Source organism: Macaca thibetana, chromosome 16 (genome assembly GCF_024542745.1).
Source record: "Macaca thibetana thibetana isolate TM-01 chromosome 16, ASM2454274v1, whole genome shotgun sequence".
NCBI classification, from domain to species: domain Eukaryota; kingdom Metazoa; phylum Chordata; class Mammalia; order Primates; family Cercopithecidae; genus Macaca; species Macaca thibetana.
The window spans coordinates 53369070-53576644 of NC_065593.1; the positions used below are offsets into that span (position 1 = coordinate 53369070).

General features: G+C 50.9%; 6 protein-coding genes and 1 pseudogene across 17 annotated transcripts; 3 read left to right on the forward strand and 4 right to left on the reverse strand.

Annotated features, from left to right (window-relative positions):
• Window positions 1-34964: 34964 nt before the first annotated feature.
• Window positions 34965-40073, forward strand: NAGS (N-acetylglutamate synthase). Of its 2 annotated transcripts, none has more exons than XM_050763101.1 (7): window positions 34965-36104; window positions 36653-36927; window positions 37040-37253; window positions 37541-37721; window positions 38337-38508; window positions 38605-38674; window positions 39453-39563. In XM_050763101.1, the coding sequence occupies exons 1-7, from the start codon at window positions 35679-35681 to the stop codon at window positions 39468-39470; spliced, it is 1356 nt and encodes a 451-aa protein (XP_050619058.1). In that variant the 5' UTR covers window positions 34965-35678; the 3' UTR covers window positions 39471-39563. The 2 variants fall into 2 exon arrangements, with proteins under 2 accessions (XP_050619058.1, XP_050619057.1); XM_050763100.1 differs by having other exon boundaries at window positions 35566-36104; window positions 38605-38787; window positions 39453-40073.
• Window positions 40074-42396: 2323 nt separating this feature from the next.
• TMEM101 (transmembrane protein 101) lies at window positions 42397-164116 on the reverse strand. 2 transcript variants are annotated; one of them, XM_050763154.1, is made up of 5 exons: window positions 164107-164116; window positions 46017-46197; window positions 45549-45729; window positions 44201-44347; window positions 42397-43430 (listed from the first exon to the last, which is right to left on the reverse strand). In XM_050763154.1, the coding sequence occupies exons 2-5, from the start codon at window positions 46151-46153 to the stop codon at window positions 43122-43124; spliced, it is 774 nt and encodes a 257-aa protein (XP_050619111.1). In that variant the 5' UTR covers window positions 46154-46197; window positions 164107-164116; the 3' UTR covers window positions 42397-43121. The 2 variants fall into 2 exon arrangements, with proteins under 2 accessions (XP_050619111.1, XP_050619112.1); XM_050763155.1 differs by lacking the exon at window positions 164107-164116 and having other exon boundaries at window positions 46138-46194.
• Window positions 57144-57347, reverse strand: LOC126940100 (uncharacterized; annotated as a pseudogene).
• Window positions 68709-105909, reverse strand: LSM12 (LSM12 homolog). Its single transcript, XM_050763164.1, has 5 exons — window positions 105635-105909; window positions 102533-102666; window positions 73759-73868; window positions 71490-71616; window positions 68709-70375 (listed from the first exon to the last, which is right to left on the reverse strand). The coding sequence occupies exons 1-5, from the start codon at window positions 105756-105758 to the stop codon at window positions 70283-70285; spliced, it is 588 nt and encodes a 195-aa protein (XP_050619121.1). The 5' UTR covers window positions 105759-105909; the 3' UTR covers window positions 68709-70282.
• On the forward strand, window positions 111459-117341 carry G6PC3 (glucose-6-phosphatase catalytic subunit 3). Of its 2 annotated transcripts, XM_050763131.1 has the most exons (6): window positions 111459-111920; window positions 115160-115266; window positions 115682-115772; window positions 115967-116085; window positions 116308-116449; window positions 116678-117341. In XM_050763131.1, the coding sequence occupies exons 1-6, from the start codon at window positions 111703-111705 to the stop codon at window positions 117039-117041; spliced, it is 1041 nt and encodes a 346-aa protein (XP_050619088.1). In that variant the 5' UTR covers window positions 111459-111702; the 3' UTR covers window positions 117042-117341. The 2 variants fall into 2 exon arrangements, with proteins under 2 accessions (XP_050619088.1, XP_050619089.1); XM_050763132.1 differs by lacking the exon at window positions 115967-116085 and having other exon boundaries at window positions 111460-111920; window positions 116678-116707.
• On the reverse strand, window positions 119282-166337 carry HDAC5 (histone deacetylase 5). 6 transcript variants are annotated; one of them, XM_050763060.1, is made up of 27 exons: window positions 166176-166337; window positions 159882-160092; window positions 153200-153271; window positions 134627-134886; window positions 134359-134530; window positions 134136-134250; window positions 133728-133858; window positions 133433-133579; window positions 133224-133336; window positions 132753-132884; window positions 132324-132546; window positions 129762-129973; window positions 128780-129064; window positions 127871-128036; window positions 126310-126443; window positions 125522-125642; window positions 124758-124807; window positions 124493-124600; window positions 123706-123761; window positions 123526-123613; window positions 121735-121854; window positions 121373-121470; window positions 121079-121197; window positions 120137-120270; window positions 119783-119867; window positions 119488-119653; window positions 119282-119403 (listed from the first exon to the last, which is right to left on the reverse strand). In XM_050763060.1, exons 2-27 carry the CDS (start codon window positions 159901-159903, stop codon window positions 119364-119366), a joined length of 3369 nt encoding a protein of 1122 aa, XP_050619017.1. In that variant the 5' UTR covers window positions 159904-160092; window positions 166176-166337; the 3' UTR covers window positions 119282-119363. The 6 variants fall into 6 exon arrangements, with proteins under 6 accessions (XP_050619017.1, XP_050619016.1, XP_050619020.1 ...); XM_050763059.1 differs by having other exon boundaries at window positions 153200-153274; window positions 166176-166332; XM_050763063.1 differs by having other exon boundaries at window positions 134359-134503; window positions 166176-166326.
• Window positions 166338-183737: 17400 nt separating this feature from the next.
• On the forward strand, window positions 183738-207347 carry HROB (homologous recombination factor with OB-fold). Of its 4 annotated transcripts, none has more exons than XR_007720150.1 (11): window positions 183738-183976; window positions 186988-187038; window positions 189637-190824; window positions 192853-192936; window positions 194858-194998; window positions 197131-197239; window positions 197428-197513; window positions 197861-197986; window positions 201682-201790; window positions 202026-202291; window positions 206746-206805. XR_007720150.1 is itself a non-coding variant. In XM_050763090.1 (10 exons), the coding sequence occupies exons 1-10, from the start codon at window positions 183974-183976 to the stop codon at window positions 206805-206807; spliced, it is 1959 nt and encodes a 652-aa protein (XP_050619047.1). In that variant the 5' UTR covers window positions 183738-183973; the 3' UTR covers window positions 206808-207347. The 4 variants fall into 4 exon arrangements, 2 of the variants coding, with proteins under 2 accessions (XP_050619047.1, XP_050619048.1); XR_007720151.1 differs by having other exon boundaries at window positions 183777-183976; window positions 192856-192936; XM_050763090.1 differs by lacking the exon at window positions 202026-202291 and having other exon boundaries at window positions 206746-207347.
• The last annotated feature ends 228 nt before the right edge of the window (window positions 207348-207575 follow it).

Sequence of the window (207575 nt, forward strand, 5' to 3'; positions counted from 1 at the left end):
TAACGTTAAGCACACAATTACATATGACCCAGAAAACTCTCTCCAGGGTTTTTTATTCTAGAGAGATGAATATGCCCACATGAATGTTTATAGCCGCTTTATTCATAGTTGATCCAAACTGGAAACAGCCCTAATATCTTTCAATGGGTAACTGAGTAAACCACATTAATATATTGGGATATTTACTACTGAGCAATAAAAAGGAATGGACTATTGATACACAGAACGAATTGGAGTAATCTCAAAGGCATTAGGAGTGGACAAAGCCTGTCTCAAAGAGTTACATACTGTATTATTCCAGTTGTATGACATTCCCTAAGAGATAGAACTATAGTGATGGTAGTGGGTGCAAACATTAGGGCTGAGAGGAGTGACCACACAGGGATAGCACCAGGGGGTCCGTCGGAGTGATACAGTCCTTCTGTGTCCTGACTATGCTGGCAGTTCTAGGAGTCCTTTCTCCATTCAGTTGTCTTTGCACTTTGGTCAAAAATCAATTTGCCATATTTGCATGGGTCTATTTCTGTACGTTCTAGTCTGTTCCATTGGCCTAGCTATCTATCATTTCACCTGTACCACACTCACTGTCTTTTTTTTTTTTTTTTTTTTTTTTTTTTTTTTTTTGAGACAGGGTCTCCTTCTGTCACCTAGGCTGGAGTATAGTGGTGCGATCTCAGCTCACTACAACCTCTGCCTCGTGGGTTCAAGCAATTCCCATGCCTCAGCCTCTTGAGCAGCTGGGATTACAGGCATGTGCCACCATGCCCAGCAAATTTTGTATTTTTAGTAGAGGTGGGGTTTCTTCATGTTGCCCAGGCTGATCTTGAACTCCTGGCCTCAAGTGATCCTCTAGCCTCAGCCACTGAAAGTGCTGGGATTACAGGCGTGAGCCACCTTCCCTGGCCTTTCTTTCTTCTTTTTCTTTCTTTCTTTTTTTTTTTTAGAGACAGGGTCTCATTTTTTCATCCAGGCAGAGTACAGTGGTGTGATCATGGCTCACAGTAACCTCACACTCCTGGGCTTAAGCAGTTCCCCCACCTCAGCCTCCCAAGTAGCAGAGACTACAGGCACCACCATGCCCAACTAATTAAAAAAACTTTTGGCTGGGCATGGTGGCTCATGTCTGTATTCCCAGCACTTTGGGAGGCCATGGCAGATGTATCATGAGGTCAGGAGTTCAAGACCAGCCTGGCTAATATGGTGAAATTCCGTCTCTACTAAAAATACAAAAAATTAGCCTGGTGTGGTGGCAGGTGCCTGTAATCCCAGCTACTCAGGAGGCTGAGGCAGAGAATTGCTTGAACCCAGGAGGCAGAGGTTACAGTGAGCTGAGATAGCACCACTGCACTCCAGTTTGTGCAAGAGAGCGAGACTCCATCTTTTAAAAAAAAGAAGAGACAGGTTTTTTTTTGTAGAGACAGGGTCTTACTATGTTGCCCAGGCTGGTCTTGAACTCCGAGCTTCAAGCAATACCTCTTGCTTTAGCCTCCCAAAGCACTGGAATTATAGGCATGAGACACCCAGCCTGGCCTAAGAGTATTGTTTTTTTAATTGCGAGTGGATTTTGAATTTTTGTCAAATGATTTTTCTTTATCAATTAACATGAGCATTTGCTTTTTTTTTTTTTTTTGAGACAGTCTTGCTCTGTCGCCCAGGCTGTAGTGCAGTGGTGAGATCTTGGCTCACTGCAATCTCTGCCTCCTGGGTTCAAGAGATTCTTCTGCCTCAGCCTCTGGAGTAGGTGGGATTACAGGTGCCTGCCACCACACCCAGCTAATTTTTGTATTTTTAGTAGAGACGGGGTTTCACCATGTTGACTAGGCTGGTCTAGAACTCCTGACCTGAAGTGATCCCCTCCTGAGGAGAGGGAGGAGGAAGAAGAAGGAAGAAGGAAGAAGGAAGAAGGAAGAAGAAGAAGAAGAAGAAGAAGAAGAAGAAAGAAGAAGAAGAAGAAGAAGAAGAAGAAGAAGAAGAAGAAGGAGGAGGAGGAGGAGGAGGAGGAGGAGGAGGAGGAGAAGAGGAAGAAGAGGAAGAAGGAGAAGAAGGAGAAGAGGAGGAGGAGGAGGAGGAGGAGGAGTAGGAAAGCAATTCCCTATCCCTTGACATACCGTGCAGGTTAGAGGGAGTGAGATATCAGTGCCTGTCCACAGCAGGTGAGCCCCATGCCTCACCCCACAGAGCTGTCACTTTCAGCTCCCTCTGAAGCTCCCTGTCTTTCATAGAACAAAAGTTTTTATTTATGATGAAGTCCAATTTATCAGTTGTTTACTTTTGTGACTCACGCTTTTGGGTGTCCAATCTAAGAACTATTTGCCTACACTGAGGTCATGAAGATTTTCCCCTACTTTTCTCTAAAAGTTTTATTATTTTACATTGCTTTTAGATATATGATTCCTTTTGAGCTAATTTTTGTATAAGATATGAGGTTTAGGTTGAAGTTCTCTTTTTGTATATGAATAGCCGGGCGCGGTGGCTCACGCCTGTAATCCCAGCGCTTTGGGAGGCCAAGGCGGGCGGATCACGAGGTCAGGAGATCGAGGGAGGTAGTGGTACACACCTATAGTCCTAGCTACTCAGGAGGCTAAGGCAGGAGAATCACTTGAACCTGGGAGGCAGAGGTTGCAGCAGGCCGAGATCGTGCCACTGCACTCCAGCCTGGGCGACAAAATGGACTCCCTCTCAAAAAACAAATAAATAAAATAAAGTAACATAAAATAAAATTGACCATTTTGTTGGTGTACAGCTTTATGAGCTTTAACACATGTATAGATTCCTAGACCCAACAATGGTGTCTGAACAATGAACATTCAAAGTGCTGGGATTATAGGAATAAGCCACCGCACCCGGCCAAGTGATCGATTTTTGAATATTGAACCAGCCCTGCATTGTCAGGATAAATCCCACCTGATTGTAGCATATACATTTTTTTGTTGTTGTTGTTATATATTCCTGAGTTCAGTTGGCTAATATTTTTTTCTTTTTGAGATGCAGTCTCAACTTGTTGCCCAGACTGGAGTGCACTGGCACGATCTCGGCTCACCGCAGCCTCCGCCTCCCGGGTTTAAGCCGTTTTCCTGTCTCAGCCTCCCAAGTAGCTGGGACTACAGGCACACGCCCCCATGCCCGACTAATTTTTGTATTTTTAGTAGAGACAGGGTTTCACCATGTTGGTCAGGCTGGTCTCGAACTCCTGACCTCAGGCGATCCAACCGCCGTGGCCTCCCAAAGTGCTGGGATTACAGGTTTGAGCCACTGAGCTCGGCTTATTTATTTATCTATTTATTTATTTTTAATTTTTTTTTTTTTTTTGAGACGGAATCTCACTCTGCCGTCCAGGCTGGAGTGCAGTGGCCAGATCTCAGCTCACTGCAAGCTCCGCCTCCCGGGTTCACGCCATTCTCATGCCTCAGCCTCCCGAGTAGCTGGGACTACAGGCGCCCGCCACTTCGCCCGGCTAGTTTTTTGTATTTTTTAGTAGAGACGGGGTTTCACCGTGTCAGCCAGGATGGTCTCGATCTCCTGACTTCGTGATCCGCCCGTCTCGGCCTCCCAAAGTGCTGGGATTACAGGCTTGAGCCACCGCGCCCGGCTGGCTTATTTATTTATTTAGAGATGGAGTCACACTCTGCTGCCCAGGCTGGAGTGCAGTGGCACGATTTTAGCTCACTGCAACATCTGCCTCCTGGGTTCAAGCGATTCTCCTGCCTCAGCCACCCAAGTAGCTGGGACCACAGGCACACACTACCATGCCTGGCTAATTTTGTATTTTTAGTAGAGACAGAGTTTCACCACATTGTCCAGGCTGGTCTCGAACTCCTGACCTCAAGTGATCCATCTGCCTTGGCCTCCCAAAGTGCTGGGATTACAGGTGTGAGCCACTGCGCCCGGCCAGCTAACATTTTGTTGAAGATTTTTATGTATATGTTCATGAAAGATATTGATCTGTAGGGTTTTTTTTCTTACAATATCTTTGTTTAGTTTTGGTCTCAGGGTAATGTTGCCCTCATAAAATGAACTGAGGAGTATTTTCTCTTGTTCTATTTTCTGGAAGAGATGGCGTAAAATCAGTGTTATTTCTTCTTCTTTTTTTTTTTTTAGATGGAGTCTCGCTCTGTCGCCCAGGCTGGAGTGCAGTGGCACGATCTCAGCTCACTGCAAGCTCTGCCTCCCAGGTTCACGCCATTCTCCTGCCTCAGCCTCCCGAGTAGCTGGGACTATAGGCGCCCGCCACCATGCCCAGCTAATTTTGTATTTTTTTTAGTAGAGAGGGGATTTCACCATGTTGGGCCAGGCTGGTCTCAAACTCCTGACCTCAGGTGATCTGCCCGCCTCGGCCTCCCAAAGCACTGGGATTACAGGCATGAGCTGCCACACCCAGCCAACTTTATGTTACTTTAAAAAACATTTTTTTTTTTTTTTTTTTTGGAGGCAGGATCTCAATCACCGAGGCTGGAATGCAGTGGCACAGTCATAGCTCACTGTACCCTTGAAATCCTGAGCTCAAACGATCATCCCAACTCAGCCTTCCTAGTTGCTAGGAAAACAGGCATGCACCACTATATCCGGCTAATTTGTATTAGTATTTATTTTTTGTTTTGTTTTGTTTTGTTTCTTTGAGACGGAGTCTCACTCTATCGCTAGGCTGGAGTGCAATGGCGCGATCTCGGCTCACTGCAACCTCCACCTCCTGGGTTCAAGTGATTCTCCTGCCTCAGCCTCCTGAGTAGCTGAGACTACAGGCACGCCACCAAGCCCACCTAATTTTTGTATTTTTAGTAGAGACGGGGTTTCACCATGTTGGCCAGGATAGTCTCAATCTCTTGACCTCGTGATCCGCCCGCCTCGGCCTCCCAAAGTGCTGGGATTACAGGCGTGAACCACCGCGCCCAGCCTATTTTTGTTGAGACAGGATCTCACTGTGTTGCCCAGGCTGGTCTCAAACTCCTGGCCTCAAGTGATCTTCCTGCTTCAGCCTCCCAAAGTGCTGGATTACAGACATGGGCCACAGCACTCTGCCAAAAAAAGTCATTTAAAAAAAAAAAGTTTTTTCTAAAGTGCTTAGAACAGAACCTGAAAAATAGTAAGTTTTCAAAAAGTGTTTGTCACTTAAAGATAAATTCCTGGCTTCCTAGGCAAGCCATCCTCCTACTGTAAAATAAGCACCCATGGGTGGCTACTGACAGATCAGGAGAGTCTCTGGGGTTTGTGCCTGGTATGGGATCACATCCTAGGTCATTGTGGAGGAAAAGTTAAATATTAAATTTGAACTCAGTTGAACATGGACACAAACAATGGTCACCAAGTACCAGAAGGGGCTATGTGAGCCCCTTGAGGCATTCATCCAGTGCTGTTTTGGAGAAATCTCTATTTCAATCTATTCCTATAAGTTAGTGAAAAACAAGGCTGGGCGCGGTTGCTCACGTCTGTAATCCCAGCACTTTGGGAGGCCAAGGTGGGTGGATCACCTGAAGTCAGGAGTTCGAGATCAGCCTGGCCAACTTGGTGAAACCCCATCTCTACTAAAAATACAAAAATTAGCCAGGCATGGTGGCACACACCTGTAATCCCAGCTATTCAGGAGGCTGGGGCAGGAGAATCACTTGAACCAGGAAGGCAGAGATTGCAGTGAGCCGAGATCGTGCCACTGCACTCCAGCCTGGGTGACAAAGCAAGACTCCATCTCAAAAAATAAAAAAAAATTATATATATATACACACACACACACACACACATATATATATATAAGAAAAACAACAGACAATCCCAAAAACAAATTGACCTTTTTGTGTTCCTTGAGCCTGGTCATGAAGGGTCTTCATGCCTGGACCTCATGCCAAACAACTCATTACAAAAGAGTTAGGGTCCCAGACTGCGCCGAAGCTTCACGAGACCGCTCCTCGTCTGTGCACGGACAAGTGGCCGACTCTGGAGCCCAGGCTGTTGCTGTTGCTTCCCAGTCTGGTGGTGAATCCTCCATTGTTGAGTGTAAATATCTTTTCCCTTCTCCCTTTCTCATTGCAATTTGCTTATTATATCAATTTGCTTATTATTATGTCATTTGCTTATTATATCTGCATTGCCATTTACATGGGATAAAGGTATTGTGTGTGTGTCTTTTCTTCTCCCCTCGCGTGTTTCCTGCACATAACATTCGTGTCCCCAGATGCTACTGTGCAAGCAGAAGAAAAGCAACAGGGAGACTCAGACCATCCTGCACAAATAGCCCCCTTTACTAGTACAGGGCGGGGTGGAAGGGCAGGCGGTGGGGGATGGGTCCAGGTGAACATGCGGGCACCTTTGGAGGGAGGGGTCCCATGGTCGCTCAAAATCCCACTCTAGAATCCGACAAAATCTGCTACAAACCCTGCCTCAATTGTTCACCCAGTCTCTGTGGCCTGAGCAAATCATTTCATCTCTGAGCTTTGGTTTTGTCATCTGTGAAAAACAGGTCATAAAAGTGCCCGTAAAGGGTTAGGAGGATTGAATGAAATAATGGCTGTCAGAAGCTCAGGACTGTTGCCAGCTCACTGTAAGCAGCCCATAACGTGCTACATTTTCTTGCTATTGTTTGCAATAAAGAGACTGGCAGGATGCGCCCTCAGTGTGAACAGTGGGTTATCTTTTGGTGTGGGAATTCTGGTCCCAACATTGTATTCTAAAAATGTTCAAAGTTACAGCAAATTGAAAAAGGCTGTTCAGCAAGTGGTGCTGGTGAGAATTAGGATGCTTTTTCTTTCTTTTGGCTTAGCTATAGTTTATATTTTTCTACAGCAGACATATATTACTTCAATAATTAGAAATAAATATGGGGGAGAGGATAAGGAAAAAAAGAGTTCAACAGAGCAGGACCAAGGACAGAGCCCTGTGGTGCAGAGCCGCTACCTCCCACTTTCAGCCATGGACTGCCTTTAGAAGGAGCCGCTCATCTAATTAGAAATTCTTCCAGCCGGCCGGGCGCGGTGGCTCACGCCTGTAATCCCAGCACTTTGGGAGGCCGAGACGGGCAGATCACGAGGTCAGGAGATCAAGACCATTATGGCTGGCCGGGCGCGGTGGCTCAAGCCTGTAATCCCAGCACTTTGGGAGGCCGAGGCGGGCGGATCACAAGGTCAGAAGATCGAGACCACAGTGAAACCCCGTCTCTACTAAAAATACAAAAAATTAGCCGGGCGCGGTGGCGGGCGCCTGTAGTCCCAGCTACTCAGGAGGCTGAGGCAGGAGAATGGCGGGAACCCGGGAGGCGGAGCTTGCAGTGAGCCGAGATCGCGCCACTGCACTCCAGCCTGGGCAACAGCGTGAGACTCCGTCTCAAAAAAAAAAAAAAAAAAAAAAGACCATTATGGCTAACACGGTGAAACCCCGTCTCTACTAAAAAATACAAAAAACTAGCCGGGCGAGGTGGCGGGCGCCTGTAGTCCCAGCTACTCGGGAGGCTGAGGCAGGAGAATGGCGTGAACCCGGGAGGCGGAGCTTGCAGTGAGCTGAGATCCGGCCACTGCACCCCAGCCTGGGCGACAGAGCGAGACTCCGTCAAAAAAAAAAAAAAAAAAAAAAGAAATTCTTCCAGCCGTTGAGCCATTTCGCCCACACATCACCCCATGTCTGCAGGATGTCAGAAGAGATTTTGCTGTGTGCCTTGCTGAAGTCCAGACACGAGGAGCTTGCGGCACTCCTATCCCCGACCAAATAATTCCATCAACGGGGAAAATCAGATCAACCCAGAACCATCTGTTCTTAGTGGTTTCTGATCATGTCTTTCCTTTCCACATACTTACAAACCTAGGGGTGGTGGAAAGGGTATGAATTCTGGAGTCAGATGTTCTGGATTTGAATCCCACTCACATTTCTTAGCTGTGTGACTTTGGGAGAGTTTGCTTGGCCTTTCTGAGCCTCACTGTAAAAAGAGAATAGTAAAGCTCGTGTCACAGGCTTCTTTTGACAATTAAACAGTGGGTAGCCTGGGCAGACTGGCTCATGCCTGTAATCCTAGCACTTTGAGAGGCTGAGCTGGGTGGATTGCTTGAGCCCGGGAGTTCAAGACCAGCCTGGGCAAGATAGCAAAATCTTGTCCTACTAAAAATAAAAAAAAAAAAAAAAAAAAAAAAAAAAAAAAAAGCTGAGTATTGTGGCACGCACCTGTTGTCCCAGCTACTTGGGAGGCTGAGGTGGGAGGATCACCTGAGCCCAAAACGTCGAGGCTGCAGTGAGCTGACGTCACACTACTGCACTCCAACCTGGGTGACAGGAGTAAGACCCGGAAAAAAAACAAGGCCAGGCATGGTGGCTCACATCTATAATCCCAGCACTTTGGGAGGCTGAGGCGGGTGGATCACCTGAGGTCAGGAGTTCAAGACCAGCCTGGCCAACACGGTGAAACCCCATCACTACTAAAAATACAAAAATTAGCTGGGCATTGTGGCGCATGCCTGTAGTCCCAGCTACTCAGGAGGCTGAGGCAGGAGAATCGTTTGAACCCGGGAGGTCAAGGTTGCAGTGAGCCAAGATCACGCCACTGCACTCCAGCCTCAGTGACAGAGCAAGACTCCGTCTCAAACCAGAAACATAAGCAAAAACAAAAACCAACCAGTGACTATCTCTGTATGCTTCTCTACCCCCTACCAAACTGTGATTTCCTCAAGGACAAGGCAGGGGCTTCTGATCTTTGTGACCCAGTGCCTGGCACAGAAGGGGACCATCACTCCACCTCACCCCACCCTACCCGATACATATCCCTTCTCCTTCTTGCTCACATCTCTGCCACCGGCCTCTACCCACATTTCTTCACAATTCTCACCAACTCCCTCTCCATATATGCTTCTCCCCAGTGCTTACCTCTGCCCTCTCATGTCCCCCCAGCCTGTCTTCCTGGCCTAGAGTGACAGGCCCCATCCTTCATCCCCCATTCTGTATCTCCAGTGGCCATGAGCTGCTGTGCAGCCTGTGGCCTTCAGCGGGGCAGGGAGAGGGAGGGGGAGAGGGAGGCAGGGGCGGCAATTCATTTACCCAGGCACTTGTTAGCAGCTTCATTAGTTCCGAGGGCTCCGCAGAAAGCCATTAGCTGTGACTCAGTCTGTGCCATCTATCAGAGATGGGGGTAGAAGGTGACAGCAGAGAGAGAAGAAAACAAGAAAATGACCCACTCCTACCTTCCTGTCGCCTCCCAGGGAGAACAAGGCCCAAGTCAGTGGCCTGGAAACTAGAGTTCCAGGGCAGCTCCTGGATGCCCCTTGCACCAGGCCTCAAGCAAGGAGTCCTGCCCCAGCTGGGAACACGCTGCAGGTGTTCCGGTGCCTGCCTGCCCGACACTGGCACTGCTGACCTGTAGTTCCTTGGCAGGCGCGCTCCCGACCCTCCCTGCTCCATACCCAAGGAGCATGTCCCTCTGTCCACTTTCTCCTGCTTACCTTCACCCTACTCTGTGTCCTCAGCCCAGTTCTGGGGTCCCTTGAAACGGCAGCACCATCTCAGAGCCACCTATGCCACTGCCACAGGGGTCTTCCCACTTACAGTCCCCACTTCGGAGTTGGGGCCATTCAGGAAAACCTCCTGAAATTGCTGTCCCAGAGGCTGGGGCTCCTAAAACCACCGCTGAGATCCTCTACAACAAGGATTCTTAAACAGGGTTCCTCAGTGAGCCTCAGGGGTCTGTGAACCCCTTGAGGTTGCATAGTAAAACATGTATCAAAGTGAATCTTGGCCGGGCACAGTGGCTCACACCTGTAATCCCAGCATCTTGGAAGGCTGAGGCAGGCAGATTGCTTGAGCCCAGGAGTTCAAGACCAGCCTGGGCAACAGGGGGAGACCCGTCTCTACAAAAAAATAAATTAGCCAGGCATGGTGGCACACACCTGTAATCTACACTACTTGGGAGGCTGAGGTGGGAGGATCACTTGAGCCCAGGAGGTCAAGGCTGCAGTGAGCCACGATTATGCCACCAGACATAAGGGTGACAGAGCAAGACCCTGAAAGAAAGAAGAAAGGAAAGGAAAGGAAAGGAAAGGAAAGGAAAGGAAAGGAAAGGAAAGGAAAGGAAAGGAAAGGAAGAAAGAGGGAGGGAGGGAGGAAAGAAGGAAGGAAGGAAGGGAGAGAGAGAGAGAGAGAAGTGAACTGTATTTTGGCTGGGTATGATAGCTCACACCTGCAACCCCAGCACTTTGGGAGGCTAAGACAGGAGGATCCTTTGAGCCCAGGAGTTCAAGACCAGTCTGGACAACATAGCGAGACTCTGTCTCTAAAAAAAGAAAACAAAGTGCATCTTTCTGGGGAAAAGCATTATTCATGGCTTCCATCAATACTTAAAGACCCCGCTTTCCAGCCTCTCTCCCAGATCACATCTCCTGCAGGCAAGGCTCAGTGTAATTCCCAAAACAGGCTATTACACCCCTACCCCAGTTTGGGTCTGTACCTCAGAAAGAAAAGCAAGGAACTTCTCTATATGATTTGTCACTTGTAAATCACAGTCACATCCATTTTTAAAATGTAACCTTTGCAACAACACGAAAGGTAGACAGGAATTGCTATCTGTAGAGGTCGCCCCCACTCCTGCCCCCTGGCTGGGTTGAGGCCCCTCCCTGTGTTCCCAGCAGCATAGCCCTCAATACTCTGCCTCAGAAGGGCAAAGGCATTGGTCTGTCTGACCCTTAAACTGTGGGCACCCCCTGTAAAGTGCCCTTTTCCATGAAGGCCTCCTTTTCTTCTGCCCCTTCCTCTTTCCTGTCTGCTGGAATAAATCTCTAATGGCTGGAGCTCAAGCAGTCATTTTGGGCCATGTGATGAGCGTCGCACCTTAAGGAGCAAAAGTAAAAAGCTTGAAGGATCCTCGGTCTCTGCCACACCAGCCCTGAACCACCAAAAGGCCTCTGGGCTTTTTACGTGAAGGAAAAAACTTGATGTGTTTCCAGCAGTTGTTCTCAAAGGGTGGTTTCCAGATTGGCAGCAGCAGCAGCAGCAGCATCACTTGGAGACTAATTAGAAACACTCATTTTCAGGCCCCATCCTGGACCTACTGAGTCAGACTCCCTGGGCATGGGCCCCAGCAGTTGGAGTCTTACTAAGCCCTCCAAGTGATTCTGATGCACATTTTAAATTTGAGAATCCCTGATTTAAATCATTGTTATTTTGAAATTTCTCTTCACTCACAGCTGAACCTAATCTCAAACGGATAAAACATCAGGGAAGGCAGGGCTTCTAGACAAAGGTTATATAACTGCCTATACAGCAGTTTTGTGGGAAAAAAATTTAAAGGACTTCTTTCTCTAACAAAAACACGTTTATGGATGACATAGTGAGACCTCTTGTCTGATAAAGATGAAAAAAAAAAAAGCTGTAGTCCCAGCTACTCAGGAGACTGAGACAGGAAGGTCACTTAATGCTGGGAGATGAAGGTTACGGTGAGTATGATGGCACAGCTGCACTCCAGCCTGGGTGACAGCGAGACTCTGTCTCAAAAAAACAGAAAAAAAAAAAAAAAAATATATATATATATATATGTATATAATTGCATATCCTGCGCAATCAGAGGCAGATCAGCGGTGGGGGGAGAAATGCGTGTGTGGGTAGCTAGGTGAGGCCCAGGAACAGAAGAGGGGGAAGAGTAGGGGAGGGAACAACAGGGCCAAGAGAGTTTAATCAGTGACACGCAGCTTCAATTTACCCAAACGGTAGCTCCATAAATGTCAAAACACGTTTTCAACTTTTTATTGAAGACTAGCACACCTAAAGTGCACAGATTGTAAATGTTCAACTCAATGGATTTTCACAAACGAAGCGCATCAGTGCAACCAGCACCCAGCTTAAGAAACAGAACATTACAAGCCCCCAGGAAGTCCTCCCAGTGTCCCCTTCCTTTCCATCCTTTCCCTGCTGAGAATAACCATTTTTCCTGATTTCTAACACATAAGTTATGTGGAATCACAAAGTATTCTTTATTCTTTCTTTTTTTTTTCCTTTTTTTTTTTTTTTTTTTTTTTGAGACAAAACCTCGCTCTGTTGCCCAGGCTGGAGTGCAATGGCGCAGTCTCGGCTCACTGCAACCTCCACCTCCCGAGTTCAAGTGATTCTCCTGCCTCTGCCTCCCGAGTAGCTGGGATGACAGGCATGCATGACCATCCCCAGCTAATTTTTGTATTTTTAGTAGAGACGGAGTTTCACCATGTTGGCCAGGCTGGTCTCGAACTCCTGACCTCAGGTGATCCGCCCACCTCAGCCTCCCAAAGTGCTGGGATTATAGGAGTGAGCCACCATGCCTGGCCTTTTTTCTTTCTTTCTTCCTTTTTTTTTTTTTTTTTTTGAGACAGAGTCTCACTCTGTCACCTAGGCTGGAGTATAATAGCATGATCTCGGCTTACTGCAACCTCCACCTCCCGGGTTCAAGCAATTCTCTGCTTCAGCCTCCCGAGTAACTGTGATTACAGGTGTCTACCACCATGCTCAGCTAATTTTTGTATTTTTAATAGAGATGGGGTTTCACCATGTTGGCCAGGCTGTTCTTGAACTCCTGACCTCGTGATCCACCCTCCTTGGCCTCCCAAAGTGCTGGGATTACAAGTGTGAGCCACCGCGCCTGGCCACATAGTATTCTTTTAGGTTCAGTTTCTTCTGCTCAATATTATGTTTGTGAAATAAATTCATCCATGTTGTGTGTACAGTTTGTTCATTCTTATCTCTATATAATATTATGTTGTGTGAACATATCATTATTTATTTGTTGTAGCATTTACAGGCATTTGGACAGTTTCAGGTTTGGAAATATTATGATTGGCTGGGCGCGGTGGCTCACGCCTGTAATCCCAGCACTTTGGGAGGCCGAGGCGGGCGGATCACAAGGTCAGGAGATCGAGACCACGGTGAAACCCCGTCTCTACTAAAAATACAAAAAATTAGCCGGGCGCAGTAGTGGGCGCCTGTAGTCCCAGCTACTCAGGAGGCTGAGGCAGGAGAATGGCGTGAACCCAGGAGGTGAAGCTTGCAGTGAGCCGAGGTCACGCCACTGCACTCCAGCCTGGGGGACACAGCGAGACTCTGTCTCCAAAAAAAAAAAAAAAAAGGAAATATTATGATTACTGTGGCTATGAACATTTTTTTTTAAGCATGCCCATCTGAGACAGCAGAATATTTTTATTTTTTGGTAGAGTTAAAGTCTTGCTATTGCTATGTTGCCCAGGCTGGTCTCAGACTCCTGGCCTCAAGCAATCCTCCTGCCTCAGCCTCCAAAAGTGCTGAGATTACAAGCATGAGACCGTGCCTGGCCAAGCAGAACATTCTTGGAAACGTCTTTTGGTGAACATATATACACACGTCTGTTGAGTATATACCCCTAGGTGTTGAATTGCTGGGTTATAGGGTGTGTACGTGTTGCATTTTAGCAGACATGGCCAGTTTCTTGAAGTGGTTGTATCAACATACACTCCCATCAGCACAGTATGAGACTGGTTATACCACAGCCTCACCAATACTTGGCATCATCTGTTTGTCTTTTCATTTTAGTCATTCTGGTGGATGGGTGGTGGTATCTCACTGTGGTTTTAATTTGCATTTTCCTGATAATTGATTAAAACAGCATCTTTTCTTTTTTTTCTTTTTTTTTTTTTTTGACAGAGTCTCACTCTGTCGCCCAGGCTGGAGTGTAATGGCGTGATCTCAGCTCACTGCAACCTCTGCCTCCCAGGTTCAAGCAATTCTCCTACCTCAGCCTCCCGAGTAGCTGGGATTACAGGTGCGTGCCACCATGCCCAGCTATTTTTTGTATTTTTAGTAGAGACGAGGTTTCACCATGTTGGCCAGGTTGTTCTCGAACTCCTGACCTTGTGATCCGCCCACCTTGGCCTCCCATAGTGCTGGCATTATAGGCGTGAGCCACCACGCCCGGCCCTTTTCATAAGTTTATTAACCATTTGGTTATCCTCTGTTGTGAATTGCCTGATCAAGCCTTTTGCCCTTTTTTCTTTTGAATTGTCCACCTTTTCTTATTGATTTGTAAACATTCTATTTATTTTTTGGAAATAAGTCCCTTTCAAATATCTTCTCCCACCCTGTGGCTTGCCTTTCCATTCTCTTAATGGTATAATCAATATAGTCCAATGTATCACTTTCCATAAACATTTTAAATCAGTACCCAGAACATATGCATCCTCCTAGCAATTAGATCAAACTGCCTTTTCGTGGACAACTTCTTAGCTCTGCCCAGGGGAGCTCTCCAGAGCCCTGTCCACCTGCATATTAGATCTACACTCTCACCCATACACATCATCCCCCAACTCTGAATGACAGGTCAGTACCAGCTAGTAAGCACCCCCATTTCAGAGTGGATGTGTTGGGAATCCCATCTCTGAGAGTGTCGGGCCAGCAGGAGAAGCCACCTCAGAAGTCTGGAGTGAGGCTAGGATGGGGCAAAACCACTTGTATATGTGTCAGTGAGTGTGTTTCCTCATGCATGGCCCTGAATGCCTGTATGCATTTTTGTAAGAGGAGTCTCCCCTACTGATTCAGGAAGGACAGTGCACACTCATGTACACTGCTTAGCGACAATGTGAACCATGCCCCTAGATGCGATGCTCTTGTGCAGTGCACAAACTGAACACTTGTACTTGGCAGTCTTGCTTTCAGGCAGACTGAGGCAAAAGCCAGAGAAGAGTTTAGCCAAGGTTGTAGTAGAAGCAGGGGGACTAGCAGAGGCCGGGGAGAAAGCAGGTTAAGGCACATGGCAGGAACAGGCATGACTGGACAGAGTCCAACAGGACTGGACAAAGTCTTTCAAGCTCATGAAATGTCAAGACTTGTGCCTGAAGATGGGCCAGGCTGGATTCTGTGCTCAACTCGGTGCCTGAGCCTGATGCCTGTGTTCAATCTGTGTTCAACGGGCTGCTCCGGACTGGGAGCAGCTGCTCATTTTGTCCTGGATAAGAGGGTTTCTTCTTCAGATGACCTTTGGTAAGGGGTGTTCTAAGGAGAAGTAGGAGATTGGTGGCCCCAAGTCTGTAGCCTCCAGCAGCCAACTGGGATGTTAAAGGCAGCTGGAGGCCAGGCGTGGTGGCTCACACCTGTAATCCCAGCACTTTGGGAGGCCAAGGTGGGCGAATCACCTGAGGTTGGGAGTTCGAGACCAGCCTGGCCAGCATGGTGAAACCCAGTCTCTACTAAAAATACAAAAATTATCCGGATGTGGTGGTGCACGCCTGTAATCCCAGCTACTTGGGAGGCTGAGGCATGAGAATCACTTGAACACAGGAGGCAGAGTTTGCAGTGGGCCGAAATCACGCCACTGCACTCCAGCCTGGGTGACACAGCGAGACGCTGTCTTAAAAAAACAAACAAACAAAACAACAACAACAAAACTGCAACTGGAGTAGGAGACAGGGCCAAGGAGGGTTTTAGGGGGTGGAGCTGATGCCCCGAAATAAGGGAAGCAGTAAAGGGGTGCTGGGTGGCCCTCTAGTGGCTCTCCTACCCCGGGCCCTGCCTGATGGAGCCTCAGCTCTGGGGCCTGCTCAGTGTCCCAAAGACCCAGTCCTGCTGAGAACAGGAAGCTTGAGTCTCTTCTGGGAACTCAGGGATCCGGGTGCCTGTCCCCAAGGGGAGGAGAATGAGAACTGTTAGGGAGCAGCCCGGCTACAGGGGGCACTGCAGGGATGAGGACCATGCCCTGGGGGCTCCCTCAAGGCCCCCCAAGCACACACATCATAGGCACAGCCCCTCAGATACCACGAGTTCACCCATTGCCCTCATCCAACAAGCTCAGGCACCCAACGCTCCCCGCTGCCCGGCCTTAGGCGCACATAGGCTCGTGCCCTTGACATACCGGGGGCTGTCACAGCCCCATGCCCCCACCCCGACCCCGCGCGAGTCTGCCCGATGACGTCGCTGTAGCACCCCACCGGCCTCCCAGGGTACTCCCCAGGCGCGCGCAGGGGCCGCGTGTCCGGTGCCGGCCCGGCTGAGTGTCCCGAGGCGAGCGGCTGCTGTTTGCGCAGCTAAGTGGCGTCTGTGTACCGAGCGGGGCGCAACGGCCGCGCGCTTATCTCCGGCAAACACCGCGCCCGGATCCGCCGGAACCGCGGCCGCGCCGCCCCATTTGCACGCCCCGGCTGCCAGAGGTCCTTATCGCCCGCGTTTATCCGGCCATCGCTGATAAGGACCCGAGGGAGCGGCGGGGCGGCCCCTCCCCTTGGATCCAAGAAGCGATGGGGTCGCTGTTAGGGGGGCGCCAGCCCCGGGGATGCCGGAAGCCTTCTCAGCCTCCGGGTCAGTCCTGCTCCTTTCCCCTCCGCGCGGCCGGGAAGTGGCCTCGGCCTGGCCGACCCCGGTGCCCTGTCGGTCCTGGCCTCCTTTCCCTTGTGGCCCTCTACACAGCCAGGGCCCCACCTCTTGACCTGGATTCACAGCGGGTAGGAGCAGGAGGCTCGTCGGGAATTCCTAAACACAGCTACCATCAACACCACCCATAATAACCACTAATTATAATAATATCTAACTGAACTGGGTCGCGGGCCTGCCTGAGAAGCATGACTGCCATCTGATTTCATTTTCCCAACTATTCCGTGAGGGAAGCACTGTTTCCCCCATTTCGCAGAGGTGGAAACGCTTACTTAGAGAGGCTGAAAATCTTAGGGCTTGCAGCTGGCCAGCGGCCGGGTAGGGATTTGAACCTGGCTCTGTCTGAACCCAGAGTCTGCACTTGCCTCCTAAGACACCAGCATGTTAGTCCGATCTGCTCCTTTACAGGTGAAGAAAGGGGCTCAGCCTGGAAGGCCCATGCCAGGCAGTCCTCTGCACTGCCACATCCATGCCCTGCCCACTGCATCTGGGTGTCGGGCACCAGTCAGCTCTGAGGTTATTGAAATTGATCATCTAAATCTACACCAGGGCTTGAGCAGCTGATTAAATCTCGATTTTGCTCTTAATTAAATCCTGCCTGGTTGCATGAGATCATGGAACTGGGCATGACTTTGTTTCTCTTCTAAAGTTGTAGAAAAGTTGTTATGTGACTTTTATAGTGAAAAAGGAAAGGCTCTTCTAAATATACAAACAAACAAAGGCAATATAAAGAAAAGGTTTATAAATTTGATGACATTAAAATGTAATACTTATCTATATAATAAAAAACTAAATTAAAAGGCAACTCTCAAAATTAAGAAAACATATTCACAACATATACAACCAAAGAAGCACTAAGATCTGGAATATATGAAGAGTACCTACAAACAATAAGAAAATGACAGAGACTCCCATTTATTTTTATTTTTTATTTATAAATAAATGAAACAAGATCTTGCTCTGTCACCTAAACTGAAGTGCAGTGGTGTGATCGTAGCTCATTACAACCTCAATTTCCCAGGCTCAAGCAATCCTCCCACCTCAGCCTCCTGAGTAGCTGGGACTACAGGTGCACACCATCACACCCAGCTATTTTTTGATTTTTATCGATACGGGGTCTCACTACACTCACAGACCAGGCTGGTCTGGAACTCCTGTCCTTGAGAGATCCTCTGCCTCAGCCTCCCAAAGTGCTGGGATTACAGTCATAAAGATGTTTTTAAATGACAATGCCCAAGGCTGCCTGGGCCATGGTGAGTTCCCTCACAACACAGTAACCCCCTCACTGGTGAGACTGTAACAGGCCTCACAGGAGGCTGGGTTAGGGTAAATGTACTATCCTTCAATCCAGGGCTTCCATGTTTGTGAATGTAACCAATGGATATATCCAGAGATAGTACTAGGCTATTCATCAATGTGATTAACAGTAGCACACACACAAAATAGGAAATAGCACAAATTTCCAAATGTCCATGAAAAAATTATAGTATAAATGAGGTGTAATATTCCAATGGAATCATTAAATATCATGTTTTGGAAAAATGTTAAATGACATGGAAATATTTATGAAATATGGTTTTATGGAGGAAAGCAGAATACAAAAACACCTATATACAATAATTCCAATTTTGTAAAACATATATCTACACACAGGAAGAGAGGTCTGTAGGGGTATTCTATATATGAAAATGTTGGGCAGGGGCGGTGGCTCATGCCTGTAATCCCAGCACTTTGGGAGGCCGAGGTGGGTGGATCACCTGAGGTCAGGAGTTCAAGACTAGCCTGATCAACATGGTGAAACCGCATCTCTACTATAAATACCAAATTAGTCGGATGGGGTGGTGCGTACCTGTAATCCCAGCTACCCAAGAGGCTGAGGCAGGAGAATTGCTTAAACCCTGGAGGCGGAGGTTGCAGTGAGTTGAGATCCCACCACTGCACTCCAGCCTGAGCAACAGAGTGAGACTGTCTCCGAAAAAAAAAAAGAGAGAGGGTGAGTGTCTAGGTCTTTCTTTCCTGAAGACGTTGTGCCCGTATGCATGTTCAAGACAGATGGCATAGGGTATGCCTGAGAGGTCAGTGCTCGTTGCTCTCCATGGTTCACCCCAAGACTGGGTCATGTGGCTTCCTGTGCACCCCAAGGTTCTGTAGCCTTGTAGCTTAAAGGAAAGGATAGTTTGAATATTGTGGCACCAGACAAGCCTGGACTGAAATTCCAGCTCTACAGCCCACTGATTTTCAGCAAGCCACTTCGCCTCTCCGAGCCCTGGTTTCCTCATCTGTAAATGGAAAGAACAATAACAGCCTTGCAAGGTCGTGTAAGGACCACAGGCACCGGAGAAAAAACACAGAGCAGGGGTTCATTATACCTTTCCTGGGGCTGCTGTCTGCCTCAGGACTCAGAAACCAGGGGCCACCATCAGGGCAGCCTGCGTGTTCCTGCCCTCTGCCCACATACCTGCTGACACGTGGATTCTCAGCACCAGCTGTCACAAACTATTTTTGGGATCCCAGCTCTATCATCCCAGGTTTGTTGCATGATAAGCACACTGCTAAGCATTTTACATTTAATCCCACAGCAATCCTATGAGGTCCACATTATTAGCTCCACATTACTCATAGGGAAACTGAGGCTCAGAGGGGTTACGCCACCTGCCCAAGTTCCTACAGCAAGTCAACGGCAACACCAGGGCTCAGCTCAGGCTGGTCTGGCCCTGGCCTCATAAAGCCAGATGCTAACACATTCCTCGGGCCCCTGTGTCCACCCCTCCTTTGGTGGTCAGCACAGACGTGGTGACCATGGCCCTGAAGGCATGTCTCTATTACCAATATCACCAGACTGGGCAGAGCTCTCCCCTCCCTTGCCCTTATTAATTGCACCTGGAGACTCCTGAGAAAATGGGGCCTCCCTTCCTCCCCGCCGCTGCTCTCTGACTTAATTACTTCTCCTCCTGGCTGTAATGCATATTTCTGAGCCCCTGAGACTAAGCTTCATCAGAAGCAGCCGCCTCCAGGACTCCAGCCCTGTCTCCCCAGCCCTATTCCTTTGGGCCCAGCCCATTGCCCCTGCCCTAGGACTTCAGCTACAAAAGGCATCTGGGCAGGGAAGACTCCCAGCCTCTCAGCCTCCGTGCTACTGATGAAATTCAGCCCAAAGATCAGACCTTGAGAGGGCGACCCATACTGGGGGTTCTGAATCCTCAGTCCCCCATCCAGCAATCTATCTCCAGGCCTTGGAGCAGACAGTTCAGAATGACCACTCTTCCCAGCTTCCTACATGCCACACCCCTATGGGGCTGGTACGAAGAGGCCATTTCTTCCCTTTGTTCATCCAACCAACATTCACTGGGCCCCTCCTCTGTGCCAGTCCTTGCTCCAGGCACTGAGAAGAGGCCAGTGCCCATTGTTCTGAGCAAAACAGACATGGCATGTGCCCTCTAAGAGCTTACAGTCCAGCAGAGAACACAGCCCAAAACAAACAGATGAACAGAGAACTAAAATTAGCAACAGGGAGGGAGGAAGGGGGTCAAGGATGGAGAGTGAGCACTTGGGTAGCAGGGAGGGGCAGAGAGCGATGGGACATACGCCTCCATCCATCCTGACCAGTCCCCATGCCGCAAGTCCTCTCAGCAGTCTGCTCTGCATCCCTCCTACTTCAGACCAATATGGTCTACTGGACCATCGCCTCCAATCACCCAGGGCCACAGCCACACACCCTCTCACTCATCCATCACTGAAACGACCACAGGGAGGGGAGAAGGTGACTGGTGGGAGCCCCAGAGCCACCAAGTCAGGAAGAAGGGCAGCAGAATGAAGATGCTTCCTCCTGTTTCTGCCTCTTCATCCTTCCACCAGGGTCTCATCCCACTGCCAATCATCAAAATGATTTCCAGGTAGATTAAAGAGTTAAATGTAAAAATAAATTGAACTATGGAAAAACAGGAAGAAATGGAATCATCAGACCTCTTGCGGAAAGGGAGCTTTACGAGCGTAAAAGCTCTGGAAGAAATCACAAAGAGAAAGGTCAACAGCCTTGCCCACACAAGCGTTAAACGGTGTGCATATCATAAAAGCGTAACTGAAATCACAGATCGGACCACCTCGCTTTGCCAGGCTAACTTTAATTTATCCTCAATTCAGCTCCCCGGGGAAGCTTCCCCGACCACTCCACCTGCCCTGGGTTGACTGCCACTCCGAGCACTCCAGGGCACTCAATCTTCCCTCAGAGCAGAATTGAAACCGTGTTATGATTTCTTTATATTTCCATCCCCATGGACCATGGGCACTTTTTGACATTTTATTGTTTTGATCATCTCCATGGCCAGCACACAGAGATATTTAACACAAACTAGAACTCAATAACATCTTTTTTCCTTTTTAGTGGATGTTATATTTTCTGGTTATCTCGGCTCATTGCAACCTCCACCTCCTGGGTTCAAGCGATTCTCCCACCTCAGCCTTCGGAGTAGCTGGGATTACAGGCATGCACCACACCACCAGCTAATGTTTGTATTTTTAGTAGAGATGGGGTTTCGCCATGTTGGCCAGGCTGGTCTTGAACTCCTGACCTCAAGTGATCTGCCCGCCTCGGCCTCCCAAAGTGCTGGGATTACAAGTGTGAGCCACCGCACCCAGCCCTAGCATTTTTTTAATTACAAAAAACACATAACAGGCCGGGTGCAGTGGCTCACGCCTGTAATCCCAGCACTTTGGGAAGCTGAGGCAGGTAGATCACCTAAGGTCAGGAGTTCGAGACCACCCTGGCCAACATTGTGAAATCCTGTCTCTGCTAATAATACAAAAAAATTAGCTGGGCGTTATGGCAGGCACCTGTAATCTCAGCTACTTGGGAAGCTGAGGCAAGAGAAACACTTGAACCCAGGAGGCGGAGGTTGCAGCGAGCTGAGATCTTGCCATTGCACTCCAGCCTTGGCAACAAGAGTGAAACTCCATCTCAAATAAATAAATAAATAAGATCTCAACTGAGAAAAAAATAAGGGTAGTAAGTCTTTATAAAACTATATGGTCAGGCTGGTGGATGCTGCCTCTGGCTGATGGGCTGTAGCAAATGCTTTTTTTCTTCCTTTTGCTTCTCCATGCTTCCTCTCCCCACAACATACCTCTTCCTGAATGAGTAATGTCATTAAAATATTTTGTGCAGCCTGGGCAACATGGTGAAACTCCATCTCTGCAAAAAATTGGCTGGGCGTGGTGGCCCATGCCTGTAGTCCCAGCTACCCGGGAGGCTGAGGCTGGAGGATCACTGAGCCTGGTGGTCGAGGCTGCAGCGAGCTGTGATTGTGCTACTACACTCTAGCCTGGGTGACACAGTGAGGACCTGTTTCAAAAAAAAAAGGTAAACCTTTACCAGATATACTCTTCTGAATATTTATCCTTCAAAAAAAAATGTTTCAACAATATAAGGCAACGCTTTACGCACAAAAGTGCTCATTACAGCATCATTTATAACCATATATAAATTGGATGATGGCCGGGCACGGTGGCTCAAGCCTGTAATCCCAGCACTTTGGGAGGCCGAGACGGGGGGATCACAAGGTCAAGAGATAGAGACCATCCTGGCTAACACGGTGAAACCCCGTCTCTACTAAAAAATGCAAAAAAAACTAGCCGGGCGAGGTGGCAGGCGCCTGTAGTCCCAGCTACTCAGGAGGCTGAGGCAGGAGAATGGCGTAAACCCGGGAGGCGGAGCTTGCAGTGAGCCGAGATCTGGCCACTGCACTCCAGCCTGGTTGACAGAGCGAGACTCTGTCTCAAATAAATAAATAAATAAATAAATAAATAGGATGATAAGTGCTCAATAATAGGAAACTGAGGCCAGGCACGGTGGCTCATGCCTGTAATCTCAGAACTTTGGGAGGCCGAGGCAGATGGATCACTTGAGGTCAGGAGCTCAAGACCAGCTTGGCCAACACGGTGAAACTCTGTCTCTACTAAAAATACAAAATTAGCCGGGCATGGTGGCAGGCGCCTATAATCCCAGCTACTCGGGGGGCTGAGGCATGAGAATCACTTGATGGCCATGTGACCACAGAAGCAGATTGGAGTGATGCAGCCACAAACCAAGGGCTGCCTGCAACAACACAGGCTAGAATAGGGGGAGGATTGCCCCTACAGGTTTCAGAGGAAGCATGTCTGCCTTCCGGACTCCAGACAGTGAGAGGACACACCTCTGTTGTTTAAGCCACCCAATTTGTGGTGCTTTGTTATGGTAGCCTTAGGAAATGAGTACAGAAGTAATATGAAAAATGCTGGGCCAGGCGCCATGACGCACACCTGTAATCCCAGCACTGCAGGAGGCCAAGGGGGGTGGAATGCTTGAGCCCAGGAGTTTGAGACCAGCCTGATCAACATGACAAAACGCTATCTCTACAAAAAAATACAAAAGTAGCCAGGCACGGGCCAGGTGCAGTGGCTCACGCCTGTAATCCCAGCACTTTGGGAGGCCCAGGCGGGCAGATCACGAGGTCAGGAGATGGAGACCAACCTGGTTAACACGGTGAAACCCCTTCTCTACTAAAAATACAAAAAAGTAGCCGGGCGTGGTGGCAGCACCTGTAGTCCCAGCTACTCGAGAAGCTGAGGCAGGAGAATGGTGTGAACCCAGAAGGCAGAGCTTGCAGTTAGCCAAGATTGTACCACTGCACTCCAGCCTGGGGGACAGAGTGAAACTTTGTCACAAAAAAAAAAAAAAAAAAATTAGTCAGGCATGGTGGTGCACACCTGTCGTCCCAGCTACTCAGGAGGCTGAGGCGGAAGGATCATTTGAGCCTGGGAGGCAGAGGCTGCAATGAGCTGAGATCATGCCACTGCACTGCAGCCTGGGCGACAGAGTGAGGCTCTGTTAAAAAAAAAAAAAAGCCGGGCGCGGCGGCTCAAGCCTGTAATCCCAGCACTTTGGGAGGCCGAGATGGGTGGATCACAAGGTCAGGAGATCGAGACCATCCTGGCTAACATGGTGAGACCCCCGTCTCTACTAAAAATACAAAAAACTAGCCGGGCGAGGTGGTGGACGCCTGTAGTCCCAGCTACTCGGGAGGCTGAGGCAGGAGAATGGCGTAAACCCGGGAGGCGGAGCTTGCAGTGAGCTGAGATCCGGCCACTGCACTCCAGCCTGGGCGACAGAGCGAGACTCCGTCTCAAAAAAAAAAAAGCTATGACATACTGATAAGTGAAAAATCAGAAAAATTAATTCTATATACACAATAATACATCCATGTTTTTAAGTGTAAAAAGAGTTTGAAAAGCAATAGACCAAAAGCAAACTGCAGCTGTATTTGTGGGCCAGGTGGGTTTTGTTTATCCAATTTTCAACATTTTTGGTAACTTTTCTAAATTACTTTTATTTTTTGAAGTTATTTATTAATTATTATTATTATTTTGAGACAGGGTCCTGCTCTGTTGCCCAGGCTGGGGTGAAGTGGCACAATCTCTGGTCACTGCAGCCGCCACCACCTGGATTCAAGTGATCCTCCCACCTCAGCCTGCCCAGTAGCTGGGACTACAGGCATGCGTCACAGGCCTGGCTAATTTTTAAACTACTTGTAGAGATGAGGTCTCCCTACATTACCCGGGCTTGTCTCAGACTCCTGGGCTCAAGCAATCCTCCTGCCTCAGCCTCCCAAAGTGCTGGGATTACAGGCATGAGCCACTACACCCAGCCTGGAAAAAAAAATGTATAAAAAAAAATAATAAGTATACTCTGCTGTAAGCATCAGCCCCCTCTGTCTGTTCCCACTGCCAGGCCCCCCCTCTCTCTGCCTGGGAGCTGTTCTTACCTCCCAGCTGCTCAACTGAAATCAAGGCACTCCCTTCCTCAAAATCCTGCACCACTCCCCAGGTCTCCTAAACCTACACCCCACCCCTGGCCTCAAGCTACCGTCAGCTTTACCCTTCCCCTGCCCCACTCACAGTAACAGTCAAGTCAGCGAGCACTGCCACTTTCCTGGGTTTCTCTATTTGAGCCGCAGCCACCGTGTAAGGTAGGGAGAGCAGCTTTCTCTCTACTGAGAAGATGGAAGATGCCCAGCGTGGGAGTAAAAGTCCTGCACAAAGTCAGGCCGAATCTAGTGATTGAGGCTGGGACTCGAACCTTGCGTTCTGATCCAGGGTGAGGCAAGGGCGCCCCATTAACGTGTCCCGCCCGGGAATGCCTGAGCCCCCTCCCCCATGGCTCAGCCTGAGGGGAGAACTCCCCACCTTCGTCCCAAATAAAACCTCCTGCTCCTCTCAACGCCTTTGCCCCGACTCCCCCGTTAGGCTGCACCCTCACTCCCCCACTCACGAGCTGCGTTTTCCCGGAAGAGGGTTGGGGTCTCGGGATCCAAGACAGAGCCCTGCCTGGGCCCAACGAACGGGAGGGCGCTGGCTGGGGCCGGGGGTGGCCAGGGCCCCGGGGGAAAGGCGGTAAGCCTGAGCACGAGGGGACCAGGAGTCGCCCCAGCCTAGCCACCCCGGGGCGGTTCCCACTAGCCCCGCGGGAAGATCCCTTCTCTCCGCGGGTCCCCGCAGGGCAGGCGGACCCCACGCGGCCAGTCCGGGACAACCTGGGACTACCCGGGACTTCTCATCGCGTGGCCGGGCCGGCATCGCCCCTTGGTGGCAATTGTTTGTCATTACAACCTGGGGCGCAAAGTGGAATCCGAGTCCTCTATCCACTGAGGACCCCGGGGGTATTTTGGCGGATGGACCTGCGCACTAAGTTCTGAGTCCAGGAGGCTCAATATTCATCCTTAGTACATTTTCCTGAACCCCGATACCCCACAGTCTCCTATCCACACATTAACTTTACCTTGGGACAGGCAAATATTAAGTAGAACCCTATGAAATTTACATTAGTTAACCGTTTTTGTTGTTTCGTTTTGTTTTATGTTTGAGACAGAGTCTCGCTCTGTCACCCAGTCTGGAGGTGATCTCGGCTCACTGCAACCTCCGCCTGCCGAGTTCAAGCGATTCTCCCGCCTCAGCCTCCCGAGTAGCTGGGACTACTGGCGTGCGCCACCACACCCAGCTAATTTTTTGTATATTTTTGCAGAGACGGGTTTTGCCATGTTGGCCAGGCTGGTCTCGAACTCCTGAACTCAAGTGATCCACCGGCTTCGGCCTCCCAAAGCCCTGGGATCACAGGCGTGAGCTACCGGGCCTGGACTGTTCTGTTTTTTGAGACAGGATCTCCCTCCCTAACCCAGGCTAGAGTGCAGTGGCCCCCTCATGGCTCATTGCAGCCTCCGTTTCCCAGGCTCAAGCGATCCTCCCACCTCAGCCTTCTGAGAAGCTCAAGCCACAGGCGTGCATCACCAAGCCCAGGGAATTTTTAAATTTTTTGTAGAGATGAGGTCTCTCTATGTTACCCAGACTGGTCTCAAACTCTTGGACTCAAGCGATCCTCCCACCTCAGCCTCCCCAAATGCTGGGATTACAGGTGTAAGCCAACACACCCAGCCGAGTTGACCATTTTTAACACAAAAAAAATACCAAAGACACACAAGAACTCTACCCCACACCTCACTCACACATGCACAGACATGCGACACCTCTACACACTCCTCCCTCCTCCAGGGAACACACAGGCGGATACCCCTCCGGAAGACTTCAGTCATGGGACATGGAAACACCACCTGCCACTACATTATCATCACTGGGAGCTCCATACACCCCAGCCCCGCACAGCCATAAACATTCACACACAACACTCCTCAATTCGCAGCTCCGCCCCGGGATTTTCAGTGCCCCCCCCGCCCCCACCCCTTGCTCCCTCTGCCTCCAGCTCACCAGGCCAGCATTTCCATATGGAAAGCCTTCCCCGTCTCTAGCAACCAGCGCCCTTCTCTGCCCCACAACTCCTCAGACTGTATCGCATATACCCTAGGGATCTCATTAAAATGTGGATTCTGATTCTGTAGGCTTAGCGTAGGCCCCAGATCCTGCGTTTCTAACCAGCTCCCACGTAATGCCATGGCCCACACTTTGCTTTCTTCTCCAGCCAGAATTTCTCCAGGAGTTCCCTGCTATGGTCTCATCCCAGGCCCCTTCCCTCTCTCTGCCATCTGGAACCCACACCCTACCTCCACCACCCCACCCAAATGGAGAAGTCACTGATGAGTGAAGCTGATGGCCTTCTCTGTGCCTGAGACATTTATACGGGTGGGGGATGGGGGTTGCCCCACTCTTCTTGAACCACCTGCACTCATGGATTCTGAGTGTCTCCTGGTGGGACTCCTACCTCCTACTCCTACCTCTCCTCCATTGTGAACCTTTTTCTTTTAGACAGGGTCTCACTCCCATCACCCAGGCTGGAGTGCAGTGGTGTGATCTCGGCTCACTGCAACCTCTGCCTTCTAGGCTAAAGCAATCCTCCCACCTCAGCCTTCCGAGTAGCTGGGACACAGGTGCACACCACCACACCTGGCTAATTTTTTTGCATTTTTGGTAGTGAGGGGATTTCGCTGTGTTGGCCAGGCTAGAACTAACCCCCAGGGAGGCCAGAGAGAAAGTGGCAGAGAATAGAAAGCCCCCTGCTGGACAAGAAGCTCATGGACTACTTGGAACTGAAATTTTTTTTTTTTTTTTTGGAACAGGGTCTTGCTCTGTACCCCCAGGCCGGAGTTCAGTGGTGCAATCATGGCTCACTGCAATCTTGACCTCTTAGGCTCAAGCGATCCTCTCACCTCAGCCTCCTGAGTAGCTGGGACTACAGGCGCACACCACTATGCCCACTATTTTTTTTTTTTTCGGTAGACACAGGGTCTCCCTTTGTTAAGCAGGCTGGTCTCGAACTTCTAGGCTCAAGCTGTCCTCCCGCCTCAGCCTCCTAGTGCTGGAATTACAGGCATGAGCCACTGCACCCAGCCCTCTGTTCTCTCTATTCATTCAATAAATATTTTTTCAGTGTCTCTTGTATGCCAGGCACTATTCTAGAAGTTTGAGATAGATCAATGAGCGGAATAATGATGTCTACCTTTGTGGGGTGCCGCCATATTCTAGTGGGGGCCAGGAGTGAGGAAGATGCACTATAAACAACTATGTTTTAAAAACAAAAAACCAGGCTGGGTGCAGTGGCTCACACCTGTAATCCCAGCATTTTGTGGAGGCCGAGGCAGGTGGATTACCTGAGGCCAGGAGTTCGAGACCAGCCTGGCCAACATGGTGAAACCCCGTCTCTACTAAAAATGAGAAAATTAGCTGAGTGTGGTGGCAGGCGCCTGTAGTCCCAGCTACTTGGGAGGCTGAGGCAAGAGGATCGCTTGAACCCGGGAGGTTGCAGTGAGCTGAGATCCAGTCACTACACTCCAGCCTGGGTGACAGAGTGAGACTCCATCGCAATGAAAAAAAAAAAAAAAGAACGAAAAGAAAAGAAATGCAGGCTGCAACGGTGGCTCACGCCTGTAATCCCAGCACTTTGGGAGGCCAAGGCAGTTGTATCGCTTGAGCTCAGGAGTTCAAAACCAGCCTGGGCAACACAGCAAAACCCTGTCTCTACAAAAAAAACGAAAGAAAAAAGTGTGTGTGTGTGTGTGTATGAAAGAAAAAATGTGTGTGTGTGTGTATATATATATTATATATATATGAAATGCAGCCCATGACCCCTTCCCTTGAGTCTGGTGGGCTCATGACACACTTATAACCAATAGGATGGGGCAGAAGTAACGCTACAGGACGGCTAAAGTTGGACTATAAAAGACAATGCAGCAGCCACCTTTTCTGCTGGACCACGTGGGCTTGAAGCCTCCAGCTGCCCTTTAAGCAGCCCGATTGCCCTGAGGCTGCTCCAAATCAGCCTGCCCAGAGAGACCACTCTCAGACTACGTGGAGAGAGAGATGCTTGTCCAGCCCCCAGCTGCCCCAGGCCCCACCTTTGCTGTCCCAGCTCCAGCCACCATCTGACTGCAACCACACGAGAAACTCTGAACTAGAACCACCAGGTAAGCCCTTCCTGAATTCCTCATGGACAGCATCCATGAGCAAATAAAATGGTTCTTTCAAGTCATGAGGTTTTAGGGTAATTTTTTTTCTTTTCGTGAGACAGGGTCTCACTCTGTCACCCAGGCTGGAGTGCAGTGGAGTAATCTCAGCCCACTGCAACCTCCACCTCCTGGGTTCAGGTGATCCTCCTACCTCAACCTCCCAAGCAGCTGGGACCACAGGTGTCTACCACCAGACCTGGCTAATTTTTTTATTTCTTATTTTTACTTTATGCTGTTTTTTTTGTTTGTTTTTATTGGTTTGTTTGTCTATTTGTTTGTTTGTTTTGAGACAGGGTCTTGCTCTGTTGCCCAAGCTGGAGTGCAGTGGTGCAATCTCAGCTCACTGCAACCTCCACCTCCTGGGCTTAGGCCATCCTCCCACCTCAGTCACCCAAGTAGCTGGAACTACAGGCGCACACCACCATGCCCAGCTAATTTTTGTATTTTTTTTATAGAGACAAGGTTTTGCCATGTTGCCCAGGCTGGTCTCAAATTCCTGAGCTCAAGCAATGTGCCTGCCTCAGCCTCCCAAAGTGCTGGGATTACAGGTATGAGCCACTGCACGTAGCCTAATTTTTTATGGTTTGTTTTTTGGGGTTTTTGTTGTTGTTGTTGTTTGGTTGTGTTTTTGTTTTTTGTTTTTTGTTTTGAGACGGAGTCTGTCTCTGTCACCAGGCTGGAGTGTGGTGTCACGATCTCGACTCACTGCAACCTCTGCCTCCCAGGTTCAAGCAATTCTCCTGCCTCAGCCTCCTGAGTAGCTGGGATTACAGGCATGCACCACCATGCACGGCTAACTTTTTTGTATTTTTCGTAGAGACAGGATTTCACCATATTGGCCAGGCTGGTCTAGAACTCCTGACATTGTGATCCACCCGCCTGGCCTCCCAAAGCGTTGGGATTACAAGCATGAGGCACCACCCTGAACCCATAGATGTTTTCTGTTGTTGTTGTTTGTTTGTTTGTTTTTGAGACGGAGTCTCGCTCTGTCACCCAGGCTGGAGTGCAGTGGCAAGATTTCAGTTCACTGCAAGCTCCGCCTCCCGGGTTCCTGCCATTCTCCTGCCTCAGCCTCCCAAGTAGCTGGGACTACAGGCACCTGCCACCACGCCTGGCTAATTTTTTGTATTTTTAATAGAGACAGGATTTCACCATGTTAGCCAGGATGGTCTCCATCTCCTGACCTCGTGATCCGTCTGCCTCGGCCTCCCGAAGTGCTGGGATTGCAGGCGTGAGCCACTGTACCTGGAAAATGTTTTTTTTTTTTTGTTTTTTTTTTTTTAAAGAAACAGCATTTCGGCCAGGCGTGGTGGCTCACACTTGTAATCCTAGCACTTTGGGAGGCCGAGACGGGCAGATTTCATGAGATCAGGAGTTCAAGACCAGCCTGGGCAACACGGTGAAACACTGTCTACTAAAATGCAAAAAATTAGCCGGGCATGGCAGCATGCACCTGTAGTCCCAGCTACTTGGGAGGTTGAGGCAGGAGAACTGCTTGAACCTGGGAGGCAGAGGTTGCATTGAGCTAAGATCAAGCCACTGCACTCCAGTCTGAGTGACAGAGTGAGACTCTGTCTCAAAAAAAAAAAAAAAAAAAAAGAAAAGAAAAAAAAAGAAACAGGGTTTCACTGTGTTGTCCAGGCTGCAGTACAGTGTGCATTCATAGCTCACGGCAGCCTCAATCTCCCTGGCTCAAGAGATCCTCCTACCTCAGCCTCCCAAGTAGCCAGGATTACAGGCATGAGTCACCATGCCCAACTGATCATAGATTTTTGGCTCTGAGAAAACAGGAAACTGAGTTGCCATCAACTGAGATGGGAAGATGTGAGTAAAACAGATTTGGCTGCAGCATGGGGGAATAGCACTCTGATTTAGATGCCTGGAATGTGAGATGCCTACTACATGTCTATTATATTAGGTCCAAGGGGTCGAGTAGACACAGATCTGCAGTTCAGAAGAATGGTCTGGGCTGAAATTAAAAACATGACAGTCATCAGCTTAGAGATGGTATTTAAGTCATAAAACTACACAGGATCCCGAGAGAAAGAAAGTAGAGAAAAGGACCAAGGCCTGAGCCCTGTGGTTCTCCATCAGGAAGAGAGTAGGAGAAAGAGGAGGACTGGGAAGGGAGTGTGAGGAGGAGCAGCCTGAAGCCAAGCGAAGGGGGTATGGAGGAGAAGGGAGGGAGGCAAAGGTGGCCAATAGGCTTAGGGGGAGGAGGGCTGAGAATTGACCCTTAGATTTAGCAATACAGTGGTCACCGGTGACCTTGACAGTGACCCTGGTAGGGGTGGGGGAGATAGCCTAAGTGGATTGCACCTAAGGGAGAACGAGAGGGACGACCTGGAGACGGCAACTTTGTTCACTTTTTCCAGGAATTTTGAAGGTAAAAGGAGCAAAGACCTGGGGCAACAGTTAGTTGATCCCAGAGTGGAGTTGAGGGGTGGCAGGGGAGGTGAAGTCAGAAGTTTTGTTAGGGGCGGGGCACAGTGGCTCACGCCTGTAATCCCAGCACTCTGGGAGGTTGAGGTGGGCAGATCACCTGAGGTCAGGAGTTCAAGACCAGCCTGGCTAACATGGTGAAACCCCGTTTCTACTAAAAATACAAAAAAATAGCCAGGCATGGTGGCACACACCTGTAATCCCAGCTACTCAGGCAGATGAGGCAGAAGAATTGCTCGAACCCAGGAGGCGGAGGTTGCAGTGAGCTGAGATCGTGCCATTGCACTCCAGCTTGGGCAACAAGAGTGAAACTTCGTCTCAAAAAAAAAAAGAAAGAAAGAAACGAAGTTTTGTTAAGATGGAAAATAACTGTTTATATGCTGGTAGGAATTTTGATGATGGAGCAGCAGAGGGAAGACTTCCTGGAGCAATGCTCAGGAGGACGGAAGGGATGGGGCCTGTGCACCAGGGCAGGAACTAGCTTTAGATGACACCTGGGCTGTCCATCTACACTAACAGGTGGAGAGCAGAGACATGGGCACCTATGTTTTCCGAGAGCTTCCCTTTTCTTTTCTTCTTTTTTTTTGAGACACACACACACAAAAGAACAGCCAAGGCCTCACTCTGTTGCCCAGGCTGGAGTGCAGTGGCGTGGTCATAGCTACTGCAGCCTCAACCTCCCAGGCTCAAGCAATCCTCCCACCTCCACCTCCTGAGTAGCTGGGACTACACGTGCAGCTTGTGGTTGTAAATTTAAATTGAGACCAGGTGTCGAGGTTGTATGTCTTTCTCTAGCCATCACACATGTTCAGCTGTGTGGTGCAGGCACAGGATAGATGGAAGGCGGATTTGATCAAGATTTCTGTCACATGAGTGTGACAAAGCCAAAGGACTGCCCTGCATCTGCCTTTGGTTGGGCCGGGGTGTATCTGTGTGCCTTTGTAGATAAGGGCAGATGGCACTGTCAGGAGGTCTGTGCCACCCTGGGTGTGTCAAAGTGTCCTGTATCTGTCAATGGCCACAGCTGGGTGTGTTTTTGTGTGTTCTTGGTGTCTTTCCACGTCTATGTCCATGTATTCCTATATGACACAGTCACTAAGAATGCCTGAGAATGCCTCTCTAAGTGTGCACTTTTTTTTTTTTTCTGAGACTGAGTCTTGCTCTGTCACCCAGGCTGGAGTGCAGTGGCGCAATCTTGGCTCACTGCAACCTCCACCTCCCAGGTTCAGTCTCCCAAGTAGCTGGGATTAAAGGTGCCAGCCACCATACCTGGCTAATTTTTGTAATTTTTTTTAGCAGAGACAGGACTTCGCTATGTTGGCCAGGCTGGTCTCAAACTCCTGACCTCGAGTGATCCGCCCGCCTCGGCCTCCCAAAGTGCTGGGATTACAGGCATGAACCACCACGCCCGGCCTATGTGAGTGCACAATTCCGTATCCAAACATGTGTGAGTGGATCTGTGTACCTCAGCACACCTGTATGGTATACAGAGGCATCTCTCTACATGCAGATGAGTGTCCGTGTGACTGTGGCTGGCGTGGGTCTCCAAGTTTGTGTACTGTGTCTCTGTACACCTGTGTGTCTACACACTGTTTATCTGTTTGCATCTCAATGCTCTGGGGCTCTATATTTGTGTACTGTGCATATTTGTGTGTATGCCTCCCCTCAGGAGCTGTGATATGGTACTGTCAAATGTCAACCCCAGCCCCTTACCCTGACCGATTCCTGTCACATTCACGCCCTGCTGGGCTGAGTTGCGGCCAAGAAGGGCTGTATCGGGAGGGAAAGCCTTGGGCTTAAACCTGGCTCCTGTGCTCAGGGCCCTTCCGGGTAGAAGTTGTGTCTCTGCTCTCAGGATCTCCAAGACCCAAGCCTGGTGAGAAGCTGGGGCCCTGAACCTGGGCACAATGACAACAGGCTCTGCTCTAACAAAATAACACCCAGCTTTAGAGGAAGAAAAATGTGAGCTGGACCCACACATCAACAATGGTCCTGTAGGCCTTCAACTCAGAGGGGTGGGGCTGGGTAGGAGTGCTGACCCCAGATGCTTACACTCTTCTCCTCCAGAAAGCAGGGCCAGTTCCCCAACCAGAGGAGAGGTGGAGGGGACAGAGTGGCCCCAGGGTCAATGGGCCTGGAGTTAATCATCTACTCTGGTATCTCTGGGCCCCATTGGCCGCCTGGGGACACGGCCCTCTGGGATGAAGCCCAAAGGAGTGGGAAGCAGCTTCCCAGCCCGTGTCCACCTCATAGGCTCAGGGGCAATGGAGCTGATTCAGTCAGCAGGGACTGAATTGGGTGGACCCCTAGGAAGCCCCCAGTCTGAGGGTGATACCAGTCCTGCCTTCAGGGAGCCCTAGTCTGAGTCAAAGAGGACAGAGACAAGAAGGAGGAATTCTGAGTGGAGAGGGGTCAGCGGGGGTGGCCTGCTGTGATGAAGAGCTGGCCTTGCAGCCTAGGGAAAGGGAAGCACATTTGGGTTGGAGGAGTTTGGAGAGGAAAACTATTATGCCCCTGGAGGCTAAGACCTCCTCCTCCAGTGGATTCTGAGAAGTGTGTGTGTGGCGGGGCCTGAGAGTAAAGAGAAAAGAGAAAGAAGGCCCTGGAGGTGGCCCCACCAGGTAAGGGGTGCAGCCCCTCCACGCCATTGCTTCACGCTTTGCCTTGGAACCCAAGATTTCTAAGTGGGAAAACAAAGAACTCAATGAGGAGGTCCTATGTCAGCCCCTCCTTCCACTACAGTCTCCCACCTGGGACAGTATGTGGAGGGGCGGGGCAGGGGATGGGGACTCGGGGAAGATCCCAGAAACAGATGAGCGCACCCACTCAGCCTCCCCTGGAGAATCCTCAGGAGGGAAGCAGCCCAAGCCCTGCTCTCCAAAAGGCAGAGCCCCAGGTGTCAGGACTCCAGCATGGGGAGACAAAACCACGTGCAAGGAAGCAGGGAGGAGCAGGGCTGGGAACTGAGGGTGCTTAGGGTCTGGCCATGCCACTGACAAGTTGTGTGACCTTGGCCAGGTCACCTCCCCTCTACAACAACAGAGGGTCCTCTTTCGCCCTCTATAACAACAGAGGGTTCAACTGGATCAGAGTGTACACAAGGGCAGGATGTGCGCAGCTGACGGTGCCCAGCACACAGACACAGTATGAAGTAACATTGAATCATATCCTGTGAAAGTTTTCAAGCCTTTCAAGTCCTTTCCAAAATTTGCTTAAGAGCATGGATCTGGAGCAGAACTGCTTCCTAGACCAGCTCCACAGCTTGTGAGCTGAGTGACCCTGACCCTCACATATTTCTGTACCTCTATTTTCTCATCTGTAAAATGGGAATAATGATAATAGCTATCCTGGAGTCATTGAGAGGATTAAATGAATGACTATTTGTGAAGTGCTTTGCATAGTGCCTGGCGTTTGACATGTGTTAGCTATTCCTCTACCACAAGGAAGGTTCTGCTTGGTGCTAGGTATCTTTAACACATGGCACCTGCTAACCTTCCATGTTACCAAGAAAGCAGGCAAGCTATGCAGCTGCAATGTAATGGAATGTAATAACATTGTTTTCCTCTCACTTGATTCTTTTTCTTTGTTTTCTTTTTTTTTTTTTTTTTTTTTTTTTTTTTGAGACAGGGTCTCACTCTGTCACCCAGACTGGAGTACAGTGGCACAATCTCAGTTCACCGCAATCTCCTCCTCCCAGGCTCAAATGATTCTCTGGCCTTAGCCTCCTGAGTAGCTGGGATTACAGGCACATGTCACTACTGCCCGGCTAATTTTTGTATTTTTAGTAGAGATGGGGTTTCACCATGTTGGCCAGGATGGTCTTGAACTTCTGACCTCAAATGACCCACCCACCTCCTCACTTGATTCTTAAGGTATTCTGCTTATGGCAAGTGATACTGGCCTAGTTACAGACCTAATATGGATAAATTTTAAGTTTAAAAAGGTTAAAGAGGTTGAGTGAGGTGGCTCACACCTGTAATCCCAGCACCTTGGGAGGCAGAAGTGGGAGGACTGCTTGAGCTCAGGAGTTCGAGAACAGCCTGGGCAACATGGTGAAAACCCATCTCTTCAAAAAAAAGTATTTTTTTAATTAGCTGGGCATGGTGGTGTGCATTTGTGGTCCCAGCTACTCGGGAGGCTGAGGCAGGAGGATCATTTGAACCTGGGAGGTGGAGGCTGCAGTAAGCTATGATTGTGCCACTGTACTCCAGCCTGGGCAACAGAGTGAGACCCTATCTCAAAAAACAAAATGAAAAATTCCATTTTATTTTATTTTTACCAGAGATGATATTTGATAAAGAAAAACTTTAACACTAAAAAAAATTTAACACTATTAAAATACTTTAACACTAAAGTATTATAAGTTTTGAGGGGTGTTTTGAGGATATAATAGAATTCCTCAAGCTGGTACCCAGTGACTGGAGTTTGGCAAACCCTGGTAACCTCATGGTCATTCATGAGGATCTTCTTTGAGCTCAGCAAACAGGACAGACAAGGCCAGCACCACCCGCCCCCCGCCGTCCCACTGTCCCCCTTCTACTCTTTCCAGCTCCCTCCTTCCAGACCCCTGCCGAGTCCTGTGCTCAAAGCCACCTGCAGTCCCTTATTCTCGGGTCAGAATGCCAATCATCCAAGGCCCTGCAGACTCCCAAAGCCGCCCCTGGAACCTACCTTGGCAGCAGATTAAAGACAACCTGCCACATTTAGTCTCGGCCCCATGACCGATAGTGGGTTCAGTTCCTCCAGGGGCGGGGGAGCCTAGTGGCCCCGCCCCCTGACCCATGGCCTGACCCTCCTCAAACGCAACCAGAGGAGACTCCTAGTCCCCTGTCCGGACCCCGCCCTACCAGGTCCAGCCCCGCCCAACGGCAAGTTAAGAGCCCCTCAGTGCCAGACGCTCCAGACAGACTGCCACTCTTGGGCGGGCAAGAGTTGGTTGTCGTCATGGCGACGGCGCTGATGGCCGCGGTTCTGCGGGCAGCTGCTGTGGCCCCGAGGCTGAGCGGCCGGGGAGGCACTGGGGGATCCCGGAGGCTGAGCTGTGGCGCACGGCGACGGGCGGCGAGGGGCACCAGCCCGGGGCGCCGGCTCAGCACCGCCTGGTCGCAGCCCCAGCCCCCGCCGGAGGAGTACGCGGGCGCGGAAGACGTCTCCCAGTCGCCTGTCCCCGAGGAGCCGTCGTGGGTGCCGAGTCCCACACCCCTGGTGCCCCACGAGCCCCCTGAGCCTCCCTCGGGCCGCTCGCTGGTGCAGCGGGACATCCAGGCCTTCCTGAACCAGTGCGGGGCCAGCCCCGGGGAGGCGCGCCACTGGCTCACGCAGTTCCAAACCTGCCACCACTCCGCGGACAAGCCCTTCGCCGTCATCGAGGTGAGCGGAGCCCGGCGTGGGCCGTGACACAGCGAGGGGAGGGGGTTGTGTGGCCACCTGTCTTCAAGCATGGTAGGATAGGCTGCGGGCTCTGCGCAGCGAAAGCGGGAAGGAGCCCGGCAGAGCCCAGACCAGCGCCGCCGGGAATGGGTGAGGCCATAAGCTCCTCCGGAAGCCTCGCGCCCAGCCCGAGTGAGGATCCTGGGGGGCCCCCACCCGCCAGGTGTGATGCTCTGAAGAAGGCCCCCAACAAGGGCGCAGTTAGGGGTTCAGAAGGACCTGGACAGAAGCCGCCTGCATTGCCCCTCCCCCAAAGGTGTCCCGGAGTCCAAGGTCGCAGGGAGAAGGGCGGGAGGTACCCCAGCGTGAGACAAGGGAGTGGCAAGACCCAACGGGGCAAAGGGCGGAGCAGGTGAGCACCAGTGGCAAGAAGTGGGTTCTGACAGCTTCTGGAAGCGTAGGGTCACCGAGCCGGCCCTGCAGGCCAGGCTGTGGGAGCCAGCGGCTCAGGGCCGTGTCACACTCCTTGAAAGCCCACTCCTCCGCAGGTGGACGAGGAGGTACTCAAGTGCCAGCAGGGCGTATCCAGTCTGGCCTTCGCCCTGGCCTTCTTGCAGCGCATGGACATGAAGCCGCTGGTGGTCCTGGGGCTGCCCGCCCCAACGGCGCCCTCGGGCTGTCTTTCCTTCTGGGAGGCCAAGGCGCAGCTGGCTGAGAGCTGCAAGGTGCTGGTGGACGCGCTTCGACACAACGCCGCCACTGCTGTGCCTTTTTTTGGCGGCGGGTCTGTGCTAGGCGCTGCCGAGCCGGCTCCCCATGCCAGGTTAGTGCCCGCCCTGCCCGCCCAGGCGTCCTCAGAGCGCGCTACTCCGCCCGCCCTGCCCCGTCCAGCAGGCCTGGAGGGGGCCCTCTCGAGCACCACGTCTGGCCCACAGCTACGGCGGCATCGTCTCGGTGGAGACAGACCTGCTGCAGTGGTGCCTGGAGTCGGGCAGCATCCCCATCCTGTGCCCCATCGGGGAGACGGCCGCGCGCCGCTCCGTGCTTCTCGACTCCCTGGAGGTGACCGCGTCGCTGGCCAAGGCGCTGCGGCCCACCAAAATCATTTTCCTCAATAACACAGGCGGCCTGCGAGACAGCAGTCAGAAGGTGCGGCCCTTTATTTCCCCATCGCCCACCCCGGCGATCTGGATCTTCTCTTGCGCCCCTCGCACTTCTCCCCGACGGGCCGCAGACTCACTAGCAAGCCGGGTGGGTAGAAAAGCGTAAGGGAGTATAGGGGAGGAGTTCGGCCCCGGGTGCCTAGATCTGCGCCCTCCCCAGCCAAGGACTCCCAGCGGAAGGATAAAGGGGTAAGAGAAAAGAGAGGTCCGTGGGAGCAGGGGCGCAGTCCGTGCTGGCCGTGGGCCAGGCTCACCCGCTGGCTCCGGACACAGGTCCTGAGTAACGTGAACCTGCCCGCCGACCTGGACCTGGTGAGCAACGCCGAGTGGGTGAGCACAAAAGAACGGCAGCAGATGCGGCTCATCGTGGACGTGCTCAGCCGCCTGCCCCACCACTCCTCAGCCGTCATCACCGCCGCTAGCACTCTGCTCACTGAGCTCTTCAGCAACAAGGGTGAGGGCGGCGGGCGGGCAGGGGACTGGGTCCCGGGAGTGAGCACTGGCCGGGGCTGGGTGTCTGCGGGCAGGAGGAGCGGCTTCTCCTCCAGTACAGGGACCGTAGAGGGGGCGGGGATTGTCACAGCATTGGCTCCTGCTGCTGCCGCCGCCCAGGGGAGGTGAGAGAGGAGGAGACCCAGCTTACTGGAAGGGAACTCCAAAGGAATTAAAGGAATGGGCAGGACTGGCGGGGGCGGGGAGGAAGGGTCCGGTGGGCGGGGCCAGGAGGGCCGGGACCACGAGGGAGGGGTTCGACCATGAGAGATGGGCGGGGCTTAGGTGGGTGGGCCGGGTCAGCGGCGGGAGACAGACTTCAAGGAGAGAGGGAGGACTAAGGTAAGTGGGTAGGGCTCCAGAGGACAGGAGGAGCTTGGGGCACGATCTCTACCTGAGAAAAGCATCTCCTTTAATGAAAATCACAGACAAATCTATGCAGACCACTGAAATCATTTCACTGTGGAGGTCTCCCAAAGACAGAAATTGTCCCACCAGCCTGTGTCCTACCTGCGGCCCCCACCAGGCTGCGCAAACGGCTCTCCAGCCAGACGAGCCCCTTCCCATCCTCCTCCAGGGTCCGGGACCCTGTTCAAGAACGCCGAGCGAATGCTACGGGTGCGCAGGCTGGACGAGCTGGACCAGGGCCGTCTAGTGGACCTGGTCAACGCCAGCTTCGGCAAGAAGCTCAGGGACGACTACCTGGCCTCGCTGCGCCCGCGGCTGCACTCCATCTACGTCTCCGAGGGGTGAGCCTGCGGACCCCAGAGGGCAGGGTCTGGAAGGCAGTCGGGCAGCTTCGGACCAAGGAGAGGTCCCAGCCTGCCGCTCTCCCGCTGCGCCAGGTACAACGCTGCCGCCATTCTGACCATGGAGCCCGTCCTGGGGGGCACCCCGTACCTGGACAAATTTGTGGTGAGCTCCAGCCGCCAGGGCCAAGGCTCCGGGCAGATGCTGTGGGAGTGCCTGAGGCGGGACCTGCAGACGCTTTTCTGGCGCTCCCGGGTCACCAACCCCATCAATCCCTGGTAGGTCCCGCCACTCCCAGCTCTGGGCTGGGCCCCTACTTCCCTCTCCTCTCCAGCCCTTGCGAACCATGCCAGGAAGGCTGGGCTTCCTCTTCGTCCACTGGTCTCCCTTTCACTACCTCCCAGGGGCAGACCTCACAGAAAGCCTGAGATTTCCCGAGTTAGAGCACGCTTAACACTCCTTTCCTGGAAGCATGTGACACCTCCTAACCCCCACGCAGCCCGCCTCTCACAGGGGCCTGAGGAATCCTAACCCTTCAGGGTCTATTGGAGGCTTGCGGTGCCTCCAGTGGAACAACCCTCCTCTCTCCTTCAGTAACTACCCCCTCACCCCTACACCCTGCTCTGTGAGCACTAGGAAGTGAGCAAGAACCCTCCTCTTTGCTGAGCAGCCAAGGCAGTGTGGAGAGCAAGGCACCCGCTCCCTTACTGTGTGTGCCTGGCAAGGTACCTAACTTCTCTGAGCCTTAGCTGCTTCTCTGTGAGCTGAAAAATGCCAGGCTCAGGCCTCTGCTGTGAAGATAAAATGAGATAACACATAGCAGGACCCAGCTGGGTGCCCAGCATGCAGTAGGTCCTCAATCAATGTTCTTTGAAGACAACCAGTGAGTAATGAACACTGGCCTTGCCCTAAAAACTTTCCTGCATCACCTCCCCACACCCAGGTACTTCAAACACAGTGATGGCAGCTTCTCCAACAAGCAGTGGATCTTCTTCTGGTTCGGCCTAGCTGATATCCGGGACTCCTATGAGTTGGTCAACCATGCCAAGGGACTTCCAGACTCCTTTCGCAAGCCAGCTTCTGACCCAGGCAGCTGACCTTCACCATGGACCCTACAGGCCCTGGAATGGCCAGGGTGGACCAAAAGCCATGCCAGCTGGGGATGACCCCAGGCAGCCAGCCACAGGCTGGATGGGGCTTGTTGGCTGAGTGATCTGCAAAGGAGAAAGCTGCCCCAGCTCTGCCCAGAGGAGGCGCTGAAGTGGGACAAGCACAGGAAAGAGGGGGGCCAGTCTAGGACCCCAACTCGACTCGCTCCAAAGCCACAAGCAAATGGCCTTCAATTTTCAACCTGGGGATTAGGGGAGGGGAAGATGCCTTCCCGGGCTCTACTCAGGACTAACCCTAAGGGTGGGCCAGTTTCTGTGCCTCTGTGCTATGTTTTGAGGCTCCCTTACCCAAAATAACACCCCTGCCTGCGTGATATTGTACCATTCATTTTAATTCTTTTGGGTTTTGCAGTTTTTCAGGAGGCCTTGATTAAAATGCAAATACTTGTCTGAGAGTCAGCTCACACTTGAAAGAAAATTAGAAGTGACCCCGTGGGAGCAAGATTTTTTTTTTAAGACAGGGTCTTGCTCTTTTACTAAGGCTGGAGTACAGTGGTGCAATCACAGCTCACTGCAGCCTCGACCTCCCAGGCTCAAGCAGTCCTCCCACGTCAGCCTCCTAAGTAGGCTGGTACCACAGGCACGCACTGCCACACCTGGCTTTTTTGTTGTTGTTGGAGATGAGGTCTCACTATGTTGCCAAGGCTGGTCTCAAACTCCTGGGCTCAAGCAATCCTCCCTCCTTGGTCTCCCAAAGTGCTAGGACTGCAGGCTGGGAGTAAGATCTTGAGGGCTGGGAAATCAGAGGACTCTTGGAGGGAGTAGAGGACTTCTATGATGAATGCTGCCACCGTCTCCCTCCCAGAGGTTAGGAAGCATCTTCCCTTCCACAGACCAGGCCACAGTAGCACCAGCTCCCCTTCCCTGTGGGTGCCTCCACCCATAACTCCCTTTCTAGGCTGGGCTCACAGCCAGAACCAGACATCCGTGGCAGACCATTTACCTGCAAGAGCCCAGAGAAGTTAAAAGATGGCTTTGGTGGGCCGGGTATGGTGGCTCACGCCTGTAATCCCAGCACTTTGGGAGGCTGAGGCAGGCGGATCACGAGGTCAGGAGATCAAGACCATCCTGGCTAATATGGTGAACCCGTCTCTACTGAAAATACAAAAAATTACCCGGGCATGGAGGCACGCACCTGTAGTCCCAGCTACTCGGGAGGCTGAGGCAGAAGAATTGCTTGAACCCAGGAGGCAGAGGTTGCAGTGAGCTGAGATCGTGCCACTGCACTCCAGCCTGGTGACAGAGAAAGACTCCATCCTCAAAAAAAAAAACAAAAAACAAAAAGACTTTGGCTTAAAAGCTCAAACTTGGACCTTTTCCCCTAGGCCCTGCTAGCAGTTGTGTCCAGTCTCTACAGGACTAGATGGGCAGAAATCCAAAGCCCAGGGGTTTCACTGGACATTTTTGAAGCTCCATGATGTACCAGGCACCAGACCAGCTACTGCTGGGGTGACTTTCTGGCAGACGCACATAGACCAGAAGGGAGAAGGTCGCCGGGTGCAGTGGCTCGCCCCTGTAATCTCAGCACTTTGGGAGGCCAAGGCGGGAGGATAATGAGGTCAGGAGTTTGAAACCAGCCTGGTCAATGTGGTGAAACCCTGTCTCTACTAAAAAATACAAAAATTCGCCAGGCATGGTGGCAGGCACCTATAATCCCAGCTACTTGGGAGACTGAGGCAGGAGAATCACTTGAACCTGAAAGGCGGAGGTTGCAGTAAGCCGAGATCATGCCACCACTGCACTCCAGCTTGGGTAACAGAGCGAGACTATGTCTCAAAAAAAAAAAAAAAAAACCAAATTGTAGTCCAAGCTACTCGGGAGGCTGAGGCAGGAGAATGGCATGAACCCGGAAGGCGGAGCTCGCAGTGAGCAGAGATCACACCACTGCACTCCAGCCTGGGCGACAGAGCAAGACTCCATCTCAAAAACAAACAACAACAAAAAAAAAAACAAAGGGAGAAGGTCAACAGAGAGACCATCATGGCACAGTAGGGGCTGGAATAGGGTGGACTCTGTCTCCCCTCAGGAGAGGGGTCACATTGAGTACATATCTGGACCTGGCCATTAGATAGACCTGACCTGGAATCCAGCTCTGTGGGCTGGATTTGCTCTGTGGCTTGACCAAAACTGCTTACCCTCTCTGAGCCTCCATTTCCTTCATGTGTAAAATGTAAAATATTCTACTTCACAGTGGACACTTCACAGTTCTCTCCCTCTAGCAGCTCTCACCAAAGATGTCTTCATAAGAATCGGCTCCAAATGGGGAGAAAAAGACAACCTACAACAAGAGGGATTGAGGTGAGGGATCGAAAGCATATAGTACAGTGAAGATTTTGAGATTCTTGAAAAAGAGCGCCATTGGGCACAGTGGCTCCCGCCTGTAGTCCCAGCACTTTGGGAGGCTGCGGCTGAGGCTGAAGAATCGATTGAGCCAAGGAGTTTGAAACCAGCCTGGACAACAAAAATTGATTGAGCCAAGGAGTCTGAAACCAGCCTGGACACCAAAGTGAGACTTCGTCTCTAAAAAACAAAGAAGTGAAAAAAAAAAAAAAAAAAAAAAAAAAGAGCCAAAGAACTGTGGGAAATCTTGGAACAGGGGAAAGATCACAGGAGGCCCAAGGTGGGGCTTAACCAGATCTGGTGTTTCAAGAAACCCAAGATCAATCCCAGCCAATGGCAAAGTGCCCTGTTGGGGAGAACAGAAAAAGCAAAACCAAATGTCTATATAAAATGTTTATTTTTGGAGGACTGTGTGGTCTGGTGTTTGGCAGGGAACTCCACCCCCACCAGGCCAACCATGGAGCTAGAAACAGAGACAGCAGGAAGGGCAAAGCTGGTCACTGCCTGTTCCACCCCTGCACAGCCCAGAGCAGACCAGGGCCTGCTCCGCTCGCAAGGTGAGTGACAGAGAGCCGGTACTGTTTCTGCCCCTAACATGCCCTGAGGACCCATGTGACTTCTGTAGTGCTCAGCTCCTGTGCCCCTCCTGGGCCTGATCCACATGTGTCAACACACACTCACTCTCAGTCTCTGAACAGCACTGCAGAGCCTAACTGCATCTGCCAGGTTCAAACAGGAATTTTTCACATTTGCTCACTTCCAATTTACATCTTCCTTCCCCTATCTCCCACTCTCAGTAGCCGCATCCCAGCCCTGCCATACTCCCTTCTCAGGGACAGGAGATCCAGGGGGCAGCTGGCCTCAGCTCTCCTAACAGGAAAAAAACCTGTACGGCATCAGTGCCAGGGCTCCTGCCCTCCCAAGCGCTAAGCCCAGAAATTTGGACAAATGAGCTGCCTCTTAACTGCAAAAAAACAATTTTAAAAAAGCAAAAGATCAAACGGACCAAAAAGCATAAATAAACAGCAACTGGGCCAGCGAGGAGGAAGGCAGGGTGACCCTCAGTGGCTCCCTGTGCCCATCTCAGCCTCTTGCCATAAAACTCAGCCATCAGTGGCCAGGATGACAGCAGTTCCGAAGATGCCCACACTCTCTCCAAGGAGCTTCATCTGGTTCCAGAACTCAACACGCCGTGTGTTGTGCCAGTAAGCAACATTGCCATCAATGAGCAGCATGACAGGGGGCAGCAGTACAGCCAGGATCTGGGCAGCGAGGGTCACGTAGTAGCCTGACAGAAAGGCCAGGGCCAGGACGCCATACAGCACGAAGAACAGCTGGATCATCAGCTCCCCTCCTGGGAGATGGTTCAGATACGCCAGCCGGTCCTCCTTGCTGTGCTGCAGTGAGTAGGCCTGGAGACATACCATCCTCTAAGACTCTCCAACAGGCTCAGAAGCCTGTCTGGGGAAAACCACCCCTGAGATGGCACCTGCAAATGAGACCCTGCAAATGGGCTTCTGACTCCCCTCTTGGACTGGGGAACCTCTGAAAGTAGGGCCTTTGTCTCCCCCTCAGACTATGGAGCCCAAGGAGGTTAGGGTCTATGTCTCCCCTCACCCTAGGGGCTATGAAGGAAGTGTATTTCCACAGTCAGACCGGAGCTCTCACCTCTGAATATGGGAGCTCACACAGACAGCTGTACATGAGATATACTCAGTAATTAAGATGAGACCAAGTAGCTTGGGGCCTGTCCATGTCCCCATCCATCCTGGCCTCCTCTAGCACCAGGGAGAACCATAAGTGGCTACCCTGGAGCTCTCATCAGCTCTAGGAGGCAGAGTCCCAGCTGGGGCCTGACTCCCACCAAACCTCTCCTTTATCCCCTTCTAGTCCTTTGGGGCCTGGAGCCATGAGAGAATCACACCATCTTGTTCTCCTGGCTCTCAGGGTTGGAATTTAATGGCCAGTCTACCTCATGGCAACACTGTTGGAGGAAGGGCTTCTCAACAGGCATTTGGAGGGCCCTGAGGCCTAGAAGCTGGCCGGGACAATTCTCAGGGAGCCAGGCCGTCAGGAACTGCATACAAGGCCTCGTTCTGTGTCTACCTTCTGGGGTTCTGCCGTGCCTGGACTCACAGTTCACTCCTAGCCAGGCACCTCCAACCAACAGTCCCCAACATACCACACAGATGAGGTAGATACCCAGGAACACCTGGCCGGTGGACTGCAGGGAGCGGCTGCGAGGTTTCCGACGGTACAGCTCCCCAGCACCGCTGGCCAACACAAGAAAGCCGCCGATGATGGCAACTGTGCGCGAGTACATACGGACCTAGGCCGGGGCAAGGGGACTCCAGTCAAGAACTGCAGCAGCCACATCTCTCCTGGCTTCCCAGAGTGTAGAACCACCCATCTCTACACATCGCATTCCATCTGATGAACCCTCTTACATTTCCAAGCTTGGTGGGCAGATGCAACAGACAGATCATTCTTTTTATATATATATAGAAGTAGAAACTGAGGCCCAGAGGGTCAAGAAAACTGTCAGGTGTGGCCGGATGTGGTGGCTCCCGCCTGTAATCCCAGCACTTTGGGAGGCCGAGGCAGGTGGATCACCCTAAGGTCAGGAGTTCGAGACCAGCCTGGCCAACATGAGGAAACCCTGTCTCTACTAAAAATACAAAAATTAGTTGGGTGTGGTGAAGGGCGCCTGTAGTCCCAGCTACTTGGAAGACTGAGGCAGGAGAATCACTTGAACCTGCAAGGCAGAGGTTGCAGTGAGCCAAAATCACGCCACTGCACTCCAGCCTGGGCTACGGAGCGAGACTCCATCTCAAAAAACAACAACAAAAAAGAAAACTGGCAGGTCCTACCTGCCAGTAAGTGGCAGAACCCAAACACAATGTGTTTCTCCCTTCCTCACTCTCAGATCTGTAGACTCTAATCTTGGTGTTCTTTATTCTATGTGGCATGGGATCTATCCCACAAAAACATTGATCTTGCTGCCCTGTAGCTGTTCACACATCTGCCTCCCCTAAGGGTCTGACAGTCTCTTCCTCAAGGACAGTGCCTTTGTCCAACCTTATTTCCAAGCCTGCAGGGCCTGGCACAGGTTCTGGCTTAAATGCTATACTAAGAGTAATTACATTTTCATAAAATTATTTTATGAAAACTAGGTACTCTCCAAGGTCCTTTGTACCCCATGAGTCTGAAATTACTAAACAGTTTAAAAGATTCTGGGAACCAGGTGACTGGGGTTCTGGTCCCACCGGTATCCTAATTGTGGTGTGGCTTTGGGAAAGTCTGGTTCCCATCTCTGGACCTCAGTTTCCACACTTTGAAGAGGAAGTTTGTGTGGTCTCTAAGATCCATTTCTGCGCTCTGTAATCTCCATAAGCCTAGGGGTTCGAACCTCCCAGGCTTCACACTGTGCACCTGGCCAGCACCATTCATCTCCCACCAACAGCCCTGGGCATTGGCCTCTGATTCCCCGTCACCCAGAGGGACGCCCCTTTTGGGGTCGAGGCGCTCACCTTCAGCCATTCCCCGTAGTGGACGTAGCCCCCGATGTAGGCGGCGTAGGTGCTAATGGCCAATTGGAGTGCGGCCCCCAGCGCGAACCAGCGCCGCTTCACGCCAAAAGACATGAAACTAGCGCACAGCACGGCCGCCCCCATGTCGAAATACAGGTAAGGCACTGGGATGTCGGGCTTCCTGCGACCGGGAGTGGGGAAGCAACGAGGACAGAATGAAGGGGTGGGGGAAGAAATTTGAGACCCCTTGAGTTCCCACAGGCTCCACTGCTCCCCCAAACCAGACTCACCTCCCAAGGACAGGACTGCCCTACCAGATTTGGCCCGACACGCAGACCAGAACCCCTCCCAGGGAGGTCCCAGTTCGTCCCAGTTCCTCCCAATCCAAGGGTCCGGACTTCTAGCCCCCAATTTCTTTCCCACATCACTGCCCCCTGCCGCGTTTAGCGGCTGCGTAGGCCTGCTCACCGGCGTGCCTCAGCCCTCTCAGCGTAGAGCATGAGCTGGCTGAAGCAGCCCCAAAAGGGGCAGCGTGTGAGCAGCACCGAACCCAACTGCATGATCAGCTGCAACATCCACCGTCTCGAACCTATCTTCGACGCCATCTTGGGAAAGGGCAGTCCGCTGCGGCCTCACCCCAGTCAGAGAGGCCAGCGCGGGGATGGGACACGCAGCTTCCGGGTTAAGCGCTTTTTCTTTTTTTTTCCTCCCGGAAACAACGATATCGCTCTGTAGTTCCGGACCTAAGGTGATCTAGTTGCGAAGTCCAACATTTTCGTCTGCTCATGGAGCCTTCAGGGCCCATCTTTGTCCCTGCAAAATTGAAAACTAGGAACAGTGGGCTCAAGAAAGCAGAAGTCTTGGACCGTAGTTTGATGTATTAAAGCAAACTGGTCTTTGACTGCAGCCCGATCAGGGCACTAACCCTAATTCCAACCCGGTGTGATTTTGGGCACATCACCTAAACTTTATGAGACGCATCATGAAATGGGGATAATGACACCTACCTCAGAGTTGAACTTCTTTCTTTGTTTTGTTTTGTTTTTGAGACGGAGTCTCTGTCGCCTAGGCTGGAGTGCAATGGTGCGATCCCGGCTTACTGTAATCTCCGCATCCCGGGTTCAAGCGATTCTCCTGCCTCAGCCTCCCGAGTAGCTGGGACTACTCGGCGCGTGCCACCACGCCCCGGCCAATTTTTTGTAGTTTTAGTAGAGAAGGAGTTTCACCGTGTTAGCCAGGATGGTCTCAATTTCCTGACCTCGTGATCCGCCCCCCTCGGGGGCGGGGATTACAAAGTGCTGGGATTACAGGCGTGAGCCAGTGCGCTGGCCCAGAGTTGTGAACTTTAAATGTGACAAGGTCGGTCCTAGTACATGGTAGCGGTTCAATAAATGGTACACATAACGCACCAGAGGAAATCCCCGTTTCTGTTAAGTGCAAAGTAGGGTGTCCTCCTGGCTCAAAGTCACCTCTTTGGGTTTTGCCTTTTGCCTGTCGCCTGAGAGAAAAGGGAGATCTGAACATCTGGGACATCTCAAGTCAGTCCATTTCTCCAGCTGCCATGCTCCCACTGTAGCCCAAATTGTCATATTTTGTCAGTTTAATTGCAGTGGACATCCAGGTGGTCTCTGCATTCCCCTTCAGTGTGTTCTCAGCCCCTTCTCCCACCCCCCACCCGTTTATATGTTCTCATAACATCAGCTACCTTCCTTTGAATCACTTGGCACGGTGACAATTATACATATATATATATGCTTTTTTCCATTTTTGCGACAGGGTCTCACTCTGTCACCCAGGCTGGAGTGCAGTGGTGCGATCTTGGCTCACTACAGCCTACACCTCTCAGGTTCAAGTGATTCTCCTGCCTCAGCCTCCCAAGTAGCTGGGATTACTGGCACCCGCAACCACACCTGACTAATTTTTATTTTATTTTATTTTATTTTATTTTGTTTTGTTTTGTTTTTTGTTTTTTGAGACGGAGTCTCGCTCTGTCGCCCAGGCTGGAGTGCAGTGGCGCGATCTCGGCTCACTGCAAGCTCCGCCTCCTGGGTTTACGCCATTCTCCTGCCTCAGCCTCCTGAGTAGCTGGGACTACAGGCGCCCGCCACCGCGCCCGGCTAATTTTTTGTATTTTTAGTAGAGACGGGGTTTCACCGTGGTCTCCATCTCCTGACCTTGTGATCCGCCTGCCTCGGCCTCCCAAAGTGCTGGGATTACAGGCGTGAGCCACCGCGCCCGGCCTAATTTTTATTTTTAGTGGAGACAGGGTTTCACCATGTTGACCAGGCTGGTCTCGAACTCCTAACCTCAAGCGATCCATCCGCCTCATCCTCCCAAAGTGCTGGGGTTATAGGCGTGAGCCACTGCACCCAGCCAATGTATTTGTGATTCTTTTATTGACAATATTCCCCCACTAGATTGCGAGCTCCATAAGGACAAACACAGTGCCTGGGTTTCTGTTTACTATTTACAGATGCTCCTTGACTTGTGATAGAGTTATATCCTGATAAACCCATCATAGGTTGAAAATACTGTAAGTTGAAAATGTGTGGCTGACTGGAAGCTGTGGCTCGCTGACACTGCCCAGCATTGCAAGAGAAATACAGTTTCCACTGAATGCAGATCTGCTTTCGCACCAATGTAAAGTTGAAAACTCCAATGCTGGGAACCATCTGTACATCCTCAGGGTCTAGTATACAGGATGCCCTCAGGAAATATGTGTTGTACAGATAGATGAAAAGGTGTTGGAATGGGCACGGTGGTTCACGCCTGTGATCCCAGCACTTTAAGAGGCCGAGGCAGGTGGATCACAAGGTCAGGAGTTCAAGACCAGCCTGGCCAAGATAGTGAAACCCTGTCTCTAGTAAAAATACAAAAATTAGCCAGACGTGATGGCTGTAATCCCAGCTACTACGGGCGCCTGTAGTCCCAGCTACTCAGGAGGCTGAGGCAGGAGAATGGTGTGAATCCGGGCGGCAGAGCTTGCAGTGAGCTGAGATAGCGCCACTGCACTCCAGCCTGGGCAATAGATCGAAACTCTGTCTCAAAAAAAAAAAAATTGCCACCAGGTAGGGTGTGTTGGCTCACGCCTATTATCCCAGCACTTTGGGAGACCTAGGGGACGGTGGATCACCTGAGGTCACGAGTTCGAGACCAGCATGGCCAACATGGTGAAAACCCATCTCTACTAAAGATACAAAAAAATTAGGCCGGGCGCGGTGGCTTACGCCTATAATCCCAGCACTTTGGGAGGTGAGGATCATGAGGTCAGGAGATCGAGACCATCCTGGCTAACATGGTGAAACCCCATCTGTACTAAAAATACAAAAAAATTAGCCGGGCTTGGTGGCAGGTGCCTGTAGTCCCAGCTACTTGGGAGGCTGAGGCAGGTGAATAGGCAGGGAGGCAGAACTTGCAGTGAGCCAAGATCGTGCCACTGCACTCCAGCCTGGGCGACAGAGCGAGACTCATCTTAAAAAAAAAAAAAAAAAAAAAAAAAGCCAGGTGCGGTGGCGCATGCCTGTAATCCCAGCTACTCAGGAGGCTGAGGCAGGAGAATCGCTTGAACCCAGGAGGCAGAGGTTGCAGTGAGCCGAGATTGTGCTACTGCATTCCAGCCTGGGCAACAAGGTGAGACTCCATCTCAAAAAAAAAAAAAGCTAGGCATGGTGGGAGGCACGTGTAATCCCAGCTACTTGGGAGGCTGAGAGGCAGGAGAATTGATTGAATCCAGGAGGCGGAGGTTGGAGTGAGCCAAATTCGCGCCATTCCACTCCATTCTGGGCAACAAGAGTGAAACTCTGTCTCAAAAAAAAAAAAAAAATCCCCAACCAGCCAGGTGGACAATAAAACCTCTTTTCACATTTCATTTTAAATCAGTCACTAGGGTCTGGCATGGTGGCTCACACCTATAATCCCAGAACTTTGGGAGGCAGAGGCACGGGTGGATCACTTGAGGCCAGGAGTTCGAGACAAGCCTGGCCAACATGGCAAAACCCCATCTCTACTAAAAATTAGCTGGGCGTGGTGGCGGGAGCCTGTGATCCCAGCTATTCAGGAGGCTGAGAGGAGGATCGCTTGAGCCCGGGAGAAGGTGGTTGCAGTGAGTCGAGTTCGTACCACTGCACTCCAGCCTGGATGACAGAGCAAGACTCTGTCTCATAAATAAACACAGTCACTAGGATAAGGTCTGGGTAAATCAGAAAGACCATGAGAAGCCAAGCACGGTGGCTCTCATCTGTAATCCAGCTACTCAGGAGGCTGAGGCAAGAGGATTCCTCGAGGAATTTGAGGCTGCAGTGAGCTATGAGTGCACTATTGCACTCCACCCTGGGTGACAAAGCAAGACCCCATCTCTAAAAAGTAAAAGAACACGAGAGAGGAATACATAGATGCAAAGACCTAGAGAATGAGATTGTATACATGTATGTTGGAGGGTGAGGAGGTCTCTAGGCAAGGGGAATGAGAAAAAGTCTGAGTTAAAGGTAATTTTGTCTGTCTCTGCCCACCAGTGACAACCATACAAAACAAATTTCCTTTACCACAATACAGGCACATAGTACAGAATCAACTTTCTAATTGGTTTTATTCTTCCAGTCTCCTCACCTCTCCGTGTTTCAGATGGCCGAGGTGTACAGCCCTAAAGTGTTGAGGAGGACCAGTACAGGATGTGTACAACATGTCCATAAAATAGTCCTAGGAGTCTGCCTGGGTTGTCCCTATAGGCACAACGCCCCACCCTCCCATCATAACCTTAGCAAGCAGTTTCCAATCAAGTCTCCAGCAGCAGTGGCCAGGGATTTGTGTGAGGGGGAGGGGAAGATTGGATTGAGGAAGCTTGCCTTGTTACCCACTGCGCCCCTTCTCTGGGCTGAAGTCCCTCTCTACCTTTTCCTGCTCTTTCCTTTTTCCAGAGGGATACTGAGAAGGGAAGGACCTGGGGCCAAATCCTCATTTCTAGGGCTGGGACAGATGCTGGCATCCTATCAGGCCAGAAGAGGGGGATGGGTGGGTGGCCTGGCCCCTGAGAAATGAACACAGCCATTTGTTCCTGTGGTCCCCCCACCCTCAGTTACTCCTACCCTTGCCTGGTGTTCTGTGCAGGAGACACGTGGGGAGAAGAAAAGGCACACATACAATACCTTTAAGGGTAAAGAAGCTTTATCCCACATAAATGTCAATGCAGATATAGTAAGCAAATGATATAATAAGCAAGTTGCAGTGGGAAGGGGAGAAGGGAAAACAGATATATATATAGTTACACTCACCAGACTATGGAGGATTCACTACCAGACTGGGAAGTGAATGACCTCGAGTCGGCCACTCATCCGTGCACAGACGAGGAGAGGTCTCATGAAGCTTCAGCACAGTCTAGGACCCTAGCTCTTTTGTAATAAGTTGTTTGGCATGAGGTCCAGGCACAAGGGCCCTTTGTGACCAGGCTCAAGGAACATAAAAAGATCAACTTGTTTTTGTGATTGTCTGTTGTTTTTCAATAACTGACATATCGGAATAGATTGAAATAGAGATTTCTCCGAAACAGCGCTGGATGAATGCCTCGAGGAGCTCACACAACCCGTTCCGGGACTTGGTGACCATTGTTTGTGTCCATGTTCAACTGAGTTCAAATTTAATATTTAACTTTTCCTCCACATTCGGCCTCAATTTGATACTCAATTATAGGAAAATACTCCTAGGGATACATAGGGAAGGCACAGTTGATATAGATTACAGATACAGGGTAAGCACAGGAGAATGAAAAGCATAATTAGCCAGGCGCAGTGGCTTACGCCTGTAATCCCAGCACTTTGGGAGACCGAGGTGGGCAGATCACAACGTCAGGAGATCAAGACCATCCTGGCTAACACGGCAAAACCCCATCTCTACTAAAAGTACAAAAAATTAGCTGGGCGTGGTGGTATGCGCCTGTAGTCCAAACTACTTAGGAAGCTGAGGCAGGAGAATGGCGTAAATCTCGGAGGCAGAGGTTGCAGTGAGCCAAGATCATGCCACTGCACTCCAGCCTGGGTGGCAGAGCGAGATCCCATCTCAAAAAAAAAAAAAGCATAGGGCCGGGCGCGGTGGCTCAAGCCTGTAATCCCAGCACTTTGGGAGGCCGAGACGGGCGGATCACGAGGTCAGGAGATCGAGGCCATCCTGGTTAATACGGTGAAACCCCGTCTCTACTAAAAAGTACAAAAAAAAACTAGCTGGGCGAGGTGGCGGGCGCCTGTAGTCCCAGCTACTTGGGAGGCTGAGGCAGGAGAATGGCGTGAACCCGGGAGGCGGAGCTTGCAGTGAGCTGAGATCTGGCCACTGCACTCCAGCCTGGGCGACAGAGCGAGACTCCGTCTCAAAAAAATAAATAAATAAAAACAAACAAAAAAAAGCATAATAAATAAAAACCACACCCCCCATGGCTTTGCAAGGAGAGTCATATTTTGAGAATTTCAGGGATGTACACATAACATTCAGTATGCGGTAAGGGGCAAACCTTTCCTTGGGCTGCGGTAAGCAAACCTGATGCCATTTGACTTTGCAACACGACAGTACACAGCTGAGCACATTTATCTGATAACAACATAAGTTCCATGCTACTATCATTAAGAGCTTTTTCTACATGTAAGCTGAATATTTTAATTTGTTGCTGAAGCAGGGTTGTACCGGCGGCAGGGGAGAATACTGTGATAGGGTAGCGTCACCACAGAGTCCGGCGCATTCGTAACCAGCAATGTTTGTAAGCATCTGGATTACTGGGGAGGGGAATATTATCCCGGATGGTGAATGGAATTAATGACCACCCACAAGTGTGTTTCCCCATCCAATGTGGGGGCAGGTATCACCACCCGTAGGATTCACATACCTAGAGGGCCCCCCAGGGAACAGGAAGAGTTCTACTATAATTGTATCGCTGTAATGTGTAATTTAAGTAACAAAGGTGCTGTGTTTTGTTTGGGCTTGGGCAAAAATGGACTGTTTGGTTAAAAGAAGTCCAGGTTGGATTACAAGTGTTATCCCGGGCCGGGCGCGGTGGCTCATGCCTACAATCCTAGCACTTTGGGAGGCCGAGGCCGGCGGATCACCTGAGTTCAGGAGTTTGACACCAGCCTGGGCAACACGGTGAAACCCCGTCTGTACTGAAAATACAAAAAGTTAGCTGGGCGTGGCGGTGTGTGCCTATAGTCCCAGCTACTTGGGAGGCTGAGGCAGGAGAATCACTTGAACCCAGGAGGCGGAGGTTGCACTGAGCCAAGATCGTGCCACCTCACTGCAGCCTGGGCGGCAGAGAGAGGCTTCGGCTCAAAAAAGCAAAACAAAACAAAACCAAACCAAGTGTTACCCCACTCCCATTGGTATTGGCATATCCATTCAGAAATGTTAGCAGGGACAATCCTCCAAGGTAGCCCATTCCCAGCAGCCTCTGGCAACCCGACACATAGCCAGCACTGACTGCAGTTGGCTTCTGTTGCGGCAGTGGCTACCCAGTTGATGAACTCATTCTCAGCCTCAGCCATGGTGACCCAGGTGCTGATTACTAGCAGACAGGCTATTCTCTGTAATAACAAAAATGGAGGGGAACATGATATGGTTTTTCATCTTTAGGAAATTGTACTATGCCTTCATATTCGGCTCCAATAGCTACAAGGTCACCAGTCTTAGGGGCAGGATCTGATGGACATTGTACCCATATTTTGGCTCCAGGATTTAAGTTGCCCACTCTGGTGGACCTGAAGTCTCCGTTCTATATGTTGTTTCTGTTGGGGCAGAAATTTCCTCGGGGGTTAATTGTTGACAAGGTACCACTAACAATTGAGCAACCCGCATCTGCGGTTTTATAGCAAAAGAATCTGGAGTGGTATTGTATAAAATGACCTTTGACTCTCCCCAGTAATCACTATCAATTATACCACCATACATTACTATGCCTCTCATTGCAAGGCTTGACCGTGCTGTAATCCATTCATCCGCATTCAAGTTTGCAGATATGGTGGAAATTTTGGCCTATTGATCTGCCTGCTGATTGAATAGTCTGTCAAGAGAAAGCAGAGACGCATGAGCACCAACATGGCAAACAGTGATAATGGTAGTGTGCTCCAGGATTCAGGTATCTTCACAGTATTGTTTTCCCCAAACCTCTTTATTCCCAATTAACCATTTGTTTCGTTGCCATTGGGGCATCCTAGTAGTGAGACTGTTTGCTACTGACCAAAAGTTGGTATACAAGTGACAAATCCCTCTGGCCTCCTCCTGAAGAGCTTCGAGGACGGCTACCAATTCAGCCAGCTGGCTGCTCCCAGCAGAGCTTCCTTCATCAGAACCGGTGAGTTTTGGGAAAACTCATGACCCAAGTCATAATCATAAAGACATCATGGTTGAAGCAGAGGTGCTCCATTTCCAGCAAAGCCTAACAGCAAGCTAACAATTGCCTCTTGAAAGGGGTATAAGCTTTGCTGGCCTCTGGCAGCTTCCGGGTCCAAAACTCCAAAGATACCATCTTCCCATCTTGTTTCTGCCTAAGGCTCCAATTAGCATGTTGATTTAGGACAGTTACTTGCAGTTCTACTGGGCCATCCCGTATGGGCCATAGATCTAGTGCCAGTTTCACTGCTTGTTTAGCTTGTTCTAAAGCCATGGTCTCTTTCTCTCCCCAGTGAAAGTCATAGCGTTTTCTAAGGACTGCATGCAGAGGTTGTAAAATGTTACCCAAATGGGGAATATGACGTTTCCAGAATCCAAACAAGCCAATTTCTGGGCTTCCTTTTTAGTAGTAGGGGTTGCAAATTCTAGTATTCTAGCCTTAGCCTTTGGTAAAATTGATTATTTCCCTTATTCCATAGGATGCCAAGGAATTTTACAGTTTGTGCAGGTCCTTGAATTTTACTAGGATTAATTTTCCATCCTTGAGATAGGAGCTGGGTTTTTACCTGCTCCAAACCCTGGCTGACTGCTTCAGTTTTACACTGACTGGGCCACTCAGACAGATGCTTTTTTCATCAATAGGCTGATAGCTTTGAGCCTGATCAGTGAAGACATAGGCCTGGCATTGGGCCAAGACCAGTCTGGAAGTCAGATTAGCATTTTTCCTTTTCCAGCTTACATTTCTCCTGTAGCAGCTAGTCCCTATCTTGGCACATTAACTTATAAGCAGTAAGCAAGCACCATCCACGCAGGGAAATTCCCTCAGCGTCCCTTTTACCAACTGGGATTCCCTGAAGCACTTCACGCACAAAGGTTCAAATTGCACTAATTTAGATTCCCAATTTTCACAAAGGCCAATTCCCTTGGACAACTCAATGGCCACAGGGAAGAACTGGGGGAGTTCCCATCCCTGGATATGGGAAGTCTCTGAGCTCCCAGCCCGGTCCTTGCAGTTTCTTTCAGATTCTGTTCGTGACACCAAAAATGTTCCGTGTGAGAGATGTACGAGGGGAGAAGAAAAGGCACACACACACAATACCTTTAAGGGTAAACTAGCTTTATCCGATGTAAATGGCAATGCAGATATAATCAGCGAATGATATAAGCAAATTAATATAATAAGCAAATGATACAATAAGCAAATTGCAATGGGAAGGGGAGAAGGGAAAAGAGATACATACATTTACACTCACCAGACTACGGAGGATTCACCACCAGTCTGGGAAGCAATGGCCTGGGCTCCAGAGTCGGCCACTCGTCCGTGCACAGACGAGGAGAGGTCTCATGAAGATTCGGCACAGTCTGGGACCCTCGCTCTTTTTGTAACGAGTTGTTTGGCATGAGCTCCAGTCACGAGGGCCCTTTGTGACCAGGCTCAAGGAACACAAAAAGGTCAACTCGTTTTTGCGAGTGTCTATTGTTTTTCAATAACTAACATATAGGAATAGATTGAAATAGAGATTTCTCCGAAACAGTGCTGGATGAATGCCTCAAGGGGCTCACACAGCCCATTCCGTGACCATTGTTTGTGTCCATGTTCAACTGAGTTCAAATTTAATATTTAACTTTTCCTCAGACAACTGAGGAAAAGTGTTTCCTCAACTTTTCCACAGACAATTGAGCTCCACAGACTTCTGAGGAACTTCCCTTTTCCTCTCTCACACCTTCCTCTGCTCTCCCTCCTCCAGCTGCCTTGACCTTGCTCTGCAGCACCCCTCACCTCTCCAGAAAGCTCCCCAGCTCCCCGGCTTCTTCCGGGCCCTGCCTGCGCTTGTGCTCAGCCATCAACACAGCCACAGCCACCATGAGCAGCACAGCGCCCGTGATGCCCAGCACAGTGGCAGTCTCAGCCAGGCAAAGCTGGGCCTCCACACCACTCAGCACTGCTCCTGACAGCCTTTCAGGCCCAGCGCAGGTCAGGTTGCCCAGGTCTACCACACGCAAGTGCCGCAGGTGACCCAGCTTTCCGAAGGCTCGCTGCAGGTCACAGTCACATGTCCAGGGGTTATCGGCCAACAGCAGCCGCGTGCCTGCTGTCCGGATGCCTGCCACTGCCTTGAACTCCAGGTGCTGCAGTCGGTTCCCCACGAGGGAGAGAAGGCCCAGTGCCCCTAAGGTTGCAAACGCCTCGGCCTCCAGCTCACTGATGTCATTCCCAGCTAGAGATAGGACTTCCAAGCCTGGCATAACCGCCAGGGCAGCACCCTCCACCCGCTGCAGCTGGTTCCCAGCCAGCGAGAGCCAGTGTAGGCGGAAGAGGCCCCCAAAGACCCCTGCGATCAGTTCAGCCAGCTGGTTGTGGCTCAGGTCGAGCTGCTCCAGGCTCCCCAGGCGCCACAGGCTGCTGGGGTCCAGGGAAGTGAGTAGGTTGTGAGAGAGGTCCAGGCGGAGCAGAGAGCCCAGGGTAGCCGAGAAGTCTGGGGGCAGATAGGCCAGCTGGTTGTGGCTGAGGTCCAGCTGCTCCAGGAAACTCAGGCCCCCTAGGGCCCCACCAGACAGATCCCGCAGGATATTGTGAGAAAGCAGCAACACCCGCAGTCCCCAAAGGCCCTGGAAGGTGCCAACCGGCAGATGGCTGAGATTATTGTGGCTCAGCTCCAGGAGCCAGACTCCATCAGGCAGCCTGGAAGGGAGACAGAGCAGGTGGAGGCCCCCACAGTCCACCACGCTGCCTGAGATAGGGCAGGTGCATGGTATTGGGCATGCTGCCGCCAGACTCGTGAGAAACACTGATGCCACCACTATGACTATAGCCATCGTGAGGGAGGTGTGGCCACACCCACCCCGTCCTTGCTCCATGAAGGGCTGGGATGAGGATGGCATCAAGCACTCATGGCTGCTGAGACCTTCAGGCCTCACTCCTCTGCCTGGGACCCTGGCAAGCACAATGATGCTAGGGGAGAAAAACACAAGTAGATGCCATTCAGGGGTCTCACCATTTGCTGGGTGCCCAAACATCGTCTCAAAGACACCCTGTCTCTATCTCCCATGATTTTAAGTGTGACCTAAGCTTCTGGCAAGAGTCCTCTTGGCCTGCGACCCCAGCATTCGGATCCTCCTCCCTTAACCACCTCTCATTCCTTCTTCCTGCTGGATGAGGAGCAATCAGGGAAGATGGCCTGTAATCCTCTGTACCTCCTTCCTCCCATCCCACACTGCAGCTCACTGACTTTCACCCCCACTCAGGCTGTTCTCTCCCTCTTACTTTCCTGAAGGAAGAGGAGCAGGATCATCAGTGGCACACGGCAGCTGCAGCAAAGCCACACCAACAGCCAGAGTCACGGTCAGGAGAGACTGTGCCTCCTCATAGTTACTACTGCTCTGCATGTTTAGAGAAGCTTATCTCCTAACTACAGCAATGATCCCTGAGAGTACAGGCTTCTCACTGACTGTCTAGAGGGACCCAGGAGAAACTCTGCCTTCCCCGGCCCCCAAACATGCATTCAATTGCTCTCAAGCAGCCAACATTTCTGGAGCTCCCGTTCTGCCAGAGGTCAGAGCATCAACAAGATCCTGGCCCTGTCTAGGCACTGAGGATAGGGCCTTAGGCCGTGAAAGTCCAATGCACTCACCTGTGTTCCTGGCAGCACCTGCACCCGAGTGCACCTGAGTGCAGCCCCAGCCCAGAAATGGCAGTGGAAAGAATCTGGGCTCTAGTTGCCTGCCTGTCTGGCCTCCTGCCAAAGTCCTGCCCTTATGAGCAGCAGCAGGACCAGCTCTCAGGGAAGCCACAGTCCCAGGGGTGAGCATGTGGGACAGGCTTAGGAAATCCCCACCTTATGGCCTTGCATCCAGGGAAGCAGGGCTCGCCCCCAGCCTCTTTCCTCACTTCCTTCTGGAGACCCACAACCTGCTCTGTATTGTGAGAATGGCAGCTTGAGGCCCAAGGGCCCTCCCTCAGTTCGGGTAGGAGTCAGGTGTCTCCTCCTTCATTCTATACTGCCTGCCTGAGAAATCTGCCATCATCTATAATTCACCCAGGTCTTGTCTAGGCATAAAGGAAGGGAATGCTTTTTCTTCTCACTAGGCCAAAGGTCAAAACACTTCATCCTGGCATTTGAGTTGTGCCCAGCATCTCCCAGAACACAGTATTTGTGCCTAGTACCTCTGCCTTGCTCTAGGAGCCCAAACCTCCTGTCCAGGTTTCCCAGTGTGCTCACTAGCCCTGCCCAGTGAACTCTTAAGAGAATAGTAATGGCCACACAGAAGGGCCAGGCATCTCATTAAAGGCTTCATTTAATCCTCAACTGAGGAAAGGAACTCTTTTTTTTTTTTTTTTTTTTTTTTTTTTTGAGACAAGATCTCACTCTGTCCCTAGGCTGAAGTGCAGTGGTGCAATCACAGGCCACTACAGTCTCAACCTCCCAGGCTCAGGTGATCCTCCCACCTCAGCCTCCTGAGTAGCTGGGACTACAGGTATGTGCCAGCAAGCCCAGCTAATTTTTGTATTTTTTGTAGAGATGGGGTTTTGCTGTGTTGCCCAGGCTGCTCTTGAATTCCTGGACTCAACTGATCCTCCCACCTCAGCCTCCCAAAGTGCTGGGATTTACAGGCGTGAGCCACTGTGCCCAACCAGGGACTCTAATTTTACTGACGAGGAAACCAATGTGTGACAAAGCCAGTTAAGTTTCCAAGTCATACTGCTAGTTAGGGGCAGAAGTAAAATCTGACGTAACTCAGGCCTGACAGAATCTAGTCATGCTTGGCAGAGCGTGGTGGCTCATGCCTGTAATCCAAGCACCTTGGGAAGCCAAGGTGGGCAGACCACCTGAGGTCAGAAGTTCAAGACCAGCCTGGCTAACATGGTGAAACGCTGTCTCTAAAATACAAATTAGCCAGGTGTGGTGGTGTGCGCCTGTAGTCCCAGCTACTGGGGAGGCTGAGGCAGGAGAATCACCTCAACCCAGGAGGTAGAGGCTGCAGTGAGCTGAGATCATGTCACTGCACTCCAGCCTGGGCGACAGAGCGAGACTCTGTCTCAAAAAAATAATAATTTTTTTTGTAGAAACGAGGTCTCACTAGGTCTCCCAGGCTGGTCGTGAATTCCTGAGCAACATGGTGAAACCCCCTCTCTACATAAAATACCAAAAATTTCCAGGCATGGTGGCTCACACTTGTAATCCCAGCATTTTGGGAGGCCGAGGCGAGCAGATCACAAGATCAGGAGTTCAAGACCAGCCTGACCAACATGGTGAAACCCTGTCTCTACTAAAAATACAAAAAAAAAATTAGCTGGGCATGGTTGCATGCGCCTGTAATCCCGGCTACTCAGGAAGGTGGGGTGGAAGGATTGCTTGAGCCCAAGAGGTTGAGGCTGCAGTAAGCTGTGATCACGCCACAGCACTCCAGCCTGGATGACAGAGGGAGACCTTGTCTTTTAAAAAAAAAAAAAAGTCAAGATCTACTAGACAAGAGCAAAGGGGTGAATAACATAGATTATGCCTATAATGGGAAGAGTAGCAGACCTATTATCAACCTAGGGCATGAGTCTGAGTCTCTGGTTAATCTCAAGCCCCTCGGAATTAGTTCAGATGATCTGGTATAAGCAGATTATACTGGAAAAAACTTGAGGAACCATTGTCAATAATCTGTAAGAAAACATTGCCAACAGACGGTTGCTAGAGCTTTGGGCTCAGCGAAATTTCCAATTTTCTTTTTTTTTTTTTTAGACAGAGTCTCGCTCTGTCGCCCAGGCTGGAGTGCAGTGGCGCCATCTCTGCTCACTGCAAGCTCCACCTCCCAGGTTCACACCATTCTCCTGCCTCAGTCTCCCGAGTAGCTGGTACTACAGGCACCCACCACCACGCCCTGCTAATTTTTTTTGTATTTTTAGTAGAGACAAGGTTTCACCGTGTTAGCCAGGATGGTTTTGATCTCATGATCTCGTGATCTGCCTGCCTCGGCCTCCCAAAGTGCTGGGATTACAGGCGTGAGCCACTGCGCCAGGCCAAAATTTCCAATTTTCAAGTCACATAACAGTTCACAAAACTCAAAACAGGCCCATTTAACATATTATGTCTGAGCAATTTCCTAAAACATGAGGACCACTAGGTGCCCACATGAGTTCACTAAAAATAAGTTTTACAGCCAGGAGCGGGAGCGGTGGCTCACGCCTGTAATTCTAGCACTTTAGGAGGCCGAGGCGGGCAGACTGCCTGAGTTCAGGAGTTCAAGACCAGCCTGGGCAACATGGTGAAACCCTGCCTCTACTAAAATACAAAAAAAAAAAAAAAAAAATTAGCCAGGTGCGGCGGTGTGCACCTGTAGTCCCAGCTACTTGGGAGGCTAAGGCCGCAGAATTGCTTGAACCTGGGAGGCAGAGGTTGCAGTAGGCCGTAATCATGCCACCGCACTGCAGCCTGGTGACAGAGCAAGCCTCTGTCTCAAAAAAAATAAATAAGGCCGGGCACAGTGGCTCATGCCTGAAATCCCAGCACTTTGGGAGGCCGAGGAAGATGGATCACAAGGTCAGGAGATCAAGACCATCCTGGCTAACATGGTGAAACACCGTCTCTACTAAAAATACAAAAAAAATTAGCCAGGCGTGGTGGCGGGTGCCTGTAGTCCCAGCTACTTGGGAGGCTGAGGCAGAAGAATTGCTTGAACCCGGGAGGCAGAGGTTGCAGTGAGCCGAGATAACACCACTGCACTCCAGCCTGGGCAACAGAGCAAGACTCCATCTCAAAAATAAATAAGCCGGGCGCGGTGGCTCAAGCCTGTAATCCCAGCACTTTGGGAGGCCGAGACGGGCAGATCACGAGGTCAGGAGATCGAGACCATCCTGGCTAACACGGTGAAACCCCGTCTCTACTAAAAAAATACCAAAAAAAACTAGCTGGGCAAGGTGGCGGGCGCCTGTAGTCCCAGCTACTCAGGAGGCTGAGGCAGGAGAATGGCGTAAACCCGGGAGGTGGAGCTTGCAGTGAGCTGAGATCCGGCCACTGCACTCCAGCCTGGGCAACAGGGCGAGACTCTGTCTCAAAAAATAAATAAATAAATAAATAAATAAACAAATAAATAAATTTTACTCAAATGACTTTATTTCCTTTTTTGATAGGGCTACCAGATGTCTATCGTAAATCTGGATGTTATTAAAATCTCTCAAGATATCCCTTTGGATAAGATGAAAACACAGAAGACAGTTTATCAAAATTAAAAATAACACAACATTGGGATGGACAACTAGTGTATTGCGGTATAGAATCAAGATTTTTTTTAAAGCTCTTTTTAGGTTAAAATTGTTGGTTAAAAATATTTAATAACAGGCTGGGCACGGTGGCTCACACCTGTAATCCCAGCACTTTGGGAGGCCGAGGTGGGTGGATCACTTGAGGTCAGGAGTTTGAGACCAGCCTGGCCAACATGGCGAAACCCTGTCTTTACTGAAAAATACAAAAATTAGACAGGTGTGGTGGTGCATGCCTGTAATTCCAGCTACTCGGGAGGCTGAGCAGGAGAATCGCTTGAACCCAGGAGGCGGAGGTTGCAGTGAGCTAAGATTGCACCAGTGCACTCCAGCTTGTGTGACAGAGTGATACTCCATCTCAGAAAAAAAAAAAATTAACAGCAATAAATGTAAAATTCAGTATTTAGGAATCTAAAATCTACTTACACAAGCTGGAGAAGACTTGGCATAATAGCTACTTCTGTGAAGAAGTCTGGGCAGATTGTGCTGATCACATCAAACTGAATCAACAGTGTGATGTATCTGCCAAAAGGAGCTAGTTGCTATAGTGTCCAACATCGCAGTAAATGGTTGCAGGAAAAGGTCCCAGTGTGCTAACAGACCATGTCCAGTGCTGGGACCACACTCAAGAACTAGGAAAGCTTCCTTCAAAAGCCATCTGACTGGAGAAGATAGTTCTGAGTCACATTTGCTGATTTAGCAATGCCCGTGCCCCTCACCCAGGGGCTGCCAGCAAAAGAAAAACCCCTGAAAGAGGGACTACCATGCAGGACACCTGAGCATTAGCCTTAGTTCTAACGGTGAGCCGCCACTGGAGGACAAGAAGGGCACGGACAGCTGCTACATGTTGCCTCCTTGAGTAATGAGTACCCCATCAATGGAAGTTCAAGTAGAGGCAGTCTGCTGAGGACGCTATAAAGGGGATATGTAAAGTGGGAGGCGGGACTATACTGTATAAACTCAAGATCTCTGGCATCACTAAGTGCTAGGAAATTTGTTCTAAACTTCCAATACCAGCCCCAGCATGGGAAGCATCCTGTGTTTGCACCGTCGACACACTGACTGCTGAGTTACATGGCTACATGTCCTGCCTGGAGCCAGTACGTAAGGGCAACAGCAGGACACTTTCAGAAAAGTCTCATCTGAACAAAACTGAAGTGTACATGATGACAGCACACACTTACAAGAGTGAAGGCAGAGGTTGCAGTGAGCCGTAATCATGCCACTGCACTGCAGCCTGGTGACAGAGTGAAGGGTCCCAAATTATACTCACTCCCTTTCATAAATATCCTCAGTTCAACTCCCCTCTCCCTCCACAGTACAGACTGGACACATCTCTCAACCTGGCTGTACCCAACTATTCACCTTCTCTGTGTCTGCACTAAGGTCACTCAACATGATTGGCAGAGGCACACAATGGATGCCTGTTTACCCCCAAAATTCATGAGGACACATCTCCAAAAGGGCACTCAACAGTCTTACCCTATTCCCCCTTCAGGTTAACTGGGCCACCAGAAAAGAAGTCACTTACCCTTACCTCCCTGACAGATCTACAGACTCACCTCCTAGCACTGCCCTGTCAGGGAAGAAGGGCCCCTCCTATCTGATGCAAATCTACCCACTGTGGCCAGAGATCCCAACCTCTTGTCTTCTCAGAGTTCACAGGTGACGTGACAGTCACTGAATGTCTAACTCCATCCCACGCTTCTCTAAGCCCAGGCTTGTTATCCAGTTGCCCATTTGCCATCTGCTCTTCAGTGTTTCCTGGGCAAGACAAAATGGCAATTCAAAAATTCCAGATTCTTCCACAAACTTCTTCCTCTCCCATTGTTTGCCACCTACCTAGAAGGCATCCTTCATTCCTCTCTGTCCCTCACCACCTTGCCCTCACATTCAGCGCATCAAGTCCCGTCAACTCTGAAACCGATTCTCTGCCACCATGTCCCACCCAGACTGCTGTGCCAACCCCTAACCCAGCAGCCTCCTTGCTTCTGCTGCCACTGTCTGATATCAGACCAAGTCCCGTGGCTGCCCATGGTCCCAAAGAACCCAGTCTCTAGGATAACTGTAAGGTCCTGCACCACCTGGCTCCACCTACTTCTCTATCGTCCTGCTCAGCAGGCTTCAACCGCCTGTCTTCTGTCAGTTCCTGAACATCCCAAGCTCTTGTCAACCTGACTTTAGCACGTGCTGTTCCCTCTATCTGAACACTCTTGGCTAGCACCTTGTTCTTCAGATTTCAGCTGAAATCACATCTCAGTGGTCATCTATAAATATTCTCTCTAGAGAGATACATGCCCCTCCCTCCAGTAAACATAAGCAACAACTTTAAGCTAGGAGACAGACCAGAGTAAAAGGGGTCAGATTAGTAAAAAAAAAACCCACCACTTGCTGGTCCCTCCACGAAAAGACCTGTAAGAAGTTCTTGTCTAACACTGCAGGAGTCCTAACAGAGGACCAAAGAAAAAGAAGAGGTTAGTTGATTAGTCACTGGAAATATGCCTTAGCCTCACCTTACCCAGCAAATTAAGAAACTTAGCTCCGGCCGGGCGCGGTGGCTCAAGCCTGTAATCCCAGCACTTTGGGAGGCCGAGACGGGTGGATCACGAGGTCAGGAGATCGAGACCATCCTGGTTAACACAGTGAAACCCCGTCTCTACTAAAAAATACAAAAAACTAGCCGGGTGAGTTGGCGGGCGCCTGTAGTCCCAGCTACTCGGGAGGCTGAGGCAGGAGAATGGCGTAAACCCGGGAGGCGGAGCTTGTAGTGAGCTGAGATCCGGCCACTGCACTCCAGCCTGGGCGACAGAGCGAGACTCCATCTCAAAAAAAAAAAAAAAAAAAAAGAAACTTAGCTCCAATTTAGACTTTTCAACGAAACTGGAAATTGTAGGAAAATGGGAGAGGCCAGATAGGAAGGGGGACTACAGTCTGACCAGACTTGGTCCCAGCTGCCAGAGTCTGCTCTAGAGAAACCCAAGGTAGATTCCTGCTGCTTTCCAGTCTGGAACCAGGTGCATCTCTCTATCTTCCCCTGTATCCTTTATTGGTCCTTTGTTCTCTTTCCAAACTTGAACTCCAAGCTTTCCTCAAAACCTACTCCTGGATCACTTTTCATATAGTGACTCAGGCAACATATCCAGTTATTATGCTGATGACTTTAAAAACTCTATTTTCCGCTCTGTCTCAACAACTGGGTGCTAGCAAATACCCAAATGAGTGAGTGAATAACTTTCCCTGTCTTGGAGCCTCAAGACACCCCAATAGACCATTAAAGACAAACCTAAACAAATACCCAAAAGGCAACCCATACGTGCCACATGATATGAGCGACAGAAACAAATTATTGAAGGAATCCATTCCAGTTGTCAAGAATGGCTTCATGGGTGGCCCTGAAGCAGGGCACTGTAGAGCAAGATAGAGAAGAGATCACCGAGGTTGGAAGTAATCTTAGAGATCATCTAGTCCCTTGCCTTTTATATATATCAATTCTAAGATGCTAATAAATTGGAGTATACTGCTGACTTAACTTTGTGGTCTGGAACCAGTTGGCAAGTTTCTTTTGACATCATGCACTGCACTTTCAGAAACACAAGGGGCAAGGAAAGGTGTCTAAAAATCTAGAAAATATCATTTGTATAGGAAAGAATGTGAAAGGATAAAAAAGATGTTAACAATGTTTTAGAGGGTGGTAGATGAAAATGTCTGCTTTGTCTTCTAGTTTTTCTGTAATGAGCCATGTAAGGTCGTTTTTTTGTTTTTGAGACAGAGTTTTCTTGCTCTGTCACCAGGCTGAAGTGCAGTGGTGCGATCTCAGCTCACTGCAACCTCCGCTTCTTGGGTTCAAGCAATCCTCCTGCCTCAACCTCCCAAGTAGCTGGGACCACAGGTGCACACCACCACGCCCAGCTCATTTTTATACTTTTAGTAGAGATGGAGTTTCACCACATTGGCCAGACTGGTCTTGAACTCCTGACCTCAAGTGATCCCACTCGCCTTGGCCTCCCAAAGTGTTGAGATTACAGGCGTGAGCCACTGTGCCTGGCTGTGTAAGGTTTTTATAACATAAAATAACAAATTTGTTTTGAAACTATTACAGCCACACAGTGTATCACCAGTGGATAGCAGCAGTGGATAGCCACAGGATATCACCAGTGGATAGCAGCTGAAGAGCATCTTTCTCAGATACTTCATACTGTTTATCTGATTATGTTAAACCCCTAAACTTTAGGCAGTATGTGCAGATGATTCCAAGTTTCTTTTCTTTTTTTTTTTTTTTTTTTTTTTTTTGAGGCAGAGTCTGGCTCTGTCGCCCAGGCTGGAGTGCAATGGTGCGATCTCTGCTCACTGTAAGCTCTACCTCCCGGGTTCACGCCATTCTCCTGCCTCAGCCTCCCAAGTAACTGGGACTACAGGCACCCACCACCATGCCCAGCTAATATTTTTGTATTTTTAGTAGAGACGGGGTTTCACCATGTTAGCCAGGATGGTCTGGATCTCCTGACCTCGTGATCCGGCCACCTTGGCCTCCCAAAGTGCTGGGATTACAGGCGTGAGCCACCGTACCCAGCCAAATCCAAGTTTCTTAAAGAGGAATTCTCTGGCACTGACGGCCTCCAGCAGTGATAGGAAAGCAAACCTACCATGCAAATCTAACATCCTCCAACCAGGCAACCAGCTCTCTCCCACACTCCCACTTCTGCCACTGTCCTTACCACTCATCCTGTACATTTCAGCTTCCGGTACTACACATTCTCACCACAGTACCCTCCATGCTATAGCTGCCATACCAAGCACACTCGATCTGTGTATGAATGAAATGCCCCTATTTCCTTTACCAGTATGTCTCACAGGAGAACAGATTATGAGACACACATTCTTAGCCTTTACCCTCCTCAACCAGTAGTTAACAGGCTGCAGCCACTGAACTCATATTGAAGTGCTTGAGCAATTTTCAAATTTTCAAAGCACCAAACAGAAATCAGCAATGAGCTGCTCAGACTTGAATGGCACAGATTCAGTTATCAACTCACTGTGGTAAGGCTGTTTATACCACAATAATTGGATGCTCTAAATAGCAGTAACTCCAAAGGTGTGTGCATGGTGGTGGTGAGATTATCAGGTGCTGGGTGTAAAGGTGTGTGAGTGTGTGTGTATTTGGGGATAAAGGAGAATACCCCAAAACAAAGCCAAGGAGACACTGCAAAACTGTCCATGCTGCATCATACATGTAAGCTCTCTGTACCACGCTCTTCTGTGGTTCAGTATCCTTTCAATCTAGGTGGCAATTTCTGCCATTCTCACTAGTCTCCTGTGTTCCAGCCTCATTCTGGCAAACAAAATGAGCAGTACACATGCCATCAGTTTGGGAAGTCCCAGCATTAGGAACCCATGAGTGGATAAAGCCTCGGGCTTTCTTCCAGCTCAGCTACCACAGGCAGGTGGGGCACTCTAGACAAGTCACTTGGCCTCAGTGGAACTCATTCTCTATTCTGAAAAAGTTTTGAAAATTATAATCAAGGCCGGGTGTGGTGACTCATGCCTGTAATCCCAGCACTATGGGAGACCGAGAAGGGTGGATAACTTGAGATCGGGAGTTCAAGACCAGCCTAACCAACATGGAGAAACCCAGTCTCTACTAAAAATACAAAATTAGCCAGGCATGGTGGCACGTGCCTGTAATCCCAGCTACTCGTGCAGCTGAGGCAGGAGAATCAGCTGAACCCGGGAGGCGGAGGCTACAGTGAGCCGAGATCGCGCCACTGCACTCCAGCCTGGGCAACAAGAGCAAAACTCCATCTCAAACAAAAAATTATAATCAAAAGCATTCCTTAGGCACTCCAAGGAAGGGTTAAGGGGTGAGATCTGTGAGACCGAGGGCAGGGCTCTGAGACCCCTACCCCTGCCTGAACCAGATCTGCCCAAGTGCTTTACTTATTAGCCTCCCTTAAAATGCCATCTAAACACAGCTTTTTTTTTTTTTTTTTTTTTTAAAAGAGACAGCATCTTGCTGTCACCAGGTTGGAGTGCATCCTGGAGTGCACTGGTACAATCACAGCTCACTGCAGCCTCAACCTCCCTGGCTCAAGTGATCCTCCCACCTCACTCTCCCAAGTAGCTGGGACTACAGGCATGTACCATCGCATCTGTCTAATTTTTTTTAACTTATTTTTTGTAGAGACGGGGGTCTCACTATGCCACCCAGAATGGTCTTGAGCTCCTGCCTCGGCCTCGCAAAGTGCTGGGACTACAGGTGTGAGCCACTGCACCTGGCATAAACTAAGGCTCCGAAAGCAAACATGGCACTTCTGGAAATCATATACTCCAATCTCACCTCCAGATTTAACTATCCAAGGATCAAGCTAACATTTATACTAACATTTACAGAGCACTTTCTAAGTATTAGGCTTTTAAAATATCTTATTAACCCTTCATACCAATCCTAGGAGATGGATATTATTTCCACATTTACAGTTGGGAAATTTAAGGCTAAGAAAGATGAAATGACTTATCCAGGAACAACATGAGGAATGAAGTTATCAAAGTCCTTGTTCTGTTTTCCATAACTCACTGCCTGCCTTTCCAACGACACTAACTCCACCTCTTGAACTGCTTAAAGCTCCACATTATTTTAGCAACTAAAACTTAGGAGTTAAAAGTGCTTCCTGCCAAACCCAGTTGATACTCACTTCCCCCCATTTACAGAATTAAGACTAGTAGTGGGGACAGGAAGATGTGGGACACACAATGAAGAGCTTCCTCCCAGGCTTGCTGTTTCCCACTAATTAATCACCTCCACTCCTTTCATCATATCTTTTAGGCTTTCTAGATCTTACAAGGTCTCTTCCCTTCTCCCTTTCTCACCTTCTCTAAGTCTACATTCCCATGTGGGCTAAATCAAAGGCTGTTTTTTTTTTTTTGGAGACGGAGTCTCGCTCTGTCGCCAAGGCTGGAGTGCAGTGGCGCTATCTCACTCACTGCAAGCTCCGCCTCCCGGGTTCACGCCATTCTCCTGCCTCAGCCTCCCAAGTAGTTGGGACTACAGGCGCCCGCCATCACGTCCGGCTAATTTTTTGTATTTTTAGTAGAGACGGGGTTTCATCGTGGTAGCCAGGATGGTCTCGATCTCCTGACCTCGAGATCCGCCCGCCTTGGCCTCCCAAAGTGCTGGGATTACAGGCGTGAGCCACCGCGCCCGGCCAAAGGCTCAGTTCTTTAAATCAAGTTCTGACCAGAGGCAGGTGGATCTGAGTTTACTTCTCAGCTCGCCGACCATTTGTGCCTCCAAACAGTCCTGTAACAAATGGTTCTATGTATGTGACTATAGCCTTTTCCCCACACTCCACCTATAAACCACTCCAAACCCTGGACCCCCTTCTTAAAATACACCCTGCACTATATTTCTGGATGAGTCCTTGGGGGTGAAAAGAGAGGGTAAATAGTAGGAAGAAGAGACTCTAAAGAGAAAGGTCAAACCAGACAGACATCCCGTCTTAGGGGTACTTTGGATCCTCTCCCCTGGGGCCTCTAAAGGACGCACAAACCCGAGACATGAGTGATGGTTAAAAAAATTTGGGTTTTATTGTTTTTGCTAAATAATACTAAAAAAAAAAAAAAATTCATTTTGAAGGCAGGGCTTGAATTATTTAATTTTGATCCATTTATTTAATTAAAAAAAAAGGAAGGGGAAAGAGATCATGGCCAAAAAAATAGTAGTTAACCCCCACCCCACCCCCAAAGCTCTAGCCAGTCATGTGAGCTTCACCCACATTCCACTCAGTGCCTGATATTCGGATGGTGGCATGCTCTGCCCCATGAGACTGCCTGAAGGCACGGGGCAATGGGTGCCAATTTTAGCTCTCAGCAGGTTAGTCAACCAGACAAACTGGTGGGCTAAAGTCCAGAAATTCTTTCCAGGTTTTCTGCTCATTGGCTGAGCACATACAAACTGTCACAAGCTTGTAAAATTTAAGGTGAGTTGGGGTGGGGCATAAGAGCAAGGGGATAGCAGGAGAAGAGAAATTACGGGTCACCCAAGCTTTTTCCTGGGTTGTGGCTCTGGATATAGATTTAAAGAGAGGTCAGAGTAAATGGACTCCAGGTTTCTTATCAAAGAAAATGATCCCTCAAAGAGGAGCTGAGATGTGCCATGCAAAAGAGTTCTTCCTGCAGAGGCACAGGAGAAAGGGCGGCTGACTCTCTCATGTGGAGAGTGGCGAGGAAGTTCTTCTAGTACCATGAAGTAAGACAGGCAGAGGGAGAATCCTGAGGTTTGGGCCAAATGTGAGACTGGTACACACACAGTTAAAGACTGAAAAGCCATCAGGAACCCTCAAAGCCAAATTCTATCTGCACACTGGCTCTACAAAGTTCACAGCAAGAATTTCTTGCACCAAGTCAAGTTAGTGGCCTGGCTACGGACGGTGGGGAGGGCAATACATTTTTATTTTCAGAGGGATGAGGTGGGAAGAATAGCCATGATCTAGTAAAAAGAGACCTGCAAGAAGCAGAAAATATTTAGAGAACATTTTAATATATATTTTCATATATATATTTAAAGTTAAGAAAAATAAAACTAATTCAAGCCATGCCCTGTGCAAAAAAAAAAAAAAAAGGAAAAAAAAAAAAAGGAAAAGAAAACAAAGAAAAATTTAAAGTGAGACCTTTGCTGCTCTGGTCTCAACTTAAGAATCACAGTCAGCTTGTTACTTTTATTTTGGAAGAAAAGATGTAAAAGTTTCTTTCAATCATTCAGAAGGCAAGTGTAGCCACTTATAAAAACAGAATGGCAGGAACAGACTAGGAAAGGAAAGTTGGAAGTAAAAGGGCAGAGTGGGAAAAGAATTTTCAAAAATAAAATTAACAAGGTGACTGTTCCAGAAGAGGGCTGTGAAAAGGACATGGTGGACCGAAGTCTGTTAGTCAAGTAATGATTCAACTTTTAAATTATTCTCTTGTTCTTTTTTGTTGGGTGTTTTGTTTGTTCAAGTCTAAGATTTGGAAATGCTGACCCTTTGTTAAGAGCCAACAGGACATATAGGATCCCTTCCCTCCCCCGGCCTGCCTCCGCTGAAGCCACCACCAGCGCCTCCTTGGCTGGATGCTGGAAGAGTCCTCCATGTGTACGGACTCAGGATGACAGGGCAGCCTCCTTCTGTGGTTGCTGGGCTTGTGAACGTTGCAGTATCTTCTGGCTTTCCACGTCTCTAAAATGTTTTTCAACCTGAAAAAGACCAGGCAACACAGGTCAATAAAGGAGATAGGCAAGAAAGGTCTCCCGAACAATCCAACCCAGGTTTCCACAGCCCCATCCTGGCTGTCCAGCCCATGTACTATCCAGGCACCTTTGCCCTTGCTGTCTATTGGCCTTCCCAACCACAAGGTAGGCCAGGGCCTCCTGCTGCAGCTACATTTTTTTTGCAGTTTCCACTAAGATTGGCTAGAAGAAGGTGAATCTACAAACTAAACTATAAAATACAATGAGGGGAGATAATCATGACCTAAACTCCTACTCTCTGCTATACACAAGTACAAAATGAAAAGCTGGTGGGGGGATTACAGTCTTATCATACCTCCAACATCTATAATGTTGGTCTCTCAATGTTCCTCAGAGAAAAAAAAAAAAAGCAGGAGTGTTTTGTAAGTTTGTTTTAACAAATGCTAAGTCCGATGACATATGCAGGGCCAGAGACACCATCAGCAACTGATTTATACCAACCAGATCTTTCTAGAAGGGTATCTGCAGCTAAGAAAAACCCAGTATGGGGCCAGGCATGGTGGCTCATACCTGCAATCCCAGCACTTTGGGAGGCCGAGGTGGGTAGATCACTTCAGGTCAGGAGTTCGAGACCAGCCTGGCCAACATGGTGAAACCCCATCTCTAGCCGGGTGTGGTAGAATATGCCTGCAGTCCCAGGTACTCGGGAGGCTGAGGCAGGAGAATCGCTTGAACCCGGGAGGCGGAACTTGCAGTGAGCCGAGATCGCGCCACTGCACTCCAGCGTGGGCGACAGAGCGAGACTCTGTCTCTAAAAAAGAAAAACTCAATATGGGATGAGAGAAACTGCTAGGGCCCAACACCACGGAACAGCCTTGCTAATTCCAAAAAGCCAGCAAAGGACACAGGGTCACCCACTCACTTCACTCCATATCACCCAGTGGTTCCATTCCCACAGGAGTAGCCAAGCCACAGCTGCAGAGCCCCACAGTGCAGGGAGGCCAGACAGTGATGCTACAGGAGGCAGAGACTGTAGCACAATGTCCTGCTCTGGTGCTAAAGACTGAAGGCCCGAGGAACCATCCTCTCTCCCCTAAAGTTTCAAGGCTCCTTTACTTACTATTTTGCGTACATGGCTCAGTGCACTCCCCTCTTTGCCTTTACAGTTTTCCACTTGATATGGGGGTGTAATAACAACTTCTTCCATGACTACGATGTTTTTTTCTTGCCATTTACAGTCTTTAATGCTGGAAGGAGAAGACAGCAGGCGAAATGTAACCTCTTGGGGGCATCCCACATCTCCTGTCTGATGAATAAATAACTCCAGACGGCTGATCCCAAGTTCCCAGCTCACCACTCAGCCAACAACTAGACACCAGCAGCCCATATAGTAGCCAAGAAACATTCCTTGGGTGCCACTGGCTAGAAAAGCAATGAAACTCATGCACATTTATTCTTGGGAGAGCCCAGAAATTGTTACTCTGAAGCATCAGAGACCTGGAGAGTCATAAAAATGTGATGGTAGCCTCAAGAATCCAAACTAAGATAGTAGCCTAGGGCAGAGGCTGGCAAACTTTTTCTCTTAAGGATCTCTTAACAAACATTTTAGGCTTTGCAGGCCATATCGTCTGTTACAATTAGCACTGAGTTCTGCCACAGTTGTGCAAAAGTAGCCATGGACAATAGGTAAAACAGAGGAGCAGATCTGGTGTGCTGGCATAGTTTGCCAACCATTGGCCTAGGGAGAAACACCACCTTTAGAAAGACAGGAGAACAGGCTGGGCGTGGTGGCTCACACCTGTAATCTCAGCGCTTTGGGAGGCTGAGGCGGGTAGACTGCTTGAGTCCAGGAGTTGGAGATCAGCCTGGGCAACATGGCAAAAACTCATCTCTACTAAAAATACATACAAAAAATTAGCCAGTAGTGGTGGCATGCGTCTGTAGTCCCAGTTACTCCAGAGGCTGAGGTGGGAGAATCACCTGAGCCGGGGAGATCGAGGCTACAGTAAGCTAAAATTGCACCACTGCACTTCAACCTAGGCGATAAAAGTGAGACCCTGTATCAAAAAAAAAGAGAGGCCGGGCGTGGTGGCTCACGCCTGTAATCCCAGCACTTTGGGAGGCCAAAGAGGGCGGACCATGAGGTCAGGAGATCGAGACCATCCTGGCCAACATGATGAAACGCTGTCTCTACTAAAAATACAAAAATTAGCTGTGCGTGAGGCTGCACGCCTGTAGTCCCACTTACTCGGGAGGGTAAAGCAGGAGAACTGCTTGAACTTGGGAGGCAGAGATTGCAGTGAGCCAAGATTGAACCACTGGACTCCAGCCTGGCGACAGAGTGAGACTCTGACTCCAAAAAAAAAAAAAAAAAAAAAGAGAACAAACTCCCCATCTTCTCTGACCCTATCACCCATAATGGGAGCTGCTCTTCAGACTGGCTCTTCTCAATTATCAGACAGTTGGGCACTTGCCAGACTGGGAAAACCCATTCCAGTTCACACTTGGGAAGCCCCAGGGCAGCTGATGCGACTGAGAGTTCCTTCACATACCTGTAAATGTTCAGATACTCACACCACGGCCTCAAACAGCTCTGATGCCAGCTGCCATCTGTGCACCAGATCCAGGGTGGTTAAACAGAGTAACAGAAGGCAGTGTGGGGTGGGGAGCGGGGGTGGAGAGGGGTGTCAAATGTTCCAGTTTTTCAGCAGCTAGGGAAGCTAGTGGAGAGTCAAATGACTTCTGCTGTGACAAAATGTCTTTTTTTTTTTTTTTGAGACAGAGTTTTGCTCTTGTTGCCCAGGCTGGAGTGCAGTGGCACGATCTTGGCTCATTGCAACCTCCACCTCTAGGGTTCAAGCAAATCTCCTGCCTCAGCCTCCCGAGTAGCTGGGATTACAGGCGTGCACCACCACGCCTGGCTAATTTTGTATGTTTAGTAGAGATGGGGGTTTCACCATGTTGGTCAGGCTGCTCTGGAACTCCCGACCTCAGGTGATTTGTCACCTCAGCCTCCCAAAGTGCTGGGATTACAGGCGTGAGCCACCGCACCTGACCAACAAAATGTCTTTTAAGAGGTGGTAAGAAGGTGACCTGCTCTAACTCCGTGTTCATCCCAATCTACATTGGGAAAAGTGATATAATCCAAAACTAAGTTTTACAGACAAGAAACTGAAGACCAGAGAAGACAACTTGTCTGTGATTACACTATTTTTCTGTGTGGAAAGGGGGCTACAGTACCCGCAGCTCTGGATGCCGGCATTTTGCCAACACCCTACCAGCTTCCCCAGTAGACTTTTAGGAGACAACCACCCAAAAGCCTGCCACCAGACAGCACAACCAGGTAGCATTACCCCAGGACAAAAGACCTCTCCGATCCCCCAACTCACGTCTTGTGAATGGTCTGGAAGAGCTGCTGGCCCTCTAGAGAGACACCAGCACTGATTGCATAGGCCTGGCTCAGCTTCTCCTCCTTCTCTGTCCGTGCTTTGCTGGCAAGCTAGGGTGGAAGAGAGGAAAGAGACTCAGAATAGGATTCATCTTCATTCTTCCCAACAGTCAGGACCTAAGCTGAAGAAAGGAGGCCAGGAAAGACTGGTTTGGACAGATTTCTGTTTTCTCAGAAATGAAAAGTGAAACAAATTTTAAAAACCCACAACATACCTGAACAGTTACCGGTATTCCAAGAAAATGTTCCTTCCTTCCTTCTAATACTTACTGCATACCTACCATGTGCCAGACATTCACTATGCTAGGCTAAATACAGCCTGAAGTGGGTGAGGGAGACAAACTATAAAAAAGTAACTGAAAACAAGGTAATTTCAGACAGTGATAAGCACTAGGAAGAAAATAAAGCACTTTTAAAATTATAGAGTGTGGCTGGGGGACTATGTGATGGCAAATGATGGTCAGAGATTTAAAACTATATACATTTCCGACCAGGGGTGGTGGCTCATGCTTGTAATCCAAGCACTTTGGGAGGCCGAGGCAGGTGGATCACATGGTCAGGAGCTCAAGACCAGCCTGGCCAAGATGGTTGAAACCCTGTTTCTATTAAAAATACAAAAAAAAAAAAAATTAGCCAGGCGTGGTGGGGGGCTCCTATAATTCCAGCTACTTGGGAGGCTGAGGCAGAGAACTGCTTGAACCCAGGAGGAGATGGTTGCAGGGAGCCGAGATTGTGCCACTGCACTCTAGCCTGGGTGACAGAGCAAGACTCCGTCTCAAAAAAAAAAAAAAAAAAAAAATATATATATATATATTCACACACACACACACACACACTTTTAACTGGCTGTATCACTGAGGTTGGGAGTTCGAGACCAGGCTGGCCAACATGGTGAAACTCCATCTCTACTAAAATTACAAAAATTAGCCGGGCATGGTGGTGCACGCCTTTAATCTCAGCTACTCAGAAGGCTGAGGCAGCAGAATCACTTGAACCCAGCAGGCAGACGTTGCAGTGAGCCGAGGTCATGCTACAGTACTCCAGCCTGGGCAAAGCAGCGAGACTCTGTCTCTTAAAAAAATACATATATATATATATATACACATATACACAACACACACACACACACACACACACGTGCAATTTCCATTTCAAGATGAAAATAAGGAATGTTTATGACCTGTTGTGCTAGAGCCTCCAGTTTAAAAATTAATACATACTACACCTTCACAGACCACAATTTGAGCCTCTAAAAACTCTTACAGGACATTATCTGTGCTCACATAAGGAGCCAGGATTCAAGTAAATCTAACCATAAACGCTGTCCACCTTTGCTTCAGCTAAAGGCAACCCTGTCCCGTTTTTGAGAAAAAGGAAGAGTCTTGGCCAGGCGCGGTGGCTCAAGCCTGTAATCCCAGCACTTTGGGAGGCCAAGACGGGCGGATCACGAGTTCAGGAGATCGAGACCATCCTGGCTAACACGGTGAAACCCCGTCTCTACTAAAATACAAAAAAAATTAGCCGGGCGAGGTGGCGGGCGCCTGTACTCCCAGCTACTCGGGAGGCTGAGGCAGGAGAATGGCGTGAACCCGGGAGGCGGGGCTTGCAGTGAGCTGAGATCCGGCCATTGCACTCCAGCCTGGGCAACAGAGTGAGACTCCGTCTCAAAAAAAAAAAAAAAGAAAAAAAAAAAAAAAAAAAAAAAAAGAAAAAGGAAGAGTCTGAATTCTACGTCATCTCTGTTCCTTCACTGCCCTCTGGTGGAACAATCCACAAACTGATCAAAAGAAAATCTAGTAAAATCTGGTAGTCTACTACAATCTAGTAAATTCTACCCTGTCAATCCCTATCACCTCTCCAGCACATTTCTGATCCCCACCCCACACTACTGGATGCTAGAGATTGCAGAGGCACAAATTTGTTTGAGTGTAAGACAAAACAAATGTGCCAGACAAGGTAGTTAAAACAAAAGCAAACAATGCATCTTAAAAGTCCAACAAATAATCTGGAGACTTTTCAGACCCATGAACATAAACAGCTGAGTCTAACAATGCTGCAGCACATGTGCAAACACACACAAAAACACACAATTTGTCCTCAAACATCAGTTCCTTAAATAAGAAGAGGCACTGGCCGGGCGCGGTAGCTTATGCCTGTAATCCCAGCACTTTGAGATGCCAAGGCGGACGGATCACCTGAGGTCAGGAGTTCGAGACCAACCTGGTCAACATGGTGAAACCCTGTGTCTACTAAAAATACAAAGATTAGATGGGTGTGGTGGTGCGTGCCTTTAATCCAAGCTACTCGGGAGGCTGAGACAGGAGAATCGCTTGAACCCGGGAGAAGGAGACTGCAGTGAGCCGAGATCACGCCACTGCACTCCAGCCTGGGCGACAGAGCAAGACACCGTCTCAAAAAAAAAAAAAAAGCGGGGGGGACCATACCTACAGCATGTTCCAAAAGTACCTTGATGCTTGGAATCTTCAAACATTTATATTCTGCTTTTACAGTGATCCATCAAACCATAAACCAAGCATAGCTTTTTTTTCTTGAGATTGAGTTTCGCTCTTGTTGCCCAGGCTGGAGTACAACGGCGTGATCTCAGCTCACTGCAACCTCCGCCTCCCAGGTTCAAGGGATTCTCCTGTCTCAGCCTCCCGAGTAGCTGGGATTACAGGCGCACACCACCCCCCTCCCAGCTATTTTTTTTTTTTTAGACGGAGTCTTGCTCTGTCGCCCAGGCTGGAGTGCAGTGGCGCAAGCTCTGCTCACTGCAAGCTCCGCCTCTGGGTTCATGTCATTCTCCTGCCTCAGCCTCCCAAGCAGCTGGGACTACAGGTGCCTGCCACCATGCCTGGCTACATTTTTTTGTATTTTTTTAGTAGAGATGGGGCTTCACTATGTTAGCCAGGATGGTCTCGATCTCCTAACCTCGTGATCCATCCACCTCGGCCTCCCAAAGTGCTGGGATTACAGGCATGAGCCACCATGCCCGGCCATTTTTTTGTATTTTTAGTAGAGACAGGGTTTCACCATGTTGGCCAGGCTGGTCTCCAACTCCTGACCTCAGGTGATCCACCGGCCTCAGCCTCCCAAAGTGCTGGTATTACAGGCGTGAGCCACTGCGCCCAGCTCCAAGCATAGTTTTATAGCAGGGGAAGTAAACCAAGTGTCTAATTCTTTGTTTATAAAATTAAGCAGGCCGGGCGCGGTGGCTCAAGCCTGTAATCCCAGCACTTTGGGAGGCCGAGACGGGCGGATCACAAGGTCAGGAGATCGAGACCATCCTGGCTAACATGGTGAAACCCCGTCTCTACTAAAAATACAAAAAAAAAAACTAGCTGGGCGAGGTGGCGGGCGCCTGTAGTCCCAGCTACTCGGGAGGCTGAGGCAGGAGAATGGCGTAAACCCGGGAGGCGGAGCTTGCAGTGAGCTGAGATCCGGCCACTGCACTCCAGCCTGGGAGACAGAGCGAGACTCCGTCTCAAAAAAAATAAAAAAAAAAAAAATAAAATAAAATAAAATTAAGCACTTTGTCAAGGCTTAAGTTTGACTATGAAAAAAAAAGGAGGCCTTCGACTGCCATGTGGCACTGGGTATTCTTGTCCTTGCAAGTTTCAAAGACTGTCTTAGGAAGGAGGAGCGGGTGTGAGCACAGAAGGCCAGCTCATGCTGTCATTTCAGCCTCCCTGGGTAAGAGAGGGAAGATGGCAAAACTCTGCAGTGATCTGAAGCCAGAGCTCCTTTTTCACAGGATCTCTAGGACGTGGAGAGAAACAAATACAGCAGCAATATATATATAACCTTTCAAGACTGGCTGCCATTCTGGCCCCACCAGGCTATAACTTTACAGACAAATAAACACACAGGCTGACAGCATTCGAAGCGGTGGCAATCCCAACTGTAGCAAGAAAGCCTTGTAGCTTCTATGTAGTTTCTATGGAAAGAGAGCTGCTGATGATGTATTTTAAGCAGCAACAAGCAACGCTTACTCAAGCACCAAAAAAACCCTGGTAACAAGGAGAAGTTTCCTTTTTTTTTTTTTTTTTGAGACGGAGTCTTGCTCTGTGGCCCATGCTGGTACAGTGGTGCGATCTCAGCTCACTGCAACCTAAGAAGGAGTTTCCTGGAATCTTGCTTTCCAAACAATGCCTTAAGAAAATCTGGGCCGGGCGCGGTGGCTCAAGCCTGTAATCCCAGCACTTTGGGAGGCCGAGGCGGGTGGATCACGAGGTGAGAAGATCGAGACTATCCTGGCTAACATGGTGAAACCCCGTCTCTACTAAAAATACAAAAAATTAGCCGGGCACGGTGGTGGGCACCTGTAGTCCCAGCTACTTGGGAGGCTGAGGCGGGAGAATGGCGTGAACCCGGGAGGCGGAGCTTGCAGTGAGCCGAGATCACGCCACTGCACTCCAGCCTGGGAGACACAGCGAGACTCCGTCTCAAAAAAAAAAAAAAAAAAAAAAAGAAAATCTGAACTCAGCCAGCACTGTGGCTCACGCCTGTAATCCCAGAATTTTGGGAGGCTGAGGTGGGAGGATCACTTAAGCCAAGTAGTTACAGACCAGCCTGGGCAACATAGTGGGACCCTGTCTCTATTTAAAAAAAAAAAAAAAATCTTTAAGGAAAGAAGGAAAAACTGGAGGGTGGCAGAGCTCCTGGGAAGCATCTAGTGGTCAGGCAGGCATTTACCTTACAAGCAGACTGGAGGATCTCACTTTGAAACCTCAATCCCCTTTAAAAACATTTATTCCTGAAAATCAAAATCATCTCCGAATGCTGGGTCAGAGAAAGCTGCTTCTATAAAGCTTGTGTTGACTAGATAGTCTGAACGCTCAAAGAGTAAAATGTCTTTGTCACCTACATAGTAGCTTAAAAACATAACATCACCCCATTTAGTAAGAGAAAAGAGTTGGCTCAGGAAACCAGGCATCTATGTAGAATGTTTAAGAATGGAACTGACAAATTAAGCTAGAGAAGGGGAGGAAAAAAAGCTGGATGAAGAGCCACTTGAATTTTTGCCAGAGAGAAAATAAAATGGATATAAATCTCAGCCAGAAGTGATTCTTTAGACAGGCTGAGTAACAATGACACACTGGTTATAGAACGATTTCAAAATACACCCCCTACCCCCGCCAAAATACCAGTTGTGCAAGTGCAATCTCCCCTAAATGCTCCAAAAGCAAAGGAGAATGGATTAGACAATTCTCCATTTCAATCCTAATGCAAACAGATCCCAAATGCTAAATGATGTAAGGGGGCACTTGGAAAAGTCAGCAGAAATGACTGTAAGCTGACTACGTATTTTCAGTTTGCCCCCAATATCCCCAACCTATAGTAATGCTTTAAGGATCTAGACTGAGCTACAGGGATCTGCTTTTAACAGGAAGCTGTACAAATGTGATAAAATCTCCTAGAGAGGACCCCATCAATTAGGAGTCCCCATCAATGGGGGAGACCACTGTCAATAAAAGAAATTGGGGGTGGGGAGAGGAAGATTACCTTGTCCATTTTTTAGTTATGAAAACTCATACAGAACATGAATATGCCTTCTTTTGTAAAGCAAATGATGATCACTCTACCCTCAATTTAGCTACCATACAAATCTAAACTTTCCCACATATTTTTGCAAATGACTATATACCTATAAATGGCCCAATTATTCCAAGTTAGTAAGTTTATGGTTTTTGTCAAACCACTGGAGAGAACCAATAAAAGCTGCCCTCAGTAGAGAAAGTGTAGAATGTGCCTTTTAGGCTTGGGAGGGCCACCAAGATTACTTTTTAAAATCTTTCTTTTTTTTGAGACGAAGTCTTGCTCTGTCACCCAGGCTAGAGTGCAGTGGTGCAGTATTGGCTCACTGCAACCTCCGCCTCCCAGGTTCAAGCGATTCTCCCGCCTCAGCCTCCCAAGTAGCTGGGATTACAGGTGCTCAGCACCACGCCTGGCTAATTTTTGTATTTTTAGTAGAGACAGGGTTTCACCATGTTGGCCAGGCTGGTCTCCAACTCCTGACCTCATGATCTGCCCGCCTCGGCCTCCCAAAGTGCTGGGATTACAAGAGTGAGCCACCACGCCTGGCCTTAAATCTATTTCTACAGTTTTTCCTTTACTAGATATTTCATATAAATTGAACCATACAATATGTTGATTTCTATAGTTTTTCCTTTACCAGATATCTTTTTTTTTTTTTTTTTTTCTTTTTTTTTGAGACGGAGTCTCGCTCTGTAGCCTGGGCTGGAGTGCAGTGGCCGGATCTCAGCTCACTGCAAGCTCCGCCTCCCAGGTTTACGCCATTCTCCTGCCTCAGCCTCCCGAGTAGCTGGGACTACAGGCGCCCGCCACCTCGGCCGGCTAGTTTTTTGTATTTTTTAGTAGAGACGGGGTTTCACGGTGTTCGCCAGGATGGTCTCGATCTCCTGATCTCGTGATCCGCCCGTCTCGGCCTCCCAAAGTGCTGGGATTACAGGCTTGAGCCACCGCCCCCGGCCCCAGATATCTCATATAAATGGAATCATACAATATGTTGACTTATGTCTCTGGCTTCTTTCACTCAGCATATTTCTGAGGTTCATCCATTTTGTTTCATATACCAATAGTTTTTTAAATTGCTAGGTAGCATTCCACTATGAGGATACAGTTCTATCTTTTATATATTCATTCACTAGTTGATGGACAATTGATCAAAATCTGAATTGTTTCCAGTTTTGTTTTTTGTGTTTTCTGAAACAGAGTCTCACTCTATCACCCAGGCCGGAATGCAATGACACACAGCTCACTGCAACCTCTACCCACTGGGCTCAGGCAAACCTCCCACCTCAGCTTCCCAAGTTAACTGGGACCACAGATGCACACCACCACGCCTGGCTAAGTTTTAGTATTTTTTTGTAGAGATAGAGTTTAACCATGTTGCCCAGGATGGTCTTGAACTCCTGAGCTCAAACGATCCACCCACCTTGGCCTCCTAAGGTGCTGGGATTACAGGCATGAGCCACCCTAGCCGGCTGTTTCCAGTTTTTGGCAGCAATCACACACAAGTCTTTGTGCATGTAAAAGTAAAAACATTTTACTTTTTAAAAGTAAGAAGTCTGTGTGTGTGGACATGTTTTTACTTTTGTTGGGTAGATACCTAAGAGTAGAATTTCTGGGTTAGGCCGGGCGCGGTGGCTCAAGCCTGTAATCCCAGCACTTTGGGAGGCCGAGGCGGGCGGATCACAAGGTCAGGAGATCGAGACCACAGTGAAACCCCGTCTCTACTAAAAATACAAAAAATTAGCCGGGCGCGGTGGCGGGCGCCTGTAGTCCCAGCTACTCAGGAGGCTGAGGCAGGAGAATGGCGGGAACCCGGGAGGCGGAGCTTGCAGTGAGCCGAGATCGCGCCACTGCACTCCAGCCTGGGCAACAGCGTGAGACTCCGTCTCAAAAAAAAAAAAAAAAAAAAAAAAAAAAAAAAAAAAAAGAATTTCTGGGTCATATGGTAAATGTTTAATTTTTAAAGTAATTGTCTTCCTCAATTAAAGTTTCCTCAAAAACAAAACAAAAGGCAGTGGCTCACACCTGTAATCCCAGCACTTTGGGAGGCTGAGGCAAGTGGATCACAAGGTCAGGAGATCGAGACCATCCTGGTTAACATGGTGAAACCGCGTCTCTACTAAAAATGCAAAAAATCAGTCAGGCGTGGTGACGGCCACCTGTAGGCCCAGCTACTGGGGAGGCTGAGGCAGGAGAATGGCGTGAACCCAGAAGGCAAGCTTGCAGTGAGCCGAGATCCCGCCACTGCACTCCAGCCTGGGGAACAGAGCCAGATTCTGTCTCAAAAAAAAAAAAAAGGAACTGTCAAATTGTTTTCTACAGTGGTTGTAACATTTTACATTGTCACCAGTAATGTTTGATAGTTTTTTGGTTTTTATTGACGGTCTCTCTCACTGTCGCCCGGGCTGGAGTGCAATGGTGAGATCTTGGCTCACTGCAACCTCCGCCTCCAGGGTTCAAGCGTTTCTCCTGCCTCAGCCTCTCGAGTAGCTGGGATTACAGGCGCCCGTTACCACGCCTGGCTAATTTTTTGTATTTTTAGTAGAGATGGGGTTTCACTATGTCAGCCAGGCTGGTCTTGAACTCCTGACCTCATGATCTGCCCGCCTCAATCTCCCAAAGTGCTGGGATTACAGGCATGAGCTACAGCGCCCAGCCCTAATGTTTGATAGTTCTAAATCTGCCACCTACTCACCAATACTGGGTACTGTTAGCCTTTCTGATCTCAGCCATTTTAGCAGAAGTGTAGCAGTTTCACACTGTAGTTTTCACATGCACTTCCTTTATGTCTACTGATATCAAGCATCTTATGTGCTTATTTGTATTTACTGCATCTTTTCTGACACAGTATTCAAAGCTTTTGCCCAGTTTTTAATTGGACTGGCTTTTTTTTTGAGATGGAGTCTCGCTCTGTCACCCAGACTGGAGTGCAGTGGCGCCATCTTGGCTCAGTGCATCCTCTGCCTCCCAGGTTCAAGCAATTCTCCTGCCTCAGCCTCCCGAGTAGCTAGGACTACAGGCCCCTGCCACCACGCCCAGCTAATTTTTGTGTTTTTACTAGAGAGTGGGTTTCACCATGTTGGTCAGGCTGGTCTCCAACTCCCGACCTCAGGTGATTCACCTGCCTCGGCCTCCCAAAGTGCTGGGATTACAGGCATGAGCCACCATGCCCAGCCTGGACTGTCTTACTATCATTATTATTTTTTTTCTTTTTTTTTTTTTTGAGACAGAGTCTCACTCCGTCGCCCAGGCTGGGGTGCAGTGGCCGGATCTCAGCTCACTGCAAGCTCCGCCTCCCGGGTTTACGCCATTCTCCTGCCTCAGCCTCCCGAGTAGCTGGGACTACAGGCGCCCGCCACCTCGCCCGGCTAGTTTTTGTATTTTTTTAGTAGAGACGGGGTGTCATCATGTTAGCCAGGATGGTCTCGATCTCCTGACCTCGTGATCCACCCGTCTCGGCCTCCCAAAGTGCTGGGATTACAGGCTTGAGCCACCGCTCCTGGCCTATTTTCTTTTTTGAGATAGGTCTTGCTCTGTTGCCCAGGCTGGAGTGTACTGTCACAATCATGGCTCACTGCAGCCTTGACCTCCTTGGCTAACGCAATGCTCCCACCTCAGCCTCCCGAGCAACTGGAACCACAAGCAAGGACCACCATGCCTGGCAGGTTTTTTGTTTTATCATTTTATGTAGTGATGGGGTCTCCCTAAGTTCCCCAGGCTGGTCTCAAACTCCTGATCTCATATCATCCTCCCACCTCAGCCTCCCAAAGTGCTGGAATTACAGGCACAAACCACCATGCCCAGCTTGCCTTATTAAGAGTTCTTGGCTGGGCGTGGTCACTCACACCTATAATCCTAGCACTTTGGGAGGCTGAGGAAGGCAGATCACTTGAGCCAGGGGTTTGAGACCGGTGTAGATAACGTAGTGAGACAGTGCCTGTATTAAATACACACACACACACAAATAAAAACAGTTCTTTATATATTCTAGACACAAGTGCTCCATAAGATATATGTTTTGCAAATTATTTCTCCCAGTCTATGGCTTGTCTTTTCTTTTTTTTTTTTTTTTTTTTTTTTTTTTGAGACGGAGTCTCGCTCTGTTGCCCAGGCTGGAGTGCAGTGGCCGGATCTCAGCTCACTGCAAGCTCCGCCTCCCGGGTTTATGCCATTCTCCTGCCTCAGCCTCCTGAGTAGCTGGGACTACAGGCACCCGCCACCTCGCCTGGCTAGTTTTTTTGTATTTTTTAGTAGAGACAGGGTTTCACCGTGTTAGCCAGGATGGTCTTGATCTCCTGACCTCGTGATCTGCCCGTCTTGGCCTCCCAAAGTGCTGGGATTACAGGCTTGAGCCACCGTGCCCGGCTTTTCATTTTCTTTATGCAGCAAAACATAGAAAAATTTTTTCCAGGCCAAGGACAGTGGCTCATGCCTATAATCCCAGAACTTTGGGAGGCCAAGGCAGGCAGATCACTTGAGCCCAGGAGTTCGAGACCAACCTGGTCAACATGGCGAAACCCCATCTCTACAAAAATTACAAAAATCAGCCAGGCATGGTGACATGTGCCTGTAGTCCCATCTACTTGGGAGGCTGAGGCAGAGGAATTGCTTGAACCCAGGAGGAAGAGGTTTCAGTTAGCCGAGCTTGCGCCACTGCAATCTAGCCTGGGTGATAGAGAGACTGTCTCAAAAAAAAAAAAAAAAAAAAAAGTTTACCATAAAAAGCCCATGACTATCACCCATACTACACTCATTTTCAATGCAAACACGATAGCTGCTGGCCTCACTATCAATCAATTAGGAGCACTAACTGGTTAGCATCTCAAAGAATAAAAAGTACCAAGTTTAAGAACAGCCTGGGTTCAGGCAAACCAAGAAGCATAAACCTACAAATATTTGTTACTAATGTGCATATGGCTTACTCTTGAAATCACTGCACATGACAACCTGTGCTTACCTGGCTCTCCTTTCATTCTGCATGATTCCCAGTGAAAACACAGTCCTTGTATACTAACCAGTGCTTCCTCCTGTGCCCGTTTTGTATATAGCACCTTGATGTGGGCAAAGGAGAAAAGTATATGCATTCAATACCAAAGCACATCAATATTAAAAGGCTTCTAGGCTGGGCGCGATGGCTCATGCCTATAATCCCGGCACTTTGGGAGGCCAAGGCAGGAAGATCACTTGAGTTCAGACCGGCCTGGCCAACACTGTGAAACCCTATCTCTACTGAAAATACAAAAATAAGCGCCTGGCGTGGTAGTGCACACCTGTAGTCCCAGCTATTTAGGAGGCTGAAGCAGGAGAATCTCTTGAACCCGGGAGATGGAAGCTGCAGTGAGTTGAGCTTGCGCCACTGCATTCCAGCCTGTGTGACAGACACTCTGTCTTAAAAAAAAAAAAAAAAAAAAAAAAAAAAAAACGGCCGGGCGCGGTGGCTCACGCCTGTAATCCCAGCACTTTGGAAGGCCGAGGCGGGCGGATCACAAGGTCAGGAGATCGAGACCATGGTGAAACCCCGTCTCTACTAAAAAAATAGAAAAAAATTAGCCGGGCGCAGTGGCGGGCGCCTGTAGTCCCAGCTACTTGGGAGGCTGAGGCCGGAGAATGGCGTGAACCCGGGAGGCGGAGCTTGCAGTGAGCCGAGATTGCGCCACTGCACTCCAGCCTGGGAGACAGAGCGAGACTCCGTCTCAAAAAAAAAAAAAAAAAAAAAAAAAAAGGGCTTCAAATCATGCCTGATGCTGGGTAACCCTTATTTTTGTGTTTGTTTGTTTGTTTTTTGAGACGGAGTCTCGCTCTGTCGCCCAGGCTGGAGTGCAGTGGTGCGATCTCGGCTCACTGCAAGCTCCACCTCCCGGGTTCACATCATTCTCCTGCCTCAGCCTCCCAAGTAGCTGGGACTACAGGCGCCCACCACCATGCCTGGCTAATTTTTTTGTATTTTTAGTAGAGACGGGGTTTCACCTTGTTAGCCAGGATGGTCTCGATCTTCTGACCTCGTGATCCGCCCACCTCAGCCTCCCAAAATGCTGGGATTACAGGCGTGAGCCACCGCGCCCAGCCTTGTTTCTTTGTTTTTAAGAGACAGGGTCTCACTCTTCTGCCCAGGCTTGAGTGCAGTGGCACGATCCTAGCGCAATGCAGTCACATACTCCTGGGCTCAAGCGATCTTCCCATCTCAGCCTACTGAGTAGCTGAGACTATAGGCGTGTGCCACCACACCCAGCTACTTTTTTTTTATTTTTGTAGAGATAGGGTCTTGCTATATTGCCCAGGCTGGTCTTGAACTTCTGGCCTCCAGCAATCCCCCCGCCTCAGCCTCCCAAAGTGCTGGGATTAAAGGCATGAGCCACTGCGTCCTGGAAGTGAGTGATTTAATGAACACCAAGGACACACATCTCGTCTGCACACAGTGACATGGAAGGAAAAGGGAGGAGCCAAAAGAACAAAATCCAAGCAACATGCACTTCATCTTGTTATTTAGTCACCAGCTGGGCCATCTTATTTCCACATGCCCAGACCAGGAAGGCACAGGTGCTGTGGGGAATCCAGAGGGATTCCTACTACAAGTATTTAACAGGCTGAGACAGCTGATACAACAAGGGAAGCAGAGAAGCCAGAGAGGAGCCTGCTGGGTGTGACCTACTGACTCCAATGAGCCACTCTCAGTTTGTCTTCTCTGTGTATTTGGGTCTTCCAACCAGCTGCCCTCACAGAGGGCTTAGGAAACACTGCAGCTGCTGCCCGGAACTGTTTGTGATGCCTTCAAGCCTGTCAAGGGATGGCAGACCAGAGTGGCTAAGAACAACTGTCATCGTAAGGGCCCTTGCATGTTCCCTATGTTTCGAATCTGGGGTAGGCTTTTGGAAAGTCTTCATTCTTTTTATTTTTTTGAGATGGAGTTTCTCTCTTGTTGCCCAGGCTGGAATGGCATGATCTCAGCTCACGGCAACCTCCACCTCCCAGGTTCAAGCAAGCAATTCTCCTGCCTCAGCCTCCCAAGTAGCTGTGATTACAGACATGTGACACCATGCCCAGCTAATTTTGTATTTTTTTTTTTAGTACAGACGGGGTTCTGCCCCCAGACGGGGGTTTGCCAGGCTGGTCTCAAACTCCTGACCTCAGGTAATCCACCCGCCTCGGCCTCCCAAAGTGTTGGGGTTACAGGCGTGAGCCACCGCACCCGGCCAAAGCCTTCATTCTTAGCTAGCAACAAACAGGCTCTCAAAAATATATCTTGCAAATATCAGCATCCCCAGCTCAACTGTTCCTAGCTGAAAGTTTGTGCCTGAATATTTCTTTTTTCTTTTTTCTATTTGTTTTGAGATAGAGTCTCGCTCTGTTACTCAGGCTGGAGTTCAGTGGCGTGATCTAGGTTCACTGTAACCTCCACCTCCTGGGTTCAAGTGATTCTCCTGCCTCAGCCTCCAGAGTAGCTGGAATTACAGGCACGTGCCAAAACACCCAGCTAATTTTTGTATTTTGAGAAGAGATGGGGTTTCACCCTGTTGGCCAAGCTGGTCTCAAACTCCTGACCTCAAGTGATCTGCCCACCTCAGCCTTCCAAAGTGTTGGAATTACAGGCATGAGACACTGCACCGAATGTGCCTGAACATTTCCAATAAAATACTGTTTCTGGATAGGCGTGGTAGCTCACACCCGTAATTCCAGCACTTTGGGAGACAGGCGGGTGGATACTTTGAGCTCAGGGGTTTGAGACCAGCCTGGGCAACATGGCAAAACCCCGTCTCTACAAAAATGTTTTTAACAAATTAGCTGTGGGGCTGGGCATAGTGGCTCACACTTGAAATCCCAACATTTTGGAAGGCTGAGGCGGGCGGATCATGAGATCAAGAGATCAAGACCATCGTGGCCAACATGGTGAAACCCCCCCTCCACTAAAAATACAAAAATTGGCTAGGAGCGGTGGCTCACGCCTGTAATCCCAGCACTTTGGGAGGCAGAGGAGGGCAGATCACAAGGTCAGGAGTTCAAGACCAGCCTGGCCAATATGGTGAAGCCCCATCTCTACTAAAAATACAAAAAGTGGCTGGGCGCGGTGGCTCAAGCCTGTAATCCCAGCACTTTGGAAAGCCGAGACGGGTGGATCACAAGGTCAGGAGATCGAGACCATCCTGGCTAATCTAATCTAGACCTATCTCTACTAAAAAATACAAAAAACTAGCCGGGCAAGGTGGCGGACGCCTGTAGTCCCAACTACTCGGGAGGCTGAGGCAGGAGAATGGTGTAAACCCCGGAGGCGGAGCTTGCAGTGAGCTGAGATCCGGCCACCACACTCCAGCCTGGGCGACAGAGCAAGATTCTGTCTCAAAAAAAAAAAAAAAAAAAAAAATTAGCCAGGCATAGTGGCAGGCATCTATAGTCCTAGCTACTGCTGAGGCAGGAGAATTGCTTGAACGTAGGAGGCGGAGGGTGCAGTGGGCCAAGATCGTGCCACTGCGCTCCAGCCTGGCAACAGAGCGAGACTTCGTCTCAAAAAAAAAAAAAAAAAAAAAAGCCGGGCGCGGTGGCTCAAGCCTGTAATCCCAGCACTTTGGGAGGCCGAGACGGGCGGATCACGAGGTCAGGAGATCGAGACCATCCTGGCTAACACAGTGAAACCCCGTCTCTACTAAAAAATACAAAAAAATAGCCGAGCGAGGTGGCGGGCGCCTGTAGTCCCAGCTACTTGGGAGGCTGAGGCAGGAGAATGGCGCAAACCCGGGAGGCGGAGCTTGCAGTGAGCTGAGATCCGGCCACTGCACTCCAGCCTGGGCGACAGAGCGAGACTCCGTCTCAAAAAAAAAAAAAAAAAATTAGCTGGGTGTGGTGGCGTGTTCCTCTGGTCCCAGCTACTCGGGAGCCTAGCTTGCGCCTAGGAGGAGGAGGTGGCAGTGAGGTGAGATTGCACCACTGCACTCCAATCTGAGTGACAGAGTAAGACCCTGTCTCGGGAAAAAACATATACATATACTGTTCCCTACAAATTGGACAGTTAAGAACTAAAAAAATACAGTGCTCTACTTGAAGTTATGTCCTAGAATACATAAGAGTAAATAAATAACAATGAATCAAAATACTGAATCAGGCCAGGATTAGTGGCTCATACCTGTAACTCTAACACTTTAGGAGGCCAAGACAGGAGGATGGCTTGAGTCCAGGGCTGCAAGACCAGACTGGGCAACATAGCAAGGCCCCTGACTCTACCAAAAAAATTTTAGGACAGGCACAGTGGTTCACGCTTATAATCCCAGCACTTTGAGAGGCCGAGGCGGGTGGATCACTTGAGGTCAGGAGTTCAAGACCAGCCTGGCCAACAAAACCCCATCTCTACTAAAAATACAAAAATCAGCTGGATATGGTGGTATGTGCCTGTAATCCCAGCTACCTGGGAGGCTGAGGCAAGAGAATTTTTGCACCGGGGAGGCAGAGGTAGCAATGAGCCAAGATGATGCTACTGCACTCCAGCCCGGGTGACAGAGAAAGATTCCATCTTAGAAAAAATTTTAAAAGTTTAAATTAGCCGGCCGGGCGCAGTGGCTCAAGCCTGTAATCCCAGCACTTTGGGAGGCCGAGACGGGCAGATCACGAGGTCAGGAGATCGAGACCATCCTGGCTAACACGGTGAAACCCCGTCTCTACTAAAAAATACAAAAAACTAGCCGGGCGAGGTGGCTGGCGCCTGTAGTCCCAGCTACTCGGGAGGCTGAGGCAGGAGAATGGCGTAAACCCGGGAGGCGGAGCTTGCAGTGAGCTGAGATTCGGCCACTGCACTCCAGCCGGGGCGACAGAGCCAGACTCTGTCTCAAAAAAAAAAAAAAAGAAAAGTTTAAATTAGTCAGGCACAGTCGTGCACGCTGGAGCCGAGGAGGTCAAGGCTGCAGTGAGCTATGATCATGTCACTGCATCCCAGTCTGGGCAACAGAGTAGGTCCCTGTCTCTAAATTTAAAAAGAAAAAAAAAACTGAACCCAGTCTGGGCAACACAGTGAGACCCTCTCTCTGCAAAAAAATAAAATTTTTAAAAAATCAGCCAGGTGTGGTGGCATGCACCTGTAGTCTCAGCTACTTGAAAGGCTGAAGTGGGAGGATCGCTTGAGCCCAGGATGTCAAGGCTGCTGCAAGTCATGTTCGAACCACTGCACACTAGCCTGGACAACAGAGCGAGGCCTTGTCTTTAAAAAAAAAAAAACAGGCCAGGTGTGGTGGCTCATACTTGTAATCCCAGCACTTTTGGAGGCTGAGGCGGGTGGATCATGTGAGGTCTGGAGTTCGAAACCAGCCTGCCCAATATGATGAAACCCCATCTTTACTAAAATTACAAAAATTAGCCAGGTGTGGTGGTGAGTACCTATAATCCCAGCTACTTGGGAGGCTGAGGCAGGAGAATCACTTGAAGCCAGGAGGTGGAGGTTGCAATGAGCTGAGACCATGCCAATGAACTTCAGCCTAGGTGACAAGGCCCAAACTCTATCTTAAAAATATATATATAAATAAATAAATCACCACTCCGGCCTGGGCCACAAGAGCGAAACTCTGTCTTAAAAATATAAATAAACAACATGCTACACGCTGTCTGAAAAATAAATACTGTTCTTCAATAGTCTCTTCCCTCCTTTTTAAGAACAACCTCCAGTTCAGCTCAACAGAAAAGCATCAGGTTCTAAATTGCAGAGGTGGATAAACTGAGCCTTCCAAATCAGCTTGATCCCTTCCTTTTCCTTCCCTTTCTCTGAATCATTGCCATTTATTTTTCAAGCCCCTCCTCCATTGTCACATCTGAAGTGTCTTCTCTAAAATGCTCACTACTCTATACCAAAGGTTGGCAAATTGCCTCCTGTGGGCAAATCCAGCCAACCACTTGTCTTAGATAAGTTTTATTGGAACACAGCTATGCCCACTTGTTTACATGTTGTCTAAGGCTGCTTTGCTACAAAGGCAAGGTCAAGTAGATGTGACCAAGACCATGTGGCCAACACAGCCTAAAAGATTTACTATCTGGCCCTTTATAGAAAAAGTTTGTTCTTCCCTGCTCTATGCTCTCATGTACCTTGCACATATGACCACTAGTGCAGAGCGGGTCTCACCATATTGTTATCACTGAATTAGATGCTGCTGTCCCTCACCACTCCCAACAAATGTGAGACTCTGGAGGGCAAGAGCAGTGTCTTAATCATCCTGGCATTTCCCAGCACCTTGAAGGGAGAGAATGCAAGAGGGAAGGCAGAAAAAAGGAGAAGAAACAATGACTATCAAAGATTCAGAGGACCGATCATAAAACAGTTCCCAGAGGTTAAGGGACTAATGAGAGGTCACACATTCATTAACAGCACAGTTGGAAAAACACAGCTGTTCTTCAAACTCCCTATATCTTACTCCACCATACTTTTAGCATAATGTGTAGACCCTTTAATTTCCAGCTCAAGTAGAATTTGCTTCAGTCTCCAGGGTAGTTTCTGATATTTACCTGAGCTAGTCTTAAAATTCCATTGCCAGAATTTGACTCTATCACTTGTTTGGTTCCCCTACCCCACCCCAAGCCTGTTCTCTGCCAGAAAAAGTTTTCGTTAGAATACCCTTCCCTTAATACTGGAGCAAATACGACCACTGACCCACCCTAATGTCCTTATTTTGAACTGTCTCCACGTCAAGGGTAGGGTGCAGAGGTGGCTACAACAACACACCTATGGCACAACTCTGCCAGACTCACCTGGGCTCAGCAATTTATCTTTTCAGGAGGACAACAATTCTCCTACTCCCCACTTCCATGTCCTATGAGGCCAAGAAGGTCCCCTTGGGAACTAAACTCTTGGCTTAACAAGAGCCCCACTGTGTCAGCAGACTGTCATGCACTATAACCTGAACCGAGTCACGAGTTCTACCCTGCAGCACTGTACTCCCATCATGATTCTGTGAGGTTGACCCCAAAGATTGAATGCCACTGAATCTGACTTCAAAAAGCCAGTGGGTTTTGTTGTTCTTGTTTTTAGACAGGGTCTCACTCTGTCACCCAGGCTGGAGTGCAGTGACATGATTGCAGCTCACTGAAGTCTTGACCTCCCCAGGTTCAAGTGATCCTCCCACCTCAGTCTCCAAAGTAGCTGGGACCACAGGCATACCATTACGCCTGGCTAATTTTGTATTTTTTGTACAGACAGGGTCTATGTTGCCCAAGCTGGTTTTGACCTCCTGGCCTCAAGCAATCTACCCACCTCAGCCTCCCATAGCGCTGGGACTACAGGTATGAGTCACCACACCCAGCAAGTCAGTGATGTTTTAAATGGCAATAAATTGTTCCACCTTTCTGAGGCTCTTCCTCTCCATCTCCCACCTATATCTTCATGACACTTCTATGATGAAACAGCTGCCTGCTCAAAGCCAGGTGCAAGTTTTACCCGTGGACTCATCAGGGACTGTGGCCTTGGCAACATTTTCTTTTTCTTTTTCCTTCTTTAATTTTCAGACAGAGTCTCACTGTCGCCCAGGCTGGAGTGCAGTGGTGCAATCTCAGCTCACTGCAACCTCTGCCTCCGGGTTCAAGTGATTCTCCTGCCTCAGCCTCCTGAGTAGCTGGGACTATAGGCGTGTGACACTATGCCTGGCTAATTTTTCTATTTTTAGTAGAGTACTTTTCTATTTTTAGTATTTTCACCATATTGGCCAGACTGGTCTCGAACTCCTGACCTTGTGATGTGCCCGCCTCGGCCTCCCAAAGTGCTGGGATTACAGGTGTGAGCCACTGCACTCAGCCAGAAACATTTTCTAACCCAGTTAATCATGAGGTTATAGCCTCTAGAAGCCAGAAAAACTATCTGTAGCAAAAATTTGCTTGCCTCAGGCAAGTGGTTCTTCCTTCCCACATTCACATACCTTCTACTTCCTACTAAAATACACCTAGCTAAACATAGGCTGGCCAGGCCATCTCTGACTTTACTGGACATGTTCACACCTCAACACATTAGGGTCAAGATGTTACCAAGGGCCAGGCGCAGTGGCTCATGCCTGTAATACAAGCACTTTCGGAAGCTGAGGAGGGTGGATCATCTGAGCTCAGGAATTCAAGACCAGCCTAGGCAACATGGTGAAGCCCCGTCTCTACCAAAAATACCAAAAAAAAAAAAAAAAAAAAAAAAAAATTAGCCAGGCATGGTGGCATGTGCCTGTAGTCCCAGCTACTCAGGAGGCTGAGGCAGAATTACTTTAGCACAGGAGGTGGAGGTTGCAGTGGGCAGAGATCATACCACTGCACTCTAGCCTGGGTGACAGAGTAAGACCCTGTCTCAAAAATATATATAAATAGATAGATATAACCAAGAGCCCTGCTAATAGGCTATGTCCGCAAACATAGGCCACAATGCAATAATTATCACATCAACCCCAGGAATTTACTGATACTTGGGTTTAACCCTCAAATCACCAGAAAGCCACAGGGTTATACTGAATTTTAGCTGTGAAACTGGTAGAATTCAAAATACAAACAAATTCTTCCCTCAATGTGACATGATACCTAAAGGTACCCTGGGTAGGGCGTGGTGGCTCATGCCTATAATCCCAGCACTTTGGGAGGCTGAGGTGGGCAGATCACCTGAGGTCAGGAGTTTGAGATCAGCCTGACCAACACGGAGAAACCCCGTCTCTACTAAAAATACAAAAAAAAAAAAAAAAATTAGCTGGGTGTGGTGGCGCATGCCTATAATCCCAGCTACTCAGGAGGCTGAGGCAGCAATCCCAGCCACTCGGGAGGCGGAGGTTCCCCAGTCTGGGGAACAAAAGTAAAAAAACTCCGTCTTTAAAAAAAAAAAAAAGTGAACTCTGGCTGGGCGCAGTAGCTTACTCCCATAATCCCACCACTTTGGGAGGCTGAGGTGGGAGGAACACTTGAGGCCAGGAGTTTGAGACCAGCATGGGCAACAGAGCGAGACCATGTCTCTAGTCCCCCCAGACAAAAAAAATTTTTTTTTTTAATTAGCTGGATGCAGTGGCACACACCTGTAGTCCCGGTTACTCAAGAGGGTAAGGAGAAGGACTGCTTGAGATTGGGAGGTTGAGGCTGCAGTGAACTATGATCACGTCACTGCACTCCAGCCTGAGCAACAGAGGAAGACTCTGTCTCAAAAAAAATAATAAAAAAAAGTGAACCTTGTGACTTTTCCACAGCTTTCCCAGGCCCCTCTATTCCCAGATCTATCTCCAGATAACCATTTTAATTCAATGGCAGCAAACTAATTTATTACTGGGAGCCAAGGATAAGTCCTTTGAATCTCTTCTTCCTGGTTCCATCTGATCACTTTCTATTTGTTAATAATGAATCAATGGATAATAAATGGATAAAAGAAGCTAACAGATCAGTCGTTGGTTTGGTAAGGGAGGTGACTGCCCAAACTCTGTATTACCTGTGTATTTCTATTTTCCATGCTTTGTCTCTTTTCCTACTGACCATCCCTTTCCTCTAACAGCTACTCTAGAAAAGTATTCTCCAACTCATCAAAGTAATAAGACTTAACATATCACTGGGCACGGTGGCTCACGCCTGTAATCCCACACTTTGGGAGGCCTAGGCAGGCGGATAACCTGAGGTCAGGAATTTGAGACCAGCCTGACCAACATGGAGAAACCCGGTCTCTACTAAAAATACAAAATTAGCCAGGCGTGGTGGCGCATGCCTGTAGTCCCAGCTACTCGAGTGGCTGGGGCAGGAGAGAATCACTTGAATCCGGGAGGCAGAGGTTACGGTGAGCCAAGATCATGCCACTGCATTCCAGCCTGGGCAACAAGAGCGAAACTCCATCTCAAAAAAAAAAAAAAGACTTTATCATTTGATACATTGCATGTATTCATCTAAACAAATGAATACATCCATTGGGCTTGGCTGTGTCAACAAGTCCCTTCCTAAGTGACTCAGTGGTGGAAAGCACAGACACTTCAGTTCTGTGACTACTCAACCTAACCTCCAGGACTCAGGCAAGTGTTCAACTAACTATGCCACTTGATAACGACGCCTTGGAAATAAATGTTAATTCTGGTGTCACCAGAGGTCTCTTAAAACATCTTTTAATGACATTACATATTAACGGTATCCAGTATAATTCTGATTTTCCCCAGTCTTTGGCTGGCAAGTTCCAATCTCTGAATGTCAGATGCAAAGCTAGGGAATACTGACAAAATATACCAGATCCTCAAACAATGTCATTTCATTCAACATCATTTTCTTTCTTTCTTTTTTTTTTTTGAGATGGAGTCTCGCTGTCTCCCAGGCTGGAGTGCAGTGGCGCAATATTGGCTCACTGCAAGCTCCGCCTCCCGACTTTTACACCATTCTACCGCCTCAGCCTCCCGAGTAGCTGGGACTACAGGCCATACGTACCACCCATGCACAGTTATTTTTTTTTTTGGTATTTTTAGTAGAGATGAGGTTTCACCATGTTAGCCAGGATGGCCTCAATCTCCCGACCTCGTGATCTGCGGTCTCAGCCTCCCAAAGTGCTGGGATTACAGGCATGAGTCACTGTGCCTGGCCATTCAACATCATTTTCTTACAACACTGATGAGGGAAGAAAAAATGTTGGGGGGGCCGGGCGCAGTGGCTCATGCCTGTAATCCCAGCACTTTGGGAGACAGAGGTGCGTGGATCACTTGAGGTCAGGAGTTCGAAGACAGCCTGGCCAACATGGTGAAACCCCGTTTCTACAAAAAACACAAAAAATTGGCTGGGCGCGGTGGCTCACGCCTGTAATTTTAGCACTTTGGGAGGCCAAGGTAGGCAGATCACGAGGTCAGGAGTTTGAGACCAGCCTGGCCAATATGGTAAAAGCCCGTCTCTACTGAAAATACAAATATTAGCCAGGCATGGTGGCGTGCACCTGTGGTCCCAGCTACTCAGGAGGCTGAGGCAGAAGAACTGCTTGAACTCAGGAGGTGGAGGTTGCAGTAAGCTGAGATTTCACCACTGCACTCCAGCCTTGGTGACAAAGGAAAACTCTGTCTCCAAAAACAGAAAAAAAAAAAAAAAAAAAAAAAAAAAAAACAGCCTGGTGCAGTGGCTCACACCTATAATCCTAGCACTTTGGGAGGCTGAGATGCACGAATCACCTGAGGTCGGGAGTTCAAGACCAGTCTGACCAACATGGAGAAACCCTGTTGTTACTAAAAATACAAAATTAGCCAGGTGTGGTGGTGCATGCCTGTAATCCCAGGTACTTTGGAGGCTGAGGCAGGAGAATCGCTTGAACCCGGGAGGTGGAGGTTGCGGTGAGCCGAAATCGTGCCATTGTACTCTAGACTGGGCAGCAAGAGTGAAACTCTGTCTCAAAAAAATAAAAAAATAAGCCAGACGTGGTGGGGCACACCTGTACTCCCAGCTACTCGGGAGGCTGAGACAGAAGAACTGCTTAAGCACAGGAGGCGGAGGTTGCAGTGAGCTGAGATTGCCCCATGGTACTCCAGCCTGGGCAACACAGTGAGACTCTTTTTTTTTTTTTTTTTTTTGAGACGGAGTCTCGCTCTGTCGCCAGGCTGGAATGCAGTGGCACTATCTTGGCTCACTGCAATCTCCACCTCCCGGATTCAAGCAATTCTCCCTCAGCCTCCTGAGTAGCTGGGACTACAGGTGCATGCTGCCATGCCCAGCTAATTTTTTTTTTTTTTTTTTTTTTTGTATTTTAGTAGAGACAGGGTTTCCCCATGTTGCCCAGGCTGGTGTCGAACTCCTGAGCTCAGGCAATTCGCCCGCCTTGGTCTCCCAAAGTTCTAGGAATACAGGCGCGAGCCACCATGCCCGGCTAATAAGACTCTGTCTTTTTTTTTTTCTGAGACGGAGTCTCGCTCTGTCGCCCAGGCTAGATTGCAGTGGCGCGAACTCGGCTCACTACAAGCTCCACCTCCCAAGTTCACGCCATTCTCCTGCCTCAGCCTCCCAAGTAGCTTCGACTACAGGCGCCTGCCACCACACCCGGCTAATTTTTTGTATTTTTAGTAGAGACAGGGTTTCACCATGTTAGCCAGGATGGTCTCAATCTCCCGACCTCGTGATCCGCCCGCCTTGGCCTCCCAAAGTGTTGGGATTACAGGCGTGAACCAACCGCATCCGGCCGAGACTCCGTCTTAAAAAAAATAATAATAATGTGTCAGGCGCAGTGGCTCACACCTGTAATCCCAGCACTTTGGGAGGCCAAGGCGGGTGGATCACAAGGTCAGGAGTTCAAGACCACCCTGGTCAAGATGGTGAAACCCTGTCTCTACTAAAAATACAAAAATTAGCCAGGTGTGGTGGCAGGTGCCTGGAATCCCAGCTACACTGGAGGCTAAGGCAGAGAAATGCTTGAACCCGGGAGGAAGAGGTTGCAGTAAGCCGAGATAGTGCTACTGCACTGCAGCCTGGGAGACAGAGCAAAACTCTGTCTCAAAAAAAATAAATAAAAATAATAATAATAATAATACATAAAGTTGAAGTTTCCAAGAACCTATCAACGACGTTAAGTGAGAGCCTAATGTAATGGCATAAATATTCTATGGGCCCTTTGTCATACTGTCCTCCTTCCCCTGCCTTATCTCATCCCATAATTCAATGAGCATTAGTTAGCTACAATAAAAAAACCTGGGAGACATTAACTAACATCTGGCAAGTCTAATGACTTTAAAGACTGATCTACTTGGTTCATTCCTAAGTCGTTTCTACTAGACTACCCCACCCCTGACCACAGAATACAGATGTTTTTCTTTACTTAGAAACGTTACCTAGGGGCTGGGCCAGTGGCTCATACCTGTAATTTCACTACTTTGAGAAGTCAAGGAAGGAGGATTGCTTGAGCCCAGGAGTTAGAGACCATCCTGAGCCACATAGTAAGACCCCGTCTCTACAAAAAAAAAAAAAATTAGGCCAGGCGCAGTGGCTCATGCCTGTAAACCCAGCACTTTGGGACGCCGAGGTGGGCAGATCACAAGGTCAGGAGTTCGAGATCAGCCTGGTCAACAAGGTGAAACTCCATCTCTACTAAAGATACAAAAAATTAGCCAGGCATGGTGGCGCACACCTGTAATCCCAGCTACTTGGAAGACTGAGACAGGAGAATTGCTTGAACCTAGGAGGAAGAGGTTGCAGTGAGCTGAAATCATAGCACCATTGCACTCCGGCCTGGGCAACAGGGTGAGACTCCATCTTGAAAAAGAAAAAAAAATTAGCCAGGTGTGGTGGTGTGTGCCTGTAGTCCCAGTTACTTGGGAGGCGAGGTGGAAGGATCACTTGGGCGAGCCCTGGAGGTTGAGGCTGCAGTGAGCTATGATTGCATCATTGCGCTCCAGCCTGGGCACAGTGCGAGACTAGCTAAAAAAAAAACAAAACAGCTACCCAGGTGTGGTGATGGGAGCTTGTAGTCCCAGCTACTCAGGAAGCTGAGGTGGGCGGATCACTTGAGCCTATGAGCCCAGGAGTTCGAAGATGCAGTGAGTTATGATCATGCCACTGCACTCTACCCTGGTCAACAGAACGAGACTGTATCTCTAAAAAACAGAACACATATATATACACACACACACACACACCCGCGCGCGCGAAACATAACTTAGCATTATACATTATTTAGGGTACTTCATGTCGCCAAATTATGAGTTCCTTGGGCCAAGCACAAAGTAACAGAAAAACAGGGGACTTGGCCAGGTGCAGGGGCTCACGCCTGTAATCCTAACACTTTAGGAGGCCGAGGCAGGTGGATTATCTGAGGTCAGGAGTTCGAGGCCAGCCTGGTCAACATGGCAAAACCCAGTCTCTACTAAAAATACAAAAATTAACCAGGCATGGTGGCAGCGGGCGCTTTTAATCCCAGCTACTCAGGAGGCTGAGGCAGAAGAACCGCATGAACCCAGGGATCGGAGGTTGCAATGAGCCGAGATCACGCCACTTCACTCCAGCCCGGGCAATAGACTGAGACCCTGTCTCAAAAAAAAAGAATTCCCCCTACTGCAACCCTACTGTCCTCTCCCGAGCTTCCTCTTACATGCTACTGCTGGAGATAGAAATAAGACTTTGGCCAGGTGCGGTGGCTCAAGCCTGTAATCCCAGCACTTTGGGAGGCTAAGATGGGCGGATCATGAGGTCAGGAGATCGAGACCATCCTGGCTAACACGGTGAAACCCCGTCTCTACTAAAAAATACAAAAAACTAGCCAGGCAAGGTGGCGGGCACCTGTAGTGCCAGCTGCTCGGGAGGCTGAGGCAGGAGAATGGCATAAACCCGGGAGGCGAAGCTTGCAGTGAGCCAAGATCCCGCCACTGCACTTCAGCCTGGGCGACAGAGCGAGACTCCGTTTCAAAAAAAAAAAAACAAGAAATAAGACTTCTTAGCCTGAAGTGAACTATCATTCGAAAGTAAGGCCGGGCGCGGTGGCTCACGCCTGTAATCCCAGCACTTTGGGAGGCCGAGACGGGCGGATCATGAGGTCAGGAGATCGAGACCATCCTGGCTAACACGGTGAAACCCCGTCCCTACTAAAAATACAAGAAAATTAGCCGGGCGAGGTGGCGGGCGCCTGTAGTCCCAGCTACTCGGGAGGCTGAGGCAGGAGAATGGCGTGAACCCGGGGGAGCGGAGCTTGCAGTGAGCCGAGATCGCGCCACTGCACTCCAGCCTGGGGCACAGAGCAAGACTCCGCGTCAAAAAAAAAAAAAAAGAAAGTAAAACAGGTCAATTTCCAAGAAGTTTCTAGTTTATACCTTTCCTAGTTGAGCTATTAAGTATTTCTTTTATAAGCCGTTCTCTTCCATTTCCTGCTAGGTCAGAGTCAACAAATAACTGGTTCATATCAACAGGTTTAATTAAGCAGATAACTTACTATGTCAGCAAGATGAGCCAACATGTGATGATACCTTTGACTAAAGTTAGAGTAGATAAGTAGTGCTTCTCCAGACTGCAAGCATCTGAAATTTCAAGTTTTCTTCCAGACATCCCAGAGTACGTTAGTTCCCTTCCACATGCCTAAATGATCCTCCAGCTTAAGAAAACTCAAGTCCATGCTGTTAAAAATGAGACGAACTTTTCACGGCATTCATGTAATATATTAATAGCTGCCCAAAATAGCTGTTATCTTCAGCAATAGCCCAACAGGTTCTCTCTAATTCTAAGTCCGTCTCCAAAGAGGAATCGCAAAGCATCCTAAAAGGTTGGTTTCAAGGGAAAGCCAATATAGCTTACTCATAAACATCTCTGCAAATGGAAGAATGAATAAACGAAATCCAAAGATAACCCTCCAACCTAATTTTAGTTTTTAAGTTTCTGACTCCTCTTCCCAGCAAACCTTTTTCAAGATTTGGCAAGCAGGCCACAGAGTAAGAAAAGTAAAGATTTCTGGTGTTCCCCAAGCTATTACTTCCTGCTGTTTTCCTCAAAGAGTGGGTAATCAGCTAGTTTACCACAATGCTAGTAAACAAGGAAAACTGACCGGCAGAAAGCAAAACCCTAAAGGCAAAGATAATCCAAACTAACCAAGAGCTATTTCTATCTGAGGTCAAATATAAGAAGAGAACTGCTTCTTAACAGCTCCTACTTAACAGTCCCACCCACACTACCCCACCCCCTCTAAATGGTGGCACTTGTTTGGTCACAAGAGCCAACTTTCTAACTTCAGAAAATCATCTCTCTTTCACATCTTTACTACTCACTAAAGATCTAGTGACAGACTTCTCATACCCTATAAACACTAAAAAATAACTCAGAGCCTATCTGGTTCTTCAATATACTAGGAATAAGGCTAGGTGCAGTGGCTCACACCTGTAATCCCAGCACTTTGGAAGGCTGAGGCGGCAGATCACCTGAGGTCGGGAGTTTGAGACCAGCTTGACCAACATGGAGAAACCCTGTCTCTACTAAAAATACAAAATTAGCTGGGTGTGGTTGTGCATGCCTGTAATCTCAGCTACTGGGGAGGCTGAGGCAGGAGGATCACTTGTACCCGGCAGGCGGAGGTTGCCTTGAGCCGAGATTGCGCCATCGCACTCCAGCCTGCGCAACAAGAGCAAAACTCCATCTCAAAAAAAAACTAGGAATAAATTATTTCTCAAGTCTTTTAAAATTTCATGAGCTTACAGAAGACACCCAAAGAGCTCCTATACTCTGGCAGAAGGTATATTACTAAGCCAAGGTTTCAAAAACCTATAGGCTTCAAAGAATGGGATATCCATATAAGGCAACACCCATATGAAACTCAACAGCCTTCCAAATCTGTCCCTGGCCATCACTAAAAAACGTGTGGCATTTCCCTGGAATCTGACAAGATAGGAGCTCCAGATCTGAGGTAACGACATTCACTAGCCTCAGTTACCCTCTATTATTTTAGTTGCCTAAGTGTTTCCTTGCTTTGCTGTACTGTACAGAACACACTACATTCCCAAGAAAGGCAAAGCAGTACCCATTATTGCAAGATTCCTCTAGAAGGAAAAACTTCCACCACACTAATTTGAGAGACTTAATGAAAGGCACCTGCTACTAAAATCGGAAGCATAACTTATTCATTCAACAAATATTTACTAAATACTCTGTGCAAGCCTCTGAATATTCAACAGTAAATAAAAGAGGTATGGTTCCCATTTCTGCAGAATAAAGTTCAGTGAGACAGACACTAGACAAGCAAACAAATATGTAATTACAAAAAAAGCTATGAGTAGGGTAACCTAATCTATACCTGTTGTCCCAGTGTAAAATAAAAGCATTCCCCTTTACTCTCAAAAATGTCTCAGGTTGGACTACAAATGATATGGTCACCTTAACTGTGAAGGACAAGGTACTATGAGAGAGAATAACGCAGGCAAGTTACTTTAGCCTGGGTGATCAGAGAAGACTTCTTGGAAGACATGCCATTTAACTGAGTCCTGATGGGTGGTAAGGCTCCAGTCATTCTGGAAGGAAAAATGTTCCAAGTACACGGGACAGCACAGGTTATGACAGGGCTTGGGTCATTATTATTGATCAACATCAATTTTGACTAAATAAACGGAATTGTCAAAAAAGTGACTTAGAGCCAGGCATGGTGGCCCACACCTGTAAACCCAGCACTTTGGGAGGCCAAGGCAGGCAGATCACTTGAGGTTAGAAGTTCAAGACCAGCCTGGTCAGCATGGTGAAACCCCGTCTCTACTAATAATACAAAAATTGAGCTAGGAGCGATGGCTCACACCTTACCACTTTGGGAGGCCGAGACAAGTGAATTGCCTGAGCTCAGGAGTTCAAGACCAGCCTGAGCAACACAGGGAAACCCCGTCTCTACTAAAATACAAAAAATTAGCCGGGTGTGGCAGTGTGCGCCTGTCTCCAAAAAAAAAAAATTTGGCCAGGCGTGGTAGAGCACACCTGTAGTCCCAACTACTCCAGAGGCTGAGGCATGAGAATCACTTAACCCGGGCAGAGATTACAATGAGCTGAGATCGCGTCACTGCACTCCAGCCTGGGCGACAGAGAGAGAGACTCTGTCTCAAAAAAAAAGGCCGGGCGCAATGGCTCAAAAAAAAAAAAAAAAGACTTGGGCAGGTGCGGTGGCGCATGCATGTAATCCCAGCTGCTCAGAAGGCTGAGGCAGGAGAGTCACTTGAGCCTAGGTGTGCAAGTTCAACCAAAGCAAGTCCCTGTCTCATACATACACACACAAAAGTGACTTGGGGGTTCCCAGAGATCAAATTGTATGTGCAAGATTAAAATATGCTAGGCATGTAATTGTTAGAACTCAAAATTCAAACATAAAGACAAAAAAGAACCTTTAAGACAGTGGCTTTCAAACTTTTATAAGTCATGAAACCCTCCAAGAATCTGAAAAACACTTCAGATCTTCACGCAGAAAATGCATATATTCACGTATGCACACATCCACATATACACAATTTGAAGACGTTCATAGGCAATGCCACCACCCAAACCCCAGCACCACCAGAAGTTCATAATGAACTACAAGATTTAAAAAGTCCTCTTTCATTAAGGCAGAAGCAAGCTAACTTATTTGGGAGTTAAGCTATTTCTTAAGATTTACTGACAACATCCAGGAATAAAGAGAAAAACTAAATGTATATATTTTTTAAAAGATATCACAACAATTTTAAGTCCCTTAAAAACAATGAAAAATAGACAACAACGTATCACCAAGACTCAATGAGACTAATTTTTCCCATCATTTTAGAAAGCTAGAGCTGCCCTTTAATTCTTACCTTACTAACATTGAGTGAAGCTAGGGGAGGAGGGGTTTCTGTTCGGTCATTAATTATTTCCACTTCTGAAACATACTGTAAGTTTATGAGCAAGATGTCTGCATGGTTGGGCTTTCCACTGGAAGAGGGACATTCTGGTGAGAAAAAAAAAGTTAAGGAAAAATAGGACAAGCAGAGGCATTGACACATCCCAAAAGGGGCATAGAAAACACAATTCACACAAGGCTTGTAAAAGGCAGGCCAGGAGCATGAAGGCCTTATAAGAATCACAGTTCTCCTCAGGAAATCTCTACCTGTCACCTTCCTCCTGCCCAAATCCTTGGAAGCTTCCAAAGGAGTTCTGTCACCTTCTCTCTACTGGCTTTATGGGGAGGCATAACACAGATTTAATGCGTTTGTCTTAAACCTACGAGTCAGACAAAAGAGCTAGACCTTTCTGTTCTTCCTATAATACTCTGTATCTGCACAGTGTTCTTTTTACTCTTTCAGATGTGAGCTTTCCCATTTTGCAAAGGAGAAAACTACACACTGGAAAGGAAATTCACCCAAGGTGATCCAGCCAGTTAATCCATTCATTCATTCACACATTCATTCTCCAAACATTTAAGAGCCTACTGTATGTCAACTAAAAATTGAGTAAATCAGCCAGGCGCAATGGCTCACGCCTGTAATCCCAGCACTTTGGGAGGCTGAGGTAGGCGAATCACATGAGGTCAGGAGTTTGAGACCAGCCTGGCCAACATGGCGAAATCCCGTCATTACTAAAAAAAAGTTAGCCGGGTGTGGTGGCACATGCCTGTAATCCCGGCTACTCTGGAGCCTGAGGCAGGAGAATCACTTGAACACAGGAGCCAGAGGCTGCAGTGAGCTGAGATCATGCCACTGCACTCCAGCCTAGGTGACAGAGTGAGACTCCGTCCCCCCCAAAAAAAAAAAAAAAAAGAGTATTTCCTAGTTTCAAGACCCTTCCAACCAAACCACTAATGTAAAAGGTCTTATTTCTTCCAGGTGTAACCTCTCATTTTTTGAAAAAGCAACTATTGTTAGCACGGTGGCTCACGCCTGTAATACCAGTACTTTGGCAGGCCGAGGCGGGCGGATCACAAGGTCAGGACATCGAGACCATCCAGACTAACACAGTGAAACCCTGTCTCTACTAAAAATACAAAAAATTAGCTGGGCGTCGTGGCGGGTGCCTGTAGTCCCAGCTACTCAGGAGGCTGGGGCAGGAGAATGGCACGAACCTGGGAGGTGGAGTTTGCAGCGAGCCAAGATCGCACCACCCACCACTGCACCACTCCAGCCTGGGCAACAGAGCAAGACTCTGTCTCAAAAAAAAAAAAAAAGCAACTACTCTTACTATAATTAGTTTCAAAGGACATCTTCCTAAACTAGAAATCTACAAGCAGTGGTTAAATGAATTAAAATACTTGCCACTCAAAGGCAGCAGACTCAGTAGGAAACTTCATTTTGAAAGATGCCATGGCCGGGCACGGTGGCTCACGTCTGTAATCCCAGCAATCTGGGAGGTCAAGGCAGGCAGATCACCTGAGGTCAGCAGTCTGAGACCAGCCTGACTAACATGGAGAAACCCCGTCTCTACTAAAAAAAAAAAATACAAAATCAGCCGGGTGTGGTGATGCATGCCTGTAATCCCAGCTACTAGGGAGTCTGAAGCAGGAGAATCGCTTGAACCTGGGAGGCGGAAGTTGCAGTGAGCCCAAATCAAGCCACTGCACTCCAGCCTGGGCAACAGGAGTGAAACTCCGTCTCAAAAAAAAAGAAAAACAAAAAAAAAACAAAGCCGGGCGGTGTCTCAGGCCTGTAATTCCAGCACTTTGGGAGGCCGAGGCGGGCAGATCACGAGGTCAGGAGTTCGAGACCATCCTGCCCAACATGGTGATACTCCGTCTCTGTTAAAAAAAAAGATACAAAAATTAGCTGGGCGTGGTGGCGCGTGCCTATAATCCCAGCTACTCCGGAGGCTGAGGCAGGAGAATCGCTTGAACCAGGGAGTCGGAGGCTGCAGTGAGCCAAGATCACGTCACCGCACTCCAGCCTAGGAACAGAGCGAGACTCCATCTTAAAAAAAAAAAAAAAAAGATACCATAAAAAATTACTCCTTCAAGATTCCAATAAACCCACCTGTAGCTCCCATAAAAGGGGAAGCTGTGGCACATTTATCCCAACAAGAAGCGTTTCGTTTCCAAGACTGAGTTTCCTGGAGTAATTCAGAAGTCATTCCCACCCCAAAGAAGCAGGCCACCTTTTCCAATCAATTTAACATTGCTGCTTTCAAAAGGGAGGCTGCTACTACTACGTAAAAGGACTCCATGTGCTGGACTGATCAAGGCAGCATGAGAACTTCACTCTTTCACCTGTAACTCACACATCCCCAACCCACATAAGCCCCGGCAAGCCCTCTCTGGAACAGGTTTCCAATGCAAACATCCCCCAAACAGCGATTTCCAAATGACCGAGAAGCCTAAAAGTCAGAACAGCCCCCCCACCACCACACATACACACGCATCAGCGAAACAAGCCACTATCCCCAGTTCAGATACAAACTCTGCCCTGCACTTACTCTCCCCCAAAACAGGCAAGGACCAATTTGGTCACCATCCCACCGCCCTTCCTTGGACGAAATCCCATCAGTGCACATGCCCTCCTAAATTCTATACCTTTGCCCTACCAGCAGTTCCTTACCCTAAACATCCCTCCCCATAATATTTCACCCGCCCCTCCTTTCCATCCGGGCTCCAATCCACCAGCCCCCTCCCAACACCACCCCCTCTCCTAATCACTGTGTCCCCTCTCATAACGTTCTTCCCGAAAAGCCATCCCCGTGTCAAGCCCTCCTCCACCCACTGATCTTCGGTACAGCCCCAGCTCCCGCAAGGGGAGACAGGATCCCCAAAGCTGACCGAAGGGCCCGCGGGAGGGGGAGGGGAAACTCAGGGCCATGCGCATGCGCCCCGGGCGCCGCGGTAGCCGGTCGCCCCTAGGCCCGGAGAGAGCCCCAGCCGCCGCCGTCGTCCCCCACCCCCCGACCACCGCACCTACACGCCGGCCCGGACCCGGGCTTCACGCAGGGAAGGATACTTAAAGCCAGCATTTTGGATTGGTAGTCGAAGGCTACCACCTCGCCCTGCAGCCGCTGCTCCTGGCACGTCCGGCACGACACCTGGCTCCCAACGCTGAAGTACTCGCCCGGAGGAGCCGCCATCTTGGGAGTGCAGCCGCGGCCGGCGGCGGCGGCGGCAGCAGCGGGCGAAAGCCGGGCCCCTAGTGAGCGCCGCGACGCGACGCGACGCGACGCACGGAGCGTGCTTGCGTCACACGCCGGGGCGTGGTCTGACGCTGGGTGGATAGGGAGCCTAGGTGGACTAGGGAAGAAGAGGAAATAAAGGGGAATCTGAAAAATATTTGTGTAGCTGCGTCCGCTCGGTTAAATGCTTGTAGAGTCCATTTTAGAAGTTAAGGATAAATGACCTACGTGGAATGAAAGGGGGAAAGAGGAGAGAGCTGCAGTCTCCATTATATGCACACCTTCCACACAAGAGTTTAATGAATGAATTTTATAAAATATATTAACCCCATTTTGCATATAAGGAATCAGAGCCTCAGAGGACTTAACAATACTTGGACAAGATGATTATAACGGCCGGGAGCGGTGGCTCACGCCTGTAATACCAGCACTTTGGGAGGCCGAGGCAGGTGGACCACCTGAGGTCGGGAGTTCGAGATCAGCCTGGCCAAGATGGTGAAACCCTGTCTCTACTAAAAATACAAAAATTAGCCGGGTATGGTGGCGCGTGCCTGTAATCCCAGCTACTAGGAAGACTGAGGCTGGAGGATGGCTCGAACGTGGGAGGCGGAGGTTGCACTGGGCCGAGATCGTGCCACTGCACTCCAGCCTGTGCAATAGAGCAAGACTCCGTCTCAAAAAAAAAAAAAAAAAAAAAAAAGATGATTGTAACTAGAGAGTGATAGTGGAAAGAACATTGGCTGTGGAGTGAGATAAGCCGGAACCAGAATCCCAGGTCAACCTATTACTAAATCACCTGACCTTGAGTAAGCAAATTACCTGATCCTGTTTCTTCATAGGCATTTGTATTGTCACTTCTTGAGCATCTAACAGCCCTTTGAGGTAGGTATCAATGTCCTCCTTTTACAGAAACTAAGTTTTAGACTAAACTTGTCCACGGTTCCACAACTAGCAAAAACAGTCTACCTATTTACAAGGACAGTGCTATTTACTGCTATACTGTGTTAGATAATAATACCTACCTCATAGTTAGGAGGTTTAAATGCGATAACGTGTATATGTGCATGGCATGTACTAGGTCTTTAATAAATGGTAGTTCCCCTTTAGTCATCCATTATTCTTAGAAGTCAAGACACTTCCTCTTCTTCCTTTTTGCCCTCTCCCCCAGAAAGCCAGGCAAAAGGCAGGAATGAGGAGCAGCAGATAGTGACAAAGAGGAACTTGGAGGAGGGGTTTTGCACCCCTGCCCTTTAATGTCCATCTGATATACAAAACAGTCATTTTCTTAATCTTATGTAAAGGACTATGTGCATGTATTTTCAAGCCCTACCAATTGCTGTCGCTAATCCACCCACCCCCACTATAGAAATTTTGGATCCTCGCTTCATGTATGAGAAACAGGTTGACCTTCCTGTAGTCCAGAGGGAGGCAAAGGACCAGTCCTGGCGCAGCTTAACCTGAACAAAGTTCAAAAGTACTTCCTTGCCCTCCAAGAAACATAAACTTCCTGGTGTTGGAGGTATTGATACAATCATTGTAATAGGAATAAAAATTCTGCTCCTTCATAGTGTGCTTTTTCAGAGAACTTTTTTTGTTTTATTGTGTTTTGGTTTTGAGACAGAACCTCGCTCTGTCACGCAGACTGGAGTGCAGTGACGCTGTCTCGGCTCGCTGCAACCTGCACCTCCCAGGTTGAAGCGATTCTCCTGCCTCAGCTTCCTGAGTAGCTGGGTTTACAGGCGCAAGCCACCATGCCTGGCTAATTTTTGTACTTTTAGTAGAGATGGGGTTTCACCATGTTGGCCAGGCTGGTCTCAAATTCCTGGGCTCAAGCAATCGTCCTGCTTCGGCTGGCCTCTCAAAGTGCTGGGATTACAGGCATAAGCCATTATGGCCAGCCTCAGAATTTTCATGCCTCTCATCTTTGCCCTGTCCTCCATAACAAATCATACATAATCGCCATTCCAGTTTTCCACTTTTTATATGGAATCATGATTATAGGTTTTCATAAAAGACTTCTAGGCCGGGCGCGGTGGCTCAAGCCTGTAATCCGAGCACTTTGGGAGGCCGAGACAGGCGGATCACGAGGTCAGGAGATCGAGACCATCCTGGCTAACACGGTGAAACCCCGTCTCTACTAAAAAATACAAAAAACTGGCCGGGCGCAGTGGCTCAAGCCTGTAATCCCAGCACTTTGGGAGGCCGAGACGGGCGGATCACGAGGTCAGGAGATCGAGACCATCCTGGCTAACATGGTGAAACCCCGTCTCTACTAAAATATACAAAAAACTAGCCGGGTGAGGTGGCGGGCGCCTGTAGTCCCAGCTACTCGGGAGGCTGAGGCAGGAGAATGGCGTGAACCCGGGAGGCGGAGCTTGCAGTGAGCTGAGATCCGGCCACTGCACTCCAGCCTGGGCGGCAGAGCAAGACTCCGTCTCAAAAAAAAAAAAAAAAGACTTCTAGGACCCATTAGGAAAGGCCTTCTTGGAAGAAGTGAAAAATACCTACTGAGACCTGAAGGATTAGCAAGGAAAAAGAGTGGCCATGTTCCAGGCAGAGGGAACTGCATGGGCCAGGACCCCTAGGATGAGAGAACTTAGTGTTTTCAAGGAATGTATAGCTCAGAAATATTACAAAGCAGAGTGTGGGAATAGGCTGGTGAAGGTTGAGGCTAGATCCAGAGCAAACTTTCAAAGACTCAGTAAACAATGTAGGCTTTCTCCTTGGGCAATTAAAAAACTTCCTGGTGGTGTCTGGGCACGGTGGCTCACACCTCTAATCCCTGCACTTTGGGAGGCCAAGGCGGGCAGATCACGAGGACCATTCTGGCTAACATGGTGAAACCCAGTCTCTACTAAAAATACTAAAGATTAGCCAGGTGTGGTGGCGGGCGCCTGTAGTCCCAGCTACTCAGGAGGCTGAGGCAAGAGAATGGCGTGAACCCGCGAGGCGGAGCTTGCAGTGGCCGAGATCCGCGCCACTGCACTCCAGCCTGGGAGACAGAGCGATACTCCGTCTCAAAAAACAAAAACAAAAAAAAACAACTTCCTGGTGTTGGAGGTATTGGTACAATCATTGTAACAGGAATAAAAATTCTGTTCACTACGAAGGCAATAAACTAAGATTTATATCCAGCTTCCCTCCCTTACCCCTTTTTTTTTTTTTGACAGGGAGTTTTGCTCTTGTTGCCCAGGCTAGAATGCAATGGCAAAATCTCGGCTCGCCACAACCTCCACCTCCGGGCTCAAGCGATTCACTTCCCTCAGCCTCCTGAGTAGCCGGGATTACAGGCATGTGCTACCACACCCAGCTAATTTTGTGTTTTTAGTGGCGACAGGGTTTCTCCATGTTGGTCAGGCTGGTCTCCAACTCCCCACCTCAGGTGATCCACCCGCCCTGCCTGGCCTCCCAAAGTGCTGGGATTACAGGTGTGAGCCACCTCACCCAGCATTTTTTTTTTTTTTTTTTTTTTTTTGAGACGGAGTCTTCCTCTGTCGCCCAGGGTGGAGTGCAGTAGTGCGGGCTCGGGTCACTGCAACCTCCGCCTCCCTGGTTCAAGCGATTCTCATGCCTCAGCCTCCCGAGTAGCTGGGACTACAGGCACCTGCCATCACGCCCGGCTAATTTTTTGTTTTGTTTTTTGAGACGGAGTCTTGCTCTGTTGCTGAAGCTGATGTGCAATGGCTCAATCTCAGCTCACTGCAACCTCTGCCTCCCGGGTTCAAGCGATTCTCCTGCCTCAGCCTCCCGAGTAGCTGGGATTACAGGCACTCGCCACCATGCCCAGCTAATTTTTTGTATCTTTAGTAGAGACGAGATTTCACCATGTTGACCAGGCTGGTCTGGAACTCCTGAACCTGTAATCCGCCTGCCTTGGCCTCCCAAAGTGGTGGGATTATAGGCGTGAGCCACTGTGCCCGGCTTAATTTTTGTATTTTTAGTAGAGGCGGGGTTTCACCATGTTGACCCACCTGGTCTGGAACGCCTGACCTCAAGTGATCTGCCTGCCTCCGCCTCCCAAAGTGTTGGGATTACAGGTGCGAGCCACTGCACCTGGCCCCCTACACTTTTCTAATTAGTGAAATTAATCTCTTTCGGAGAACACAGATTTACATTATCATTTTAATCTACCTATTAGAAAACTTTTAAAGAACTGGGCGCTGTGGCTCACGTCTGTAATCCCAACACTTTGGGAGGCTGAGGTGGTTGGATCACGTAAGGTTAGGAGTTTGAGGCCAGCCTGGCCAACATGGTGAAACCCCATCTTTACTAAAAATACAAAAATTAGCCAGACGTGGTGGCGCATGCCTGTAATCCCAGCTACTGTAGGGCAGAGGCAGGAGAATTGCTTGAATTTGGGAGGCGGAGGTTGCAGTGAGCCGAGATTTTACCAATGCACTGCAGCCTGGACAACAAAGTGAGACTCCGTCTCAAAAAAAAAAAAAAAAAAATTAGCCGGGCGTGGTAGCGCGGGCCTGTAATCCAGCATAGAAGACAAGAACGAAGATCCCTCTCAAAAAGAAAAAAAAAACTTTCCTTTTTTTTGTTTTTTTTTTTTTTTGAGATGGAGTCTCGCCCTGTCCCTGTCGCCCAGGCTAGAGTGCAGTGGTGCCATCTTGGCTCACCGAAACCGCCGCCTCCCGGGTTCAAGCGATTCTCCTGCTTCAGCCTCCCTAGTAGCTAGGACTACAGGTGCATGCCACCACGCCCAGATAATTTTTGTATTTTTAGTAGAGATGGGGTTTCACTATGTTGGCCAGGCTGGTCTGGAACTCCTGACCTCGTGATCTGACCGCCTCGGCTTCCCAAAGTGCTGGGATTACAGTTGTGAGCCACCGCGCCTGGCAAAAAACAAAAAACAAAACCAAAAAAAAAAACTTTTCAAGAACAAAGTTGATCGAGGTAGGAAGAAACTAAGGAGACACTGTTCAACAGTCTTCTAGGCAGGACCTCGCCTAGAATAGCTGAGATTTCTATTTTCTATGTGTGTTCTTCCAGATGACTGTTTCAAACTCTGTCGCGGGTGTGTGCCAATCCTCTTCCCATACCAACACTGTTACTATCTCTTGGTTTCATCTGCCTAAGCAGGGTTTTGGATGGCAGGAAGATGGGGGTGGGGGAAGCAAGGGAAGAACTGGGAGGAAGTGTGACTTTGCGCTATATGTGAGAATTCGCCTTTTTAGGGAAGACCCCTCAAAATCAAGAGACTTATCTGTCAGCCTCCAAATTAATAGCGGGCGATTTAGAAAGGAAGAGTCTTGAGGTAGGCGAGTATGGGGTGAACTGATTAGGTGTGTATCCAAATTTAGGATCCCGCTTCAGCTCCCAGGAGGAGGGGCTGTGTGCAGCCTTTTCTCCAGAGGATCTCAGATTTTTTTTTTTTTTTTTTTTTTTTTGCTTTTTTTTTTTTTTTGGTGGGTATTGGTACTGGAGAAGAGGGGTCCGGTCGGGAAAGAATCCTGGCCCTGGAGATTACATATCTGCCTTCGCATCAGCAGAGCAGGGACGCTGGGAGCGCGGGCAGCCCGCCGGCTAGTCCGTCCCCTGACCCGGAACCGCACCGGTGCCGCCGCTAGCCGGCTGCCCACGTGCCGGCAACAGCGGCCACGTGGGGCCCTGAGGAAACGCCTTTATAAAGGTTTGTCCCCTACGCTGCCCAGTAGGAAGGAAAACCGGAGGAGAGCGCAGGAGGAAACAGTACGGCTGGAGGCCGGTCTTGCAGGAGCCGGGGACTGCCGGGGGCGGGTCCGGGGGCGGGGCTTGGTGATGACCGCTGGCGGGGCGGGGCCTCGGACTCAGAGGGGTGGGCTTTAGAGAGCCGCGGGCCGACGCTGCTTCGGTGTCTGGACGTTTTGGCTTCCGTCCTGGAGCAAGCCCTGGCCTCGTCGGTAGCTGGGCCGCCATGGAGTCCACGCTGGGCGCGGGCATCGTGATAGCCGAGGCGCTACAGAACCAGCTAGCCTGGCTGGAGAACGTGTGGCTCTGGGTCACCTTTCTGGGCGATCCCAAGATCCTCTTTCTGTTCTACTTCCCCGCGGCCTACTACGCGTCCCGCCGTGTGGGCATCGCGGTGCTCTGGATCAGCCTCATCACCGAGTGGCTCAACCTCATCTTCAAGTGGTGAGACAGAGAAGCCCTCCGGCATCCTGGTCCCCACCCCTGAGGGCCCTGAGTCATGTGTAAGCCCTGGTCTCTCTCAGCAACTGTCTCAAGGGCCTTCCCACCCCCTACTCTGTAGTCTCTGATTTTTTTTCCCTTTGAGCATCTTTGTGCCGCTTGGACTCAAACCTCAGAGTCTACCCATCCTTCTCATTAGACCAGTGTTCTTCAAACTGGTCTGATCAAAAAATCACCTAAGAGGCGTGCCTAAAATGTAAATATCCCGTCCTCATCTCACACTTTCTGATTTAGAAACTCCAAAGGGTTGGGAATTTATTTTTTTTGTTTGTTTTTTGGGAATTCATATTTTAACAGATATCTATGGTGATTTAAGTAGTGGAGAGCCCTACCTCTCAACTCACTTTTTCATTCATCTATTCACTCATTTGCTATAATTTTTAAGAAGCATGCTTTGTGCTGGGCATCACAGTAGCTGCTACGGACAGACAGCTTGCAGGTGTCCCTGGACCATGCCCAACGGCACAGGCAGCACCTGAAAACTGACTAGAAATGCAGACTCTCAGTCCCAGGGCCAGAATGACAGAATCAAAATCTGCATTTTAACAAGGTTCCCAGGTGATTCCCTGTGCGTGTGCAGTAAAGTCTGGGCTAAAGCACTGCTTTCCAGGGAACACTTTCCCTTCCTTCTCTTTCATTCACTAGTAGACTCTTCACACTGAGACTTAGAAGCCAGGGATCCCAGGAACGTGGGTGGAGGCCCTGTGACCCTTGGGGCTGGGCATGCAGCCACACCTCCCTTCACCTCAGCCTCTGTTGCCAGATCCTCAGCCTGGGGGAAGAAAGGGAGGCTCATAGGAGGTATTTCAATGGGCTCGAATGACTTGCTGAAAAACAACATAGAGTTCCCCTCCCTTCCACTCTTTTCCACAAGGGCCTCATCCTTATGTAAAGGGAACCACAGTGGTCTGTTCACTTCTTTCTTGCCTAATTGCCCTTTGCTTTGTGCTCTCTCCTCCCTCAAAGTCTGTATAAGCCTCCCCCTCTAGTTCTTGTCCCCCAAAGATCACAATCTCCCTCAGACACTATTAATGTCCCCCAAGTGGCAAAGTCCCTATTCATTTTCTTTTTCTTTTTTTTTTTTGAGACGGAGTCTCGCTCTGTTGCCCAGGCTAGAGTGCAGTGGCCGGATCTCAGCTCACTGCAAGCTCCGCCTCCCGGGTTTACGCCATTCTCCTGCCTCAGCCTCCTGAGTAGCTGGGACTACAGGCGCCTGCCACCTCGCCCTGCTAGTTTTTTGTAATTTTTAGTAGGGACGGGGTTTCACCATGTTAGCCAGGATGGTCTCGATCTCCTGACCTCGTGATCCGCCTGTCTCGGCCTCCCAAAGTGCTGGGATTACAGGCTTGAGCCACCGCGCCCGGCCTCTTTTCTTTTTTTCAAGACAGAGTTTCGCTCTTGTCACCCAGGTTGGAGTGCAATGGCGTGATCTTGTCTTACTGCAACCTCCACCTCCTGGGTTCAAGCCATTTTCCTACCTCAGCCTCCCAAGTAGCTGGGATTACAGGTGTGTGCCACCACACTCAGCTAATTTTTGTATTTTTAGTAGAGAAGGGGTTTCGCCTTGTTGGCGAGGCTGGTCTCAAACTCCTGACCTCTGGTGATCCACCCGCTTCAGCCTCCCAAAGTGCTGAGATTATAGGTGTGAGCAACCCGGCATTTTTTTTTTTTTTTTTTTTTCTTTTTGAGATGGAGGCTTGCTCTGTTGCCCAGGCTGGAGTGCGATGGCACCATCTTGGCTCACTGCAACCTCTGTCTCCCAGGTTCAAGAGATTCTTCTGCCTCAGTCTCCCATGTAGCTGGGATTATAGGCGCCCACCACCACACCCAGCTAATATTTGTATTTTTAGTAGAGAAAGGGTTTCGCCATGTTGGCCAGGCTGGTCTCGAACTCCTGGCCTCAAGTGATCTGCCCTCCTCTGCCTCCCAAAGTGCTGGGATTACAGGCATGAACCACCGCGCCTGGCACCCCCATTCATTTTCTGTGTGAGCACTTGATGTATACTAGGCTCAGTTTTCAGAGGGGAGAGGCAAGTGCCTTCTGTGTTTCCCTCCCCAGCACGTGGTTTCCTGCCAGCATCTCTTTTGCTATCCCATCTTTTGTCTTTCTGGCCACAGCAGCCTCTTCATTGTGTGGTTCCCAGGGCCCAGCCAAGCACTTACTAGACCAGGGGATTTTGACATATTTTTGTCCTCCTTATTCTTTCTCAGCCTTCTCTGTCCATTTCCCACTCCCATTTTCAGACCTGAGAGGCTCACCTAAATAATTTAGGTGTGGATAATTCAGGCTGTAACTGGGGACATGGAGGCAGGGGTAGCAGGAGGGTTAGTGAGGGCCTGTGGGAGAGAGCTGGGTCCTGGGTTCCCTGTGGATGATAAGAGCTGGCCCTGCAGTGAGAGGGGGTGGGGTGGGACAACTGAGTATCTCAGAGCACACACACATGCTTACCACAATCTCTTGCCTCTGTATCAGTTTTATTTTTTATTTTATTTATTTTTTCTTTTTTTGAGACAGGATCTCACTCCATCACCAGGCTGGAGTATAATGGCACAATCACAGCTCACTGCAGCCTCAACCTCCTCAGCTCAAGTGATCCTTTCCACTTCAGCCTCTGGAGTAGCAGGGGCTATAGGCGTACCCCAAGATGCCTGGCTAATTTTTGTATTTTTTGTAGAGATGGGGTTTTGTCATGTTGCCCAGGCTGTTCTCGAACTCCTGGGCTCAAGCAATCTGCCCGCCCAGCCTCCCAAGTAGCTGGGACTATAGGTGTGCACCACCACTTCCAGCTAATTTTTTGTTTTTGTTGAATCTGGGTCTTGCTATGTTGCCCAGGCTGGTCATGAACTCCTGGCTTCAAGTGATCCTCCAGCTAAGGCCTCCCAAAGTACTGGGATTACAGTCATGAGCCACTGCACCTGACCCCAGGCTAGTTTTTAAAAATAGTGTTTCCACAGGCTCTGAGGGTTAGGAAAAAAAAGAAATAGTGTGCTTTCTTTCTCCCGTTCTAAGGTAGAAAACCACGGCAAGGTATCCATGGATACCTTAAGAGCAATGGACAGAATCGTAGTCCCTTTTTGACTTCACCCCTCAGGCCCTCCAGAGTACTCTGTGTCCTGCCCACCTTGTACCCCCCTGGCTGTGTGTGCATGTGGAAAGTCATCTTGCATCTGTTCTCTTCCAGGTTTCTTTTTGGAGACAGGCCCTTTTGGTGGGTCCATGAGTCTGGGTACTACAGCCAGGCTCCAGCCCAGGTTCACCAGTTCCCCTCTTCTTGTGAGACTGGTCCAGGTGGGAAGCCTCAAACATTCTCCCTTTCCCAATGTGGTTAGGGTTCAGGTGAACATTTCAGGGTACTTTTCAGCCTGGGTGGCCCAACCAAAGGTCCAGCCTCTCAATTACTGGCCCAGAGAACAAAGGAACCCCAGGGAGACCAAGCTGAGTTATGGGAGGAGGGCACCCATGCTATGTACCAGCTGCCCACTTTGTGTAGAGTACAGCCAAGAGACGCATACCAGGACAGAAACCTGAGTGCAGTGACCTCAGGTGGCAGTAAAAAGGCCTCAGAACAGAGCCAGTTATGGATCAGTGCTGGGGAAAAGCTCTCTTCTCAGCCAGGAGAAACAGCTGTATTATTGAGGCATCACCAGAGGCCCCTGGGTCCTGCCTCCATCTTCTCACCACAAGCTTCTGGATTCACTGGCAGGCAGCCCTTCTGGACACTGCATGATCACAGGAGCAGCCCTCTGGCCCATAATGACGGCCCTGTCTTCGCAGGTGGCCACTCGGGCCCGCAGGTATGCCCTTGGCATTGCCCACCATTGGGAGCAGGGGTGATGGCACCCTGTACCTAAAAGACCCAGCAGCATGCAGTCTGGGAGCTGGAGTTTTGGGGACCCTAGGTTGTGTGGTTCAACCATGGGGTACCTGGGTGCTGCAGGCTAAGCTGTGTATGGACACGCTCTGAGCTCCTTGCCTCTCTTCTTTCTAGCCGCTGGGTAAGGGTAATGCCTAGCCTAGCTTATTGCACCTTCCTTTTGGCGGTTGGCTTGTCGCGAATCTTCATCTTAGCACATTTCCCTCACCAGGTGCTGGCTGGCCTAATAACTGGTGAGCAACTGGGGCAATGGGGTGGACTGAGAGGATGCCTTTGGCAGTGGGAGGTTCAGTCTAGGATCTTCCCATCGCTCCCAGCTTCTGTAGAGCCCAGCCAAGAGGCCCCCCGTTATATCTCAGTTTGTTCCCTTGCCAAGCTGCACTGCAGCTGGGGGTGGGTGTGGGGAGGGTCATATCCCCAAACTCCCTGAAGCTGCCGTCACTCCACTCTCCTAGGCGCTGTCCTGGGCTGGCTGATGACTCCCCGGGTGCCTGTGGAGCGGGAGCTAAGCTTCTATGGGTTGACCGCACTGGCCCTCATGCTAGGCACCAGCCTCATCTATTGGACCCTCTTTACGCTGGGCCTGGATCTTTCTTGGTAAGTCTCGCTTTGAAGCCTGGGCAGGCTGGGCCCTGTCCTATCTCGCCTGCACCTAGCCTGGTGTGTCTCTGGTTCATTATAGCTAAAAAAGGACACATTACCTATTCCCATAGACCCTCACAAGCACAAAGCAGAACATGGGAGTGGGCCCCAAGGGCAGATGGCGAAGAGCCAGTGGCCTTCTACGTTCCAGCCTCTCCTGGCAAGGACTCTTCTTCCCCACAGGTCCATCAGCCTAGCCTTCAAGTGGTGTGAGCGGCCTGAGTGGATACACATGGATAGCCGGCCCTTTGCCTCCCTGAGCCGTGACTCAGGAGCTGCCCTGGGCCTGGGCATTGCCTTGCACTCTCCCTGCTATGCCCAGGTGCGTCGGGCACAGCTGGGAAATGGCCAGAAGATAGCCTGCCTTGTGCTGGCCATGGGGCTGCTGGGCCCCCTTGACTGGCTGGGCCACCCCCCTCAGATCAGCCTCTTCTACATCTTCAATTTCCTCAAGTATACCCTCTGGCCATGCCTAGTCCTGGCCCTCGTGCCCTGGGCAGTGCACATGTTCAGTGCCCAGGAAGCACCGCCCATCCACTCTTCCTGACTTCTTGTGTGCCTCCTTTCCTTTCCCTCCCACAAAGCCAATGCTCTGTGACCACCACACTCCAGGAGGCAGCCCCATCACCTTCCAGCCCCTAAGTAGGCCCTCCCCTCCCTAAATCTGCTTCCCCACCACCTGGTCTTAGTCCCAAAGATGGGCCTTCTCTCTCCCAGAGAAGCTGGTCCTCCCTCTGCCTTTCCTCTCAAGCCCCCAAAGAGCAAAGGCAACAGCAAGACCAGCGGGTTCCTGCAACACTGTGAGGGGCAGCCAGGGCGGCCCCAATAAAGCCCTTGAATACTTTGAGATTCCTTTATTGCCTATGCGCACATCTCCACGGGCCTTGCCTGTGTGTGCACAAGCGGAACCCTTGCCAGGCTGCTCCAGTGGTCTCTGTGCCACCTCCAGCCCTGTTTCCAGGGGCAGACAGGCAGGAAAGGAGAGGGCTGTAAACTCAGGTGAGACCTCTCAGCCCTAGGTCCATCCCCTGCCTCATCACTGGCTAGGCCACATGAGAGGTCCCATGAGATGCTGTGACTATATTCAGTGTAACCCTGTCTTTCACCTACAGGTCAGATCTTGCGCCCCAACCTCCAGTTTCCTAAACTGGCTTCTAGTCCAGGGACTGGAGAAAATAGTGTTTTTGGCTAGGAAGGAGGATGAGAACCTCTATTCCATTTGGGAGCCCAGAGAATAGAGACACTGGCCCCAGAAGGCACTGCCAGAAACAAGTTTATTTACACAAGGACACACAGTGTAACGGGTTACAAAAAACTGAAATCCATATCCAGGGAGACAAAGCAAGGAGTGGGTTTACATGAGAACCAGACCAGCCACAGGGAGAGAGTGTGTAAGGGGCTGGGAGCCTGGGGCTCAGCACAGAGAGGCCTAGTACACTGGACCTAGCCCCATCCCCATCCCCCAGGAGGATCTAAAACACACACACAAGCACACAATGAACTGATGGTGCTGGGGCTCCTGCCCCTCCCCTGGCTCCCTCAATCCTGCTTAGGCCCCCAATAGGATAATAAATATGTAAACAGATTGGTGGGGCCCTGGGGATAGAAGGAGAGAAAGTATATGTGGTACTGGGGAGAAGAAGGAAGGAAGAGTCAGCCCCCTAGGAGCCACTTCCCATCTTTGGTTTCCTACAGGCTGGATGGCATTCCCTGGAAGCCTTATAGGCCCACAGCTGCTGGCAGGGCTCCTGGGAAAGAGAAGGGACAGCACCCAGCCCCCTCCTGGTCTTAGCTCCCTTGGGCTGGTGGTCAGCAAAGGGAGCCCAGGAGGTATGGAAGCTCCAGCTGAGAGCTGACTCCTGGATCCCTGGGTTCTGGCCTTACCCCTTCTAGAACCTCCATTCTCACCATCCCCAGGCTCCAAAGCAAAAAGGCCCCAGGAGGGAGGTGAGCCCCTGCCCCTTCTCCCCGCAGCATGCTGGATGGCTGGGGAAATCTGGTCCTGACAGCAGAGGGGCTCTCACCAGCCTGGAGCCCCCCTGCAGGGACCACCTTCTCCCCCTGCCCAGGCTGTGCCAGCAGAGGGGCAGGGAGGCCGTCCGAGTAAGGTGGAGAGCAGACCTGGTTCTGAGGCTCCTCCTGGCCCCTGAGAACCCAGGAAACCAGTCCTCTCCTTCCCCACACACTTTCACCCTCTCAGGCCCGGGGAGGGGGAAGCAGGCTGTGAGGAGTGTGAGGCAAGACAGCCCTCCTCACAGACCGCAGGCCACGGCTTGGGCACCAGCCTCCCATCAGTGCTGAGACCAAGAGGAAGGAGGGAGAGAGGGGTCTGTGCAGAGATGGTGAGGACGAAAGGGGAAAGGGTGGAGAATCACAGGGTGGGTGCCCACCTCCCCTCCACTCTGCATCTTAGACAGCAGTGGATCCTCCAGATCCTCCCCTGAGGCTGGAGAAGGGAGGAGGGTGAAATTAAGGCATTTCCCCCCAAGTCAGATGAAACCAAGGCACCGACTTCCTATTCCCTCCTCACTCAGGGGGGGCCCAGAACTGGAGAGTACTGTCTGGGCCCCCGTGCCCAGCTTGAGCTGACCGAGGCTCCAAGGGGGAAAAGGACAGAATGCAGGAAAATGGGTGGAGGGACACGTGAGACAGGGCTGGGAGGACACCCCCACCCCCTGCAGAGGGCGCAGGCTTCTAGAGCTGAGGTGGAGGCCACAGGGCTGGGGGCCTGAGGCAGCGTAGAGGAGCAGGAGGGGCAAGGCTGAGAGACCCACACGGCACACCTTGTTGAATGTGTGACTTTTTGTTTTTAATAGAAAAAATAAACAAAATCACAATGGTGAAGCCCAGAGGGATGGGGGCCGGGGTGTCACAGGGCAGGCTCCTGCTCCATGGGCTCCTCTGCCGGCCTGTGGGGCAAGCACAGGGGAGGATATTGAGTGGGGCGCACCAGCAGGGGCAAGGGCAGAGAGGTGGTAGGGGTTGCTGCTTACCTGGGGCTGTGTTCCCGGGCTGCTGCAGCCTGGGCCTGCTCAGCCCCCACCGACAGCAAGGCCATGGCGCTCACAGTCTCGGCCTCCTCGGTCTCACCTGCCTGGGCCTCCCGCAGGGAACGGTCCAGACCAGCGGCAAACTTCTGCACACAGCTCCAGTGTTTGCCTGTGGACGAGAGACAGGCAAGGGGTCAGGGAGGGCAGAGGACACCCACATGAACAGCCCCAGTCCTGGTGCTCCCACAAGCTCCGTGCCCCCTTGGCAGCCTGAGCCCCTCTACGTGTCCCCACGCACTCTGGATCTCGATGACTTTCTCTAGCGTGGCCACTGCGTTGATGTTGGGCTTTTGCTGCAAGACTGCCTCGTCCAAGGGCTGCAGCTGGCAGGTGAAAGAAGAGAAGGTTTAGGGTGGGGAGTAGGGTTGCCATGCATACCCCTCTAACTGCCCCACTTAGCCCCAGATATCCCTCACGACAGGGGCAAACATGGCCTTTTTGGACCAACCCATACTCAGAAAGCCTTCCCTGGCCATTAGCTATTCCTTAGGACCAAGGAAAAGCTTCCTAAGGGGCTACCAGTGCTGGCTGACCCCTTGCTGGCCCCTCAGCCCTCTGGCCTGCCACCTCCCAGCTCCTTCCCACCCCTTACCTCTACACTGAGCAGAGCCGAAACACAAGCCTCAGAGGCATCACAGATGGCGGTCAAGTCATGGCCTCCCTCCAGGGCCAGCACCACCCGGCCCCCTGCCAGGGTCATCAGCTGCCTGGTCAAGTGGCCAAAACCTTTGGGGATGGGTGAAGGGAGGAAGAAGAAATGGCGAAAGGTAATCAATTCAAGAGCCAGTAAGAGAAGGAGACAAAAAAGGCCAGGCGCGGTGGCTCACGCCTGTAATCCTAGCACTTTGGGAGGCCAAGGCGGGCAGATCACAAGGTCAGGAGTTCGAGACCAGCCTGACCAACATGGTGAAACCCCGTTCTCTACTAAAAATACAATAATTAGCCAGGCATGGTGGCACGTGCCTGTAATCCCAGCTACTCAAGAGGCTGAGGCTGTGAACCCGGGAGGCAAAGGTTGCAGTGAGCTGAGATTATGCCATTGCACTCCAGCCTGGGCGACAGAGTGAGACTCCGCCTCAAAAAAAAAAAAAAAAAAAGAGAGAGAGAGAAAAAGAAACACAAGAGGTGGGACAAATAACACAAAATATGATGGGAGATATAAACTCAAATATATCTATAATAAAATACAGCATCAATGGACTAAATGCCCTATCACAGTCAAAACATTAACAGATTGGCTGAAGACTCCAATGACAAGGAGCATCACTGAAACACCAGGGACCAACAAGCCCATCTCTACAGCTCCAGCAGGATACATCCTCTATCCTCTGCTACCCCACCTCCACCTCCTGTCCCCTTAAGGCCAGGGTTGGCAGAAGACAAGTTGGGGGAGTTACCAAGATGATTCCAAGTCTAGGCTCTGCCCCCTGCTTTCCCCGTCCCCTGCAATATCAGTCTGTTTCCTGCCCCATGCCCCACTGGACTCCATATCCTCACTGTTTCACTTCCTCCCTCAATCCCCCAGCAGGCTTACATCTGGCGGTGACAGAGTAGCCACCCAGAGGAGACAGATGTCCTTCAACAGCATCAAACCCAGCAGAGACTAGGACCACGTCAGGTGAGAACTCGTGGGCAATGGGCATCACCACTGTCCTGCAAAGGGATGGCCCAAGCTGAGCCCAGCAGATGGCCAGGCCAGGCCTCGCCCCACTGTTTTCCTCCCAGAGACAACCCCCTCCACCCACACTAAACTGAGTGCCTTCTGCCCCTCTCACTGCAGGGCCCAGAGGGGCTCCCCTTGACTCCTATGGCCCTTTTCAGTCCCTACCTGAAGGCTGTAAGGTACTCCACGTCTCCAATGGGGGGGTCCACGCCTCCTGTCCATGCCACGTTCACATTGTACCCCACACCTGGCCCTCCACCAACCTGGAACCAGAGTCGGGGAGACGGCTATTCTCACTGCCTGGGGATAACAAACATTGCCCCTGCCCTCACCCCTGCCTCCAGGTCTCACTCCACTGACCTCTGTTCTGCCTGGAGGGGCAGTCAGATCAGTGTGGTCCTCCCACTAGGAGCCCAGACTCCCCAGGTACCAACACCACCATGGGCCTCCGTGGCTCCCCGCCAGGTCCCATTGTGCCACCTCCCAGAGGGGCCAGGAGGGTCTGCATTTACGCCCAGGAGCTGTACCTCTTCAGGAGCCCCAGAGCCTGGAAAGAAGTTCCCATTGTCATAGCGATGCAGTGAGATGTAGAGCACAGAGGGGTCATTGTAGAACGCCTGCTGGGTGCCATTGCCATGGTGAATGTCCTATGAGGGGAGGTAGAAGCATCAGGAAAATGGCCCACGCTCTGACCCAACGATCAAATTCCACATGTCAGCTGGGCACTGTAGCTCATGCCTGTAATCCTAGCATTTTGGGAGGCTGAGGGCTGGGAGAATCGCTTGAGCCCAGGAGTCCACCCTTGGCCACAGGGCATCCATATTCTGTTCACAATGGTATTGCCCACCCCACACTTCTCTAACTAGGTCTGAGCCTCTGTGGTGTGACACTGTGTAGGTGATATTCAAAGCCATGGGATAAATGTGGCATATCTCCCTACAGAACCCATTCCACTTCAGTTTGTGGGAAAACATTAAGGCTAGTAGGGAATTTAAAACAAGCAGATAAGATTCTTCTTTTTTTTTTTTTGAGACCGAGTTTCGCTTTTGTTGCCCAGGCTGGAGTACAGTGGCACGATCTTGGCTCACTGCAACCTCTGCCTCCCAGGTTCAAGCGATTCTCCTGCCTCAGCCTCCCAAGTAGCTGGGATTACAGGCACCCACCACCATGCTCGGCTAATTTTTTTTGTATTTTTAGTAGAGATGGGGTTCACCATGTTGGCCAGGCTGGTCTCAAACTCCTGACCTCAGATGATCCACCCACCATGGCCTCCCAAAATGCTGAGATTACAGGTGTGAGCCACTGTATCCGGCCTTTTTCTTTCTTTCTTTTTTTTTTTTTTGAGACAGTCTCACTCTGTCATTGAGGCTGGAGTGCAGTGACATGATCTTGGCTCATTCCAACCTCCACCTCCCAGGTTCAAGCAGTTCTCCTGCCTCAGCCTCCCCAGTAGCTGGGATTACAGGCTCCCGCCACCACACCTGGCTAATTTTTTTGTATTTTCAGTGGAGATAGGGTTTCACCATGTTGGCCAGGTTGGTCTCAAACTGCTGACCTCAAGTGATTCACCCACCTTGGCCTCCCAAAGTGCTGGGATTACAGCCACTGTGCACCACCACAAGCACAGAAGATTCTGAAGGAGGATCCAACATTTACATGAATTTTTAAGCCAGAATTGGGCTTCCAAGAGATTTTGTCCTTCCTGAGGCTTGCTCCTGGCTACTTCCCCAGCTTACAGAGAGTGGCGTGTGCCTCTGCCTCCACCATTAGGAACAGGGTTTGAGAAGCACTCATGGTAGCAAGAGCAGAGTGCTGGGAACAAGAGGCCTGGTCTGAAACCCAGTGCCGACATCCCCAGCTGAGTGGCCTTGGGTAAGTCATGCAACAACACCTTCATTCACAGAAATGGACAACCTCGTTCTTACTACTCGAGGTGGCCATAAAGTACTCATTGGGTTCCTGGTATATAGTCTGCTCCCAATTGTAGGAGGTGGGAGGAAATATCGGCTACTAGCACTGGCAGCGGCGTCACTACTGTTCAAGGTAGGAAATCCCCTTCGTTGTTTGAAGCTGCAACGTGAGGGCCAAGATGGAACAGGAGCTAAATGTCTTTCATAGTTGAGGAGAGCGCCCTGTTGGAATGTGACATTAGTCATCCAGCAGGAGCCCCAGCGCCCTTCCTTCCGCACCCGCACCGGGCACCCGGACGAGGATGACTGGGCTGCTTGGAGGTGGGGCTGGGGGAGGGGACTTCCTGAAGGCTGACCCTGGTCCCAGCTCTACCCGCCCCTGCCCAGCCCCACCAGCTCACTGCCTACCCAGTCCACGATGAGGACCTTGCCCACGTTCAGCTTCTGCTGTAGGAGTTTTGCAGTGATGGCTACAGAGTTGAAGAAGCAGAATCCCCTGAGGAGGGGAGAGAAGGGCGGGAGGTTAGCCTCAGCATGACGTTTGCAAGAGACAGAAAGGGGCGAGGGCAGAGAATCTAGGGCACTCACATGGCTGTGGATTCCTCGGCATGGTGTCCTGGCGGCCGGATGATGGCAAATCCATTCTGAAGAGGTGCAGGCCAGGCAGAAGTGAGGGACAAGATCCAGGCAGGAAGGCCGTGGAAGGGGTGGCACAGGACAGAAGCACAAGCCAGGCAAGGAAGTGAACACAAACCAGAAAAGCAGATCTATATGTTCAACGCACAGTTTTGTTGGGGTTTGTTTGTTTGTTTATGGTTTTTTTTGGAGACAGGGTCTTGCTTTGTCACCCAGGCTGGAGTGCAGTGGTGCGATTACGGCTCACTACAACCTTGGCCTCCCAGGCTCAGAAAATCCTTCCACCTCAGTCTCCCAAGTAGCTAGGACTGCAAGCACATGCCACCACTCCTGGTTAATTTTTTGTAGAGACAGCATTTCACTATGTTGCCCAGGCTGGTCTAGAACTCCTGGGCTTGAGCTATCTGCCCACCTCGGCCTCCCAAAGTGTTGAGATTATAGGCATGAGCCACTGTGCCCAGCCTCAATGGACCATTCTTAATGCCAACCATGAGGCTTGAGCAGGCAGACAGTATTTCTGCCTCGAGACACCCACGAAAGCAACTGGGCATTAGTGTCTTTTTGTTGGTCCTTCAGAAACCTGAATCCCCAGCTGATAACTCCTTCCTACCCTGGTGCCTGAGAGTTGAGCTTGCAAAGGACAGTGCCTCACTGAAAGGATCTCAAGGCTGCCCCTGTCCTCTGCCTCTGAGGAGCAGGACCATGCCAAGGGGCACCGAAGTCACAAGCACACGCTCACCTTGAGCTCTCCTGCAGCCACCTTGAAGGCCAGCTCCAGCAGGCAGCCCACCGCCATGCGCACAGCACTGGAGGAATGCATCTCATTCCAGACGGTGTCACTGTCCACCTGCAGGGCAGGAGAGCAGGTTTCAGCGTGCCCCCTGTAGGGGGAGGGCAAGAACAGGGAGGGCACCTGGACAGTGGGCCAGTGACTGTGGCAGTCAGGGAAGAGACAGAGCTATGAGAGCCACCCACCCACCCCCACTGCTGCAAGCCCTACTCACCCCGATTCCCCCACAAGGCAGCACAGCATACATCTTCTGGCTGATGGGGCCTGCAGGGAAGAGGGATAGAGCTACTCTAGAAGTGGCCTTGGGCAGATCACCTGAGGTCAGGAGTTCGAGACCAGCCTGGACAACATGGTGAAACCCCATCTCTACTAAAAATACAAAACTTAGCTGGGCGTGGTGGCACACACCTGTAAACCCAGCTACTCGGGAGGCTGAGGTAAGAGAGTCGCTTGAGCCTGGGAGACGGAGGTCACAGTGAGCCGAGATCGCACCACTGCACTCCAGCCTGGCCAACACAGCAAGACTGTCTCAAAAAAAATAAAAATAAAAATAAAAAACGAAGTGGCCTCAACTACCCCGGCTACAGGCTTAGCCACCAAAAATGAGGGCTCAGACCCGAGTACAAGACAGGCCTCTGCAGCCCACACCAGTTGGGAGCTGTCAATCCCCTGTCCTTGAGAACACCCTACTTCTGGGGGCAGATGGCAGGGAGAGAGGAGCATGATAGGCCGGGGGATGGGGAGGAGCAAAGCAGTCCCCCCAACCGAGCACTTTCATCCTCCTGCACCGTGCCCCACAGCATGCTCTAAGTTAGTGGCGCCCTCTGGAGGTGTGTGACGTGGTAATTGTGCCACCTCTGCAGCACTAATGCCCTGCCTGTGCCCATGGGGACAACCCTCCTAACCTGGCCAGGCGGTCCTCCTGAGAGCCCCCATCCCACCCTGACATTGGACATGCCCGCCCATGTGCCAGCTCACCAAGCAACTTCTTGTTGTCCAGCTTCTGCCGGTTGAGGGGGCTGGTCCCATACAGCAGGGTGTGGTATTCAGAGTGCACTGTCTGGATCTCATCTAGCGTGGCTTTGCGACCCCGGATTCGCTGCCAGGAGGATCAGTAAGAGGGGTCACACAAAGGCGCAGCTCTCTCAGACCCTTTTTTTTTTTTTTTTTTTTTTTTTTTGAGACGGAGTCTCACTCTGTCGCCCAGGCTGGAGTGCAGTGGCACGATCTCGGCTCACTGCAACTTCCACCTCCTTGGTTTAAGCGATTCTCCTGTCTCAGCCTACTGAGTAGCTAGGACTACAGGCGCATGTCACCACGCCCGGCTAAGTTTTGTATTTTTAGTAGAGACGGGGTTTCATCATGTTGGTCAGGCTGATCTCGAACCCCTGACCTCGTGATATGCCCGCCTTGGCCTCCCAAAGTGCTGGGATTACAGGCGTGAGCCACCGCGCCTGGCTCTCAGACCCTTTCTGCCCCATAGCCAGGGGTACACAGAGTCATTTCCTGGCCTCAGGAGATCCAAATATTTTTCAGAAAGTAGATCCTGGCTCCGTCATGACCTTACTCCCAGATCCTCCCTGACTCAGCTGGGGACCATGGGGGAAAACAGGCTGCAAAGGATGGAACACGGGGTGGTGGGAGAACTGGCCCCGAAGTCTGGGGCTGAAGAGAGGATGAGGAAGAAGCATGAAGAGAGGCTTCTCTAATGGGGAAACAAAGGCTGAATTTAAGTTGAGGGCCAGAGGAAGGAGGGGCTCCCTTACCTCGCACTTGCTAAGCAGGCCTGTCTCCTGCAGCCGGGACCAGATGCTCTGGATCCGGCCAGCATGCTCAGGGTGCACGTGTGTGTTCCCGCACATGCACTGGTGCTTCAGCATGAACGTGTCGTAGACCACACCTGCGCCACAGACCTATGTGTCAGCCAGCACTGCTCTGGGCCCCGGGTCCCAGTGTGGCTACCATGATCCTCAGCAGAGCTCATGGAGCTCTCTCCAACCCCCAGGTCCAAACACCTCCCCGTGGCCACTGCAGCCACCCTCCCACACACCTGCACCCTCTCCTCTCCAGCTTTTTTTTTTTCTTTGAAACAGGGTCTCATTCTGTCACCCAGGCTGGAGTGGAGTGTGCAGTGGCGCTATCATGGCTCACTGCAGCCTCAACCACTGCCCCCACCACCCTGGGCTCAAGCGATCCTTCCACCTCAGCGTTCTGAGTAGCTGGGACTATAGGCGCTACCACATCTAGCGTTTTTTTGGTTTTTGTTTTTTTTTTTTTGAGACAAAGTCTTGCTCTGTCGCCCAGGCTAGGGTACAATGGCACGATCTTGGCTCACTGCAACCTCTGCCTCCTGGGCTCAAGCAATTCTCCTGCCTCAGCCTCCCAAGTAGCTAGGATTACAGACATGTGCCACCACGCCCGGCTAACTTTTGTATTTTCAGTAGAGATGGGGTTTCACCATGTTGGCCAGGCTGGTCTTGAACTCCTGACCTCAGGTAATCTGCCCGCCTCAGCCTCCCAAAGTGCTGGGATTACAGGCGTGAGCCACCGCGTCCAGCCTATTTTTTTTTTTTTTAAATAGACGGGGTCTCACTATGTTGCTCACGTTGGTCTCAAACTCCTGGGCTCAAGTGATCCTCCCACTTTGGCTTCCCAAAATGCTGGGATTACAGGTGTGAGTCACTGCACCTGGCTTTTCCTCTCCAGCCTTTGCCCCCTCTCGACTCCTCCTGAAATTCCTTTGCTCCATTACTGCCTGTCAGAAGCTTCCCTGCTACACAAGCCCCAGTAAGGCTGCCCTGGACACCCGCATGGGTCTGATCTCTGCCAGCTGTGCCTCCTTGGCTGCACCCTTCTCATAGCACCTCCTGCTTTCCCCCTCCTGCCAAACCCCTATGTCTTACTCCCCACTGGTTATACAGGCCCACCCTCAGGCACATCTGTGTCCCCGCAGAGCCCAGCCTGTGGCAGCTTCATGGGGAAGAGGACTCTGGTCTCATCCCAGACCTCACAGGGAGAAGGAAGGGAAGGTGGAAGGTCAGGGCCCAATAGAAACAGCAGGCTCTCTCTACCCAGCACTTCAGGCTGTGGGGCAGTCCTTCCCTCAGCGGGGTGAGAAAGATGCTACCCACTCTCCCAGCTGAGGCAGAAGGCCCTGCCACTACCACGAACAGCTCTGGGGAACTGGGAGAGAACAAAAGCCTGTGTCCCCTCCTTTCAGGGTGCCTAAGGGGCCCCAGCAGCCTCTTCCCCCTGCCCATGGGGCAGACACCACGCACAGGCCCTCTGGTGCCTGGTAGAAGGACATAACAAGTGGTGGGGGCTCACCTGTGGTGAAGAGGTGCTTGACGGGCTGGTCTGGGGGGCTCTTCATGCCCCCAGGGGCAGCAGGGGAGGACTGGGTGCGGCCCAGGGCCTGGTGGGGCACAGTGGCCAGGCTGAGGGGCGCCTGGTACACCTGCAGCGGCTGCAGCGGCTGGGCATCTGAGAACAGCTGCAGGGGAGGAGAGTGGGAGGGGGCCTGGGTCAGACTCAGCCAGGACAGGGGTGAGGGCAGGCCCTGTCAGGGCCTCCAGAGGGGCCCCAATCCAGACCTTTTCTTCCAAGTCTCCTCCTTCCCCCACCTCCTCCCACTTGCTCCCTCTAGGGACAGGAGACACATCTCCTGAGACAGGGAGGGATGGGGGAGATGTGATGAGTCACATCAAAGAGTAGCATTGAGGTAAGAGGCTGGGAGGGGCGGGGGCGGGGTGGGGGCGGTATGAGTCAGGCCTGGAGGGCTCGGCTGTGTCCGCAATGAATGGAGTGCCAGCTAGGCGTGAGGCAGACAGTAGTAACAGCGGGGGCGTGTGTGTACACACACGCACAGGCACGCACAGGGACCGACGCACAGCCGGCCCTACGCAGGCAGAAACGCAGATACACACAGGCCACGTGTGCACACGTGCACACCCGCACATGCACACACACACAGACACACATGCAGAGAGGCAGGCCAGTATCACAGAGACAGGGAGGGAACTGGCAGCCCAGGAGACACAGCTCTGAGATCAACACAAACAGCTCCCACTTCTCCCCACTGGCCTCCTTCCCACTCCCCTTTTGCTCTCTACAGAAAGCTGCTCCTGCACAGCCTGGAAACTGCAGATGGGGGAGAGGGAAAGACAAGGGCAAAGGCACGGGTGGGGAAGGACAGAGGGGTGGTGACTAAGGGCTGGGACCAGAGACGGGGCTCACTTTTTTGTAACCAGCACCAGGCTCCTCCGAGTCGGGCCCCTCCTCAGCACCACTCTCGCCCTCCTCGTCCTTGACCTGGATGCAATCCTCCTCCTCCTCCCCATCCTCTTCCTCCTCCTCCTCCTCCAGGTCTTCCTGTGTGCTCTCACTCTCTGTGGAGCCCTCCCGGGGCATGGTCAGGGCTCCCTCCCCCAGCAAGGCCTCCTGCTGCTCTGTCAGCTCCTCTTCTGTCTCCTCAGGGTGGGTGGTGGGCTGCCTGGGCAGCTCCCCTGTCTTGGTGAGGATCTGGTAACAGAATATGGGGGCACATCAGCTGGGAGTTGGGGAGCAGCTGTGCAGCCTGTAACCCAGAACAGTCTATCCTTCCCTCCCTCCCTTCTTCCAGGCAGAGCTTCTATGTGAGTTAGAAAAAGGCAAGGTGGCTCCTCTGAGAGGAGGACTTTTTTCTTTTTTCTTTTTTTTTTTTTGAGAAAGAGTCTCCCTCTGTCGCCCAGCCTGGCATGCAGTGGCGCAATCTCGGCTCACTTTAACCTCCGCCTTCCCGATTCAAGAGATGCTCCTGCCTCAGCCTCCCCAGTGACTGGGATTACAGGCGCATGCCACCACGCCCAGCTAATTTTTGTTTTTTTTTTGAGAGGGTCTCGCTCTTGTCACCCAGGCTGGAGTGTAACGGTGTGATCTGGGCTCAGTGTAACCTCCATCTCCCAGGTTCAAGCGATTCTCCTGCCTCAGCCTCCTGAGAAGCTGGGATTATAGGTGTCTGCCACCACGCCTGGCTAATTTTTGTATTTTTAGTAAAGACAGGGTTTCACCATGTTGGCCAGGCTGGTCTCGAACTCCTGACCTGAGGCGATCTGCCTGCCTCAGCCTCCCAATCAAGCGCGAGCAACCATGTCTGGCCTGAAAGGACACGTGCCAGCCTGGTGCTCTCCTGTGTCTTGCCCCCACCACAGCCCCAGGCCATTCGCCTTTCCAGGCTCACCTTGCCCAGCTGTAGCTGCTGCTGCTTCTGCTTCTCCAGGAACTGCTGGTGCTGTTGTTGCATGACCAGCTGCTGCAGGGCCTGGGGACTCTGCGGCAGCGGTGAGGACTGAGTGCGGCTCAGGGGCCGATGCCGCGGGAGCTTGCCCACCGTCCGCATGCTGGTGGCCACACGTTCACCCGTCACTAGTGGGGACTGCCCGTGGAGTGGCACTATGGAGTTAGGGGTGATGACTAAGCATCATTGTCAGGGCACCTGACTGCACCCCCCCCGACCCTGCATCTTCCCCCCATAACCCCCTCTGGAACATCACCACCTACATACTCAGGAAAAAACCTGGGGGACCTGGAGCACCCTCCACCCAAACCTGAGCTCCGTTCTCCCTCTTCCCCATGAATGAAGAGTTTCACAGCTCTAAGACACCGCCTCCAGCAAGTCTTCCTGGATTCACCATCTTTTCCCTTCAATTTGCTTAACTGAATAAACTGAGCACACAGTAGTCTTGAGCCCTCTGAGTGAACAATGAATGACTTGTTCTCCCTAAGTGCAACAAGGCCTCGCTGATCAGGGACCCCGTGGATCCCGCCAGGCTAGGAAGCCCTGGGGCCAGGATCATGTATCTTTCAAGCAGAACCTCTTCTGGTGCCAACAGGTACTTAAGGGCTGTCTAAAGCTGTGCTGTCCAATCCCATAGCTACTATTACATGTGACTACTGAGCCCTTGAACACAGCCTATCTAAATTGAAATGTGATACAAGTGTGAAGTATACACTAGATTTCAAAGGCTTAGTATGAAACAAAAAGCAAAGTATCTCATTGGTAACTGCATATTGGCCAGGCACAGTGGCTCACACCTGTAATTCCAGCACTTTGAGAGGCCAAGGCGGGAGGATGGCTTGAGCCCAGGAGTTCAAGACCAACCCAGGCAGCTGAGTGCAGTGGCTCACACCTGTAATCCCAGCACTTTGGGAGGCTGAGGCAGGTGGATCACTTGAGGTCAGGAGTTCATGACCAAGTTGGCCAACATGGTGAAACCCCGTCTCTACTAAAAATACAAAAATTAGGCCAGGCGCAGTGGCTCACGCCTGTAATTCCAACACTTTGGGAGGCCAAGGCGGGTAGACCACCTGAGGTCAGGAGTTTGAGACCAACCTGGCCAACATGGTGAAACCTCGTCTCTAATAAAAATACAAAAAATTAGCCAGGCGTGGGGGCACACACCTGTAATCCCAGCTACTTGGGAGGCTAAGGCAGGAGAATCGCTTGAACTTGAGAGGCAGAGGTTGCAGTGAGCCAAGATCTTGTCACTGAACTCCAGCCTGGGCAATAAGAGTGAAACTTTGTCTCAAAAAAAAAAAAAAAAAATTAGCTGGGTGTGGTGGCACACGACTGTAGTCCCAGCTACTCAGGAGGCTGAAGCAAAAGAACCGCTTGAACCCAGGAGGTGGACGTTGCAGTGAGCAGAGATCCCGCCACTGCACTCTAGCCTGGGCGACACAGTGAGACTCTGTCTCAAAAAAAAAAAAAAGGGTGCAGTGGCTCACGCCTGTAATCCCAGAACTTTGGGAGGCTGAGGCAGGCAGATCGCCTGAGGTCAGGAGTTCGAGACCAGCCTGGCCAAGATGGTGAAACCCCAGGTCTACTAAAAATACAAAAATTAGCCAGGTACGGTGGCAGGCGCCTAAAATCCCAGCTACTTAGGAGGCTGAGGCAGGAGAATTGCTTGAACCTGGGAGGTGGAGGTTGCAGTAAGCCAAGATCGCACCACTGCACTCTAGCCTGGGCGACAGAGCGAGACTGTCTCAAAAAAAAGAAAAAAAGACCAGCCTGGGCAACACAGCAAGATCCTGTCTCTACAAAACTTTAAAAATAGGAAGAATAACTGCACGTGTATTACAGAAATTATAATATTCTGGATATACTGAGTTAAATATATGTGGTGAAATTAATTCCACTTGCTTTTTTTTTTTTTTTTTTTTTTTGAGACGGAGTCTCACTCTGTTGCCCAGGCTCGAGAGCAATGGCGCAATCTTGGCTCACTGCAACCTCTACCTCCTGGGTTCAGCGATTCTCCTGCCTCCAGCGATTCTCCTGCCTCAGCCTCCTGAGTAGCTGTGATTACAGATGCCCACCACCATGCCCAGCTAATTTTTGTATTTTTAGTAGAGATGGGATTTCACCATGTTGGCCAGGTTGGTCTCAAGTTCCTAACCTCAAGCAATCCACCTGCCTTGGTCTCCAAAGTGCTGGGCTCACAGGCATGAACCACTATGTATGGCTCTACTTGCTTCTTTTTACATTTTTTAATGTGGATGCTAGAAATTATGTACGTAGATTGTGTTGTTTCTACTGAACAGCACTGCTCTGGGATGTGAACTCCAAGATGGCAGCAGATTTTGTCAAGAACAGTGCCCGGCATCCTGTAGGTATCCCATGTTTCCAGAATGTGGAAGAAATCACCGATGCTGTTGATTCTGCTAAAGGGAACTGTGACAGGGCTGGAGAGTATCCCTGACTATTGGTCCTGAGCCCCCTCCCTTGCACAGCTGCCTGTCCACTCACCAGCAATGAGGGTGCTCTGCTGCCGGGCCTGCTCCAGCAACAGCACATGCTGCAGCAGGGAGGCATGCCCGTGGGGGCTCCCGTCGCCCTCCAGTGCCACGCCCAGCAGGCAGCCAGGGATAGAGGATGTGCTCATGAACTTGCCCGTCAGCGTGCCACCCTGCCGCAGGGACTGGAGGGCCTGCCTCTCGGCCTCCTGCTGTGTCGACAGCTTCGGGGAGGCCTGGGGGGTGAAGGGAGGGGCTTATACAGCCTCAGTCCTGCCAACTTTGGACCAGCATCCCCATCTACCCACTATCTACCCCCCAGCTCTGGGTAGGGCCAACCGATCTCCCTTAGGGCCTTGGAAGGGGAAAACCCCAGCTGGGGGCATGCAGGACCTATGACCTCAACACTAGAGGAAAGATGGGGTATGTGCCCTGTACTTACAGTGAGGTGTGAGTTGGTGACAGTGACCGTGGCCTGCAGCCCTAAGGAGATGTTGGGCAGAGAAGGAGACGTGTAGAGGCTGAACTGGTTGGGGGAGCTGTCCAGAGGGAGGGCTCGGTGCTGGGGGAGCATCTGGGGAGCAGTGAGAAGAGACAGGAATGAGAGTGCGCAAAGGGAGGCAACAAGGGAGGGCAACCTGGGGCCAAGACCAAGTTCTCTGAATGGTGCCCAGTTCCCTCTACCCTGAGCTCCCACTGAGGGAGACTGAGCCATCAGGGCTCTTCATAGTCCTGTGGGACAAATTCCCCTTTGATGCAACTAAGTCCAAGCAAGGACCCTCCAGCCTATTCATGTGGGCAGAGAAGTCTCTGCTGGGCACTCAGGCAGACAGACTGGAAGGAGCTGCACTCTTTCTTCCATGGGAAGGAGCAGCTCTGTCCCCGCCCCACCAGCCCTCAGCCAGGCCTGTACCTCGGTGGGGATGTTGGGGACTGAGCCAGTAAAGCCATTCTCAGCGATGGTGCTGTGGGAGCTGTTGGGAGAGCTGGGGCCGGAGCCGGGTGCGCTGTTACACACGGACGACGCTATAGGAGAAGTGGCTGTCACCTGGGCCTGCTCTGAACTATCCCCCACCCCCGATTCCCAGACCCTCAGAACCAGTACATGAGAGCAGCCCTTACCCCCAGGCCCGGCACCTGTGATCTCAACAGCTCTTTTCTTAAAGGTGCTAATAACAGTCCCATCCTTGCGACGCAGGAGGGGACTGCTTCTCCGCTCGGCCACCTTCTGTTTTAGCCTTGAACGCACTTTCAAGTTGGGTTCAGAGGCTGGAGAGAAGGTAACCGAGGTTCAGATACACGCACAGCAGCACACATCTGCAGTCGAGCCCACTGTGGTCAGGGCTGACACTGCCACAAGCCCACCTCTGCCTCCCGGGAGCCATATTCTGGGAGGCCAGGTGGGGGACTCACTTACCTGTTTTGCGGAGGGGGAAGTCATCTCGACTGTCGTAGGGCCCAGGCAAAGGCAGTTTGTAGGAGGGAGGCGTCCCAGGGGGGCCGCTCTGGGGAGGGGAACTCTGGTCCAAAGAAGCATGGTGGGCTCCCCTGGGGGTGGGGGTGGGGATGGAAGCAGATCTAAGTTATCGCCCAGCCTGCTGTGCCACCTGGCAATCTACATTTATGAAAAATCGTTTGTATATAGGAAGAGGACATGGATCTCGGGGAAAGAATGAGGAAATAAACCAGGGATGGAGGTCCTGCCTCTAAGGAGAGATTGCAGGGCCCATATATGGGCACGGGGCAGAAGCCCCTTGCCATCCTATAGCCAGGCAGCCCCTGAGCAGCTCACCTATGCCCACCCGTGCCTGCCCAGGGCCATTACCAGCATTTGGGGTGCTGTGGGAGGGAATGGTTGAGGCCGCCTGGTGTGGGCTCCTTTGACTTCGACAAGAGGAATTCCTGGAGCCTCAGCTTTACCTCGGTGCTGGCAATGGCACCTGCAGGACAGGGCACAACTGACCTGGCTGCTTAGGGCCAGACCCCACCATGGCAGGGGCAGGCGTCATGGGTGGGGCCCTAGGAGGTCCCAGGACTCCCCGCCTTACTCTCTTTGCTCTTCTCCTTGTTCCGCAGGATGAGCAGCTGCTGCTCCAGCCGCTGCTTCTCCAGCTCTTCCTGCCGCTGCTGCTCCCGCTGCCGCTGCTGCTCCAGCTCCTGCTGCCGCTTGGCTGCCAGCATCTCCTGCTGCTGCTTGGCTGCCAGCATCTCCTGCTGCTGCTGCAGGGGCATGGGGAGGGAGGCAGGAGTGAGCCAGGCCTGGGCGGGGGGCGGGGGGCGGAGGCCTGGGAGGCCCCCCGCACCCCTCTCGCTCACCTTGAGGTGCTTCTGTAGCTGGACCTCATGCTGCCTTGTCAGGTGGTCATGCTGTTTCTGGAACTCAGCGAACAGGAGCTGCTTCTGCAGCTGCTGCTGCTGCTTGAGCGCCAGGAGCTCCTGCTGCAGTTGCTGCTCCCGCAGTGTGGGATCCACAGAGCCCACCAGAGCACCCCGTAGCTCCACAGGGCTGGGGCTGCCTCCACCCCCACCCCCCATGGAACTGGGCATGGCTCTTGGCAGCACCGGCTTCACCTCCACTGTGGGCAGAAGAGACAGGAAGGAGTTAGTGGGCCCAGCCCCAGACTCCAGTTGTGCCTGAGGCCCAAACGCTACCAGGCAGGATTCTAGGAGACCCAAAGAGATCAGAGACAGAGGGGAAATCAAATCCCTCTGCTCCATGGATGCAACATTTTACCTTAATTAAATGAGGCTGAAGCCATGAACTTCAATAGGAAAATATAGGCCAAGCACGGTGGCTCACATCTAGAATCTCAGGTTACCTTGGGAGGCTGAGGCAGGCAGATCACCCGAGGCAAGGAGTTCAAGACCAGCCTGGCCAACATGGCGAAACCCCCTCTCTACTAAAAATACAAAAATTAGCTGGGCATGATGGTGCACACCTGTAATCCCAGCTACTCAGGTGGCTGAGGCATGGGAATCTCTTGAACCCCGAGAGGCAGAGGTTGCAGTGAGCCAAGATCATGCAACTGTACTCTAGCCTGGGTGACAGAGCAAGACTGTCTCCAGGGAAAAGAGGAAAAAAAAAAAAAAAGGGCCGGGCATGGTGGCTCATACCTGTAATCCCAGAACTTTGGGAGGCTGAGGCGGGCAGATCACGAGGTCAGGAGATCAAGACCACCCTGGCTAACACAGTGAAACCCTGTATCTACTAAAAACAAAAAAAATTAGCTGGGCGTGGTAGCACATGCCTGTAGTCCCAGCTACTCAGGAGACTGAGGCAGGGACCTGGAGGCGGAGGTTGCAGTGAGCCAAGATTGCACCACTGCACTCCAGCCTAGGTGACAGAGTGAGACTCCGTCTCAAGAAAAAAGAAAACATGCATAAGCATGAAGCTGTACCTGACAGATTGTGAGTACTCAACACATTTTTTATGTGTGTGTGTATATATACATATGTATGTGTATCTCTCTACCTATATATATATATATATCAGAGACAAGGTCTTGCTCTGTCGCCCAGGCTGGAATGCAATGGCATGATCATGGCTCCTAATAGCCTCGACCTCAAGCAACTCTCCCACCTCAGCTTCCCGAGTAGCTGGGACTACAGGAGCATGCCAATGCACCAGGCTAATTTTTAAATCTTTAGTAGAGACAGGGTCTCACTATGTTGCCCCGGCTGGCCTTAAACTCCTAGGCTCAAGCGATCCTCCCACCTCAGCCTCCCAAAGTGCTGGGATTATAGGCGTGAGCCACTGCCCAGCCTTCAACACATAATATTGTCATTGATAGTCAACATCTCTGGGCATTTTACAAGAATGACTCATTTAAATGTCATGGTTACCTGTGACTTAGATGCTATTATTACCCCATTTTACTGATGAGGAAACTGAGATTTACAGAAGTTTAAGTAGCAACCAGACACAGCTAGGTGATCAAAGAACCAGAATATGAGTCCAAATCCTAAGCTTTTAACCACTGTGCCCACTCCTATTTCTCAACACCGTGCCCCGTGCAAAGCCTCATACTAGAAGAGAAACTCAGGCACAGAGGTTGGTTCTAGGACTGACAGTGCCCTTGGTAACCCCAGGAGAGGCTGGTGGAGACCTTCTGGATATCTCTACCCTCTGTCCCCTTCTGGGGCTTCATCCCTATCTGGGGCACACTGGGCAGGAGAGAGAGAGGCTGTGGGAATGGGAGTGGGGTGGGAACAGGAGGCCTTGGTGAAAGCGGGTGCAGGGCTGCACCAAGCCAGGGACAGGAGGGGGCTGGGAGTCAGACTCGCTTCCTTTGCTGGATTATCTCCTTTCAACAGTTTTATTGTAATTACCCTGAAAATGCCGCTATATATAGAGTGAGCCAAACAGCAGCTGTGCCTGGGGGGAGGGGGAATGAGAGGATGGGCGGGCAGGCAGCAGGGAGGAGGTGGGAGGAGGAGACAGGAAAGGAAAGGGAATCAGACAGGAAGAAGGGTAACGGCAGGGGGAGGGCGGGAGCTTCGGCAGATCTCTCAGAACTCTGGTCCTAGGGAGAACTGGCTGGGGAGAGGAAGGCTGCTGGCGAGGGGAAGGCAGTGGAGGACCTGCTGGGTTCCAAGACCTTGGGTCCAGGCCCCACATGAACACTGGGCCGAGCGGCTTGAGGTCCCAATGGGCTTATGGGAAGGCTAGGTCTCCACTTCTTTGTCCCTACACACGGTTCTCGGGTCACTGCATGTCACTCTCCACCACTGCCCTGTGGTTGCCAGGACAACTGGGCAAACACCACACCAGCAGGGAGCCCCAAGCACAGCCCACGCCCCACAAAGCCTCCAGCCAGGAAGGGGAAGGCAGGATACCACTGCCTGGGAAGGCGGAAGTGAGAGAGGCAGGGCCAACCCATTCCTGTTTCTCTTCTACTTCTTTCTCCAAAGAAAGCCCTCACTCTCCTCGCTACAGCCCAGAGAGGTCACGAGGGGCTGGGAATGCTCCTGTGGCAAAGTGGACCACTCCAGTCCAGGCCTGGGAAGAAAGGACCCCCCAAATCCTTCTGGCTACCAGTATCTCCTGCCCTCATGAGCTGGCCTCTCTCCAGATCACCCCCCAGCATTAAGAGGCGAGAGAGGGGGGGAAAAAAAGTTTTTTTGTTTTTTAATATTTTGAGACAGAGTTTCGCTCTTGTCACCCAGGCAGGAGTGCAATGGCACGATCTCGGCTCACTGCAACCTCTGTCTCCTGGTTTCAAGCAATTTTCCTGCCTCGGCAGGCACCCACCACCAGGCCCAGCTAATTTTTGTATTTTTAGTAGAAACGGGGTTTCACCATGTTCGTCAGGCTGGTCTCGAACTCCTGACCTCAGGTGATCCGCCTGCCTCGGCCTCCCAAAGTGCTGGGATTACAGGTGTGAGCTACCACACCCAGCCGAAAAATTTTTAAAGAGAAAAGAGGGAGGTGGGAGGTAGGAGGTGGCAAAGGGTAGGCTAAGAGAGGCCCCCACACCTGCTGAGATGGGTCTGGATCTCTCCAGAGAACCTAGCACTGAATGGGTGTCAACAAGGCAGGAGCAAGGCCTGCTGGAGGCCAAGGCCACGCCACCCGCATGCCTAGAGTATGGCCTCTGGAACCCCCTGCAGGCAGGGTGGGGTGGGAGAAGGTAAAGGGTGAGCACCACCATGTGGCAGTCCCCACCAGCCTCTTCTCCCCCAAGCATGGCTGGGAACATTCCTTTGTGGTTTTCCCGCCAGCCGTACTGACGACTCTGTGGCCACAAGGCCAGAGTCACATGTGCAGAAGTGGCCAGATGTGGCCAGAGGGTGGGGTTACACATACTCATCCTCCTTCCCAACCCATGTCCTGCCCCAGCACCAGGCGGAAGGGTCCTTGGAAACTGCAGACGGCCTTCCTGGAGGTAGCCAGCCACGGTCCACGATGGTGGCAAGGAAATGGCAGCCAGCGCAGGTCTCCCCAGCCCGTGAAGTGTTCAGCAAGGCCCTGAGCTGGCCGGAGGGTTATCTGTTCTTAGTCAAGGCTGGCTTGGCCCGTGGCACTCTGATCACTCAGCCAAGCGACGGACGGGCTTCAACCTGCTGCTCCCGGCAATGCCGGGGTTGTAGGAGCAGGATGCCAGCCCGCCTGCCCAGAGAAGGGCAGGGGTCCAAGCACTCCTGGCTCCCAGCAGATAACCCTGCCTAGGGCTGGAACTGTCGCCAGCAGTACTGGCTTCCCTTGCAGGAGCCCTGCAGAGAGCACATGGGCTCAGGCAAGGGGAATCTCCCACCAGACTGTCACTGCCACTGCAGCAGCAGAGATGTTAGGCCCGGAGCTGCAGTGGGAGCCACTATTGGTATGCAGGTGGCAGGGCAGGCAGAGGGCTCTGCCATGCAGCCTCGTTCCCATGCAAACGGGAAGCACAGGCGACTACAGAATATTAATTTGCAGGGGCTGCAGGGCCTGGGTGGTATGCAGCACCCCAAGGGTTTGCCAGGTAGCAACCTGCTCCACCCAAAGTGGAAGGGGCCATGGCTGCTCTGCCTGAGTCAGGGAAAGGAGGGGCATGGAGCCCCATGAATAGAGTCTGCCCAGGCACAGACCCTGGAGCCGGGCTGGCCTTGAACTCTCTCAAGGATCTGTGCCCTCTGCCAGCCTGGCATGAGCAGAGCAGGTGGCAGCAGCTGCCATCAGCACCAAGCACCTGGGTGTGTCATGATAGGAAGAGGCTCTTGGCCGCCTCCTGGTGGACCTAGGAAGGCTGGGGAACCTCTGGGGAAAGAAGAGGATAGATGGGCTTGGGCGAGGTGGCTCATGCCTATAATCCCAGCACTTTGGGAGGCTGAGGTGGGCGGGATCACCTGAGGTCAGGAGTTCAAGACCAGTCTGGCCAACGTGGTGAAACCCCATCTCTACTAAAAATACAAAAATTAGTTGGGTGTGGTAGTGGGCACCTGTAATCCCAGCTACTCATGAGGCTGAGGCAGGAAGAATTGTTTGAACCCAGGAGGCAGATGTTGCAGTGAGTATAGATCATGCCACTACACTCTAGCCTGGCATGTAGCCTGGGTGACAGAGTGAGACTCTATCTCAAAAAAAAAAAAAAAAAAAAAAAGAGGGTACACAAAGGCACACTGTTCCCTAAGAGGACAGGCCAAGAGCTCTGGCTAGCAAAGAGTCTGAGTGAAAGGCCAGGCAGAGGGCGCGGTGGCTCAAGCCTGTAATCCCAGCACTTTGGGAGGCCGAGACGGGCGGATCACGAGGTCAAGAGATCGTGACCATCCTGGCTAACGCAGTGAAACCCCGTCTCTACTAAAAAAAATACAAAAAACTAGCCGGGTGAGGTGGCGGGCGCCTGTAGTCCCAGCTACTTGAGAGGCTGAGGCAGGAGAATGGCGCAAACCCGGGAGGTGGAGCTTGCAGTGAGCTGAGATCCGGCCACTGCACTCCAGCCTGGGCGACAGAGCGAGACTCCGTCTCAAAAAAAAAAAAAAAAAAAAAGAAAGGCCAGGCAGAGCCGGGCACAGTGGCTGTAATCCCAGCACTTTGGGAGTCCGAGGCGGGTGGATCACTTGAGGTCAGGAGTTCAAGACCAGCCTGGTCAACAAGGAGAAACCCCATCTCTACTAAAATTACAAAATTAGCTGGGTGTGGTGATACATGCCTATAATCCCAGCTACTCGGGAGGCTGAGGCAGGAAAATCACTTGAACCCGGGAGGCAGAGGTTGCAGTGAGCCAAGATCACGCCATTGCACTCCAGCCTGAGCAACAAGAGTGAAACTCTGTCTCAAAAAGAAAGAAAAGAAAAAAGAAAAAGGAAAAGAAAAGAAAGCCAGGGAAAGGGTCACAGGGGAGGACAAGGCCCTGGGTCCTTCCCTCACCTGCCAGGGTCTCACTCTGATAGGAATCAAGAGGCCAGCAAAGCCACCTCCTGCGGAGGTCAGAGGCAAGGCTCCGGGGGAAAGCCCTGGGCCCCCCACCTGGCTCTATACTTTCCTCTTTCCCGGGACTGAGAACCTTCCTTCTCCTGGGAGTGGCGGCCTCAGGAACCAGCAGCAACACCATCCTGACCTCTGGTTTTCTGCAGGATTGACCACCCTGCCTCCATGGGAAGTCCCAGCCTGGGTTGCTGGGTAGGTGGGGCTATGTGTTTCTTTTTTTTTTTTTGAGACAGAGTCTCGCTCTGTTGCCCAGGCTGGAGTCCAATGGCGCAATCTTGGCTCACTGCAAGCTCCAACTCCTGGGTTCACGCCATTCTCCTGCCTCAGCCTACTGAGTAGATGGGACTACAGGCGCCCACCATCACGCCTGGCTAAGTTTTTATATTTTTAGTAGAGACGGGGTTTCACCGTGTTAGCCAGGATGGTCTCCATCTCCTGACCTCGTGATCCGCCCGCCTCAGCCTCCCAAAGTGCCAGGATTACAGGCGTGAGCCACTGCACCCAGCCTTGGGGCTGCGTGTTTCTAGCCATGCGAGGGGCCAGGAAAATAGCAAGTTCTGGCTCAGGAGCTGCCCTGCCCAGCTCATGAGCACAAGTGGCCATGGGCAGTGCACCACCTGAGTGACACTTCTTTCCCATCCCGCTGGGCCTGCCTCCTCTTCAGGAACCCTATCAGCCCAGTGGGGGCTTCTGGGGTAGATTCAGGCAGCATGAGGGAGAGCCTGGTCCTCTGGGGGAGATGATGTAGGTGCTCGCGGGGCAACCCCTGAGACTACTGCCAGCACAGCCTTAGTCTAAAAAAACGGTGTCCAAGCAAAGAGACACTGCCTCCAAACAGACAAGTGGCTCTGGGCCATGAGGGACAGGTTTCAGCAGTGCCTTGGGAACAAAAGTTCACAGTAAAAAACAGATCTAGCTTCCCAAGAGCAAGGCCAAGCCTTCCCCCTGCTCTGAACACACCATGAGCTGCACCCCAGGTCCAAGCCCCCTCTCAAGAGACAGCATCTCCAACTCAAGAATCCCTGTGACAAGAACCCTGGCCAGCAAGGAAATGGGACCTTTAGTTCCCCCTAGATAAGCCCTCGGGGGAGGCAGCTGGCACAGTGTGGACCTGCCTGGCAGACCCAAGAGGCTTAGCACCTGGCTCTAAAAGACCCTGCTCCATAAAATAAATATAAAAACAAGACCAGGCGCGGTGGTTCATGCCTGTAATCCCAGCACTTTGGGAGGCCGAGACGGGCGGATCACGAGGTCAGGAGATCGAGACCATCCTGGCTAACACGGTGAAACCCCATCTCTACTAAAAAATACAAAAAAACTAGCCGGGCGAGGTGGCGGGCGCCTGTAGTCCCAGCTACTCGGGAGACTGAGGCAGGAGAATGGCGTGAACCCGGGAGGTGGAGCTTGCAGTGAGCTGAGATCCGGCCACTGCACTCCAGCCTGGGCGACAGAGCGAGACTCCGTCTCAAAAAAAAAAAAAAAAAAAAAAAACAAGACCAGGCGCGGTGGTTCATGCCTATAATCCCAGCACTTTGAGAGGCCAAGGCGGGTGGATCACGAGGTCAGGAGTTTGAGACCAGCCTGGCCAACATGGTGAAACCCCATCTCTACTAAAGGTACAAAAAAACCCAAATTAGCCGAGCATGGTGGCCCACACCTGTAATCTCAGCTACTTGGGCAGCTGAGGCAGGAGAATCGCTTGAACCCAGGAGGTGGAGGTTGCAGTGAGCCGAGATCACGCTATTGCATCCAGCCTGGGCAACAACAGGGCGAGACTCCGTCTCAAAATAAATAAATAATTTTTTTTCCTTTTTTTGGGACGGAGTCTTGCTCTGTCACCAGGCTGGAGTGCAGTGGCACCATCTTGGCTAACTGCAACCTCCGCCTTCTGGGTTCAAGCGATTCTCCTGCCTCAGCCTCCTGAGTAGCTGGGACTACAGGCACGTGCCACCATGCCCACCTAATTTTTTGTATTTTTAGGTAGAGATGGGGTTTCACCATGTTAGTCAGGATGGTCTCGATCTCCTGACCTCGTGATCTGCCCACCTCGGCCTCCCAAAGTGCTGGGATTACAGGCGTGAGCCACCAGGCCCGGCCTAAAATAAAATTAATTTTTAAAAAGACTCTGCTCCGGCCGGGCGCGGTGGCTCACACCTGTAATCCCAGCACTCTGGGAGGCCGCAACAGGCGGATCATGAGGTCAGGAGATCAAGACCATCCTGGCTAACACAGTGAAACCCCGTCTCTGCTAAAAAATACAAAAAATTAGCCAAGCGAGGTGGCGGGCGCCTGAAGTCCCAGCTACTTGCGAGGCTGAGGCAGGAGAGTGGTGTAAATCCAGGAGGCGGAGCTTGCAGTGAGCCAAGATTACGCCACTGCACTGCACTCCAGCCTGGGCGTCAGAGCGAGACTCCGTCTCAAAAAAAAAAAAAAAAAAAAGGCCCTGCTCCAGGAGCCACCAGCCCCAGAAAGCTAGGAGGAGGGGAGGGGACCCAAGGGGCATAGGGTACAAGGCACGGGGCATTATTACGCCATTTGGAATGTCTATACAGGACATAAATGAGGTCCGTGCAGACACTCCCTGGATCTGAGGAGCTGCCTTCACAAGAGAAGAGTGAGTGAAAGGGACCTTGGAGATCATCTGTTTCAATACCCTCAAGACACAGGTGAGGAAACCAAGCCTCTTAAAGAGGCTGCTCTGCAGATGATCCTACCAGCTAAGCAGCAGCAAAACAGGAATCTGAACCCAGGTGTCCTGACTCCCGGCACAGGGAGGTTCCCTCTGAACACACACGTGTGCAGTCTGGTTCCCATGTGGGGGGTGTCTTATGTGCTCAGTGTAAGCCAGCCCTGGGACAGGTTAGGGTCTCAAAAATAATAGAGGAGATGAGGTAGGCGGAGGGGAGCAGGGGAGGTTGTACCGGGGCTGGTGTTCAACTTTGTTCCTGAGCCCCCTTCTCTCCTTGGGCTAAAATCCCTTCAGGGAGGAAGACCACAGACCAGGTGGTCCCCAGTATTTACAGAAAACAAAGCCTCCTCTCAGAACCCCACGAAGCCCCCGAGGCCAGAATGGTTCCTGTGCTCTAGGAGCACAAACTGTGGACCCGCACTGACAGGCCCAGCACATAAGGCTGTGTAGGTTGCATATTGCACATGGGCTCTCATCTAAAGGGGTGAGTTGGGGCTGAAACCTAACCCAAGCTCCAATCGCCAGGCCACGCACACTGGCATGAGGACGTATCTACCCAGAAGGGCCACCTTTTAAAAATCTGCACAAAGAAGCTTTTATGTGGATTAGCAATGTTCCTACCCAGAGACCTGAGTTCAAATTCCAGCTCTCACTCTGTGACCTTGTGCAGGTTCCCTTTTTCTTTTTTTTTTTTTTTGACAGAGTCTCACTCTGTTGCTAGGCTGGAATAGTGCAGTGGTGCGATCTCGGCTCACTGCAACCTCCACTTCCCGGGTTCAAGCAATTCTCCTGCCTCAGCCTCCTGAGTAGCTGGGACTATAGGCGCGCACCACCACACCCAGCTAATTTTTATATTTTTATAGTACAGATGGGGTTTCACCATGATGGGCAGGATGGTCTTGATCTCTTGACCTCGTGATCTGCCTGCCTCGGCCTCCCAAAGCGCTGGGATTACAGGCATAATCCACCACGCCCGAGCAGGTTCCCCCTTTTTTTTTTTTGAGACGGAGTCTCTCTCTGTGGCCCAAGCTGAAGTGCGGTGGGGTGATCTTGGCTCACTGCAACCTCCACCTCCCGGGTTCAAGTGATTCTCCTGCCTCAGCCTCCTCAGTAGCTGGGACTACAGGCACATGCCACTATACCTGGCTAATCGTTTGTATTTTTAGCAGAGACAGGGTTTCACCGTGTTAGCCAGGATGGTCTCTATCTCCCGACCTCAGGTGATCTGTCCACCTTGGCCTCCCAAAGTGTTGGGATTACAGGCGTGAGCCACTGCACCCGGCCCAGGTTCCCTTGTTTTAAGAGACAGCCCTGGGTAACTGGCCTACCCTTGGAGGGCAGAATCTCCCACCAGCACCCAGGCCCTCAGGACCTCCCTCACCAGGCTGGGGAGTCAGCAGCTTCTAATTACCTTGTTCTGTCTCTTGGAGATTGGGGAAAGGCTCTTGTTCCTGTCTTGGCCTGAGGGAGTTTGGAAGGAGGCGGAGAACAGCATTTCACACCCTGAGCCCATGACGCTGTGACACCAATGACCCCTCCCCACCAAGGACAGTTTCCCATGATCTATTTCTGTGCTCTTGTGTGACTAGTGAGGCCAATTTAGGCTCAACAGGTTCTACCACAATTCAGATACTATTTCCACATAGGCAAGCTGGGTCTGACTCTCACCTAGCAATTTTCACAATTCCTTAAGTAACACAAGTGATCACACATCACATAGTGGTTAAGAGCAAGGGCTCTGGAGTGAGAGGACGCTGGGGGTTCAATTCAGGCACCCCCCTTCCTAGGGCAAGGCACGGAGTACCACCCTGCGCTCCATGCAGACATCTATAAACTGGGAGGCAGAAGAGCACCCACCTGCCAGGGTAGTTAGGCTCAGGAGAATGTACACAGAGGAGCTTGGCACAGAGCCTGGGAAGATCAAGAGGTGCCAGGCAGGGCTATTATTAACGGCTCCTAGTATTTCTTGTGTCCTGAACTCTTTCGGCAATCTAGTGAAGCCTGTGGACCACTTCTCAGAATGTTTTTTTTTTTTTTTTTTTGAGACGTAGTTTCGCTCTTGTTGCCCAGGAGTGCAATGGCATGATCCTGGCTCACTGCAACCTCTGCCTCCCAAGTTCAAGTGATTCTCCTGCCTCAGCCTCCCAAGTAGCTGGGATTACAGGCGTACACCACCACGCCCATCTAATTTTGTATTTTTAGTAGAGATGGGATTTCACCACATTGGCCAAGCTGGTTTCAAACCCCTGACCTCAGGTGATCCGCCTGCCTCAGCCTCCCAAAGTGCTGGGATTATAGGCATGAGCTACCACGCCTGGCCTTCTCAGGATGTTTCTAAAGTGCATAAAATCGGTCAGGTTCAGTGGCTCACACCTGTAATCCCAGCACTTTGGGACCCTGAGGTAGGAGGATCACTTGAGGTCAGGAGTTCAAGACCAGCCTGGCCAATGTGGTGAAACCCCATCTCTACTAAAAATACAAAAATTAACCAGTGTGGTCTCACATACTCGGGAGACTGAGGCAGGAGAATTGCTTGAACCCAGAAGCGGAGGTCGCAGCGAGGTGAGACTGCACTACTGCACTCCGGCCTGGGCAACAGAGCGAGACTCTGTCTCAAAAAAAATAAAAATAAAAATAAATAAAAAATAAAGCGCATAAAATGAAATACTTAGAATTCCCAAATCTTTTAAGTGGGGCCAACTTCACAGACCACCTGGATTCTAAGGGTGCCAGCCTCAGACTCCCACCAGAGGGAAGTCTTAGCACTCATTTCAGACTGTCTGAATGTCACTCTGTGGTCCTGTCACAAACAAAGCCCTTCTGTGGGTCACACACAACACAAGCCGGTGCAGCCAGTAGCTAGGTGTCAGTGCCAGAGGAGGAATCTCTGAGAGCTGCCTCCTTCCCACTCCCGCACTTCCAGGCCATCTCACCTGCCTCACTACCTCCAGGAAGGGCCACTCTGTGCTCTGTGGCTCAGGCCACAGCTGTGGGATCCCTTTTGTCCCTCAAAAACATTACTTAGCACAGATGAGCACAAGTTTTGGGCCTTGCTCTCGGGGCCCCCAGCTGCAAGCAGTCCAAAATTCTTCCCTGGGCTCTAACGTCACTGAGCCCCACTGCAGGTGAGGCTCTCTCCCCAGTTCTATTCCACATCCTCCTGGGTTGAGGACATGGGAGGCCCTAAGCCCCTCTTCCCACAAAGCAGATACAATGTGAAACTGACCTCAGAGACCCTTAGAGTGTCAGGGAAGGAAGGGCCTGAAGATCAGCAACTCAATTCCCCCAGTTTTCAGAGGAGGAAAGTGAGGCCAGAGAAGGAAGAGACTTGTCCAAGGTCACCTGGAAAGGAGATGGAGGACCCAGGGCTTAATACCAGCTCTTCCGGCTCTCTGTCTGCTCCCCACTAAAAAACAGAAGGGGAAACACTAAGGCCCGGTCTCAAACTGAACGAGAGAGATGCAACAAGGGGTCAAACTCTGTATTAAGGATCCAGAGGTCTAGACAAGGACACCTGGTTGGTCCCCAGAACATCAGAGCCCAGGAGTGCAGGGGAGAATGGGATCAAGTGCAGGGAACCCCCAGAAACCTTGAGGCAGACTGTGACTCTGAAGGACCTTAAGCTCGGGATGCAGAGCCCTGATGGTGGGCACAAAGCATCTCTCACTGGCACAAATAGAGTTAGCAGTTGATCCTGGGATGCTCTCTGGGGAAGCAGACTCACATTTCCCAGTCCAGCCATTTCTGGCATATACCTGGGTACAAAGCTACAGGTAAGTAAAAGGCACACTAACCATTCAAAGTCTGCAGCTGTTGCTAGGACTGTTTGCTCCACACCTGGGGGAGAATGGCAGGGGCTCCAGAGCAGATCCGCCTCCACTCCCCAAGCACAGCACAGCCCTGGGTGTCCAGCAGGGTGCCCTGCCCACCTGGCGGCTTGCCATAATCCCCCATTCCGCTGGGGTTTAGACACCTGCTCCCTGGTGGCTGGAAACATCCTTTCTCCCGACTAACAGGCAGCTGGGAGTTGGATTCACCTCTCTCTGGGGCGACAGCCTCCCTCCTCCTGTATAGGCCCTTCTCCCAGGAGTCCCAAGACCCACCAAGGCCTTCCAGGGATGCTGAGGATATCCACTGGCTGACTGCTGGGCCCTGTGACCCATGTCCACACAGCTCTTACTCCAAGGATGGGCTGAGTCTACTCGCATCAGAATCACCTGAGACATGAGTTTAAATCATTGGTTCCTGGGCTGCCCTACGGAATCCAAACCTTTGTGGGAGGGGGGAGGGTGTCAAGGTCTGAGAATCTGCATTTTAATACATTCCTTTGGTAATACTGATGCAACCAAAAGTTTGAGAACCACTGTCTCAGTGTCCCCAGGCTGCCTGCTGCCAACCTAACAGCTGTTACAGCTGTGTGTGTGGACACAGTTAATCTGATTTCCTGTCTGGCAGCTGTGTAGCAGGGAAGGGACAGCTGAGGGTCTCAAAAACAAGAAGAGGGGATGAGGCGGGGGAGGGGCTACAGGAGGTTGTACGGGGGCTGGTGTTCAACTTTGTTCCTGAGCCCCCTTCTCTCCTTGGGCTAAAATCCCCTCAGGGAGGAAGACCACAGACCAAGTGGTCCTCAGTATTTACAGAAAACAAAGCCTTCTCTCAGAACCCCAGGAGGTCCCTGAGGCCAGAATGGTTCCTGTGCTCAGCGCACTGACAGGCCCAGCACATAAGGCTGTGTAGGTTTTTTGTTTTGTTTTGTTTTGTTTTGTTTTGAGACGGAGTCTCGCTCTGTCGCCCAGGCTGGAGTGCAGTGGCCGGATCTCAGCTCACTGCAAGCTCCGCCTCCCGGGTTCACGCCATTCTCCTGCCTCAGCCTCCCGAGTAGCTGGGACTACAGGCGCCCGCCACCACGCCCGGCTAGTTTTTTGTATTTTTTAGTAGAGACGGGGTTTCACCGTGTTAGCCAGGATGGTCTCGATCTCTTGACCTCGTGATCCGCCCGTCTCGGCCTCCCAAAGTGCTGGGATTACAGGCTTGAGCCACCGCGCCCGGCCTAGGCTGTGTAGGTTGCATATTGCACATGGGCTCTCATCTAAAGGGGTGAGTTGGGGCTGAAATCTAACCCAAGCTCCAATCGCCAGGACATGCACACTGGCATGAGGACGTATCTACCCAGAAGAAGGGCCACCTTTTAAAAATCTGCACAAAACAAGCTTTTTTTTTTTGAGACAGAGTCTCACTGTGTCGCCCAGGCTAGAGTGCAGTGGCACAATCTCTGCTCACTGCAAGCTCCACATCCCGGGTTCACACCATTCTCCTGCCTCAGCCTCCCAAGTAGCTGGGACTACAAGCGCCTGCCACCACACCAGCTGATTTTTTTTTTTTTTTTTTTTTTAACAGGGAGTCTGGCTCTGTCGCCCAGGCTGGAGTGCAGTGGCCGGATCTCAGCTCACTGCAAGCTCCGCCTCCCGGGTTTACGCCATTCTCCTGCCTCAGCCTCCCGAGTAGCTGGGACTACAGGCGCCCGCCACCTCGCCCGGCTAGTTTTTTTTTTTTTTTTTTTTTTTTTTGTATTTTTTAGTAGAGATGGGGTTTCACCGTGTTAGCCAGGATGGTCTTGATCTCCTGACCTTGTGATCCGCCCGTCTCGGCCTCCCAAAATGCTGGGATTACAGGCTTGAGCCACTGCGCCCGGCCACACCAGCTGATTTTTTATTTTTTATTTTATTTTTTTTTTGAGACGGAGTCTCGCTGTGTCTCCCAGGCTGGAGTGCAGTGGCGTGATCTCGGCTCACTGCAAGCTCCGCCTCCCGGGTTCACGCCATTCTCCCGCCTCAGCCTCCCAAGTAGCTGAGACTACAGGCGCCCGCCACCATGCCCGGCTAGTTTTTTGTATTTTTAGTAGAGACGGGGTTTCACCATGTTAGCCAGGATAGTCTCGATCTCCTGACCTCGTGATCCACCCGCCTCGGCCTCCCAAAGTGCTGGGATTACAGGCTTGAGCCACTGCGCCCGGCCGATTTTTTATATTTTTAGTAGAGATGGGGTTTCACCATGTTAGCCAGCATGGTCTCGATCTCCTGACCTTGTGATCCACCCGCCTCAGCCTCTTAAAGTGCTGGGATTACAGGCGTGAGCCACCACACCTGGCGCTTTTTTTTTTTTGAGGCAGAGTCTCGCTCTCGTTGCCCAGGCTAGAGTGCAATGGCGCAATCTCAGCTCACCACAACCTCTGCCTCCCAGGTTCAAGCGATTCTCCTGCCTCAGCCTCCTGAGTAGCTAGGATTACAGGCATGCACCACCACTCCGGCTAATTTTTTGTATTTTTAGTAGAGATGGGGTTTCTCCATGTTGGTCAGGCTGGTCTCGAACTCCCGACCTCAGCTGATCCACCCGCCTAGGCCTCCCAAAGTGCCGGGATTACAGGTGTGAGCCACCCAGCCCAGCCAAAAGCAGCTTTTATGTAGATTGGCAATGGTCCTACCCAGAGACCTGAGTTCAAATTCCAGCTCTCACTTACTCTGTGATCTTGGGCAGATTCCCTTTTTTTAAGAGATAGGGTCTTGTTATAGCGCCCAGGCTGGAACGCAGTGATCATGGCTCATTGCAGCCTCAAACTTCTGGGCTCAAGCAATCCTCCTGCCTCAGCCTCCTGAGTAGGTAGAACTACAGGTGCATGCCACTATGCCTGGATAACTTTTTAAAAACATTTTCTTGTAGAGACAGGGTCTGGTTACGCTGCGCAGGCTGGTCTCAAACTCCTGGCCTGAAGTGATCCTCCTCCCTCAGTCTTCCAAAGTGCTGGGATTACAGGTATGAGCCACCATGTCCAGTAAGTTCCTTAACCTCTCTGATCCTTCTCAATTGTACACCACAGCTATCAATACTTTCCTAAAAGAGATATGGCAAGGGCCAGGTGTGGTGGCTCATGTCTGTAATCCCAACACTGTGGGAGGCTGAGGCAGGCGGATCACAAGGACAGAAGTTCGAGACCAGCCTGGCCAACATAGTGAAACCCTGTCTCTACTAAAAATACAAAAATTAGCCAGGCATGGTGGCGTGCACCTGCAGTCCCAGCTACTCGGTAGGCTGAGGCAGGAGAATCGCTTGAACCCAGGAGGTGGAGGTTGTGGCAACCCGAGATCGCATCACTGTACTCCAGCCTGGGCAAAACAGCGAGACTCCATCTCAAAAAAAAAAAAAAAAAAAAAAGTAGGGAAAGTACCTGATAGCCTTGTCACTTAGTGCATTATAATAGTTCCATCTCACCCCTGAGTCTTGTACTTCTTCCCCTCCTGGCACTACATACCTACACACACAGTCAAACCCAGAAAGTCTGAAAAGCACAAACAAGAATATCCAGGGAAAGCCCTAAGACCAAACTTGGACCCCATGGCACTTCCCAGTGTCCACAGCATTCCTTCCTGGCACAAGCAGGATTCATACCCTCCCTCCATAGGAAAAGCAGACTCCTCCTCCATGCTGTCTCATAAAGCCTGCACATTGTCTGAGCATCAGCTCCACCCAGTATAGGACAAAGGGGAATCCAGGGTCTACATAAGGGAGGCAGAAAATTCCCCACCCTCTGTGTCCTCGAGAATCCCAGACTAGAGTTCAAACTCCCAGGCTCCCTAAGCCAGAACCAAGCTTGGATGATGGTGGTGCTCACTGTGTACTGGGGGGCTATGGCAGGGTGGCCAGGCAGAGACCCCATCCATCAAGGGAGATCTCTGATCGCTAAGAGCAGATGCTGAGATCTGCCCCGCTCTTCAAGCAAGAACAGCAGAGTGCCCCTGTCCTTCGGTAGGCTAAGGCTCTGTCTCACCCGCTGGGGTGACTCACTAAAGCTGTCTCTATTCAACCAGAGGTCCAAGTCCCAGAATAGAGCCCAGGAATCCTGCCAGCAATTCTGGACTCCAGCCCTCCCCATGCGACATTCATTCATCCATGTGCCAGGCACTGTGCTAGGTGCTGGGCAATGGCAGCAACCAAGACAGCCCAGAGAGCAAAGGCTGTCCCTAAAATAGGGTTCCAAAGATGCTGCTGGAGGTGCCAGGCAGGCACCACCCTCGAAAGACCCTCGCTCCAACCCCCTGGGCTTGGGAGACCTGCACAATTCAGACTGTCCCAAGAAGCTTCCCTGGACACCTGCCTTTTCAGCCATAGGCTCTTGCATCCTGTCTGGAGACCGATCAAGAGACGGGGAAAGCGGGTGGGGAGGGAAACACCAGGCTGCCTGGGCCCTCATGGCCGTGTTTATCCGGGGTGGATTTTTTTTAACCCAAAGGTTAAAGTGTTTCTATTTGAAACATCTATTTACATTCCAGAGTCCAAAAAAAAAAAAAAACAAGGCAGCCAAGCTCCAGGCCTATATCTGTCCCTAGCCGCGTCACAGACACAGCATCAGAGCTGCGCAGGGGGAACATTCTTAGCCCTCTCCCCGAGCCGAGCCGCTGAGGTGACTCACGCCTCCCTCCTGCCAGCATGGACCAAGCCACCACTCTGAAGGCCAGCCAGTGTTGGGGGTGAAGCGGGGAGACAGGGATCTGGAGAGAGGGGCTGCCTGGGAGTCCATGCAGGGGCAGCCAGGCCTAGGGAGGAGATGAGAGAGCAGGGTCCCAGCCTGCAAGGTTTCTGGGGTACAATCTGAAATGAGGTGAGTGAACAAGCTGGGGAGGAAACTTCCGGCCAACTGCTGGCTCCTGCTGGTAGCAAAGAACAGAGGGGACAGGGCAGGATGGGTGGACCTGATAAGCCAGATAGGGTGGAGCTGTCCCAAGAAGATGCTCTGTGATTATTCTGGCTTCCAAGAGACCACCTTGAGTCCCAGAGGCCATGGGCTGGGGGCCAGCAGGCAGGGTCTTTAGTTGGACCTGTGGACTCCAGACCAGGATAAGAACCAGCCCTCTGGGTTTATTCCTCATCCCAGGAACCTGTGTAGGTGGCCCCCAGGCATATGCCCCTACCTTAGGGGACTACCTGGGTATCTTGTAGAGCTGGTCCCCAAGGTTACACCCCCATCCCCACCCCAGCCTACAGGGCTGGCCCCAGGGTAATGCCCCTATCCCCGGGGCCTGCATGGATACCCTGCAGGGCTAGTCTTCAGGGCCATGCCTCTACATGAGAACACTGCATGGGCATCCCTGCCTGGGCAGATGACAGTCCATGTTCCAAAGATTTTTTGAATCTTCCCAAAACATTCATGCTCTGACACATCCAAGTCCCATTGCAACCTTATCCCTGGGTAGCTCAGAGCCAAATCACAGGCACCTGCAGAGGCACACAGTTCCCACCTTCCAATGTGAAGCTTGGGATGCACACCCACATATCCAGAAGCAAGGACTCCCCATTCACATGCACACACACAGACACCCACACTTGAGTGCCAAGCCACTGCCAGGAGGGGCTGAGCAGGCATAGGTCCAGCAGGCCCCTCCCTGGAGGAAGCATCTTGTGGTGCCGGCCTGGTGGGGAGGCTGTGCCAGGAAGGCTTGATGCTGCCAACAGGTTCCCAGGAGTGAGGGAAGGAGTGGCCCAGCTCTGGGGGACCCCACCCCTATCCAAGAGCCAAAAAAGTTCCTGCTAAGAAGGTGGCAGGATTAGGGGGTCCTGAAGCCCATCTGAGCCAGAGTAACACCTCTTCATCCTCATGAGATGGGAATCAACCCAGACCTGGGGAGAAAAGCGCTATCGGGAGCCAGCTAGGGGCTAAGGCAGCCAAGCCCCTCAATTTCCGAGTTGGCAGCCTCTGCCTAACTCCATCACAACTGCACCAAGCCTCCCCAAGTGTCTGATTCTCAGGAGACTCCTGGCTGGGGACTTGTGGAAGTCACTGTACTCGATCCTCTAGCCCCAAGAACCAAGACAGAGGAGCTGGGGTAACCTTTATTCTTGTGGACACACAGCTACGCCTTCTTCCCTTGTCCAAACCTGGGGAGCGGGCAGCGTGGAGGCGGGTCACTGACCCACTTCCTCCCCTCTGACCACAGTGCCAACTAGGCCAGGATCCTCCAGTAACCCCCAGCCCCCAGCAGCGGATGCTGACCCTGCCAGAGACCGAAGGTACTGGAAGAGATGCAGCAGAGTACAGCTGCGGGGCACAGGGGAGCAGCAGGCTCTGGGCAGGGAGGACAGGGGCCTCTCTGAGCAGGGATCCCCCAGCCCCATGTATTCTCAACAAAACTCTCAAGACAGATCTATGCAGGACTGTATCTATGCAAGGCTCAGGGCCAGATGCTCAGCCCAGGGACAAGGATGCCTGATGACAGAGGGCAGGCAGGGACACCAAGGCACTTACCTGTCACAGGGATGCTGTGCAGAGAAGTCCGCGGCAGGATTTCCAAGGATGGTTCCCGGCCTGACATCCCATCTGCTGAGAAACAGGATTCTGTCTCATAGATGGTCTGCAGCATCTCCACGAGCCCCTGAGCCTTGGGCACCAGCAGCATGCCAGGGAGGGGGCCGCCAGAGGCGGGGAGCAGGCTGAAGGGAAGGTGGTCCGGCAGCCCACACTGCGCAGGTTCCCTCAGGCCACTGCCGATGGGACCCGCACTGTGGGGAAGTGCCTCATCCGGCCTGGGCACTCCTGGCGGCAGGAGGGGCAGGGAGTCCCTAGAGGTGCAGGCCCAGCTCTGCTCTAGAGGGGCATCTGACCACCAGCCTCTCCCTGATTCCTAGGAGCTGGGGTATGGCTGAGCACTTGGGACAGGAAGGGGAGCTCAGCGGGCAGGCGGGCTCTGTGTTCCCTCCCAACCCTGGGTGACAGCTCTGGGCCCGGCTCCCTGCTCCTCCTTCCCGAATGAGCCGCCGCCGGCAGCTGGCAGGAGACTGAAATAGCAGTTGGGGGAGGGCCCTGTCTATAAATAGGTGGAGCATGCTCAGGGAGCTGCGGGCCGGCTGCCAGGAGGCCCCATGGGGGGGGAGGCGGTTCTACCCCAGGAGGAAGCGCCAGGCGAGGGGGATGGGAACAGGGGAGGGCCTGCACTCAGGGCCAAGGCCACAGCGCTGGGTGGCCAGAGGCTGGGCTAGGGAAGGACGCCGGCTGGGGTACCCAGGCATCTGGGAGCGGCTCTGGCTGCTACTCTTGGCAAGCAAGCCAGGGGATAGAGACCAAGAAGCCAGACTCAAGCCTCCGTCTTCCTTCTTGCCTTCCAAAGCAGGTAAAGGAATCAGAAGGGCCTGGGAGAGGCTGGCAGACAGGCACTTTCCATGGATTTCTAATAGCCCCATGGAGGTTTGCTTAACTTCTGCCCTCCCACAGTGTTGAGAGGTGTCTCCCCACCCCTTCAACCAGCAGAGAGTCCCCTAAACACTCCCGCTCATTCTGGAGTGTCACCTCCAGAGGCTGCTCAGCCTCAGCTTCTTTCTAGGTTATAGGGATACTCCTCCTGGGCAGACAGGTGTCCCCTGGTCCCCTTTCCTCACCCCAGTCCAGGAAAGGGGACCAGGGAACATCTGCCAATTCTCATAGCACAGGTAGCTCCTCCCTGGCAATGTGCCAGGTGCAGTGCTAAGAACATCATATACATCATCTCATTTATTCTGTGTGGTGACCTTAGGAGAGAGGTACAGATGAGAAAACTGAGGCACAGGGAGATGAAGTCACTCATGCTAGGTCATACAGCTGCTTACATGGCAGGGCTGGGATGTCTGAGGCTCAAGTCTGAGCTCTAACCACCACACTCCACTGCCTCCCATTTCCCAGGGTTTCTATTAACCGGTATAATGACCCCTGTGCTCAAGTAGGAAGAGACTTGAGGATGGAGCCTCGCTAAGGAGAGTCAAGAGTTTTTCAGCATCCAGCCATTCCCCATCAGTCAGCCCCAGGCCTGGCAGCACAGCCCCTGCTCCCTCGGTCCTGGGGCTGATACGCCATGAGGACCAGTGCCACTCACCCACCCTCCCCACCACTGGCCTGCCCCTGCTCTTCAGGTTGTGCCTCCCACTGGTACAAAGATCCCACTTGGCCCCCTGACCTCACTAGAGCCTTTTAATAGCCTGGTTATTCCTGTGTCTGCATCCCCCTCCCGCTTCCTGATGTCACAGTTGCTATTTTGGAGCCCCCTCCTTGACCCCCACTCCAGGCATGCAGCCAGGGACACCTGTCCTCCCTCTGCACTGGATGACCTCACCCTCTTGTTGGGAGCCTAGGAGGAGCTGGCCAACCAAGGACACAGTGGCTGTGGCTCCTGGAGCCAACTTCCCAGCCAGCTTCTGCCAGTCAGGGATGGCAAAGGGGTCTCCTGCCCTCAGGCTGGGAGTGGGAGGATTAGGGGGACCACACCTATAGACAGAGGCAGGCTTTCCCAAGCCCTAGACTAGTGAGATGTATATGTTGCTAAAGGGTACCCAGTGGTGGACCAGGAAAGAAACAGCGGTCTGGAGCTGCAGCTTCTAAGCCAGGCAGATTCTAGAAAAAGGGCAAGGAACAGTACTCCCTCAGAGGCCTAGCGCTGGTGGACATCTCATGGTATGGCTGGGGATCTCATTCACCACCTCTTGCCCCAACCTCATCCTGGCCAACCAGGCTCTCTCAAGAGGAAGGGAAGGGAAGGTCTCCATCAGTGGGGTGATGGGCAGCAGATTAAAGGGAGCCCAGAAAGCCGGGAGCAGCAACCCCTCCCAGCCCAGGACTCCACCCACCCACGCTAGGAGCAACCAGAAGGGCTGGCTAGCCCTGTCCCAGCTCTCTCTGCCTCCCCCAGGCATAGGAGAGTGTGGCAGGAGAGGCTTGTTCTAAAGAGGAAGGCGTCAGTTACCAGGACTCAAAAGCAGGGCCCCCAGAACCTGGAGCACCCAGACATCGAAGAAAGAAGCCTTCCTGCTTAGGAAAGACAGGAGCACCCAGGACAGGGACACCCAGGACAGGTGGCTGGAGCGGGGAGCTGGGCAGCCAGCTCCCAGCACCATTACAGCCTCCAAGAAACAGGAAGCAAAGTGTCAGACACAGCCAGAAAATCCTCAGTGCAATTCCCAGAACCCTCCAAGGGAATAAGAGAGGAGGTTTGGGATGGGGACAAATGTCTTTTTTTCTTCTGAGATTCAGGTGATACAAGGTCCTCCTAATGTCTAACTTTAATCCTTCATGCTTTAGCCTCCCTCCTTGCAGTTCACTTCTCTTTTCCATTCTCTCCCATCCAGCACACCCATGTATCATCCCACAAACCTTATGGAGCACTCACCAAGCATGGGGTACATGAGCTTCACCCAGAGCCAGGACTGTCCTCCCCAGACTCACTCTGCCTCTCCCTCAAAGGCTGCACTCTGACCTCCTAGCCCTCTGAATCTGAAGGAGGAAAGCACCTAACCCTGGCTCCAGGTTCCATTTCCTGAGCCCAAAGGCTGTGGGGGATGGGGGACCCTGACCAAAAGAAAGCAAAGTCTGCTTAGTGCACAGTGAAAAAGCCAAGGGCTGGCCGAGGAGCACCCTGGATGGAGTGTGAGATGCCAGCTTCCCTGAGCCCCAGACATCAGACCTGCCCGCCCTCCTGTTCTTTCCTGCCCTTCGAGCCCAGTCGTGCTGGAGCCCATCAGCATGGTCTGGGAGCTGCCATGTGCCAGACCCCATGCTAAGTATTGGCTGAACGCTCTCATTTGAAGCCAAGTTCAGAAAAAATGTGAACACCTACTTTGGCATCTTCTACTTCCCCTCAGGGTTGACCCTGCCTTCTCTGGCCATTCCATTCTAAGCCTTCAATCCCTTTGGAATGACAGAGCAGGGAAGAGGAGGAGAGAAGCAGGTCCCACTCTGCAGTGAGCACAGAGGTGTGTCAGGGGACACACCTCTGTAGAGAAGGGAGGCCAGGAGTCCACTTCCTAGACCCCAGCCCCATGCCAGGGCTGACCCACTTTCTCACTGCCTGCAGTCCCCGGGGGCTTAGAGGCAGAGCCCAAGGCTGGGAGGCAGGACACCGAGGTTCCTGGCTCCACCCTACACCCATGCCCCAGTTTCTTTGGTCACCCAGAGAGCAGGGGTTGGCGGGGGCTGCTGCCCTCCATCCTAGGAAAGGGAAAGAGAGTGTAAGGGTTCTGGGAGGTGCTAGGCAGGCAGGTGTTGTCCTGAAGCTTGTCTTCCTCTCACACTGGGGAGAAGGATCCTGGCCGCCTCCCCCATGGCCCCGCTGCCACCCAGACTGGCTTGCACAGTGGGCCTCACTCTTGCCTGCTCTTCTGGGCAATGGCACTGAGAAGAGGGTTCAACCAAAGCTGGCCTGGGTCCCAGGCCCCTGGGTGGCTCCTCCAACCTGGCTGGGCCGAGTCTGAGCTGAGGGAAACTTCTGTCAGCTGAGAAAGCCTTAATCCTCAAGCCCCCTTTGGCCTGAAGAAAAAGCAGAGATCAGCGAATGGTCTCAGGGAAGCAGGTAACCCCATCAATAGCCTCCACCCGTGATTCCAAGACTGCAAAAGAGGTAAATAAAGTCAAAGGCTGGCAGGCAGCCCAAGCCAGAGGGAAGTCATCAGCTCCCACCTCCCTGGTGGGCCCCAGAAGGAAATCACTCACAGTCTCCACCTGCTGCCCCTCACCAGAAACAGTCTCTCTTGCTAACGTGTTCACTGTGAGGGCCAGGGATGGCCCATCTCATGTTTTCTTCTGTCTTCCACAGGCTGAGCCTGTTGGTGATACTCAGTGAAGACTTGCCAAACAGAAAAGCTCCTACGCTGAGAGGACTTGAGAGAAACCAGAAGCTCTGCCCCTTACCCAGCCTGCTGTTCTGTACTCTGGGGAAAGAGGAGCAAGTGTTCAGGGAAGTGAGGAGAAGGTAGGAGGCGCTCAGGGGCTGCAGCAGACCCTGGGGACTAACCATTTCCATCCTTCCCACCTCTTATCTCCTGCCCCGTGGCCCATACCTTTCCTTCTTGGGGCTCGCTGCAGGGTGTCTACGGGGAGTGGACACCCGCGTGCTCTGGCTACAATTGGTGGTTTCATTTTGCTTCCGCCGAGTTCCAAGGCATGTGGTTTCCAGGCTTCTGCCAGGCGCTGGGCAACCCAGCCCTAGCCCAGATGCCAGCCCAAGCTCTGGGAATGGCAGACGCTAGGCCCCTCAGAAAGAAAGAGCTGCGGGCAGGCTGGCTATCTCCCTGGCCCAGGGCAGCTGGAACCCCACAATTGGGAAAGCCAGTCCCAGAACCCCAGGAACACTCCGCAGGAAGGGCCTCAAGCAAACATCCCTAAGCAGCTGCCCCAGCTCCAAAGCCTCTCAACAATCCTAAAATGAGGTTCCCAATCCCTGGCCCCCTCCTTTTCTCCCTCTTTCCCCAACACAGAGAAGACAGCATCTCCCCCTGCTGGGGGGAGCTGGAAAGCCAGCCAGGAGGCGGGGCCCACTCCACAGGCCCACTCAGGATGCCCTCCTGGCCAGGGCTCAGCAGTGGCTCTTAAGCCACTGGCCTCCTACACTGGTGGACACGTCCAGCAACTCCAACACTCCTGTCAGCTCCCGCAGAGGTAGCTGCAAGGGAAACTCAGCCTGCCAGCGTCTGGAAAGGTAACCCAATAACTTCATCTATCCTGGGTTGCTTATCACATTTCCCTGCGAGGGAAGGAAACCCCAAACCTGGGAAAAATCCTCTCCAAGCCACCAACAGATGCCTCTCGGCAGCTTCAATTCCCATGGCCAAGAGTTAGACCCCAGCCCCACGGGAAGCACGGACTGGAGATGGCTCCTGGACAGGTCAGCGTCACAACTCAGAGGACAGAAGCAGCTGGCACTACTGCCCGACATGGCTGAGCTTGCTGGGGTAGTGTTCAACCGAGATGCACGAGGGACAGATGAGGACCCAGGCCTCTCCTTTCCCTTCGCCACCCAGTCTCAGAGGGGGAAGCAAGAAGGCAGAGCCGGGCAGCCCACCCAGTCCAGCCCCTATGGGCTGAATGAGGGCAAGGGCAGAGGCAGGAATATCTGAGGGGGAACCGCAAACCCTGCAGGAAGGATGACGGGGAAGAAAATGTGGGGTGGTCTGGATTCCTCCCTCATGCTGCTTCCGTACAATCCTGCGAATGGGTATTCATCCTAGGCCCTAATTGCCCTATCTCTAAAAGGAGAAATATCCACTCACCCCTACATAAAAAGATGGAGCGTATTATGGGCCATGGACGGCTAAAGTTGAGCAAGATGGACCTTTAACACCTTGCAGAAGGAGACAGTCAAAGAGGAGGAGACAGCCATGACTCTGACCACACTGGCCCACGACCCTCCTGGGAAACTGCTGAGGGTCCAGCTCAGGCCACTAGAACACAGCCTCACAGGCACACATCCAGAAGCAGCTGCACATCAAGCTGCCTGGAGTCCCCCCAATAGACTATTTCTGGCAGCACTGGACAGGGTCCTAGAAGCAGACAGGAACAGGAAATCTCAGAGTAAAAGACCCCAGATTAGCAATCTATCATATGAACGGCCCAAGAGGAAGAGAGGCAGTCTACCTGGACTCAGAGGAGAGCCGAGACTCCTCTACCCACGTCACCCCACTCCCACCCAACACCACGCACCCATACACGGAGGTTAAGGCCCAGTGCCCTTGTAAACCTCCACTAAGAAAAAAGTGTGGAACACAAACATTCCACCAAGTAAAGAAGCCACCACCACAAAAAGGAAGCTGGGCATTCTGCTATAGTAAAGAAATTCCTCCAACTTCGTCTCAGACTGCTGAGAGAGATTCAGGGATACACACTGCCCCTTCAGGCCCGTCTGTCTTGGCTAGCAGGGGAAGGCGGAGGTAGAGCTGAATACCCCTAAGTTGAAAGGGCAAGCATGGGGGGCAGAGTAGGACCCATTGCCTTCCCAGGACCAGGCCGGACCATCAGTCCATCAATTCCCAGGTCTACCTCATGGGCCTTTTCTTGCAACACCTCTCCACTCCTGACCCCCTCATTCCCTTATAGATCAGACAGTAAAGGTCAGCTGGCCTGGAAGGGAAACCCACACAGCCCATTGCATCCAAAGCTACCCCAGGGTGCTCTTCTCCAACCTCCCAGCTCTTACCCGACTCGTTGGGAGAGTTCATGCCGGCTCTGGGCCTGCAGGAAGCTGGCGTTGGGGGCTGGGACGGGAGGGGGTGGAGCTGCGGTGATGTCAAGAGAGACAGACGATAACAGACAGACGGACGGGACGGGAGCCCGGGGCCGCCGTGCCTCTAATGCCCATCCGAGGCCATCCTTCGGGGCGAGGCAGTCAGGCACTCAGAACGGCATCCCTGGGGAGAGATGGAGCAGGGTTAGAGGCCCCTAACTCAGGAATCTGAGAGTCGAAGGAGACCTTGGAGCTTGTCAGTTTATACCTGGGGATGAGAGGGATGAGAGGGATGAGAGGGAGGGATACCTGCCCACAGCCACAGTGGAAATCAGCAGAACTGGATAGACCCTGGTTTCTTTCTTTTTTTTCTTTTTTTTGAGACGGAGCTCCGCTCACTGCAAGCTCCGCCTCCCGGGTTCACACCATTCTCCTGCCTCAGCCTCCCAAGTAGCTGGGACTACAGGCGCCCGCCACCTCGCCCGGCTAGTTTTTTGTATTTTTTAGTAGAGATGGGGTTTCACCGGGTTAGCCAGGATGGTCTCAATCTCCTGACCTCGTGATCCGCCCGTCTCGGCCTCCCAAAGTGCTGGGATCACAGGCTTGAGCCACCGTGCCTGGCCAGACCCTGGTTTCTTATCTTACTAACTGATGAGGCTCCCAGAGCCCAAGGGATAGGAAATGGCTATGGTGGTCAAACCCAACAGATCCCTTTTCAGGTGAGTGTCTACTGCCAGGTGGGGAGACCCTATAGACTCCCAACAGTGCCTGCCATGGTACTAGGTGTGCACCAAAGGAGAAAGTGCAGGGGGCTTCTGATCTCTGTCCATAGCAGTGGGGAGATGCGGGCTGATCTAGAGTCCCTGGCAGAAATTAAGGGAGAAACTGGTATCCCAGCCTCCAAAGCCTAAGCTGGGACTTCTAGGGGTCTTCTCCCGACTTTCTGATCCTTGTGCCACCCAACTCTGGAAACATGGATGTATTTCCGTTTTGGTCTCGCCCAGTTCAACAACAGACCAGGACAATAGCTTCTCTTTCCAGGAACTGAGAAAATCAGAGACCTCTCCATTCCAAATCTAGTACCCCTGGCCTGGCAGGTGCAGGGCCCAAGCCCAGGGCTTTGTGTATATTGTACAGGTTGTGCTCTGTGTAAGGAGGTCTGGCCCAGGGAGGTATAAAATCCAGCCTGTGCCCTGCCTGCCAAGCCATGGCCTGACATGCTGAGTCCACCCAAAACAAGGGACAATTTTTTCCCAGTTTGTACAAAAGCAACAAAAGGCCCAGCGGTAACCCTGCTGAGGCCAGCATAGTAAAGGAGGAGGTATTACAGGACCATGGCTTTGCCAACCCATGCCCACTCCTCCAGCTCTCCCCCACAGTTAGTCCTCAAGCCTCAGACACTATGCACACAGCCACCTGGCCCATCCCTAAACAGCCCACGATCCACCCCAGACATGATCTCATTCATTTGCTTCCAAATGAAGGCAGGCCTTCCAATACCCAATGAAAGCAAGGTAGAAGGAAGCCATCAGAGGAGGCTGTGAGCTGCTGCGAGTTTAAGCCCTAACTCTGCTCCCCAAGCCTCGAACCAGCAATCAGCTCTGCCCAACCTAGACAGCCCCACCTCCTGGCAGGATTAATTCTCAGTAAGCCTTGCATTCTCATCAGATTCCCAAGGGTGGGGTCCATTTGGAGTCCAGAAGCCAGCTATGGCAGAAACACAAGAACGTGAATACACATGCGCGCGCGCACGCGCATGCACACACGAGACCTTGAGGTCCCAGGCTTGCTGCTGTCTGCTATTGCCCATAGGGCTTGGACTCTATGGCTGGAGAAAGGTACACTCAGATTGGGGGGCAGAGTTGAAGGGGCTAAATTGCTCCTGACAGGCACAGGTATGGGATTAGGACAAAAAAGGCTACACAGGCAGGGCTGAGGCCAAGCTCAGGAATGTGGCAGGTAGGGCTGCTGGTGCTCTGGCAGGGCCCATGTGGGCAGGCAGTTCGGCCTGCACACACACCAGGGCTGGCGCCCAGTCCCGCTCACACCCTTTCCCGTGGGCTGGGGAACACAGGTTCAGAAATTCCCACGATTCCCAGAAGCCTGAGTAGCCCAGCCCATCTCCACATTGAGAGGCACCTCCACAACAAGGTGCTCAGAAGGGGCACAGCCCCAAGCGGCACAGAAACCAGATTAAGCTTAGCCCCCAGCCCCCATCATCCTAAGCCACCCACTGTCTCTCTGGGTCTTAAAGGCACTGATCCTCACCCCTGAGGCAGAAGAGGAAGGGAGTAGCTCTTTGAATTCATGGTGGGCTCAGGACTTAGGTACATCTACTCCTCCCTATCCTATAAAATTCAGCAAGATCCCTGGGCCCCTGTCCACCTGTAAAGAGTGTCTGCCAACACCCCCATCAAGTCTCCCAAGTGAACCAGAGCCACAGGCTGGGCCTCCCTGAGAAACAAAGCAGTGTCCACGGTCTGATTGGGACAAGCACAGATTCTTGTCTGGGGTGGGGCATGAAGGGGAGAAGGGGAGTCTGATGTTTAAAACCTGAGCTGTTTGTTCCCACATCTGCCAGAGAAATCCGTTGGGTCTCAGTGGGCAGTCAGGGACAAGGAGCTGTGTCCCAGATGACCTAACACTTGGATGCCAAACCAGGGAGCGGCCCAACTTCCAGGACATCATAAGTAGGCAGACCCCTTGCCCACCCCAAGTGTCCTGCCCCACTACCTCACACCAACTCTTTCTTCCAGACAGACCCCTACCCTACTCCAGGATCCAAAACCACCTCCCACATCCAGCCAAGACAGCTGGGCTAGGATGAATGAAGGAAACGGGCTGCATCTCACCCTACAAGCTCAGGGCTGAGCCTGGGGAAGTAGGGCAGAAACCCCAAACTCTGGCAAAGGGTGGGAGGAGGAGGACAGACAAGTGAGGGGCACATGGTACAATGCAATGCTCCAAAGGCCATAGGTTCACAATGTTACCCTGTAGCGATCTTGTCGCTCGAACAACTCCCTCAAAATTACTGGGGAGTCAGGTGTCCCTTGGAGACCCTCTCTGGAACCTGGACTCCAGTACCACCATGCAACCCCCTCCCAACACACCTGCTCTGGCCCCAGGCCAGGGCACCCCCTAGGTCATAGGTGACAGGGTCAAGCAGTGTGAACCAAGTCTTGGGAGTCTGAGATTGTTTCACTCTACCTCAACAACCTCATCAAAAAGTTACAAACCGGCCAGGCACGGTGGCTCACGCCTGTAATCCCAGCACTTTGGGAGGCCAAGGCGGGCGGATCACCTGAGGTCAGGAGTTCCAGACCAGCCTGATCAAAATGGAGAAACCCTGTCTCTACTAAAAAAAATACAAAATTGGCCAGGCATAGTGGTGCATGCCTGTAATCCCAGCTACTCAGGAGGCTAAGGCAGGAGAATTACTTGAACCCGGAGGCAGAGGTTGTGGTGAGCCAAGATTGCGCCACTGCACTCCAGCCTAGGCAATAAGAGTGAAATTGCGTCTCAAAAAAAAAAAAAAAAAAGTTACAAGCCAAGACATCCCACCCAAAGGTCAAAGGTACTAGGGACTTATCTTGACCCTTCCTGACCATGGCCACAGCCTACCACTTTCCTCAGCCTCCGAGAGCTTCTGTTGCCTAGTGCCTCCCTCAAGCTATGCCAACAGAAACCCAGAAGGATCAGAGCCATGAAGGGTGGCAGAGTCAGATGTCCAGGCCCCAAACCAGGGAAAGGGGGAGGGTGACAGGGAAGGAAAAAAGGCACCAGGCTGACAAATTCATTTTTGCAATCGGCCCATTTCTGTTTGTCTGCTCAGACGCAGCTCCAGGCATCTGCACAAGCCAGATGGAGGAGGCTGCTATTTCTAGAAAAAAAAAAAAAAAAAAAAAAAAGAGGGGGGGTGGTGAGAGGGGAGGAAGGGAGGAGGCGGAGGCAGAGGGCAGAAGACAGGGTCTGTTTGCCCTAAAACCTCAGGCAGAATGATACCCTCTTCCCAGCACTACCAGACAGGGTCCCCATTCAAGAAAGGGCTGGGGCTGGGCCTGGGGTGAGGTGGGATGGGGAAGAAGAAAGGCAGAGAAAGTTTAATTAGCTAAAGTCGGCTACAATAGGCCCCCTCACCGGCTGCATCAGGTTTTCATTCATGAGCAAGCTACAGTGCTCCAAAAATGCCAAGAACCACCCCCCCCTTGCTGTCTCCCCCTCCCCCCACCACCGCCACCAACAGGAGTGCGTCCTCTAGCAGGCTGGCTGAGCCTGATGCTGTGTTCCAGACATCCCTCCTCAAAGGGATGTGAGTAGGAAGAATTAATTATTAAAGAGCAGCTGGTACTTCAGCACCGACCGCGCTACCCCCAGCTCCTATAGCTGATTCCCCTCCCCCACTATGCGGGAACACAAATGACACCCCCCAACATTCCCAGGCCCCATTTCTAAACACACAGTTAAGATGCCACCCCTAGAGAAGGGAAAGCAAACCTTTGTCTCTGCAGCTACTTGGGGTGGGTGGGGCATGTGAAACTGCTGCCCCCCTCCAAATTACACGATCCAGCCAAAGTAGGAGGATATACTGGAGAAGAAAGGGAGGCTGGCACAGAACTAACATTTCCTCCATCCTTGCCCCCAAGTAACCCGCACCTGAGATCTGTCTCTCTGGTCTCCGGCATGCCCACATTCCCAGGACAGAGTGGAGATGCTGGGAGCCCATTTCTCTAACTCAGAGAGACCCCTACTGCATTGTCAAGAAAGCCCAGATCCAAGTTCAAGTGAAGAGAAGGCAAAGAGAGGAGTCAAGAAAAGAGGAAGGAGACAAACCAAGATCTCCCCAAGCTTTGTGTTTAGGAAGGGAGAGGAAGGAGGGAAGATTGGAATGAAGAAGCAGGCAGTCCCCAACATGGCTCATCCACCATCCAGCCCAGCCAGCCCAGCCCAGCCCAGCATCTCAACAGCCAGCATCGGTTCAGGGTGCCTAGGACTTGGGAGACTGAAGACCATCCCTGCCTGCCTACATCCTCCGAACCTAAGAGGAGGCCGAAGGCAGGACCCAGACCCAGACTGCAATCCTGCAAAGCAATCTGGCCAGGGGTCCCTCTGACCAAGACTCCTGGATCTCACCCTCCCCCCAACCTCCTTTTGTTCCCATAATCTGGCTCCATCCTCCCCTCCCAGTTGGACACTGAACCAAATCATCACCACCTACCCAAGCTCCAAATCTAATTCCAGGTCCCAAAAGCATGGTAGTCACTGACAAGAGTGATGGGTCCCTTTTGCACCATCCTAAAAGCAACTGCAGCTGTTACCTTTCCTCTTTAGGGACACACCTCATCTCAGAAGGGGTATCAGTCAGGGATATCAGGTGGTTATCTCCTCTCCCAAAGGAAGCACCCAACCTCTCCACTCCAACAGCCCCCACCAGGCTCCCAGATTAATTAATTACACCCAGCCACTTCTCATCTTCCCCAGGGCCCCAGGGAAGGGTGGGGTGGAGAAGGTGACTCCCCCAAGTTAACAAGACACTGGTAGTGCTCCCGCTTCCTTGAGATACAGACCCGGGATGAAAAATGGGGGGCATCCACCCCAGACAAGAAGGGGTTGGGGGAGAGCTCCATTTCATCTCCTCGCTCTCGTATCCTGGCTCCAGGGTGTCAGACAGGAGAAGAGGGTGGAAACAAACGCAGTAACGCCTCAGAGGAGACGGGGTGAGAATAATGGAGAGAGAAGTAAGGTGGACTCCGCAGTCCCCCTCCTCATGCACACAAGTCAAGGGCATAAAATCAAGGATGCGTTCGTAGCTATGGGAAGAAGCGCTGTGGGTGGGCAGCACACCTCACCTCAGAGTACCAAGAAAGGGGTGTCCAGCGAAGAGGGGTCTGCACAGAATCCGGGTGCAGGGCTCAAATGGCTCTGCAACGCAACATGCGCCGCCAGGGAAGGGGCAAATCTGACAACCCCGGCCGGTCTCCGAGCCATTTGGGGGCGCGGGAAGGCGGGCCCCTCCCTTACCTGCAGGGAAGGCGCCCCTGTCTGGGAGGGGCAGGGAGGGGCGCGCGCAGCAACCCCGATGCCCAGCTCCCGGGCTGGCGACGCTCCCGGGGAGCGCCGGCTGCCACCCGGGCCCAGGAGGAAGGAAGGGGGGCGCGGAGCTCGGCGCGCGCGCTGGGAGCCTACGGACAGAGACGGAAGGCGAAGGGGGCGCCGCCTCGCGTCCCGGGGGCCGGGAAGACGGGGTCTGGGCCGGGGCGGCGCGCTCACCCGCTGCGGCTCGAGCTCCGGCTTCGCGGGCGGCGGCGGCAGCAGCGGCGGCGGCAGCGACGGCAGCGCCTCCTCGACGGCTCCTCCATCTTTGCGGCGGCTCCTCCGGCTCCGCTCGCCGCCGCCACCAACAACAACATTCGGAGACGTCACTCCCGTCACGTGACCCGACCCGAAGCTAAAAATAGACCCAGACCTCCCCCCTCCCGCCCCATCCCCGCAGCCACCACCAACCCCTCCCCTGCCTCTCGGCCCTCCCCGCCGGGCGGGGCCAGCGACGCCATCGTGACAGCTCCTTAAAGGGCCAGTGCCCAGCATAGAGTTGGGCTGAGACGGGATGGAAGGGAAGGGATAGGAACCCAGCGAGTAGGAGTGGAAGGGTCGTTGCAGGGGCCGAGTGTGGATGCTGGGACTCAACCTTTGGGTTGTACAAGTTTCCTCCTTGCGCTTCCCGGACTTCCTTTTCAAACCGTGGATGGTGCAATCGTTGCCTGCCTAAGCTGCTCCCCTAACACGCCCTCCCGCGGTCGGGGAGGGGACCTGGGGATGAATTCCCAGGGGCTGGGAGTGCCACCGCAGCTGCTGCAGCGGGGCCTGGCTGGGTGTTGATGGTTCGGACAGGTCTCGAACTCGCCATCTCTGACCGCACACACTGCATCCGTGCCAGGGAAAGAAAAGCCTGGGAAAGGCCAGGGTATGGCTGTAACAGTCCAAGGCCTTCAAAAAGGCAGACCAGCAGACCAGGAGCCGGAAAGACTTCCCTGACTTTGGTGCTATCCACGTCACATCTCCCCTTGGTACACAGTATGAACATGTTGAATTAGACCTAGACAATTTGTCAATGACCCAGCAATTCCACTAACAAAAATGTATTCCAAAAAAATAAACGTTGTTATGTTAAAAAATGAACATGAGATCGTGTGTAATGATGTGAAAAGTTGAAAACAACCGAAATATCCATCAATAGGGAATTGGCAAACCAAGCAGGAGACATTGATTCAGTAAAATATTATCCAGATATTAAAAGTTTTATAGGGGACGGGACTTGGTGGCTCATGCCCGTAATCCCAGCGCTTTGGGAGGCTGAAGCAGGCGGATCACCTGAGGTCAGGAGTTCAAGACCAGCCTGGCCAATATGGTAAAACCTCGTCTCTACTAAAAATACAAAAAATTAGCCGGACAGGGTGGCAGGCACCTGTAATCCCCTGTACTCAGGAGGCTGAGGCAGTAGAATCGTTTGAACCCAGGAGGCAGAGGTTGCAGTGAGCCAAGATTGTGCCATTGCACTCCAGCCTGGGCAACAAGAATGAAACTCTGCCTCAAAACAAACAAGCAAACAAAAAAGTTTTATAGGGGCCAGGCTCATTGGCTCGTGCCTGTAATCAATCCCAGCATTTGGGAAGCTGAGGCGGGAGGAATACTTGAGCCCAGGAGTTCAAGACCAGCCTGAGCAACATGCAAGACACTGTCTCTATTTTTAAAAAGAAGAGGCCAGGCGCGGTGGCTCACGCCTGTAATCCTAGCACTTTGGGAGGCCGAGGTGGGCCGATCACGAGGTCAGGAGATCGAGACCAGCCTGGCTAACACGGTGAAACCCCATCTCTACTAAAAATACAAAAAAAAAAAAAAAAGACGGGGGTGGTGGCGGGCGCCTGTAGTCCCAGCTACTCAGGAGGCTGTGTCCCAGCTACTCAGGAGGCTGTGGCAGGAGAATGGCGTGAACCCGGGAGGCAGAGGTTGCAGTGAGGGGAGATCATGCCGCTGTACTCCAGCCTGGGCAACAGAGTGAGACTCTGTCTAAAAAAAAATAAAAATAAAAAATAAAAAAGAAGAATAAAAATTGTATAGGTCTACACCGACCTGAAAAGATGCCCATGATATATTATTTTCTTGGAAATCAGGACTCAAGCAAGCATTACTGAATTGTTCCATTATTATAAAAACAACAAACTAGATTCATATGCCTGAGTATATGTGTATATCAAAAAGCCTGGCCAGGGGCCAGACCTGTGTTCACGCTGTGGGGCTAAGGTGGGAAGATAGCTTGAGCCCGAGATGAGCTAAGTACACACCACTGCACTCCAGCCTGGGTGAAAAAGTGAGATCCTGTCTCAAAAAAAAAAAAAAAGAAAGCCTAACCAGGCATGGTGGAATGGTGGCACATGCCTATAGTCCTACCTACTTGGGAGGCTCAAAAGGGAGAATTCATTGACCCTAGGAGTTCAAGGCCAGCCGGGGCAACATAGAGAGACTCACACCTGTAATCCCAGCACTTTGGGAGGCCAAGGCGGGCAGATCACGAGGTCAGGAGATCGAGACCATCTTGGCTAATACGGTGAAACCCCATCTCTACTAAAAATACAAAAAATTAGTCGGGCGTGATGGCACACGCCTGTGGTCCCAGCTACTCAGGAGGCTGAGGCAGGACAATCGCTTGAACCCAGGAGGTGGAGGTTGCAATGAGCCGAGATCGCACCACTGCACTCCAGCCTGGTGACAGAGCGAGACTCAGTCTAAAAAAGAAAAAAAAGAAAGAAAACAAAAAAAAGTCTAAAAGAATAAATACCAGAATGTTTGTCTTTACTTTTTTGTCTTATGTATTTATTTTGAAACAGAGTCTCATTGTGTCTCCCAGGCTACAATGCAGTGGCACAGTCATAGCTCAGTATAACCTTGAACTTCTGAGTCCAAGCGATCCTCCCACCTCAACCTCCCAGGTAGCTAGCACTACAGCTGCACGCCATTACATCCATCTAATTTTTTTTTTCAGGGTCTCGCCATGTCACCCAGGCTGGAGTGCAATGGCACCATCACAGCTCACTGAAGCCTCGATTTCCCAGGCTCCAGCTATCCTCCTGCCTCAGCCTCCGAGTAGCTGGGACCACAGCTACACGCCACTACGCCCAGCTAATTTTTGTATTTTTTTTAGAGATGGGGTTTCCCTGTGTTGCCCAGGCTAGACGACTTTTTTTTTTTTTTTTTTTGAGATGCAGTCTCGCTCTGTCACACAGGCTGGAGTACAGTGGCGCGACCTTGGCTCATTGCAACCTCTGCCTCCAGGGTTCAAGCGATTCTCCTGCCTCAGCCTCCAGACTAGCTGGGATTACAGGTGCAGGCCAACATGCCCGGCTAATTTTTGTAGTTTTAGCAGAGATGGGGTTTCACCATGTTGGTCAGGCTAGTCTCAAACTCCTGACCTCGTGATCCGCCCATCTCAGCCTCCCAAAGCGCTGGGATTATAGGCATGAGCCACTGCGCCCGGTCTAGGCAAGTCTTATGCTCCTGGACTCAAATGATCCACACATTTCAGCCTCTTAAAATGCTGGGATTACGGGAGTGAGCCACCACACCTGGCCACTCCAGGGGATTTTTACTGCAGCTGGTCCTTTCCTTATATTTGGGGGGGGAAAAAAAGAGAAACATCCAAAATTTCTGCGTGATCTGATCCCTGCCCACGTCACCTCTCTTTGCTAGCTTTCTGTACTCCTGCCATGTGACTTTCTCTCAAACAATGTGCTCTCTGCTCTTCAGGGCCTTTGCACAGGCTGTTTTTTATCTTTCTAGAATGCCTCCCTCCCTTCTTCTCTTTACCTGGCTAACTCCTACTCATTCATCAGAGTGCTTTTTTTTTTCTTTTTTCTTTTTTTTTTTTTTTTGAGCCAGGGTTTCACTCTTGTTGCTGAGGCTGGAGTGCAATGGCACGATCTCAGCTCACTGTAACATCCGTCTCCTGGGTTTAGTGAGTCTCCTCCCTCAGCCTCCCAAGTAGCTGGGATTACAGGCACCTGCCACCATGCCCGGCTAATTTTGTATTTTTAGTAGAGATGGGGTTTTTCCATGTTGGTCAGGCTGGTCTCAAACTCCTGACCTCAGGTGATCCACCTGCCTCAGCCTCCCAAAGTGCTGGGATTACAGGCCTGAGCCACCGCACCAGGCCATCAGAGCTCATTTAAATAACACTGAAAGAGGTCTTTCTTGGTTCTTTAATTAGAATAGATCCCCTTGTTATATATGCTTTCATCAACCCTGCTAACAATGTGTAAATACATATCTATTTATGGCATTATGCTTCATTGTCCATCTTGTCCTCTAAATTACAAATTTCTTTTTTTTTTTTTTTTTTTTTTTGAGACTGAGTCTGGCTCTGTCGCCCAGGCTGGAGTGCAGTGGCCGGATCTCAGCTCACTGCAAGCTCCACCTCCCGGGTTTACACCATTCTCCTGCCTCAGCCTCCCGAGTAGCTGGGACCACAGGCGCCCGCCACTTCGCCCGGCTAGTTTTTTTGTATTTTTTTAGTAGAGATGGGGTTTCACCGTGTTAGTCAGGATGGTCTCGATCTCCTGACCTCGTGATCCGCCCGTCTCGGCCTCCCAAAGTGCTGGGATTACAGGCTTGAGCCACCACGCCCGGCACAAATTTCTTTATTATTATTATTATTTTTTGAGACAGTCTTGATCTGTCACCCAGGCTGGAGTGCAGTGGCACAATCGGGGCTCACTCCCAGGTTTAAGTGATTCTTGTGCCTCAGCCACCAAAATAGCTGGGATTACAGGCGTGTGCCACCATGCCCAGCTAATTTTTGTATTTTTAGTAGAGACTGGGTTTCACCATGTTGGCCAGGCTGGTCTTGAACTCCTGACCTCAGGTGATCCACCCACCCCAGCCTCCCAAAGTGCTGGGATTACAGGGGTGAGCCACCACGCCCCGCTTTAAACTATAATGAAATTGGCCTCAGCCTCTCAAAGAACTGGGATTACAGGCATGAGCCACCACACCCAGACAACTATAAGCTTCTTGAACACAGAAACTATACATCTTCGGGCAGTACAGTGCCTGGAACAAAAAAAGAATGAGCATGTGTGGAATGAGATGAATGAGTGAATGTTAAAAGATTAAAATATAGTGGCCGGGCGCGGTGGCTCAAGCCTGTAATCCCAGCACTTTGGGAGGCCGAGACAGGCGGATCACGAGGTCAGGAGATCGAGACCATCCTGGCTGACACGGTGAAACCCCGTCTCTACTAAAAAATACAAAAAACTAGCCGGGCGAGGTGGCAGGCGCCTGTAGTCCCAGCTACTCAGGAGGCTGAGGCAGGAGAATGGCGTGAACCCGGGAGGCAGAGCTTGCAGTGAGCCGAGATCTGGCCACTGCACTCCAGCCTGGGCGGCAGAGTGAGACTCCGTCTCAAAAAAAAAAAAAAAAAAAAAAAAAGATTAAAATATATACATATATATATATATATATATATTTTTTTTTTTTTTTTTTTGAGACAGCGTCTCACTCTGTCACCCAGGCTGGAGTGCAGTGGCGCAATCTCGGCTCACAGAAAGCTCCGCCTCCCGGGTTCAGGCCATTCTCCTGCCTCAGCCTCCCGAGTAGCTGGGACTACAGGCACCCACCATCACGCCTGGCTAATTTTTTGTATTTTTAGTAGAAACAGGGTTTCATCATGTTAGCCAGGATGTTCTCGATGTCCTGACCTCGTGATCCACCCGCCTCGGCCTCCCAAAGTGCTGCAATTTCAGGAAAAGATTAAAATATCTAGCTGAGCACCTTCCACCTGGACAATGGACTCTGTGCAGAAATGGCACCCCATGGAGTCACCCACATCACTCCAAGATAGGGGTCCTCCTGCCTCCTTCCTGTAATGATGGCATCATCTATTTGTTTTGTTTTGTTTTGTTTTGTTTTGTTTGAAACAGAGTCTTGCTCTGTCGTCCAGACTAGAGTGCTGTGGTACAATCTCCGGTCACTGCAACCTCTGCCTCCTAAGTTCAAGCAATTCTCTGGCCTCAGTCTCCTGAGTAGCTGGGATTACAGGTATGCACCACCATGTCCGGTTAATTTTTTTGTATTTTTTAAGTAAAGACAGGCTTTCACCATCTTGGTCAGGCTGGTCTTGAACTCCTGACCTCATGATCTGCCCACTTCAGCCTCTCAAAGTGCTGGGATTACAGGCATGAGCTACCACACATCACCTATTTGTTATTGCATTTGCACAGCCTTTCGCCGTCTTCTGGCAGTTAGGATGAGTTGGGTTGGGATTTTGCTTTCTCAAGGCTTGTGCTTTGTCTCCCCAAACGGATTATGAGCCATTGAGAAAAGAGACAAAATCATATATCTTTTTGCCTTTCTAGCACCTAGCACATCACCTCGCACATAGTAGGTGCTCAGTAAAGATTTGGGAACACTGGGAGATTCCAGAATCTTCTCTCTGGGGATCTCAGAACATGGGAAAAGAATCTCCCCTGTAATATGACAAACGATGGTCAATAACTGCCTCATGGAGCACATTGGCTTGGCACTTCCCACTTTACAGATGAGGAAACAGAAGCTCAGATAAGTTTAATAATTGCTTGCCTAAAGTCCAGATCACCTGAGGTCAGGAGTTAGAGACCAGCCTGGCCAACATAGCAAAAACCCATCTCTACTAAAAAAAAAAAAAATTAGCCAGGCGTGGTGGCACACACCTGTAGTCCCAGCTATTTGGGGAGGCTGAGGCAGGAGAATCACTTGAACCTGGGAGGCAGAGGTTGCAGTGAGCTGAGATGGCACCACTGCATCCAGCCTGGGCAACAGAGGGAGACTTCATCTCAAAAATAATAATAAATAAATAAATAAATAAATAAATAAATAATTGTCCAAAGTTACAGAGTTTCTACAAGCAAGAACTGAGGTTCAAACCCAGGTTTCTCTGTTCCCTAACACAAGGAACAGGGGCTGATGGAGCTGGACTCCCAACCCCAGAGCTTTAGCCTTCTTCTCCGGAGGTCTCTGGGATTATCATGTCCATATCCCAGTGGCCGAATGTCCCAGAAGTTACAAAAATGTACCTTATGGGGCCCTGATAAGTCTTCAGATTTCCTCTTCTCAGGTAAGTGGGGGCTAAGTAATTCAGCATGCATTTGTCATGTTTCTTGAGTACCTGTGAGAGATGCTGGGGATATAGAGATGATTCTGCCTTCACGCAGTCTCAAGTTCCTACAGAAAACATAACTGTCTTTTGTTGTGAGTCCCTAGGGTAAGCAGATATCCTTGCCAGCACCATTCACCATGGAAACAGGGGTCACGGGACTGTCTCCTTCACCCCTGCCTCAGTTTCTTGATGTAGAGTGAGCCTGCAGATGGGATCTAGAAGCTGGCTGGAGAACTTCTGACCCTGGGAACCAGTGGTGAATTTGGCCTCTGGGTAGAAGGAAATAAATCTCAGAGAAGAGCCAGGTATTTAACCGATAGCCTGCCAGATGGCAGCATGATTGGACTTTGGAAGGGGGCAAGGAGAGGAATGGGTGTGTTGAACAATGCTGCTAGGCTGTCTGGGAGTTGCTACTCCTATCTAGAATCACAAAAAAAGTCATAGGCTCATGCCTGTAACCCCAACACTTTGGGAGTCCAAGGGGAGTGATCACTAGAGGCCAGGAGTTTGAGACCAGCCTGGCCAACATGGTGAAACCTCATCTGTACTAAAAAACACACAAATTGACTGGGCGCGGTGGCTCACACCTATAATCCCAGCACTTTGGGAGGCTGAGGTGGGCAGATCACCTGAGGTCGGGAGTTCAAGACCAGCCTGTCCAACGTGATGAAACCCCGTCTCTAATAAAATTACAAAAATGGCTGGGCATGGCAGTGCACACCTGTAATCCCAGCTACTCGGGAGGCTGAGGCAGGAGAGTTGCTTGAACCTGGGAGGCAGAGGTTGCTGTGAGCCAAGATTGCACCATTCCACTCCAGCCTGGGCGACAAGAGCAAAACTCTGTCTCAAAAACAACACACAAAACGAAAATTATGCCGGGCGCGATGGCTCATGCCTGTAATCCCAGCACTTTGGGAGGCCGAGGTGGGTGGATCACTTGAGGTCAGGAGTTCAAGACCAGCCTGGCCAACAGGGTGAAACCCCATCTCTACTAAAAATACAAAAAATAGCCAGGTGTGGTGACGGGTGCCTGTAATCCCAGCTACTTGGGAGGCTGAGGCAGGAGAATCGCTTGAACCCGGGAGGCAGAGGTTGTGGTGAGCTGAGATCCTGCCATTGCACTCCAGCCTGGGCAACAGAGCCAGACTCAGTCTCAAAAAAATGGATAAATAAATAAATAAAATACAAAAATTAGCTGGGAGTGATGGTTCAGGCCTGTGGTCTCAGCTACTTGGGAAGGTGAGGTAGGAGGATTGCTTGAGCCTGAGAAGCGGAGGTTGCAGTGGGCCAAGATCAGTACACTGCACTCCAACTTGGGCAACAGAGTGAGACATTGTCTCAGTAAAAAAAAGAAAGAAAAGTTATGAAACCAGCACGATGTTAGGTACTGCGGGGAAGGCAAAAAATAAAAACAAACAAAAACAACAGGACAGGAGGTAAGAAAATCTGGGTCTTAGGGATGGAGACAACTCCGTGCTGGCCTGCTGTTGGAGGAGTCGTTTGCCCATTTCCTTGGTCTTATCTGGAAAATAGGACTTGAACTTCTGTTCTTTGAGGTCCCTTTCAGTTCTGACACTTCATGAGTCCTAAATTAGATATGATGGCAGATATGACAATGTCCAGCATGGAGCTGGGTGGCAAAGTTTAAGCTGGACCTTCATTCCTCCAGGATATTCAAAGTCCAGTCCTGCCCTTGGGCTGTTTACAATGAGCTCTGGAGACAGAAGAGAGTTAATTTCCCGGCAAATAATCCATGTGCCCCAGGCACAAAGCAAAGGCATTGTCATTGAGGATGACTTATGCAGAGTACAATGAAAACTGAAAACTGCCCCTAGGATGCCTGAGTTTGGCCCAGGTTTCCCTGTGTGACCCTGGGCAAGTCCGTCTCTCTGAGCCCCTGTTTCTTTTTCTTTTTTGAGATGGAGTCTCACTCTTGTTGCCCAGGCTGGAGTGCAATGGTGCGATCTCGGCAACCTCTGCCTCCTGGGTTCAAGCAATTCTCCTGCCTCAGCCCCCCCAAGTAGCTGGGATTACAGGCACCTGCCACCACGCCCAACTATGGGGTTTCACGATGTTGGCCAGGTTGATCTTGAACTCCTGACATCAGGTGATCCACCCACCTTAGCCTCCCAAAGTGCTGGGATTACAGGCATGAGCCACCATGCCCGGCTTCTGGGCCCCTGTTTCTTTATGATTAGAGGGTTGGACTGAATTTCCTTCCTTCCAGCTGGAGACTTTTCTGGGTGGTTCAACAAGGTGAAGTTGAGAAGGAAGGGTGGAACAACAACTTCTTCCTCCTTTCCTTCCTTCCCCTGACTCCTCTGGGCTTGAGGAGAAGAAACCAGTTTCAGCCCAGCATCCACCATGTAGTCTTGCCTGACTGTTTGAGATGTTTAGGGGGAGAGCAACAGGCAGGGTCCTTGGGCAAGTCACCACCCATCTGAGCCTCAGTTTCCCTGTCTGTAAAAGGGCATGGTTGGATAGATGACATCTGAGGATTTTTCCAGCTCTGCCAGCTAACTCTAGAATTGGATCTCAAAACAAACAAACAAACAAGGAGGACCTGGCTAGAGGCAAGAGCCTCAGTCATTCCTCACCGGAGAGCCCTACCTAACCCTTGATACCTTCTGTCCATTTTCAGGCCTCCCACCTCCTGCCTTCCTGGTCTAGAGATCAGGAACAGGCCACTGTCTCTATACTCAGCAATGGCCAACCCTGAGGAAAGCCAGAATAAACATGGCTCCTAGAACAAGCTGTGAATTTGTTTAAAAATAAAGACTATTCTGGGTGCAGCTGCCACCGTTTGTCATGGCGCCTAAAAAAAATAAAAGATTTCTAATATATGTAGAAAGAGAGCAGAGCAAAGCTGTTAGTCTGCTGGTCTGTAGATCCCATATCCACCAAGAGCCGCCATCAGTAGCCAGTCACCAGCTAGAGGACAGCAGATGACCAGGAGGCCTGGCACATAATTGGGACTCCAGGACAGGCTTCTCAGCCCAGCTCCCTCCAGGTTCCTGGAGTGCCCCAAAAGCCTTCTTACCCCTCCCAGCAGCAAAAATAGCAGAAGTCCAAGGGGATGGCTGAGAAGGAAGCCTGCCCTCTCCCCTACCTCCCTGCTGGGATGAGGAGCTGAGGCCCAGGGTTTCCTGGACTTTACAGAGTTCATGCCTGCCTGCTCAAGAGTCAAGGCCACATGGCCACAACATTGCAAGTGACAGTGGTGGTCGATCACATCCCGCATGTCTGCAGGTCATTCCAGAGTGTCCTCTCTGGGAAGGGTGTGCCCAGAGAATGTTGGGAGGGGACAATGGGAGCCCATGTACCTGCCCTCGGGGAGCTTCCCATCCTATGGAAGCAACATGGCCACATGAAGCAGGGTGGAGCAGAGTGGGAGAGAAGGGGCCTGGAAGTTCAGGCAAATCACTTGCCCTCTCTGAGCCTCAGTTTCCCTTAGAGAGGGAAAAAAAAAAACTTAGAGAGGGTGGACCCTGTGATTCTGGAAGACCTTCTGAGCCATAAGGTTATGAAATGATAGTGAACAATACACAGTGAGCTTACAGGCTATGTGGAGAGGTATGGACTACTGGCACCCTAAAACTCACCCACATGCCTTCCCTCCAGCCTGCAGTTTTGGGTTAACACACATTTTGTACATCTTTTATTGTAATCATTTATTGAACGACTTCCTTTCGAAAGACTGTCACATATATTATCACTGTCATAACAACTCTGCGAGGTAGATATTATGTACTCCATTGTACGGATAAGGACACGGAGGCTCAGGGAGCTTAAGCAGTCAGTGAGTGACAGGGCCAAGGCAGGACCCAGACTCTCTGGGTGCGTAGCCACATGAGGTCTCCCCCAAACAGGCAGAGACAGCCTGAGGACCCAGAACACTCTGGCGGGAAGTCCTGAATTGATGGTGTATGGAAGGCACATTGCATCATCCTCCAGCAGCTGAATTTCTGCCACATCCATGATGACACACTTCTGCCCAGTAGACACACAAGCAGATGTAATCCTCCCAAAAACTCCTCAGGGTGGACATTATTATTATTGGTTTTATTGTTGTTGTTGTTGTTGTTGTTTTGAGACGGAGTCTCACTCTGTCGCCCAGGCTGGAACGCAGTGGCCGGATCTCAGCTCACTGCAAGCTCCGCCTCCCGGGTCCACGCCATTCTCCTGCCTCAGCCTCCCGAGTAGCTGGGACTACAGGCGCCCGCCACCACACCCAGCTAATTTTTTGTATTTTTAGTAGAGACAGGGTTTCACCGTGTTAGCCAGGATGGTCTCGATCTCCTGACCTCGTGATCTGCCCACCTCGGCCTCCCAAAGTGCTGGGATTACAGGTGTGAGCCACCGCGCCCGGCTCTCTCTTTGTTTTTTTTTTGAGACAGAGTCTTGCTTTGTTGCCCAGGCTGGAGTGCAGTGATGCCATCTTGGCTCACTGCAACCTCTGCCTCCTGGGTTCAAGCAATTCTCCTGCCTCAGCCTCCCAAGTAGCTGGGATTACAGGTATGTGCCACCACACCTGGCTAATTTTTGTATTTTTAGTAGAGACGGGGTTTTACCATGTTGGACAGGCTGGTCTTGAACTCCCAAAGTGCTGAGATTACAGGCATGAGCCACCGCGCCTGGCCCATGTGATGCACATTCTTATAGGTAAATCTTGGCACATGTCAATGACTGTATTATGTTCTCAGGATGAATGCTCAGAAGTGGAGCTGCTTTGTCAAAGGGTCTACACAACTTCAAAGTTTTTGAGGGTATTTTCTGACCCAGCGAAGGACACCACTATGGTGCCCAGTTGTTCAAGTCAGAAGTATCAGGTAATGTTAAGTCCAAGAGAAGAAGGCTAATTGATGAAAGAATGAGTTGGGTTGAGTACCAGCGGGTATGCAGAGGAGAGAAGTTACCAGGCCCTGAAGATTGTCAGCCACTGGGGAGATACTATGAGGGTCTTTCCTGGAAACCTGAGGAATACTTTTGTCCCCTGCCTACCTGGTCCTGCCCAGAAGCCACAAGTGCTCCAGGTAGCAACCCTGGGTAACTCCTTTCCTGCTGTCCAAGCAAGCAAGATGCCAGTTCCTCAGGATCCAGCCAGCTGCAAATGACCCTGAGCCAACTCCCATAGCCTTGAGTGGGTCAGCTTTGCTTATGAAGCAGGACTCTGGCACCTCACCAGGGGGTCCAGCTTCCCTTCCCCCAGCCCCCAGCCTCGGGGCGGGGGGGGGGGGGGGGGGGGGGGAGCAACTGGGATAGGCTTGGGGAGGTGGGTGTCGGATGGGGGTGTAGAGGATAGAGGAGCTGAGTGTCTCTGTCCTCAGGGAAATCTTGAGATGACTCACATGCCACTGGAGGGGAAAGAGAAGCTGGGGGATGAATGGATTGCAAACCAGAGGGAGGGGCCGAGCTTCCGTGCCTTGATTCGCCCGCGTCAGTTGCTTCAACAACATCTGCAGTGCGTGGGGTTGAGCGATCCCACCGGGGGGGCTAGGGCGGGTAGGGCTTCCAGGCTGGCTGACGTTTGCTTCCCGCCCGCTGGGCCAGCCCGGAGCAGTTCATGAATGACTCACCTCATTGTCAGGCTGATTCACTGCTCCGCTGGGGACTTAGGTAGGGGGGCGGCCCCCTCGGTACGGCTCACACCCGCACACAGGCGCACATACATGCGCACACGCCCAGGCGGGGCTCCACTGGGGTCGGACACGAGGGATGGGATTTCTTTTTTTTTTTTTTTTGAGACGGAGTCTCGCTCTGTCGCCCAGGCTGGAGTGCAGTGGCGCGATCTCGGCTCACTGCAAGCTCCGCCTCCCGGGTTCACGCCATTCTCCTGCCTCAGCCTCCCGAGTAGCTGGGACTACAGGCGCCCACAACCGCGCCCGGCTAATTTTTTGTATTTTTTTTATTTATTTATTTATTTATTTATTTATTTATTTATTTTTTTTTATTTTTTTTTTTTTGAGACGGAGTCTCGCTCTGTCGCCCAGGCTGGAGTGCAGTGGCGCGATCTCGGCTCACTGCAAGCTCCGCCTCCCGGGTTCACGCCATTCTCCTGCCTCAGCCTCCCGAGTAGCTGGGACTACAGGCGCCCACAACCGCGCCCGGCTAATTTTTTGTATTTTTAGTAGAGACGGGGTTTCACCGTGGTCTCGATCTCCTGACCTTGTGATCCGCCCGCCTCGGCCTCCCAAAGTGCTGCGATTACAGGCGTGAGCCACCGCGCCCGGCCTATTTTTTGTATTTTTAGTAGAGACGGGGTTTCACCGTGGTCTCGATCTCCTGACCTTGTGATCCGCCCGCCTCGGCCTCCCAAAGTGCTGCGATTACAGGCGTGAGCCACCGCGCCCGGCCGAGGGATGGGATTTCTGTGGTAAGAGGCAGGGGCATGCACACCACCTAGTGTGTGAATAACCTTGAAGTTACAGTCTGTGGTATACCAGTGTTTATTCACATTTAAATTAATTAAAAATGGCCGGGCGCAGTGGCTCAAGCCTGTAATCCCAGCACTTTGGGAGGCCGAGACGGACGGATCACGAGGTCAGGAGATCGAGACCATCCTGGCTAACATGGTGAAACCCCGTCTCTACTAAAAAATACAAAAAAAAAAAAAACTAGCCGGGCGAGGTGGCAGGCACCTGCAGTCCTGGCTACTCGGGAGGCTGAGGCAGGAGAATGTCGTAAACCCGGGAGGCGGACCTCGCAGTGAGCTGAGATCCGGCCACTGCACTCCAGCCTGGGCAACACAGCAAGACTCCGTCTCAAAAAAAAAAAAAAAGAAAATTAATTTATTTTTATTTATTTTTTTTTTTGAGACGGAGTCTCGCTCTGTAGCCCGGGCTGGAGTGCAGTGGCCGGATCTCAGCTCACTGCAAGCTCCGCCTCCCAGGTTTACGCCATTCTCCTGCCTCAGCCTCCCGAGTAGCTGGGACTACAGGCGCCCGCCACCTCGCCCGGCTAGTTTTTTTGTATTTTTTAGTAGAGACGGGGTTTCACGGTGTTCGCCAGGATGTTCTCGATCTCCTGACCTCGTGATCCACCTGTCTCGGCCTCCCAAAGTGCTGGGATTACAGGCTTGAGCCACCGCGCCCGGCCAAGAAAATTAATTTAAATTAAATGCAATTAAAACTTCAGTTTCTTAGTTGCACTAGCCACATTTCAAGTGCTTAATAGCCACACATGGTTAGTGGCTACTGTGTTGGGCAGTGTGAATAGAAAACATTTCCATCAACACAGAAAGTTCTATTGGACAGCTCTGGTTTACATAGCTGCCTACACACCAACTCAGAATCCACAACCTTCACACACAAAGCCACACAAACAGATCAGTCCTCCCTGTCCCCATAGGAAGCAAACAACACACATTTAATTCCATGCACATATTCAACAGGTAATATGCAATCACCAACACAACACAAGATTCTCAGTGTGTACACATACTTCCTATCCAAATATGCCACAGTCCATACCAAGGCAAATGTAAAGATAAACACATAAAAAAAGTATGTCATCACACTGACTCGAATACAACTGTTTGTTCGATAAAAATGCAAATTAGGGGCCAGCCGTGGTGGCTTACTCCTGTAATCCCAGCACTTTGGGAGACCAAGGCGGGCAGATCACCTGCGATTGGGAGTTTGAGATCAGCCTGGCTAACATGCTGAAACCCTGTTTCTACTAAATACACAAAATTAGCTGGATGTAGTGGCATACACCTGTAATCTCAGCTACTCAGGAGGCTGAGGAAGGAGAATCGCTTGAACCCAGGAGGTGGAGGTTGCAGTGAGCCGGGATCGCACCACTGCACTCCAGCCTGGGTGACAGAGTGAGACTTCGTCTACAAAACAACAACAACAACAAAAAAAACAAATTAGGGTGAAATGCATTTGCAAGTTTACTGAAATAGATACAAACCCAACCCATGCGGTTCCCATAACAATTCCCAACACATGTTTGCAAATTCAAGTAAGGGGGAAGGGAACCCACGTTTGTTGAGGTCCTGTTAATAGGCCAGGCATGGCGTTAGCCATTTCAATGCATTAATTCATTTAATCTCACAACAACCTTGTGAGGAAGATTATTCTTTATTTTATTTATTTATTTATTTTGAGACAGAATCTTACTCTGTTGCCCAGGCTGGAATGCAGTAGCATGAGTCCAGCTCACTGCAACCTCCGCCTCCCAGGTTCAAGGGATTCTCCTGCCTCAGCCTCCCGAGTAGCTGGGAATACAGGCGCACGCCACCATGCCCAGCTAATTTTTTTTTTTTAGATGGAGTCTTGCTCTGTCGCCCAGGCTGTAGTGCAGTGGCGTGATCTTGGCTCACTGCAAGCTCCGCCTCCCAGGTTCATGCCATTCTCCTGCCTCAGCTTCTTGAGTAGCTGGGACTACAGGCACCTGCCACTACACCCAGTTAATTTTTTTAAATTTTTAGTAGAGATGGAGTTTCACCATGTTGGCCAGGATGGTCTTGATCTCCTGACCTCATGATCTGCCCCCCTCGGCCTCCCAAAGTGCTGGGATTACAGGTGTGAGCCACTGCGCCTGGCTAAATTTTGTATTTTTAGTAGACACAGAGTTTCACCATGTTGGCCAGGCTGGTCTCGATCTCCTGACCTCAGGTGATCTGCCCACCTCAGCTTCCTGAAGTGCTGAGATTACAGGTGTGAGCCACCGTGCCCAGCTGTATTATTCTTTTTTCATAGATGAGGCAGCTAAGATTCAGAGAGGTAAAGTAACTTACTCAAGGTCACACAGTCAGTTAGCAACAGAGTCAAATATAAACCAAGATTTATCTGACTCCATAGTTAATGCAGCATGCTATCTCCAAACTTAAACACAGAAACACACACACAGACACATGCCAGATCTGTCCTCCTTTGCACCTAAGAGGATGGGGCTCCTCACCTAGCAGTTGCAGGTATTTGTGGAAGTGAGCATTGAGTTGCCCAGCCATTCACACTCCCTCCTGACAAATGGCATCAAGTCATTCAACAAACACTTGTCCAGCCTGGGCAACACAGGGAGCCTTCATCTCTACAAAATATAAACATAAAAAAATTAGCTGGGTTTAGGCCGGGCGCAGTAGCTGACGACTGTAATCCCAGCACTTTGGGAGGCCAAGGCGGGTGGATCACGAGGTCATGTGTTCGAGACCAGCCTGGGCAACATAGTGAAACTCTGTCTCTACTAAAAATACAAAAAATTAGCCGGGCGTGGCTGGGCGTGGTGGCTCACATCTGTAATCCCAGCACTTTGGGAGGCTGAGGCGGGTGGATTACCTGAGGTCAGGAGTTCGAGACCAGCCTGGCCAACATGGTGAAACCCTGTCTCTACCAAAAATACAAAAATTTTCCGGGCATGGTGGCACACGCCTGTAATCCTAGCTATTTGAGAGGCTGAGGTGGGAGAATTGCTTGAACCTGAGAGGCACAGGTTGCAGTGAGCCAAGACCCTGCCACTGCACTCCAGCCCAGGCGACAGTGTGAGACTCCATCTCAAAAAAAAAAAAAAGTTATCTTAGTGGTGTGTGCCTGTGTTCCCAGCTACTCAGGAGGCTGAGGTGGGAGGATTGCTTGAGCCCAAGAGGTGGAGGCTGCAGTGTGCCATGATTGTGCCACTGCACTCCAGCCTGGGTAAGGGAGTAAGTAAGACTCAGTCTCAAAACAAAAACAAAAACAAACTCATTTTCTGAGTGTCTTCGAAGTGCCACACGCTGGTTCACAAAGGTGAAAAGTCACCGTCTTGCTCTGAAGGAGTACTAAGTCCAGCAGGGAGGCCGGGGCGCGGTGGTTCATACCTGTAATCCCAGCTACTTGGGAGGCTGAGGCAGGAGAATCGTTTGTACCCGGGAGGCGGAGGTTGCGGTGAGCCGAGATCAAGCCATTGCGCTCCAGCCTGGGCAACAGCCAGACTCTGTCTCAGACAAAAAAAAAAAAAAAAAAAAAAAAGTGGTGTGGAAAGGGATTGGTGCTGACTGGGATGCTGATTGGTTGGGAGACCAGATAAAGCAGGGAGGCAGAGGCCAGAGCGCTGCAGGTCCTGGGGATTTTATATGTCATCCTCCAGTGACTGGGAAGGATTGAAGAACTTTTCAGTGGAAAAATAGGATCCATTTGCATGTTAGAAAGAAACCAGGCCGGGTGCAATGGCTCACGCCTGTAATCCTAGCACTTTGGGAGGCCGAGGTAGGTGGATCATTTGAGGTCAGGAGTTCGAGACCAGCCTGGCCAACATGGTAAAACCCCGTCTTTACTAAAAATAGGAAAGTTAGCTGGGCGTGGTGGCGGGCGCCTGCAATACCAGCTACTTGGGAGGCTGAAGCAGGAGAATCAATTAAACCCAAGAGGCGGAGGTTGCAGTGAGCCGAGATCGCGCCACTGCACTCCAGCCTGGGCGACAGAACGAGATTCAGTTTCAAAAAAAAAAAAAAAAGAAAGGAAAAGAAAGGAGCGGGGTCAGGATTAGGCGTCATGGGGCCCAGATTTCCCCCGGCCTGATCTCACCTGAATCAGTGCTGAACCAGCCGACTGGGCCGAGGAGCCGCTTGGGGGCGACCGAGAGCCCATCCATTTCCCCTTTAAGACCAGAGCGGAAGAGTAGAGCGAGAAGGACCTTTGTGTCGGCGGGGAATAAATATGCCCGCCCCTTTAAGAAGGCGGAGACGCCCGAGTGGCGGCGTCTTCGAATGAGGTCTGAAGCGCTGCCCCCAGTCTTCCGGCGACTTTCCCTACATCGCAGAGACGCTGCCCTCTGACCCCACCCTGGGAGCACTGTCCCTCGGAGTCCTAGACTTCCACCTGGGTCGTATCCGAGGCCCCGGCGACTCTCCGGACTCGGGGTGCCGGGCCAACTTTCCCGCCGAGGCCCACCCGCCGTCGCCATGGTAATGCCGCGCCCAGCCTGGGGGTCGGCGGGCCGCAGGGCCCCCCTGACCTCTGGAACTGCTGGTGGGGTTCCAGCCCCTCGCCCGGGCGAGCTGCAGGACCGGGGTCTGGATGGAGGTTCGGGGGAGTCGGGAGACCTGGGGTCTCGGCAGGGCTTGTCATGGACGCGCCGGAGACCCTGAGAAAGCATTCTTCTCCCCTGGGCCTCAGTTTCCCTCCTGTTGCCTTCCTACTCTCCTGGGAAACCTCCTTTTCCAGTGCGCTCAGACATCACTACCGCTTGGGTCCATCCCTTTCCCCTCTCCGCCCCACCCGTTCCACTTTTTTTTTTGGACGAAGTCTCGTTCTGCCGCTCAGGCTGGAGTCCAGTGGCGCGATCTCGGCTCACTGCAACCGCCGCCTCCCCTCCACCCCTTTCTCTCTGACCCTTAGAGTCTTGGGAACTGTATCGCCAGCTGTAGTTCCTGCGGCTCTGGTATCTGGGATTAGGCACCACCTCTGCTCTGGGTTTGACACTCGTCTGGAGCTGGCTGCAGCAGCCCTGCTGGCTAGAAATAAGGAACCGTGGGCTGGGGTATCCTACTCTCCTGGGACCCTAGTTTTTGGGCCTTGGATTAGATAGGGAAACTACTGGCTTCATTTCCAGAAACAATGCCACTGCGGATGTGTTTGGATTTATGGTAGTTTCTCTCATGTTTGACATTAGATTCGTCAGGGGAAACCTTTGGGATATTGCAAAATCCTTAGGCCCAAGCCAGGTGCCGCGACTGACACCTACTTTTGTTTGTTTGCTTGTTTGCTTTTTTGAGACAGAGTCTCACTCTGTGGCCCAGGCTGGAGTGCGGTGGTGCGATCTCCGCTCACTGCAACCTCAACCTCCCAGGTTCAAGCAATTCTCCTGCCTCAGACTCCCAACACGCTGGGATTACAGGCGGGCACCACCACCCCCGCTAATTTGTTTCTATTTTTAGTAGAGATGAGGTTTCACTTTGTTGGCCAGGCTGCTCTTGAACTCCTGGCCTCAGGTGCTGCACCCGCCTCGGCCTCTCAAAGTGCTGGGATTACAGGAGTGAGCCACAACGCACAGCCTGTGGCTGATACCTATAATCCCAGCACTTTGGAGGCCACGGTGGGAGGATCACTTGAGCCCAGGAGTTCAAGACGAGCCTGGGCAACATAGTGAGGCCCTATATCTACAAAAATTTAAAAATTAGGCTGGGCGCAGTGGCTCACACCTATAATCCCAGCACTTTGGGAGGCCAAGGCGGGCAGATCACAAGGTCAGGAGTTCAAGACTAGCCTGGCCAACATGGTGAAACCCTGTCTCAACTAAAAATACAAAAAAATTAGGCATTGTGGCTTGGCCTGTAATCCCAGCTACTCGAGAGGCTGAAGCAGAAGAATTGCTTGAACCGGAGAGGTGGAGGTTGCAGTGAGCTGAGATCGTGCTGCTGCACTCCAGCCTGGGTAACAGAGCAAGAAGGAAAAAAAAAAAAAAAGAAAATTAGCTAAGCATGGTGGTGGACACCTGTAGTCCCAGTTGCGAAGGAGGTTGAGGTGGGATGGTCACTTGAGCCTAGGAGATTGAGGCTGCAGTGAGCTATGATCTCGCCATTGCACTCCAACCTGGGCAACAGGGCAAGACCCTGTCTAAAAAGACAAAAACAAAATGTTTACGCCCATGTGCATAGTCCTGGAGAACTGCCATTGCTCCCCTAGGCAGCCTTCCCTTTGTCCCCTTTCTTTCCTTCCAGGATTGGTGTAGATGGTTCTGAGTGGATTATGTTACAAGAAAGTGTTTTAATCTTTTTTTTTTTTTTTTAAGAGAGTCTCTGTCACCCAGGCTGGAGTGCAGTGGCACAATCTTGGCTCACTGCAACCTCTACCTCCCGGGTTCAAGCAATTATCCTGCCTCAGCCTCCCAAGTAGCTGAGATTATAGGCATGCTCCACAAGGCCCGGCTAATTTTTTAATTTTTTTTTTTTGAGACAGTCTCACCCTGTCACCCATGCTGGAGTGCAATGGCGTGATCTCGGCTCACTGCAACCTCTACCTCCCAGTTCAAGAGATTCTCCTGCCTCAGCCTCCTGAGTAGCTGGGATTACAGGTGCCCACCACCATGCTCAGCTAATTTTTTGTATTTTTAGTAGAGACAGGGTTTCAGTATGTTGGCCAGGCTAGTCTCGAACTTCTGACCTTGTGATCTGCCCCCACCTCAGCCTCCCAAAGTTCTAGGATTACAGGCGTGAGCCACCACGCCTGGCCTAATTTTGTATTTTTAGTAGAGATGGGGTTTCACCATGTTAGTCAGGCTGGTCTCGAACTCCTGACCTCAGATGATTCACCAGCCTTAGCCTCCCAAAGTGTTGGGATTGTAGGCATGAGCCACCGTGCCTGGCAGAAAGTGTTTTAATCTTTTTCTAAGAAGTGGGTTTCACTATGTTGCCTAGGCTAGCCTCAAACTCCTGGACTCTAGGGATCCAGCCACCTTAGCCTCCCAAGTAGCTGGGACTGCAGGAATGAGCCACTACACACAGCTAAGAAAGTTTTTTAGAACACTTAGGTCTTTTTTTTTTTTTTTTTTTAATACAGACTCACTCTGTTGCCCAGGCTGGAGTGCAAGCTCCGCCTCCCGGGTTCAAGCAATTCTCCTGTCTCAGCCTCCCAAGTAGCTGGGATTACAGGCATGAGCCACCATGCCCAGTTAACTTTTGTATTTTTAGTAGAGACGAGGTTTCTTCATGTTGGCCAGGCCTGACCTCAGGAGATCCACCTGCCTCAGCCTCCCCAAGTGCTGGGATTACAGGCGTGAGCCACCACGCCCGGCCTAGATCATTTAAGTCTTTAACAAAATGCCGTTTCTTCTCATTCGTTAGTCCTTTCCCAGCCGTTGCAAAAACAAAAAACAATATACCTGATGGTATTGTTAGTGCTGGGAAGAAGCAGAGTGAGGACAGAATGTGCTTGCAAATGGTATTTCTCAACCCCAGTTGGTTTGTTTTCTTTTCAGGCGTGCAGTTTGCAGAAGCTGTTTGCTGTGGAAGAGGAGTTTGAAGATGAGGTAGGGAAGTGTTGGTGATCAGAGGTGGCAGATAAAGTCTTAAAATATAAACACTCAGGTTCAGAACATCTTGGAGTAGCCTGTACCAGCCTCCTTTTAGTTGATATGTGTATGTTTTTGCCTGTGAGATGCTGAGAAGTGATGAGAAATGTAAACAACCTACTTAAGTGTCTTAGAAACAAAAAACCAGAGAGATGAGTCGCCTAATTGTCATACCTTTCATTTATAAGGGCTCTTTCCTGGAAGATGTGTCATCTAGCTGATTTAATTCACCTCGGTGATAACATATTTGTGGTGGGAAAGGCAGTGTATGTAGAGCCAGAACCATGTAACAGACAGTATAGTTACTGGAGAGCAGGAGGCCAGGGGTCAGCAATTGGCTATGTGAATCAGGGCAAGTTACTTTATTCTCTAGTCTTCTGTTTTCTCTTCTGCAATATTAGGGATGCTCTTCTGTCTCAGATTTCTTCCTTTCCCTCTGTCTAATCACAAAATAGGGGGTGCGACTAGATCCAAAGCTCACACATTAGAATTACCCTTGTCTAGGCCCTACCACACACCAATTAAATCGGAATTTCTGGGAATGACCCAGCCAGGGATAATTCTTTTTTTTCTTTTCTTCAACATTTATTTTAAGTTTAGGGGTACATGTGCAGGTTTGTTACATAGGTAAACATGTGCCATGGTGGTTTGCTGCACAGATCATCGCATCACCTAGGTAATAAGCCCAGCATGCATTAGCTATTCTTCCTGGTGCTCTCCACCTCCCTGCCTGTGGCAGCCCCCAGTATGTGAACTTCTTTCTTTATTTGGAGACAAGATTTCTTTCTGTCACCCAGGCTGGAGTGCAGTGGCACAATCACGGCTCACTGCAACCTCGACCTCCCAGGCATAAGTGATCCTCCCACCTCAGCCTCCTCAGTAGCTGGGCCTACAGGTGTGTGCCGCCATGCGCAGCTAATTTTTATTTTTTTTGTAGAGACAGGGTCTTACTAAGTTGCCCAGGCTGGTCTCGAATTCCTGACTCAAGTGATCCTTCTGCCTAGGCCTCCCAAAGTGCTAGGATTACAGGTGTGAGCCAGCAGGCCCGTCCTGATTTTTGTTTTTACAAATAATTCACAACTGCCGTTTTGTCAAGGAGATGTGTCCTTGTCTTTATCTTTCAGCTTTGGAGATGTGTGATTACAGGCTGAAAAGGTGACTGTTAAAATGACCCTCTTGGGTCTTACCAGGTGATGATGGGACTGCTAGGCAAGTAATTTACTTTCCTCTAGTAAAGGACTCTGACAGCTGAAGTTTCTGTTCCCTGAAAATGGCAGATCAGTCCCTTCCCCCTTCCTAAAGCAGATGACATCATGTCTGAGAGTGAGCTCTTTGGGAGAAAAAAGATCATCAACCTCCAGAGTCATCAGGATTTTATTACTGCTATAGTTCTGGTCATTATTATTATTGTTGAGTTCTATGGTGGTCCTGCCTGAGTATGAGACTCACTTAATAATGCACAAAGCAGGAAAAAGCCTTTCTCTAGCCCAGACAATCCAGTGCGGCAGCAGAGGGTGAGGGTGGTGGGGACCCTCCTGTCAGTTAAATCAGCAGTTCTGACTCAAAACCACCCTCAGAACAGGTCTGTTGCTCTTGAAGGTGTCAATCTCACCTTGCTTCCCAACTGGAATCCATACTTTATTTAACTTGCCTGAAAAGCTATATTTAACTTCTGCCTTTTTTGCTGGCTCCAAGGCCTCTCTGGCTTACTGAAGGGTAGCTATCTCTGTGGTGTGTGTGTGTGTGTGTGTGTGAGAGAGAGAGAGCACACGAGTGCGTATTGGGGATGAAGAGTGAGCTAAGGACAGGCAGCATGACCAGCTGGTAGATCCCTGTTTAGATAACAGGCCAGACATCAGAAAGTGGTCTCGTTGAGATGGTTGTTGTGTGACCTAGGGTGATTTGTCTGACTTCTTGGTGCCCTGGAACATTTGCTTCTCCTGCTGTCCTCCTCTAACTGCCCATCTCCCCACCCATGAAGACTGAAGAAAGAGAAGCTACCTGAAGACTTAGCCTTAGATTGGAGTGTTTTTGATAGAGCCTTGTGTAGGCCCATGGGTGAGGTCAGAGGTGGTAAGAGACAGAGAAACCACCATTGCCTTTCATGCTTTGGTTTATTTTTCTTTTTCTTTCTTTCTTTCTTTTTTTTTTTTGAGATAGTCTTACTCTGTCACCCAGGCTGGAATGCAGTGGCACGATCTCGGCTCACTGCCAACCTCTGCCTCTCAAATTTAAGCGATTCTCCTACCTCAGCCTCCTGAGTAGCTAGAATTACAGGTGTGCACCCCCATGCCCAGCTCATTTTTTTATTTTTAGTAGAGACAAGGTTTCGCCATGTTGGCCTGGCTGGTCTCGAACTCCTGACCTCAAGTGATCCTCCTACTTTGGCCTCCCAAAGTGCTGGGATTACAGGCATAAGCCACCATGCCCGACCCTCATGCTTTGGTTTCTTTCAAGTGTCTACACACAAACATACATGCTATGTTCCTGAACAGTAAAAGCAGAGGGGTTCTTGATTTCCAGATGCCAAGACCTACCATCTCTGCTTCCTTGTAGGATTTCTTGTCTGCTGTGGAGGATGCAGAGAACCGGTTTGCTGGCTCACTGCCTGTGAATGCTGGGCGTCTGAGACCTGTCTCTTCTAGGCCACAGGAGACTGTGCAGGCACAGTCCTCCAGGCTGCTGCCGTTACACCCCACTGCTCCCTCAGAGGCTTTGGGCCTGCCAGACCTGGACCTCTGCCTCCCTACCTCCAGCATGCCCAGTGCCGACAGCCGTCCATCATGCATAGGAACAGCTCCCCTAAGGCCTGTCTCTACTTCCAGCAGCTGGATTGGCAATCAGAGAAGAGTGACAGTGACAGAAGTGCTCAGAGAGCCAGCAAGACCTCAATCCTCAGCCCTACACCCCCTACTCACCTTTGAGAGCCAACAGCAGCAAGTTGGTGGCTTTGAGGGGCCTGAACAAGACGACTTTGATAAAGTCCTGGCAAGCATGGAGTTGGAGGAGCCTGGCATGGAGCTGGAATGTGGAGTCAGCAGTGAGGCCACACCAATCGTGCCTGCCCAGCAGCGGGAGGGTTCAGTATTGGTTAAAAAGGCCTGGTTAGTTGATCTGAGTGGATCTTGCCAGAAGGAGCCTGTGCCTGCCACCCACACAATGGGCATCATGTCAGCCCAGGATGAGTCTCTAGATCCTGTCATCCAATGTAGGACTCCACGACCCCCCTTGAGACCTGGTGCTGCGGGTCACCTTCCTGTTCCAACTGCCTTAACAGTTCCCATTCAGCAACTCCACTGGAAAATCTGTCCACAAGGCCCCCCTGTTCAAGCACTTCAGCCTCTCCAAGCTGCTAAAGGGACCATTCAGAGCAGCCCTCAAAATCGTTTCCCTTGTCAGCCATTCCAGTCTCCAAGTTCCTGGTTAAGTGGCAAAGCTCATTTACACAGACCTCGAACTCCCAACTCAAGCTGTTCTCCTCCCTCAAGGACTAGTTCTGGATTATTTCCTCGGATACCCTTACATCCCCAAGCTCCACTGTCTTCCATTGAGTCTCCTGTTGGTACCCCAAAAGGTCCCCATTCCTCCCTGGGTCCTCAGGGAGCTCTGCAGGCACCCATAGTCACCAACCACCTGGTGCAGCTGGTCACTGCTGCCAGCCGGACACCCCAGCAGCCCACTCATCCCTCCACCCGAGCCAAAACTCGCCGTTTCCCCGGCCCAGCTGGAATCCTGCCTCACCAGGTGAGTGAGCTGACTTTCTAGGATTTGGGGGGCAAGGGAGAGAAGCAGGGTTCCAGCATTGTCCAGCCCTAGCATATCTTCCCTCCTGCAGGGAAGGAAGGAAGGAAGTGCAGAGAGGCTTTTCAAAGCTATAGGAGAAATAAAAGGGAAGAATTGAATGCTAGAAAATCCACCGTGAAAGAAGTGCTTAAGGCTCTGAGGACATCACAATTTTCTTTTCCTTTTTTTTCTGTTTTTGAGATGGAGTCTTGCTGCGACGCCCAGGCTGGAGTGCAGTGGCGCGATCTCAGTTCACTAAAACCTCTGCCTCCTGGGTTTAAGCGATTCTTCTGCCTCAGCCTCTTGAATAGCGGACTACAGGCCCCCGCCACCATGCCTGGCTAATTTTTGTATTTTTAGTAGAGACAGAGTTTCACCATATTGGCCAGGCTGGTCTTGAACTCCTGACCTCAAGTGATGTGCCTGCCTCGGCCTCCCAAAATGCTGGGATTGCAGGCGTGAGCCACCACGCCTGACCCTCTTTTCCTTTTTTTTAAGAATTAGAGACTGGCTATGTTGCTCAGGCTGGTCGTAAACTGGGCTCAAGCCATTCTCCTGCCTCAGCCTCCCATATAGCTGGGACTACAGGTGTGTACTAGGGCAGGAAGTCATTCATGTGCATTTTTTTTTTATTATACTTTAAGTTCTAGGGTACATGTGCACAACATGCAGGTTTGTTACATATGTATACTTGTGCCATGTTGGTGTGCTGCACCCATCAACTCGTCAGCACCCATCAACTCGTCATTTATCACGTGCATTTAAGGACTTCTTATGTGTTGGACAATTTGCTTGGAACTGAGAATACAGAGATTAAAATAAATAGTTCCTGTCCTAAAGAGCTTACAGTGAAATGGAAGAAACAGATGCAAACAAACAAACATGCACAAAGTGCACAGTGTGAATAGGGGTCATTCCCTGGGTGCTGGGGAGACACTGGCTCTGCCTTAGGCTTGCTGAGTGGGCTTTGGATGGATGAGTAGGAGGTTAACAGGTGTGTGGCGGAGCGGGAGCTGTGCTCTGTGGATGTTCTGGCAGTGGGAAGGCAGGGAAGAGCATATGTAAAGGCACAGAGGCAGAAGAGCAAGGTGCATTCAGATCCACAGAACAGTTCATTGTGGCAGGTGTGGGGAAGCTGGGGCTGAAAACGAGACAGCCCTGGTGAGACTTGGATTAAACTAGTCTTGGATCAGATCCCAGATAATTGGACTCTGAGGATCTGGACTGGTTGTGATAGGTATGCCCTCTTCCTCCCATTTTAAGGGTGTTTGAAACAATTTCTGCCTGTTACTTGCTCTGCCCTAGCACGTTAGCAGACATCCAAAGAGGCCGTCTATGTTCCTCCTGGGCTGGATCTTCCTGGAGGAAAGGGTTAGGACTGGGGAAAGCTGCCCCTTTGCTCATCACAGGCTTCTCAATTTTTCTTTTTCTTTTTGAGACAGAGTCTTGCTCTGTCACCCAGGCTGGAGTGCAGTGGCATAATCTTGGCTCACTGCAACCTCTGCTCCCCGGCTTCAGGTGATTCTCCTGCCTCAGCCTCCCGAGTAGCTGGAATTACAGGCATGCGCCACCACGCCTGGCTAATTTTTGTATTTTTGGTAGAGACAGGGTTTCTCCATGTTGGCCAGTCTGGTCTCGAACTCCTGACCTCAGGTGATCCACCTGCCTCAGCCTCCCAAAATGCTGGGATTACAGGCATGAGCCACCGGGCGCCCGGCCAGGCCTCTCTATTTGGGTCACTGCCCCCTTCAGGCAGCCCTGGTTTTCGCGCCTGGGCTAGCTCCAGCTTCCTCACATTTCCAAACCAATCCCCAAAGTATCTTTTTTGAGCTGCCAAAGAGGCTCCTGAGACTTTGTTAGGAGAGATGTAATATGTGTTAATTGTCTCTGATCATTTCCTGAACTCATTATGTAATCCAGACAAAAAGCTGTACTTGTAAATAACAGTTGCTGAGCTTGCTCTCACCTTCTCCTTCTCTCCCCTCTTAGCAGAGTGGGAGAAGTCTGGAGGACATCATGGTTTCCACACCCCAAACTCCGACCCATGGTGCTCTGGCTAAATTCCAGACAGAGGTAACTTATGCAAGTGTTAACTTTCTGGGTGTGATTTGAGAGTGAGGGGCGTCCCCGTGTGTTTCAGGAGTTAAACATCAAGAGCTGATGCTGCTAGGCCTGTTTGCTGGTGTCACACACTAAAAGGCGTTTGAGGCAGGTAGTTGGGGGAGGCAGCAATTTTACTGGCATTAAGCGAAGCCTGTCCTGGTGCCAGGTAGGTATTATCTGGTGCCATGGGTCCAGCCTTCTTTCCCATCTAAGAAATAAAGGCCCAGCTAGCTCCAGCTTCCCCCAGGGGAGGAGACTGTAATAAGTAGTATGAGATTGTGTCTCAGGAGCCCTTCCTCTCAGGTTTCTGACAACTGAGCTAGGAGGGATCTGCCTTCTCTTGCCTTTGCTGGGTTCCTTTTGGTGGGTGAGACCCAGCTTCCCTCCTCCTTGGGGTTCTGGTTGACCTGCTCTGCCCTCAAACCCAGTTTTGCTTTTAATTCTCCCCAGTATTTTTTCTCTGCTGTAGCTCCACAGATCCGCCAGTCCGTTTCAGATCCAAAGCAACAAATACTCTCTGGATTTGAAGCATGTATTAATGTAAGAAGGTTAATTGTTAAAGCTAGAAGCATCCCAAATAAAATATGACTGGTTTCAAAATGGCTAAGCCACTCTGGAAGCCTATAAATATATGCGGTGGATCCCTATCCCTAAGACTTTTTGAGTCTGTTACAAAAAATAAGCTTGGATAGCCTTCTGCTTCAATGAAGTTAAAGTCAGGAACTGATTTTATTTTATTTTATTTTTTAATTTAATTTTATTTATTTTATTTTATATTTTATTTTATTTTATATTTTATTTTATTTACTTATTTATTTATTTTATGTTATTTTAATTTTTTTGAGACAGATTCTCGCTCTGTCGCCCAGGCTGGAGTGCAGTGGCGTGATCTCGGCTCACTGCAACCTCCGCCTCCTGGGTGCAAGCTATTCTCCTGCCTCAGCCTCCCGAGTAACTGGGACTACAGGCGCGTGCCACCATGCCTGGCTAACTTTTGTATTTTTAGTAGAGACGGGGTTTTACCATGTTAGCTAGGATAGTCTCCATCTCCTGACCTCGTGATCTGCCCGCCTCAGCCTCCCAAAGTGCTGGGATTACAGGTGTTAGCCACTGTGCCCAGCCAATTTTTGTATTTTTAGTAGAGGGGAGGTTTCACCATGTTGGCTAGGCTGGTCTCGAACTCTTGTTTTCAGGTGATCCACCCGCCTCGGCCTCCCAAAGTGTTGGGATAACAGGTGTGAGCCACTGTGCCTGGCCCAGGAGCTGATTTTATTAAAAATTTGTTTTTCGTACCTAGTCTTGCAGATAGGACCTGATTTTAAAAAGGAAAAAAAAAGAGTATCTGCTGAATGAAAGCTGTGATATGCAACAAGATTTTCACATGCTTCAAATGCCAAAACAATCAGAAAAAAAAGAAAAAGAAGAAATAAAGAGGCCGGGTGCGGTGACTCATGCCTGTAATCCCATCACTTTGGGAGGCCGAGGCAGACGGATCACAAGGTCAGGAGATCGAGACCATCCTGTGAATGGTGAAATCCCATCTCTACTAAAAATACAAAAAATTAGCCAGGCATGGTGGCAGGCACCTGTAGTCCGAGCTACTCGGGAGGCTGAGGACGGAGAATGGCGTGAACCCGGGAGGCAGAGGTTGCAGTGAGCACTCCAGCCTAGGTGGCAAAGCGAGACTTTGTCTCAAAAAAAAAAAAAAAAAGATTTCACATGCCATTTTCTGGCCTTGGAGATAAATGAGAGGAGAGACTGTGGCCATTGTACTATAGTTTTTCCGAGGGGATTTGCCTTTCCTCTCTCACCCTTCCACCCTGTTTCAATCAACAGTCTGTAGCAAGGTAGACCTATTCATACAGGCTCCCCCTCTGCTCTGTGGTACCAGATTGTTGCTAGTTCCCAGGCATCCATGGAGGAGGATTTTGGGCGAGGGCCCTGGCTGACCATGAAATCTGCGCTAGGCCTGGATGAGAGAGACCCTAACTGCTTCCTCTGTACCTACAGCATTGTCATGGTGCTGCGCAAGGTAAGGATTCTGGGTGCTGAGACCCATAGGAAAGACCGTTTTTATCCCTCTATCTGACCTACTGCCCTACTCCACCTTAGGAAGGAGCTGTTTGCTCCCTCGTACCCTATACGAGCAGCAGCACAAAGTCCCTTTGGTTGTATCTTCCACTTACCTACCTTTTCACTGTCATCCATAGGATTGGGCCCAGGTGGAAGGAGGGTGTGGGTTATGGCATGCTTCTGCACTTCCAGGCCCTGGATGGGGTGGGGTGAGCACACTGCCACCTTCAAATATCCCCAGTGGTTAAGGGTTGTGCAGAGACATGCCAGTACTTATGCCAACATATCCCTGCCTGTGACTGCTATGATGGAACACTGTGTAAACATATATAAACGAAAGTGCTGGATGCAGTGGCTCATACCTGTAATCCCAGCATTTTGGGAGGCCGAGGTGGAAGGATCACAAAGGTCAGGAGTTCGAAACCAGGCTGGGCAACAAAGCAAGACCCTGTCTCTACAAAAAAATACAAAAAAAAAAAATGAATTAGCTGGATGTGGTGGCGCATGCCTTATAGTCCCAGCTACTAGGGAGGCTGAGGCCAGAGGATTACTTGATCTTAGGAGGTTTAGGCTACAGTGAACTATGATCATGCCACTGCACTCCAGCCTGGGCAATAGAGCGAGACCTTGTCTCCATTAAAAAAAACCCAAGGCTGGGCATGGTGGCTCACACCTATAATCTTAGGAGGTCAAGGCGGACGGATCACCTGAGGTCAGGAGTTCAAGACCAGCCTGACCAACCTGGAGAAACTCTGTCTCTACTAAAAATACAAAATTAGCCGGGCATGTTGGCACATGCCTGTAATCCCAGCTACTCGGGAGGCTGATGCAGGAGAATTGCTTGAACCTGGAAGGCAGAGGTTGCGGTGAGCCAAGATGCACCATTGCACTCCAGCCTGGGCAACAAGAGTGAAACTCCGTCTCAAAAAAAAAACCAAAAAACAGGCCAGGCGGGTTGGGTCACGCCTGTAATCCCAGCACTTTGGGAGGCTGAGGCGGGCGGATTACTTGAGGTCAGGAGTTCGAGACCAGCCTGGCCAACATGGGGAAACCCCATCTCTACTGAAAATACAAAAATTAGCCAGGCTTGGTGGCACACGCCTGTAATTCCAACTACTCGGGAGGCTGAGGCTGGAGAATAGCTTGAACCCAGAGGCGGAGGTTGCAGTGAGCCAAGGTCGCGCCACGGTACTCCAGCCTGGGCGACAGAGTGAGACTCCATCTCAAAAATAAAAAAATAAGCCGGGCGCGGTGGCTCATGCCTGTAATCCCAGCACTTTGGGAGGGTGAGGCGGGCAGATCAGTTGAGGTCAGGAGTTCGAGACCAGCCTGGCCAACATGGTGAAACCCCATCTCTACTGAAAATACAAAAATTAGCCAGGCTTGGTGGCACAAGCCTGTAATTCCAGCTATTCGGGAGGCTGAGGCTGGAGAATCACTTGAACCCGGAGGCGGAGGTTGCAGTGAGCCAAGGTCGTACCACTGTACTCCAGCCTGGGCGACAGAGCAAGACTTCATCTCAAAAATAAAAAAATAGGCCGGGTGCAGTGGCTCATGCCTGTAATCTCAGCACTTTGGGAGGCCGAGGCGGGTGGATCACGAGGTCAGGAGTTCAAGACAAGCCTGGCCAACATGGTGAAACCCCATCTCTACTAAAAATAAAATCAGCTGGGCGTGGTGGCGGGCACCTGTAATCCCAGCTACTCGGGAGCCTGAGGCAGGAGAATCGCTTGAAACCAGAAGGCGGAGGTTGCAGTGAGCCGAGATTGCGCCACTGCACTCCAGCCTGGGCAAAAGAGCGAAACTCCGTCTCAAAAGAAAAAAAAACCCAAAAATTTAAAAATAAATAAAAGAAATAAAAATAAAAAACCCAAACAAAAAAGAAAGGAGGCAGGGGAGAGAAATGAAGGATCTCCCAGCTCTAGGTCTGCCAGAGAGAGAGATGGGATACCTCTTTGTCCTCCACAAGAAGATCATCACTATAACTATACTCTGACCCCTCCTACCCCCGGTTTCCCTGGCACACTTGGAGACCTGGGAAGTCACAGGTGGGCCATAGAAGGCTCAGCATATGCCTCTCCTTGTAAACAGGCAGCCCTGAAGCAGCTTCCTAGGAACAAGGTTCCCAATATGGCAGTGATGATCAAGTCCCTGACTCGGAGCACAATGGACGCCAGTGTGGTTTTCAAAGACCCCACAGGTAAGGAATTAGGTCCTAGATTGTCTGATGAGTGGGTTCCATTGAGGACAGGAAATGAGGAGGAATCACCCTCTCCCTTTGCAGACAGGAAAACTGAGGCAGCGAGCAGCCCACTTCCCAGCCAGGGCCCATACCAGTTGCTGTGCTGCCCTTGACCCCGAGACTGATGAGCCATGTGGTATTTGCAGGAGAGATGCAGGGGACAGTGCACAGGTTGCTGCTGGAGACGCGCCAGAATGAGCTGAAGCCTGGCTCAGTGCTGCTGCTGAAGCAGGTATGGGGAGCAGCTGTCTACACCACTGCCACCTGGATAGAGCCCCCAGTGTCTGTCTCCTTACCTGTCTGGCTGCCTTCCTCTACAACACCAGGCATGGAGTAGCTGAACCATTGCTAGGCCCTGGCTTGAGGAGCTGAGGGAAGGCCTGCAGCCCTTGAGCTGGCTCCCATTCTTCAAGGTGGATGGGGATGGAGGGTTGTGTTGAGGGGAGAGTGTGGCAAATGGTTCTCTGGCACCAAGGCTAGGCAGAGGACACCAAGTGAAAAGCAGTTGGGAGCCAGGTGGCCATCTGGCAGCTCCCAGTGCTCCATCAGGACACTGACCTTCCCTTTCCTTGACTCTAGATTGGAGTGTTTTCTCCTTCACTTCGAAATCACTACCTCAACGTGACACCCAACAACCTGGTCCATATTTACAGCCTGGATTCTGGGGATGGGAGCTTCCTCAAGCCATCTCAGCCCTTTCCCAAGGTAAGAGGAGCAGGATGGAACAGGGGACTGGTAGGGCCCTCCTTCTGCCTGGATCTTCTGATTTCTTCCTCTCTTCCACCCTGGGGAGCAGGTGCTCTGAGGTGAAAAGGTATCTTTGGGGACAGGACCATCTCCTATCCCTCATCTGGCCGCCTGGCAGATGGCTCAGTAACAATACCTAGAGGAGCAGCTGGCTTCTTGGTGATCCCTGAGCATCTGATGGCAGGCTTGAACATCTGAGAGGATAGGAGTCACTTGAGAACTAACCAAGTAGAGGGCCCCCCAGGGGGTGGCGGCAGTAAATGACTGAGGGTCAGATCTGCTACAGGTGGCAGTGTGGAGAACAGTGAGCTACAAGTGGCCTGTCAGGTGAGCCAGCACCTGCTCTGTGTCTTCCCTCTTGGCGTCTGCCTCTGCTAAGTTAGGGGAAAGCTGCACAGAACACTGGTGGGGACATCCTCTTTAGGAACTGAGACAAGCATTTGGCATTTATGGGAGGTGAGCATGGGCTTCCAGGCAGATGCACTCCAGGGTAAGAGTGCAGAGCCTGGGCTTGACATGCCCCGCCCCCACCACCTTCCTGGGATCTTGTGTACTGAAAACGTGTACTGTGACCTTGGGCAAGTCCTGTCGCTTCCCTTGCTGTTGCTTCATCTGTGGTACGTTTGACTTGATGACCTCTAGTCACCTTAGAGGTTTTCATCTAAGCTCCAACTTTCCACTTCCATTTTCCTCATCTTTCCCCTTAGCCCCTCCATTTTCTCTAAATCTCCCCACTTCCAAACCCTTTCTTTTTCTTTTTGTTTTGTTTTGTTTTGTTTTGTTTTTTTGAGACAGAGTCTCGCTCTGTCGCCCGGGCTGGAGTGCAGTGGCCGGATCTCAGCTCACTGCAAGCTCCGCCTCCCGGGTTTACGCCATTCTCCTGCCTCAGCCTCCCGAGTAGCTGGGATTACAGGCGCCCGCCAACTCACCCGGCTAGTTTTTTGTAGTTTTTAGTAGAGACGGGGTTTCATCGTGTTAGCCAGGATGGTCTCGATCTCCTGACCTCGTGATCCACCCGTCTCGGCCTCCCAAAGGGCTGGGATTACAGGCTTGAGCCACCGCGCCTGGCCTTTTTTTTTTTTTTTTTTTTTTTTTTTTGAGACAGAGTTTTGCTCTGTCACCCAGGCCAAGGTGCAGCGGCGTGACCTTGGCTCACTGCAACCTCTGCCTTCCAGATTCAAGTGATTCTCCCAGCTCAGCCTCCCAAACAGCTAGGACTACAGGCACATGCCACTATGCCTAGCTAATTGTTTTTATATTTTTAGTAGAGACAGTTTCGCCATATTGGCCAGATTGGTCCTGAACTCCTGACCTCAGTTGATCGGCCTGCCTCGGCCTCCCATAGTGCTGGGATTATAGGCATAAGCCACTGTGCTCGGCCTATTTTTCTTTTAAATTTCAAATTATCTATACTCATTGAAATAAATCAAAATAGGCTGGGCGTGGTGGCTCATGCCTGTAATCTCAACACTTTGGGAGACCGAGGCGGGTGGATCACAAGGTCAGGAGATCGAGACCATCCTGGCTAACATGGTGAAACCCTGTCTCTACTAAAAATACAAAAAAATTAGCTGGGCATGGTGGTGTGCACCTGTAGTCCCAGCTACTTGGGAGGCTGAGGTAGGAGAATGGCCTCAACTCGGGAGGCGGAGCTTGCAGTGAGCCGAGATCGTGCCACTGCACTCCAGCCTGGGCGACAGAGCGAGACCGTGTCTCCAAAAAAAAAAAAAAAAAAAGAAGAAATAAATGAAAATAGCACAGAATAAGCGAAAAATGGATCCCAGCCTTTCCCACTCCTATTTCCTAGGGCTAAGCATGGCTAACCATTTAATTACCAGTATTTATTTAGTTTTTTGAGATGGAGTCTCACTCTGTCACCCAGGCTGGAGTGCAGTGGTGTGTTCTCAGCTCACTGCAACTTCACCTCCTGGGTTCTAGTGATTCTCCTGCCTCAGCCTCCTGAGTAGCTGGGATTACAGGTGCATGCCACCACACCTGGCTAATTTTTGTATTTTTAGTAGAGACGGATTTCACTATGTTGGTCAGGCTGGTCTCGAACTCCTGACCTTGTGATCCACCTGCCTTGGCCTCCCAAAGTGTTGGGATTACAGGCGTGAGCTACCATGCCTGGCCTAGTTTTTTTTTTTTTTTTTTTTTTTTTTTTTTTGAGACGGAGTCTCGCTGTGTCTCCCAGGCTGGAGTGCAGTGGCGTGATCTCGGCTCACTGCAAGCTCCGCCTCCCGGGTTCACGCCATTCTCCCGCCTCAGCCTCCCAAGTAGCTGAGACTACAGGCGCCCGCCACCACGCCCGGCTAGTTTTTTGTATTTTTAGTAGAGACAGGGTTTCACCATGTTAGCCAGGATAGTCTCGATCTCCTGACCACGTGATCCACCCGCCTCGGCCTCCCAAAGTGCTGGGATTACAGGCTTGAGCCACCGCGCCCAGCCTCCTGGCCTAGTTTTTGTATTTTTAGTAGAGATGGGGTTTTACCATATTGGCCAGGCTACTCTCAAACTCCCAACCTCAAGTGATCCTCCTGCCTTGGCCTCCCAAAGTGCTGGGATTACAGGTATCAGCCACCGTGCCTGGCCTTAATTATCAGTTTTACTTACCTGCCCATATATTAGCTATATATTCCTTTGGGGATTGTTAACAGCTAATTTTAAATCTCAGGTTAACTCAATGTATTTCTGAATGACCTCTTCACTGTCTGCTCTAGTTATATAGAATCCCTAAAACATCAGATACCAACAGAACTAGAAAAGAAAATCAGCCGGCCGGGCGCGGTGGCTCAAGCCTGTAATCCCAGCACTTTGGGAGGCCGAGACGGGCGGATCACGAGGCCAGGAGATCGAGACCATCCTGGCTAACACAGTGAAACCCCGTCTCTACTAAAAAAATACAAAAAACTAGCCGGGCGAGGTGGCGGGCGCCTATAGTCCCAGCTACTCGGGAGGCTGAGGCAGGAGAATGACGTAAACCCGGGAGGCGGAGCTTGCAGTGAGCTGAGATCCGGCCACTGTACTCCAGCCCGGGCGGCAGAGTGAGACTCCGTCTCAAAAAAAAAAAAAAAAAAAAAAAAAAAAGAAAATCAGCCAAAAGAGGTTTTTGTTTTGTTTTGTTTTATTATCTGCTGCTTTGGGTGTTTGGTGTTTCAGCTCCCTCCCTTCAGCATGGGCCTGGGTGGCTGGCCCCTGCCATACTCTTCCGTCATATACTCTTCCATCATATTTCTTTCTTTCTTTCTTTTTGCAGAGAGGGTCTCACTCTGTTACCCAGGTTGGAGTGCAGTGACACGATATCGGTTCACTGCAACCTCTGCCTCCTGGATTCAAGCGATTCTCATGCCTCAGCCTCCCGAGTAGCTAGGATTACAGGCGCGCACCACTATGCCCGGCTCTGTTTTTGTATTTTCAGTAGAGACGTGGTTTCACCATGTTAGCCAGGCTGGTCTCGAACTCCTGACCTCAAATGATTCACTGGCCTTGGCCTCCCAAAGTCTGGGATTACAGGTGTGAGCCACCACACCTGGCCCCATCATGTTTCTTTCCTGAGCCCCCCACTGTTCCTTTGAGGTTGTCTGGGTAGAGATGATGCCACCTGAAGGGATTTCAGGGTCACAGGCATTGGTAACCAGATCCTCTGTCCCCAGGATTCAGGGAGCTTCCAGCATGATGTGGCTGCAAAGCCCGAGGAAGTCTTCAGAACAGCACAGAAACTAGAGGCAGAGGCGTGCCCTGAGGAAGAACTCCCAGAAGCAGGTAAGGCAGTCAGCCCATCTGGGAGCAAGAGAGGTTCAATTTCCTGTTGAATAGCTGAACCAGAATCTTCCTGGCTACATCTTGTTCCTCTTTCCATGAATCTTTGGATCTTATATAATTTTACAGAAATCAGATAGAGTGTCTTGTTTGACAAGGCTGCAGGCCACAAACTCATTAACAGTGTGATGGGGCCGCATAAAACAAAGCGTCATCCACAGGTTTCCCCCATTTTCAGGTTATGTGCCATCAGCCACAAGGAGGAAACATCACCATCCCCTGTCCAGATGGACAGGTGCTATCTTTGTGCCACACTCTGAGTCCTCCGTGGGCTGACGACTGGACCACAGAGGCAGATTTCCCATCCTGACTAACCTTAGAGGAGTGCTGAGGAGTCAGACGTCCACGTGGTTTTTGGGAGAACCAGGCTACAAACCAGAGAGGCCCAAATGCAGACCCCTTGTGGTTGGGCTAGCTGCTTCCTCAGGAGGCAACATCACCCAGGTGAAACTAACACCATTCATGATCTAGTTTTAGCTTCTTTTATTTTTATTTTAATTTTTGAGACAGGTCTCATTCTGTTGCCCAGGCTGGAGTGTAGTGTTATGAACACGGCTCACCGTAGCCTCAGCCTCGCAGGCTCAAGCAGCCCTCCCATCTTAGCCTCCCAAGTAGCTGGGACTACAGGCATGTGCCACTATGCCCAGCAATTTTTAAATTTTTTGTAGAGACAGTTTTGCCATGTTGCCGAGGCTGGTCTCGAACTCCTGGGGCTCAAGTGATCCTTCTGTCTCTGCCTGCCAGGGTACTGGGATTAGAGGCATGACCTACCACGCCCAGCCTGGTCTTTAGCTTTTCAATTCCAAAAATTCAATCCTGTCTGGCCCCAAAGTTTACAGGATTATTTGTGGGCAGAAACCTACCCAGGTGCCAAGGCAAGAGACTGAAGGCACAAACTGTTCCAGTATAATAAAGAAAATAGAATAAGAAAAGTTATACTAGAAATAGGATATAGAGATGATTATATATGGATATTACCAATCATTAGTTTTTAGTACTAATCTCTGCATTATCATTGTAACCAAGAAAAGGACCAGCCAATACAGAGTCAGGAGCTGAAGAGACATTGTGAGAAGTGACCAGAAGACAAGAGTTGGGTGCCAGATGTAGGGTCCCGGCCTAAAGACTTTAATACTTTCACTGATTCGCTACTGCTATCTTCCAAGAACTTAAAAGAAGAACCAGGGGCCGGGCGCGGTGGCTCAAGCCTGTAATCCCAGCACTTTGGGAGGCCGAGACGGGTGGATCACGAGGTCAGGAGATCGAGACCATCCTGGCTAACACGGTGAAACCCCGTCTCTACTAAAAAATACAAAAAACTAGCCGGGCGAGGTGGCGGGTGCCTGTAATCCCAGCTACTTGGGAGGCTGAGGCAGGAGAATGGCGTAAACCCGGGAGGCGGGACTTGCAGTGAGCTGAGGTCCGGCCACTGCACTCCAGCCTGGGTGACAGAGCGAGACTCCCGTCTCAAAAAAAAAAAAGAAGAACCAGGTTTGCAGGCGGAACATAAAGTGGACAAGGAGTGTGCCCACTGAAGCACAGCACCACAAGGAGAAGTTTAAGCCTCTGGATGACTGCGGGCAGGCCTGGCTAATGTCAGGCCTCCCACAAAAGCTGGTGGAGCAGAGTGTTCTCTAACTCCCCCAAGGAAAGGGAGACTCCCTTTCCCAGTCTGCTAAGTAACAGGTGCCTTCCCAGGCACTGGTGCTACCGCAAGACCGAGGTCTACTAAGTAACGGGTGCCTTCCCAGGCACTGGTGCTACCGCAAGACCGAGGTCTACTAAGTAACGGGTGCCTTCCCAGGCACTGGAGCTACCGCAAGACCGAGGTCTACTAAGTAACGGGTGCCTTCCCAGGCACTGGTGCTACCGCAAGACCGAGGTCTACTAAGTAACGGGTGCCTTCCCAGGCACTGGTGCTACCGCAAGACCGAGGTCTGCTAAGTAACGGGTGCCTTCCCAGGCACTGGAGCTATTGCTAGACCAAGGTGTCCTCAAGCGGCCCTTATCAGGGTGTGACAGAGGACTTTCACTCTTGTCTTCTGCTCACTTCTGGTTGGTTTTTTCTCGGTTACAATGATAATGCAGAGATTAGTACTAAAAACTAATGATTGGTAATATCTATATACAGTCATCTCTATGTCCTATTTCTAGTATAACTTTTCTTATTGTAACTATTTTCTTTATTATACTGGAACAATTTGTGCCCTTCAGTGTCTTGCCCCGGCCCCTGGGTAGGTTTCCACCCACAATTATAGATAGGTGTTCTCACACTACCTAATTCACAGTATACCAATGGATGAACCACAAAGGCCATTATATCTTGTGAAAAAGCATATGTCCCTTATCCTAGAATCTTGCATTGCCTGGGAGCCTGCACTCTTTCTTTGTGAGACAAGCCAAGGCATCACCAGAATGCCAGAAGGTTGCTGGTAGTCACAGAGAATTGACTATAGAATATTAGGGCTGGTGGGCTGAATGCAGTGGCTCACGCCTGTAATCCCAGCATTTTGGGAGGCCAAGGAAGTGGATCATGAGGTCAGGATATCGAGACCATCCTGGCTAACACGGTGAAACCCTGTCTCTACTAAAAATATAAAAAATTAGCTGGGCGTGGTGGTGGGCACCTGTAGTCCCAGCTACTCGGGAGGCTGAGGCAGGAGACTGGCGTGAACCCGGGAGGCGGAGCTTGCAGTGAGCCGAGATCACACCACTGCACTCCAGCCTGGGCAACAGAGAGCCACCCCGTCTCAAAAAAAAAAAAAAAAAAAAAAAAAAAAAAAAAAAAATATATATATATATATATATGGGCTGGTGTCACATCTTCAGTGTAGGGACAGACCTTTGAGCAGGAAGCTACTAATGGTGGCCCAACAGTGCTGAAGACAAATACTTATACTTTTTTTTTTTTTTTGAGACGGAGTCTCGCTCTGTCACCCAGTCTGGAGTGCAGTGGCCGGATCTCAGCTCACTGCAAGCTCCGCCTCCCAGGTTTACGCCATTCTCCTGCCTCAGCCTCCCGAGTAGCTGGGACTACAGGCGCCTGCCACCTCGCCCGGCTAAGTTTTTGTATTTTTAGTAGAGACGGGGTTTCACCGTGTTAGCCAGGATGGTCTCGATCTCCTGACCTCGTGATCCGCCCGTCTCGGCCTCCCAAAGTGCTGGGATTACAGGCTTGAGCCACCGCGCCCGGCCTCTTTTTTTTTTTTTTTTTTTGAGACGGAGTCTTGCCCTGTCGCCCAGGCTAGAATGCAGTGGTACGATCTCAGATCACTGCAACCTCTGCCTCCCTGGTTCAAGCAATTCTTCTGCCTCAGTCTCATAGTAGCTGGGATTACAGGCACGTGCCACCACACCCGGCTAATTTTTGTGTTTTTAGTAGAGACGGGGTTTCACCGTGTTGGCCAGGCTGGTCTCAATCTCCTGACCTTGTGATCCGCCTGCCTCAGCCTCCCAAAGTGCTGCGATTATAGGCATGAGCCATCGCACACAGCCCAAATACTGATTCTTGATTCTTACCCTGATTCCTAGTTTCCTAGCCCAAGCCGATTGCCATTCCCCTTCATTTCATACCGTGTTTCTCTAGACAATCATGGTGTAGTTAATGCAGGGGAACTTTTTTTGTTATAAGCAAATTCCAGTCCTACCTCCCTGGGTACAGTGCCAGTCGCCATAATGAAATTGTGAATGCTCCCCAAACTAACTTTTGTCCTTCCTTCCAGCAGTGATATTTACTGAGTGCTCTTGCCAGATGAAGAGCTAGGCTCTTGGGTGTAGCTTACAGACGTCTAAGTTACTCCCAGGGTTTTCTGATCCCATCCAGTAGGCAGGAGTTTTCTAGTTGGCAGCAGTGGCTCTGGTGTCAGATGGAGCCTGAGTATGCTCACCTTGGGCAAGTTGTTTTACCTCTTAAAAACTTGTTTCAGGCCGGGCGCGGTGGCTCAAGCCTGTAATCCCAGCACTTTGGGAGGCCGAGACGGGCGGATCACGAGGTCAGGAGATCGAGACCATCCTGGCTAACCCGGTGAAACCCTGTCTCTACTAAAAAATACAAAAAACTAGCCGGGCGAGGTGGCGGGCGCCTGTAGTCCCAGCTACTCGGGAGGCTGAGGCAGGAGAATGGCGTAAACCCGGGAGGTGGGGCTTGCAGTGAGCTGAGATCTGGCCACTGTACTCCAGCCTGGGCGACACAGCGAGACTCCGTCTCAAAAAAAAAAAAAAAAAAAAAAAAAAAAAAAAAAAAAAAACTTGTTTCAGGTAAAGTGGGGTTGATAACAAGAGCTACCCGGAGATGCCCTACCTATGAATGGTTATTGAGGCACACAGCAAGCACTCAGTCAGTATTAGCTGCTGCTAGTAAACAATATTGCTAGGGATTATTGAGGTCAGCTGTGTCCAAGTTCTCAGACATAAGTACCACATCTGAGAACTGTAGTCTAACACAGGCACTTTGAGGAAGGGGGTGATACTTTCCACTGTCAGATGAGAAGCCAATTAAGGAACTGTGCAACTCTGAACACATCTAATGGCTTTTCCCAGCCCTCTTTCTCCCTCAGCCAATGAGGGTTGCACTAGGTGACCTCTGAAGCCTTCCTGTTTGGCACTATGACTGGATGGAAGGAGAGGAATCAGTGAGTCCCAGGGGAATTCTCTTCCTCATCAGAATGGCCCAGGGATTATGCCCCTGCCTTTTGTCATATATGGGTACAGGGGGAGCAGAGGGAAGATTGAAGTCAGGCCAGCCTCAGGCCCATTGGCATGGGTACCACTGCCTGGAGGAGCTGCCTGTCCAGCTATACAACCAGGCCCAGGCCCTCCTGAAGGGCAGAAACTTGGACCTGAGTCATACGGAACCCTGATGTTGTCACTAAGGCTACCCATCATTCCCCTCTCTGTAGATGACCTGGATGGACTCCTGAGTGAGCTTCCTGAGGAATTCTTCTGTGGGACCAGTAGTTGAGACTGCCCCAACACAGGACACGCACCGTGAGCAGGCAGCTCTGGGCGTGTCTGGTCACGTCCAAGGGGGAGAAGAAGGCCAGCATGATTGGAGAGTGGACACAGCGGGGGGCTTCTGTGGTTGCTCCCACCCTGGGTGTTTTCCCTGAGAGCCCCCTCATCTCTGCGCTGCCCTCACTTTGGGCCTTCCTTTGCTGTTGGCCCCAGAATCTGGCCCGAGACTGGCTCTCCAGCCAACAGGAAAGGCATGTCATCCTCGCCTTGGGTGTCCCTCTCCTGCCTCAGCTTAACTTTAGAGGATATTGGGCCTGGTTTTCTTGTCCCTTCATACCCTAGTCCCTGGACAGCTGAGGAGCTGAAAGAAGCCACACCACAGCAATGGCGGCCTGCCCCTCTGCACAGGGGAGGAGCATGCTCAGGCTTCCTCTGCTCTGTCTCTTCAGACCTGTGGTTGCTCTGCTCATCCGTGCCCAAGGTTCCCAGGTGCAGGACAGAGGTGTGGCCTATTGTACCTTGTTCTGAAATAAAGCAGCTCCTGCTTCTTCTGCCTCCCTTTCCTTTCCACCCCCTGCTGCTTCCTGCCTGCCCTGCCAGTGCTGTGTGGCCACAGAAGGGCTCAGGCAACTGTTTATCTCTTTTTTTTTTCTTTTTTATATAGTTTTAGACTTACAAATTTATAGACTTATTGCAAAGAGAGTACAGAGAGTTCCCACATACCCCACACCCAGTTTCCCAGTTATTATTATTTTATTTATTTATTTTTGAGATG

What these genes read in the sequence shown, in the direction of transcription:
- NAGS (XM_050763100.1), top strand. Translation starts at nt 35,679, where the DNA reads ATGGCGACGGCGCTGATGGCCGCGGTTCTGCGGGCAGCTGCTGTGGCC. An exon ending in AGCCCTTCGCCGTCATCGAG is followed by an intron (nt 36,105 to 36,652) that starts GTGAGCGGAGCC and finishes ACTCCTCCGCAG; the next exon opens with GTGGACGAGGAGGTACTCAA. An exon ending in GAGCCGGCTCCCCATGCCAG is followed by an intron (nt 36,928 to 37,039) that starts GTTAGTGCCCGC and finishes TCTGGCCCACAG; the next exon opens with CTACGGCGGCATCGTCTCGG.
- TMEM101 (XM_050763154.1), bottom strand. Translation starts at nt 46,153, where the DNA reads ATGGCGTCGAAGATAGGTTCGAGACGGTGGATGTTGCAGCTGATCATG. An exon ending in GAGAGGGCTGAGGCACGCCG is followed by an intron (nt 45,730 to 46,016) that starts GTGAGCAGGCCT and finishes TCCCGGTCGCAG; the next exon opens with GAAGCCCGACATCCCAGTGC. An exon ending in ACTACGGGGAATGGCTGAAG is followed by an intron (nt 44,348 to 45,548) that starts GTGAGCGCCTCG and finishes GCCCCGGCCTAG; the next exon opens with GTCCGTATGTACTCGCGCAC.
- LSM12 (XM_050763164.1), bottom strand. Translation starts at nt 105,758, where the DNA reads ATGGCGGCTCCTCCGGGCGAGTACTTCAGCGTTGGGAGCCAGGTGTCG. An exon ending in ATCCAAAATGCTGGCTTTAA is followed by an intron (nt 102,667 to 105,634) that starts GTATCCTTCCCT and finishes TTTTCTCACCAG; the next exon opens with AATGTCCCTCTTCCAGTGGA. An exon ending in TGAGCCATGTACGCAAAATA is followed by an intron (nt 70,376 to 71,489) that starts GTAAGTAAAGGA and finishes GGTCTTTTTCAG; the next exon opens with GTTGAAAAACATTTTAGAGA.
- G6PC3 (XM_050763131.1), top strand. Translation starts at nt 111,703, where the DNA reads ATGGAGTCCACGCTGGGCGCGGGCATCGTGATAGCCGAGGCGCTACAG. An exon ending in GTGGCCACTCGGGCCCGCAG is followed by an intron (nt 115,773 to 115,966) that starts GTATGCCCTTGG and finishes TCTTCTTTCTAG; the next exon opens with CCGCTGGGTAAGGGTAATGC. An exon ending in GCTGGCTGGCCTAATAACTG is followed by an intron (nt 116,086 to 116,307) that starts GTGAGCAACTGG and finishes CCACTCTCCTAG; the next exon opens with GCGCTGTCCTGGGCTGGCTG.
- HDAC5 (XM_050763059.1), bottom strand. Translation starts at nt 159,903, where the DNA reads ATGAACTCTCCCAACGAGTCGG. An exon ending in CTACTCTGTCACCGCCAGAT is followed by an intron (nt 120,271 to 121,078) that starts GTAAGCCTGCTG and finishes CCATCCCCAAAG; the next exon opens with GTTTTGGCCACTTGACCAGG. An exon ending in GAAAGTCATCGAGATCCAGA is followed by an intron (nt 119,654 to 119,782) that starts GTGCGTGGGGAC and finishes TCTCGTCCACAG; the next exon opens with GCAAACACTGGAGCTGTGTG.
- HROB (XM_050763090.1), top strand. An exon ending in CTGGAATCCTGCCTCACCAG is followed by an intron (nt 190,825 to 192,852) that starts GTGAGTGAGCTG and finishes CTCCCCTCTTAG; the next exon opens with CAGAGTGGGAGAAGTCTGGA. An exon ending in CAGTGCTGCTGCTGAAGCAG is followed by an intron (nt 197,514 to 197,860) that starts GTATGGGGAGCA and finishes CCTTGACTCTAG; the next exon opens with ATTGGAGTGTTTTCTCCTTC.